The sequence below is a fragment of the Monodelphis domestica genome, chromosome 7 (genome assembly GCF_027887165.1).
Source record: "Monodelphis domestica isolate mMonDom1 chromosome 7, mMonDom1.pri, whole genome shotgun sequence".
Classification (NCBI taxonomy): domain Eukaryota; kingdom Metazoa; phylum Chordata; class Mammalia; order Didelphimorphia; family Didelphidae; genus Monodelphis; species Monodelphis domestica.
Window position 1 is genome coordinate 77,358,515 of NC_077233.1, and position 288,358 is coordinate 77,646,872.

The window sequence follows — 288,358 nt, forward strand, 5'->3', positions numbered from 1 at the left end:
TGGGCTCTTTTTTTTTTCCCAGGCCTTGTCCTGTTTTTGGATGGGTTCTCTATGCAACTAGCTTTTTTTTTGTTTTTTTTTTGTTTTTTTGAAAAGGGATACTCACAAGAAGCAAAAATGAAGGGAATAGGAATCTGATCTAGCAGTCTACAAAAGCATCTTACCTGCATTAACTAATAATTTTTATGCTCTAAAATTTGCCTCTGCAACTAACAATAAAAATCTTGTTTTCTTAAAAAAAGAAAAAGAAAAACTGAGTTGCAATTCTACAACCAGCCAATACATGCTGTGAAAGGAAGAAAAATAGATATCTACTTCTTTCATTTTCATGATGCTTTCTTCCTTTTTGTTTTTAGTTTTTGGTATGCGTCGATGTTCATGCAACTCTAGACATTCAACCCTCACATTACATTAGCACAGAAGGGTGTTTTAACTCATGTGGAAACGGTGCTCCCCTCGTGTAATGTGAGAAGAGAATTCATACCTGTCCTGACTGTGATAGCCACACATGTTGCATTCAAAAGGATCACGGAAGCCATGGCAACCCATGTGGATGGTGTACATCACATGGTCCAAAAAAAGGACCCTGCAGTGTTCACATTTATAGACCTTCATCGGCTCCCCACTGTTGCTGATCACTTTGAAAGCGTCTTGGGAATTGTCAGTTGCTGCCCTCAGGACGTCATAGGGCCTGTGTTCTTCTTTTATGGACAAACCATTTCTGGCATGTGGGTTTATGTGGTTTGTCAGGTAAATGAGGCCACTCCGCTCCTCATTATTACTCTCTGTGTCTGTGGAGTCTTGGCAGCTGTTGCTTGGGGAGGCATCTCTTTCCGAGGAGATGGATTTAGCCTTAGAGAGCAGTAACAGATTCTCCACGGCGCTGTCCTGGGCTGTGTGGTTCGGGCGTGGATGGCCATCGGCATGGGGTTTGTGGAGCTGGTACATGGAGCTGATAACTGGTACAACTTCGGAGCTGCCTGGGGGCGTTTGCACCAGTGGGCGCAAAGATTCAGCCCCTAGGTAGCTGATGGCATTGTTAATAGCCTGATCCATGACATGGGTCTGCATCATTTCATTCTCCTTCTCATAATTGGCACTGGCATCATATGGGATATCTGGCAAGCATTTCTCACCTGGTGATTAAAATAGGCAATTATCAGTTGAAAACTGAATTTCTCAAGCACTTTTTTTTTTCCTTTTTTGGGAACCAAGGCCAGTCGGTCAACAAGAATTTATTAAACATTTATGTTTTGGGCAGGCACATTGATTATATGAAACAGTAATCAACATGGCAATGATTTTTAATTGTTTAATTAAATAGTTGTTAATTATTTAAACAATTTTGGGGCACTGGGAAGTATTCTAGGGAAACACTTTTTTAAAAAGCAGGCAAGTATACTACACAAATTATTTTAAATAATTATAATAATAATCAAATGAGATAATGTATATACAGTTTTTTTGCAAACCCTTAAGTGCTATAAAATGTTATCACTCTGTAATGGACAGCTGAACCTAAAGCCAGGAAGACTTGTGTTCAGGTCTTGTCTCCAACACATACCAGCTGTGTGACCCTGGGCAAATCATTTCACCTTTGCCACTGTAGGCAACTCTCTAAAAGTTGTATAGAAAGTTTCCATTGGCAGAGTAAATTGACTCATTCAGGAGTTCCTTATACCAATGAAACTGCAGATCTCATCCATCATTATCATCATCATCATCATCATCATCATCATCATTATCATCATCATCATCATCATCTTTTGCATATATTTAAAAAAAATCTCCTGTCTTAGAAATGATTCTGAGTATTGGGCAGAAAGGGATAGGCAATTGGGATTAAGTGATTTGTATGGGGCCATACAGCTTGGAAATATCTAAGACCAGATTTGAACCCAGGACCTTCTGTCTTCAGTCCCAGCTCTCTCCCCTGAATCATCTAGCTGCCTCTTCTGCATCTTTTGAAGGGAGAGAGACTATTAGTTGAGGACCTATTTCTATCAGTTAAGGATATCCTATTGATTTTCAGTTATAATAGTTTCTCTATCATCTTGGACAAAAAATATATCCCCAACATTCCCCTGATAAAATGAACAAGTTTCACTCTTGAGATTTTAATGTACATTTGGTAGTGCAATGAGTATAATCCTGGGAATGAGGAACCATTTGTGGTTATGACAATGACTTGATGAAGGGTTGAGTGCAACTCATCTACCATATTTGTGTTGGTTTCCTCATCCTAAGGAAGGAATGACAATGACTCATTTCATAGCATTGTGTCATGTTTTAACTCATGTGTGATAGTCGAGAGCTTTAAAAACAATTACCATCATAATTACACCATGGACAGTGGCTTTTAATTAGAATTGCTTGCTTTCTTGTGTCTAGTTCCCTTCCCCCTCATAATTTTTAACCAACTAGATTTCTAATCTCAGGGAAATCTCTAATTTCAGGGGGATAATGATGACAATGATGACAACAAAAATGCTTTGTGAAGTGCCTACTATCTATAAGGTGATCTGCTCAGCAATATGGTACAGTGGAAAAAGCACTAGAGTTGAAGTGTGAGAACTTGGGTTCAAATCCTGGCCCTGCAACCCATACCTATATGACCTTGGGAAAATCATATCACTTTTCTTGACTTCAGTTTCCTTTGTAAAGTGGAGAGCAATGGGCTCTAATGTCTTGCCAAGCTCTAAATTTATGATTCTATGATCCACAGATGAAGGAAATGTAAAGACAAAAAAACCACTCCATTTCCTAATCTTAAGGTACTTCTAGACTGAAAAGGGAGGTATGATGTAGAAAATTAAGGATGCTATAAAGTCAACTTTCATGAAGTAAAAGAAGTGTAGCAAGGGAATATATACTTCTCAAGGGTGAGGACTGTCTTGTTTTTGTCTATGTATCTCCAGTGCCTGCCACAGTGCTTGATATATAGCAGATAAATGATGTTGCTGAATAATATAGGAAATATATATCTATATCTATATACACACACATATATATGGAGAATGAGAGAAATAAAGAGACAGAGAGACAAAGAGACAGACACAGAGAGAGAGAGAGAGAGAGAGAGAGAGAGAGAGAGAGAGAGAGAGAGAAAGAGAGAGAGAGAGAGAGAAAGAGAGAGAGAGAGAGACTTCTTTCAGCCATAGGGGATTTGGGAAGGCAAAGTCTATAAATATTGATCCTTGAAAGAACATAACTACCTAAGACGACGTTCTATCCCCATTCCCTAATGTAGCAATACACATAGTAGGTGCTTTAACAAATGTTTTTTGAATCAAAAAACAGTGGAGAACAGAAGGCCATTTAGTAAGTATGAAACTGAAGGTAGAAATAAAACCAAAGGCATTACAGAGAGGAAGGGCAACAGTTTGAAAGAGAAGGAACATATCTCTCATTGAAATGCCAACTGTTTGGTTCTAATTTTGTTTTTATAAGCTAGTTTTCCAATTATTTAGATGAGAAATTTCACTAGGAAAGAAGTAAGACCAATTTCCTTTGTTATATGTTGTCATCATACATGTCATAAGCATGATATGGCTTAAGACCAAATGTCAGTTAATTTCCGCAACACGGAAGAAGTGGTACATTCATTATTTAGGGCCATATTTTACTTAAGTTCTAAAAAGCTAATTATTTGTTTTAAGTGATATGTTCTACCTTCAATAAAGCAATTAGCTTTCATTCATAAATAAAACATTAAAATTTCTAAAAACATGATTTCACTTTGATTGTGTTACATTTCACAAGAGTCTCAGTGCTTTCCTGTATGATAATATCTACTTTCATTGTTGTATTTTTTGAGTAACTACATATATATGTATATATATATATATATATATAAATAAAACATATAAAAATAGAACCATGATTCATGAATTTGCAAATTAGACTTCTCTGTTGTGGTCATTAACCATTGGTAACATGTATACTCTCTCTCAAACTATAATGTCCCATAAAGACTGCCATATTCCAGCTTCCTTTCTTATCTGTAATTGCATATTCAGCCTTGAGTTTGCATTCATTTTAATCCAATTGTAGTCATTAACGTGGGATAATGGGGTTCATTTAGCAGTTACTTGCTTTATGATTATGCACCCTTATCTACCGAACCAACGATCTTTAGAATCTAACAGGGAGGAAAGTTTTAATAAGTCATCATCATTCTTACAGATAAAGTTAATCAAGTCCGAAGAGTTCTATAAACTATCTAATGGACAGATATTCATCTTACAAACAGAAAGTGGGTGGTGCCTTTGTTCACATAAGCTTAAGGTAAACATGGCATAATAATTCTGAATCTATACAGGGAGCAGTCGTCATTACCTCATTGAGCTTTTAAATGTTACAGAATATACTGGAAAGGCACATATTTTACTAGTCCTAGACATAACTGAATGTCTTTTGCTGCAGAACTAAAGTTCAGAATTCAGAATTCTTAGGATTAATGGATGAAAGTTGCAGAGGCAAATTTGGATTCAATAAAAAGAAAAACTTTGTGATGGAAGGACTGCCTTGGGAAGAAGTAGCTTCCCTGTCACTGAAAGGGAGGGATTACCCCATTGATTTCTTTTCCTGTTTTCTTTTCCTCCTCCACTGTTTTTTTTGGAATTCCTTCACATTTCCTATGATTATATATGTACGTATGAATGTTTATGTATGTATTTTTCCCCTTTTTTCTTTTGTCTAGTAGAGGGGATGACACGGATGAGTTGAAATATGAAGACAATATTCCAAATATTGGCTTATCAGAGAAGCATGTAGAGGAATTCTATGGAATGATGCCTTTAGGTGTGAGAATCCAAAGATCTTTTAAGCATTTTTGCCACCATACTACATATCTAGATCATAGCATATAAATTACTGAAGTAGATGCTGATTTTAATTTACTAAAAGCATTTGGATTTCGTTTCAGAGGCTGAAGTTGAAGAAGTAAAGAGCAGCTCTTTTTAGCTCGATTTCTGAATGGTATTTAAAGAACACTGGACTTGGAACCAGAAGCCAGAAAGTTGAGTCCCAGGTTCATTATTTGTTGGCTTTGTTAAACTGGGCACAGATCTCAATGCCTCTGAGCCTTGCTTTCTTTATCTGTCAGGAGATAAGATCACTCTTTGAAACTACTGTGAAGGGTGATAAAATACAGTGTAATTGTGAATTCTGTGTAAATGGGAATAACAATTATTATTTATTACATTCCACATAGCCTAGCACTCTGAACCAGTAGGATTTGCTCCCATCTTTAGAGGGCCCTGCAAATAATATAGATGGAAGGCACACAAAATCAAGACAAAAGAGATGGCATTTTGTAAACTCTCCATCCATCAATAAACATTTATTAAGCACCAACTAATGTCTATAAGTGAGCCTAGAGAGGGGAAGAAACATTCAGCTTACCTGTTTTTTTTTTTTTTAAGTTTTGTCTTTCCCTTATCCCCTAGCATAAAGCAAGTTTGAAAATACCGATTAGCATGTTTGGTTTTTAAGAGACATCAAACGTTGAACTCTTACCCACAAATTTCTGAGGCATAGAGCTCTTACGTTTGGCGACGTTACTTGCTAGTCTATCCAGCACGAGGGATCTCTCAGATCCAATCTTGCACAAATCTTCGGCCATTTCACTATGGTTGGTTTCTTCTTTAATGACTAAAGCCAAGGGAAATCAGAATGGTCAGCAACACAGATATCAATAAGTTTAAGGGCCCGTTCTGCTAAGACAATTCAGTAAAGTTGGATAACTTAGTAGAAGCCTCTAGTTGACTTTTGATGCTCATGATGGTAGTGGCCAACTTTTAGAATCTATTTCATTTTCATTTAGCACAGTCCACTTAACTTTTTACAAGGTAGATCCTCACAATAACCCTGTAATTTGGGTAGGGCAGGGACTATAATTTATTGTCAATAGAAGAAGGTGCTCAGGCTCAGAGTTAACACACCCAATATTATCCAGTGTGGTACTTGCAGACAAGGGACTAGACCTCAGGTCAATATACTTTCTACTAAACCTCACTGCCTCCCATGTGCTCATTATACATTCCAGTGTTAACAATAGGAATCCAAGTACAAAGAAACATGTTGTTGCTTTGCAAATGGAGCATCAAATGTTCCATGTGCTTCAACTGCAAAAGGCTCAGGGTTGTGAAGGGTAAATTCTATTGAATCTTATATATTCAAGGTATCTATCTCCACAATCACTAAGAAATCTCAATAATGAGTACCGTGGCTTAATGATGGTCAATCAGTAAAAGAGAGGACATTCAGAGATGATAGTCCTTTCTAATTTCTTGGAATAGTGCCATGAAAACTAAATTCAATTTTAATTCATCCAATGGTATTGTTTACTTAAGTACTGACCAACCACTGGGTATAGGAATTTATGGTTTTCCCTCCAGTATTCCAAAAATAATGCAGAAACAAGTTGGTTAATCATGAGCATTAAGAAAAAGGATTTAAAAGCAGAATTTCTTAACCTGGGGTCCATATACTCTCAAGGGGTGTGTGAATAGATTTGGGAGGGGGCTATGAACCTGCATAGGAAAAAATACATCTTTATTTCAATGAAATTGGTTTCCTTTTTAATTCTAAGTATTTTATTTTATGTATTTAATTATGATGATGATGATAAGATGGCATTTATATAGTGCCTTAAGACTGCAAAATGTTTTACAAATATTATCTCATTTTTCCTTTTCAACAAGCATGGAAGGTAAAGTGCTATTATTATCTTCCTTTTACAGAGGAGGCAGGAAGAGGTTGTGACTTGTCTAGAGTCACAAGGCCAGTAAGTGTCTGAGGCTGGATTTACACTCGGGTCTTTCTAACCCCAGGCCCACTGTGCCACCTTCCTCCCATTAAAGATTTTAAATATTTAAGAACAGAGAAGGGGGTATATATAGGTTTCATCAGACTGCCAAAGAGGCCTGTGACATAAAAAAGATCAAGAATCCTTGGTTTAATGCATGCTTATAGAGTATCCCCAATGAAATAGTAATCCATTAGGTTGACTATAATTTAAGGACTTTACCTAACACTGAAAAAAATGAAGAAATGTGGCCTAGAAGATGATAACAATATCTGCCCTCTGCTGGGACACATATCCTAAAAACTATTCCTACTCTGAACACATAGAATCTCAGGTGCGTATGTGATTTAACTGAATAAATTATAAGAAATCACATAAACCTATAATCATATATAAAATTACATTGATATGACATATAATCATAGAGTGATAAGAGATCTTAGAGATGGTTTAGTTCAACACCATCATTTTAAAGGTGGGGAAACAGAAGCAATATGGTTTAGGGAAAGAAGTCCCAAGATTTGGAGTTCAAAGGATTTGATGTGTTCAAATTCTGGCATTTAGATAGTGGTTTAAGGTTTACAAATATTATCTCCTTTGATCCTCCCACCAATCCTGTGGAGTAGGCAATATTATCATCTCCATTTCACATTCGAGGAAACTGAGTGATAAGAGGTTGTGATTTCCCCAAGGTCTCATAGCTAATAAGTGTCTGAGGCTGAATTTGAATTCAGGTCTTCCTGACTCATAGGCAAGTGCTCTATCCAAAGTGTCACTTAGCTGCCTCTGATTTCCTGTTTAGTTAAGAACTATAGTTATATGGAAGCAAATGAGGGATTCAACTTGACTGAATTGGGTGATTTAAGGCAGAGTTAATTTTAAAAAAAAACCCTGACCTTCCATCTCAGAATCAATACTGGGTATTGGTTCCAAAGCAGAAGAGCAGTAAGGACTAGACAATGGGGGTCAAGTGACTTGCCCAGGGTTACAAAGCTAGGAAGTATCTGAGGTCAGATTTGAACCCAGGACCTCCTGTCTCTGGGACTGACTCTCAATCCACGGAGCTATCCAGCTGCCCCCAAGGCAGAGGTAATTTTAAGTAAAATACTGGGGTAAATGATGTAAATATCCCAAGCCTAGTGAATTTAGTAATAATAATGATGATGATGGTAATAATAAACATATAATATTTATTATATGCCAGGCACTCTTATATCACTTGCTCCCCATTACAACCCTAAGAGATAGATGCTATTATTATCTCCATTTAACATTTCAAGAAACTGAGGCAAAGAGAGGAAGTGACTTGCCCTGGGTTACACTACTTGTAAGTATCCAAGATTGAATATGACTTCAGTTACTGAGGGTCTACTATGCCTATAGCCCCATATTAAGCATTATAAAGAATATCAACGTGGTCTATGAGAAGGTCTCTGCTTTCAAAGAATTTATAGTGGCTTTGAAGAGTATTATTCAAGGCTATACTGAACAGAGACAAGAGTTAAAATATATTGTATGGAAAATAAACTCCATTCAACTTTTGAGACATGCAAACATGGTCATAACGCTTTATGGAAAATCATTCCTTAGGAAATACTGCCATTTTCTTTGTCAAGAGAATACAAAAAAAATCATCACTTTTTGGGATACCTAATATATATTTTATTATTACCCCCTCTAGTCTTGTGAGTCAGGAGAGGTAGGATTTTGAATCCCTACTCCTTTGCTTCCTGGCTGTATGACTTTGGGCAAGTCATATACCTTGTCTAAATCTTAATTAACTTCCTCACCTGTCAAGTGCAGTTAAATCAAACTGTCCACCCAAAGTTATTAGAATTTAGCTGTTATTAGAATTAGAATTAGCTGTTAAATTTGTAAACTTTAAAGAACAAAATCCTGACTATTACAATTCTAGGGTGATAGCCTGTATTATTAGCTAATGAATTGACTAAGGCATAATCAATCTTCTATTTAGCATTTAGTACCCAAGTAAGTTGGCTTCCTCTTTTCTGTTTTTAAATTTTTGAATCTTTGGGCAAAGTTAGAAAGGGGTTCAACTCACCAACTCACGGCACCATGCCCTGTCCTGACTTGGCTTCCTGCCATGTAACTATGAGGCTCACCTAGTCCGTATTATCTTAACGACACATGAAACTCATTCATGTACTACTCCATCACAGCAATGGAAAAAGGGAGGGTCCGAGCTCAGAGGTTGAAAGCAACCTTTGCTTCATCATTTAACCATCAGGTTCAAAAAGAAATGTAAAATGCACCATTTTTCAAAAGAGAGCCAACCTTACACCCTCTACTCTCTTCCTTGCAGATGCCTTGCCCTCTTCTTAAACTGATGCAGAGAAGTCCTTTCTAAAAACTCTTCCTAGCAAATGTTTGGTAATAGTAATAGCTTTTATTTATATAGCGCTTACTATGTGCCAGGCACTGTGCTAAGTGCATTACAATTATTACCTTATTTGATCTTCACAACAATCCCATTATTCTCCTTACTTTACAGATAAGGAAACTGAGGCAGAAAGACAGGGACTGGCCCAGGGTCACACAGCTAGTAAGCAACTAAAGTCCACATCTGAACTCAGTCTTCCTGACTCCAACCCTGCACTTTATCCACTGTACCACTCTGTCCATTTCAACATATGGGCTATCAGTTGGGACCCATGTGCTCTGTTTCCTAGGGATATACTCATATGATATATTTGAATCAGAAATGATTTGTCCACTGAGATTTCATAGCTCCACTAATTATGAAGCATAAGCCTAAGATCTATAGGACTCAGTATTTTAAAATAGAAAAAAGGAAAAAAAGAAAGAAAAAGAACAAAGGAAAAGGCCCTAAGTTTATTTTATACAGTCTAGGTTTATATATAAAATGTTATTTACTTATATAATTTATTTGATCTGAACAGCCTTCACAAAGTGCTATATTACAGTTGCAACAATACTGGGAGTCCATCTGACCATTAGTTTAGCCAGCTCATTGGAATATAGCCAGAGTGATACTATTATTTATATTTGTAACTCCTTCTGGCCTCACCCAAGAGCTATGTGCTACTATTATCATCCCCATTTTACAGATGAGGCTCAGAGGGGCTAAATGAGCTGCCCAGGGCCACTCAGCTTCAAATATCTAAAGTGGAATTCAAAACCCAGGTTTTCCTGACTCCAAGTCCAGCATTCTAGCTAGCTAACATGCTTCCTCTCATATCAGCAACAAGATGCATGCCCTAATCCTTTCAATGTTGCCTTGGGAATGAGAATGGAGTACGTGTAAAGGTGTATTCTCCAAATGACTTACTTCCATGGGGACATTCTTGGACTGGCTCCATTAGACAAGGAGAGAGCCATGTGTAGGGTGGGTCTGGGTTCCTGGAGCTCTTACCTGGGTACAGAGTGGCTGGGAGGCCCATGCTTTGTAAGTAGTTGTGGCAGCGCTCTTTATGCTCCTCTAAAGAGCTTCGCTGCTTATAGCTTCGGCCACAATATCCACATTTGTGAGGTTTACCAACTGCAGAAAACACAATTGAGTTTGAGACCCCAATTAAATGTCTGCCTTGAGTGTAATGGAAATGCACACAATATCATCATTAGGAGAAAGAAAAAAAAGCAGAATTCTTCTCTAAGAGCTTAGAAAGGCAATATGGATTTGGCCAAAAGGCTCCTACTGAACCGGGGTATAACACTTGAGTGTTTCCTACATTGTGGCCAAGCCTATCAGCCCCTAATTTTTGTTGTTGTTCAGTCATTTCAGCAGTATCTGACTTTGCCTGACCCCATTTGGTGGTTTTCTTGGCAAGGTACTGGAAAGGTTTGCCATTTCCTTCTCCACCCCTTTTTACAGATGAGGAAACTGAGGCAAACAGAGTGAAGAGACTTGTCCAATGCCACACAGCTATTAAGTGTCTGAGGCTGGATTTGAATTCAGGGAGATGAGTCTTCCCAATTTCAAAGCCATTGCTCCATCCACTGCACCACCCAGCTCCCCTCATCTTTATTTATATTTTTATAGTATCCCAGTAGTAAAATTAACTTTTCTCACCAAAGTGGCATAATAGGCCATGTAACATTTCAAGTTGAAACCTTTATCATTAGTCTGGGAATTTGGGAGTGAGGATAGGAAAGGTTTCCACTATAGATCAATCAGAGTTAAGTCTATAGAACAGGGAGCAACACTGAATTTATATTCCGAACAAGGCTAGCACAGTGTTATATCCAAATCTATTGCAAAAAGGGAGAGTAGATGGATAGCATAATTATCTGGGAGACAAAGTATTGGTACCATGCCACTTTCAGAACACGTCAGAAGAATGACTATTCAAATGAATCTTTTATGTTCCAAAAAGTGCTTTTCTACTCGAATGTGCCAAAGACCTAATTCAATCAAAGGAATTTTGTGATTTTTTTTAAACACCAGGGTTCCAATAATCTAGCTGTTCCTAAATTTTAAGTGATAATAACAGAAAGCATGACAACCAGGCCTCATTTTACAAAGGCTCAAGGAAATTGAATTTTATTGATCAAATGGAACTTTGGAGCTTTCTTCATAATTTTCAGTCTCTGAAAAAAAGGATATGAAATTCAATGCAAATACTGTAATTCTTCTTTGTGGCCTTTTAATATTACATAAGTGGGGACAGCTAGTTGACTCAGTGGATTGAGAGTCAGTACTAGAGATAGATGGTCCTGGGTTCCAATTTAGCCTCCGACACTTTCTAGCTGTGTGATACTGGGCAAGTCACTTACCTCATTACCTAAGCCCTTCACTATTTTTCTGCCTTGGAACCAATACACAGTATTGATTATAAGACAGAAGATAAAATAGTTTAAAAAATTTACATAAGTGCATTTAGTTTTATATAAGTTTTATAAGGTTTTATAAAGTTTTATAAGGTAATCAAACCATTAAAAATTCCAGGTGTTTAGTGATACAATTTAAGATGATGCTGAAAATTAGGTCTGGGTATCACAGCTTACCCTCTGGGATTAAAAAAAACAAACAAAAAAACAAAAGCAACCTACCAACCAAAATCGTAGATCAATATGGCGATTATTGGCTATGCAATAGAGGCCAAAATTTGACATCAGGAGCATTTAATTATGGAAGGAAGGAAGGTGGCATTATAGATTCATAAACCTAGAGCTAAAAAGAAATTTCAGGGTCATCTAATCCAGCTCCTTAATTTTATCTGAGGCCCAGAGAGATTGAGTGAATTATCTATGTCACACAGATGTAAATGACCAAACTAGAATTTGAACTCAGGTACCATGACTCCAAGTTCAGTGCTCTTTTCAATAAATTCTATGAATGTAAACTCCTTGAAGGCAAGTGCCATTAAAAAAAATCTGAAGTCCTTAGCACAGTGCCTGGCACATAGTAGGTACTTAATAAATGATTACTGAATTAAATCTAAAGAAAGTAACATTTAGCACACTCTATTTAACAATATCGCTTGTCAAAATGCTAGATAAAACTTCAGATCTCCCTGCGTACTGCTCTAGTAGTTTAAAAGGCTACAAGTAGCAAGGGCTATTTGTTTTCCCATGATATCACTTTGTTTTTGTGTGCCATTCCAGAAGACAAGCTGTTTATGAATGGGGCTCTTCCCTGATCTCCTCTCTGAAATGGACCCTACATTACAATTCCTGCATAAATAATTTAGTCTAGCTCAGGCATAATTCAGGAGACTGAGGGCAAGGAACAAACTTATGGACAGGAAAGGAACCTTTGCCTCAGCAATTTAGATGGGTAGCCTTTGCTCGTTGAGTGGAAGAATGGATGGAGTATCTTTCCCCTTGTGGACTTGTAATAACCCTGTAAGGGATGTGATCTTTAGGAATATTCCTTAAATCGAAGGTATATGGTGGATATGTTGTTAACAATGATGGGATACAAAGTACTCCAGGGCTCCGGCTTAGCTTGATCCTTAAACCAAGCCACCAGTCAATTGCTATTAAGTAGCATCATATATACTAAAACTGTAAGGGGCCCGAGAGGCTATTTTGTTCTATTTGCTCATTTTACAAATGATGAAACTGAGGTCTATGGAGGAGAGGTAACTTGCCCACAAGAGCCAGGATTCAAACCTGTGTCCTGTGACTCCAGGTTCAATATTCTTTACCTTGTGCTAGACTTTTTTAGTGCACACAGTGCCTGGCAGATAGTAGGCATCCAATAAAGGCTATTGACTGTCTCCTTTTTTTTGACATTTATTTAATCTAGGTGGCAGGAGAGATTTTATTCACTGTGAAAACCAATAGTCTACTGAAAAGCTTATGTCTAGAGGAGTCATAACAATTACATATGAAGGGGTTGCTGTGTTAATAATGACTCCTATTTATGTGTTCACTTTAAGGCTTAGAAAATGCTCAAACTAACAGTGCCTCTCAGGCACTATTTTCTCCATTTTATAGATGAAAAAATGAGTATTGCTCAAGGTCAAAGTGGTACTTGAACCTGGATATCCTGACTCCAGATCCAATATTCTTTTCCTTATGCTGTCCTATGGTAGAAAATCTTATGTAGAGACTGAATAATAGTATTCTCAACTTCTATTATCATTATTTTTATTGAGGGAAGAGTGAAGGTCTAAGGAGTCACTTGATCTTTAGTAAAATCTCAACAGAGACATCTGGGAAACAGCAAAAATCATAGTTTCCCTAGGAGTCGGTACCAGTAATATTAGAGGATACTAAGTTAGTCATCAGAGCTAGATAAATTCTGGTGTTCTCACCGTGGTATTTTGTTCTAGCTTAGAGTCTCCATACTATATGAGCTAAGGTGTACCAAAGCAGCACACAAATGCATTGCCTGTCATGTCTGATTACTTAAGTAATTAGTCACGATTGGGGCAAGATACTGTTGTGCCTCATGTAAAATTAGCAGCCAAGAGGCTGGAATAATATCTGGGGCAGTTCCCACACCTAATTGTCCTCCTGTCTCAGATTCAATGTTATAACCAGATGTAAAAGAAATCAACATCACTTTACACTGGAATTAAAGAGTTCCCAGTCCTGGGTCTCTCTTATTAGTTGAAATGGAACTTTTCCAGCTGCCAGTGATGAGCCAAGTGACACGAAATTTCTACAAATGGCCCAACCCTCTCAAATATCACTAAACCTCTCAGTTTACACACTCCGATTTTCTGTTAGAATGGAAATTTATGTCTTTAAACCAATGTAGGTATTGTCATGCCAATGAAGGACGGCATAGAGATAACTGGCCTATATGTGTATCTTGACCATTTGATAAATGAGGGATGCAGACTACCCCTTTTCTGATTGGTAAAAACAAGAGAGTCAGGCTAATAATAACTCATATTCCTCAAATGTTTTAAGGCTTACAAAGTGCTATCTTTACAACCCTGAGTCAGGCAGTACAAGTCTTTAATTTTCTTATTTTCAAATGAGGAAACTGAGTCTCAGACTTGCTCAAGTGACACAGCTAGCGAGTGTTCTGCCACAATGTCTTGCATATACAAGGTATTTAATAAAATATTTATTGAATTGGGCATGATTTAAATACAAGTCTTCGTCTACCAAGTTCAGTTTTCTTTTCATTGTAGACTCTTGGGAGACTAGATGATCTTTTCTTTGTTCTTATTACATTCCATTTGGCACATTTGGAATTCATCATCATATCAAAGTCTGGGCAAGGTGATAGACCTGCACATCCTATTATTAACAGCCACTCAACTCAAAACTGTCCTTGGTAACCCTTTCAAATACTTAAAAATCCTCACTCTCAAATTGTAGCTATGCCTTTTTGAGAGCCAGTACTGCACTGCTCCCTAGTATGTAGATGAGAAGTAGATTAATTAATAAAATAAACCTTATTCACTCAAATAACTTGTTACCTTCCCCGGTCAAGGAGGCAAGTGATTATTTTAAAGGCTATTATAACTGGTACAGCTGACATGATCTCACAGATCCCAAGGCACACTGTTCATTTTCCTATGTAACTATCCAAGAAAGATGTAAAATGTAGAATTGATTTCTTCTCTCTGTCTTGTTGCTGATGTTCATTTACTGTATGATTTCACTGACTTAAAATGCCTAGAAAGGGGAGTTTTAAATCTGGTTTTAAGGGAAGGCTCATACCAACTGATGCTAAAGGATTCAACTTTCCTTTAGGAGATTCTTGCTCCCCGAGTCCTCCAGCTCTACTCCACCTATATTCTTCAGCCCAGAAACAAGAGCATGCAGAATTTGTTCCACTTCCATTCACGGGTTTACCTAGTTATAGCAGTAACTGTACAATCAATTCAGGAAGTGTCTTTCCTACAAGAATCTTAAAAGTCTTCACTTAGATCTTCTATTTAAGAAGATTTCATGCAGGCATCAGACAATACTAAATCTCACAGCCTTCCTGTTAAGTAGGTGGATAACTGGAATAGTTATGCCTGTTTAACTGGTAGAGAACCAGTTTTATTATTAATTTATTATTATTAAATGCCTTGCTTTCAGTGTGTGAGCTAGCACTGCTGAATGGAGACAGAACTCTCATTCATAGTATTACAAGCCCCACTTCTCTTTTTTTTTTCATTCCCTTTACTGCAGGCCCATCATTTTGATTCCATATCCTGTTGTTGCCCAGGAAAACCCCCAACTATCATAATAATCATTGCCTAAACTCAAAACCTTTTATGAGATTTATTTGGGAAGTGACTATAACAACTTCTCAGATTTGCAGTCCAATAAAGGAAACTTTAAAAGCTCACGGAGTGCTTCACCAGTGACTTCAAGCTATTGGATACTCTCTTAGGTCACCCATTTCATTAGTTTCATGTTCACTCATCACTACTAGGAAAAACAGAGAAGTGATTCCACTCACCCCTTGTATAAAATGAAGTAGACTATTATTGTACATTCTTCTAGACTCTAACTCCTTCAGGGCAAGGCTTATGTCTTATTCAACTTTGGGTACATCAGAATTGCTAGTACACTATGGAACATCTCATAAAGAGTTACAGAATGAATGGATGAAGTAAAATGACTAAATGAATCTAGAAGCTCCTTGAGGACAGGGACTGTGTTTCCTATTTCTTTCTATCTCTCTCCCCACTGCCCATCCCACCTCTACTAGCCTCCAAGGTACTTAGGATAAGCGTTTGTTGTATTGTGGATGCTCGTTGAATGTTATTGACTGAATGTGACTCTTTAAAATACTATAAATAATCAAAAAACTACATTATATATTATTAATTTAAGAGGTTTCAACAAAGTACTTTACTCTCTGCTTAACTTCGGGAAGATATGAATTATTAGTAGCTAGTTTTTCAAGGAGCAAAAGACATGATGATATAACAGGTGGGAAAAATTAGAATTTCTCTAGGACTCCAGAAAGCATTAATAAGGGGATAGTTAAGAACCCAGAACAACTATTGTAGTCTTACATGGGTGGAAAAAAGAGGGACTGGGGAGAGACTCTTCTCATTTATGTGGCTCTGATCTGAATTGTCTAAATCCAGGTTTAATCGATTTCAAAGAATTATTAAGACCATAGTTCCAGGGAGTTATTGCCCAAATGGTGGCAGAAGCAAATTGGACTTGATCAATCATTTCTGGAAAGCAAAACAACCTCACTATTGATGCTAGATTAAAGACAATAGTAGGCTGGGCATTTGAAAAGACTGAAAAAGTTATCTGAGATAACTATTTGATACCACTGGCATCAACAGTATTTCTACTTGACTTTGAACTCTTTGATCAAGCTGACAGACAAAGGCAGGGATGGGGTTACTTTGGAAATGTGCCACCTCAGGCAGGACTCCCAACAAGCCTTTTGCACCTTCTACAATGTACTATTGAAAGGGATAATAATGTTGAAGTAGAGAAAGTTTGCAACTTTTCTGATAAAAGAACTTAGAAACTCTGGATTGAAGCCTGAATTAAGGCTAGTGCCTAAAGGTCCCCCTTCCTATTGTGAAATACAACAAACACAAATGGCGGCAGGAAAGATGTCCTCAGTAATTTTAGAAATGAGAGGGGGAAGCTGAGCTTCTAAGGGCCCATGGGTGTTGCTTCATAAGGGACCTACCCGAATGAGTCCTCAGGTGACCTGTGAGGGCATCCCTCCTGCGGCATGCGTAGTTACAGAGATGACACTTGAAGGGCTTCTCACCAGAATGCAACTTGATATGACGGAGGAGGTTGCCTTTCTGAGTAAAAGAGGCACCACACTGATTGCACTGGAAAGGGCGTTCTCCTGCAAGCGGGAGAGGAAGAAATATGTGAGAACAAAAATCTAACACAGGAACAAGAGAAAGATTTCAGTGAAAAAGTTGTTTTCCCACTGGTGCTCCATGACTTCTACCGGCTGCAGGTTTGATAGAACATGAGGCTTTCAGACTAAACCTGCCAGTTTCTTAACGCTTCACTGGTTGGGTCAATTTGATCTGAAAATCTAATTTTTTTTTCCTAAATCAGAATGGCACATCACAATGCAAATTCAAACTCATTTAAATAAAGTGACTGCAACATTTTGTGTTGAAGAGCCACTCTTCCTGATCAGCAGTTTTGGAATAAACCAATATCCAATTTTGCGTGTTGTGGCATTTGGTGGGGTTTTTAATGTGGCTTTTTTCAAAGGGTCTTTAAAATATGCCACTGAAGCAGCAAAATAAAAAGGAAACTCATTAAAAATGCATTTCAGGATCACAAGTTCATTTCAGCGTTACATTCTTATATTTAAATGAAAGGCACTTCATTATAACAGTTATAATAACTTCTTTCATTTACATTTTCCCTGTATTTTCCCTTTCAATTTCTTCTCCATTACCTGTCTGTCCCTAAGCAGCCAAATCAGGAAAGAGAGAGAGGAAGAGAGAGAGAGGGAGAAAGAGAGAGAGAGAAAGAATGAGAGACAGAAAGAAAGATTGAATAAAATAAGAAGTTAAGATACTATGAAGGAAACTGTCTCCAAATAAAAGTCCTATCTCTCCATATGGTAGGATAATAAAATCAGAGTTGCATTAATGTTGCCTGTTCTCTCTTTTCTCATAGCCTCTTCCCTCATATCCTAAAACCATAAAATTCTTATTTCTCTAAATTCATTGGAAGTAAGATTAACTTGAGAAGAAAGACTTTAATAGCTTAAACTGTTATTATTAAGGTTTTTATTTTTTGGAGTGTGTGGAAGTAATATTTATAATCTCTTCTGAAACCAAATTATGTGATTCAAAAAATGTGTAGATCTTTCTAAGTGTGATAGATAGCATCCTGGGCTTCAACAAAGGAGCAAACTAGTGAACATTTACATAAGAAAAGAATGTTATATGCTGCTATCATTCTCAGGAGTTCTGAGACTCAACCAGCTGGACATTTCATTTAACCCTTTAAATCATGAATGATTTATTCATATATTTCATGGAAAAGCATTTGAGTTTAAGTCTTTTTGAAGATGAACCCTTCAAGTTGAGTGTTACATGACTCAGATTGTCATGACCTTAAGATACCTTCAAATATATTTTAATAATATTTATTTTTCTTATGAATTACTTCTTGAGCTAGACTTCCATGAGACAGAATCTGACATTCTGACCTTCTTTAACAACTGATTGACATGCTTCAGGTCAATTAAAGATTCATAGTCAATGGTAGATGAAAGGCCATCTGGGCTAGAAAAGTCCACATTGGGTTGATTTTAAAAATCTGATGAGTATCTAAACTCCAAGATGTAAGCCATAATGGCATAGAGCCAAAATTGAACCATAGTCATGACAACGAGTCTTTATAGAAGTAACTTTTTAAAAAGTCTTTTAAAAAACCTAGAGTTTCTTTCTTAACTTCTCTCTTCATTCATTCTATTGTTCTCTGCTCCAGTCTGCTTATTCTCATACTCTTCTCTCTTATCTGTCTCTGTCTCTTTCTGTGATTTCTCTCTCTCTCTCTCTCTCTCTCTCTCTCTCTCTCTCTCTCTCTCTCTCTCTCTCTCTCTCTCTCTCTCTCTCTCTCTGTATCTTAACTTCTCATTTTATTCAATCTGTTTTAATCTTCTTTTCTTTCTCTGTCTCTGGTGACCACCTTCCCTGCAGCCCCCTCTCTCCCCGACACACATGCATTCCTAGTCTGATGCCGATTATGATGAATGGGAAAAATAATACTATCCAATTGTAGGCTAATTGGTAGGTTTCAATATCTGTATTAATGCTATAAAGCTGAATTGTGTATTCTTCCCAGATTTTAATTTTTGGATTGTACTTTCCCAAGAATGCAAAAAGGATTTAGAGTCAAATAACTAAAGATATTCCTAGTCAGTCTAAATCTCTGTGTCTGATGAAAAGAGACTTGGGGGCAGATGTGAAAATAGAATTTTAAAATAGCTGATAACTAGATCTCATTGATGGTCTCTCAATGAAGGATCAGTTAATTCTTAATAAGCAGCTTTTTCTGTCCATCAGCATTTTATTTCTTATTTTATTATTTTAATTTGGAAAAACTGGACAAAAAGGGTGCTCAGAGTGTGCAGGGAGACCCAAGAGAGTATAAGAACAAAATATGTGTCTAGCCCCCAGTTCTCATTTTGACAAGATGAAACCTCAGGGTGGGTGGGAAAGAAAGGCAGCTGGAGAACCTAAAATTCTGAAGGTGAACACAGCAAGTGTGTGTGGGCACAAACCTACCCACAAAATGGCATCTAGAATGAAATCTAAGCCTAAAGTCCCCATACTTGGGTTGCCTTAAAAAAAAGACAGTTGAAAATATGAGTATTTGCTTTGAAAGTGGGTTACAGTTTTATTTTATTCCCTCATCTGAAATGGATACAGGAAAACCTGAACATGTATGCCTCAACAGGAAGAATTTTCTTTAAAGCAGTAGTAGTCAAGTCAGTCTGAGATGTGGAAAGTTAGAGGCACTGACAGTCACGCCAACTTTCTTTTGAACAAGCCATGAAAAAAGAGAGGAAAGCATCATTTCTTAGAAAGTAAGATCTGTTTCTTAATTTGAGTAATCAATTCTCAGATGCCCTGCTCTGTGTCTTAAACATCTATATATTCCTGCTAGCTAAGTTTACTGGAACTCCATTACTTTTTGTCTGAATGCCTAAGCATACATCAATGTGTACCTTAGTTAGGGTGTGGTACCTTTTTGTAGGTCACACTCCAGGCAATTAGAACACAGAATGTCAAGCTGCAAAGCTAGCCTGCTAGTTGGTTTCCCTGCAATAAGTCTCTCCTCTCTACAGTCTATTCTCCACTTATCTATCAAAGTGGTCTTCCTTAAACCCAATTCTGAACAAGTCATCCCTGCTACTGAAAAGTCTCCAATGGTCCCCCATTAACTTCAGAATCAAATATAAAATCTTCTGTCTGACTTTGAAAACACTTCCTTGCCTGTACCTTTCCTACCTTTCCTGTCTTCTTACATTTTTTTCTTCCCTCACTACATACTCTCATGACTCTGGCCTCCTAGTTCTTCAATGAAGATGACTTTCCGTATCCTGACTGTATTCTGACTGGCTGAATCGCATGCTTTGAATTCTCTCCCTCATCATAGCTGACTCCTAGTTTCTCTGGCTTCCTTCAAGTTTCTGCTCGTCTCACCTTCTACAAGAGTCCTGCCCCCCCACCCCCATACCCCGTTAATTCTAGTGCCTTTCTTCTGCAGATTATTTCCAAATGATCCTGTCTATACCTTGTCTGCCTACAGTTGCTTATGTTGTCTGCTGTTAGATTATGATCTCCTTGAAAAGGCAGAGACTCTTTTTTACTTTTTTAATGTCTCTCTAGTGCTTGTGTCCAGCGCATAGTTATGAAGTATTTACTAATACTTAATAAATGTTTTTGAATTGCCTTGATTCCTTAGAGATGTTCTTAGTAAGTAAACTATTCTATAGGGCTACACATGTAAATGTTACCATGGTACGTCCTAGTATAAAGATTTTCTATCTCTTCTGTTGAATTCTTAATGTTACATTTAGACTTGTAGTAAATGGGAATCCACTTATGTATATTGTTCTGGGATTTAATAGGGTAGACCATGTGGAAATGTTGAAGGCAAGAACACTTCAGTTTATCTTGGCTAATGGTACAGTAAAAAGTGTATTCGATTTGGAGTAAGAGGACCTGGGTTCAAATTCCCAGTTTTGACACAACTTTATGACCTTAGGCAAGCAAGTTAACTTATCTGAGCCTTGGTTTTCTCAGGAGGGTTGTGGGGCTTAGTGATAGTCTGAAGTCCCTTCCTGCTCAAAATCTGTAACTGATGACCCTATGATACATCTTAGCTGTATCACATAGGCAAGATACTTAATCAAATGAGATGACATATATAAACGTGCTTTGCAAAACTTAAAGCACTCTAAAAATGCTAATTATTATTATTGCTACTATTATTCTTCTCCACCCACTTAGTCTCCTGATCAAGTGTCCTTTTTATAACAAAAAAGAACTCTTAATCTTAAGCTGTAAGATCTGTATTCAAATCCTAGTTCTGTCAGTTATCCTCTACATGACCTGAGACAAGTCATATCCCCTCTCTGAGTCTCATTTTCAATCCACAAAATTAGGAGCTTGGTCTCTATGGCCTAAGAGTGCTCTTAGCTTTAAATCTAAGAGCTTATGATCAGATGTTTCAGTTAAATTACAAATCTGAATTGTTAGAGATTTCACACTGGGAATTTTGACACCAAAAAAGCACAAATCTTCACACACACGCATGCAAATACACATGCAAACACACAATACATTCTGTAAATGTAGAGCATATAAGGTGTGTAAAGGCAAATAAAATATCCATGAGTTTCAGCAATTCTATATATCTAGCACATCTAAGGTCCTTTCCTTCTTGATCATCTCTTAAGAAGTATTGGACAATCGCTGGGTCATGAATTCATGAGAAAAAGTATTTTGTAGGCATCTACCACAATTTGAAAAGCCTTTGTGAGTAGATAACACATACTCTGAATAAAACAAAGAATACTCTTGAGGAAATTTAGTTTCAGGTAGCAAAAATCCTCTGACACTTTTCAGAATTCCTATTTGGCTCAAAGTGAGGCACGCTGTCCTTGATTCATTAAAGAGAGCGGGCACATGTGAATATCAGGTTTATAGTACTTTGTAAAAAAAAAAAACAAACAAACCAGCCTATTCCTCACTTTAAAATATCCTCTCTTAAAATGTTTCTTGGGACTATTTGAAGTAACTAAAATTAACAAACTTTTTTTTGGCACAATGAGGTTAATTATGTTTTTAAAAATGTGATCTTTTGTGATATTCAGACTGCATTTATAAACATGATTTACTAAGGACTATTACATCCATATCCCACCTCCAAAGAGCCCAATGGGATTAATAGGAGAGTTTTTATTACTGCATTCCAGGGCAGAGGTATAAAAGAATAACTAATTTACCCATGCAAACCTATAATAGAATGTAAGTTCTTTGAGGACGGCAAGGATTGTTTTGTTTTTTACATACTCAACATTTAGCACAGTCTCTAGAATATAATTGAGCCTGAAATGCTTATTGAATTAAAGTTAAGTCTCTGAAGATGACCATGGACAGAATAGTGCTACCACTAAAGGATCATTTGTAAAAGTCCCTCTCATCTCTAGATCATGTTGTCAAAGTCAGAGAAATAAGATCTATATTCCAAGTCAGATACATCTTAACGTTATCTTTTAAGATCAGTGTACTGGGACTCAGCTAAAACCAGTGAGGGAAAAGACAAGAAATTCGTGGGCTCATAGATTTAGTTAGATAAGGCTAAGTTAACTTAGATAAGTTAGATAATGATTTAGTCAACACCTTCCTCTTCATTTTACAGATGAGGAAAATGTGGCTAAAAGTAAGGGAAACGCCTTGCCCAAGGTCACACAGATACACAGTAGAGACGGAAATCCAAGCCAGCATCTCTGTCTCTACAGCTAGTATTTTTTTCAGACATCACATTTCTTCTGTACAAATGAGAGTACTTTACCGAAAAAGATCAGTGGTGTCCTTGTTGCGGAAGCAGGAGGTAGAGAACAACTGTTTGGAGCACCAGGGCTAATCTTAACTGACATGACAATGCAAAAGAAGAAATGGATAGAGTAGTTCCATTTTTAAATTTTAAATTTAATGTAATTTAAGTGAAATGTTTAAAACAGAACTACTCCGAGATAAATATTACTTGTTGTTCCTGTTGTAGCTATGCTTCCATTCTATCTAAAGATACTCCTAAATGGGGTGTGAGTGTGAGTGAGGGTGGGGAGGGTGCAGAAGGCAGCTTACACTGCCAATTCAATATAATGAAGTATTAAATTTTCATTATGAGTATAAAAATCTGCAAACATGTTAAATCAGGGCTTGGTTTGTGGTTTCTGTTGATTGTTTAGATTGAAGAAAGTGATGGAGAGAAAATGTTAATAAACTTAAAAGTGTGTCATGCATACACTTCCTCCCCTGGGAACTCATTAAACATTTACCAATCTACTACTGCCCCTAAATGTTGCTTTACTTTATGGAATTAATTCAAGGAAGCGCTACAAATAGCTCACTTTATCCAATGTATAGGATATAACCTTGAAAAGTAAGAGTATGATGTTTTATTTGTACTTAAACCCACTGAAGCCAGGTCCCAGAAATAGGAAATACTTCTTTAAATCAACAGGTACAGTTTACAAATGTGAAATGATCAACAGATTTCCACCTGTACAAAGACACCCTGTAGGACAGAGACACACATTGATCTGTGTGAGGGAAAGTACACTGGGACGCCAGCTCTCTAACAAATCGCTGAGTATAAAAAATTTGTCTCAAATGTTTTCCCTACAAGCTAATGTGGGAAAAATAATTTGAAGATCTGCTGCCCACTAAAAGACTGGGGGGCGAGTGACCGTGACTCGAATTAACTTGCTCTGTAGGTAGAAGAAATAAAATACACTGCAGAGTCCTTGGTACTTTACTGCTATTTGTGGGTAGAAGTGGGTAGCAAACAGCAGGTGCTGCTCTGCATATCTGCACTTGGCAGGTTTATTCATTAAATGTAATTATTCCTTTTATCAGGTCAGACAGTCATTATACTTCAGCATTTTAGTAAGCCAGAGTTTTATTCATTTATCAAATATTTATTTAAGAGAATTTCACCATACATGCAGGCTTTACATGAATTAGCAGCAAAGTAATTCATTTGCAAGGTTTATTCCTTCATCAGGAATGTATTAAAATAGGCTTCAGTGTATTCTGTTAAGTGTCTATCACCGAGTATCCTATTTTCACTTTAATTTTCACATCACTACAAAGGGGGAAATGTTATTACTATTACACAGCTTTAGTTCAGACTATATGTAATGTGTCTATTTAATTGGATAATTTCAGGATTCAGAGGCCTACTTGGCAAAGCAAAGTTTACTTATTCTAGAAGTTCCATTTTCATGTAAGATAAATCCAGGGGCTAATTAGTGACTTTGGATAAAAACTTTAGGCATATTAGACACGAGTTACCTTATTTTGAGAATCTACCTCCTCCACACCTCCAATCAAGCCTTTATTTCAGCCAAAAGATTTTACTATGGAACACAGCTTGGAAACTAAATGGATTCTGGAGCCCCTACTTTTTAATTTTTTTTATGAATCTCAGTATACCAGTTACATGGTAGGGTTGTATAAATGAGGGGGCTCGTGGCTAAATAGAAAACTAAGCTGTTTAAATTCTGAAAACATTCACTGAAATTAACTCTGGGGTAAAATAAAAAAGCTTAGTCATGTCATGCCTTGGCATGCCTCCTTCTCTGTCTTGCTCTCTTCAGTTGTCATTTTGTGAGCATGCCCTATATAAATAGAATAGAGCCATCTTCTTTAGCATCCCTGAAACACAGCTATCTCTACAAATAACAACAGTTTAGTTTTATCTGGGAAAAGGATATACAGCTACAGAATCACAGGATAATGTATCTAGAAATGAAAGAGACTTGAGACCATCTATTATTCTAACCCCTTTGTTTTACAGCAGAGGAAACGAAAGCTTTGGGAGGTTGAGTACTTACCTAAGGTTAATTCTAGCCATTCAACTCTACCCAACCCTCAGGATACTGAGTTTATCCTACATAGTTTCCTAAGTGTGCATTTTTCTAGGAAAGACTAGTCAATTCTGCTTTTCTTCCAATGAGAATGTACATTTTCATTATTTCTCTTAGGCTGGATGCATGGGAACTTTTTGGATAATTTGGAAAAGTCAGTAATATTCCCTTAAAGGATAGCACTAACTAAGGTCTGGTAAAAACTTCAGTGATCTTTCAAGCTAACCAAGGCAGAATTCCACAGATACAAAAGTGAAGATTTGGTTAAAATACACACAAAGCTTCAGCATAGAACCAAGGGCCAAATTTATCCCATTCATGTTTTAACTCCCAGATTTAGTACTGTGATAGGGAATTCAACAATTCTTTTGGTATTTAACTGCACTGTTCAATCAATGTGACGTCATGTTAGATACCCTAAACTTTGCAAAGCATTACATATATGTTATCTCATTTGTTCCTCATGATAGCCCTATGAGATAGATGCGAATATTATCCCTACTTTTACAGATGATGAAAGAGGCTAAAAATGATTTAAGTGATGTTCCCAGGGTCACACAGTAAGTGTACAAGGCAGGATTTGAACTTAGGTTTTCCTGACTCTGGGTCTAGCACTCTCTCCATCATGCCACTTAGCTGCTTCTAGTTTACATTTAGACTCTCATACTATGGAATTCTCTTAACCTTAAGAATTCCAATCTCTTTAGGAATTGATGTAAGATGGAATTCTAATTTCAGTTTTTAATAGACAAGATAAGATCCAAATGCTCTTTCTTTTGTTTTACATTACTCACACTGTTAGCTGTTTTCCTGGCTTTCTTATCTTTTTATCTTAAGTCAGAGACAGTAAAACTGAAACAACTTCATTCAGATTCCATACATTCCCATTTGGACCATTTTCCAAGGCTATTTATGCTATTTTAGAAGATGAACAAAATGTTATTACTATAATATGTTTCTAAATTTTTATGCCTTGTTAGAAAGGATAGGATTTAAAATAAACATAGTGCTCCTATGTTTACCATTTATTGTCATTGCCAATTGACCAATGATTCTTCTTACCCTTTTAAGATATAGGAAGTGGATTCATCTAGTGTTATACAACATTAATTAAATCAAAGCATGCTTGAAACAATTTCTGTCAGGTCCATGATAGGAAACCCATATTGTCTGTTGTCACGTAATCAATCAATCTTTTCTCTCTTTTCCCTTTCATTTATGGTATGGATTTGGCAGTTTTAGACAATCTCTTTAACTTTATCCTCACATAAGGAAGATATGTCTCTCTATATGGTATCAACTGTTTTGAGATGTTGTTAAGCAAATCAATTTGAAGCATGATCCCAACCCTGAAAAGAAACAAGTTTGTTCTATGCAAGTGACCCATGGGACCATTTCCAGGCCCCAAAAGGAAAAACTATGTGGGTCCTTACCAGTGTGGCTTCTTTTGTGAACCATGAGCACATTAGGACCGATGCAAATGATCCCACAGATATCACATTTTAGCTTTCCGTTAGGAAGTCGAATGCCTCCAACTCCTGACAAAGCTTTGCTGCCTTGGCCATTGTGTGAACCATTCATTTTCTCTCCCGAGGTATCAAGCATTCGTAAATCCTCCGCACATTCTTCCCCATTCATTTCACAGGCACGCCCATTCTCTTCATCACTCTGAGTCTCTATTTTAACATTACTGGCTGAAAGAAATAATACAGGATGCCACTCAGTTTCATTGCAAAGGAACAACAAACAGAAGACAGTGGCAAAAAAAGACAATCAAATCAAAGAGGGCAACTTATTATGTGCACAAGGGGTATTAAGTAATATACCAAGGTGATAGCAGCCACAGCTGGGATGGCTTGTTCTGGATGGGAAATATCAATGGCATTTGGGACAATATGGAGTGGAAGCCAGGCAGCTAGATACAAAGCATTAGAGCCCACCACTGATGACTTGATTGCATTCCAAATAGATTTGATTGGTATGCATAGGTATGCTTATGTAAAGTTCTCACTTTAAACATTTTCTCATCTATAAAGCATGTGAAAGTTACCACTGAATGGCAAATTACAGCAATGCTGTTTTTTCCCCTAGATCCTTATGAACATTATTAGATGGGGGCAGGGAAATATAGCTACAAAAGCATATACATCTATGCTCAGATATGTGTCTGTGTGTGTTAATTTCTCTCTATATATCTATTCTCCCAAATGAAATTTGAATTTCTCCCCTCTTTATAGTGATCTCATTTTAGTAACATTCTAATTCCTTATCATTTACTGTGCAAAAAACGAAATCTGCATCATAAAATGAACACAATATTTTTTCTGAACCAGGAGCCTGATTCCTTCTTTGGATTACTGAGGGGGTGATTATTCTAGTCTACGAATGTCACAGAACTCTAATAGTTTCCCCAAGAAAGAACAGACTGTGGGAGGAGTCTGTGTTAACGAAGACAAATTCATTATTGGCTTTGAGACCTGTTCAATGAGTCACCTGGATCAAAATTTTTATTTCATTCACACATTTTGCTTTATAAAGAGGCTTGGAGAAATTTTATTTGCCTTCTTCTGAAGTACTGACTCATAACATACTATTGGAAATCCTTAGTTATGCTGAAAGTTAGACTCTCGGTCATAAATGCACAGAATAGATTGACACTGTCATACGCTTTGCTAAAGAAAATAATTGTTCTCTAAATATATATCCTGATCAAGGCTACTACAGCTTTTTAGACTGATGCTTTAAATAAAATGTAACTAATTTAATCTTCTAATGACTTCACTAAAGTCTTAATCTCATGCCTCTTCCTAGTGTGTACACATGCACAGGACTTGGTCCAGAAATGTCTACTAATGGTACATTTTCAGACAGGTCCTACCAATACACAAAAGCTTTGAGTGTGTGCTCAGTGACAGACTGTGAACATGTAAGAACCAGTTTGAAAAAGGGTCCTTAGGACCCAAGAGATGATGGACTGCCTTGGCCATAATAAATTAATAAAGCTAGCAAATGGTGTGATTATAAACTGGATGGATGGAGGCCACCCACACCAATGAACTCTCAGAAGATACTTTTGGATAATCACTGTGAAGCAACATTACACTGATTCGAAACACTGTGAAACTAAATTCCCAAGGCAGAGTTTACATGTTACATGAGGCCGAACATTTCTACGACTTTGGAGCAGATCTGGTTAGTAGAGCTAGTAGTGAAAGCAAAGCTACAGAACACATTTTCCTCTTTAGAAGGCTCAGCTTTCGTTGAACTTGGTGGAACCAAGATCTCTTTGGAGAACAATCACTATAAAAATATTATCAGTCAATGAACTGGGACCTATGCTATATCCCCTAGGAGGTTCCCAGATATATGGAAATGATATGAGGTCTTCTGTCTCTTTTTTTTTCCATTTCATATTTATGCTATGGATAACTCAGACTCCTAGAGTTCCAGGGTTCTGACCTTGTGGACCTGTCTTCTGAAAGGCTAACTGTGACAGAAAATAAGTATCATAGAAAACAAAGTTATTTCTCCCAATTTTATCAAGGGAGGCAGACTTTCAAAAGAAAAAGGTCAAAGATTCGCAATGGGATTGGAAAATGAAGTAAGATTTTTTGGATGACAGGAGAGAAAATGCTCCTTGCATTACATGAAAAAAAGAAAAAGAGATAGAAATATTCTACGTTTGGCTTTGGGAAACAGTGGGTGAAGATTCATGACTTCTTTTATAATCTCTGATATAGGTGTTGTAACATTAATACTTAACTGACACTTTGGGGGTAAATATACATTTTGAAGGCCCTTAACAGTCCACTAAGCTGCTTTGGCATGTCAAGGATGCAGGAACATCTTAACTGAACTCCGGTTTAACTTGAAAAATTTGAAAATCATTTACTTCGGAGTAGTTCAAGCATGCAGCATGGCTTTTGAATGAATCCTAGGGTCCAATGGTCAGAATATCCCTCATTCACAAAGTTCCTAATGGAGTAATAATTTATAAAATCACGTGGCTTTGCCAGAAGTAAAAGTTTGAAGATTTTAGAATAAAGAAATGAGTCCACAGCATAATCATAATAATTGTTCCTACATTTAGCTAAGAATGTTACACCAAGGGGAGACTAGTCAAAAGTGGGGTTTGTTTTCCCTTTTTATAGAATCGAGTGCAAAGAAGTTCTCAGGGTTTATCTAAGGCAATCCTCTCAGTTTAAACCGAATTTAAACTACAGAGCAACAAAGCAAAGTCCTTTGTCTAGTCAAATAAGGAGTAAATAACAATACCAGAATTTTAACTCGATATCCTCTACCTCTAAGTCTTCTATTATACTACTTGTCTTGCTTAAAAAGTGGTATTATTACTAGCATAAGAAAGATTAATCTACTTTTCTTTATTATTAAAATATTCAATTGCTTTGGTGTATTGCCTGATAGCTAGGGTGTTTGTTTACTTTTGTAGGACTGCCTGTACTACTATAGGAATAGCAGCAGGATTGTTATCCTCATTTGATTGGCAAAGTGGGACAGGTTGCTTGACTAAGGAGAGAGCAGAAAGTCTGAAAGAAAATGGGGGAGAAAATTGTATGGGTTCTGAAGAATCAAGTGGTGATAAAGCCTTTGGCAGAGCAGGGGTTCTAGTGGGCCAGTGGATGATGAATGAGGTACTTCTCTGGCAGGAAGAAGTAAGTAGAAAAAGGAGTAGATCTTTGGCCAGTCTGGTCCTACGGTTCCTTGTCTGGGATAGGTGGAATAGAAACAGACACTCACCAGGTTTTGGGGCAAGAAAATGAAATACTAAGGAAAAGAAGGAACTAACTTTTAAAAGGACTGTTTGTGGAGCTATAAGAAAGAGATTCTTGGAAGAAGAATTAATGGGGGCTGTGAGTCTAGAGACAGGGAAAGGATGGGAATGGTCTATCTGAGGGGGAATGAAGTTGGTGGTGGGAAAGAGGCATTGGGTTATACTTCATTCTGGCCACCAGGAGGCATCCTTGGTACAGAAAAGTTTGGTTGCTGTCTATACCACCTGTGGGTGAGTGGGGAGGGCACAAGGAAATAACATTCACTTGTTAGTCCTAAATGGGGGTCATTCTCAAGAGTCAAGAGTGCCTAGGGAGTACCTGATGAGGGGCAGAGATATGCATTCATTCATTCATTCATTTATGTGTGTATATTTATAGATGCAATACCTACTGATATAAAAGGAATATTTCACAGTATTAAGAGTTTGGGAAATGAAATCCCCCATTGAACTTTTGAAAATTACAGACGAGAGCTACCTAATGAAAGTAGCATGAGTTGTTCACTTCAGAAATAAACCATTTATGCAAATAAAACATATTTAGATAAAGATACATACATACAGAGAGATAGAAATATATACATTATATGCTAAATATTATTTTTTAAAAACTGTGCCTTATATCTCTGCATGTTTATATAGAAACACTCAAAGAAACATGGCAAAAAATTGAATTATATATATGACAATATGACTCAAATCTGAGGTTTCTCAGACAATGAAATAGTATTTTAAAAAATGTAACCCTTTTGAGCACCAGTTTTTCACTATTTAAAAAATGATTTTCTTTTCAGATCACACCAGACTTGGTATTCCAACTACTGTTTCATATTCTCAACTTGCAAAGTTTCTTTAGAACAGAAGTTAAAAAAACAAACAAACCAGGAATACAATTTCAGCGTGAAAAAAGCAGAATTAGAGGGAAGCAAATAAAATAGTGTAAAAAATATTTAAAGTAATTTATTTATGATAAACATGCTGAAAGGGATTAACTTTGACAGTTGTATTTCTTCACCCTATTAAAAAAGGATAGAATATTGTTAAGTAGGATGTAGAAACCTGCTTAGATATCGGGCCAAAAAAAAAAAGAACAAAAATCAAGGCAAAACAAAAACCAAAACCCTCCTCCCTCAACAAAACTGCCCTATATAGCTTTAGCATAAAGGACGGATTTGTTCATCTGGAGTGTCTTTGACCCCTTCTGAAATCAGTGCTCAGTCTGTGTACACCCATTTCTACTGCATCTAGTCCATCTAACTCTTCAGTGTTAACTTGTCAGTCTTATTGACCCCTCTCTGCTACTGAATAGTATAGTTCTCTACTTCATTTCCAAAATAGTGACCAACTCATGCCACTTTAATTAGGTAGCTATCTTGTACAATTTACAAAAGGTTCAGTAAGTGATTTAATTTCCCAAATTCGTAATACTTTGAAATACTCATTCAAAGAAGGTTACAAAGATATGTTTGTTATCAGGTTTGTCCCTTGCCATTCGACAACTGTTAATAATAAAAAGAAATGAAAATTAACATTTCTTTTGGTTCAACAACATCAATTGGAGAATATTCAGCATGCACCGAGTAATCTAATATATAGCACATTGTTTCATGCAACAAGACATGATACAGTGATGACGTCAGCTCACCTCTAAGACTATCCTCAGGTGCATATTAATATTACTGAAGGGAGCATTTTTAGGCTCCATTTTTATGTGTCCCTTACAAATCAACCCCAAAACAAGTTTTTTTTTTGTTGTTAAAACATTTTTCAGCGTCTGCATGTGACAAAAACCATTCACACTGTATCAGTTTTCAAATGATGCGCATTCTTAGATATGATCATTAGCAATAATAAAAGTAGGGTTCATACAACTGCTCCTGCATTCCTACTACCATGGTTCAAATCCTGGATTTGTTGCTTGCTATCTGTGTGACTTTGGACAAGTCACCCTACTTCTGTGGGTTTTTTGTTCTGCAAAATCCTAGATGACTTCTGAGATTTCTTTTCATCCCAAATCTATGCTCCTCCTTTTCTAATACATTCTCTTTATGTGATATATTATCCAAACATCTAAGAACACAATTTATAGATTTTTTAATAAATATTAAAATTATTGATAACTTCCATAATTCTAAAGTACTTACATTCAAGGAACTTGATGATTTACCTATAAACATCTCATATATGGAGATTTATATATATAATAAATATGTACACAGATACAAATATTCATATGCTTATCTATGTCTATGTATGACTACATTAAGAAACTAATGACACATACACAGAGCATGCAACATGCATCGGTTTCCTTGGAAGTACAATCAAATGAGTAAAACAGCCAAACTCATTGTAGTGAATGAAACAAATGGGGATGGGGTGGGGAATGGCCACTTAAAATGATATATATGATTGTGATCATAAGCTGAAATAGAGAGATTCATCACAATTATCTGGATAATTCAAAATCCCTGAATTTTCTTTGAGGCAAAAGTTTTTTCTCAATATTTGAATCATCCCAATTATCTTTTTAATATGGATTAAATTCACTAGATAATTACTTCACTCTCTATTTCACCTTTCTTATAATCTTACTGTAGGATTAAATGTAAAGTGTTCATCAATGCTAAGTATTAACTGTTTCTGCAAGCATATGGACTCATAAAGATGGCAATTTGAAACCTGAGTGATTTAAAATACTCATGTTTCATATGTTGTTTGCCAATCCAATATTAAATGGCATATGCCACCGGGTTCTTAAAAATGTGTAACACTGAATACTAAGCACTGGAGTGAACAACACCAAGAAGAAATGGGTTCAATGTCAATGGGGTGTCATCTTCTGGAAGCAAATTGCATACTTACGAGAGTAAGATTTGGGAATTAATGCGTGAAAATCCCTATAGCCTTCAGCCCCATATGTAACTGCAATAAAGAAGGCAAACAGGAATCTGGGTTGTAATATTGCTAGAGAAATATAGTAAAAGTCAAAAAAGATGACATTATCAATTGAAAACCACTGCTTACCTAACCACATGGCATAATGTTAGTCATTATACAAGGAACATGGAAAAGATATCATAGTCAACAAAATATTGAGGATAGCAATTACAACAGTTGAAAGTGGCAATTTGTTGTTCTTAGTGGCCGGATACAGGAAAGTTCTCTTAAATTTTCCACACCATATTACTCTATGGACACCTCTATGATCTATGGTGAACTCTATAAGACATCTATCAGCAAAAATCATAGATTATTATCTGACTAAGCCTTGCTAGATAGATAAGTCCTAGGGAGTTGCCTGTGGTACAGAGAGATTAAGTAATTTGCCCAATGTCTTCCTGATTTCAAGCCCAGAATATTATCCACTGGGCCACATGGTTTCTTTTCTGTAAGGGTGAGAAAATAACCACCCTGACTCAGTTTTCCCACTTATGTAATGGGAGTATGTGGTAATAGATGACAAGTAATGAGAACAAGGACAAAGATATTTTTGAAAAGAGGATCTACGGCAGGGGTTTTTAACCTGGGGTTAATGAACTTTTTTTTTTAAGTATTACATTAAATAAATTATTTCTAATATAACATGTTATTAATATAACCCATAACACTAATGTTAATTATGTTATTAATTAATATTAGATAATAGTGTTTCCCTTATAGTCCTTTGCATTTTAATTCATGAATTTAAAAAGATTATTTTGATGAGTCCATATACTTCATCAGAATGCCAGAGGATCCCAAGACAGGAAAAGAAAAAAAGTTAAAGAACTCTCATCTACAAAAATATTCAAACTAGCATAAAATTACCATGTAAAATAAAAGTTTTGATCATGATATTATTTTGAATTTCAATGGTTTTCTACTAGGAATGATTTTACTTGAAAGCCAATCCTCAGATGCAAACTATAGATCACAAAAGTATACATTTGATTTATCAAGTTGTGAAGTCATTTAGTTGTAGCCCTTGATAGGGTAGAAAGTATGTGTTTACTACTAAGTAAAATGTTGACCATGCCTAGTGGACAAGGTGTGTAACAGAACTGAATGAGATGCTCTGACACATCCTTTTTTCATTAGGCACATGGCTTTCAGAAATGCCATCTATGATTGCAAAGGAATGTTTTCCACTGTATTACTTAGTACTGAACAAGTACAATAATATTTTCACATTGTTGTTACTTGTGAAATGTAGAAAATATTTTCAAGAAAATTCATTTGAGAATTTAAGCTTTTGTCAAATTATTTTGGGGGGGCCTTTAAACATGGAATCATTAAAAAGATAAAATGTTGGAGGCCAGAGCAAGGGTTAGAAGTCAGTTGGGTAGTTAGCTAAGGAGGGCAAAAGGATACTGAAAATATTACTGCTTAATTAATGAATATTTATAAATTTATAACAATTTAGTGCCAAAATGTCATTTTATCTTGCAGTAAAAGTTAAGTTGCATATTGTAGGTAAGTAGAAAATCACAGGGGGTGTATTTTTCAGGCCTCACTGAGCATACAGAAATACCTATACCACCCCCAAACTCTATGAGGTTAAAAAACAAAATATGGCAATACCATTAAATTGATCATTTCTACTACAGAAATTGCTGGCAGGATAGTTTCATTTGAATCCAAATCACATGATGGTTTTCTAGTTCAAAAGATGAACTGCTCTGTGCTCTCCAATGCTTGATTAGGGTTATTTATAAAAACCAGAAATTGCAAAAATTCACTTTATTCCATTCCATTATGTACAAAATCCAGTAGTAAGTGGCTACCATGCACACTGCTGGTAAATATGCAAATTCTAAAGCTACACCTAATAACCAGATCATATTCAGTATACTAAATATTCTTTTAGTACATAAGCAACTTCCTTTGAATAAGGAAGGCAGCATTTGAAGCTTCATTTTTCTCTTTCACACTGCCTAGGTACCACTGACAAGCAGGAGTCAATGAAGCTACACACATACTCTTAGACATACAAAAGCACAACAAGATTGACAATGAAACTAGAACTAAAGAAGGATTTGAAAAAAGTAGCAATCCATGTTGACTGGCGCCACTCCCCTCACTCCAAATAACTTCATATATAATCAGCCGAGTCCATGCTGCATCCCTCTAGCAGACTATAAGCTTTATTTAGTCAGAGATTGTATCATTTTTATCACTGTATCTCTAGCACCTACGATTATGTTTGGAAGGGACCTCAGAGGTCACCTAATCCAACCTTTTTTGTTTTACAGATGAGGAAACTGAGGCTCAAAGAAGCCAAGTAATAATAACTTTTATTATGAGCCAACTATGTATCTGCCACTCTGCTAGGTGCTTTATAACTATTTTATTTGATTCTCATTATAACCTGCAAGGCAGGTGAGATTATTACCCCCATTTTACAGTTGAGGAAACTGAGGCAGAAGTTAAATGAAGAGTCATATAGGTATTAAGTGTCTGAGTATTTGAACTTATATCTTCCAGATTCCAGACTTGAAGCATTATCAACTGTACTACCTAGGTGCCCCCAAATCATCTGACTATTACAGGTGAGATTTGAATTCCTCACTCTTAGATTCTTCAGCTTTTTTTCTGAAAATACTCAGCAGATACTTAACAAGTACCTGAACTGAACTCAACCAACTGGGTCCACACTGTCAGTTCTATTTTCCAGAGGCTAACAATGAGAATATTTGCTTCTGTTTGAAACCCTTAGCCAACTAGCCAAAGATAATCTCTCCCAATTTATGTGTTATTTGCTATATTATGATAATGTTGATATTTCACTTTCTGGTAGAACTTGCTATTTTACTTATACGAAGAGGCTTTTGGAGTGTCTCATGAAAAGCAACAATCATAATTCTTCACATTATTTTTGTGGTGGGTTTTTTTTCAGGGCTAAGCTAGAAAAAGTGGGGTAGGTGGGCCATGGTCTGTTTTGTTCCATCTACAAAGGAAGGCTAAGATCAAGAAACACTGAAGTATGAAAAGTTCTGTGGCTCCAGAGCTAAAGCTGTTAGAGTGATATGAAGAGTGAGAAGTGGAGGGTGGAGGAGGAGGTTTTTTTTTTTCCCCTCTTTAAAACCTTACCTCGCTAGATGGCTCCGTAGATTAAGAGCCAGGTCTAGAGAAGCTAGGTCCTGGTGTCAAATTTGGCCTCATAATTTCTAGTTGTGTGAACCTGGACAGTTCACCAAGACAGTATTGATTCTAAGTCAGAACGTTAGGGCTTAAAAAAAAATTATATAAAGCATAAATTCTAAGGCAGAAGAGTGATAAAGGCTAGACAACTGGGGTTAAATGTCTTGTCCAGGGTCACAGAGATAGGAGGTATCTTGGGTCAAATTTAAACCCAGGACCTACCTCCAAGGAACCACCTAGTAGCTCTGGGACTGTTCATTTTTAATGTCTCTTTTTGGGTCACTGACTTCAAAATTTTTTTTTCATACACATTCAAACTTCTCAAACCTATTTTGGGAAGAAGATATAGACCCAAGAAGTCAATGCTTTAAATTAGAATTTAGCTTCCTAAATTTACTGAAATTTGCTGTTCTAAATTAAACTAATTTCCATTGGTTTGGAAGAATGCTTTTTATTCCTGGAAACCATTAACCAAGAGTAATTACTTTCTCAGGTCATTTCATAATTCCTCTAATCAAACTGAGTAGAAGATTGAAAAGAAGAAATTAAAACATGTTGGTGATGTCAACAAGCACTTATTAAACACCTACTCTGTACCCAGCACTGAGCTAAGTCCTAGGTAAACAATGAAAGGAATACTATTCCTCCTTTTCAGTGTATACTTGGTTGTGTGAACAATTTTAGAATTGCTATACTCTCGGTCATTTCAGATAAAGGATAATCCTTTGAAAACTGAAAATAATCATTTCACATCCAAGTTTAAATTTGGCTTAATATTCTCTAAAAGATGGTAAAAAGATTTAGAGTTAAGTTAGAATAAGATGGGAAGTATACTTGTATGTATATTCTTTAAACTATGTTAGCACTTCACACCTATTGAGGTCATTAATCTCATATTTAACTATATTAAATAGGATTTGAAGAGGCTTTTGTAGCTTCTACATATTTGGCACTTAATGGGTTAATTTCCTAAAATTGCCATATTGCGACTAATCTGACCATCAACCTAGGAAGGCAGACACTGGGGAAAGTGAACGGAAGATATTTTACATTAGTGAATAAATATGCTAATATATTTACATCAGAGTCAATTCAATCCACTTTCTAACTTTAGGCAAATCATTTTCTCTCTATTTGCCTCAGTTTTTTCATCTGTAAAAATAATGATTCTTGATAAGATGGCCTCTGAGGTCCCTTCAATCTTTATGACAAATTCAACAAATATTTCTTACATTCCTACTGTATATCAATGACACCTTGCTCATATCAGGAGAAATAAAAACAAAAATGACTAGGCTAGAAAGAGAGAGTTTACAGTTTAGTAGGAGTAATAAAATCTGGGTGCATGTGAAGTAAATGCAAAGCATATACAAAGTGATTCAAAGAGACGTCAAGAGCAATTAGAGCAATTCTGTGAATCAGTCATCTATAATCTTTTAATAAGAAAGTTTTCCTTTGAAAGGCTTAGCAAATGAAGCCCTGTGTTCTGCGTACAGAAAGGCTTGGCAATGTATCTCTAGGACCAGGTGACCAGCTTTGCTAGTTTGGACTCACCATTGGGACTATCACAAGTGATGAATAATTTGAGTACAACACATATACGCACTATTTACTTGATTGTGACCTGCTTTGGTGAACAGAATGCCCACACCAGTGAATTCAAAGGTCCTTGAAGTGTTACGATGCTATTGACTGTAAATCAAATATAGAAACCACTTTTCTTGTGTACATTTGAATTCAATATTCTGTTTCTTAGGAAAGTGAAAGACTTATGCTATACCTCTCACAGAGATATACCATAATGGTATAACCATTCTCACAGAAGGGACAACCAAGAGACCAAAGAGATGAAATCTTACTCTCTTTCTTATCTTTATTCCCCAATATCTTCCAACATTTCTTCTTCATTGGATTCTTGTTCTTCTATTTCTTCTCTTCCATTGTAGAACCATAATTGGAATGGGCCTCAGAGGACATCAAAGGGGGGCTTAAATAATTTGTTCAAAGTGACACAGGGAATATGTGTAAAAAGTAGAATTTAAACGCAGTTCTACTGACTTCATAATCCTATATTCTTTCTACTATAATGTACTCTCATATCAAAAGCACATCTCCCAAATTTTGCAAGAACTTTCACTTGAATTTGCTTCCCCCTTTGGCTATTCCTCCACTTCCTTTTTCAGTACAAAATTTCTTAAGCAAGCGATCCATGTCTGTTATCTCTATTTCTTCCCCTCGTAGACCCTCCAAACCCCACAATACTCAGCAATGTTAAATGCCCTATTAAAAGTCACCAAATGATCTCTTTAATAAACAATCATCCTTTAGTGGGATAAAGTTCCTTCTTATATTAAATTTAAATCTTGTTCCTTTTGTACCCTGACACTGATCCCAATTCTGCCCTCTCCTACAGTATAGAGCATGTAAAAATTTAGAAGATATCTTTCTTTCTTGTCTAGGTAAGTATTTACAGTTCCTTCAATTGTTACTGGGAGGGTTGTAAGTCCCCTTACAATATTGATTTCCCTGTGAATAAGCTCCATCTACTAATCTCTTTCTAAAAATTTGGTGTTGTAAAAATGGAAATTTGAACCCTAGGCTTCAATTCCCAGAAGTCCTTGATACTTCCCAGAATTCCCTATAATCTCACCTGAGTCCCCACCTTGGCAAGATCACAATTTAGTATTTAACGGGCTCTCTGCCTCCCAAGAGCCTCTTCCTCTACTCAGATATTGCAACATGTAGTAAGTAGGCAGTGAATGGGCTAATCAGCCCATGGCACATGGTTTATTATTTTGTATCCTTGATTTCTAATAATCTTTAATAAACCTTGTAAAATATAATACTTTTATTACTACAAACTAAATTTAATTTTTACAGTTTCCAGCATTAAATATTGTGTCTGACCAGCACAGAATACAAGAATATATTACCTATCTTGATATAGATGCTACATTTCTGTCAATGCAGCTGAAGATCATGTTAACTTTTTTTTGGCAGTCCTATCATACTAGCCCACTAAAATCTTATGCCTTTTTTTCACATAAATTAGCAATGTGTCCTCCATCCTTAATTTGGAGAGTTAAATTTTTTTCTTATATAAAGGACAGGACCATCTCTTTATCCTCAGCATTCCTATGGTACATTACTTGTATCCTTTGTTATCAGTACCTGATGGTAAGGCAATAGAGGAGGTCAAAGCAGTAGCTACAGATTTTGTTGAAGCAGGTATAGAAAACCAGTTGATTTCTCCTGCTTCTAGATATTGTATCAGGAGTCTGGTAATCAAGACTGGATGTGAGTCTGTGTATTCTATTTAGGACTTAAAGGTCACTGTCCTAGAGGGATAGGATTGCATTTCGGTTCTTCTAATTCCATGTTGGTGAACCTATGGCATATGTGCCTACACGTGCCACAGGGGGCTACTCTGTTTCCTCTATCCATGATGCCCAAGGACATTTCTTATATGTCCCATCCCTTTTCCCAGCAGCCCAATAGGAGTGCTTCCTCCATCCCCTCTCTGGGGCAAGGTGGGGGTCTCACATGGGCATGTGGATTGCAGTTTGGGCCCTTGATCTCTAAAAGGTTCACCATCACTGACCTAATCCATATATTTTAGGAGGGCTGCTAATTTGTACTCTGTGATGATGAAATTACATAGTATGGGTGGTCCAAGACAAGCCTGCTGAAATAGGCTCATATATGAGACAGTAGCTTCTAACTGGTCACCTTACATAACAATGAACTAAAAGAAGGGGATCATGAGTACTTACTTATGTGGTCTATACCTGTTGTATTGATTTTGTAGTAATAGTAGTTTGCATATGATGATTTCCCTTATTTATTAGACTGTATGACCCTCAAATTTTTTGTAAAAAAGAACTATATTTTCTTTATCTTCATTTTCTCTTAATGCTTATTATCACAGTACTTCATACAAAGCAGGCACTTATTATTATCCCCATTAAAATCCATGCTGGTAGATTCAGTCCATTACTCTTGTCCTTTGAGAGCTCATTAGTTCTATCATTTGAAAAAATTCTAGAATATATAACTAAAAGGATGATTTATAAGCATATAAGCACTTAGAAACTAGCAAATCACTACAAGCCAGCATGGGTTCATCAAGAAAATGTCATGTGTCAGGTGTGGTTGCAAACATCTGTGATTCAGGGAGGATGAGGCTAGTAGTTCCCTTGATTTATGCAGTTCTGAGCAGCTGTTGGGTCATGCCAATCATTTGTCTACACCAATATGGAGAGACCCCAAGATTTGGGGGCAACCAGCCTGCTTAAGGAGGGGCAAAAGACCTTGATTTGAAATGGAGCAAGTCAAAGCTTCCATTCTGATAAGCCCATGAATAGATAATGTACTTCTAGTCTGAGAAAGGGAGGGAGGGAAGGAAGGTTGAGAGGGAAGGAGGGAGAAAAAAATAGAATTACTTTTTAAATCTAAGGACATCACGTCTACCTGTACTTTGGTCTCTTACACTGTCCTCAAGAGTAGGGAATATGTGCCAGGAAATGTGTAATCAGTATGATGGATCTTCTGAAACTAGATGAATGGAGTATATCAAAGAATAGATTCATGTCTACAAAGAGTGACAGAACTAGGGAAATAGATAATATAGTACCTCACAGATTGTGAACAAGGGAATGGCCAAGAGCAACGGAAACCTGAAGTTTTAAGGGAGGCCTCAGAGAAAGGCATTTTTATCAATAACTTGGACAGAGGCATTGACTATCAAATTTATAGAAGACATAACACTTCAGAGGGATAACTGTATACTAGATAACAGACTTGGGATCCCAAAAGACTTTGAAATGCTATTAAGATGGGTAAAAGTGTAATAAGGTAAAATGTATTACATCTATCTGAGTTCAAATATAACAATTTTCTAAACACAGAGGCAGGAACATTGTACAGACAACAGTTCATATGAAAAAGATCTGGAAGTCTCAGTGAACTACAAGCTTAATATGAATCAAAAATATGTTGTAGCATTCAAAGAAACAAATGCATTCTTATGGTGGATGTTATCCAAAACAAGGGGAGTTATAGTTCTGCCATATTTTGTCCTCATGGAGGCAAAGTTTTATTCCTTGGGAGTTACATTTTTAAAAAGAATACTAAGAAGCTGAAAGAGACTTATTATCTAATAGGATTGCCTGAAGAACTTGGGGAAATTTAGCAGGGAAGAAGAGGTTAGCTGTCTTGAGAAAGATGTTTTTGACAGTCCATAGAGAGCAAAACTAGGATCCGCGGGAAGTTGCAGAGAAGTAGATTTTTGTTGAATATAAAGAAAACCACTTTCTTGCTCAATAAGAGCTCTCTAAAAGTATAATAGAGTGCATTAGGAGTTAGTGAGATCCTCAATGAAGGAAGTCTCCAAGCAGAAGCTAGATGATTACTTCCTGGGAATTTCTTTTTGAGTACGGATTGGATTACAAGAGAAGCACTATAGCCCAATGTAAAAAGTACTGCTTTTGGAGGCAGAGAACACAGGTTCGTCTCCTGCCCCTAACACTTCTACCTTTGTGACCATGAGTAAGTTACTTAACCTCTGTGGGCCTCAGTTTCCCAATTTACAAATGAGGCAACTGGACTACATAGTTACCATAGTCCTACCAGCCATAAATTTCTGGGGAAATTGTGTTAGCTTTCCTCGTTTGATATCACTTACAAATTTCATATATGTATATACACACATACACCCACATATAAAGTCTGTCTTATCTAAATCACTGATCACTATGTTGAACAGAACAGGGACAAGACTAGAGTTCTAGGGTTTCCTTCCTCTGGCTTTCTTTAATCCATTAATCAACACTTATCTACTCATTTTAACCCCTACACATTCACCTTACTATTATACCATCCACATTTCTTCGCTTGATTTGCATTTCTGTAAGAGACTTTGTCAAATACCTTTTTGAAACCAAAATATACTGTGCCTTTAGCTGCCATCTGATCTAGTTAGTCAAAAAAGAAATGAGATTAGCTTAGTTTTTCACAGTGTCTTTTTTGCTTGCCCCCTTTTCTAAATAATTATAAATAATTCCTCTAATATTAATATAGTTCTATAGCTGGAAGGGACCCTTGAAGCCCCTAGTTTAGTTCAATCCCTTCACTTTACAATCGAGGAAACTGAGGCCCAATGAAATTAAGCAGCTAATTATTTTTCTTTTTGAAACCCTTACCTTCCATCTTGGAGTCAATAGTATGTATTGCTTCCAAGGCAGAGGAGTGGTAAGGACTAGGCAATGGGGGTTAAGTGACTTGCCCAGGGTCACACAGCTGGGAAGTACCTGAGGTCAGATTTGAACTTAGGACCTCTGGTCTCTGCGCTTGGCTCTCAATCCACTGAGCTACCCAGCTGCCCCCATAAGCAGTTAATTATTAAAGAGGGACTTGAACTCACAGCCTCTGGATCTGGATTTAAGACTTAGATTTGATTTGTGCCTCAGATATTTACTAGCTGTGTGATCCTGGAGAAATAAATTAATTCTTAATCTCTCTGCAGCTCAGTTTCCTCATCTCTAAAATGACAGGGGTTAGACAATGTTCTCTAATGTCCCTTCCAATTATGAATTTATGGATTTATGATCCTCGTGTTCCTCAGAACAGTCTAACAATAAGATTTATAAACTCCGGGTACCCTGGAGCCAGTAGACAAAATAAAGTTTAGAGAAGCCAGGTAGCACTTTACAAGCTCCTTATTTACAACTCGCCTCAATTCCCTCATATCTCTTCTACCTTTTCTCATCTAAAAATGATCCTTGTTGATAGAAAAGACAGAAATAGCAGTTGAGTAAAATGTGTTTTATTTCGTTTCTGTTGCTCTTAATATTAAACTCTATCAGCAAAGTCAATTCTTTCTTTACCCTTCTTGCTCTAATCATAGTTTTAAAATCCCTCATTTTATTTTCCTTAGTATTTTCCCCAAGTAGGAATTTGTTCTATTATTCAACTTTCTTGGCAATATTCTTCTAGGTCCTTGCCATCCTTGGGAATTCTTCCTTGGTTACTTCAGATGCCCCTACTTCCATCTTCCATCTTTTGTATATGATCTTTGTGCTTCTGTGTTCACCAAAGAACTCTCTACTGCTGTTAATATCCAAAACGTTCATCTCTACTCTTGTCCTCTCAGTCAATTTCCAATCTCTATCTTGAACTAAATAATGGATTTTCCACTTGGATGTGTTTCTATTTTCTCAAACTCAGAAAACCCAAAATGAAGATCATCATTTCCTGACACTCTCATCACCCCAAATTAGCTCCCTCTTCTAACTTCCCTGAAAGTCATCAACATGCTTAAAGACATCTTTGACATAGTTCACTACATTATCCTCATAATCAGTCACCAAGTCTGTCAGTTCTTCCTTTGGAAATATCTCATGTTTTTCTTTTCCCTTTCTATTCTTTCCCATTTGTCTCATGTTTTCCCCTTCCCTTTCTATTCTATCCCATTCCTCCACCTTAGTCTAGGAGCTGATCTTCCTTTTTGTATTATTTGACTACCCTTTCAAGATAGTCTCCTTACTTTCCAGCCTCTCCTCTCTCTTTTCCAAAAATTCTGGCACACTGACATATTCATCACTGTGAACAGCACTTTTATCACATTAATCCTGACTCCAACATATTTAATGACTTTTCACTTGGTGTAGGATAAAACAAAAAAATCATTTGCCTAATGTTACTGTTCTCTAACTTGGTGCCATATTCTTTTATAACCCAATTTTCCAACCTTCAACTCAATTGGAATATTCCACTCCAGCAAATAGGTTTGTAAAAACATGACAATGATTCTCCCCCAATGACATCCCGTCCCTCTATCCCAATCCTTTAGGGCCAGTTCAAATTCCACTACCAGGCTGAAGTCCTGACTCCTACAAACCTACTCTGATCTCTTCCTATTCAGTTCTACTATAATACTTACTGCCTTTGCCACTGATCTTTTATTATTTTGAATTGCTTTTTAGCTATTTCAAATATGTGTACCTTGTATCTAAATCAGACCATTGGGAGAGACTATTCTCTCAGAGAATCAGATAATATTCGAGTTAGAAAGGACCTAAGACACTCTCTATAGCCCAATTCATAGGAGAAAAGGAATCCCTATCACAACATATCCCCAAAATAATCATCCAGCATCTCACTGAAGACCTCAATGAGATGAACTCAAGATGGTGCAGTAGATAGAGCTCTGGCCCCAGTCAGGAATCCAGTCACTGTGACCCTAGACAGGTCACTTAACTATTGCCACTAACTAGTAGAGATGGTTGTATTTCTCCTTAGTCAGAGTTACAACTTACTGAATTCCCTTCATGATTTCTTTACCAGTTTGCTTGACTGAAAAATAAGATGGATTGTTCACATGGTAAGAGTGAGGTTTAAGGGATGGGCTGTCCAAGTATGTACTGATATTCTAGAAATGTCAGGAGAAAGTGAAGAATTCCCATCTAGCATGTTGCCATCCCATGTGGCAAACTCATGGAAGATATATATATATAGACAAGAGTTACACAGGTTAGGCAGAAATGGATAAGTTGAGGTCTGTATCATTGGAGGGGACATTGAATCAAAAAGACCCCAGATCTATTGGAGTATTTTGAAATTTTCAATCACTCAAAATATTCTGGTAAAGACTGGGTATACAGATGTAAGTAAAACCTGCAGAGAAAAAGAAGATCTTTTTGTTGACACCAAGAGCTTTGGCTATTGTGATCCAGAGGACCAAGACCTTGGGATACAGAGTTCCAATCCTTTGTCTGACACATACTCTTGGGCAAATCATGAATTTTCCCTGTACAGTGAGGGCTTTATATCTGATAGCCTCTGAGATTCCTTCTAGCCTTAGATACTATGACCAATTCATTTTTCAATTTTAGGGGGGACAAAATCTTCTCATTTGTGACAAAGCATTCATTTTATTTGGAAAGGACAATTCTGTGAATTGCCATTTTTTATTGTCAACTTCCAGCATGTGCTTTCTGGGATGCCTTTTTGATGCAATCTTCCCATTCTGTGCCAGTGAGGAAACAAGGTCAGGGAAATACATATTGCTTTATAACTTAAGTAACCTTCTTTTAGCACACCACCCACTTAGTGCTAATGTTCCAGAAATGTTTTCCTAAGAGAGGTGTCAAAATAATGTCAAAAATTACTCTGACTTTTGTGTTTAACCAATAAGGACATCTCCAGAATGCTACAGATTTACCTAGATTTCTTTCAACATAATCATATTTCTGGTAATTACTAATGCTGAGTTAAGGGCAATTTAGTTCCCTATTGGAGAGCAACAGAGATGATTAACTGAATGTTCACTGTAAGAAATCCTGGGATTAAGAGTATGGAATTGGGGCATTAAAGATTATCTAATACAACCCTTTCATTTTACAGATGAAGAAAGTGAGACTAAGAAATGAATTGACTTGCTCAAGACACATGGGCAGTAAGTGACAAAGCCAGGATTAGAAGCTCAGGTTCCACGTTGTCATACTTAATATTCCTTCTACTATGTTAAGATGTCTCTCAATAGGAGCCGTTCAGGATGTCTTTCTATAAATCAATATAATGGCATTTTGTCCCTCTTCAGGAATCCAACTTCCACCATGTTGAATGAAGAGGCAAAAAGTGGTGGTTGGAGGCAACTGGTGAAAAAGGCTCGCCTGTCGCTTTCTATTCCTATCATCAGAGAAGTCTCAAGGAAGACTATAAACCAAGACGTGTTTGTGTTAGGATAGTAATGGGAAGAATGCTGTGGAATTTATTAGAGCTTCTGAAGTTGAACTTCTGGATAACAATTATATAGAATATTGAAAGGAATTGATACCTTCAAAAGCTACCGGTTGAGTGTGTGAAAAACTGTCAAATCTGAAATGATCCTTTTCTATTCTATCATCCTTCAAACCCCATCTTCTATTGGTCAGACTCTTGAATTGTTTGTGTTATAACAAATCTGTTGATCCTAAAGCTGGTTCTCTAAAGGCACAGTATTCCCTAGGCAGTCCAAAAGGGAATGGGGAGATAAAGGTTTTACTGAAATTTTGGGTAGGAGCTATTTGATTTCATTAAGATGACAAAATAAAAACATATAGATTTATATGTATGTAAGTGTACATGCATATGTGTATAGATGTCTCACTAAATTTTATGTGTACAGTATATATACAGAGAGCTAACACACAAATCAATGACATAAAAACTAACATAAATTAAGATATATAACTGAAAAAAAATACCATATGATATGACAGAAGATGAATATTGTAACCTGGAGATTGTAAAACAGAGTTGTCTTACATAATAATACTAATAGTTGTTATATAATCTCAAGTTTAGCTTTTAAAATAAGTACATCTTATATTTTTAGCTAAACTAAAACATCCCTTGATATTTATATTCAACTTATTGAAAAGGATAAATAAATCCAAGGGTGTGAGGTGGCCAAATTGACCAAATGTTAAATTTGAAATGTAAGCATTTATACTTTGGAAATTGACAAATAATAACAATTGGGTCTTGATTTTTTATAGTAGTTGGGTAGAACTAGATGACCTCAGAGTCTCTAAGTCTATGATCTCATAATTAAAAATTTCAGGATCATTGTAAGATCAAGAAAACATCCTTCTCACCTTACCCTTTTACCATCTTTGTCTCCTGAAATGGGATCAATGTAAAACATTTCTAAAGATGCTAAGACTAGGCTTTCTTTTAGTTTGGGAAACACAGTATATATAGTGCTGCACTTAGAATCAGGAAGACTTGAATTCAAACCCTGCATCAAATGCTTACTAGCTGCAATGACTGGACAAATCACTTAACCTTTTTTAGTCTTACGTTTCCTCATCTGGAAAATAGAGATATTAAAAGTACCTACCTCACAGGGTTGTGAAGATTAAATAAGGCAATTACCTAAAGCACTTTGTAAACTTTAAAGCACTTTACAAATGCTAGCTATTACTATCATTAATAATCATCATAATAGCATAGAAATAAACATCTGATCAATCAAGGGGGACAGGTAATCAACGTATATAATTAAACACCAACCTGAAGAGAGGAAGAAAGAGAAATGTCCACTTCAGAAAGTTTTTCATATGCTGTGGTATGACTAGGCACAAGTTTCTTTGGAGTTTGAACTTTATTAATAGAATTTCCTAGTTTTCATGGCAGAGTAGACAGGAGCAAAAAGGATCTCAATGAGGAAGATTGCTTAGCAAAAGAAAAAAGTTCCCTATAAAAGCTTCCTTCTGATTCAAGTCAACAGTTAATATATATTACTTTGTAGCAGTAGATTCTGAATAATGTTTTAAATCATCTTTAAGTAATGAGTTTTATTTTCCCATATATACTATAGAGGACATACAGATCAAGTGATACCTTATTACCCAGGAAATGCATTTTAAAAAGGAATGAATAAACTCAGCTTAGAAAAAAGCCTCAACCATCTTGGACATAATCCTCTCAGAAGGATCTATGGGAAATCAAGAACAAAAATCATCCAAGATGAGAAGATGGGAAACCCCATATTGGTGAGAACACAAACCCACTAGAATGATGAAATATGTACCAAGTCATGCAAGTTTTCTCAACATAAAAGAGAAAGGGATTTTATTTCTTCTAACTCTAGCTGATTTTTGCCTGAGTCTTTGGTCTAGCCAAGAAGAAAGGGAAATCTATTTTGTAGCCACAATTTTACCTGAGATTCAATTCATAGTTAGATGAAGGCCACTTCTACCTTGGATGTACCTTGGATGCATGGGAATAACTCTGCTGAGAGCTACAGGTATAAGGATAATGCCCTAAGATTCACTTCTCTGACCTATTGGGCAGTGTTGTTCTCTTCTTAGGCTATGAGAGGTAGTATAGTAGAGAGGAAGCAGTGATTAATGTTCTTATCACCTTCTATAGGTTTAACAGTAGTCAGACAAATATTTTTTGTGGGTCTTGGTACCCATATTACTGAAAATTTAAGAGGGAAAGTATCAATATATAGCACAGCACAAATTTCAATATTTGTTATACAGGTGGAAAACTCTTATGGAGCTGGAAATTTGGAGATTAGTTCAAATCACTCACTTTTACAGATAAAGACATGGAGGGTCAGGAGAGGATAAGTGATTTACCTTTATGGTTTATATTAATTATTATATTATTAATTATAATATTAATATATTAATTACATCCTCCTTAGAATGTATGCTCATTGAGGACAAGGACTGTTTTGCGCCTAGTGTTGTATCCCCGGCATTTAGCCCAGTGCTTAGCATTAAAAATGCTTGAATATTTTGATTGATTGACTGTTTATCCAAAGTCACAACGTTATTAGCGAGTGTGGGATATGAAACCAGATTCTTGGTCTATGGAAGAAAAGAATGGGAGGCTGGAGAGTGGATATGTGAGTTAGCTATGTAATGTATGTATTTGGAGGGTTGTCATTAGGTAGTGGGATTATACTGGTTCTTCTTGGACTAGGGAAGCAGAAAGAGTGTTACCAGATAGAAGAATGATTTTGGCAAGATGGAAGGACACACTGAAGAATAATTAGAGCTATCTAGATGTGGCACAAAATGCTAACAACTGGAGATCCTAAATTCCATCTCTTGGAATGAAAGTTGGTTGATTGCTTGTGATTCCAGACCAGTGAATCATCCCCTGGACCACTTTTAGGGGAAATTAAAGTACAGTGCCTAGGTGGTTTAGGCTTTAGAGTACATACAAATGGTGCCTCTTTCAAAATGAGAAAGCCACAGGTATCTGGATCACTAATCTTCACTGGAGAAATGACCCATAAGATTTATTTACTCATGACCTTGGGAAATGTTTTCTTTTCTCATCTTTCAACTTCTCCTTAAATTTCCATTTGTAGAAAAGATCCCATGTTAGGCATAATGTTGAATAAATGAGATCATGGGCTCATAGACCTGAAAGTGGAAAGGACCTCAGAGACCATCTAGTCTAACCCCTTCACTTGAGTAGGTCTGAAAATGGTGTATTATTGTAATAAAAGCTTGACCTACTTAAACAAATACATTAACACACATTTGAGACCCCAGTTTTCAGATATCTAACAATACAAATGTGGGTCATCCAAATAATCGGGTTTTTTTAAACAGGAAGAAAATATTCAAAATTATATAGTAGGGAAAAATGTTATGAAAATCAAAGGAAAACAGAACCTAAATTATATTAATAACTAACATTTAATGGGTCTACACAATTAAAAAAGAGAAATAATAAAACAGAAAAAACAAAAGGGAAAAATAAGATAAGTAGAAATAGAATAAGAATATATAAAGGTCAGAGTCTTGAGTGGATATTGAGCAGGATATTAAGAAGATTTCGAAATTCTGGGTATGTTTCAAGAGCAATGGTGTATCATTCTGTTTGTTCTTTGATGTTTTCGCTTACTAGGGAGATGTATACAATAACATATATACCAAGATGGTATAGACAGTGAATTCTGTTAAGTCTTGTTGATTCTATCTCTACAACATAGCTCACATTCATTCCCTTCTCTCTGCACAAATTGCCAACATCCTAATTCAGGCCTTTATAACCTTTCACCTGGATTACTACAATAGTCTCTTAATTGGTCTCTTTGTTTCCTGTCTCTTCCTCTCCAATCCATCCTGTAGACAGCTGCCAAAACAATCTTCCTAAAGCCAGATCTGTCCATGTCATTCTTCCGCTTAGAAACTTTCAATGGTTCCCAATGCCTCTGTGTACTTGTTCTATCTTCTTGTGGAATGTAAGGTTTTTGAGGGCAAGGGTTCTTTAATTTTATAAATTTTGATAAATATTTCCCAATTATATATATATATATATATATAATTTTTTTTCTTCCACTCATCCCACCCCACTCCTTGAGAAGACAAGCAATTTAATATCTATTATACATGTGAAGTCAGACAAAACACTTTTTCATAATAGCCATGTTGCAAAAGAAAGCAATTATGAAATAAAACAATAACAAAGTTTAAAAAGAATGCTTTAATCAACTTTCAGAGTACATCAATTCTATCTCTGCAGGTGGATATCATTTTTTATCATGGGTCCTTTGGAATTGTCTTGGGTCACTATCTTGATCAGAGTAGTGAAATCTTCCATAGTTGATCACCCTTAGAATATTGCTGTCACTGTATATAATGTCCTCCTGGTTCTATGCACTTCACTTTACATGAGTTCATACAGCCTTCCTAGGTTTTTCTGAAACCATCCTGCTTGTCATTTCTTATAGCACAACAGTATTCCATTGCAATGATATAGCACAATTTGTTTAGCTATTCCCCAACTGATGGGCATCCCCTCAACATCTAGTTCTTGGCTACCACAAAAAGAGCTGTTATAAATATTTTTATTCTTATAGGTTCTATTCTATTTTCTCTAGTCTCTTTTGGATACAGATCTTTAGTGGTCTTTCTGGTTCAAAGGATATGCACAATTTTATACACCTTTGGCCATACATAGTTCCAAATTATTCTCCAGAACGACTGGACTACTTCACAGTTGCACCAACAGTGCATTTAGTGTCCCAATATTTCCACAGCCCTCTCAGCATTTGTCATTTTCCTTTTATGCCACGTTGGCCAATATAATGTGTGAGGTAATCTCTCATAGTTGTTTTAATTTGCATTTCTCTAATTAGTAATGATTTAAGGCATTTTCATGTTTCTATTGATACTTTCGATTTCTTTTTCTGAAAACTGCCTATCTATATCCTTTGACCATTTATCAACTTGGGAATGGCTTTTATCTTTATAAATTTTAATCAATTCCCTATATATTTTTAAAATGAGGCCTTTATCAAAGAAACTTGCCATGCACACTCCCATCCTTGTTTTATGTTTTCCCTCTAATTTTGTTTGCATTAATTTTATTTATGCAAAAGTCTTTTAATTTCATGTAATCAAAATTATCCATGTTACTTTGCATATTCCTCTCTTTTTTGTATGATCATGAATTCTCCTTTTATCCATAGGTCTTACAAGTACATTTTCCCATCCTCCTTTAATTTACTTATAATATTACCCTTTTAATCTAAATCATTTATCCATTTTGATCTTATGTTGGTGGTATATGGTATGAGATGTTGGTCTTTGCCTAGTTTCTGCCAAACTGCTTCCAAGTTTTCCCAAAGATCAAATGTTGAGTTCTTACCCCAAAGCTTGGGTCTTTGGGTTTTTCAAAATCAGGTCTTCCTGATTCTAGGAGTAGCACTCTGTCCACTAAATTATGTTGCTTCATTTAGATAGATAAGAAAAAAAACACATCATTATTTTCCAAAATGGTTACAATTATGGTGTGAGAAAAACAGTAATATTTTATCAACTGTTCTGGATGAAAATGTAGATTAAGAACCAGACTAATATTTCTAGAGCCATTTTCATAAGATAGTACTTTCTCCCTGAGAATAAGGCTATACTGGCAAAGTAAATGAGCGTAAAAAAGAAGCAAATGAGTGGCTTACTAAACCTTCCTTAGATTTTCTGAAATCTGGAGACTAGATTTAATTGCACTGTATTTAATTAATAATTTAGTGAAATGAATGATTCTCTTGTGTTATGTACTTAAGAATGTCAAAAGAGGGAAAATATAGTCCCTACCCTCAAGGAGCTCCAAATGGAATGGGAGGAGATAACAAGTAACTAAATATGCACAAAAAAGCTAGAGACAAGATAAATAGATAAATAGAAAATAATTAAGTAAGGGAAGGCATGAGAATTAAGAGGGATTAGGAAAGGATTCCATTTAGCATTATGCTACATGCTAAAGAAACAAAGAAATCTTGGGAACTGTTCCTGCCCTCAGCATTCCAGATTTAGTGGAACTGGAATACTGACCATAACAATATTTTAATTGGTTGGCCGTTTGTGTACACACAAACAAAGACACACACACAGACACACAATATACATATTTATATATCTCAGCTTAGCATTTCATCAGCATGGAGAAATCTTGCTATGGAAACTCCTTTGCTGATTTATAATATCCAGTAGGAGTCAGAGGCAGGATTTGAACTCAATTGTTTTCTGGCTTTGAAGTCAATATATAAGTCCATTATATATCCATACAATATACACATACACATGCCTAAACATATGAATGTACATGTCTATATACTCAAACATGTGTGTGTGTGTATATGTACATATATTATATAGTTGTTGTTTTTTTCTTTTCTTCTTTATTTCCTTCAAAGCTCTTTCCAGAAAAACTGGCTTTCAGGAAACCAGATTGGTAAGCAGATTCTGGGGCGATGAAGGGAAAGGAAAGTGGGTTTGGGGGAAGGTGACACCCTACAGTTTTTGTGGCACATGAAATGAAAATAGGTTTGACAAAACCATCTGACTGGGTATTTAGTGAGATGTGTCTATGACTGTTCTCACCTGCCTAAAAAACATGAATGGAGAACATATTAAAAAGAGAGGATTATACTGGTCTATTAATGAAATGGAATTGTTGGGAGGGTTTCTCTAAATTACTTATTCCTTTATCTATATGCAAAATGAATTTAAGGTATATAGCATGGACTTAATTGTCCTTTAACACTGTATTACATGTTCTAGGTTCAGAGGAAAGCCAATTTACTTAAGGATAATAATGGTACCCTATTCCACTAAATTTCACCATTAGAGGGAACTTCAGATTTAGCCCATCAATAGTGGAGTAGGAATGTCCTGTGACAAGTAGCCTTACAGTGTCCAAGGACCTTCCTTTGCTATGGCCACTGAATGACACAATATACTAGATAAAAAGACTAGTATACTTTTGAAATTTAAAAGCAAATTTGACATTCATGTATTAGCTGATTTGTACATTGTAACAAAAGTCCTGAGGTCAGAGTTGGCAATTCTATCATCTAACTTGCTTGTCGTGGAGCCCAGGATGGCAGTAACACCTACCTTTGGTAAATTCTGGGTGTCTGTGAGAAAAATGAGATAAGAGATGTGAGAATGAGAGTGTGTAAACCACCATTACCATCTTTATCATTTCCCTGAAAGAAAAGGTTCAACCATTTTCCTCTAAAATGACTTAGTATCAGCTTATTGCTTCATTTGGGCAAAATAAATTTCAAAATATAATATGCAAAAGTAGTTCTCTTGCAAAAATCTAAATGAACTTCCTTAGATTATTTACTTATTCTCAAAATGCCAGTGCAAGGTACATTTGTCTACAGATAGCAAGGGCTGAAGAAAGCCCCAGTGCCACATTTATGGCAAGGAAATTATACTGATTGTTGGCATGGGTAAAGTTGAAGTGCCTACTATGTGCTGTAGAATATGAGATAGAGTACTGCCCTTGACATCAGGAAGACCTAAGTTCAAATCCTACCTCTATCTAGCCGAGGGAATTTGGGAAAGTCATTTAACTCTGTGAGTTTGAGGCAACACTTTGAGGCTCTAACTTGCATAAGTGGTGCTGACCTGCTTCAAAAGAGGAAGGTCCTCATTGTTGCCTCTATTTTCCAATGAAATCACAAGTCCAGACCCCATTCTTATATGCAGAATACTACATGAGGTGTTAAAAAATACAAAAACATCAAAAATCAGCACAAAACCTGGACAAGCATATATTTTTTTTTGGGGGGGGAGGGAGGTAAAACATGTTAGTTGATCTGAGGACATTTGGGTAATAATGATTGTAGAGATCAGGTAAGGCTTCTAGGAAGAGGTGGCGCTTAACCTAAGTCTTGAAGGAATATGAAGGCTCTAAAAGGCATAGATGGGATGTGGAGTTGAAGATACAGCTAGCTTTATGTACTGAGCAAATTAAGGGAAATACTATGAAATACGGCTGGAAACCACATTCCTGTGGAGGACCTTATATGCAAAATGGACAGTTTGTATTTTATTTTAATGACCCAAGGGAGTCACTGAAGATTTTTGAGTGAAAGAGCAACAAGGTCAACCTTTTTACTTAAGAAGCTGATTTTGCAAACTATAGAGGATGGATTGGAGAGGGGAGAGCCTGAGAGCAGGAAGATCATTTAGGAGGCTACAGTTCATGTTAAAGGGGTGGCTGGGTCAAGGGATCTCAGAATATTATATAGTATCAGGTACTGGGTTTGAATACTGCCTACAATGTTTACTAGCTGTGCAATTACAGGTAAGTCTCTTAATCTTTCAGAGACTCAGCTTCCTCCTCATCTAGCAAATGGAGAAAATAATATAGGTAGGATCTAACACTCACAGTTGTGGTGAAGATGAAAAGACCCACATAAGATGGTTTGCTAAACTGTGTGTGTGTGCCTTGATGGACTGGACCTGGAACCAAATGCACATAGAGATTTTTCCGTGAAGAACTTCCTCTATTAACATAAACTGGACTCACAGAAATTACCAAAAATGGAAATGTGTTTTATGTGATAAAATGTGAATAACCCAGATCGAATCACCTGCCGGCACCAGGATGGGGGCGGGAGGGAGGGAGATGAATTCAAACATATAACTTGTGTGGAAATATGTTATTATAGGTCATTGGTAGTAAATACGTATTTTTAAACAATAATCTGGCAACCTCTTCTGCTTATAATCTTGTAGAGCTGTCTGAGGCATGCTGAGAGTCACAAAGTCAGTAAGTATCAAAGGAATGCTTTGAACCAAGACTTTTCTGACTCTGAGGTTAGCTCTCTGTCCACTGTACTATGTGGCTTCTCCGAGTACATACATACACATGTTGTTGTTCCTCTTGTCTGACTCTTCATAGCCCCATATGGGGCTTTATTGGAGAAGATATTAGAGTGGTTCACCATTCATTTCAGCAGAGATTAAGTGGCTTTCCCAGGCTCATGCAGCTAGTGATACTTGAGATGAGACTTGAACATGGATCTTTCTGACTCCAGCCCAACGCTCTATCCACTGAGTGTCCCAGCTGCCATATGTGTGTGTGTGTAGATATATACCTACATTAAAGTTATTAAATCTGAAAAACTACACTGAGACTTTTGGAACACTATGTAAGATGGTATAATTATACACATGTATATCACACATATACAATGACACTCCATCCATCATTTCCTTCCACCTGGAAAATGGGGATAATAGCATCCATACTGCCTAACTCACACTGTCCTTGGCCAGAAATCCCTTAAGAGTGTTAGGGAAGTGGGCTATCATTATTAGTTCATAAAATATACAGGTTCAATAAGGCTAGAAAGTGATTGCTAAGCAGCTTGAACGAACCAGAGGCTCTAACCTTCCCAACTTGTTTTCTATTTATGGTATTTGCCATTAAACAAACAAACAAAAAAACACCCCATGATATTCTCAAAGAAATTCCCTCTTTATTGACAGGATTTTTCAAGAGTTCTGGTGGATTTACTTACATTAACAAAGAGAACAATAGTAACAGGCTCCTGTAGCCTAAACTCAAGGCAGTTATCTCAAGATGCTACAAGGAGGACATTTGGTCTACACTCAACTCCCATTTACCCATGGTTTGGCCACTCAGTGGTAGCAAGGGTTAGGGGGGGAGGTAGATGGAAAGCAACTGCAAAAGGAAAATGGGATTGGAAAAAAGGTTACAGACTGATTTGGATCACAACTTACCCAGGACTTGTTTGGGTCAGAATAGGAAAGGGAGGGTCAAGTCAAGAGTCCAAAAAAGATCACAACCCAAACTCTCCTTCCCTAGTCAACTGCCAATGGCTATGGAAAATGCACATTATCTTAGAACCAATATCTATGTATTGGTTCCAAGGCAGAAGAGTGATAAGGGCTAGGCAATGGGGGTTAAGTGACTTGCTCAGGGGCACCCACAGCTAGGAAATAATTGAGGCTACATTTGAACCCAGGATCTCTCATCTATGAGTCTGGCTTTCTATCCACTAAGGCACCTAGCTGCACCCCCTGCCAATCTACTTCTTTAATAGATGAGGAAACTGAAATCCAGAGAAACTATGACTTGCCCAAGGTCACAGAAGTAGTTAAGGCAGGTCTCTATACCAGATCTTTCCATTACACCAGGCTGCTTAATACCCAGCTTGGAAAGATGAAAATACCAAATGTTGATTACAAATCTTGTTTTTAGGCTGAAGAACAAATTCCTAGAAATTTGAAGTTGGATATGCCTTCTTATTTCCATCTCTTTTAATAGCTAACCTGCTAAGTTACAAGTTGATATTTGGTTTTTCACAGTATTTGGCCAACTAAGGACTCAACCTTTGGCTGGGAAATTAGATATCCTTTCTCCGTAATTCACAAATTCCCCAGAAGCCTCTTGCTTCCTCGAATTTCTTTTAAAAATTCCCAATCTCTCAGCAGTAACTCTCATATACAATTTTCCCTAGAAGATATCACATTCACTCAAGTTTTGTGCCTTCTGGAAAAGTCCTAATGTTCTTCTGACTTAAAATTTCTCCTAAATACCTGAGTTCATCCACTCATGACTACTTTCTCCTTTAATTTTTCCAATTTTTAGATTTAATTTGACCTCTTTAAAGCCCTGAACAAGATTGGGCTCTCCTTTCCTCCCACTTCTTCCACACCCCTGACATTCTCTCCTCCCTTGGCTTCCGTTATATTGCTCACTCTTGGTTCTCCTCCTATCTGTATGACCATTCCTTCTCAGTTCTCTTTCCTGGATCATCTTCCTCTTCTTGTCCACAAAGTATGAGTGCCCCCCAAGCACTGTGCTGTACTCTCCTTCCCTCTATACTCTCTCTACCTTGGTGGTCTCCTTAGCTCCCAAGGGTTCAAGGACCATACCTTTGTACAACTCTCAAATATATGTATCTATCCTTAACTACCGTCCTCTATTACCAACCAGTGGTTAGACATCTCCATCATCAAACTCAACATTTTCCCATAGAATTCATTATGTTTTCCCCCCAAACTATTTCTCCTCCAAATATCCCTCCTCCCATCCCATTCTCCTGATGACAACAGCATTCTTAAAATCACTCAGGTTTGCCATCTTGGATTTATTCTAAAGTATTCTTCCTCAACTCTCATATCCTAACAGATTCCAAGTCTTGCCTATCCCATTTACCAGAATCTCTTTCTTTTATTTCCTTATTACTATTCTTATACTTGCCTATCCCATTTACCAGAATCTCTTTCTTTTATTTCCTTATTACTATTATTATAGCCTCTACCTTAGTGGAGGCTATCACTACTTCTCACCTGTACTACCAAGAGAGTATGCCATTTGTTCTCCCCCTTCCATTTCTTCTCTCCTTATAATCCATCTTCTATACAGCTGCCAAACTAATAGTCCTAAAACATAAATTTAACCATTTGCCTTCATTTCTCAGAAATCATCAATGGCTCCCCAGTACCTCTAGGATAAAATACAGAATTCTTACCCTGAAATTTAAACCCTATCACTTTTTCCCTTTTCTTTTTAAAAACCCTTACCTTTCATTTTAGAATGTTTTTTATAGAAACCAAATATTGGTTCCAAGGCAGAAGAATGGTAAGGGCAAGACCACTGTAGTTAAGTGACTTGCCTAGGATCACAGAGCTAGGAAGTGTCTGAGTCCAGATTTGAATTCAGGGTTTCCCATCTCTAGGCCTGGCTCTCAATCCACTGAGACACCTAGTTGCCTCTTACCTTTTTAATATTATTTCTATGGCTCCATTTTTCATATTTTCTATTCTAATCAAACCGACATACTACCTGTTCCCTATATAAGACATTATTTCTCTCTCCTCCACATTCTTTGTACATATCTGGAAAGCATCCCACATTATATCACCTCATAGAATCCTGAGCTTTCTTCAAAATATAATAAAAGCATCACCTCTTACCTGAGGTCCTTCCTTGATTCCTTTAGCTATTAGCATTTTCTCTTGGAATTATCTTGTTTTCATTTGTACAGAATTTATATACTTACTTTTATACGTGTTGTATGCTTACTCCCTGTCCTCCAACCCTACTCCCAGAAGAATATAAGATCCTTGACATCTTTTTTTTTTTTAATCCTTAGCACCTAGTACAATTCTCTGTACATAGTTGGTACACTGGATTAGACTGAATTCAACAATTATCTGCTTAAAAGTCATAACAAACAAATAAAAAACAGAAAGCAAAGCCCAACTCCAGTAGTGCCTTCCTATTTTAAAGGCATAACAATACAAACTATAGGATTCAAGTTGCCTAATATTGGATCAGATTTATTACATCAGCTCACCCTTGCCTAGCAATAAATGCACAGAAACCTCAATTTTATGAAGCAATGAATTGCCATGATCAGATTTTTCATACTGAAAACAATGTTGTGATTTCAAAACTTTTCTTATATAAGCCAAAGAGCAAAATCCTGGGGCTCTATGTCTCGGCTCTATCATTTTCAGTAGCTAGGCTGGTTTGTGTTCCAGTTTATATTTGGTTTCCATAATAATTGGGCAATCTTCCTTTAAAAACAAACACCCCAGAGAATCCTAGTTTCCTGCAGGCATTGGGTTTCCAGAAGCCTTCAGTTCCACATTCTGTCATCTCCTCTCTCCACACAATTTATCTTCCTCTTCCCTCCTCTCCTCTCACACCACCCAGAAGCACACATCCTTCTGCCCCCAGGCTCCAGAAGGCAGCACTGAACCCCTGCGATTGTGACACTGAAGCCAGTGTGTCATATTGTAACTGGGTTTCCACATCCTCCTGTCAGTATTGTAAAAGCCCTAGAAGAGGAACAACGGCAAATAATGAAATATAGGAATGTAGGAAAAGAGGAAGCAGCCGGGAGACAGTGGTCCAACTGAAATACTAAGAATTATGGAGAAGTGACAGAAAGGGAAGCAAGAGTAAGGAATTGCATTTGGTGGCTTGGGCTGAAAAAAAAAAAAGGGCCCAGAACACATGGTTTTCCTTGCCTCTAAATTAACTTTCAGAAAGTGCCTGCCTATTTGTAGAACTTTGGAGCCATGAATGGTATGAGGTGACCCTTCACTGATTTTTCATCCACTTCAGAGAAATGTTTAGAATTTTTGAGTTGAGTAAGATGTTCAATCATGTCATTTTAAAGATAAAAAAACTGATGTATCTACTATAAATGGCAAGAGATTGAAAGCTGCCAAAAAGAGTGTCAAGAGCACAGCTTCTAGATTCAGAGGACCAGGGTTCAAAATTCTGATTCTGATACTACCTATGTGGATTCAAGGATTCAGTTCTCTTATCTGCAAAATGAGGGGATTGGAACAGGGGATTTTTGAGGATCCCTCTAGTTTTAGATCTGCAATCCAATGAAAATAGTGAACACTTAAGCCTCACACCAGGAAAGTCTCCATTTGTTCTACTCTTAGTTTTTCTAGGACATATATAAAAAATGATTCTATTATAATCAATACCTGAATTAAAGATAGGCACAAAGCCTGGGATAACCAACTATCAAGAATGATGAACATGGTAGATTGAGAGCCAGGCCTAGAGATGGTAGTCTTGCATTCAAATTTGGCCTCAGATACTTCCTAGTTGTGGGATACCAGCCAAGTCACTTAACCCCCATTGCATAGCCCTTGCTGCTCTTCTGCCTTGGAACCAATACATAATATTTGTTCTAAAACAGAAGGCGTGGATTTTCAAAAAAATGAATGAATGTAGTGAGACTTCACACACGGAACAAGGGTCATTTAAAAGAGGCAGAGGAGGGGGATATGGAGAAGAAATGAAGAATCACTTGCAAGATACAGATGGGTAGGAATGAAAATAAAAATTTGAATTAAACTTTTGAAAAATTCAAAGTGGAATGATTGATCAAAGATGAATTCATGAGTTCTTGTAGAATAATGAATTTTAAAGCTGTTAAGGAAACATTTTCATCTATCATCTACCCAGGAGTTCTGCTGAAGTTCACAATGGGTAAGATTATTTGGTAAGCACTTCCAACCCATTAATCATATCCAGAATTTGTGACTTTAGATGGAAAATTCCCTTTGCTAGTGTAGGTTTTAGAATTAATGCACAGTATTTCCTCTTCTCTATTTTCCAGAAGAAGGCCAGGCTACACTATTGTTCCTTTCAGAAAAGGCAAAAGATTCTCTGTTGCAAACATCTATTTTTTAGTGGTACCTCTCTGATAATTGTTTTTTTTTCATGCTGATATTCATGATAGGACAAACTGAACTTTGAATTAAAGTTAAGATTGCGGAGGTTAAACACTCTAATAGAATGAACTCTTCAAAGAACAAAGATCCATAGCTTTATCAATATAGGGTTTCTCAACAAAGATTTCAATCTTCCCCTGCTTCAACAGATCATGGGATTGCAGAATCATGCATTTAGAGCTGGAAGGGAACAGAAGAACCATCTTGCCCAACTCTCAAAATTTAAAGAAGAGGAATCTAAGGACAGAGAGATGAAGTGACTTCAATCAATCAATGAATCAACATTTATTAAATGCCTACTATATGCTAGGCACTATGCTAAACATCAAATTTGCCTTAAGTACACAGATAGTAAGTAAAAGAGTCTAGATTAGAACTCAAGTATTTTGCCTGAGAAATCCAATACACTAATATCCTTAATGAGTTTTTGTGGCAGATAGAGTTTATCACTGGATGCCCAAATCTCATTGTGAGCTTCCCTGTCCTCAGCTTGGAGGCAACAGCTGTGATGAGGGCATAACTACTGAAGAGCCAGAAAAGAAAGCTCTAACAAACAAAAGACTTGGCATTGTTAAATGGTTCAACATTAGAAATGGATAGGATTTTATTTGTGGAAAAGACATTAAAGAAGGCATTAGTGTCTGCTTTGATCCCCAAGGGCCATGGGACGTTTCTGTCTGGCTTGCAAATGAAACCTTCCATTTTTGTTGTTCCCTTCAGAATAAGTGCTTCTCGAAAACGAGGATTGTCTTACTCTTCTTTCTGTATCCCTGGCACTTAGCACAGTGTATTGCATATAATAAATATGAATAAATTATTTTTGTCATTTATTCATTCAGATGTCAGAAGAAGGACTTGAACCTAGATCTTTCGGTCTTTAAGGCCAGTTCTTGATCTACTAGGTCAAAGCAGTCTTTCTCTATCTGACTCGTAGCAAGAGCTTTATAATGTTCTTGACTGAATGAAAGGCCATTGAATAGGTCAATAAAGCATGACTAGATATAGTCGAGTAAAATTTGTATATTACTATATACCCCAATTATTTAATTTTTTGGCAATGAAGTTCTTGGCCATGTTAAAATGCAAGCAAAGAAAACGTTTCCTCTCTTAAATCAAAAGCAGCAGATGACATGGGTCCAGTGGCTCAAATTTGTCCATACCCCAACAGCGCTTCTATCTGTCTCCATAGAGTTGAAATTAAAATAGTTCTAGTATTAGTCTGGTAAAAATTGGAGAAATTTGTCTTTACCATCTCCCTACTTTTCTCTTGTTGGGCCTTCTTCATGTTCACATCCCTGTATCTTCAAGATCTCTAAACCTTTGCTAATTAAAAAATAAAAAGGAAATGATCAATGTAAGCCATTTATAGGTATTCATTGATTGAATTATATTTAAGTGTGAATGATTTTCAGTCAATGCTATCTTGACTAGGAATTTGCATTTTAAGCAAAATTCTTTTTTATCATCTTGAAGATTTTTTTCATCTAAAAAAACAACATTTTGCTGACAGTTGTAAGGTACTGAAATGTGTGGAGAAGGGACTAAGATCTCTGGAATTATACCTCTATGATGCTATTGCATGCTTTTAGGAAGTATGTGGTGGTAATTGGATTATTCTAGGAAGCTAATGGAGGTAAAGAAACTCACCAACTCCTACCACTAAACAGAATATTTCATATTTACTTTGCCTATATTTTATAATTATTTATCTGTTTACATATTCCATTCTGTTTTGTCCCCCCTCCTGCCCCCCACTGCCTTTCCCCTATCCCCCCATCTTGTCTCTGTGGTCATTTAGGTGTCTCAGTGTATAGAGTGATGGGTCTGGAATTAGGAAGACCTGAATTCAAATCCATTCTTAGACATTTTCTAGCTGTGTGATCCTAGGCTTAACCTCTGATTACCAGACAAAAAGATCTACTGAGTCCACCAGAGAAGGAAATAGGAAGCCATTCCAGTATCCTTGCCAAGAAAACCCTGTGGATAGTTATGGTCCATGTGGTCACAAAGAGTCAGACTAAACTAAATGACTGAATGACAACAACAACAAAATTCTCTGTGTTTAGCACAAAGCCTGGAGCAAAGCAGATGCTAAATGGTCTTTGAATTAAAGTTTGTATTCATTATCAGGATTTCTTTCACAAATCTTCTTCATAAATAATCCCCAATCCCCTAAACCCTTCCCTGAATGAGCACCTGTGCTTCCTATCTCCTATAACTTCAACCCCTCTTACAATCTCTACAAAGCTGTAAAGTTATTTGAGGAAATCCATCTCATTTAAACTTCAGGTATTTCTCTGTCAGATCTGTGGGAAAGGAAAGAATTTAAGACCAAACAAGAGATAGAGAACATTGCAAAATGTAAAATGAATGACTTTGATTGTCAAATTTAAAAGATTTTTGTACAAACAAAACAGATGTAATCATAAGCAGAAGGACAGCAACAACCTGGGAGAATATTTTTATAACAAAACTCTCTGACAAAGGTTTAATTTCCCAAATATATAAGGAACTTAGTCAAATTAATAAAAAAAAAAATCAAGCCATTCCCCAGTCGACAAATGGTTAAGGGACATGAATAGGCAGTTTTCACATGATGAAATCAAAATTATCAATAAGCACATGAAAAAGTGTTCTAAATCCCTCCTGATTAGAGAAATGCAAATTAGAACAACTCTGATGTAACACTTCACACCTAGCAGACTGGCCAATATGACAACAAAGGAAAGTGGTAAATGTTGGAGGGGTTGTAGGAAAATGGGAACACTAATACATTTCTGGTGGAGTTGCGAATTGGTCCAACCATTCTGGAGGGCAATTTGGAACTATGCACAAAGGGCTTTAAATGAATGCCTGCCATTTTACCTATCTATACCACTGATGGGTTTGTACCCCAAAAAGATAATAAGGAAAAAGACCTATACAAGAATATTCATAGCTGTGCTCTTTGTGATGCCAAAAAATTGGGAAATGAGGGGAAGCCCTTCAATTGGGGAATGGCTGAACAAATTGTGGTATATGTTGGTGATGGAATATTATTGTGTTCAAAGGAATAATAAAGTGGAGGAATTCCATGGGGACTGGAACAACCTCCAGGAACTGAAGCAGAGTGAAAGGAGCAGAACCAGGAGAACATTGTACACAGAGACGGATACACTGTGGCACAATCGAATGCAATGGAGTTTTCTACCAGCAGCAATGCAATGATCCAGGACAAACAAGAGGAACTTGTGAGAAAGAACACTATCTGCATCCAGAGAAAGAACTGTGGAACTAGAAACGCATTAGAAAAATATATGCTTGATCACCTAGTGGGATAGGGATGTGATTAAGGTTTTGATGTTAAAGGATCTCTACTGCAAATATGAATAACATGGAAATAGGTTTTGAACAACGATACATGTATAACCCAGTGGAACTGCTTGTTGGTTTTGGGAGGGGGGGCGGAGAGCACAGGGGAGGGGGAATTATGAATCATGTAAACATGGAAAAATATTCTAAATAAAAATTAAAAAAATAAACTTCAGGTGTTTCCCATATTTCAACATGCTGCACCATACAGGTGACTGAAAAATGTTTACTTATGAGGTTTTTTTGATGACTCCCAAATTTTCTGATACTTCTGATATTATTTTAGTTAGTATTTAATAATCTTTTCATAACATTATCTTCTTTTTTTGGATGTCCTGGAAAGTATCTTTTCATCTCCAATATGATTTCTACCTCTGGTAATGGAAATCATGGCAATTCTACATTTAGCTGTGATATTAACAGAATTATTGAGTTATTCATACAGATATCATGTTGTATGTATGCACTCAAACCTTAGACAGAATGAGCCCTGAACTTCAAAGATAACTTGTCACAGTTTTAGAAATTGTTAAAGGCAACTGATGAAAATAAACTCCTGATCGTTAAAAAATAACAAAGTTAAAAACAAGTTGCCTATTCTTTAACTCTCCTAGAATGAATGAATGAATGAATGAATGGATCACAGAGTGTTTTTAGTTTTTATTTTATCTGCCTAGCTGTGGCAAGTTGTTTCCCATCTCAATTTTGGCTTTCTGTCCCCAAAAGCTGAATAGCAGCCAAGCCTCTCCAGTTCACACTAGTATAGTAAGAATTAATTACCCAAAAAGACTTTCTCACCAAAGGCAGGGTACCCCTAACTTCCACCCCCACTTCCTCCACAGAAAAAAACAGACACTGACATCATCTCTACTTGGCACGACCTGAGCAGCAGGATGATGTGAGTGGCCTCCTTTATTTCTCTGGATCTATTACTTTCTTTTGCATTTGTCATGAGATTTCTTAGTAAAACTAAAGCATGACTTTAAAGTTCTGTAATGGGCTGAGATGGAGGCTCTGACCTGAGCAGGTGTTACCGCTACACCCACGTTTTAGAGCTAAGACACAAGAGAAGAGTGGGGGTTGATCTAGCCCATCTTTCCAGGCAGATTGCACATTATTTCCTGTTCCTACTCTCTTGCACGCTCATTAAATTATAATCAAACTGGCTCTGGTGTTCACATGTGATACTCCATGTCTCTCCTGGGTGACTTCGAACAGAAATCTGGAAAGTTCTCCTCAGATCTGCTGCTTGTATGTAATCCCTAATTTCATTAAGGCTCAGCCCAAGTAACACCTACTTGTATTTGCTTTGTATAAATTCTGTATTTACTTGTGGAAATGTTATATTTATCTGGAATAGGAAGCTTTAATCTGAGATCCACAGACTCCCAAGAGATCCATGGATAGATTTTAAGGGGTCTGTGAACTGGGAAGGGAAAAAAAATTACATTTTTACTTTTACCAACCTCGAACTGAAATTTGGCATTTCCTTTGATTACAATTAAAAAAAAAACACCATTATTTTGAAGTCTATAGAATTCACCAGACTGCAAAAGGAATCCATGACAAAAAAAAATGCTAACTTCTTGGTGGAATATAATTGAAGGCAAAGGCTTACTTTCCTATTTGTTTGTAGTACAGTGGCTAGTACATTGTGATTATTCAGCCATTTTTCAGTTGTGTTTGTCTCTTTGTAGGATGGCAAAGATGGTTTGCCATTTCCTTCTCCAGGGAATTTTACATATGAGGAAACTGAGGCAAGCAGGGTTAAGTGGCTTGCCCAGGTTGCACAGCTGTGAAGTGTCTACCTGATTTGAACTTAGGAAGAGGAAGTCATTCTGCCTCCAGGCTCAGTACTTTATCCATTGTGTCACCTAGCTGGTCCTTAATACATGCTTATTGATCAAACAAATGACTCCCAAGTCCTCAAAATTTGATTCATGCAAAAGCAGACATATTATCTAGATTGTTTGGCCATATTAGTTTATATTAATGGGAAATGTTTATTTAAAATGGCTATGTGGAAAATTATTTATCTAGTTATTTTTTGAATAATCACTGAAAACAGAACTTTGCTTTTATAATATATAAAGCAGCTAGGTGGCACAGTGGACAGTGGTGGACTTGGCTTCAGCAAATCTTGATTTCAAATCTAGACTTAGAACTCTGATCTCATTGGGAAGACTTCTAGTGTAGTATATTTCCATTATAGATAATGCTTAATGTTTTAGACATATAGTACTTATCACTTTAAGAAAAGCTCCATTTATTTCTAGTTTATTTCAATATTTTTTAAAACAGGAATGGATATTGTATTTTGTTGTTTTTAATCAATCAATTAATTTTTAACATTTAACATTCAAAAGAAATTGAGTTCCAAATTCTCTCCCTCTTGCTAGCCTCTCTCCTGCCCATTGAGAAGGCAAGCAATATGATATTAATTACACATATAAAATGAAGCAAAATTATGCAAACCATTTCAATATTAGTCATGTTTCAAAAGAAAAAAAAAGCAAGAAAAAAAGTGAAAAAAGTATGCTTCAATCTTCTCTCAGAATTTGTTAGTTTTTTCTCTGAAAGTAGAGAGCATTTTTCATCATGGGTCCTTTGGTGTCATGGATCACTCCTGAAGAGAGTAGCAAAGTCTTTCACAGTTTGATCCTTGTTATAATAATAATATAATATGATATAATAATATAATTTTCATGTCCAATGTTCTGGTTCTGGACACTTTATTCTGCACCAGTTCATATAAATCTTCTTGGGTTTTTCTAAAACCATTCCACCCCTCTTGTTGTATCTTATAGCATAATAGCATACCATTACAATCAGATACCACAACTTGTTCAGCCATTGCCCAATTTCCATGGGCATTCCTTTAATTTCCAATTCTTTGTCTAAGCTATTATAAATATTTTTGTATAGATAGATTCTTTTTTTTTCTGGACTTGGGACGAAAGATCTGGACCTTGGTTCTAAGTCTGACATTTACTAGGGAGGGATGCAGTTTTAAAGAATTCATGAGTCTCAATTTATTCTTCTGTAAAATAGGCATAATAACGTGTGTGCTACCTATTTCTTAAGATTGTTGTGAGGGTCAAATGAAATAATGCAAATAAAATGCTTTGAAGCCAAAAGGTGTCACAAAGACACACACACACACACACACACACACACACACAGCTATAATTATTACAATCTCCACTGAATTAAGTTCAAAGAGCAAAGCTCTCATTTACGCTTTCAGTAAAAGTACCAATTAAAAAATTAATTAGCATCAATTTCTTTAATTGACAAGCATTTATTAAGTACCCACCACATGCAGGCACTATGTTAAATTTTCCCATTATACAAGAATAAATATTTCATTCTTCAAAGATGTCTCACAGTAGAAAGTTCTAACACTATTAAAATAATAATGATACTTACGTTAAAATTTAGACAACACTATATGCCAGGTCCTATGTCTCTAGCTTGCTATTATTATCATTATGATTGTGAACATGTGCTTTAAGACCACAAAAATAAACTGTTTTCAACCTAAAATGAATAATAAACAAATCAGTTTAAAATATGCCTGTTTTAGTCTTCTTTTTGAAGCAGCAAGGTGGCACAGAGATCTCTCTCTGGGATTGAAATCAGGATGACCTGAATTCAAAACTTGACCTCAGATTCTTACTAGCTGACTCTAGGAAAGCCACTTAACCTTTGTTTGCCTATTTCCTCATCTGTAAAAAGTGGGCAATAATAGCACAAAAATTCTAGAAGCTAGAGACATGGGGCTTTTCCACATTTCCCCCCCTAAATCTTTACCTTCTGTTTTAGTACCAATTCTAAGACAGAAGATAAGGCTAGGCAATCAGGGTTAAGTGACTTGCCCAGGGTTACACAGCTAGGAAGTATCTGAGGCCATATTTAAACCGAGGTCCTCTGGACTCCAGGCCTGGCACTCTATTCACTGTACCACCTCCCTGCAACCCTCACCCCATATTCTGATATGATAAAAATAAAACAGATTCAAAACCATCAGCTTTTATTAAAAGATATCTCATTTATCTGGGAAGATTACATTAACCTCTACCATCTAAAACTCAAGAAAGAATTATGAAGGAGAAACAAAAGACATTTGAGTAAACAAAAGAAACAGAAAGTCCCTCCCCCAAAAGGTCCTCAATCTTAGGCAAGCTCAGTCAAATCCCATTATTTAAATAATCTTATTTAAATAATTCTTACCAAATGAATTATCTGATTTCTCTTTTCAATGTAAAATGTCACCCAATATCCAGATAGTAAGAATCAGAAAAGCAGTCTCAAAATCTCAAAAATACAGAAATTTGGGGACCCATTGTCTATTACAGCAGAATGTAAGCTTCTTGGGGGCAGTGACTATTTTATGCCCAGTCCTTGGAACAAAGTAGGAAGTGCTTGGTCTGTTTTGTTGGGTGATATTATTATTATTATTGTTTTTATTTTAGAATTGCCATTTTTGTTACATTGACTTGACCTAACTAGGATCAATTAGTATTTCTTTTTTTTTCCTCTTCTCATTTTAAATCTGTTTGTTTGTTTGTTACATTAACTTTCTCATGAAATTCCCTCTCTCCCCTCCTTGGACTAGAGAAGAAATTGTTTGACTCCTCCAATCTATTTGCATATATACACTATATCATGCATATTTCTACTTACCAGGTTAATTTTTTTAAAAATCATGAAAAAAACTACAGGAAATTATAAAGCGTGAAATGAGCAAAGCCAAGAGAACACTATATAGAGCAACAGAAATACTGTTTGAAGAACAGCTGTGAATGTCTACCTCCGAAAGAAAGAAGTGATAATAAAAATTATAAATAACATGCTCTTCATCATTAAGAACACTATTTTAATGTAAAAAAATAAATTTGAGATTTTAAAGCAGAAAGTTTTAGTTTTTTGGTGTACACCTACAATTCCTTCATTGAAGAGTTTTCAGAGAGGAAATTGCATTTACTGAGACAGCAATGATTCTACAGTTTATTCTTAGAGGGCTACCTGGAGCACTGAGAAGCTAAGTAACTTGTCCAGGGTTCTAAATAGTTAATACATATTAGTGGCAAGACTTGAATCCAGAGTTTGCTGAGTCCGAGTCTAACTCTCTACTATTCCAAGTTTCAATTAGCTGGAAAATTGTGTCATGTTACCATAATGATGGCAGGGAAATGATGAGACTGTTTAAGAATGATGATTTCCATTAGCATTGATAGGAATTTCTTCCATATTTCAGGGAGCTTGCAAGCTATATCATTCTTACCATGAAATGTCAAGAACACCATCAAATTTTGCAGGGGAGAGATGCAATCATGGATAAGAATTATAAACTTTAATGCAGATTACAGAAAATGTAGGGAGAAATGCTTTTCATGTAGACCTGCTCCAAGGGTCCAGTTTCCAGGAAAAGAAGACATGGAGGAAATGTATAGCAATTTAGCATAAAAACAGGAAATGGGTGAATTCAGTGCCCCTTCTTGGAACTGATAAAGTGAAATGTTTCAGACTTAAGGGTTAGAGATGTGAAATCACTTTTATCAAGATTTATAACATATATATGATTAAGAATCAATTAACAAACTTTTGGATTAGACATCTCAAATACCATAATTGACCAAAAATAAATTTACTCCAAAAGGCTCCATGGAAAGCATTGTGGTATCCAAACCTTTTTTATATATAAAGTGAGTATCATACATGGTTCATTGGTGAGCCAATGTAGAAGTCATATGTTTTAACAAAGCACAAAAAAGTTTCTATAATTTCATAGGTTTCCATTATGTTATCCCTCATGACAACGTATCCAGAAATCCATTTTTAGAATAAAAATTAGAACTAAACAGTCTGTGCTAAATAGCACCTACAATAGTATAGGTGTTAGAAAGTACAATCAAGACTTTTTGAGTCCATGTTGAATAAGTACAACCTTACTATGTAAGTAACGTTCTCTCACATTCCTCTCCTAACACCTTAAGCTTCTTTGACAGAGTTCCCAACCCTGGGATGAAGCTACTCTGGCAACTCACCAAAACTGATTCTTAAAACGATACAGCTCTTCCTACTGCCATCATTTCTCCCCCTAAACACGGTGGTACAGAATAACATCACAGAGCACAAGAGATCTCCATTTCTGAGCAACAGATGCAAATGTCAGGCAGTGAAAGCCTCCACAATGGTGAGAAAGCAGGCAGGGTAATTATTTTTACTCCATAACGAACTTCTGCCAGTTAAGAATTAGGCGGTGTTAGTTATCTGTGCAGTGATGTATGGTCATTGCTAGAACCTATTTATGTAACATGTTATCAAAACTCGATTTATCTTCTGGTCTGCAGGACTCCTGTGTGGGTCTGCTCCATTATGCTACCCCAGCACCTACAATTTGTTCCTTCTATTTCAAAGCCAGTATCACTAGGCTAGCCACAAGGAACTAGTGGGTGTTGAACCTTCTTCCCTCTAGGGGCCACCAACCTCACAGATCAAAACTGGGTGCCAAGAACTGGCAGGAGCTAGGAATTCATATCTGCCCCATGAAAATCAAGTGGAGGTGATAAAATGGCAAAGAAGGAAAGGGTTTAAAAAAGAATTGCTTTTGTTTTTGTTTTAGCCTCCAAAGAAAATCTGGATTTGTGTTTAGGCTGTCATAAATGAATAATATTTTTTTCACAGAGGCTTTACATTTAATATGTAACGTGATTATGTGTGTTTATGTAAATATTTTCAAGTACAATAATCCTTCTTACCAAATAGTAAGAAATTTAAAAAGAAATATTTAATAGGTTTTTGGTTTGTAATTAGTCTATCCCTTCCATTAGAATATAAGCTTCTTGAGGCCAGGCATTGTTTAATTCTCTACCTTGTAATGACCAGCACTTAAGTCTAGTCTCTTCCATAGTAAGCAAGTAAGAAAACATTAACTGAATTTAATTGAATTTTGTCTGATTAATAATATTGAATGTTTTGTGTTATAATACTCATTACTAAGTGGCATCAAGGTTTACCTCCAAATCTGTGCGAGACTTTGAAAACAAGGGATACAAGGAAAATATTTTTAAATGGTCATGCAGTCTTTTATTCATTCATTCATTTACTCATTCATCTATCCATCAATATATTCAATAAACATTAAGTAGCTCATGTGTTCAATCAATGCATTGTGCTAGAAATTCTGCAGTTTCCAAAGACATTAGTATGTTCTTTAAATCTTAGCATCATAAAAAGGAGAAATCTCCCTCCATCTCTCCTTCTTCCCTAAAAGTATTTTTACATCAAAAGATGAATCAAATTTATTGATAGTTATATATATTATACATATATATGTTCTCTTAGTTCTACTCATTTCACTGTTCATTATTCCATACAGTTCTACATAATATAATATATAGTAATGAATATTAATAATTACATTTGTGTTGTGTTTTCTTCAGAGTTACCCAGTGAGGTGAAAAGTGAAGGTGTTATTACCCCCATTTAAAAGAGAAGAAAGCCAATGTGAGGGATGAAGTGACTTGTCCATAATTATAGAGCAAAGATGAAGCAGATATTCCAGGCTCCCAACTCCTTGTTAGTATTATTTCCCCTACACCACTCAAACCTTTACGTTATATCTGTCTGCTATAAGGCAATAATACAACCATTGTTCCTTTCCTTTGCGTTTAATGGGAATTTCCTCAGATTACTACATTGCAAGATTGTTTTTGTTTTTCCTTTTTCTCTGAGTCACAAGTTTTCTACAGAGTCCCTGAAAAATCTGAGATATCTACTTCCTGACATTATTAAAGAGTGTGAGAATTCTGTCTTCTGAAAAACTGTGCAACTATTATCCATATAAGAAGGAAATATGGAAGGTGTCTTAAAAAGTATCTATCATTTGATCATCTCACACCCATCAGATTGGCTACATAAGAAAAGGGCAAAATGACACATGTTAGAGAGGATGTGGAAAAATGGGGACAGTAATACACTGTTTGTGGAACTGAGAACTGGAATTACACGCAGAGAGTCAATAACTGGATACCCTTAGAGCCAGCCATAGAGCTTCCCAAGGAGTTTAAAAAAAGGAAAATAATCTAAATATCCCCAAATTTTTATAGCAGCTCTCTGTAGTGCAAAAAACTGGAAATTGAGGGGATGCCCATCACTTGGGTATTGGGGAATGGCTAAATCCATTGTAGTATATGATTGTGGTGGAATATTAGTGCACCATAAAAAATGATGAGCAGGCTAACTTTTTTTAAAACTTGGAAAGAAGTACATGGGATAATGAAAAGCAAAATGGGTAGAACCAAGAGAACTACATACAGCTATAGATTTCATACTTGAAGAATGACTTGGGAATGTCACCTCCAGAGAATGATTTGAAAAATGGAAACATGAAAGATATAATCTATAGACACATGTCTGCTTACTGGATGATGTCTTCTAGGATGCAGTCTGGGGAAGGAGGGACTGAGATACTTGGAAATAAATTGTATTAATAAAAAAAATCTAAGTATCGATCATTTGTAAAGATACACTTTCTAACCTTCCTACCTTGCTCCTGCAGTAACATGGGATTCATTTTATCTCTACAGTGGATTACAGTGATACTTTATAAACCATCTGGATGTGATTTCATATATTCGGAACTCGAAAGGACCTTAAAAGTCATCTAGCATAGCCCTTGGATTTAACACATGCAGAGCCTAAGGCTCAAGATTGTTAAATGACTTGCCCGAGGTCATAAGGTAGCTTGTAGCTCTTCTACTTTCTGGTTGTGTGACCGTGGGCATGAAGTTCCCCTTTCTAGACCTCCATTTCCTCATCTATAAAATAAAGTTCATTGCAGTTTAAAATGTTGTGATCTGGTGGCTTATTATGTTCTCTTTTATATGGTAGCTATTTGTGAATATTTTATCTATTATACTAGATGGTGAAATCCATGAAGACAAGAACTGGGCTTAATTAATCTTCATATTTTCCCAGTTTATTACATAGTGAATTAAACACTGTAGATATTAATATGAGTTTGTTGAGACGAATATGAGTTATGGTTGGGAGAGCCACATTTCAACTCCTAAGATTATACAGATACAGCAAGTGAAAGGACTGGTGTCACTTAGAGATTGCAGAATAAGATGCTATGAGATAGTCTCTTCTTAAACCCTACGTATCAAGTAAATATACTTTCCTTAGATGCTGGGGCTTTAATTTTTTGCCTTTATATCTGTGGCACTTAGCACAGAACAGGTGCTTAGCAAGTGTTTTCTCTTGTTATTACATGGCATTTTTTCTTTCTTCCCTTGCAGATACAGTACATAATTATTTCTTGTTAAAACAGTTGCTAAGACTCAAAAGGGGCCTTGGGTCATAAGATGACTTCTTGTATCAATTTTCACCACAATTTTATAATTTTTACATATTTATACATTTTTACACTTTAGTTAAATCAACATTTTAATTAAAATATTTAGAATTTCATAAATACTTTTATGCCTCTAAAGTTGATATCTTAGAATCAAATAATAATAATACTAGGTTATATTTATGGAGTATTTTAAAGTTTGTAAAGCACTTTATATCTCAATTCATTTGATTCTTATAACAACCCTGACATACATACTATTATTATCCCCTTTTTACATATAGAGAAACTCAAGGTGAGGGAGTTGTGACTTATTCAGGATCACACAGCTGCTCAGTAAGTATCTGAGGCAATATTTGGACTCAAGACTTCCTGCATCCATGTTCAGCATTCTATCCACTAGTATACCTAAATGAGTGATTCATGAATCAGAAATGTCAGTATTTATGAGGTAAAAAGAAATAAATAGTAATGATAAGAATAGCTAGCATTTGTATAGCACTTAAAAGTGTAAAAAGTACTTTACAAATATTATTTCATTTTTATCCAATGAGGAAACTGAGGCAGAGAGATTAAGTGACTTTCTCAGGATCATAGAAATAATGTTCCTGAGGCTAGATATGAATTCAGGGCTTCCCAATTCCAGCTCTACCCTTTGGCCTACTTAGATGCCTAGTTAATAAAATACTTACTCTGTGTTCAAGTCAATACTGGTCTCTATGGACACCAGACAATTCAGTAAAAATTGTAAAATTGTAAAAAAGTAAGGAAAAAACCAACTAGATTCTTAGTTAGTGTATCATGACAAAACAAACCACGTTGTTAGTGTATCATCGAGTCTCTTCTACTAAGGAATAGAGGAATTCTGCTTTGCATTGGTACTGATCTGAGTCAGTGAAGGGAAGATCCACACCCAGAATCCCAGATCTTTAAAGTTCTAATTTGCCATGTACAAAAGCACCATTTAGTTGATGATTGCAGATTCTGGAGGTACAGTGCCCTAAATGCCATTTTAAGTAATGGGCATTTTATTCTGTAAAATCCTGTAAAAAATATCAACTCAAATAGAAATGGGGGCCACCAGTCCACACATAAGGATCCCTTTGGGCTGCATATTGACTTAGTTTAAAAATGTAATATAATCTGTTTGATTGTGTTTTTATTTATTTTGAAAAATAGTCTATTTATTTAACGCAAATATGGTCCCGGACACATCTGGGAGCAATGGAGTCCTCGTGTGTGGCTGAGACTTTGTCCCCTGTGCCCGACGTAACAGACCAGCATTTCAGTGCAGAATAGTGATAAGGCAGGACTTATGCATTACAAAGATTATTGTGGCAGCTATGTGAAGAAGGGAGAGTCCAGAGACTGAGAAAGCAGTTGGGCCATTGATTAAAGGTATTAACTCTCTGAACCTGAGTGCTATCACTGGAATAGAGAGAAAAGACTGTGTATGAGAGACATTGTGGTGGAGAAAGCTGAGGGCTGGCAAGTGGCAGGATGAAAAGGATGAAAAGAAAGGACCAAAGATGATGCTGAGGTTTCAAAGCTGGGTGACTGGGAGGATGCTGTTGCCAGCAATAGAAATAGGGAAGTTCGAAGAAAGTTTGCTTTACAGGGGAGGATGAGTGGGCAGCAATAGAGAAGAAGAGTTTTAGCAGGGCTTGGAGCCAATGAGACCTAGGTTCAAATCCCATCCTTACTAGTTGTGTGACTGGGAATCTCTCTATGACTCAGTTTTTTTTTTTTGGGGGGGGGGGAGCTCACTGGCTCTTTAGAGCTCTAAATCTATGATCATATGAAGTGAGTTCTGGATCTACTGAGTTTGAGGTACCATTAGGACATTCAGATAAAGAAGCCCAACAAGCAGCTGGAGATCTATAGTGTCTAATGCAAATCTGCATGCATAGGTCCTTCTCTTAAGATTAAGGTAGTTCTTTGCCCTCTCTATAGTGCCTAGTCCAGGGCCTTAAATATGGTAAGTGGCCAAAAAAAATTTGTGGATTAACTGAACAGAATATGGAGAAACTTGCCTTTGGACAATAGATGTGTAAACTTTCAGGGTTGGGAAGGAGATGGTCGGGTCTGAAAGCACTGGGGACGTTAGAAATTTGTTTGTAAACTGACTTTTTTGGAAACTGAAACTCATTTTCTTGTAATGACATATTTCCTGGGGTGATTATGCTCCTCCAAAGTTTATTTTGGTGCAGTGTGGTGGCATATAGATAAGAGTGCTGGGCTGGTGTCAAGAAGACCTGAGTTCAAATCTGTAACTTACTCACTACTCTGTGCTCTTGGTTAAAATCTCTTAACACTGTTTGCCTTAGTTTCCTCATCTGTAAAATGAGCTGGAGAGGGAAATGGCAAACCACTCTAGTATCTCTGCCAAGAAAATCTCAAATGGGGTCACAAAGAGTTGGACATGACTGAAACAAATAAGAAAACAATTTTGCTTCTAATATATGATATACCTAAGAGAGAATATGGAAAACCAGACTTTGAGTAAAACCTGAGATTGTGTCCCACCTCTGACATGTACTACACAAAGTTACTTATTGGTGCTTCAGACAACTGTCCAAGTTGATAAAGCTTCAGAGCTGTTGTTGACATCTATTGGGAATGCACTTCACCAGTGAAATCATGGATTTGATTTTTGCTTAAAGTTCTTAAAGCAAAGTCCCATCCTAAGAGTCCTATAGTACACAGGACAATATATAATAATGTTTCTTTGGGAAATCTCCAAGTTCCACCTTGGGGAGGCCAGATTGTCGCTGACCTGGCAGCTGAGTTGAGTACTTCCTCTCTCCATATTCCACTTCAAACTAGTAGTGGGAGCAGGGACTCCTCCAGGCTACTCACAGGGGATGGTTTTCATGGCCTGAGAGTAGGGGGTGCATCAGATGATGGAGACATGCCTCCAACTCTTCCTTGGATCTTCTCAGAACAGAACTCAAATTTATGGCAACCACCCCTCATTGTACCCCTAAAACAGGCTCACAGTTTTCTCAGATTCTTTTAAGGATTTACTGGGAGCTAAAAAGCAGGACTCTTAAAAGAGGGCTCTTTTATGATGTGCCTCCACCTTCACCTCCCCCACACCCTAACGTCCTTCTTTTTCTCCCACAGAACCAGCAGGAAAAGGCAAGGGAGATAATACTGATTCTTTCGTGTCACAAAAGGCTGAAGTAAGAGGCATCTATGTTTAGGAAATTTACCCAGAGTCTTGAGGGTGTTTCATCACAGTAGCTAGGGTAGCCTGCAAAACCAAGGAGGTAGGAGGAGGAGGAAGAGAAAGAAGTGGTTCCAAGATTTTGCTTTTTTCTTCTTCTCTTGCCCTTCCATAGCCCTGAAGAGGAATCAGAATAATGTGAAAAGAAGGAAGCAGTTGGGAGTGGGCAGCCTTAGGGCACATATGGTTCTCCAGTGTTGAGGAAGACAAGAAGGGAAGAGAAAGGAAATTCCCAACATGCAGCAGCTGGGAAGAAAGGGGAATTCCTGTGGACCCCTGGTTGAGGTTGATCACAGAGCTGGAAAAGACCTTCTAGAGATTATCTAGTCTAAAACTATTTTGAAAATGATCTTTTTTTTTCATTTTAGTAATAAGAAGGAGGCTGAAAAGAGGTGGTATCTTTTGTGTGAGGACAAAAACAGTAAGGAGCAAAACTAGGATCTGAACCTAAATCCTCTAACTCAAGATCCTTCATTTTCCCATGTATAGAAGAGATTACCAACTTGGACTCCATTCTGGCCTCCTGGCTCTGATAGGTACATCTGGTTACAAATTATCAAATTTGTTTAAAAATTCTTTATTGGGGGCAGTTAGGTAGGTCAGTGGATTGAGAGCCAAGCCTAGAGGCAGGAAGTGTTCAAATCTGTCCTCGGACACTTTCTGGGCAAGTCACTTAACCCCCATTGCCTAGCCCTTAGCATTCTACTGCCCTGCTAAGTCAGGAGAGGGTTTTTTAAAATTCTTTCTCCAAAGCCTTAACTCAACTTGTATATTTTTTCCCCTAAAATTTTGTTGCTAAACAATATTGAATTTATTTTGTTCTTCCCTAAGTCCATCAAGGCCCAAATTACATTGATTCCATTTCTCATATCCTCATTATTATGAAGAAATCAGAATCAACTTACTAAAAAGGAATAAATATACAGTGAAAAAAATGTAATATATCCCACATGACAGGATTTTGTTTCATTTCTCTTTGCTGAGAACATTATAAAGTGTTTTTACTTTTCCAATAGTCACTATGGAATGTAATTAATAATAATACCTAGCATTTAGATAATGCCTACTATGTGCCAGACACTGTGTTAAACACTTTAGAAGTATTATCTCAGCTGATCCTCACAACAATCCTGGGAAGTAGATGTTCTTATTCCTACTTTACAAATGAGGAAATTGAGGCAGAGATTAAATGACTTGTCCAGGATCATACAGCCAGTAAGTACTGAGATCAAATTTGAATTCAGTTCTTCCTGAGTTTCAGAACCACCGTAACACTTAGCTGCCACTGATATAAAATGATCACAACTAACAACTGGAATTTTAATGAACTCTTCCCCCTCCATCATCCCTCCATACCCAATCTAATGTCATGTCTGTCCTCCTTCCATATTAGCTCTCACATCTGTCTCTTTCTCTCCACTAAAACAGTCTAGTTTTGGTATGACTTATTTCCCACCTGGACCAGTCTCTTCCCTTTCTAAACCACCATCCGCACAGTACTCACCCCCTAGCTTCCAGGCAGAGTTGAGGTGCCCACTCATACCCAAAGTCATTTCCAATGCCCTCCCCTCCTACATAGAGCTTTTCATGATTAACCCTAATCATTAGCACTTCCCCCCTCAAACTACTTTGTTCTGCTTCATATGTATACTTTTCATTAACTACTCTGTGTACAAGATGAGGAAATTCCATGGTATGTTAGATACTGGCCTTGGGATTAGGAAAATCTGAGTAGGAATTCTGCCTTAGACTTTTACTAACTGTGTGACCCTGGGCAAGTCATCTTTCCTGATCAGTAAGCTGGGAATGTTAAGAGCATCACTTTCACAAGGCTGTTGTGAGGATTGAATAAGAAAGCACTCTGTACACCTTATAAATGTTAGCTATCACTTTTATTATTCTCCATTTTTATCTTTGTATTCCCAAAGCCATGCTCTGTGTCTTGTACAGACTGAAGTTTTAATAAGAGCTGGATGATAATAAAGTTTTTTGTATTTTACGGAAATATTTACTTCTGGTCTTTAAAAACACATAATGATTTGGCTCACCAAAAAAAAAAAGATTACAAGAGATTCTGGGGGTGAGAGGTATAGGGCAAGAAATTGAAGCCAAGGAGCAAGTCCTTCAAAGTGTAGAATTAGAAGACCAAGAACCTATTCTCTGACTTTTTACATGACTTCAGAAGAGATTCTGAAAGTGCTGGATGCAATGTTACTATAGCACGGTGAAATAGAGGGCAGTGTGGAGTCATGGAAAGATCATTCATTGGACTTAAAGTCAGAAAATCTTTTGAAACCTGGATTTGACAGTTACTAGTGGTGTCACCATTGCCAAGTCAAAACTTTTCTGAGCCTCAGTTTTCTTCCCTATAAAATGAGGACAACGGTAGGAGCCCTACTTACCTAATCAATTTGTCATAAGGAAAACTAGAAAATAAAACAAAATTGTGTAAAATATAAATATCTCTCATTAACAAATATGCCAGAATTGATCCATTTCAAATGACTGCTGTTCTACAGAGCAGTCACTTTGGGAGTTGATACCCTTATTCCAGTGATGCCAACATGGCTGAAAACCATTCTGAACTCTTTTGTGTCTCTCCTTAGAGTTAGCTTTAAGAGCCACTGGGGGGAAAAAAAAACAGACTCCTTATTTGAGAGTCATGACTCAAAATGATTTGTCCCCACCTTGATCAAATTACTAGACTCAGCTCTAAGTGACTTTTGGCTATTCCCAAGAATCAAATTTGCCTTTGAAGGAGCTCTCACATACACTCAAAGAATGTTTCCCTGGTTCTGAGGGTAATTCCCAAAGAGTAACCACAGGACTATTTGGTTCAATGGCATCACTAGGGAATTAAGGTGTTCCTCCGAGGTGAATATCTGAAAATGGGATAACCTTCCTTAGATCATCAACAATTTTCTTTACCTCTTTTCCTCTTTCCACGCAATCTAATAAGCTGGAATAGATCTTCACACCTTGAAATGATGACTTCTCACTTGAATATAATTTTTCTAGCTGTGCAATTACTTCTAAAGTTCTTTAATTAAATGCCATGTTTTTCTCAGACTTCACAAAAGCTACATTTGTCATCTGAGGTCCAACCCAACCATGTCTAAAAAGGCTCAGCCCCAGGGAGCTGCCCATCCAGTGATAATTTTTGTTGCTGTTGTTCCAGAAGCTCAACACTATTTACTAAGGGGGGGGGAGCAATCTGCACACACATATTTGAGGTAATAGATCCTAGAAGTACTGAAATATTCCAATAGAATCTCCTCTTTCTTGAACCTATCTAGATTCTGAAGCTTTTAATTCCATTTCTATTCATAATCCCTGAGAAGTGAGACAAAAATAATGAACTTAGACATTTTCCTTTTATCTCTCAAACAACTGTACTGTGCCTTTAATTTCTTATCTTACTGTGGTCCGGCTGAGTGCTGTGGCAATCTTTCCTTTGTGTCTTGTCCCAGTATTTCAGTTCATGAAAAGGCACGAGTGGCTTGCTACTGAACTAAAGTAACTATATCTTGATGTATATCCAAGACCAAAGTAAAAAATATACTCAAACCAAAGCCACATTGCAAAATATGTGGATCATGGTGTGCTCAGGAAGTTCAGCAGCCACATAAGCACGCTCTTGTCTCCAAAAAGGCAGGAAGAATATCATTTAGCAAGTTCCAGGCCTCACACAGGAAGGTTGGGGTCTGGGTTTTTACCCTAACTACGCTCTATCAAATGCCATGGTTTATGCCATACATAGGTCATCAGTACATTGGTGGTGGTATTGAAATGCCATGTTTTTCTCAGACTTCACAAAGGCTGCATTTAGTTTTCTTTTCCCCTTTTTTTTAAAGTTACTCTCCTCCACCACAGCAACTTCATTGCTTCATTGGTTTCTGCAGCATCTTTTAGGAAGTTATTAAAAGGTTCTCCACAACCATTTCTGCAAAACTGTTCCTTAGCTTTGACGAGGACCATCTTTTTATCTTTGCTCTAAATGCTACCTCTGTTTCCCTAGATTAGTGGAATTTCCCTGGAATTTAAAGGGCTTTACATACCGGGGGTTGATTTTTCTGTTTCTTGAGAACTAGTTAAAAAAGTGACCTCTTAGCCCAGGAAAATTTTTTGCCAATATCTCACCTGTTACAAAATAAATGGCAATAATGTACTAGACTAAAAAAGGACTGAATTGGGAGTTAGGGGCCCTGAGCTAGGATCTGGATTCTGCTATTTATTCTCTGTTACCTTGTGAATTCCTTTTACTTTTATGAACTCCAGTTTTCTAATTTGTAAAAGGACAGTATTAGACTGGTTCATCTTTAAAGTCTTCTATCAGTATACCTTATGATCCAATGATTAAATGAAAGGAAAAATTCATATTTTTCTATAGGTACAAGATATTTACTCAATTATTGTGAGAAATGAGGCTACAAACATTTTTGAGAATGAATTTAGCTTCAATATTTAAGACTTGTTATTAACTTTGATGTGAACCAATACCTTTAGGAATACTAGTTTAAAATATATGGCATCATAGCAATTTAAAATAAAGCCTATGGCAGGATTGAGATCTAGTCAAAATTAAAGACAAAAAAAAGCTTAAAACAGGTTCACCCACTTCTTTGTCGCTGCCTTTGAGAAAGAGTTGCTGTGAAGTTAAATGAGCTGAGCTTTTTAGAGAGCTGTCCAGTTTTCAAGATTTCTTCCACAAGTCCAATTGTCCTATGCATTCAAAAGAATGCTTGCTAGAATATCTTGGATATACTTTTCTAAGAACCTCTAAAAGAAGTGCTTTGCTCACCTTATTGCAAGGTGCTGAAGAGGCTACATTTTAAACGAGAAGCATAAGAGAACAGAGACTGAAACAAGGACTCCCAGCATGTTATCTGCAAAAACAGGTCTACGTCCCAGGATGCCTGATTAGAACAGATCATTTGGTGGTCAAGAATTGTGTGTGTGTGTGTGTGTGTGTGTGTGTGTGTGTGTGTGTGTGTGTGTGAGAGAGAGAGAGAGAGAGAGAGAGAGACAGACAGAGACAGAGAGACAGAGAGAGACAGAGACAGAGAGAGAGAGACAGAGAGAAAAAGAGATTCACATAGAGAGAAAGCTAGAGATGGAGAAAGCTATGGAGGCAGACACACACACAAAGAGTAGGAAGTTGATTTCAGTTTTAAGCTTTTAGAGTAGAGGCTCTTAAACCTTTTTATGCTGGGGACTTCTATAGCTCTTTGTGAAGTCTGTGGACCACTTTTCAGAATAATGTTTTTAAATTCATAACTTCACACACATAGGATTACAAAGGAAAACAATTCTATTGAAATGCAGTTACAAACATACAGTATTTTTGCTTTAAAGTTCATGGCTCCCAGGCTAGGAAACTTTGCTTTAGGGGAAAATTCTTCCAAGATAGATGAAAAATTATTATTAAGATTTTTTTAAATGTGCTTGATGATATCCTGAAAACCCAGCAATGACAAATTTAGGTATAAAAAGCAGTTCTAGAACATCATAAGAATGATATTAATCCTACTGCAAAAATGTGGATTTACTTGCATATGACATTACCTATGACACAGAATTATATTTTTGCTTCATTATCTTCTAATGTTTGTCATAATAGTCATTGTCATGATGGTGATGATGATAGTTATATATATATATATATATATATATATATATATATGTATAGCTCTTGGGTTTACCAAAAAAAAAAAAGCCATATCTCTTAAAGCCACGCAACATTTTCACCAGAATACCAATGCTACGGAGGTTTACTTGTTGTCATGGTGAAGAAGACCAAATAAATATGTTCCTGAACCAGGAAGTACCTCCTACATTTCATCAATTCTACTCCCCTTGTCCTAGATTATATTGGGGGCATACGCACCAGGCAACCATGTCATTTCCCTATTTGTATTGCTGCCACTCTGCTCAGCAATCCAGCATAGACTATACAAGCAAAAGGAGCCAAAAGTCTACCTCATTCTACTAATCATAAGCATAAAAATAAATATAGCTGCCTCCAAGTTGACAATAGTATTTATCTCACTGGAGAGGATCTTACTTAAAAGAATAAAATTCCTCCTATTCTGAAATAGATGGGAAAATTACTTAATCCACTTTGTAAAGGGGGAAAAAAAGAAGCAAGTTCTTTATCTTGGAAGCCTTCCACGTATCACACAAAGCCTCCTGGGGAAGGAACCAAGATGTTCAGTGCTTCACTGGAAGCATTCTCCCTGGTGATTTCACTGGAAATCGGTAGCCTGCAGCCACGTACCCCCATGGGGGAAGTACTCCCTTGGCAGTGTGCCTTGGAAAGACACACCCCATCCCAGACTCTGAAAGATCTCTCCAGCTGAACTCTGTAATATTTCCCTGTATTCAGTTGGGGGTAGGGTACTGCTCATTTTCTGCCTCGGTTTCAATCCTACCAAAATAGGATGAGGGAGAGAATGTAGGGGAGAAATGAGATGGGAAGAACACCTGCAGCCATTAAAAATTAGCTTTTTTTCTCTTTCCATTCCAATGATGGTCTTTCTAGTTTAAAAATCATAAGAAAACCACTTTACTTATTGGTAACCCAAACTGTGAATTTCTTGATATAAACAACTGCCCTTTGGGGGGTACTTAGTCCAAATTCATTTCACAAAGCCCAGTGAAACAGTCATCAAGAGGAAATAACTTTCAGTCCACAATGATGAGGGGAATGATCATTTGAAAAGGTGCTTTACCACTCACTCTGTCTTCTTGGAGACATTGCAGGGACAGAGGTATGTTGTTGAAATCATATGCAGTCTAGTGATATACAGTTGTCATAACAGCCAGGCATTGTTCTGACCGTACTTAAACAGTCTTTGAAATCAAATCACTGGAAAGACTTCAAAATAAAGCAAAAAATCCTATTTCTGTTGAAACCCCAAAGCAATAATATAGCAAGAGCAAAGGAAGATAAAAGAGCTAATCCAGTTAAACTCAATCCATCCGAATGAAGATTCCAGTTGATGTAAAAGATCCCAAGTTTGTGACATTTTAGAGCAAAGATTATCTGGACCAGTTCTGTAGTTTTTGCCACAAGACCATTCTCCTGTAAGGGAGGGAGGAAGCTGGGATGGAAACGGGGGGAGAAGGGAGGAAGGAAAGAATGAATCCCCCCCCCTACATAAAAGCTGCCCACAGAATCTTCCCTTTTCAATTTGCAATGCAGCTGTCAGGACCTTCAAGATGCATTGAAGCACACCTTTGGAGTTAGTGATAAATTTCTGTTATCCCACAAATCCTAACTGGCAAAGAGGTTTAAAAATTTGTGCAGATATTCTGTGGTCATTTGTGAAATTCAGTTCCTGTTAAAACCTTGAACAAAATTAGGCTTATCTCCTACATGACAGTAGTCCAGACTCAACCACTCACCACTCAGTTATTGAACACTGTGGACCAAATATAACTTCCTGAAAGTCTGCTTCCTTAGAGGGCAAAACATTTTTGTATGGAGCTAGTTTGAAGGAAACTTTATAGGCTAATCATCCTAATCTCCCATCAGCTTAAAACTTTCTACTTTGCATAAAAGAAAATGGGAAGTGCTCTGTGTGTGTGTGTGTGTGTGTGTGTGTGTGTCTTCTGGGTTATAATTATACTTCTCAAACCAGAAAAGGTCCTGAGCAGAGAGGAGGACAGGTGGTAACTGGAAACCACATTTCAAAAGCCTTTGGGGTGTATTGATTTTGTGTGTGTGTGTGTGTGTGTGTGTGTGTGTGTGTGTGTGTTTTTCATTTCTTTCTGAAACACAACCCTCAATTAAGAAGGAAAGTTAACGGATCATCCCTTGGCTTTTTGATATGCAGAACTGGCTATGATTCCCACTTCGATAAAATGGAGGAGAAAAAATGAAGAGAGCTAAAATTACAAACTCAAAATATGATTTCCTGATACTTTTTTTTCTTAAAGATTTGTATTTAAGATAAGCTGTAAATGGCAAGACTGAACAAAGAGTAAATTTCTAAGCATAAAAATAGGTAATATTTCAGTAATAATGTCCTAAATATGAACCTCTGTGTAAACAAAATGAAGATGGAAGGTAAAGTTGGAAATGTAAGAAAAGGAAAAAAAATCAGTTTTAGGGGGATTGGGGGAACAAAAGTTTGCATGAAGGGTTCATGATAATTTTTATTATTAATCCAGTTCTTAGAAGATTATAGATACTTAAAGAATCCATATTTATAGAATACTGTCATACTTAAGAAAACCCATAAATTATATGCCTCTAAAATATAGTTTACCTCAAGTATTATAGTTGACAAGAACAAAATTTGAATTTTTAAGAGGAGATAAAATGAATGGCAAGGCTTATTTGTATGACCTTGGCCAAGTTGCTTCATTCCTTTTGACTTTATTTTCTAAATCTGATTATTAAAAATGAAGTCTAAAGATAGTCCCTGACCAGTAGACAACTACTTTTAGAATAATACGTTTTACACTTGGTTGAAAGGTGGAGAAACTGTTGCTGAAAGATTTCCTCTTTCTTTTGAATGGGTAAAGATCATAGGATCATTGGATCATAAATTTATAACTAGAAGGGACATTAGAGATCATTTATCCAAACTTTCTGTTTTATAAGGAAACCAAGGCCTGAATTAAGTAATTTGCCTATGGTAGTAATTAGAAAAGGGTTTCGTTTAACTCACAAACCAGAAAAATATTAGACAGGTAAAAGACCATACAAATGCTTATTAGACTTTTCAAAACCATAAAAAATATTCCCTAGAATATTTTAATTTTTTAATGTGGCTTATCCCAATGAGGACCAAAAGAAAACTCAGCAGTCAACTAATGCTGTGCTTCCTGTGGGCTCAAGGCAGTCTCCATGCTTGGTGATTCACTATTGTCAATGGGTCTCCTGATTTTTCTAAGCCATCTTGGGGTCTCCGAGACTCTGAAGAGATTTCTTAATGTTATATCTTTCATACCACCATAAAAACTTTGGAAATCCCTGTCTAGGTGTTCCCAGACTGGTCTTATCTGACATTAGGGATGTTGATAAGTTTTACATTTTAAAAAAAATTGGTATTGGCCAAGGAGAGCATCACTGTGTGAAATCAATCTTATGTATCTCATTCCTGTTCTTTGTAGGTCATTCAGTATCTCTGTTCTTCATTTTTTTGAAAGTGTACATTAAATTTAGCATGATAGTGTAGTAGTTAAAAAACAAACAACCCTTCATTTGTCTGTGTCCTCTTCTGAAACACCAACTCCCATCTGTGTATTAACATTTTTTGATACTCTTTCCTTTTTTCTTTCTTTTTTTTGGGCACCACTTTTATCCCCCGCCCTCCCAATTCTCTCCCCCACCAAAAAAAAAAAAAAGCAGCATCTCTTTGTGAAAAAGAGTTAAGAAAACCAAATTCACACAACTGGTCATGTCAAAATGTGTATCTTCTTGTCTGAGTTTCATCTTAATTCCCTTTAAACTGAAACCTTTAAGAAAAAACTTACCTCAACTAAGCAATTTTGAGAGGAATTGAATGTACTTTGGAAATGCCAAATGATATACAGACCTTATGTTAAATAACAGTTTTTTGGAATTCAATAAAAAAATGCCGCGCTCTCTCTTTTTCCCTCCACAAAAGCCCTACGACTAAAATGAGCAGAGAATGAATACAGGGAGGTAAAGCCAGTGTACCCCCACAGTGTTTTCAGCTCTTCCTCTGAAGAGGGATTAAAGTTGAGCAAAGTACTGTCTTTAAGCTTTCCCCCAAGCTTTTGACTACTCAGAGGTTGAGATGGCTTGGGACTGAAACAGGTTTCAGCTCTGTTGCAGCCACTGCTGAGATCCTGAGAGATAATGCTTTCTCCCTCTCTAGAACTGGGTTTATCTGAGCAGAAGAGATGTATTTTAGAGATAAAGACAACTTCCTCTAACTGCTGATTAGATAAGCAGGCTCAGTATCCGTATTCACAAGCCACACAGCTGAAGCACGCTGCTCTTCTCCCTCCAATGCAGCCAAAGCTCTTTCTCTTTCCACTCTGAAAAACCAGGGGCCTCGCCTTTTCTTTTGTAACGCTCTCCACTGGGGAGCACAAAACGGTGAACAACAGACATTTGCTCTGCATCCAGGCTAACCTAGCAAGACAACAGTTTCAGAAAGGGCCCAAGTTCGAGGGAAAGCCTCTTACCAACTTTCAATTCTGCTGTGAGATTTCAGTACTACTGAGTAAAGGACTTTTTAAAATTCCACCGAACAGAGCAGAAAACAAAATGTCCCGGATGTTCACTCTATCGATTCCCTGATTTCCCCAGAATGAAATCTTGAAATCTTTCCTTCTATTTTCTTACTTGCTGACAGATCAATTTTTAATCTAAAGCCATGGGAATGGGAATACATGGGTCTTCCAGGTCTTCCCCACTGTAGAAGCCATGAGCCTTCAGGAATGTTAGCAGACAAGATGGGACCACCAGCCACAAAGTTCTAGGATGGGGTAGTTTATCAATAGTTAAAGCAATGCTCATCACAACACAACATCACTTCACTGGGCAGGATATGCAGAGAAAAGATGGATTTGCTGAGGTTACCCAAGTCAGTACAGTGTAATTGATACCAGTAACATGACGAGGTAAAAGGGCCACCTTGTGTCACAACAAGTACAAATATATATTCATAGATAACACAGACATCTATATAATTTCTTTGATAGAGCTACCAATGGAGAACAACTGTTTGGTGACAGAAAATTTTCTAGGGTACAGAGAGGTTCAGCAATTTATCCAGGGTTTCAGAGTCAGTCTGCATCAAAGGCAAAACATGAAACCAGATCTTCTGGTCCAGAGGCTAGCTATTTATCCAGTAAGTCATGGTTCCTCCCATAACGTACATATAGAACAAAAACACACGCATGCATACACATGTTGATTCACCATGATAACTTAATTTTATATGAATTTAAAAATGAGAAGGCATTTTCTTTACAACAATCCATTTCAAATTCCCCAAATTAATAGCTAAGGAAACAGTCTAAGAACAGTGAAGTGTCTTATTGCACAAGATTACTATTTCTTAGCTGAACCACAAACTCTACTAAATTCAGGGGTTTTCCTCCCTTACTACACCACTATACCTCCATCCATACTATCCTACTTAAATAAATAATTTCCCTTTGTATTCTTATAAGAAAATGTTGCATCCTTGTCCCCTAAAATCTGGGTCATTGTTATTTATTTTTTCATTGTCACTTCACCTTCAACCTTTCATTTAAATCTACTATTCTTAATATGACTAATAAAATTATCTTTCCTCTCTACCACTGTGATACTAATTATGCTCCTATCACTAAAATATTTTAGCATCTTCACATATAACTTACACTTCAAAAATATTCATTCCCTAATTCATGTGGTCATCTCTCCTAGTTCTTTATTTTCTTTCAACATCTTCCTTTGAACCAATCATGAAAACTTTTCAGGTTTCTTGGTCTCTTTCTTTAATCCAATTCAATAACTAAATATTAGTTGTTCATTACGTACTAGACATTGTAGAGAGGAAGACAGAAATGAACAGCTCCTGCCCTCAAAGAGCTCCCATTCTAATGGACAAAAATCATTGTTTCCATTCCTTCCTAGATGGGATACTTAGTTGTAGAAAGAATTTTAGTTACCATATGTAAAGTTAACATACAACTTCCTGCCTGTGGTTCAGTGTTAACATCTATTATTACTATTTTTTTAAAAGTAAAGCCATATCCTAAAGAGGACAGGTTCTTAAACAATTCCAGACCCAAAAAAAGATAGACAAAGAAAGCAAGGAAGTCTTCTAACCAAAACACTTCATAGAAAGAAGAAACAGAGATTGCTGAAGGTGGACAATGAACTGATGTATTTATTTTTAGATGAACTCTTTTTGAGTTTAAGAAAGTAATAGCTCCTTTGTAATACTAACCTCAATCACTATTTCCACTTGCAACCCAACAATTCTCAGGATTAAAACTGGGTACAGATTCTACGTTCATATTACCAATATGATAAAAGATTAACCAATTTAGAACTAAAAGAACCTCCTAAGGGGTTACCAATTTTATCTTCATGATTTTAGGTAGTATCACACAAAACTAAGTCAGATAAATGAGAATTTACCTTTTTTTTAATACTAAGAAAAGATTATTTAGTCACAGATAGCAAATTTTTCATTTAATCAAACCCAGATCAATCCAGTATTTACTGAGCAGTCATCTCAATCTTGAACAACTAACTTTCTTTGTTAGGTAACTCTTTGCCTCTGCTGTGAAACCATCACACTGTGGCATATGCCTCCTTATTTTCTTGTGCAGACTTGGTTTAAGACAGGAGACAATGAGGAATCCTCCTTTTTAACAACCATCCTCCCAGGCTACCTTTCTCCACAAGGCGTAAATAAATGGTTTGTTTGACCTTTTCTGTCTTTTATTTTTCTTCAGTTAGAGGATCTTGGACTCCATTCTTGGTTTCCCTACTGAACCTCTTTTCAGTTGAGTTCAGATTAGAACAAAGTACTACATACATTTTACCAATCCCTATTATCCACCAGTTAAATCCCCTCTCTGACGGCTTTCATGAGCACACACTAACCATCAGGACCATTTTAGTGATTCTAATTCCCAAACTTCAGTGCATTTATCTAAGTAAGGCAAACTTAATGCAAAGGTACATTATATTGATCATATTATATCCTCTATTTTTAAAGATGGTGGTGATTGTTAGACACAGGTTTCTGCTCCAATATTTGTCTGGGTTAATCTGCCATATAATTTTAAGGGATATTCCTAACCTTTCTTAAGAAATAGACATGTTACTGGTTTATTTCCATCAAAATTCAAGACTTTGTCCATTTTTTTCACATGCTTTCAATTTTATTATGATTACCCAATTTTCCATAAGATCTTTAAAAAGGACTACCAGTTTCTTTGAAGTGACTTTAGCTTTCTTAATATCAAGATGCATTATATTGATCATATCCTCTACAAAGGAAAAAATCATACCCTCTGTTTTTAAAGTTGCTGGTGATTGTTAGACACAGGTCACTTCTCTCATATTTGTCCGGGGTTAATCTGTCATATAATTTTAAGGGATATTCCTAACTTCTCTAAAAAAAACATGCTACTGTTTTATTTCTATCAAAATTCAAGACTTTGTCCAATTTCTTTCACATGCTTTCAATCTTATTACATTTACCCAGTCTTCCATAAGATGTTTAAAAATGACTACCAGTTTCTTTGAAATTACTTTGGTCTTATAAATGACCTCATTGAGTTATCAGAGAGATCTGTGGGTTTTCACTGGGTCATCATCTACAGCAACTTAGTTTTCCATTCTCCTAGTTTTTCTTTTGTCTTTGGTTCTTTGTTCATATGATCACAGAATCAGAATTTAAATCTGGAAGAGACCTTAGCAGCCTACTCCCTCATTCCGTAGAGGAAGAAATAAAAGCTCCAAAGTTTAAATGATTTGCCAATGGTCACTATCTAGTAAGTTTCAAAGAAAGAACAGGAATTCCAGAACTTTGTTTATATAAAATGAATCTCTAACATTTTTGTTGTTATGTTAACAATTTTCTCTCCTTCAGAGTGAGAAGTAGTTTTCTCTTTGATATTAAAATATTAATTTTCTATTTCCTTTTGTAAACTGAATCACAGAATTTAAGCATTTTTCTATGATCTGACAAATTCTTGCTGTTTTTAAGAATAATGGCTTATATTTTCATAGCACTTAAGATTACAAAGTACTTTTGCCTTCGTTATCCATTTTATTCTCATCATAATCTCGAATGCTAGGTACAAGAAATTATATAAGTGTTATTTCTCTCATTTTATAGATGAGGAAATTAAGATGTAAAGAGATTATGAGTCACCTTTGGGTTAAAAAACTGACTTCACAAGCATAGCCTAGAAGAGGCTTGATAAAATGAAAGCAATTTGTCAGAAAATTGGGTGTTTTGGTGGACTACAAGTTTAACATGAGTCAGCAGTGAATTGCTCATATGATCATGGGTGCTCTGTAAAGTTCTGTGTCTCATTAATCATTAATCCATTAATAAGGATATCGATAATAAGGATAATGAGAAAACAAACAGTTTTCAGAAGAGAAGAACCATGATGAGTAAGGGCCTTCAGTCAATGCTATATAAGAATCTGTTGAAGAAATTAAATTTCTTCAATCAGTCAAAAGCTAATAAACGTTGATAAAAATAGCTACTATGTGTCCAGAAACTTAACGGGCACTTGAGATACAAATGCAAACATAAAACAACTCCTACTCTCAAAAAGTTGACATTCTAATGAGAAAAGTGGACTTAGGTTGAGGGGTGGAGGAATATAATAGTTATCTTCAAGTGTAAGACAGCTATCTTCAAAGTGGGATGAGCTTCCTTTGGAAAGAGTGAATGTCACTCATACTTCCTCAGAGGCTAGATGACCATTTGTTGTCATTATAACATTATAATGGAGATCCTTTCAGGTATGAGTTGGACAACTTGGTCACTGAAGATCCCCTCCAATTAAAAAAAAATTAAACTGGTGATTTGCTAAAAATTCATCCAGCTAGTAAATTCTGAAGTTACGGATCAAATCCAGGTGATCAGTAGAGTGGAAAGAAGTTTATATTTGAAGGCAGAAAATTTGGGGTATGCCTCTTATCAGCCAAAAACTTTCTTGCACTATAAAATGAAAAAGTGGGATCATCAAATTCAACTCAACTCCACCTCAAATATAGTCTCAATTCTAAACCCTATATTCCAAGAGTGATATTAGTATTAATCTCATTGATTCCATAATTGTTTTCTATTTATTATTTCATTATATGTAGAAAAATTTAATAGATCATAATATTTTGCTGGACATGGGAATTTCAAAAAGATTTCTGCACATAGTTTACCAGATTTCTTTTTGAAATGCATGTTTTTACCAATCTTATTTCTTATAAATTAGTTTCTTTCATTGACTCCTTATTCTGCTGTTTCTCTCTTATTCTTATTATACACTTCCTTCTCTTCTTCACTAATTTCCTCAACTTCAAACTATCAGGTCCTCCTATTAATACTTGGTTTCTTTCTATAGATCTGCCATCCATGATTTCTTTGGTTTGCTTGCTATGCCCTCCAGACTTTATTTTCTCCTACCATTCCATGTGTCCAGACCCTTTCTGCTCTGAAAATAGAGTTTAAAATATTATTTTCTTCATAACATCAAATATGGATATGTCTATAGGAATAAAAATCACAGGATGAGAAAGGTGACTGAGCTGCAATCTCCAATGATAATATGCATAATAATGGTTTCATCAACACTGTTGTTACTTCAACCATTATTTGAATAAAAAGGAAAAAAAGAGAAGAGGGGATATCCAGTTTTTAATGTTCAAAACCTGATGAACATCTTTATGAAAACCCGGAATTCCTAAATGATTGAGCAGAATGAAACTATTAGGCATAATTGAGTTGCACTGGTTCAATAACACTAAAAAGTAAACAAATTCATTCCTTAAAATTTCAAAATCAATGAAAAAATGAGCTAGTCTTGAATTGTGACAGCAAACTTCCATGATTAAAACAAACTCCAACAAATGGATATTTGGTAGGTATATGGACACACACACACATACATGTGGTCTAGTGGATAGCTAAAGGAACTTAAATTAGGAAAAGTTAATTCTAAATCCTGCTTCAGATATTTTAAATTTGGGTGATCACAGGCAAATCACTTTATTTCCCTGGTTCTTAGTTTTTCCATCCTCCAAATGAAGGGGACTGGATTCAATACCCCATAACCATGTTAATTTCTTACATCACCCATTCAATACCCCATAACCATGTTCATTTCTTACATCACCCACCCCCTCTGCCCAACAGTCCAATGGGAGTTCTTCCTCCTTCCCCTGTCTGGGGTAAGGAGTCGGGCTCCCATGCAGCACAGGGGTAGCAATTTGGGCATTCAGTCTCTAAAAGGTTCACCATCACTGCCCTATAAAATCCTTTACAGAATTAAATTTATGATATTATGAGAGAAAATGTAAAAAGGTACCTAAATGGGCTTGTTTATCGATGCCTACATCTCAGGTAGGTGTTATACTGAAGATAAGGTGATTCACATGTTTATTTACTTAAGCTCCCTATCCACTACCACTAAGCTTCCTTGAATAATTTGAGCAATCCCTTTACTATGATGACTTATGATCAGAGATTGAACTAGAAGGAACCTCAGAGATTATCTGTCCAAACCCACTTTTGACAGACAAGGAAACTTAGTCCCCAAGAGTCTAAATGATTTGCTAAAGGTCCCAAGTACTCTGCATAGATGCAATTTGAACTCAAGTCCTTTGACTCCAAATTCAGGATTCTCCCCACTGCAGCATTATGCTTCTTTAATGTTAGAATCATGGAACCAATACTTTTTCCTAAGTTATGAAAATATTTGCTGTAATTTTGTCTTTCTGTGTGGTAGCAGAAGGGAAGGATGTATGCTTTGTAATAGGTGCATAGCTGCTTAGTTATTTCATTCTAAGGGACAGAAGAAAATATAGACAATTCTAGCTTTATATAAATTTGAATTAGACAAATTGATTTTAAGTACAGGATCCACATTCCCCAAAAAAACACCTACATTAACTTTACAATATTGTGCTCTCTCTCTCTTTCTTCTTTTGCCTGTTGCCTAGTCCTTGACTTGCCACCTCCCCTAAAAAATCAAAACTAAAAAAAAAGCCCTCCAAGTGAAAAAAGGACAACTGGGGGAAAGACTTGGCAAGAGATCTTCAGAGCCAAAGGAATACCCATGTCTCACTTTGCTCTGGTACTGCATATCTATCCCTATGAGCTCTTGAACTAGGTGATAGGTCCCTTCCCTCCACCTGAATTTCTGCCTCCCTTCCTTTCCCAAGTTCTTGGACAAATTGACATATATTTTAAAATACTGTACTGATAATCAAAGTTGGGATGTTAAAATCTTCTATCATACCCTAATAAGATTTTCTGCACAGGCAGATGATCCACTATTACCACTTTGGCTTTACCTCAACCTAAAATCATCTGAACCAGGTTGGATTTTTTGCTTGCACTTGCATGTGGTTCATTAGCAGTGATGGACCAAGGAAAAACAGATTCTCTTGGAGATGTTCATTTCATATCAGAGGAGAAAATGTTATAATATCCTAAGAAATTATTTCCGTATGATATTCAAACCTCTTACTATTAGGCGATGTTAGTGATAACTCATATTAAGTTTTGATCACTTACTCCAGAGTCACAAATTTCTCAAGTTTGCCTTTGTATGACCTCTAGTTCTTTAGATTTATGACCTCAAATCTTACACCTTCTGAAGAGTGTTTTATTAGCTAGTGATGAGCAGCAAAGATTTTCTCACTGTGATTTAGGGTCCAAAAAAGTGCTACTTATATAAATCATATTTTTCAAAATCAAAATTGTCACATATAAGTCACTTCCCAGATTGTACTCATGATTTCTACCCTACCCCCCAACCTTTACACTGAGTGTTCTCCAAGGAAAATGTTCTGATTTTTAATATTCTGATATCTAACATAAATAAAGCTTTGATTTTTGGTTGCATATATAGGCTAGTTTAGAGAAAGTTTTGGGAATAGGAATGATTGCCCTCTGAAGTAGAAAAACCGAAGATTTTTAAAAATTCAAATCTGTAATCATTTGTTAAAAAAGGACTCATGAGAACAGAATGTATAGCAAAGAGACTATCTTACCCAAAACTCTTTCATTCTTAGAATTCTGCTGTCCTCCTGAAGTGGTAGAAAGATCTTCTGGCACAGGCATAGGTTCATCTGAATCATCAGGTACATCACTTCCTGAAGGACTTTCCTTTCCTGAGAAGATAAAAAGCAGTCTCTCTTAGAATGGATGGCCATTGCCTCAAAGGTGGGCATATTCCCAATGGCAAAGCCTCCCTGAGCTTTTGCCATGAAGAATAAATACACTGTGTAAAGTTCACTATGCATAGCCATGGGATGTTGCTTCCTTATTCTTAAGAAGACTCAATTAAGCATCCCATAAAGAGAAATTATGTTGGGTAGAAGTACCAGTGTCATTGCTTTTACAAAGCTATCTAACTTCATTACAATTACTTTGTAATCTGATTTAATTTGTGGAATAAGGGTGGAAAAAGGTGCCATTTAATATGCCCTCAAATTTCTTTCCTGTACAGCTATGTTTCTTTGCTTGAAAACTTATCTTTCAAATAGATCCTTATAGTACAGACTATCTCTAAATGAAAAAAAGAAAAAAAAACAAGATTGCTTAGTTTATGATTTGTAGATAATATTTAACAAAGAAGAATGTATATAGCACAACCTGTAAAAGTGTCATAATATCCCTGTTTATAAACTGCAAAGATGTATTCTAGATAGTTATTCAGGTAATGTGCTATCTAAAGAATTGAGGGATCAATATCAGCCAGGAGAGAGGTCATAATGGAAGGCCATAGGACTCTCCTCTTGGTCCTGCTCTGGTGAGTATTTCTTTCACTGACTTGGAGAAGATACAGATGGTATATTTATCAAATCTTCTGATGACATGAAGCAATTAGGGGTATTTGATACACTGGATGAAAGAAACTTGAATAGTATGTGAAAAAAATGTTCTAAATCACTACTGATTAGATAAATGCAAATCAAAATAATTCTGAGATACCATCTTTTGTGAATTGGATTGGCTAAAATAATAGAAAGGCAAATGTCAAATGTTGGAGGGGATGTGGGGAAATAGGAAGAGTAATACACTATTGGAGGAACTGTGAACTGATCCAACCATTTTGGGGAGCAATTTGGAATTATGCCCAGACCCAACAATGCAATTTCTGGCTCTGTTTCCCAAGGAGATCAGGGGAAAAGGAGAAGAACATATACGTTCCAAAACATTTATAGTAGCAATTTTTGTGGTAGCAAAGAACTGGAAATCAAGGGGAAGTCCATTAATTGAGGAATAGCTATGCAAATTATGGTTTATGATTATGCATGAATACTACTATGCCATTAGAAACAATGAGTAAGTTAACTTTTAAAAAGCTTGGAAATATCTACATGAAATAATGAAGAATGAAACAAGTAGAACCAAGAAAACATTATATACAGCTTCAGAATTAATATTTGAAGATTAATTTGTGAATGTCCACCTCCAGAGAACAGATGGATAAATAGAAACACCAGCATAATTTTGTCAGGTGATACCTTCTATGGTGCAGGGAGGAAAGAGAGGGACTGGGATATCTGGGAATAAAATGCATTAAAATTTTTTATAAATTTTCAAAAAGAATTTGAAATAAAAAAAACAACATCCTGAAAGACTAGAATAATAAACTAAGTGTTTTGTATAAAATTAAAACAATAAAGATAAATTTCAACACTTGATTTGAAAACGAGTTGCTCAAGTATAGAATTATGGATATTTGTTTGGATCATGTGAAAAAGATAATAGGAATTTTAATTAATCATTCAAAAAAGCATTTTATTATTATCATTTATTATGCTTTTTAAACCCTTCAAAACTTGCTCTCTCTCTCTCTCTCTCTTTCTCTCTCTGAGTCTCTCTCTGTGTCTCTCTCTCCTCTCTCTCTCTCTCTCTCTCTCTCTCTCTCTCTCTCTCTCTCTCTCTCTTTCTAGTCTCAAACTTTTCTCTCCCTCACATACAATACAACTTCATGACTCTATTATTTTTGCTGTTTTTTTTTGCTTGATATAATTAATTACCTGTATTTCCACTAAATGTTACCTATGCTTGAAATGCTTTTTTTTCTCCTTACATATACTTTCTGGCTTCCTTGCTGAAATTCCACCTTTTGCAAGAAGGCTTTCATGGTTTCCCTTAACGTTAGTGGTGTTTTTTTAGATTATTTCCAACTTATCCTGTATATATCTTGTTTGTTTCTAGTTATTAGCTGGTTGTTTCAATTAGACTGTAAGCAACTTGAGGGAAGGGAGCTTTTTTTGTATTTGTATTAAAAATACTTAGCCCAGGACTTGGCATGTAATAGATATTTAATAAATTCTTGTTGACTTGATATATTAAGAATCTACTATATGCCATACAAGTCTTGATACTACATAATGGGTTGCATACTCATCATGGATGGAGAGTGTGTTGGCCAAAAAAGGGTATTGCAAACTTATGTTGGCTCAGTCGATGCACTCTTGTCTTTTCCAAACAAAAGAGGGAAGAGAGCAGTGTGCCCTGGTCATACCATATCTCTTTCAATCTGCACATCATATTTTAAGAAGAACAGAGACAAGCAAAAACACACTCTAAGGAGGTCGACTAGCATGATGAGAAAATACAAAACCTTGCTAAAAAGAGAATCGGTTGAAGGAACTACAGATGTTTAGACTAGAGAAGATGATCAGAAGAGACATAAGGGATGCCTTCAAGTACTTGAAGGGATGTCTGGTGGAAGAGAGGTTAACCTTGTTTTGCTTGGTCCCAGAGGGCAGAATTAAGACCAATGAAATTGGGATTGTCCAACCATGCCTTGGTAAGTAGTGAGTTCTGAAGGATTTAATGACCATTGGTTCAAGTGTTGAAGAAAATTCCTACTTCTGGAATGTGCTAGAGTTAAGGCTGTCCAATCTTTGAACTTAGAAATTTTGAGATTCTAGATCCATCCAGATTAAAATGTTGAGACAGAGAGGTGCTATCCTTGTACTGAGCTAGACAGAGTTAAGCTCTAAATACTTCACAACCCACTTAAATTAAAGACCTTTCCTCAAACTCTAGGGTAGAAAAGCAGATAGTAAACGAAGAAGTCAATCACTGATGTCACAACAGTCTCTCCAAAATAAGCCATTAACCACTCTTGTGATTTACAAACTACAGCTAAAGTATTTAAATCCACCATCCATTGCAGCACATAACATTGGAGTTTTAACTGTAATAAAATATTCTCAGTTCTCTTCTCAAAGTTCATGCTAAAGGACTATGTTGTTAAAAGGCAAAGAAAATGTATTTGAATAAAAAGAAAGTCAAATGACTTAGATTCTAGTCCTGGCTGCTTGGCCATTTGCTTACTCTGTGACTACCCTTAGACAAGCCACTCGTCTTCTGGGCCTCAGTTTCCTCATCTACAGAAAAGGAAACAATAGTTGTTATGCCTATTTCATGGTGGCCCATTTGTTGAATTTAATTTGATTTGATTTTTGAGACTTGGTCTCCTTACTTTACTTAGTTTGGAAGTACAGCAGCTCTCATGGACCTGATCCCAATATTAATTGGCAAAGAAGTTTTAATTTGTTCCATTTTCCCAACCTGGGTCATTATGCCCTTCTTCTTAAAAACAAAAATAAGAACCCTAGCTTCTGTCTTAGAATAGGGTTCCAGGGTAGAAGAGTGGTAAGGATTGGGCAACTGGGTTCAAGTGACTTGACCAGGGTAACACAACCAGAAAGAGTCCATGGCCAGATTTCAATCAATAATCTGCCATCTCCAGACTTGGTTCAGTATCTGCTGAGCCATCTAGATGCCCTTTTTTAGGCAGCCTGATGGTCCTCCAATGCAATGGCTCACCATATTCTGTAGTCCTACTGCAATTAAGAACTTCTGAAATCATGCAATTCAACAGTGTCAGCCTCCCCAACTACAAGGACTCTGGGGGTGCAGCAGTCTGCTTGGCACTATTGAATGGATTTTGAAGAATGCAATTCATTAACTAGAAAGTACTATGTGTCAATGACTATTATTTTCAGAAATTATAATGGAGAGTCTTCCAGTACTCATAGTCATAGATTCCTCCAGACAGGCTGACAGGACATTGAGCCAGAAGGGGCCTTAACAGATACCTAGTTCAACCCCTTCATTTTAGAGGTGAGAAGAAATGAGGCTCAGAGAGTGGAGTGATTTCCTTAAGGCACAAGGCCAGCACCACTTTATAGCTTTCCTCATGGTATAATATATAATAACAAAGTTTTAATGTAAAGAAAGGGTTTGAATTCATTGTATCCTGTGTTTAGTGAATAAAAGTGGTTATCAGAGTTAGATCATACTTGAAGAAGAAAATATAAGATTTTCCTAAATAATTTCTGGGACTGCAGAAAATGATGTATGTGGCATGCAGGGTTTGGTGAGAGAAGAGAGGAAAATAGATGTTTCAAAGCTTAGTTTGCTGGATCGAAGTGTCTAGATAATTGTCTAATTGTTCATTTCAAGAATATATGCAGTTGTACTTTTAGAGATGATAAAACAAGAAAAGTTATGTCTAATCATATAAATGAGAACCACTTTACCTGAAAAAAAACCATTTACATTCATTCATTCAGAAGGCATTGATTAAGTGTCTACTGCACAGACATAACACAGTTGCTGGCATTATAGGAAACCTAAAAGAAGTGGCCAACAACACGATATAATGGCTTCCAGTTCTGGCTCTGGCATATACCAGCTGGGTTACCTTGAGCAAGTCAACCTGTTTAAGCCTTAGTTCCTTGATGTAAAAATGAGGGGGCTGGACTAGTTGATTTCCAATGCTTCATTAACTGCTAGATTTGGGAGAAGGCAACAGGGTTTAGTGGAATGATCACTGGATGAGAAGTCTGATACCTTGGATTCTAATTCTACCTCCATTAGGCTTGAATGGTCTTGAACAAGTCATTTCTGGGTTTCAATTTTCTCACATGTAAAATGTGAACCCTTCAGGCTCTAAAACTTTTGACCTTAAGAAGATATTATGTGAATTCTTTCATGATAAAAGTTGCAATTTAATTTGGGGTGATTAAAATGCATGTACTTCAAACCAGCAATGGTCATCATTATCTTACCCCCTAAACCCACCCTTCTAACAATGCATACATTCAAGTAAAGGGCTCATATTCTTCTGTTGCTTTGTATTTTATTTTGTTAAAATTTTACCAATTTTAATGGAAGGATTAGTTTTTGAAACTGGAGTGTCTTCAGACAAGATGTAACGTTAATAATGGGCAAAGAATAGAAGGGCACTCTAAATGGGAGGACAGAAAGGCATGGGAATGAATTATTTGATCAATTTGATTGGTTTCTTGGCTTGAAACAAATAGCAAATTTAGTTGGCATCTAAAGGGGCTGGCACTACATAAAAGCAATTTAGGTCTTCTGGTGACATATAATCATGGTAAATACTGCAAGTAGTCCTAATTATCTGATACATAAATAATATATATGATATATGTTTATTTTAAAATAATATTTTATTTTAACATAATAAAATTTCAGCACAAGTGCAGTAAACTGTACTTGGCACCAAAAGATGCATTCTGTTCTTGAGGAGTTTATAGTCTATTTGTGTATAATAAAATGAAAATGGTAATAAAAGAGAATTGTCACCTTATCGTAACTTTACAAAGCACAAAGAGTCTGTATTTATTTTCAACTAAAATAATCAAATGATCTGAGAATATTTGAAACTAGAATAGTCAAATAACCTGAGAATATGAAAATAGGGAAAAGCACTGAATATTCCAGGATATGGAGAACATTATTTTGTATTCTTTTAGCTGAATTACAACTGGTATATTTTCAGGAGAAAACATTATTAAGTCTATCTGGACATTCACAATGAGATGAATTGTTAAAGAAGGCTTAGGAGTAGGAAAATTTCCTAAGGAAAAGAAAAAAAGCCAGAAAAAGTCGATTAAAAAATACCTTTACGACTTCCTAGCTGTGTGACCCTGGGCAAGTCACTTGACCCCCATTGCCTAGCCCTTACCACTCTTCTGCCTTGGAGCCAATGCACAGTATTGACTCCAAGACGGAAGGTAAGGGTTTAAAAAATACTTTTACGTTATTAAAGGTTTGTTGTGATGTACATTTTATTTAGCAACTGGCCCTTCTTTAAATAGAACTTAAGAGCAAAAGTAGCTGAATAGCTCATAATTATCATTTAAGTACAACACAAATTGAGGAAAATCAGAAACTGAGAAAGAGGGCAAGGTCTAGGAACCATTTGACCACCTTCCTTTAGTTAAAACCATTCTTCACATTTATACAATGAGACCCTGAATTACAAGTGCCAGAGCTGGAAGTACATGACAGGAGCTTCCTAGAACTAGATCCCTGTCAGTCACAGCTACAATAAAATTGCTCCATGGTACAGATAACCCAGAAATGTAAAGGAGCTGATAGCACCATTCCATAAAGGATAAACTAAACACTGAGGAGCAGCAAGGAGGAAATAAGTGGCAACAGTAGAAAATCCACATCTTCCAGGAGGGATGATGGGAAAGGTAGAGCAGGAGAGAATAATATGGAGAGCAGGAATAGGAAAGTTTCAGGGTAGAGGGGAAATATCTACCTTCTTTCTTTTCTGGAATCACACCTAAGGTAATTGTTCTCATGGTTCTTCAACAACTCAGATATGAATCTTTCCTGTGTAAGCAAAAACTGTTCTAAGTTTTGAAGCCTTGTGAGATTCAATGTTTTTAAGGAGACCAGGGAAATGATAAATACTGTAATTCTCAGTTTTAAGTATGAGTGAGAGCAATTAGTCAGACTTGAAGTCTCTAAAATGTAATTTGGTCCTTTCATTTGAAGAATCACCACTACAAGAGGGGCATCCACTATGTATATTTAGCATTTTAAAATTATAAACTGCTTTATAATCACAGGATAACAAAGAATGTTGTGTCCCCAAAAACCTTTGGGTTCAACCTCTCATTTTAGGTATAAAGAAAATGAGATTTAAAGATGTGGGTTAAGTCATATAATAGTAACTTTATTATTATATTAATTAAGGGGGCTTAAAATGAATGGAGATGAGAGAGGGGTTTGGCCAAGCTCTTAATCCAGGTCTTTTGACTTAAAATCCAATGTTGATGGCATTATAACCTTGGGAGATAGGTGGCATAGGTAATAATATCCTCATCTTACAGAAAAGGAGACTGAGACTCAGTTGCTGGATGATTTGGTCACATAGCTAGTAAGAGGGAAAGTCTCTTATCATCCTTTATCTCTTCCTTTTCTCAGGCAAACTCCTAGAAAAAAAAGTCTATATTTCTTGCCTCAACTTCCTCACCTCCCCTTCACTTTGCAATCTGGCCTCTGACCACACTACTACCCTGAAACTGATGTCTCTAAGGTTACCCAATAATTTCTTAATTGCTAAATCCTATGGTCTTTTCTCAGTCCTCATCCTTCTTTCTCTTTTTTGCAGATTCTGTCCTTGCTGACTACCCTCTCCTTCTGGATTCTCTATCCTTCCTTAGCTCTGTGGCACTCCTCTCTTGGTTTTCTTCCTACCTGTCTGATTGATATTTCTTAGTTCCCTTTACTTTTATCTCCCTCTTCTTTTAGTGGGTATCCTCCAAGGCTCTGCCATGAGTCCTCTTTTCTGTCTCTACCTTCTCTCTGTGATCTCATGAACCAAAATGGATTCAGTGATCATCTCCATGCAGATGACTCTTCAATCATTATCTGAGCCCTAATTGCTCTCCGACTTCAGCTCTACAACCTTCCTTCTGGACATTTCCACTTGACTGTCCTACAGAAATTTCAAACTGAACATCTACAAACTTATTATCTTGCCTTCTATACTTACCCTTTCATCAAACTTCTCTATTTTGGTGGAGGCCAGCTCCATCTTTCCTGTCACCCAGATTCTCAACCCCCCAGAGTCATTCTCAATTTTTTTTCTTCTTCTTTGCCCCTCTAATCCAATCACCTGGTTTTTGTTGGACTTCTCTCCACTGCCATTATTCTCTCAATTACTGTCTACCATCCTACTTTAAGCCTTCATTAACTCATGCCTGGATTATTGTGACATTCTCATAACTGATCTCCCTTCTTCCAGATTCTATCTACATAGCTGTCAAAATAACTTTCCAAAAGCACATGTCCAAACATGTCATTATCCTGCTCAAAAATCTTCAGTGCTTCCATACTGCTTCTAGGACAACAAAAATATACTTAGTCTGGTACTGAAAAGACTGAAGTCTTTTAATTCTGCCAGCACCTAATGCTGCAAAATAACATACCCAATGAAATGATCTTGTGTCAATTTTAAGGTTCCTAGTCTTCTAGTGTTAAAAAGCCATCATCTAAAAGACTTGTCCTGCTTGGTTTCAGGAGGCAGAAATAGAAATAATGGGTGGAAATTGCCAAGAGGAAGGTTTTTTATTAATTATAAAAGAAAAAAAAAACATCTCCCTAACAATTAGAGCTGTCCAAAAGTGGCATGGCTTATTTGAAAGTACAGAGGGTTCTTCTCCTAAGGAGGCCTTAGTAAAGACAGTAGAAGACTATTTAGGAAGATATTGTAGAAGAGCACTTCTTAAAAGATCAGGTATAAATATCATTCTATTTATACTACTAAATGACCTCTGGTGTCCCTTTCAACCCTGAGATTCTATCATCTTAATTCTCTACCCATTACTAGATTTCAACTTCTACAAAGTCTGAAAGACTTTGATATATAAAACCATCTGTAAATATACAAACACACACTAAGCAACATTATGTTTTGGATTACTAATCTATCTCTACTGGACACATTACTTTCTTCCTACTGTTGTTCATTATCAAGACTTTTAGCTATTTAAAAAAAAATTCCAAGACACTTTAAATAATGATGGATCAAGCAAGGCAGATATACTAATAAGAATTTGAGAGTGCCAAGTAAAGGGAGTCTCTCCTCATGGTCAGTTGATCCTTCGAATTCCTCCAAATGAACTTTTTGTTGTTATTATTTCAATGTAATTAAGTCATTTATCCTGAGGCATAGTCAGACACAACCAATCATGTCTAGACCATGGGTTCTGATTTTTAAGTGGCACTTCATTCCAGTAGGGTTCCCTACCTTTAATTAAATGTTACCCCTTAAGTGTCACTGTAGCTAAGTCTCAACACTTTTATCCACACTATACAGGGAAAGCACACACCACAAGCCCAAGGGGAATAATGGAAAACAGTGGGGGTGATGGTTCTAATGTACCATGGGCCAGACTTGATCAATAGGAAATTCAGTTAGCAGTAGAGATACTAAGGAGAAGGGGGGAGATGAAAAATTATTCTCAGTGTGCACAACCCACATATAAAGGCAAATACTGATGGATTGCATTGTTAGATATACTTCTGGATCTTCAGAGAAAGCAACTTGCTGAAATAGTCCCAGATTATATCTACATTGGGCTTTAAGATTTATCAAGCTCCCTCCACACAACTACCCTGTGAGGAAGGTAATGAAATTCTAGATATATCCACTTTGTAGATGAGGAAATTAAGGCTCAGAGCAGTTACATGACATGGCATACAACAAAGTAATAGGCTTGGAAGTTCAGTTCAGATACTTCTACTTCCTAGATCGATTTGTTTCTCACTAGACCACACTACAAAAGGATCCACTGGATTCACTGGAGAAGGATGTGGCATCCTTGCCAAGAAAACCCCTTGGATAGCTATGGTCCATGGGATCACAAAAAGTCACCCATGACTGAACGACAATACTACAATCAACTGCCTAGTCTAACATCTTGAGAGTTTAAGGAAAGCACCTGATTCCCCTGAAGGGTTTCATCCCCTTCCTTAAGTTGGTTTCATTACTGGTTCAGAAATGAGGTACTCACATTCAGCCTTTTATGTGATTATTCCAGGTGCTGAGGCTCACCCTTCAGATTTCTTTGCTGATGCAAGGAATCATTTGAGAAGCCAAAAAGTGGTGTCCCATCAAATTCACCAGCCAGCAAAAGGCCAGAAGAATACTCCAGGTAAATGTGACGTTAATAGAATTCCATTAAATAACTAAAATTAGTTTGGACTGCAATTAAATTCTGTATCTTCCTCTGAAAGAGGAAATTCAATTTATAAATTTTCCTCTAATAGCATGTCACCAAGTCTCCTCTTTTCTGATTCTTCATATGAGGCAATTCATTGCCTGATGCAGTTACATGTAGTTTGCATGACAGAATGATACAGTAGGAGCTGTGCTAGCAGGTGAGTTACAAAGGTTTCTTTTAAGAGCTCTCCCCTGTGTTATGGATACATATTATTCATATTTCATTTTTCACTTCTAAATTCTGCTGATAAATACATGAATTCTTAGAAACAGTGCAAGATAATGCCATCTTACCAATATCTTTACAGATTCACTAAACGAAAGAGATTTATTTAGTTTCAACTAATATGGAAGACACTTCTAGGAAATGAAAAAGAAACCTAGCATTTATTAAATGTCCATTATGTAACTTTTTATTTATGTGCTTAGTTAAATTATTTTAAAAATCACCAAGTTACTTCCACTTTGGCAAAGCTCTTTTATAATAAAACACAACAATTAAGGAAAACAAATGATACAGGACCCTCATTTGAAAGCGTATGCAAATTCCACATCTATAAGCTCTGCCTTACCCTCAATGCCTCTATTTTTTAAAGTATTTTAAAAATAATAGATATCGATTTTCTCTCTCCCAACCTCACTCCAATTGAAAAAGAAAATCCGTACAACAAAACACTGTGCTAGGCTCTGGGAACAAAAAAAAAACAAGTCATGGATTCTTAATAGCATAGATTTAGAATTGGAAGTTACCTCAAAGACCATTTAGTGATTCTTGTTCTATTCCTCTTTCTACAAATAAGAAAGCTGAGGCTCAGAGTAATTAGGCGGTTTGCCTAGGAAATGTCACATATAAATGTCACCTGTAGGCTTTTAAGTCCAGACCTCTGATTCCAGATCTTTCTCTGTCCTCAGGGAGTTTATATTCTACCAGGGTTGAGAGGAGAATGTAATAGGTATACAAAAAGGGTATTATGGGTAAAAGAGGCAATGAGTTATTTTTCTCAGAAAATTTGAACAAGAGGGCATTTTTAGTAAAGGATTTAAGGGAAGGCTTTATAGAAAAGATGACACATAAGCTGGATGTTGAAGGAAGAGAAAGCTTATCATAGGTAGAGATGAAGAGAAAGTCCATTCCCACTTAATGTCTTATCTGAGGGGACAAAGCTTGTAATTAGCATGGCAATTTCATGGAACAGCTAGTGGTCCAGTTTACCTAAAACAAAGTTAAAATGTATGAAGAGGAGTAACATAAAGGCAGAAAAAGTTGGAGCCCCATTATACGGAATTTAATCAATAAAGCATTTATTTGGTAGCACCTGTGTTCCAGGCACCATACTAGGTGATGGGAATATAAAGGCAAAAATGACACACTACTTGCCTTCAAGGTTTCTCTTCTATTTGCTAAGGATTTTATATTTATCCTAGAAGCAGTAGGAAGCCACTTAATGATTTCTAAGCAGAAGAGTTGTATCATTACATCTATGCTTCAGGAAAATATTTTGGCAGCTGGGTGAAGGATGGAGCCTACGTGTAAGAATGCTTCAGGAATGTACAATCTAGTTAAGGAAATAAGACATACAAAATAATTAAAAGAAAAAAAGGTATTACTACCACATATGTATTATATATAAGTGCTACGCACATACACACATATATGGTATAGATAAGTGCTATAGGAGTTCAGAGAGGAAGAGATCGGTTATAACTCAGGAGGTTGAGAGGAATAAGGTGATAGTAATCAATCAACCAAAAAATGAGCATTCATGAAGCATTTACTATATGCCATTTACTATATATTATGCACTGGGCATCCAAAGACAAAATTTAAACATCTTCAAAGCCTTAAACCCTGTAAGGAGCTTAAATCTAGTGAGGGATAGGAGAGTAAGAACTGAAGTATTCAGTTTAACAAACATCTATGCAGCCCTCTCTGTATCCAGAAAACTGTGCTAGAGACTGACATGGAAATTAAAAAGAAACAATCCTCAACCCCTACAAATGAAGACTGCCCCAAACTTGAAGAAGCCTAGAGTATACTTGGATGGAAGGTCTCTGAATGGCAGACATCAGGGTTGGGGAAAACCTTTAAGGTAGTAACAATAGCATTACACTCTTTTCACAGTTATTCTTCTGAGCATGGCATGCTCAGTTTTAAATAATTCAAAGGTCTGATGATCTAAGTCCCTCATGGGTCCTCATCTCCTTTTCAGTTAGCACCTTCGGAGATTGTGCCTATGAAGAAGTCACATTTGTCCTGTGCTAGTACTTATACTACAGCAATAACCAGTTCGGTGACAGATCTCAGATGATAAAAAAAAATATGCTTTCGTGGTTGTACCTTTTAATTACATTCACCAGGGTTGAGCTTGTTATCACAGTCATGTGAAATATCAAGATTTATTATTGAGGGTGGTGCTTAGGAGTCATTTTTAGTCCAACCCCCTCACTTTACAGATGAGGAAACTGATGCCCCAGGAGGGGAAGTGGCTTGCCCAAGGTCAAGCAGGTAGAAAGTAGCTGATCTAAGCTGTACCATCATGCAAGCTACTGTTATTTTTAGTAAGTGTGGCTATCTTGGTGGCAAATATGTTACTCCAGAGACTATTTAAATATCTAACGTCATATACTGTAACTGAACATTTCAATCTTTAGTACTTTCAAAACTTTTATGATGAAATGATATCAAAAGTTTGAACAGAATGAATAAAATGACAAAAATTTGGCAAATGTTCCATTTAAAATGTAACATATATATATAATTTTATAACTGATAAAAGAGTTAAAATGATTGAATTAGTTGAATTTATTACACATATTGCTGCTTTGCTTATTTCACACCAATATTTATTTTCTTCCATTATGTTTACAAATTATTTATATATATATATATATATATATATACACACACACACACAAGGACAAACATGTATGAGGTTTGAGTACATATGATCATATTTAGAATCCAAAATAATAATAATTTAATGGATATTTATAAAAATGTCTAGAATAACTTCAATAGTAACATGGATTTTACAAAAATCAAGAGTGAAAAATTCAGGTCTACATTCAAGAAGAGTCTAATATAGGTTTGTAAAAATTTTTATTACTTTCTAATACATATTCTTTACAAATGGGCAAAATATAGAAATAATAGATCAAAATAAGTAATAACTTATATTAAACACTGCTTTAATATTTGTAACATTGACAAGCCTTATGCAAAGTGATACAAATATTACTATCCTTCTGGAATAATTAGGAATTTCAGGGTCAAAAAGATCAAGGGACTTGACCAAGGTTGCAGACCTCATAAATATCAGATGTAGTAGATGAGGCACTGGTCTTGCAGTCTGGAAAACCTGGATTTGAACCCAGCCATTAGTTTTATACTGGCTTTATGACTCTGTGCAAGTCATTTAATACTCTGTGCCTCAGTTTCCTCACCCATAAAATGAGTAGATTAAATTCAGTGACCTCTAAAGTTCCTTCCAATTCTAAATATATGATTTCAATTCCCAGGCCCATAGACTTTCTAATGTCACAATAGCTGTGAATGATTTATATCCAAATGGGCTTCTAAAATGTTCGGGCACACTTTGTTTTTATTTTTTAAACTCTTTTCTGTCTTAGCATTGATACCAAGTGCTGATTTCAAGGTAGAAGAGCAGTAATGAATAGGCAATTGAGATCAAATGACTTGCCCAGCATCATACAGTTGGGGAATATTTGAGGCAAGACTTGAACCCAGGAGCTCCCATCTCCAGGCCTGGCTCTCTATAAATTGAGCCACGTAGCTGCCCCTCAGGAATACTTTAAACAGATTTTTCTTATATAATTTATCTTCACCAGAACAATCTCACATACACAGTTAATTTGCTTAATTAGCCCTTTCTCTTATTGACACTGGAAAAGTCCTTTAATCTTAGACCCTGTTCAAATTACCAGGCTTCAAATTAATGAAGTCTTACTTTGTTACTGAATAATGCTTTTCATAAGGTAAACAAAATTTTAAAAGTGTTATCTTGATTGTGTAAAATCTCTGAAAGAAGCACGAATGTGTTTGATGAGCGTATGTCTAATCTCTCCTATTACCTTGTAGCCTACCTGAGGAAAGCAAGCATGTGCTTTATGTTCTTGAAAGAATACAATTTAGAGTAAGAAGGCTTAGGTCAGCATCCCAGTTCTCCTACTAACTAACTAGTGGTCTCCCTGTGTGGCCTAAAAGCAAGTTATTACTCTGCTCTGAACCTCATCTGCGAAATGAGGAGGTTCAACACAAGAAAGGCTAATGTAATCTCTAAATCCTAAAATCTTTCCAGAGCCAGGCACAGTGCCTCACATAGAACAGGCACTCAATAAGCACTGGTTAACTGACCCTCCTTGTGGAGACCTTTATTATTTTCATAAGATAAGGATAGAAAAAAGACAAGGAATTAGGATAAACAAAAGTACATGCAAAAAATGGATATGTATAAGAGTATATTTGGGGGGATTAATAGCCATAAAGAAAGTCTCTTATGGAAAGTCATTGTTATGTGAACTAAATGAAATTATAATTCTCTTCTGGTTTTGCTATGTGTTTTTAGCACCTTCTAAGTAGAAGAGATCATCTCATCCAATTTCTTTATTTTACAGATTAGGAAACTGAGTCCCAGAAAAGGTTTCCTCAGGTCACTTTGGTAGTAAGAGGCTGAGCTAGGATTTAGAACCCAAGTCACCTAACTCCAAATACAGTGCTCCTTCTAATATCTTTTTCTTGTATCTCCTCCCTTTCTGAAAGGATTCTAATTCTTTTGACAAAGGTTCTACTAGGGTACACATCACCAGATGACCCAGAATACATGGCAGTGAAGTAGTTTTTAAAAACTGGTTGAAATTACTTCAAATCAGAATTTCTCACACTATCAAAAAAACTAAACCTAGATAAAGGCAGCTATCATCCCTGCATTTTGTGGGAAGAGATTAAAGAATTTGTGAGAAAAGAATAGTGTATATATTATCCATAATTTCTGCTGTCATTTATGTCCACCTTCAGAGAAAGAACTGATAAAAGAAATAAGCAAGACATAGCTTTATATATACATATATCTTTTGTCACATGATATTTTTTTCTAATTGGGGAGGTGAAGGAAGGAAGAAGATACAAGAGAGTTTTAATGTAACAAATAAACAAATTTTTAAAAGAAAAGAAAAAATTCCGTGTTATAGATTTGAAATGCTTTCTGATGGCTTATATTGAACTATTGAATACAGCATTTTCCCATTTGCTCCAAGTAAAACTTTCACTGGGAAAAAAGTATGATACTTTCTATTTCTATTTCAACTGGAAAAAAATCACAAAATCCAAGAAGTCAGTCAATTTACGTAACTTTTTATATCACTTTAACTTTTGCAAAGTGTTTTATATCATGTTTTCTCATTTGATCCTCACAGCATTCTAATCCTGATTATTATTAAAGGTACTCTATATGTATGTGTGTATGTGGAGAGAGAGAAAGAAAAAGGGGGAAGGGGAGGAGTATGTTAAAACTAGTTGTGACCATTCAATATTACACTGCAAAGTCCAAACTACTTCTTTATATTTTCAACATGTATAGTATTTTATTACATATGTCAAGATGGCAAATGAATTCAGATCAGAAATATGAATTTTTTCTGGACAAAAGTCATGGAAAATAATTTCTCATCTTCAACTTTTAAAACATCTTGAAAATGAACATGTAAGATTGTGCTACAGTGGGGTAAATCAGAGGAAAAAATAAATGTCTATTTTCACAATCAGAATCTGAATATTGGCAGTTAACCTGGCTATTCCAAAGATCATTGCCACTAGAAAACACTGTTACTAATATCAGAATAAAAGATAAAAGGGATATGTTCAAAGAGCACTGGCCCTTAAATCAAGGGACTCAGGTTCAAATCTCATACCTGAAACTGGCTGCTGGGGAGACTATGGACATGTCATTTAACCAACGTCAGCCTCCAAAGTCCCCTCTAGTTCTAAATTTTCTAGTCTACACCCAGAAATGAATTTTATGTTACTCAAACACATGCCACAAGATGTCAACTCAGACACTCAAAGTGGAACATTAGAAAAATAGCAGAGGAAAGGGAAATCTTTTACAAGATTTCAAGGACCTGAAGGTGGCCTTTTTTGGTCACTGGGAAATTTGTAAACACTCCCTTCCTCTTTATTCTATCATTAACTTCAAGGCATGTGGGACAAACAGTAGTGAAGACCTTCCTCTATGAGGGAGGTCTAAAAATCTGTAATTCTACATCTCATCCAGTAGCCACTGAGCAGATCTAATTCCCTTAGACTTCACTTTCTTTATAGATAAGGTTGGGAACAGATAAACTTTCAGTTTGACTCTTTTCCCTTTCTAGGGCAAGGTAGTCCAGTACTTTGGACATGAAAGATATCCCCGAGACAGCTGTAGCCCAACTAAGGAGGAAAGTATGTGTTCACATCAGCAAATCTAGTCTGGTGTACTCAGGGTGTGTTTCTATAACATTTTGAATGCCCCTCCTTTTTAAATAGAGCTTTTTAAAAAGGACAGCCCCCATTAGTCAGGCTTAAGCCATATTTATGAAGATATTTTATATTATATTATAGTGACTAGGCTAGCTCAAAATATAGTTAAACAAAACAATTACTATAGAATTTGGAGCCTGATAGCCAAACCACAGATGACAGTTATAAGCCATTCACTGACAGGGGCCAGTCTTCTGTGATTGACTCTAATTTGACTGAGGTAAGGCAGCCCATTCTCAAATACTGAAAACTGAAAAACCAAAGCCAGTTGAAGCCACCCCTGCTGATGCATCTGGGCCCCTCTAGAGAGGAATGGACAAACAGACGGTTCCTCTGATTGCAGAGCTTGTTAGATATTGGGTGCATCTCAGCTAGTCTTATTTTGTGGGCTCTGTTAGATGACTTCCTCTGTCTCTCTGAAGCCCTCTGGGAGCCTGGAGGAATCTAGTTAGAGACAGTGAATTCTCAAAAGTCCTAATCATTGGATTACTTATTTCTCCAGCTCTGGAGTGTCCAGGCAAGAGATGAGCCTTTTCCACAAAAGGCTCAGAATGATGCAAAAGGAGTCTTCCAAACAAAGAACAATTTCTATTCTACAACTTTTGGTGTCCTTCCAGAATTTTATCCTTTATCCTTTCGATGATGTTTTGAAAACTACTGTTATTATGACGTGGTGTTTCTTTGTCCTATGACCATTATGTGACAATTAGATATTTCTTTACAAGAATAAAAAACATGTATTTCCCTCTTCCCCTGTTAGTTTCAGATTTCACAAAAGAACTAATTTTCATCACAGTTCTTTATCTGTTAACTTTTCTCAAACTAGAATAATTGTGCCCACTACAAGTAAATATTGTTTCATTCTTTGTTCTTTCATCCTCAGAGCCTATATGGCTGGCACATAGTAGGGAATTAATAAATTCTTCTAGATTGAAGCCAAGTGACAGTTTAATTCTTTGAAGGTTGTCTCCTGTTCCTAAATAAGCATTATAATTAGGGTTGTGGTAACTCATTGATTGACCAGAACCAATGGTTTCCCCCATACCTGCATCTTTATAAGGATCTCACCTGAAACTTGGGACATGTCTTGAGCTTCATCCGTTTCCATTTTCCTCAGGTTATCTGAGAAAGAGAGAAAGAGATTTTAAGTTAAAGCAAAATCCTAAAAATAAAAGAGAGAAGAGAAAAAGAGAAAGAATGAAAATCTTAGCTATTTAACAACAACGTTATCTGGCAGGAATAATGTATTTTCCTCTTTATTTCCCTCTTCACATACTTGCTGGGGTATCAGACTGGCACAGACCTTGATCCTTTTAAAAACAGCATTACAAAGATTTATAAAAATATCATTACAAGCACAGGAGGACCAAATTTGTTATTTATTGTTAATTTCCTACTGCATAATAACCCAAAATGCAAACTGACTGCAACAAAATTAAGCAGAAAATTAAATGGCCCTGGGTCATTGTAGGCACAGAATTCATTCTCTTGGCTGATCCATAGTTATGTTCTTTCTAATTTACTGAGCATGCATCGATGAACCTTGAGTCAGCTTGGTGACACGCGTACAATCAGCAATCAAAAAACGAAGCAATTTGCTGAAGAATGTCTCATTTACGCAGGCAGGGCTGCATATCTGAGCAGCAACTGCACTACCTCCATTAATAATGAATACACCTCAAGCCGTGGCAGATGGGCAAAAAAATAGCAGCTTCAGTCTTTGTCCCTCACTCTTTCAGGAGTCTTGCTTCAGACCCCACCAGCTCTTCTATGTAGGGAGAAGTGAAGCTCCCTAAAATAGCGAAACAAACCCAGGAGAGAAAAGGAACCCAAGTCTTCCTGTTTTGCTAACAGATGGCTGGCTCCTCGAATGGATGACAAATATTGGGAAGCTTCTATCCCTTTGTTGCAACACTTAATGCTCCATAGATGGAGATTCAAGTCACTATAAACACCAGGGAGAGAAATACTAAGGGCCAGTGGGGGCAGAAATAAAAGTTTTCACACAGAGCAAGTTGAAGGGCTCCCATGCCTATGGTAGAAGGCATCTGGTGGTACCTCCTTAGATAACAAACTTATAACCAGAAGAAGATAACCTTAGCAAAATCTGACACTTTGTCGCCTATCCAAGTAATCTTTGAGGAGAAATGTTCTCTTACTAACACACACTTAGTCTAGCTGTTGGGTTTGAATTGACTTGGTCCTTAATCAATTGTTTCTTTAGCACAGATGATTAGATTTAAGGGTAGTGGCCTATTTTCAGCAAAGAAGTTTAATCTGGTAGATGTTCTGGTTGGTCTAATTCTCTTCCAATTAGGAAGGAACAAAAATGCTTCCCATCTTCTATTTTTGCCATAGTATCTAGGGCAGTAAAGGACACATATGTAGCAGATCAATAAATATTTGTTGAATGGTTTATGGAAGAAAAAAATTTGTTGCTCCTTATTTATTCAGAAGAGGTAGGGCACATGTTCCAAGTAATATTGTTGTCCATAGTGATGTTGTATTTGCACTGAAGACTCCATCTTCACTCTCTCATTAAGTCCAACCTAAGGAAATCTATGTGATCTGTAAGGAATTCTGGATGGCATTAAAAGTCCTACAACCTTAGATGTGCAAAGAACCTGAGCCAGGTGTCAGGGGATGGGGGTAGAGGGAAGAAAGGCAACGCTATGCTTGCCTTCAGGTAGGCCAGCATAGCCAGATACACCTACGAATACAATTTGCAACCATGGAACAGAGCAAAGCTAAATGCCTCTTATGGACAGACATTAAGTAGTATTAAACCCATGGCCTCGGTTTCATGAACACAATACTCAAATCGACTGAGCCAACTCACTATCCGCAACACAGAAGAACAAAGCTCGTGGTATAATTACATAAAAGCAATGTTTTAAAAGTCTTAAGGAGCTCTCCTTTTTGAAAAAAATGCTTCTCTCAATACCGGAGTGAATAATTATAAAGTTGTAGATTAAAATAAAACAGAAAACTCTTCATCTGAAGCTTCTGTGTAGCGCTAACATGCTTTCCCTGAGGAGTTCAGAGCTCTTTCCTGCTCTGAAGGAAAAGCTATTTTTGCAAAGCACAATTTTATTGTAATATATTATCATTTGATCTCAGAATATCACCAGCTTAATTGCTGCAATGTTGCAGGACAAGTCACATCCACTCACCAAGCCCTCCACTCCAACTTCCTCCAAAAAACTCCTTAAAGCTCTAGTAAATATCTTTATTTCAAGAAGCATCCATTTCATTTCTCAAATATCTACATGGCACTAGGCACAAACTTCCAATTCAACACATAATGTGTCGAATACACACTTTCAACACATGGGAGCTTTTGTCTTTTATTTTTTTAAATGAGGTTTAGCTGAACTCTTAAGGCCACTGGATGAGGTAATGTTGGGGTGCTTGGGGAGGAGCAAGAGTGAATATAGTGAATATTGCTCTGTTCTCATCCAATTGGGTGTCATCTGTCTTACAAATACAAGTCATTGATTATGAGATGTTAGGTAAAGAATGTGGAGGGAATGGTGGAACAACATAACTGCTATTCAAGAAATGACTAGAGGTCCCCAATAGTGGGCCACTACTATAGTGACATTATGTTAATTCACGATTATTATATTCTGTTAATAAATACTGCACACAAAGTCATGTTCTATTTGGCTTTTTTTTTCCTAGCTAAAATTCAACCACCCAAGTTTCTTATTGCTGATAAACTTGTCTCTGGGAAATCAATGCATTGTTTCCTTATGTCAACTCAAGTTGAATTCAGATCAATCTGATGTCACATGGAAGTAAATTTTCATTTCCCCTAAGTTTTCCCCAAACTTGAAATTTGCATGTTTTATTTCTTTTTTGCTGAAAAAGAAGTCATTTTGGTGTTTTCGTTGGGAGAAGATAGGGAAAGAAGTCTTCAGGGGGAAGGAACTGTGCTTTGTGTAAAGGAGAGTTCTTATACTGTGAGACTATGATCAGTTGGTTGATTCCGACAAACATTTTCTCAACACGTTATGGCTGTGTTTAGGCACTATCTTGGGCACTCTGAGAAAGACCTACAATTTACTGGATGTTGTATAGTAGGAGAAGCTAACAATGGCTACAGAATATAAAGAAGAAACTCCAAGTCTAAATCCACATAATTCTGCTAAAAAATCCACATCAGGATTTAAAGGAAAATACTATCTCAAGAAACTAACAGAATGAAAAAGACCTTTCCATTTTTTAATTTTCTATTGACATTTTAACAAAATGATCTGAGTGATAATAAATTCATGGGAAAAGTCATAAATAATAATGTGAAGTTCTTCCTCTGATATTTTAGTCAATACTTATTAAAAAGCTTACAATATGGTAGACACTGGAAGTACAAAGAAAAGCAGAAAGGGTCCCTGCCCTCTGGGAGTTTACAGTTCAGTGGGGGAGCCATGAACTGCTTTATTACTGTTAAAGAGTAAGCAGTAATCTCCATTCTACAATGAGAAATAGATTCAGCTTAGAAAGTGTCAGTAGAAAACAAATGCATGTGTATATCCTGTCAATTTTGACTGTTTTGTTTAGATCAACGCAAAGTAAAATTATCTTACTATTCTACTAGGACTCTACTTCAGGGATATTTAATTTTATTCAGTAAACTCAAAGACTCTAGGGAAAGAAGAGGGAAGAGGAAGAACAATGGAGAGACAGGAAGAAACAAAATACAAGCAACTGAGACATGAAAAGAGAGAGAGACCCAAAATAAGTGTATGGCCTTTAATACTGGGCGCCCAGGAATCTCACACTCCCATTCTAGCTCCCTTCCTATTCAGAACTGGTTTTAAATTCAGTAAGTGTTCTGCAATATTCTCCCCTCCTCTATTCCCTTCCTCTCTCTATCTTAGAGAACTAAGAGAACTGCAAAGAGCTAGAAATCTCTAATCTCCCTGACTAGTTTTTGTTTCCAAGATCAAAGCCTGGACAATTTTTCCTTATGTTCCTTTCATCTCTTTGAAAGCATGGGTCCGTCAAATAGCATTTACTCAGCAATTTGCTAGGGAGAGTGTCAAATACCGAGGATATAAGAATGGCAAAACAACAACAACAGCAACAAACAACAGTCATTTCTCTCAAGGAGCTCAAAACAGACCAAAGAAACTTCCGTTGGTATTGAGCGTGCGAACTGCTTGAAACTGCATTTCCCTGCAACACCTTACTAGGCTAGGCTAGCCTCATTCTGCTATTGTCAAAATAGAGCTTGATCCAATGTATGCACATTTGTGGGACTGAGAATTTCCCTAGTGTAGAGCCTGGCACTGTCAGAAGCTGAAACTGGAACTCAGGGCAATGTTTCTCACTACTTTCTTTAGACTTCTGCTTACTCTCTTCCTCATCCATGAACTGTTATTTTCCTCATGTAATTCTATTAAAAATATTCACCTTGCAATTAAAATAAGTTCTTTTTTAACAGTTTAACACGCATTATCACACAGTTTGAATTATGGGATATTTTTAAAAAGAAATGCACTCTCCATCCTGTTTTGTTGCCCAGTCCCTAAGTACACTGTCTTCCATGCCCAGAAAGGTTTTCTGTCTCTATCTTCTCATGCTAAATAGCTTTCTCTTCTTTCAAGTCCTTTTGCTTTCAAGAAGCCTTCTCTAATCACCACCCTACCTGCAAAACACAGCTACAAGTGGTCTCTCCTTAACTCTCAATTTTGTGATGAAATCTCTCATTTTAATATTTTAATTTTTGTCCATTATCGCTATATTTAACTTATTAGTCCTCAAGAGCATTTACTCCCTGAAGCCTGTCTATTTCATGTTTCTTCATTCTCAATTAATAAATCAATAAATATTTATTAAGTACCTACTATGTGCCAGGCGCTGTGCTGAGCCCTGACTGAGTATACAAAAATAGGCCAAAGAAAATCCCTAACCTAAACGTGATCACAACCTAATGATTGATAACTCCAGGAAAAAAGGCTTCTCACATGGTAAGCTTAGTGTTTGCTAAAGTGAACTAAACTAAAATGTAGCATTATAGTGTTCACTATACCATAAAAATTATTGTCTAGTGGAGGTTCAGCCCAGTTTGTTATAATAACCGACAGAGATCACTTATAATTATTTCATTCATTTTTGAGAATTGCAATGTTTACAGGATGTAATCCCAATCAGAGAACTTCTGTTAGGTTCTAGATACTTGAAAGCTAGCCTGCAGGACACAATGGCCTGGGAGTTGGAAAGAACGAAGTTCAAATCCTACCATACTCATTTTTCCCTGGGAAAGCTATTTCTCCTCTCTAATATGAATTTTCTTATGGAAAATAGTGTTAAACATCCTGTGCTACTTCTTTTATGGGGTTGTTGTGGGGATAAAATAAAGAAAACTTATCTAAAGGCTTTGCAAATCTTGATGCACTATACATTTATATATAATTTGTTATAATTCTTTGAGAGTCAACTAATTGATACTCTCCTTTGACATAACATGATGCATTTGAATGGAGTTTGGAAAAATTTCCAATCCTCTGCAGATAACAACAGTAACATCATATTATACTTAAGGTATCTTTGAACCCAGGATTTTTCAATAAAATCTCATTATTTTTGTAGCTAAGCAAGTTTTTCCTTCCTTATTGTAGTGGTAAATTTTTTTCCCACAGATCTCCCACAACACCGAATTATTCTATATTTCTGAAGGAAAGAAAGGATTTAATGGTATCTTGAAAAGAAATCCATATCAATTTTCATGACAATTTGGTCAAAAGGTTCTTAGAACACACAAAACCATGTAGTCCTTCTGTTTAATTTCAGATTCTTTTGAATTTTCAGATAGCTCCTTGTCTTCACATTTTTACTCTTATTTTGCAAAGCATTACTAACTAGTAGGAAAAGTGATGGAAAACAAGGATTGAACTGAAAAGTAAGGAATTCTGTTTTGCTGGTCAGATTTTCTTTTCATGTTGAAACGAAGAATTGAAAAGTGGAAATAGGTTATTCTGACATTACAATTTACCACTTGGCTTTCTTCTAGAGGGCATACAATTTAAACATATAATTGTGCATTGGCTTAAAAAAAAGAACAACTCTCACCTTCTATCTTAGAATCAATATTGTGTATTGGTTCCAAGGCAGAAGAGTGGTAAAGGCTAGGCAATGGGGTTTAAATGACTTGTCCAGGGTCATGCAGCCAGGAAGTGTCTGAGGTCAAATTTGAATCCAGAGCCTCCCATCTCTAGGCCTGAGTTTCAATCCACTGAGCCACATAGATACTTCCTGCGTTGGCTTTAAAAAATTTTTCCATGAGTGTGAAATGCTATGTTAGAGGATTAGAAGGAATTTCTAAAACTTTCTGGAAGTATGGCTCAAAGCCATTGTTTAAATGACTTTTTGGTAAAGAAGAGTCTGATAATGGCCAAATGATGATCTCTTTTAAAGTGAACTGGAGAGAGATGACTCACAGATTGAAGTTTCCAGAAAAGAAACAAAGCTTTAGAAATCTTTACAAAATGGCTCCACTGGAATGGTGAATATCACAGTATTACAAAGAGTAGAGAACTCAAGTCAGTACGACCTGGTGTGAATTTCCATATTTGACACTAGTTTCAGGAATACCAGCAGGTCACTATACCTGACTTTGCCTCAGTTTATCCTCTATGATATGGAAAAAAAACAATAAATTTATTATTTTACCAGTTTGTGATGAGGATAAACTGGAATACTAGATTCAAAGTACTTTGCAAATGAAAAAATGTATTAAAATGTCAGCTATTTTTAATGGTTCTACTTCCTCCACTTTTTTCTAGATAACTTAAGTCACTTGGGATACATCAATTTTAGTATTGCTTCACTCAACAACAAATATTGACACATGCCTAGTAATTTCCCCAAATTCATATTATTTTTCTACTATTCTGCCTATCAATTTAATCAAGGTAGAAGTCATTTTTTTTCTATTTTCCTACTGAATTTAAAAGGAACTATACACATGCACAAGAGTTATAAATACTACAGGAAAAGAAAACCAAATCTTCTAGGAGGAGCCATACAGACTTAGAATATGTCCTTTCAAATACTTTCTTGCCAAATAAGTAATGATTTATGTAAGATAACCAAAAAGTAGAGTGATTACATGCATCTGGCTACCTGTATGACAGATAACAAGAAGCACTCCCTGGACATTTGCTTTCCAAGGCTCTTATTTAAAAGGGATAACCAAACAACATTCATAAAGGTATTGTGTCCTACAAAGTAAAATGCTAGCACCAAGAATACAACACATCATTTTTCATTCTTTGTAGGAAAGATTTCATATGATAAAGGGATTTTCATATGACAATGGAAACTACAAAATAAAAAATGCACACAGGTTCAGAAAACACAAAGAAATTGTTAATTACAATTAATCCAATCATAGGCTCTTAAGATCCATTAAGATTATTTTTTAATGTCCCTGAAAATTTTTTAAAAATTTACTGGTTTATATGAACACGATCAAATCTTACACTTAGTAGGGAGCATTATTTTAAAAATCAGAACTGGGAAAGTGAACATTTCATACATAAATACATTCATTTACATAAAAATCTGCACACAAATAAGCATTTTTGTTAGTGATAATTACTGAGTTTCCAATGAGTCCACTGTGGTAGAAACTATAAGATTTATATAATACAGTTGGAAATTGTTCCTGATCTCTAGTTTACAACTAGTGGTAAGACATGAAATTGACTGAGTCCCACTGGAATGTAATCAACTCAATTAGATATTATATACAGCTCATGTTTTCCACAACCTTTTTGGACAAAAGGAGTCCAAACCAATTATTTCATCAGTAGAGACCTCCAGGTATGGAAACTCTCTACCCATAAAGATCTGCAGATTTTTACCATATATTCTTATGAGAGTTGCACCAAGAAGTTAAGTGGCTTGCTCATGCTAACACAACTAGTATATATTAGAGACAGGACTTCGATCTAGGGCTTCCTGAAACTAAGGCTGGCTATCTACTTAAATAAACTACAGTTTCTCATCTCCTCTAACTATGAAAAACCAAACTAAATACAAGATCTCGGGACAACATGATAAATTCCTAAACAAAATAAACAGACTTCATAATAGGAAAAGAGTTTTTGAGATCTAAGCTTCATTTTATAAACTAAAAGTGAGAGAGGTTGAGGTTTGTCCAAAGTTTTCACAGGCAGGGGCATAGTTGGGACTAGAACCCATCTTTCTTGAGCCCTAGTCCTATGCACTTTCTACTACAAACACTACAAAGTATTTCCCACTTTCCAGCTATCCATGTTAACCTCTGACTGTCCTCCTAGCTTCCCAGCTAAATGCCAAGTTGCTTTAACATTAGATGACCTGAACTAGCCTTAAATGGTGATGCCTCCTTAAACCTGAGGGCATGGGAATCTGAAAGAAGTCTAGAGCTAGAGAAAAACATTTTGTACTCTCCAGTATTGTATATAATTCTTCCTTCCATTGGTAAAAACTACATAACGTTGATTGTAACAGAAGAGGTAAATGTATAAGCAATTTGCAACATATCCAAATATATTTGATACACATGGAAGACTGGAAGTTATGGATCAGACAATGAGAATTGGGAGGTAAGAAAGCTATACTGTATTATAACAAAGTGCTACCTAGGAATACTGGTTGTTGAGCTAAATACTTTTTACACAAACTATACACTTTTATAACTGGCTACCCTTTATATTTAACAGCAACAGGAAAAATCTGGACTAATGGCATTTTTGTTTCTTTCTTTTTTCACACTCTTACCTTTCTTATTATGATTCTAAGACAGAAAAGTGGCAAGGGCTAGTCAAGCAGGGTTAAATGACTTGCCCAGGGTCCAACAGCAAGGATGTATCTGAGACCAAAATTTAACCCAGGTCCTACCAACTCCAGGTCTGGTATTCTATCCACTGTACTACCTGGCTGGCTTATTTTGTAAGAGATATTTTTGTCCTGTGAACTGCTGCTTCAAAATTGTAGTACTTCGATCACATTCTAACAGTGGGACACTAATAATGTACCCTGTTCTCCTAAACTCTGGAAAGTTCTTTATGAAATAAAAGCAATCTTAAATTATGTTTTTTATGAAGTAAAGATCTAGGGGCAGCTGGGTAGTTCAGTGGATTGAGAGTCAGGCCTAGAGACAAGAGGTCCTAGGTTCAAATGTGGCCCCAGACACTGTGTGACCCTGGGCAAGTCACTTAACCCTCATTGCCTAGCTCTTACCACTCTTCTGCCTTGGAACCACTACACAGTATTGATTACAAGATGGAAGGTAAGGGTTTAAAAAAAAAGAAGTAAATATCTGACAACTAAAGGGTTACTGTAACTCTTCTCATAATAATAACTAGCATTTATATAGCATTTTAAGTTTTAATTTTATCCTTAACCACCTTGGGAGGCAGGTGCTATTGTTATTCCTCTTTTACATCTTTGGAAATTGAGCAGAACATTAAGAGACTTGACCAGGGTCATAGAGCTAATAAGTGTCTGAGTCTGGATGTGTGAGTGATTTCAGGTCTAGCACTGTTCATCGTGCCAACTAGTTGCCTTGAAATCAAGCAACCTAAATTAGGGTCCACTGTGGGTCTTGGATGTTTACAAAGTTCATATTGGCAGTTTAATTCCAAATCCTTACTTCATTCGACATTATGGGGAAATCGCAAACTAGTTGGAATGTTTCAAAGACATATACACCAGAAGAGCTCCACATAATAGTCTTTATTTGTACTACTATTTCAAACAAAACTGAGCTCAAGAAGCTCTTCAATCCTGCCTTTAAGTCATGAAGAAGTTAGATGCAGACTTGGTTGGAAACAAAATCTAGGAGGTTTGGCCAGTTAGGATCCTGCTGCTTCATAAAAATAACTATGTAGGTTCTCCTAGGAGCTAAATTCCAGATATGACTGGAATGGCTGGGATCTTTTCCTTTATGCATCAGAACTCCCTCTTTTCCATCAGAGAGCACACAGTAAGAAAGCACCTTTTGTTCCAGTCCTACAAATGGATTACTTTATATCCATTAAATAATTTTAATTTAGTAATTTGCAATGTTAGATTTTCATTTTCTCTACCATGGCAAAACAAATTTTCTTTTATAAAAAATGTTATGCTTTGTTAATAAGTATGATCAAATCCCATTTGACTCAGGTAAGCTTTATGTTATACAACCCCATATTGAATGGGGGAAGCACTTAAAGAAAAGTACCAGAAATTTCCAAACCAGTTTAATAAGAAAATAGTAATTAAGTGTTCATTCTCTCAACAAGCCAGGGATGATTAACTTTATTATTATAAAAAGTGGATTTCACAATTTTTATCAATATGTTTCTACTTTGAGACTTTTAATTCCACTTTAATTTCCTCCCCATCACAGAACTCACCACGAATACTAAGGAAAAGGTCACTTGTTTAGTCTAAAAGTAGGGAATCACACTAGGGGATGGCTGTCTCTCTCTAGTTTCCATTAAAAGCACTGGAGGGAATTTTAGAGTGCTTCAGAAGTAAGTTTAAGAAAGATCAATTCCTCATTTTCATTTCTCCTAAAGATTTCTGAATTCAACATTTTTCCATTAAGTTTTGAGAGGTGGTGTGTTTTCTACTCAGTTTTTCCTCTTCAGTTTTGCCTTTTGAAAAACTAGCTTAATTACATTTATTAACCAAACAAATACAATTAATCAAAATTAAATCAAGATTCAGATCAAACATTGCTGTGATAGAAGTGATCAGTTTTTCCCCCAGCATTTCAAACTCTGAGTACATACCCTAAATCCAGATTTCCACATTGAGTCCTCTAAATAGTACCGACCAGATACATGTCAGTTCTACAAAGATGTCATTTCACTTTACTGAACTCTTAGTGGTCCAAATATCCACTCTAAAAGTAGCAAGGACAACCAGAAAAATGGAATTTCTTCAGATCCTGTGCCACATAGTATAAGTGACTGATTCCCACATTTATGATTGTGATTATGTATTATGATTAGAGCAGACTTTCATAAAAAAGGAGACTACAAATAATCAGATTTCCTGTTAGAAAGTGAAGGGATCCCTAAAGAAAAATGAACCTTTGCACACTTGAATGAGGAACAATGAAGAATGGGCATTTCCCTAATGAGGGCCTCACTTTGGCAATTCATTAAACTCTGCAACTCTGCAAACCTGTGGCCACCTCTCTATTAGGTATCAGAAGGTGGGGCGAGGGGACAACCAGAAGGCACCAGGCGAAAACGAAATATAATGATATACTCCATCATGCTAAAGCTATTCCTCTACCAAGTCGAATCTACTGACACGAGGCAGACATGTGCAAATGAAGACACTCTGTGAGTGAAGCAACCCCATTCCTAGAATGTTATACCAAGAAAAAAAGAAAAGGAGTATCTACCATAGCAAAGAAACAGTGCCGCACTCACCAGCGAGATGTGCACCTAACAGAGTTCAGGGGAAACTCTTTCTCTCATGACTTCAGATCTTCAAAGATTTGGAAATGGAGATCGACCTAAGGTGCATATTCAAACTCATGACTAACATATCTCAGAGAGGAGAACAGCATCAAATACCACCTGCCAGAGACACCTCCTCAAGTTTCCACTGATGTCTTCCCATTCCGCTCTAGTAAAGAAGAGTGTGGACCAATTTGCCATACAGTAATAGCTTGTACTTATAAAAAAGACAAGGAGAAAAAATGGACTTCTTGGGAGGCTTAGCAAAGCACCATTACTTTACTGATGAGCACACAATATTCCCCAGACACTGGACAAGTAAGAACAGTTCTGGGTTAAAAAATTGTCATGAATACCGATGAGACAAGACTTTTATCACAATGGGTTCAAAAAAACTATTTGGAGTCTAATTCATTGCATCTGAGAACCAAGTATTTTCATCAGTCAGGAAGTTCAGGAAAGGTAAAAGCAAAATTTGGTAATGCTAAACCACCATCACCAGGGACCATGCATGGATAAAATGGAAAAACTTCAGGTCTTGTGTTCTCCACTTTTCCAAGAGGTGATTCACAACATCCTTTCGTTGATGTGACCCATAGAGAGACTGCTACCCATTTAAGACAGTTTTTTTAAAGTAGACCAAAAAGTAGCCAAGTTCCCTTGTTCCCTAGGTGCTATTCAGAAGATACAATGAGAAAAGATTTGCCCATCTATTTCCTTAAACCTCACTTTGTAAAGGGCACAGAATTGTAAATTCATTTCCCCCATGCATTTCACTTATAATAAACTGCATTTCATTTCAAGTAGTTCAAATTTCTTATGCCGAATATTTGCCAGATCAAAAGAGGACAAATTTCAAATATTATATAACAGATAATGAATGGTATGGCACACTGACAGTCTAGAGTTCTGAGTCTATTTTACCAGAAACTGCTATTCCCCTTTTACAGGAGAGTGAACTAAGGTGCAAAGTGATTGATTTTTGAAGAGGAGTCACAAGAAGGTTGAGGTTAAAAGACAAATCTATTTTTTTTTCCTAAATTTACCAAATAGGAGAGTAAACACACACATACACACACACACACACACACACACACACACACACACACACAAATAACAACAACAAAACTGAGTCATTCAACAAAATTGTGAAGCCAGTGTTTTGACAACCTAAACCAATGGCAGGGATCTCAATTTTCATCTAGATGTCCAGGTTTCACTTCTTTTAGCTTTTATATATGTCATAACCTACCTTTTGTCACCATTTAGAAATACTATAAAGACCCCAATAAAATGTTTGATCATTGCCTATTTCTATTTTCTTGGAGATGTGAGCCTAAAAAATTTCCAATTTTTCTCTATAACCTACCAACACATCTGAGTTTTAATTCCAAAAATTTAAAAACAAACCAACCTGATATTAACATCTTTGCTTGGCCTATCTATATCTCAGTTTTCTAATTGTGAAATAATATGATCAGAGAGTCATCATATTACACAAAATAATTAATTTTAAGTGGCTATAAAACTTCCCTGAGAATATAAAGTTTTATGTACATTCTGAAGAACAGTTAGTTATATCATCCCAGAACAGGTGTATGATACAAATCTCTTCAATGGTATACTAGAAACAGGCTAGAATTCTAAAAAATCCTTTCATTTTTCTCTTTCTGAGGAAATGTGCCTTAACAAAGTGGGCCTAAAAGTGACTTAGTGTGGCTCCTTTATGAACTGGGTAAAGCTGTATCAATTTCATTTAGAATTTATGCAACAAAAAAGTCAGGAATGCTATTTAAAACTATGTTGTTCTTGGGAGTCTTGGCAAAGCACCGTTATTTTACTGGTGAACACATAATATTCCCCAGACACTTGACAAGTAGAACAGTTCTGGGTTAAAAATTTTCATGAGCAAAGCTCATAAATTTCAATGTTTAGTAAGAGAAGGTATGTTAAAACACCTTTTTTCCCATGCCTGCTTAACAAACTAATCTCAATATATCCCCTTCTCTTCAACTGACATTTAAAAAAAATATAGCATTATTAACATTAGGGAGGTGATGTGACAAGTACCCCATCCAAATCAAGAAAAAAATTCAATTTGATCAAAAAAATTTTAAGTTACATGGTAATAAAGTCTTTAATGCATAAAGCAAAACCGAATTGTTTTGGTATTGAATTAGTGAAAAAAGCTGCTGTATTCAGAAGAAATGTTGGATCCTTAAGCCTCTTTTCAATCAAATTACAAATGTTAATCTTGATTTCTAGAAGACATAAATGCTTGGCTAGACAGACCAGCCTTGGTTTAGAACTTCTCAAGAAATTTCTCAAAGGGTCAAATTTAGCCCTTTGGTACCTTCTGTAGTGAACTCGATGATTCTATCCTGCGAAATGATGTTAACTGTTAATCTTGGACAAGAATTATCCCAGAATTCTTCAGATTTGGAGATATGAATCATTATATTCATCAGATATTAAGGCAGTTGATGATTGCCCTTCTGGTCAGCTATAAAACCAGCAGTAAAGTTTACAAGTTGTCCTTTCCCCATATGTTTCAACCATCACCTTGGAACAAGAGTGAATGAACAATAGAAGAGCATCCAACTGGCATAAAATGTTAAAACTTAGTAGATTTCACATAAAATTATCAGATTTGAAACCCATTATTTACATTTTATCAAAAAAGGAAGTATATGTGTTTCTTTGAAATATATTTGGTACACCGTAGCAATTCATTTTATATGTCCATAATATATGTGAAAAATTCATTCTTTGTTCAAATATAATGTTTTATGATGCCAAAATATTATCTAATGGATCTCTGTTCTTGGTATTATGTCACAAATCATTTAATGTTAAAAACTGAGTGGAATAAATAATTCTGTTAAAAAAACAACAACCTGAAATTCCTGCTTTATTATCACTTCAATAAGGTTTCAGAATTCCTATATAAAATTTTTACTCTGTTCTTCAATTTACTCCATTTCTCCTATGGAATATGCACTATTACCTTTATTTCTGAGTTCACTTAATAAAGACACAACAATCCGGAAGAAAGAGCGCCTTTGCCTTACGGTTTTATTTATTTATATTTTTTTGAGGGAGGTGATACATGTGAGTCAAAACTTTACCACTAATATTGATCGTCTGTAAATTTGCCATGTATTTTTCATATATGAAATATTTTCAACAACCCTTTTTTTCTTAATAGAAGTCTATTAACCTAGTGAGAAAAAGTTGTTTTTTTAAAAGCTTCTCAGCTCAGATGGAACCATAACTGGCAAAAGGTAAAAGTAATTGTAAGGATGGTCAAAGCAGAAATGGTGTGCAGTAAGTGCAGTCATTTAATGCCACTCATACGTAAGCTGTTCCAGAAAAGAAAATGGGGCTGACAAAGCCTCTTTATTGGATACCAATACTTGCTCTTGGCCCCATAAAATTTTTACCTGCATATAATCCAAATATCCTAATTTATATCTAAAAAAAACTAAAATTAAAATCACATCTACATAGGATTCCTCAGAAGTTAGTCATAATAACAAGTTTTTTTAAATCTACAAAATAATATTGAAAGTATCCATTTTTTTCTCTATGCATATATATACATACAAATAGCATGATGTATACGTCTATGCATAGACATATATGGTAGCTCATCTTCAATTGGCAAAGAGAAAACACATAGGTAACTTTTAAAAACTTTGATCATGCCTCTTACAGAGCTTAATCTGTCCATCTGTAATCATCTCAAAGAGTATTAAAATGTCTCCTCAAAATTAAGAAAAGAAACTAGTTTTTCTAAGTGACAAGCTAGATGGGCAACTCATTTCTCTTGCCCTCCATTCCCACCATCACCAGCACCCCCTTCCTTTTTTTCTTCCTTCCTTTATTTCTTTTAAGAAAAGCACTTCTTTATATAGAATTGGATCCCACACGACTTTCTTTATGCTAACTGCGCTCTGCTCAGGACTAGCCCGCAGTGTTTCAACCGGCAGCTTGCGGCTACAAGAGCATCTGCCTCTCAGCTAAAAACAACTCCTGTACAAATGGGAACGCTCTCATTTTACAGCACACATTGGTCTGTTCAATCAGTTAATATTTTCTTTACAAGTCATCCCAGACTTTCCTCCCTAGCTACAGAAGTCCTTCCTCTCTCCTGTAAATGAGAATGGAGAAACTTAGACGTGAGCTTCTTAAAAGAACTTAGGAGCGCCAGAAGAGACTGACAAGGTTATTTTCCCCCCCTTACTGCGCCTAGATGTCTTTATTTTATTCGTTTTATTTTACCTCTATGTTTCCGAAGCTATGAATTAACCACTTAAAAGCTGACTTCACTTTTGGAACTTTCAAGAACCACTTCTTTCTATTTCCTGGCCTGTCCCGGGTGCTGCCCAAGTGTCTTTTCTGCTTGGGATAAACTTCTCTAAAGCTGCAAGTAGAATAAAAGGGACTGTCTGGAGTGGCAATATTTACTTGCTATAATGACCTGCTTACTTAGACTTTGTAATCTTTCCAGCTTTCTTTCACAATGACTTCCTGAAATTGCTCAGCTCTCATTGTTCCCTATTTCTTCTTCTTTTTCTGTTCCCCCCCCCCCCTTTTTTTTTTCTCTTTATCTCTCTGTCTCTTTCCTGCGCACTTTGCTGGGACTGGATTGCATATCGTGTAGCGTGTCTGGCTCAAGACTTTGGCGAGCACCCTTCAAAGAAAAAGTCGATTCAACCCCAGGCAGAAGGAAGACCATCCTGAAAGCCTTCCCCCTTCCCCTCAAGACTATTACGCCTCTCAAAACTTGTCCAGCAAATGCAAAGGAATTCAAGTGAATAGCTAGCGCACTTTGGTGTAGCTCTCTGAAAAAGTTACAAACTTTCATGTTGCAAACAGTTCCTCTTTCCTTTATTCTTATTTCTCCATGCAGTTCTCCTAGCGCCCGCCGGCAACCCCCTTACCCATCACCCCCTGGCCAAGCAGAGAGCCTCCAAATGTCTCCAAAAATAGAAATCGTGATGTGCTGCAGAATACATCAGACGACCCCCCTCCAGTGTCCCCAAACACGCGCACACGCTCCCTCCTTCATCTCCGAACCCTAGTCATGCCCTAAAACGAAGCCAGACCCCAAACTCCTAAGGGACAAAACAACAACAATAACAAGAAAACTTTTCTGTAGCGCGAGCGCGCAAACAGGTGTTTTCCCCCACCCCATCAAACCAAAAAGAAAAGAAAGGAAGGAAGGAAGGAAGAAAGGAAGGAAGGAAGGAAGAAAGGAAGGAAGGAAGGAAGAAAGGAAGGAAGGAAGGAAGGAAGGAAAGAAGGGAAAAAACCCAATTAATGACACATGGTAAAAGCGGAGCTCTACGAGAGAGAGCGCTGAACGGGCTGGTGGCACTGACCCTGGCCGCCGAGCGCCCGCCTGCGGGGGAGGCTCCGGAAGCGGCGACGGCGGCGGCGGCGGCGGCGGTGCTGAGCGGTGTACGGTACCTGCTTTGGCCGGGGCTGGCAGAAGACAGCTCTCCCAGTCCTCTCCAGCTCCATGTGCTGCTGCTCCACCTCGCAGCAGAGCCGCGGCGGCAGGAGGCAGCTCCGCTCTCGGTCCCTCCCCTCTCCACTCCACTTCCTCATTCCAATGCAACATCACTGCAGCCCGCGGCCAGCTCCAGGCATTTCGCCACTGCTACTATCCTGCACCTCGCAGCCTTCATTTAAGGACTAGGCAGGCGGCGGCGGCGGCGGCGGCAGCGGCAGCAGCAGCAGCAGCAGCAGCAGCCAGCCCTGGAGGTAGCAGGCTCAGTGATGCTGTCAGAGGACGGCACACCCCTTTCTGCACCGATGGGCCTGGACATTAGAAAATTGCACGGGCATTCTCAGAGCCCCAGTTCTTAACCCTTGGGGTCCCACAGCATCCTCAACTTAGGGACTTTCCTAAGAGAGTGTGTGCCAGCACGTGGGAAGTCGGGATGGCTATTGTGTGTTTACACCAGCTGTATGGTGTATGCCTAGGTATATACGTATACAGATATAATAATATGAATATATATATATATTTTTTTTTTGAGAGAAAGGTATTTATCACCACTTGCTTGTGCCCTCACACAATGACCTGTTTACTAAAAAGTAACAGTTGGAATGAAGACACTGGTACAGTCTTTAGATATTTCCCATATTTTAGCAGCAGTCCAAGATGCTGAATTTTTCCCCAAGCCAAAGAGGGGCCACTTGGAATTTCTTTTCTTCTCAGTTCGGGCTGAGGCCTCAAAGTTCAAATGATGAGAGGAGTCTTACATAGATGGGCGTGTGGAAAAGTGTGTGTGAAAGACACATGTGTATGGAAGATTCCTAACAGCCAATGGAATATCACTTCTCTTGTCTCCCTCCCACCACTAAGGTAGAAATGAGGGATCCTTCCCCCTTTCCTTTCCCTAACCTTGGTACACAACTTACAGCCCACCCTCCCTGAAGGACTGAACTCATGAATAGGTTCTGCAGACAGCCAATTCATAGTGTGATTTGAGGAGCATAGTGACCCACTAGCCCCTCAAAGTACCCTCACAGTGCCTGAAATTCCACCATCTGTCACTCCATTGAATTGGGGCATTTTGACTCGGGAAACACCTATTAAAATGCATTCATGATAGCTGGGAGATTATGAGCATTCACAAGCCATATAGCAAAGATCAAGTAGATATAATCTAGGACACAAGAAACTTCCAAAAGGATGGGTCAGGACAAGTAAATTTTGATTGATGTAAAGTAGGAGACAGACAAGACCCAATAGTAGAGCTTTGCCTAGAGAGGTCAGATGAGGTCCTTCAATAGGAAGGTAATTGGTAAGGCGCAGCCCTGGATGGTGGTGATGGTGGTGGGGGAAGTGGTTTGAAGACAACCCTAAGTTACTTAACAATTTTACTTTCTGGCATGTGTCTTCCACATACTGTAAGGGATAACCAGAATTTACCTTAATTTCCTTGTGAAGTTTTTTCAATATTTAGTTATCTCCCTCTTAAACAATAAGTGCTGGAAGACAGGATCTTAGTACACTTGTCTTTTAACAGGTGAATAAACTGAGGCAGAGGACCTTGAATGATTTGTGCAAGTTCATAATGCTAATAAGTAGCCATGGTAGAATTCAAACCTAGATCTTGGGACTACTAAAACTAATAAAACCAGTGCTCCAACATCATGCTACCTCTCACTCTAAGAAGTTCCCTGGAAGTAATGGGAGGTTTCAAACTGTTCTGAAAAAAACTTAACATTTTTGTCTGATGTCCCCCACCCAATTACTTATAAATAGTCCGGGAGGGACAACATCCAGCCAGAGTCTAGCTGTCTCTAAAAGTGTCAGTGTTCCAAATAATACCTCAAATTTCTATAATGCTTTAAGGTTTACAAAGCACTTTCCTCAGAATAACCCTTTAAGTTGCTTCAAGTATGTATTATTATCTTCATTAGTAGATGAGAGTTAAGTTTCTCCCTAGGCACCTCTCTTTCCCTCTCAGATCCAAGCCTCAACCCCCAGGGAGTGGGGTGGGAGAGGTAGCACCATCACAAGAGGCATGCTCTTAACATTAGGATTCTCCAATAGCCATTCATCATTTCAGTTTGAGGTGAGATTCCCCTAACTTGTATGGCTCCATTTGTCAGACTTTTGTCATACCTAAGAGGGATGTTTGAGATGTTAAAATAGAATTTATACAGTTATAGTTTAAAAAAAATAGTTTGGCCAGGATCACACACCTGGTGAATATCAAAGGAAAAATGCAAACCTTGGTCTCCTGATCCTAGGTCTCACCAACATGCTATCTGTTTACCATGCTGACTCTCTGAGTCTATAGTGACTCAGATCCATTCTGACTATTGGAAAAATAACTCAGAAATGTATATGCTACTTGCAGTGGACAAATACGTTCTCATCACCATTCAGGGACTTGGTTAACAAAAGATTTCAAGTGGTATCTGGATGACTCCAACTATTTCCTACTAGTATTCAAACATAATGAACCAACATTTCCCAAGTTCAAAATCCTGTTGTATGAAGAGATGTTGAACTGAACTTTCTGGAAGTTGTGAAACAATGGAACAGGTGGGGACAAGAAAAAAAAGATAATTTCAGATTGCTGGATAATTTCACATAAGCATCTTACTGCTGAATAATTTGAGAGTCACTATGTGAAAAGAAAAACATGCTTTCTCCCTTTTATGGGAAAAACATTTTGGGGGAAATGGAAAAATATGGTATGATAATTTTTGGCCACCCTGTACAGATCAAGAGTTACTTTTTTGTGATTTCAAAAATTTAAATGCATATTGTATGCATTTGTGATACATGATATATGATGTACATGCATGCATGTACATGTGGTGACATGATACATGTATTTGTGAGCAAATATGAATGTGAAAAGTATGATTTATTCAGATAATAATGATATTTAAATTCAGTTAAAATATTTTCCACTTGTTACAAATGAAAGCACAAGCCATTGAACCTTACAGAATCCAGTATCTTTTAGTTTTTCTCACTTTATGAGAAGCAGGCAAAAACTTGGGAAGAGAAAGAATCCCAAACATTAAAACAAAGTGATTTGTTATCTTTTCTGAACTTAGTATCCTACATAAAGAAAAAAAAAATCCCAAAATGGCTGATTACAACTTTGGCCACATGTAACTTTGCCTAATTATTCTTATTTCTAAATTGATGCTTCATATTTATCATTTACTAAGATTTTTGAAAGTAAAAGCTTTGCCTGAATTCATGTTGGGTTTTCTCATAAGCACTTGCAAATGGAGACCAAGTTTGTTTTTAAGTTTCAGATGATGTAAGTATCTGAAAAATAAGATGAGTTGGAATAAAAGCCCAAGACTGTTCCAATCTAAGGCTTTGCTACAGAGTTGAAAAAGAGTATGGTAAGTACTATCATAGATTCTGCCCCAAGCATGTGAAGACTTCCCCCAGCAGAATGGGAAAATGAGAACAGTCTATTCACAAAGTCATGAAGGTGGCTCTAGCAGGTTCTGTAGAATTCTTAGAGGTTGATCAGACATTGAAGATCACAAGGCTGTGCAATGCATCCTGGGACATTGCCAGTCACCCTGATTTTTGTCTTGCCTTTGGACTTGGATGGCTTTGGAAAAGAGTCAGACTGACAACTTCGTGAAATTCTGCCTTACCTAAATCCAATTCACCAGCAAATTATTGTTCTTCTAAAATGAAGAAACAACAGCAGTAACAGCAACAATTCTTGGAATGTAATATTAAAGATGTTTTCTATTATTTAGGATTTGAAAATAGTCCTGCCACACCAAGATTTCCCTATTCTGCTTGCAAGGGAAATGCAACAGTGGTACAAATATCACTTACTTTTTACCTTTGAATATTGGGTGCAAGAGATTCATCACATCCTGAAAGGATTGAGTGCAAAAGTTATTCAGAATAAAGTCTTTAGTTAAAATTTCTTTTCTACTTGAAACCAACAATATTTAGATTCTTTTCTCAGAATGAGTTGATCAAATACATAGTTTTTGGTAAGGAATGTTTGAATTATCTGATTTATGTAGTTATTGTCATAGATATTTTCCATAAAAATCTTACATAGTGAAAGTGAAAAAATATTTCTGTGAAAAATTTTGTCCACTTAACAGAAGATTTCCATCATAATATCTCATTGAAAAATCTCCTGATTTGGGCTCTATATGATTATCTCAAGAAAGAACACTCTTTGGTAGGTCCTTCATGATGGAAAGACTGAGAGTAGGTTCAGTAAGGAACTATCCTATAAGACCAGCCTAATAAAATTCAAAGAAACTCAAAACCATCCAGTTGTCTACAAAAAGATTATTATTTTTTTTTTGCTGTACTAAACTAACTATGGCATGGATAAGCATTTGAATGCATCAATCAATGAATCAGTTCCAGTTTTGAATGTATTAATAAACGAACATCTTATATTAAACATTGTATTCATTATTGTAAAAATATATTGATTTTTCTTTGCTTATAACCCACAGTGAGTTAGGGAATGGAGTTGGAAAGAATTGCCTGGGACAAATGGAGTATTCTTCCTTTCTTTAATTTCTTTCTTCTCTGTTCCAGTCGAATAGAGTAAGGAGGAACAGATTAGCTACCCACAAGCCACTGAGCAGAAGGGACATATCACCAATATTTGAAGATAATATATATCTGGGTTTTTTTACATGTGAGTTTGGAACCTCCTGATAGTTGCACACCATACACTGGAAGAAGCAGGAAAGAAATAATGGAATAGAGAGAGAAGCTCTTTTCTTATCACACCTTGTCCTTTAAACAGAATGAGCTCAAATAGAAGAATCAATCTCAATTAGACACATGCTAATGAAATCCCCAAGTAACCTCTATCGTGTTTTGTACATTTACTCCCATAGCTCCATCTGAATGAATGAAAAAAATTATGAATGCTAAATGCCAGGTACTGGGTTAAGTGCACAACAATCAATAACCAATCAATAAACATTTATTAAGCACCTACTGTGTTCCAGGCAGTATGCTACGGTTTCAAAATACAAAAAAAGGCAAAAGACAGTCCCTGTTGTTAGTATCTTTGTTCATCTCCATATTTTCTTCCTTTTTTCTGCTCAGCCAGGGCAAAGAGTCAAATTTCTCCAGGGACAAGAACTCTAGACTGCTTTTGATGGAAAACAGGAAAATGTTTACTTTAGCAGTGCAGCTAATAGAATCTCATTGCATTTTCAACATTGTCTTAATTTATCCTGAACAATTCTCATGCCTTGGTAGTCCTTACTTTGGTTGAGGTAAGGGAAAACTAAAATCAAGAGATTTAGCCTATTGATTCGAGGTGGTTATTGGGCTATATAGCAGCATGTCGTAGTGGATTGAGATCTAGCCTTGTAACAAGGGTAACTTGGGTTCAAGTCTCACTTCTGGTATCCTGATTAGGTGACCCCGGGCAAGTTAAAAATGTCTTATTGTACTAGGCAGTTCTCTAAAGTTATATATTACCAGCATGTGAAGGTGTTTCTTCATCCTCTGAAGTGTCAGGAATTCTCTCTCTCACAAATCACATGTCTAGTACCTGTGCTTAGAGAGATTCCTAGAGGATCCAACCTTCCAAAAGGAACTGATGCAGGAGAATAAGAAGTTGGGAGTACCTGAAAGGTACTTTCTCTACAGTCATGGTTAGGCCCACTCATGAATAGAGACTAGCCTGATCTTAAGATACAGGAATGATAGATTCTTGTCCAGTGTCAGAATATATCTAATAAGATATCTAATAATATCAAATTTTATTTACCTTGGGATTTGTAAATACAAAAAGTGGAGGAAAATGGGAATTTCTGTTCTCAGCCCTACGTCCCTCATTCAAGATACCAGAGTTGGAAGAATAATACAAAAGAGCATCCCTAGATGCTCAAACCAGTAATGGACAAGTCAGAGGCATAGTAATAGAACCCAAGGTCTTATATATCTATATAGGAAAATTATGGATAAAATACGATAGACAAAATGAGATGAATTCAACCTTATCTGTGTCACTGAGATTTAGTGATATATATATATATATATATATATATATATATATATATATATATATATATATATATATGACTCTTGACAAATATGGTGATGGAAGTATATTTATTATTTTTAAAAAGAACAGATTAGATAAAAATAGAGCTGAGGTAGCATTACATATTAAGAATATAAGTAATAAGCATCAAAGATAGAATTTGAACCCAGGATTTCTGGGTCCAGAAGCAATGCTTTTCCAGCTGTGAAATACTGCCTCTTATTTTACTTCCATTTTGTCTCTGAAAAAGAATGTCTAGGAAGGATTGGACAAAATGTTCACAGGGAATTAAAATCAAAGATTAATGAGGTTAAAATTATTAGTTGTATCCAGTAAATTCAAGTCTCTAGACCTGGATAACCTTCTTTAGGATACTGGAAGAATCAATGCTTTTGAAAAGTGGCTATCAGTGATCTTTGAAATACTGTGGTGGTGAAAAGAAAAAGTAATCTTGGACTAAAGACATGAAAATACTCTTTTTTTTAATAAACTGTTGTTTTAAAGTGGATTCTTTCAATTGTAGATATGAGATATGTATACATTTCTGGAAAATATGAGACATATTAAAGGGATACTTTTTGAGCTTTTAGAAAGAGAAGCAACGATCAATAATTGTTGTATGACTTAATAAAGAATTAGTTATGACAAACTTCCATTTCCTTAACATCATTGTTAGACCTGCCCAGATTTTAGCAAATTATTTTCAAAAATTTTTAAAAAGCACACATTGACTGTCTGTCTTGGAGTTGATATATGGATGAGTTCAAAGGCAGAAGAGCAGTAAGGGCTAGGCAATATGAGGTTAAAAAACATGCCCAGGGTCCCACAGTTAGGAAGTATCTGAGACCAAATTTGAATCTTGGACATCCCTTCTCCAGATCTGGCTCTATCCAGTGAACCACCTCACCGCTTCATTAGCAAATCATTTGACAAAGTATGTTATCCTGATGGACAAATAGAGAGATGTAGATTAGATAGGAGTATAGCTATGGGAATTCAGATCTAGTCGAATGTCCTGACTCAAAGAGTAAAATTAATTGATCAGTGTTGATTTGAAAAGAATTCTTTAATGACATGTCTTGAGCATCTATCTTTAGTCCTATGATATTACAGTTTTTTATCAATGATTTGCCTAAAATCAAAAATGCCATGACAGAGGTTGGACTTTATTATCTATACCCCACCCCCAAACACACATACATACAAATATGCACCCAATAAACTCTAGTGGTTCCCTGTTACCCTCAGAGTTAAATACAAAGTGCTCTAAAACTTTAGTGCAATTTTGAGCTTTTAAGTCATTTTCTCTGTAGATTTTCTTTTTTACCATCAGTTCCAAATTCTCTCCTTCCCTCTATCCCCTTCCCCACCCATTAAGAATGCCAGAAATATGATACTTGTTATACATATGAATTTGTGCATAGCATATTTCTGCATTAACTATGATCTGAAAAAATATTTCAATCTGCACTCTGAGTCCACTGGTTCTGTATTTGGAGGTGGACAGTATTTTACACTATGAATACTTTGGAATTGTGGTGGATCATTGCATTGATCAGAGTTACTAAGTCTTTCATAGTTGACTATTTTTACCCTATAAAACATTATTAGTCTTAATGCTGTTGGTACTTAGCACTAAAATTTTTGGCACACACAGCCACTTATTATCTGTGTGACTCTGGGTAAGACCCTTAACTTCTGTCTGCCTCAGTTTCCTAGATTATAAAAAAAAAACTAGAATAACAATAGCACTTACCTCCCAGGGGTCTTGTGAAGATCAAATCAGTTAATATTTGTAAAATGGTTAGCACATTGTCTGACATATAGTAGATAATTTATATATCCTTCCTTCTTTCCTTCTTTCCTTCTTTCCTTCTTTCCTTCTTTCTCTCTTTCTCTCTCTCTCTCTTTCTTTCTTTCTTTCTTTCTTTCTTTCTTTCTTTCTTTCTTTCTTTCTTTCTTTCTTTCTTTCTTTCCTTCCTTCCCCACTTCTTCCTTCATTCCTTTGTTCCTTTGTCCCTTCCTTCCTTTCCCACCTCTTCCTTCCTTCCTTTATAAAGTTTTTTTTATCCAATATTTAAAGCCATTCATGACGCTGTCCCTTCTTAACTTAGCAATCTTCTTACACTTCACTCCCCTCCAGAGACTCTATGATCTTTCTGCATTGGTCTACCTTATATTCCTTGCCTTCTAGTCTTTGTACTGACTGTTCCCAGGTGTAGAATGCTGCCCTACTTCATCTCTGTCTTAAGGCTCATATACAATCCTACCTCCTCAAAGAAGCATGAAAGCATGCTTACCACTTCCAACTAATGCCTTCCCTTTGAAATTATCTTAAATTTATTCTGTATATATCTTCTATGCATATAAATATTTGTAAGTTACATCATCCATCAAAATATCAACTTCTTTTTAACCATTTAAATTATATACATATTACAATATAATATGTAGCACAACAATAATATAATACATGTGATTTGTTGCAAATATGTAATAAATTATAATATATTTATCCAAGAGAAACAAATTCTTACATTAGTTATATCCAAAAATCTGTCTGATTGTTTTTCCACCCTCCAGAAGGCAATATGATATAAAAGGTTGTATAACACATATTTTCCTGTTTACCATGTTGTGAAACAAGATACATACTGCTTATGTCAGAGGAAAAATTCACTGAGGAAATAAAGTGAAGAATGGTATGTTTCAATCTGCATTCTGATCACTTCTATAGAGGTGGGTATTCTTTTTCATCATGAGTGCCTTGGAGAAGTCCTAGATCCTTGCCTTGCTGATAATAGTTAAATTACTTACATATCATATGTATGTATGATCATATGCATTATTGTTATTATATATAAAGAATATGAGTTTCTTGAGCTTATTGCTTTTTTTTTGGTATCTGTTCTGTGTAGTACTTGGCACATAAATAAGGGCTTACTATGTCTGTTAATTGACTGCCTGACTAATGCTCAGAAACTAGGAAGATGGAATTTAACAGGAATACATGGAAAGTACAGAGTGCCAAAATCATTGCCCAGGTACAAGATGGAAGACCTTTGGCCAGAGCACAGTCCAAGTGGGAAAAACAAAACCAGGTACCTGAGGATGCTTATCCTAGAGAAGCATTGACTGCAGTCTCAATAATATAAGTCCATAGTAGCCACAAAAAATGAAATTTTAGGTTGCATTAGAACCATAATAAGAACCAAAATAAGAAGACCACTGTCTTCTGTCAAGGTGAGTACAGAACTGGAATACTTACATTACTTATATGCATAACTGTTTCAAGAAGGATATTGAGTAAGTCAACAGTATATAAAGAAAGGTGACCAGTATGGTAAAAGGGAGTGGAAACTATGCCACATGAGAATCAGTTGAAGGAAATAGGGAACTTGGAGAAAGGAAGCCTTGAACAGGACATGATAGCCATCTTCAAATATTTGAAAGACTGTCCTGTGGGGGAGAGATTAGATTTTTGGGGGGGGGGGCTGGCTCATGGAGGAGAATTAAATGCAATGGTCGATAAGAAATAAAATTTCAGCTTTATGTAAGAGGAAAAAAAATTCCCCTAACAATGAGATCTACTCTAAAATGGAAATAGGCTACTTTGAGAAGTGTTGCATTCTTTCTATCACTGGAGAACTTCAACTTTAGGTTGATGGCCAACTGTGTGTTGTTTTTTTTCTGATTTGGACCTGTGATTTCATTCATGTATTTGCTCCTTCTCTTCACTGTTTACATTTTCTCAGCAATGATGACTTCTCTACTAAAAATTTTTCCCACTTCTGATTTTTTTACTTCATAATATATATTATATAAAATCATATAAAACTTTGTATATTTTGACACTTAATTGCAATTGTTTCCAGAAAGGGAAGGAAAGGAGAACCTACTAAAGAATGAGTCCAGATTCTTAGAAATATTTTCTTTTTTTTTTTCAATGTCTTGAAGGTGCTACCCCAAAGCAAGTTGTGTTCTCTTGAATTCTATAGGATGAGGATGAAAATAATTACACTTATGCTATGAATATACTTCCTCTTAGTTATTGATTAGAAATCTCTTCTGTAAGGTATACTATTGTAATTCTCAATTTGATTATTAATTGCTCTTTGCATCTTTAAAAAAGCATCTTAAGATAAAATGAAGTAATGTTTATACAATGTTTTGTAAAACCTAGAAGTATACAAATGTGTGTTACTGTTATTATTATTAATAGTAATAGTATTCTTAAATATGGACATGAAATTCTAGTTAGACATTCTGATTGCATATGATTTACTTCTTTGCCAAATAGAAACTTGATTTCACACTTTAGAGTTACCCATCTTTAAACTCCTGACACTCCTGATTGTGTCTTGTAATCAAAACTGAAGTGGTATTGACTTGGAGCACTTCGTTTTCTATTGTTCATCAATGGACTACAAGTATTTTGTGCCACATTCTTGAAAGATGCAGATTTTATCTGATAAATTTTGTGTGGATTCTATCAGAACACATGACGTTGGTCATAGCAAAGTGACCAGATATGACATTAGAATGAAATAGGTGGAATGTGGACAGGGAAGGGAAAAATAATTTATATTGTGCATATACCTTGTGCCAGACACTTTAAGGATTTAAATAAAATACCAAATCATTTGATCCTCAAAACAACTCTGCAAGGTTTTGTTGTTTAGTTGTTTTAGTCACGTCCAACTCTTTGTAACTCCATTTGAGGTTTTCTTGGCAAAGATTTTGGAGTGGTTTGAAATTTCTTTCTCCAGCTCATTTTATAGTTGAAGAAACTGAGACAAACAGGGTTGAGCGAGTTGCCCAGAATCACATAAGTAACAAATTTCTGAGGTCAAATTTGAACTCAGGACTTCCTGATTTGAGGCCCAGATGTCTATCTACTATATTATCTATTGCTCATTTGAGGTTTTCTTGGCAAAGGATTGACCTTCTCCAGCTCATTTTATAGATGAAGAAACTGAGGCAAACAGAGTTAAGTGACTTGCCCAGGGTTGCACAGCTAGTAACTTTCTAAGGCCATATGTGAATTTAGATCTTCTTGACTCTCTAGCCTAGTGCTTTATCCACTGCACTTCCAGATTGTTGGCAGAGAAAGATTCAAAAACATAATTATCTCAGATTCAAAGATAAATGAACACATAGGACAGTTTTAAGTGTCAATAGCTGAAAACCACAATAATACTTTCAGGACACCCTGCATTTAGGACTTGACTTCCTTAAAAACTGAAGATAAACTAATCTCTAGAGTTCAGCTAAACATTTATTAATTATATAATACTTAGTATCAATAGTAAGCACCTTGATCTCTAAGGTCTTACAATCCCTTTAAAAAGGGAGACAAAATATGTTTTTTCTTGATGGCCTTTTTTCACTTAAATTTAATTTTTAGAATTCATATGTATCGCATGTATGTGTATATTATATATACATATATATATATATGTTATAGTTAGATGATTTAGTAGATAGATAAAGCGCTGGACCTGGAGTCAGAAAGACTTGAGCACAAATTTGGCCTCAGACTGTGTGACCCTGGACAAGCTGCTTAATTTCTGTTTACCTTAATCCATTGAAGAAGGAAATGGCAAACCACTGAAGTAGTTTCTTTGCAAAGACAACCCCAGAGACACCATTGGTGTACTAAGATCCACAGGGCCCAAAGAGTTGGACATGATGGAGCAATAACAACATATGATATATATATATATATATATATATATATATATATATATATACACATGTGTACAATTATTGTATATATGAACATATCTGTGTGCAAATAAAAAAGAAAGCAAAAGGATATAAAGGAATTTTATGAGAGAGACAGAGAGAAAGAGACAGAAAGAGACACACAGAGACAGAGAGAGACAGAGGGAGAATTAATAGGAGAGAAAAAGGAAACAAGAAAGACTTTATGTAGGAGGTTGCATCTGCACTGTACTTAGGAGGAAGTTAAAGAATTCTGAGATAGAACTGAAGAGGGAGTACATTTCATACATGGGGGACCACTTCTGGAAAAAAAACTATGAAATTGGAGATAGAAAACTGTATACAGGCAACAGGCAGAATGCCAATTTGTTTGGAAAAGAAAGTGTGTGAGGGGAGAAGAATTATAAAAATGGGTAAATAGGAGGGAGCCATATTGGGGAGGGATTTCAGTGCCACCTTTGGACCATCAGGATGTTTTCCTGTTCTTTCTGCAGTTGTATTGTCTTCCCCCTTTTCTTTTTTGGAAAGACTTTATGGGAGAAGGGAGATATCGTTGAGAAGGAAGCTTTCTATTCTGAAGGGTATATGTTGGTGCCTCCTTTTTCTTATATTATGAGTCCCCCCATGCCCTCCCCAAGGCAGAATTTGGCCCTTCAGATTCAAATGCCATTAAGCTGGTAAGAAACAAAGCAGTACCCAGAATGATTGATGAAGTTTCAATTGTACTCTCTGACATAGCAGAGTTCTCAAAGTAAGGCCAAATGCAGCCGATCGATAGCCGTACACTTAGCAGTTGCCACTCTCCTACGTTGGTGCGCTTTAATAATCATCACCAAAATACCTTCTACCAGACTCCCCCAGCCCATATTTCTTAGACATTCCTGGAGCTCCAATTGATTTCACTGAAGGCTCTGGGCACCTAAGGTAGCAGTGGAGCAGGATATTCTGTCTTGGACGATTTACATTTACAGGGCTTTTGAGCTTATCAGCAAAAAGTACTTTACCAACATCAGCTCATCCATCTCAGTCACACTCACCAGTGGGTTGGAAAGTTTTGCTTTTTCTTTCTGAGAGACGAGGAAACTGAGGTAAGAGGGCTTCCTAGTAAAGAGGCAAGGAATACTGCTTTTTGATGATCTAAAATTGGGTAGTTTATATCTGGGTTTCTAACAGGTGTCTGTTCAGAAATCTAATTGGCTGGCAGAACTGAAATGTCATCAATGTGTGCACACAATTGGAAAGTACCTCATCCCCCATAGGGTAGGTCCATGTTATTCCTTATTTTAAAAAAAGAATTAGAAGAAGAAAGATTAAACGATTAAACACGTAAATTCTATCTGTATGGCATTGAGACTAAAGAAAATTTAGCCAAAGGATAAGGCAAACTAATTAGATAAAGTGAAGCATAAAGAACACAGGAGAGGCAGTGAGGTAGCTCAGAGTGCCAGGCTTGATATTGGGAGAACCTGGGTTCAAATCTGACCTCAGTTACTTCTTAGCTGTGTTACCCGGGACAAGTCATTTATTTAATCCTGATTGACTAGCTCTTGCTATAGTTCTGTCTTAGAAATGATACTAAGGTAGAAGATAAGGGCTTGAGAGAGAGAGAGACAGACAGACAGACAGACAGATAGACACACACAGTGAGAGAGAGAGAGAGAGCTAGAGAGAGAGAGAGAGAGAGCTAGAGAGAGAGAGAGAGAGAGAGAGCTAGAGAGAGAGAGAGAGAGAGAGAGAGAGCTAGAGAGAGAGAGAGAGAGAGCTAGAGAGAGAGAGAGAGAGAGAGAGAGAGAGAGAGAGAGAGAGAGAGAGAGAGAGAATGAAATAGAGAGAGAGGGAGGGAAGAAGAAAGGGAGGGAGGGAGAGCTTAAGAATAAGACTCAGTTTTATCTCTGGCTCTGGCCTATACTTGGGTGATCCAATGGGTGATCCAATCTAATTCAACAAGTATTTATGTCAAACATCTATTATGCAAGGCATTATACTAGAGATACAAAGACAAACAAAAGGAAAAAAGTAATCCCTACCCTCAAGGGGCTTACATTCTGCTAACATATAAACAGATAAGTCTCTACTTGATCATTTGAAGAGAATGGCAAGTCACTTCATGGCATTGAGCCTCAGTTTCTCCATCTGTAAAATGAAGGGATCTGGCCAAATTTTTTCCAAGGTTCTTTCCACCCTTAACTCCTATGATCTATGATTAATAACATAAATGCCAACTTACACTACCCTTTGTGTTACATAGATAAAGCCTTTGTAGTCTTGTAGCAAGAAGCTGGATACGTGCATAAGAGAGGATGGCAGGTCTTGCTTCATCTCAGATGGGTTGGCACTAGAAATGCTTCCTTAGAGCATACAGTAATTTTAGGAGCCTCCCACAGTGGAACTGACAGCAATGGCAAAAACTGTCAACCCGCCTCCCCCGATGATGGAAAACTTCTCAAAGGTTTTCCCAGCAGTGCATTAGGCAGCTGTGTAAGAACCCACTGTTGTTCATACCAGGAGATTTCACACCTTCCATTAACCAATTCTAAGACAGTAGACCAGTGTCTTTATTTCCCATGCTGTTGAAGTACTTTACATAGTCTTGAACCCACTTATTAAATTGCTTGAATTTGTTAAACGTACAAAAGGCCCTACTCCCCGTTGATGGAGTAAAAGTAGATACTTGATTAAGTAGATAGCTAGATGTGAGGGTTTTTTTCCCATCTGGATATGTTAAGGGGTGTTTGAATCTTAGCACTCAGTTCATGCCTTTCCTAAGGGGAGGGGAGAGGGTATTTAACAAGGTTAATAATGACAGAAAAAGGAATTATTTTAACCTGACACTACAAAAGAAAAAGAATCATGCTAGCATTTCATGACAGTTCAAAGACAGATGTCGTTGGCTAAGTGAAAGTCTCATAGACGTGGGGTAATATACACCTTATATGCATATGGATTAGTGAAAGCAGACTGTCAAGTCGGTAAGTGTAAGATTGTCAAATATGAGACTTAGCAGCAAAATCATAGAGAACTACTTACTATTGATTCCTTCACTCAAGGGCCCAATCTTGTGTTCTTCACCTAGACAAAAGATCAACTTAGTGATGGGCTAGGGTAAGGCAGGGGGAGGGGAAGGAGAGAGTATGGCTGGAACTTGACATGGGCTTTGAATATGCACAACAGGACTGGTCATGCATCGCTCTCTTGAATGTATTCTTGACTTTTATTTGACTCAGGTCTTGCTTTTTTGCCTTATTAGACGTTGACTCCCTCAGCAGAAGTCAGATTCAATTCCATTTTTCTCATGCCTAATAGGTTGGCTTTAAAACTGAAATAGCCCAAACAAGCCATGTCCAGAAGAAGAATGGTGGAAGGGCTAAAGACCATGACAAAGGAGTGTCTTTTTGAGTGAGCTAGGGATCTTTAACTTTGAGAAGAGAAGACAAAGGGAAGATGGCAGCTGTCTTCAAGCATCCAAAGAACAATTACATGGAAGAGAGATTAGACTCATTCTACTTGACTTTAAAGGCCAAAATTAGCAATAATGGGTGGGAAATGAAGAGATCAATTCTGACTTACTGTAAGGAAAATCCTCCTAATTAGTAGAGGTGTCCCAAAATGGAAATAGTTGCCCCCAGAAGTAGTGAGCTACTTCAAATTTGAAGTCTTCAAGTATAGATTGGACAATTGCATGTTGGGGATGTTGTAAAAAGAATTCTTGGTTGGGTCTATGTTAGATGATATCACTTATGAGATATTTTCCAAATTTGAGATTCTATGATTCTAAATGCAATAGTTAATTTTAAATATTCCTATGGAATGTTGGATAAAGGTAGTAATACTCTTTGATACATCTTATGCAAATTCCACAATATGAGATCCCCAGGAGTGGTAAAATGATATTATCCTGGAAAGACCAGAAATCAGCATCAGGACCAGGAGACCTTAAACCTTAATTTCTGCTTAGTCATCAACCAACAGTATGATAATAGGTAGGTCATATACATTTTTTGAGATGTGACCTTCTCTATAAAATGAAAGGTTGGATTACAAGATCTTTAAGGACTCCTCCAGATCTGAGGTGCTAATGCTTCCGTGGTAATTTAGACACACCAAAAAAAGAATTATATCTCATCCTAATACTTCTGAGTCAACCTTCATGTCCTTCTCTCATATCTATCATCCTGGCAAACAAAATCTTGCTAATTCATCTCTATAGAATCTTAATATAATATATCACAAAGGACAAGCCGAAGTAGTATCAATCACTCAAACTGGAATGCAAAATACTGAAAACCTAATTTAGAGGTTTCAAATGTTACTTTGGGGCCCTGGGAATAAGAGTAAAGAAATACAATATTCTTTGACTCTCTTAATACAAGATAGAAACAAGAAAAGGTACATTATAGGATAAAGCAGTGTTAGTGAAGATAAGCATTGAATTCCTTGACAGTGACATGACCTTCCTAGAAGGAAACTTCTTGGACAAGATCCATATAGTAAAGAATGTGAGCATCAGGGGGCAGGCTGGTTACCACTGAAAAGAGAGCTTTGAACAGGACTTAACAAGAATCAATAGTCAAAGCCCTACAACGTGCACCAATATGGAGGAAAGACTAAATTCTATAGAAGATTTTGGCAAGAGCAGTGAATCCTTAATCAGAACAAGGGGAGAAACTATGTGGAAAACCCAGAATATCCCCATATATGTATGAAATTCCATATGAGCATCATGGAAAACATGAAGGAAGAATTATTGGGGATTTGAACTCAATAAAAGTGAGATTTAATCAACATCATTGACCCAATTTAAATTTAAAGCTTAGGATAGAAGGGTTTAAATTATTCTTGGAAGATGAGGTATTAACCTTTTGTTCTGAGGTTCAATTCAGAGAATGAAAACAGCAGTAGATAGAAAATACCTAGGTTAAGTGAATTAGGGGGGGAAAGGTAAAGAAATACAATAAGAATGAAGGAATTCATCCAAGGAGGATTATAGCATCTTTGAGTGGAAAGGATCATCTATGGAATATCTATTTCAACTGTGAATCCACTTTATAGAACCATCAGCAAGTGAACATTCAAAGCAAGTGTTTGAAATTATCTTTCATTAAATGAGAAAAGGACTTTTCTGCTAGGTCTAATGATCTTGAAGAGCAACTTACAAAAGGTACATATCATCAAATAAAGTTTTAAGATTGGTTGGCAATATTTCCTTGATATTAGATGTGGATTAGCTACAGATTTGGAGAAATTGTTCTTAATCCTTAAAAATAAAGTTAATTAATTGGGGCTTCATTGGAAAATGCAAACTTTTTCAGAAGAGATGACTCATGGGTTGAATTGCTACTTTTAAGAAAAAAGTAAGACAAAGATTTCAAGAAAGCAATTTTAGTGATCCAACAGTCTGAATAAGCATGTTCAAAGAAAGAAAGAAAGTCTCAGAGTAAAAGGAAACAAATAGATTGGTTCCAAACAATACATCTATAATTAGGTGACAAATTTTACTGGTATTGATAAAAAAAACTAGCCAGATAGCATATTATCAAGTTAAAACCAGACCTGTATGCAAATACAATTAAAGATGTTTTCATTGGTATGTCTAGTCTCTATACCAAAACATATTACACTTCTTTTGTGACTTGGTTGTTGAGAGTTGCAAAACTTTTTTACTCAGTAGTTAACTTGGTGAAGAACTTCCTTGAACTTAGCTTTGCATTGGTTAAACCTTGTAATGATAGCCAATGATGATTCCAAGAATTTATAGAGCCTTTAAAATTAACAAAACAACTTACAAATATTACCTCCTTTATTCCTCACAGTAATCTCGATGGATCTATACTGTGATTATTCCCATTTTACAGATGAAAAATCTGAAGAAGACAGAGGTAAAGTAACTTGCCTAGGATTACACAGTTCTGAAACCAGACATAAACTTGTTTAGGCCAAATCGCTGCATGAACATACAAACCAAAGCAAAAGAAAACAGTAAAAAAATGTATTCTCTGAGGCATAAAAGGGAAGAGATAGATATTCTTCAACTATATGAGGCAAAAGATGAAGGATCAAGGAAAGTAATCTTAATAAGAATAAATTTAATAATGGATATATATAAAAAGTTCATTTTTAAATAATACCATTTTGTTGGAGTTACCAGGCTTCAGAAATGAAAGTAACTGGTAAAAAAATGTAAATTATACTTATGAACCTTTTATGCATTTTAATTGCATTTCTGTGGATCCTGATTCATTAATAGAAAGAAAGAAAAGGAACACTGGAATTGTTAATCTCCCATTATTATTCAATTATAATAGAATTGCTTTAAAAAATCATGAGGTAAAGTGCCAATTTCCATTTTTCCAGAAAATGTTTTTGTAGAATGATTTTTGGTCCTAATGTTCTAATCTATACTGTAAATATGGAATTTTAATGTGAAATTTCAAAGCCAGTGACTTTTAATGTCTTCTAAGCTTTTCTTTCTTTAATAGAATAAAGTAAATTGTTATTAAAATGGCATCTATGGTTATTTTCATAGGTGATGGAAAGTAAACTAGAATCAAGAAGAAAATGATTGAAAATGATTGTTAAAAGATAAATTTGTTAAAGCAATGAAAGGCATATGATGGCACCCATAGAACCAGAAATTTTGTTTTTTTCTGAGTTAACTTTGTATTTCGGAAAACTTTTTGAGGATGGGGAAAATCAGAAAAAATATCACTTGAAAAATTTTCCAAATGTGATTTGGCCTTTTTGTCCTAACTTTAAAACAAGACACAGGATGACAATGAAATTATAGATTCATTAACCTAACTTCAGGACATTGGATATTGGAAGAATTTGAGCTAGTGGATATGGCCAAAATGTCTTTGTGAAGGATGAATAATTTGAAACCACTGCTCTTTGCATCAATCTTTATACCTATGGGAAAAAGCAGATGTTATATCCAGTAACAAGCTCTATTAACAAAGGCTACATTTCACTACCATTTTATAATCAGAAATTCCATTAACATGTAGAAATAATATTAACCACTATATAAATTCATAGATTATAGGATTTGGATGTAGAAGACTCCTTACATTGAGTGCATGTAGTCTAATGCTCCGCATTTTAAAGATAAGCGAATAGCGAATGTCTTAGAAGATATGCCGATAGGTCACAAAAAGGAAGTTAAAGCACAAAATTGTCTTTAGATACAAAGTGAAGGGATGTTAAAGTTATCTTAAAACATAAGAAATAATGCTGAAACTGGGAGTGAGGGAATGGGGAGAGACAAGAGATAGAGATGAGGAGACAGAGATAAAGGGATGCAATAGTTTTTGCCCTTTTTTTTTTTTGTGTATATCCCTAGTGTAATACAATGCCTGGAACATAGTTGGTTATTTGTTCACTTGGCTCAAGTTAACAAAGTCACAGATAAAAGCTAAGGATAGATCAAGCAAAGCTGGGTTAGAATTAGGTTAGAATCTAAATCATTGAAGAAACCATTAATGATTGGAAATATTCCTTCACTACCCAACAGCTCCCAGGAATAGACGGCTACAGGAAGAATAATCCCAAACTGAACCAGCTTCTAGTTTACTATTCTTACTAGAATAGTACACTTGTGAAGGACAAAAAATTGGAGATCCTGTCTTCTGTTTCTCCTCAATCCAAGTCATTCTAAAAGAATTCCATCAGGTTTTCCTTCAAAAGTAGGCTGACATCCAAATGTACTCAGTGACTATAAAGAACAATTGCAATTAATAGTAATGTTGCAAATTTACATGCTTGACTCCATAGAAAATAATATTAAAAGATACTTACCTTTGCTGCTTAGAAGGAGTGGAGAAAGGCATCTGCTTCAAAGAATGTGGAACATCGCATAAAAGGTCAGACCTTTGTCTTTTTCTCTTATTCTTTCAAAAAAATGTTTTTTTGTCATAAGGGCGGCCATATTGGAGGAGAGATGGAGAACAATAGTTGGAGAAATCCAGGAAATGTGAAATCAAAGGATATCAGTGAAATTTATTTTAAAATAAATTAGAACATATGAAATAAACACAAAATGTCTAAACAAGTTATACAGGATCCCTTTGGGATCCTTCGTGAGGGATGGCACTAATATTTGAAAGGGTCAGGATGAGTTTCATGTATAAGGTATTTTTTCAACTGAGTCTTGAAGGAAGTAAGGGCTTCTGTGGTGAGGAAGGAGAATAATCCAAACTTGGAGGAATAGAAAAAGGGAATAGAGTAGGATTATCTGAGGAACAGTAAGAAGGTCAGTTTAACTCATAGAGTACAATAAAGGGGAGTGAGGCATAATCTGAAAAGTGACTGGGGTTAGGTTATGAGGAAGCTTTAAAATCGAGAGGTTTTAATTTGCTTCTAGAGTTAACAGGAAACTGCTAGGGTTTATTGAGAAGGGGAGTGATATGATCAGATCTGTTCTTTGGGAAAATCGCTTTGGAAGGTGTGTGGAGAATGAATCTAAATGAGATAAGACTTGTTGCAGTGAGATCAATTAGGAAACTGGTTCAATAGCAAGAAGTGATAGGGATCTGAACCAAGGTGGTTATTATGTGGATGGAGAGAACAGGATACATGGGAGAGATGTTGTGGAGGTAGAAACAATGAAATTTGGCAAGCAATAAGATGAAGGAGAGTGAAGAATTAGAATTTTGAACCTAAAGGACTGAAAAATGGAAGTAATGGCAACATGAATGGGAGGATTTAGAATGGGAATGGGTTTTTTAGGGAGAGGGAGAGATGAGCTCAATTTTGCATATGTTGAATTTGAGGAGGGAGGGATAGCCCATACATATGAAGAACATGGCAGGATCTTAAAAGATCTCAGCTGTACAGAACAGTGTGTCAAATCTAATAGTTAATCAATAAGTAAATATTAAATGTCTACTAGGTGCCAGACACTGTACTAATTGCTGAATTAAGATTAAATTTAAAGGGAATTAAAGTAACTTCCTACATTTTGGTTCCAAAAATTTAGTGGTAGAGTAGTATAGACTGGGAAAGAGGAAAGAAATAGTTCCTGTAAAAAATATCTGGGGTTTTTCATGAAGTGAAAGCTTATTATTAGTCAAAAATGTGTTATAGGAGTTTAAAAACTAATGCAGAAAGTATTTTGTCCAGAAAAATCATATGCAAGAATCCTTGTGCATTTTCAACTGGTATATCTTATTCAGTTTTAAGTGCTGTATTTAAGAGGACACTGAAAAAGTGAAATGTGTCTAGAAAAGGAAAATGAGGATGGTGAAGAGACAGAAAAACACACTATAATGGGATTGGTTAAAAAAAGCCATGGATGTTTATCTTTGTGAAGAGTAGACTCATGGAGGATGTGATAGCTGTCTTCAAGTGTTTGGATAGATGTCATTTTGAAGATATTAGCCTTTTTCTGCTTGGCCCAGAGAGAAGAACTGGGAGATATAGAGAGCAATTCAGTTTTATGTTAGGGGTCAATTTGCTAAAATGGCAAGTTGGCTTGGGAAATATTGGTTTTGCATCACTGGAAGCTTTGCAGTGGATGACCATTTATTGGGGATTGTGTAGAGAGACTTCCAGTTGAGGTACAATTTGTACTGGACAGCCTCAAAAATCCTTGCAGCTCTGAGATTCTGGAATTCTGTAAAGTTCTACTTCAAGGAATAAAAGAAATCACATATCTAACCCCTATTTTTAGTTCTAAGGTCTTTCACATTCCTTCTTCCTATTCAATTCATCATATGAATTGCCTTCTTCTATTGTGTACATTTTTCTTCCCATATCAGCATGGAACCATCTTTTGGGTAAGGGTTCTTTGGTTCTTGGTAGTTGTATTTTCTGGTGCTTTCTTGACAAGTGCATCCCAGCACTAATTCGTTAGCTTTTTTAACTATAGCGGTGGCAAGCCTTTTGCCACTGGATCCAAAATTGTATTGTAATATGCAATAGGTCTTAAACTCAGTCCTAGATATTGGGCCAGCACTCCAGAAGCTATTCCCTTAGCCTCATGGACATATAGATGAAAATCTTTGTTATAATTTGGAATGCCAAGGGCTGGAGCTGTTAGGATAGCTTGTTTTAAAGTGGACAGAGAATGTAGATGTTCTTTTGTAGCTTCAATGGCTCCTCAACCTCATTTTTGGTCAGATCTGTGAGACACTTGCAAATATGTGAATAACCTGAGATGTAATGACATGAAAACCCATTAGTGCCCAGGAATGCCCTAAGTTCTTTCTTTGTATGTGGAATACCTAGTTTCTGTATATCCACTATTCTCTTACTGGATATTTTCCTGGTGCCCTTTTCCAGGATAAAACCTAGGTACTCAACTTTTGGGAGAACCCATTGCAACTTTCTTTTTGAGACCTTATGTCCTCTTTTGTACACATGAAGATGGCACAAACATCCTATATAAAGTTTCACTCACATACATTAACATATTCACTCTTACACACTCGCACACATTAATCTTATACGCACATATTATCCTGTAGTTACGGATACCTGAGATCCTCTTTCAAGGCGAGACGACAGGCAAGTATGTATCCTGTAAAGGCGAAAACATCTGGACCAGTGACAAGCTTCAAGCAACACCAAAAGATGGAAGACACACTGACAACTGGAAAGAACTTTGAATAAAAGACATTATGGGGAATGAACTTCAGGAAAATGGGTCCCATAAGATTAATTGCCAATCACATTAACTTCACATATAGGGAAGTACATTCACATGCACATTGTAATAAATATGCATCCACCATGACATATCTAGAACACGAACAAATTTCACACTGACATTAGGGGCTGTGCTGTAAATAAGGATAGTCCATAAATTGTATATCTGTAAATAAATCTCTACTATCAGAGGATGTATATATATATATATATGTGTGTGTGTGTGTATATATGCATACAAATAACATGTAGTATATGTAAATGTGTAGATAACTCAGACATATGTAGCATACTAACAATCTGATCAAGGAATATAGATAAAAAGGAAAGAGTTGACAGACAGGGACAGAGTAGTTTAGGGTGGAAAAGGGAATGCTATAACTAGAGAGGTAACATAGGGATAGAATAAATCAGATTTCATTAGATACAAGTTAATATATATATATATATAAATTTTATGAATTGTTACATTTGAATTAGCATTACATAAGGCATAGAATAATTCAATTTTACTTAAGAGTTAAATTTTATATTGATTGCAATAGGAATGACCTTTGTATTAAGAAATTGTTATATTGTAAAATTTTGTTGGTACATAATCCTAACCCTCTTCCCACAGCTCAGTCTTAGCATAAGATAGGAACTTAGATTAGCAAATAGACAGATTAGGATAAGATTTATTATTTTGGGAGGGGGGAGGTAGGATGGGAACAATAAGTAACTTAGATAGGTTAGAATAGACATAGAAGGTAAGTAACTGGTATGGGCCTGGGTGGCACCACATGGACAACAAGAAATGGAGGATTTGTGACAGAGGCTGGCACTAAAGAAAAAGTTCCAGGCCAAAGAGTGTGTGAAACTGATCACCTCAATGGGGGCCGAGGAATTTGGAATCTGGAGGAGAGGAGAAGACTCAGGCTGATAGAGGAGTTGGTCTCTCTTAGTCTTAAGAAGCAGAAGACTAAGAAACCTAAGAAGGTGAAAAAAGACTTTCTCCTGAGGGTTACCCACTTTTCCTGCTGGTGACTGGAAATCTTTCCCCTCAACACTTCCCAATTGAAGGGACTTTCTGAAGAGAAACCTGAGCAGACTTTACCTCAGCTCCTGTTGCCTAGGGGTGAGTCAACCTGACTTTCTCTCTGGGGTTCAGGCTGCCAAAGCCTGAGTTCCCCCCAAACTCAAGGAGGGAGGAAAAGGGTTTAGATAGAGACAGGTATCCCCTTTTCCCACTTTCATTTTTCCATTCCTTCCCTGCTAGTTATTCTTTGTATTATCTGACTGAGTTGACATTAAAAGTTATCTGTTCCCCAAGCTTAGTGTGAGTTAACAGATCAAGGGGAGACCCTTTGGTCTCGAGTAGTAGAGGAAGGACAAGAGGGACAAGAGTGAATTGGGGAGAGCAGTCTTAGCTTAGGAGGGAAGCAGAAGGGGGGAAATCTTCAGACCCCCTCTCCTCTCTCTGAGCCAACCCTGAACATCAGCTTCCCCCCCAAACCCCACTTTGAGAAGGGGGTTCTCTACTCTTTTCCCCTCTCAATATTGAAAGTCTTAATACACTCCATTTCAATTAACCTCCCTTTTATCACATAGCTGCTTGACTTATTCATCACTTTCTGCTTTTTTTGTTAGCTAGGAGTTGGAAGATATGGAAAGATTAAAATTTGGAGGAAACTGAGGCAGGTAGAACTTAGTTTCTCTCTGCAAGGAGTATTATATTTTTAGAGGTTTATTGAAGATTAAGGAATTTAAGAATATACAAGTAAGAGAAGCACATGCTAGGTGGGCCGAGAGGCCCATTCAATTTTTACTCACATCATGAGACGTGTCTGCTCCAAAGTGGAAGTAGGAAAAAAGCACCCAGTAGCCTTTACAACCAGGTTAAATACCCCATCTCGCTCTCGGCCCAGGTGAGGTTACAAGGCATTCTGGGAAGTGAGCAAGGACTTCTGGGGAATGGAGTCCAGAGTTCAAGTCTCCATTTTTACAGGTAGCAATAGTACTGTTCTGCATGTGTGTATGTATGTATATGTGTGATGGGTAATTTGGTTAAGTCTGTAGATCTCTTCTCAGAGCAGTGTTTTTAAATATATAAAATAAAATACATTGGATTGCAAAGAAAATCAATAATACTGAAATAGAGTTATCAAAATGAACATTTTAAAGATAGTTCATAGGAGGCAGCTAGATAATTCAGTAGATTCAGTTGAGAGCCTAGAGATGAGAGATACTTTCTAGCTGTGTAACCCTGGACAAGTCACTTAACACCTGTTACTTAGCCCTTACTATTCTTCTGCCTTGGAACCACTACTTAGTGAGGAAAAGGTAAGGTTGTTTTTTTTTTAAATAAGTTCATAGACCCTAGGTTAAGAACTTCTGCTCTGAGACCTCTCTTCAGAATCTTTGCATCATAGGAATTTGTCCAGCATTTGTGGAGGCCACCCTACCATGGTAGCAGTCTTTCTTGTGCATATGGTAGAGCAAGATAGGCAGAGTTGTAACTAGGGCAGGGTAAATGGAACCTTGCCTCAGGGCACAAAATTTGGAAAGTCTTAAAAATACTTCAACATCTTAGAAGCAACTAGTTTAGCAACTACTTAGAATTTATCACATAGCAAAGAATTCTGAGATTATTTTCCCTTCCCCCAAAGCAGTGGTGTCTAGAGAGTATCATCCCATATTATTGCATGTGCCAAAGGTATCCCTCTCAAATAATTTTTCTTTTAAAAGCTTATTTGTGGATTTTTTTGGATTTTATCCTACTTGCTAAAATAGATAGGTCTCTGAAAACAAGGCACAAGGACTGAACCAAACACATTTAGAACTCATCCCTTGCCTAATAGCACCACTAAAGTGGGGATGGAGAAAGGATTCAAAATAATACCAGTATTAAGTGTTCTGGACAATCAAAATGGAATAAGAATTTTTTAATGAAGTTCTAAAATCCATTTTCTTGTCCTTTACTTGCCTCATTTTCCTGACCAAAATACATCCAGAGAGGCTATTTTTACCCTGCTCCTGACCCAGCGAAACCCTTGAAGTTCTGCAAATCTTACCAGATTTAGATCCCATTTGTGTTTTCTCTGCAGCCTCTTGTTTCTGGGAAGAGGAGGCAGACAGACAGGATTGTGTTTAGCTGGCTAGTCATTTCTATTCTATCACATTTTTCAAGTGGCCTAAAGAACACCTCAACCAGCCCATTGAGGAAGGAAAATTTTACATGATGGAAAAACCAAAAGAGAAATCCCTGCAGAAAGTAAGTAGGGAACTCCATTTTTCTGTTCTCTCTGTCCTTGGGTATTTTGCTTTTATTATGAGGAGGTCACATTTTGGCTGAGCAAGCTGAAAGCAAATTGCCCCAATTGAACCAGAATTTCCCGAAGCAGCCTTGAACATTTTTAGACACTTTTTCCCTCCAACAAATTTAAGTGATGCTTCTATCTTCTATGAAAAGATACTCACTGTGGTAAACTAATGGAATGATAAAGCAATGTGTTCTTTTTAATCTTTTAATTTTAATTAATTAATTTGTTACATTAAAATATCTGTGTAATTTTCTCTCTCCCTCTTTCTCCCCTCTCCCCTGTTAGAAAAGGCATCATTTGACAAAATAAGCAATGGACTCTTGAGAGCTGGTTACTACTGCATGCAGTATCCAAGAGAGGACAGACTAAGAGGCAGAAACCTAATTAGACACTGATCACTTGGGACATAACAAGACATATCTAATTCTGTGCAAATTCATTTTGAAATCCTTTCAGCTATAAGATTGTAAGTTCTAACATTTAATGTTAACTAGTCAGTCAATCAGTCAATCAACTGGTATATATTAGAGGTGTTCTGTGGGCCAGAAACTATTGGGGTACAGAGATAAAAATAAAACAGTCTTGCCCTCAGTGAGCTTACATTTTATCATTATATTTACACAAATAAATTTATATGCAAAATATAAAAATAGGTACAACACAAAATTAGCATGGAGTCATTTCACCAACACTGAGCTTGGAGAAGAAGGAAGAAACAATACCTACAGGAATAACTTTTTTTTTGCTTACTCATGTCACTAATAATTAGACCTGTGATTTCACTGATGTGAGTTCCTCTTCCATTGGAATCAAAATGACTAGCCATCCAAATACAGTCCTATGTGTTTTTTCATTCCATGTGATTTTTATTCAAATCTTTCAATACGTCTTTTGATTTTTTGGCAATGCTCTGGAGGCCTTCCTTGTTGCCTCTGTTGTCACTTTTTATTGTTGTTTAGTATCTTGGGACTGCCATACTATTATGTGGGCTCAGGGCTTGTTTTCTCTCATTCTCAGTATGACTGATGTACCTTCTTTTCCATAGTTACTGGTAGACTTAAGCCTCAGAAACAGTAAAAGAGAACTCTTATGCCAGATGCCACCCAGAATGAACTGATAGTCAGACCTGGGGGTCTATTTATGGCTCTGCCAACTGACTTCTGGGTGACCTCAGCCACTTCCCCTCCCTGAGCTTTGGGGTTCCCTTTTGTAAAAAGGAGGATTAGAATAATGTTCTAGCCTTAAATTGTGCTCAGTATCCCTGAGGGGTTGATGGAATCATAGAACCACAGGTTTCAGAGTTGGATGGGACCTCTATGACAATCTAGTCCATCTCCTACTTGAAAAGTAAGAGACTTTCTAGTATACCAGTCAAGTGTCAACAAGCTTTTACTTGAAGAACTTTAAGGAAGGGGATCTCACTACCTCTCACTTCACTTTTGGATTCCTCTGTTAGGAACTTTTCCTTACATACAGCCAAAATTGCTTCTTTGCAATGTATACATATCATTCCTGGTACAGCCTTCTAGGGCCAAGCAGAACAAGTCTAATCCCTCTTCCATATGACAGCCTTCAGGTAATTGAAGGCAGCTCTCAGGTCTCCTCCTCTCTAGGCTAAATATCCCTTGTTCCTCCAGCCAATCTTCATATAGCCTTTCACCATGATGATTGCTCCTCTGGACTTTCTCCCATTTCTCAATGTCTTTCCTAAACTATGGTGCCAGGAACTGAACCGGATACTCTGGAAGTGGTCTGACTAGGGCAGAATACAGCAGAGCTAGCATCCCCTTATTCCTGGAAGCTGTACCCTCCCTTAATGGAGTCTAAGATCATGTGAGCATCTGGGGCTGCCATATCACACTGTTGACACATACTGGGCTTGCAGTCCACTAAAACCTTCAGACCTTTTTCAGAATTAAATAGCTGTTCATTTCTCTATGGAAACAGGGTTCTTTAAGTGTTTGGTTGGTTTTATGGTATTTGTCCAGGAGCTATGCGGAAGGTTACCCCTTTTTATTTAATGGTAATAAATGATATGTGGAGAACATCAAAAATCTTTCTGTCATTACCTTTCCATCTCAAAAGAAACCCTGACTAAATGCTTTCTCAGTCTCATCTAAAATGCTAGTGGAAGATACTTTTGTATAATGCAAGTATACATAAAATGCAGTGTCGTAGAGTAAAGAACTTCTAGTCTCCCTTTGATTTAGACTTGGGTTTATGTCCTCCTCATTCTGCCATTTACAACCATTTAGCTAGGAGCAAATTGGTTAATCAGTCTAAGCTCCCTTCCTCATCTGCAAATTAGGGAGAATAATCCCTAGATCAAATGAGGTAGCCAGACTTGATAGTCCCTCCTACTAGAGAAGGCTGAATCAAGTGGATTTTTAAAGCTTCAGAGCGTTGTGCTACTGTGGGACTTAAACTATGAAAAAGTCAGCTAATGAGTCTAAGTTTGCTTCTTTATCTTTGAAATATTCAATCTCACAAAATATATCCTCAAATGAGATGGCTGAGTCTGGTGGGGAGGAGTAGAGGACAAGCACTTATTAAGTGCTTACTATGGGCCAAGTGTTTTATAAATGTTTTCTCATCTCATCATCACGACACCCCTGTGAGAGTGTTGTTTATTATCCTCATTTTGCAGCTGATGAAACTGAGGTAAACTGAGGTTAAGCATCTGAGGTTTGATTTAAACTCAGGTCTTCTTGACCCCCAAGTCCAGTGCTTTATCTATTGCACCATCTGGCTGCCTCAAGGATTTAATAGGTCTTTCTACACTGGATAAGGCTATTGATTGGCATTTTGAGCTCCAGTGCACCCAAGTCCATCAAGTATTAGCTCTAAATTTAGGATCCATATGGTGAGTCCCTGGGAATAGACATTGGATTTCTAAGGAAGGAAAAGGGTGAAAATGCCCAGGTCTGAAAGAATGAAAGCTTTCATGTCAATCAGATGAATGAGGTAGAGACACCCCATCTTAAAGCAGAACAAAACAAAATCCACAAAGATCAAATGAGTTAACAATCATGAAATAATTATGCCAACTATATAGCTCTCTCTCCCTCCCTTCCTCCCTCCCTCCCTCTCTCTCTCTCTCTCTCTCTTTCTCTCTCTCTAAGACATTATTATTCTTCACTACAATGGATATATGATCTCATCATTGTGGGCATTCCAGCATATGGTACATACTTTTAGAATATTCATTCCCACCTTATCATATACAGTTCTTGTCCATGACCTGCCATAAATCTTCAAAAGAAAATTTACTTTCTGGTCTGAAGTGTATCCTTTAGGTCCTTTGACATTCAATGGGTAACAGTACAGTATTCAAACATCCTTTTCCAATCAGACATTTCCTGGTGGATATTTTTTATATTACTTCTCGTATACAGTCATTACTGGCAATTTATAATAGAATATTTAGGTCCACCAAACCACTCTCCATTGCCCTTTGGATTTCTTATAATTTGGATTTTTCTAATGTATTCCATAATTTAGCATTGTTCTCTTTAGCATCACCTGGAAACTATCACTGGTAAAAAGATATGCTTTTATGTCATGGGGCAAGTTGGTGAAAATAATTTGGGAAATTTCCCAATTGTGACTTGACCTTTTTTCTTCCTGTATAAATCTGGCCCCTGGTCATTGTCCAATTTGTAGTGTCTATCCAAGATACATGCACTTATCAACTAACTTGGTAGGCTTTCCATCCAACTATGTGGCATAGTTTAGAGAATAGTCATGTTTCACCAATTTGACTTTTCTACATGGATTATTGTACCAATCTCATTTTTGTAGGCATGCACTTCTTATTGAAAGGACTCTGTAATATTTAAAGCGGTGATGTCAATCAGCACATCCAGAGAACATGCAGAAGAGGGCAACCAGATTGGTGAAAGGCTTCAAGTTCATTCCATATGACAACTGGCTGAAGGAAGTGGGACTGCTTAGCTTGAAGACAAGAAGACTCAATGGGAACATGGTACCTGCCTTCAAAATTTGATGGGATTAAATTTGTTCTGATTGGCCCCAGAGGACAGAACTAAGAATACTAAATGGACATTGAAAATCAGCAAATTTATAGTTGGGATAAGGAAAAGCTTAATTATGACTATCGAAAAGTGGAATGGGTTATCTTCAGTAATAGTGGTTTTCTATCATGGGAGACAATCCAGTAAAGACTGGATAACTCCTTATTTGGGATGTTATAGAGAATAATCATGTTCATGTATGGTTGCATATATGTTCATATTTTTTGTTCCTTGATGGTTTCTGAAGCCTCTTCCAACCTTGAAATCAATGATTCTACAATTTATAATCAAGAGAATCTGGATAATGTCATTTTCATATGACTTACTATTTATATTAAATGCCTTTAAATCTTCTCTGACAGGGTTGAGTTTCTTTTATATAAAATATTTTTGGTGACAAAGATTTGATTCCTGGCTCAAAACACTTACTAGCTACATGTACTTCTTACTTATCTTTCCTGTGCCTTAGCATGTTTGCATGGAGAGCAGAGATAACATTTCATCACTTCCTACTGCCCCCCGCCATGACTTCATTATCTTGTTTACTTCCATGTCTTTGCATGATCTCCATGTCTAGAATTCTCTCCTTCTTGTCTCCATCTCATGGAATCTCCAGCTCCTTTCTTCACACAGCTCAAGCTGACCCATGGAACCTTTCCTGATCCCATCAGTTATTTTTTACTTCTCTTTTAATATTTATTTTATATATACTTTTATTTTGCTAATTCATTGTTTCCCTTAATTTTATTCTTGTCTTGATCAGGGACTACTGTAAGTTGTTTAGTTTTTGATGGAGATTTTTGGTCTTTCCATCTTTCAGGATCCAGCATAGTGAATGACCCAGTGGTACATGCTGAAATGAATTGATTTTAATTTAATCAATCAATAACAAGCATTTATTGGGCACCTACTATTTACCAAACACTATACTTTACCAAAAACTATACTAGGTGATAGGAATACAAAGGCAAAGCATAATAATCCCTTCCTTAAAAAGAAATTATTATTTATTGGAAGAGACAAAATGTAGATAGACAGATATGATATGAAATACCTATAAGGAGATATATTGGGGATGGGATGGCACTAATTCTTGTGGGGATCAAGAAAGGTTATATGTAGAAGGTGTTGCTTCAGTTGAATCTTGAAGTAAACAAGGTCCTCTAAGATGCAGACATGAGGAAGAAATGTTTTTCAGATGTGTGGGATAACCAGTGCAAAAGCTTGGAGATGGGAAATGGTGTATAATGTATGAGGAACTGTGCAAATTACAGTTTGACTGAACTTGAAGATATGTGAAGGAGAGTAATGCATAATGAGGCTAGGTGCCAGGCTTCAATGGTCTTTAAATGCTCAACAGAGGATCTTTTTTCTCTTGAGGTAGCAAGGAAACACCAGAGTTTGTTTAATTGGGGTATGGCATAGTCCAATCTGTGCCAAAGGAAAACCACATTAGCAGCAATGTAGACTAGAGGATGGAACTCAAGAAAACCTCAAAGCAGTGTATAAATTCAAGAAAAAAATAAATTTTGATTAAATAGCAGTCAGTTCCCAGGCGCTTGAAAAATCTAACTACATTGGAATCCTTCTTGTGTCTTCTCTACTGTCTTCAATGCCTTGGATTTTCTCCCCTCAAAGTTTTACAGATGAAGATTCTCGTTCTCCACAGATATGGAGTAATACATTACATTGACCCTGTGTCCAAGTCATAAGAGGGAGTTCCATGAAGATAAAACAATTGTTTCCCTGACAATAAAAGGGCTTTCCATGAAGAGCACCAGCTGTAGAAATGCTCTTGAATAGGTGTAGCTGCTAGAGAAAGCCTGGATGGAATGGTGGTGGTGTAGATAGAATAGCCTACAGTCAAGTGGAATCCTTGGGCTTATTTCCCAAGTAGTCATTGCATTCAGAGCTGCAGTTACATTTACTGAAGAGAACATGGAAATGAGGGAAGGGAAGGAAAAGATTCCATTCTCATTTTCCCAAATAGGAAGTAGGTAAATCATCGGATTTAGAACTAGAAAGGATCTCAGAAGTAATCTGGTTATAGATTTGGACTGGAAGGAATCACTGGAATGCCATCTAATCTAGCCTCCTGATTTTATAGATGAAGATCTAAGGCTCAGTGCAAAATTGTATAGGATTATGCAGCTAGTAAGTATCTAGGGTAGCATTTGAACTCAGTTCTTCTTGGTTTCAAGCCTAGCATTTAGTCTCATCTTCCAAAGGGGAAAAATGAGCCCCCCGGAGGTAAAATGATTTTTCTGATTGTGGAATATTGCAAAAAGAAGTGAATTTTGAAGGAATGCCCATTCTTTGGGAAATAGATAAAAAGTTGTGGCATATGAATGTAATAGAATACTACCAGGCTGTAAGGAAAAAGTAGCAGATTAATAAAAGCAAACAAACAAACGTGGAAAGGAGGCAGCTGGATGGCTCATTGGATTGAGGGTAGGCTTTGAGACAGGAGGTCCTGGGTTCAAATTTGACCTCAGAAACTTCCTAGCTGTATAATCCCAGGCAAGTCAGAATACTCAGTATTGATTCTAAGATGGACAGTAAGGGTTTAAAACCATGGCAATATCTACATGAAATTATGAAGAGTGAAATGAATAGAATCAAGAGAACGTTGACACAGCAACAGAAATACTGTTTGAAGAATGACTCATGTCTGTCCACCTCCAGAGAAAGAACTGATTAATAGAAATGAGCAAGATATAGTTTTATAGGCACATATATCTTTTTATCAAATGATGCCTTGTCCAGGAGGAGGAGGGGAGGAAAGGAGGAGCTGTTACCCGGGTATTTTAATGTAGCAAACAAACAAATAAATACATTTAAATGAAATAAAATAATTAAGAATCAAGCGATCTAAGTGCAAGTCCTCAGCTTTGTTTTGTGACAAGCAATTCACTTCTGTACTCTGTTCTTCAGCTTTCTTTTTTGGAAATGTAAAAAAGGCTGAACTAGGTGACTCTAAGTTATCTTCCAGCTCTCTTTTTTTTGGGGGGGAGGAGGGGGACTATTATCATCTTAGTTTTATTTCACATGGAGACTTTAATGCCATGATTAAATTATAAAATTAATGGAATTCCCTATCGATATGCTATTAAATAAAATTTTAACCCATCTTCTAAGTCTTCAGGAAGTTAAAGGCAACATAAATATAGTCAATGATCACCAAAAGGGATGGGCAGTGGCTTTTCAAGGACTGGATGAAAGCCAAAAATATCGAGGCAAACAATGAAATCAAATGCATAAAATATACTAACACCTTTACCATCCCCACCAAAGAAAAAAATTCTACAAAAATTAATGGATTTAGAGATGATCAACTGCTTGGATTACACTGCATTAGCTCAGATAATTGAAAATGGACTATATTTGTGTTGCCCGCACCTAGCTCATGGTTCCTACTCCTTGGCTGGTACTTATATAAATGCTCAATAAAAAAATTGATTGTATTTATATGTGTATATAAAATATAGCTAAGTAAGTCTCTGTAAGGTTTGACTTAGGTTTACTCAGTTTATTCTTCTCTAAATATGTAATATCCTATTTGGAGAAAAATGGTTTTGTTTCCAATTACATTTGTTTCTCATCACAGCACATAGTGCGATGGATACAATAAACAACTGTTTTCCAGAAGAGTCTTGAAAAAATAGCATTGAAAGAAATACACTAACAGTAAAATTCATTGATGGGGGGTTGTTTGTTTGTTTTTCACATAATTAAAAGTCTATAAGCCAGTGTAAAGATTTGAATATTGTTCTGAATCAAAGGAAAATTTGCTACAGTTTGTACTAGTCTGACTTCTTTATTTCATGTGTTGGATCCTTTCTTCCAAAATTGAAATGGACCTCAGGGCATACCAGCCTGGAGTTTCCCAACTGCCTTTGGGCTTTTTACTAAAGCAGCCATTTCAGAGTTCTGGAAAAGGAAAGAAACTGAGCTAGTGAATCCAATACCAGATTGGGCATCAGGGCGTGCAGGTTCTATTCTGGTCCTATCACTGCCTTGCGAGGTGCTGTTGGACATGTTGGTTGACCTTTCTATGGCTCAATTTTTCCATTAGCCAATGAATGAACCACTTGTGAAATAGAGTCTGCTTTTCTGTGCTCGGATGAAGAGTGACAAGTAAGTGCTATGTTATAGTAATAATTTTCCTTTAACACGTAGGAGTATGTGCGCAGCCTACCTTAAGCAAAATTGTGTTGGAGGAGAAGTTTGCAAAGACTTTCATACCTTGAGGGAATAGTCTGCTTTCAAATGGCTATTAACTGATCTCAACTAAGGTAGTTTTAGGCATTCTCAGGCTTGAGAAATTCCCAAGAACACTTTAAAAACACAATCAGGCTAAGAGGTTTTTAAAAATCAGAGATCATTGTGTCATAAACTTGGAATTCTAAGTGACCTAAAAGACCAGCTTGTTTGACTCTTTTACAGATGAGGAACTAAGTTCTCCAGAAGGAATGAAGGCTAGCTAACCTTGCCAAAGGTCAACTGTCTCAGAGGCAGTAACCAGGGGGATAGGGAGTCTAATAGGGACCAGACTTGTGATTTCACTGGAAAAGGAAGTCCTGAATGAGGAAACTCCATTTGTTCATGAAGTTTGGAAACTTTAATGAGAGCTGAATAATTTAAGATAGATCCAAGAGACAAAATCATTTTCTCAAGGACACACAGCTAGTATGTGTCAGAGACAGAGCTAGAACCCAGGACTTCCTGGCTCTCTGTCCCCTATACCAAGCTGCTTCAGCTGAGCTTGGAGCCAAATGCAGGTCGTCTGATTCCAGATCCTGTATTCTTTCTAGCCACATTGCCTTTAAGGAGTAAAAGGAATATCTCTCCAATGATGGAGAGCAAGTGGACCAATAGGAGAAAAATCCTGGGACCACATCATGCACTTCTGACTTAGGGAAATTGTTTATTGGAAGAAAAGGAGATGTGGATGATAGAAAAGTCAATTTTTATAACAGCTACCTTCAAGTATTTAAAAGGTTGTGTAGAAGAGATTAAGCCTTTTCTCTGGTCCCATCAATCAGATCAGAGAGAAACAGGTGGAAGTCACTTGGAGATAAGGTGATAGTAGTGGAAAATTGGCTTAAAATGAGAACAAAATCCTAATAATTAGAGCTAGCCAAAATTGGAATATATATATGTATATATATATATATATATATATATAAAGATGGAAGGTGAGGATTGAAAATATATATTTTCAATCCTCACCTTCCATCTTAAAATCAATCTTGTGTATTGGTTCCAGGGCATGAGAGTGGTAAAGGCTAGGCAATGGGGGTTAATTGACTTGTCCAGGGGATTTGCACAGGTAGCAAGTGTCTGAGGGCAGATTTGAACCTAGGACCTCCTATCTTTGGGTACGGCTCTCAATCCACTGAGCCACCTCACTGCCCCCAAGAATACATTTTAATGCCCTATGAGTTAGTGAGTGTTTCATCTTTGTACATCCTTCAGAAGAGGTTGGATGTTAAAGATAGAATTCATTATTTGGGTAAAAATTGAATATGACAATATCTATGATCTCCTATAATGTAATTTTTTGACCCACATCAATTCAGTAGTGTTTTTAGCTTTTGCAAAGGGAGATTTACTATGAAGACAAAACAAGAAAAGAAGTTACAAAGGATTTCCCCTAAATTCCTGGGGGTTTGTCTATACCAGCTGGGTCCCTGGGGAGAGTATTCTCAAACTTGGACCTAAGAAGCTTAGTTGCTTTAATGTAGAATCCACTTTACCAAATTCACTTTGAAATGGGATATAGTCAATCACACATAGCAATGAACCCACATCTCTGCTGCTACTACTGAGATAGATCATTCAGGTTTCTTCTCTTCAGGGATCTCAGCTACTTTCTCACTTACGCTTACCAAATCTTGGCATGGAGTCCACTTCCCTAGACTTCTGGTACTCCCTATTCCAACTTTTCTTTCTTTTCTTTTCATCTTTCATTCTTGCTATGCTTTCGTTTTTAATTAATTCATCATTTTTTCAGTGACTCATAGAAATAGTTTTTGACAATTGTTTCCTGACATTTTCTCTCTCAGATTTTCTCTCTCCCTCCCTCGCCCCCTCCCCAAGCAATGAATAGTCTGATATAGTTACTACCAGTGCTTTCCTGCAATGTCCATATTGCTAATGCCATGACAGAAGACACATATATGTATAATAAAAAACTCATGAAGGAAATAAAGTAGAAGGTGGTATGCTTTGGTCTGTAATCAGACTCCAACAGTTCCTTTTTTGGCTATGGAAAGCATTTTTCATCGTGGGTCCCTTGTAGATATTTTGGGAAATTGCTTTGCTGATAATAGTTTGGTCCTTCGAAGTTGATCATCAAATATTTCTGTCCATCTGTACATTGTTCTCTCCTGGTTTTGCTCACTGCACTTTGTTTTAGTTCCTATATCTTTCCAGGTTTTGCTGAACTCATCCTATTTGTCATTTCTTATGATGCTATCATAATATTCCATTACAATCATACTCCATAACTTGTTCAGGAATTCCCCAAGTGATGGACAACTACACTCAGTTTCCAGTTCTTTGCCACTTAAAAAACCAGGCTAAGATATTTTAGTTCTGACTTGGTCCTTTTCCCTTATCACTGATCTCTTTGTAATATAATAGTGATATTTCTGAGTTAAAGGATAGGCACAATTTTATGGCCCTTTGGGCATGGTTCCATATTGCTCACCAGAAAGTTCACAGTTTCATCAGAATGTAATAGTTTTACAACCCCATTCCAACTTTTCAAACGAACAATGTCATACCCATCTTCAATATTCTTTCCTTTGAAAGCAAGAAGAATAGACACAAAAAACAACAACACACCCATACACTCATGGACCATTCACCAGGCCAGCAGAGGGATACAACAGTTTTTATCTCCTTACTTGAACACAGATAGCTAGAAAAGTCAACAATTATTTATTAAGTGCCTGCTACGAACAAGGTGAGAAATATTGTGGGGTCTCTCTGGACATCAGGAAGAATTGAGTTTAAGTTCTTCCTCTCAGAATAGCTTTGTGATCATGTCTAAGTTACTTATCAGAGCTCTAAGAAAGCCTTCTAAAATTTTAGATTTAGATGATTTGTCTCTCTGCCTCAGTGCAGAAAGTTTTTACAACAATCAAAGTCTGGATAATTGGCACTGTTATTTGAAGACAAAAAGTGACAATGCTTGCCCTCAAGGAGTAAGATGAGATATATGCATAGGTAACTAACAAAAAATCATAGTAGAAAATGTTTGATTAGGAGAGAGCAAACAACTTGGCCTGAGAGATTAAAGGAAAGATGAATTATTTCTATTTGGGCATCATGGCTTGTCTCAAAGTAAACAAAGGATTTCAATTAATGAAGTTTGAAGGGGGTAGAGGGACTATGCTAAAGGCTTAAAAAAGAAGATGCTCAAAAGCATGGGGGCAGGGGAGGGCAATGTGAGATGGAGGAATAATGAACGGGTCAGTTTTACAAGAGAAAAGATGCCTAAAAGGTAGTACCATGGAATAAGTATGGTGTCATGTGGTAGAAAAGCTTGAGTGTTAGACTTTTATTTTATCTCATAAGCATTTGGGATCCAGTGTAGTTATTTAAGTAGAGAAGTGGCATGATCAGATATGTGTACAAAGAAGATTGTTTTGGCAATGATGTAAAGGATGGATTGTAGATCAGGAAGCCTGAAGTCAACAGATTGATTAGAAGATTATTACAATTGTGCAAGTGAGAGGTAATGAGTGAATGAACTAAGGTGTGAAAAATGAAACTCTTAGATGTGAGAGATATTGGGGAGCCATGAATGAGAGAACGTGGCAACTGATCATAGTAGTGAAGGAGAGAGATGGGGGACAATTAAGGAGAACCTAGAGATTTTCATATTGGATGACAGAAAAAATGTGGCTGTCACCAACAGAAATGGGGAAATTGGGAAAAGGATCAAGTTTTGGAAGGAAGAGGTTGGTTATCCTCAGTTTGAATATGTTGAGCTTAATAGTCCTCATTCAGACTAAGATGTCCAATGGGTGGATGAAAATGAAGGACTAGGGCCCAGGGTAGTGTTTGGGGTTAGAGATATGGATTTGGGAGTCATCTGCCTAAACATGATAGTAGAAGCACCAGGAGGGGAAAAGTTCATCCAAGGAAGAGGATGTAGGAAGAATAAAAGGCCAAAGACAGTGGGTGTCCTACCTAAGGCATGGGAATGAGAAATAGAACCAGTGAAGAGAAAAAAGAGAATCAGTGGTCAGAGAGATAGGATGAGGGAATATCAATAAGACATGGCCAGTGGTGTCAATTGCAACTGAGAAGTCAAGGAAATTGAGCCTGATATCCTATAAGTTTTAAGCACAGTGTATGATAGGATGTTCAGGAGTTTTGGAGGGCAGAGAGGGGAAGAGGAAATGGTGGTACCTCTCAACTCTCTTCTCACTGTCCTGTGTTTCCAACTCGCAAGGCTGATGAGTGCCTTGTTCATGGATGGAGAGTTATAGGTGTGCTTCTTTGGTCAGAGGCTATAGGATCACAAGGCTGGAGAGGACTTCCTCTGGGATAGTCTCCCCTCCATTCAGAAATTCACACAAAACAAAGAATACCAGAAAGGCATAACTTTGATGCTCAGACATTTCTTTCTTCTTTTTTTTTTAGCTATTGGCTAGGCTATTCTAGTTGAAAGTGAAGTTTCACCATTTCCAGATTCTGGTCACGCCTGAATCTAAGTATACGTATAGATTCACTTCCTTGAAGAAAAGCACTGTGCCCCTGTGTGTATCAGAGAAAGAAGGAGCATATACAAGAAGAGGCAGAATAATGTGGTTTATCCTTTTACTACCATAATAAGGGCACACAGGTGACCTTCTAGTGTATATTTTGATACCCTGCATTTGACTGAGGTTGTTGTTCAGTTGTTTCTTTGATGCATGACTCTTCATGGTCCCATTTGAGGTTTTCTTGGCAAAGACACTGAAATGTTTTGCCTTTCCTTCTCCAGTTCATTTTACAGGTGAGGAGCCTGAGACAAACAGGGTTACATGACTTGCTCAGGGTCACACAGCTAGTAAATGGCTGAGTACATTGAATTCAGATCTTCTTAAATCCAGACTTGGCTCACTAACCACCTGGCTGCCCCAATGGGTGGGGTAGAGGAAGGAAGGGACCTGAATCTTTTAATTAATTGTCATTCTCACTCTGGGTTCAGGATTAACTTTCACCATATCCTGGTTGTGTGCCTATTTGACCAATAAATCAGTGGGGAGCTGAGGGAGGGAATAAGCATTTATTTACTTAATATGTGCTTGGAACTCTGCTAAGTGCTTTTAAATATTGTCTCATTTGATTCTCATAACAAATTGGAAGGTAATTGCTATTACAATCTCTATTTTGCATTTGAGAAAACTAAAATCAAATAGAGGTAAAGTGACTTGCCCAAGGTCATATAGCTAATATTTGAGGCTACATTTGAACTCTGGTCTTCCTAGTTGCCAATCTAGAGCTTTATTCACTACGTCACCTATCTACCTCATTAACTATAATAGTATTATAGACATTATACATAGTTATAAATAGTAGCTAATCAAGAACCATCTATTAAGTACCTACTGTCTGCCAGACATTATGCTAAATATTGAAAACACAAGAGTAAAAGTAAAACAATCTCCCCTTTCAAGGAGCTTCAACTCTAATGTCTATAGATAAAATTGTTGTTTCTTCTAGATTTACTATTAGGCAATTTCTATTCAAGTAAAATAATTCTTTTAGAGAATGGAGTTTCCTTTCCTATGCCTATCCCAAGCACACTGAGTAGATCCTATATGGAAGATTTATATTCAGACATAATAACCAGGGAGAAGTTGGGGAGGGTTCAAGCACAAAACAGACTGTTCCAATGAGGTCACTGATGAGCATATATCCCTTGGGGATTTACATTTTCTTTTTTTTTTAACAATATTTTTCTCCCCCCCCCCCCACCTATCCCATAGCCGATGCACGATTCCACTGGGTATCACAAGTGTTCTTGATTCGAACCCATCTCCATGTTGTTGGTATTTGCATTCGAGTGTTCATTTAGAGTCTCTCCTCAGTCATATCCCCTCCACCCCTGTAGTCAAGCAGTTGCTTTTCCTCGGTGTTTTTACTCCCACAGTTTGTCCTCTGCTTGTGGACAGTGTTTTTCTCCTAGATCCCTGCAAATTGTTCAGGGACATTACACCGCCACTAATGGAGAGGTCCATTACATTCGATTGTACCACAGCGTCTCAGTCTCTATGCACATTGTTCTCCTGGTTCTGCTCCTTTCACTCTGCATCACTTCCTGGAGGTTGATCCAGTTCACATGGAATTCCTCCACTTTATTATTCCTTTGAGCACAATAGTATTCCATTACCAACATATACCACAATTTGTTCAGGAAGATTTACATTTTCAAGCTCTAGATCTAGGAACATTCCTTCAATGATATTCAAACAAGAGATTAAAATGTCTCAGAGGAGAGTTTTATGAGCTCAGGGTACATGAGTTAAAAAATATAGCCCCTAGCATTGGCTCAAGTTCATATCTGTCCCCAGGATACACAGGGGTCGTTTCCCTTTTCCTTTTCTTCCTCTACTTCTTCTCTTGCTATTTCTAATTCTTCCCATTTCTAGGAGAGGTTAGTAAAGACCCAGGAAGTTGTGAGGTTCCTGAGTTCAAGTACTTTATTGATGCTCCTTTCACATCAGAGTGAGTGGAAGGAAATTGTCATTTCCCTTGTGAGGCTTTTCTGTAGAGATTCTATTTAAAGAAATTAGCACCTGCTCTACCCCCTTAATGTAAGTGTAACTGCCCTGCTTCTAACTCTCACTTAGTGGAGAAATTTCTTCCTTTGTGTTTATTTCATCAAGGAATAAATGTGTTTAAGGTTTACTGTGGGTGGAAATTGGCTACCAAATCTGTTTTCTTTTTCTCATTTGCAGCAATAAACCCAAAACAAAGACAGCATTATTTTCCTTATAATGGAAAGTGATAGTAAATAACACTCGGTGAGCTTATCTTTGCATCTTTTATACTGTGGCATGAAACAAACACTTGATTGGGAAGCAAAGAGATCTGGCAATTAGTTCTGATTCTACCACTAATGAGCTGTATGGAATGTTGGGCAATTCATTTAAATCCTGTTGTCCTCAGTTTCCTCAATTGTAAAATGAAGGAGTTATTTTAGGTCAGGAGTTCTTAAGCTTTTTTGTAGTAGATTCCCTTTTGGTAGTTGGGCGAAGACTGTAGACTCTTTCTTACAATGATATTTTTAAATGTATAAAATAAATTACATAGGGTAACAAAGGAAAGAAATACAGTTATCAACATATTAGATAAAACAAAATAAGACAGTTCACAGACTTAATGTTAAGAAGCACCATTTCCCCTAGATTATTATTAACATTCCTTATAGTTCTAACATTTACTGTTTTTCAAATATTCTGTTACCATTTATTGATTTTATACTTCAACTGTGGTAGATTGCATCCTTGCAGTGGTTTGATAGATTGTTTTTCTACTGTGGTGGAAAAATTCATCACCCTCAAGCCAAACTGGTGATGTCTCTGACCTTGGGGGCCATCAATGAGAAGACTTGGACAGTTTATGAGTAGAGTGGAAGGAGAAGGGAGTAGAGACAGTTAAGGATAACCGAGATTATGGGGTTGGGATGACAGAAAAAATGCCAATGCCACAAACAAAAATTGGGGAATTGGACAGCAAAAATCTCATCCTAGGGTGACACTGAGCCTGTATATGAAGTCTTACTAGGTTGGTTTGATGGGCCAGAGTATGGGTTCCATTGCTATAGTCTTCAAGAATTCAGAGTCACTTTTATATCCCAGAGAGCCATGAGAGTGGGACTTTAGTAGGGGAAATAAAAAAATCCCAGAAAATATTAAAAGGAAGAATTTTAGTTTTCAGCCGGGGGCAAAAGAAGGATTCCTATACCATAAGCAGGCTCTAAATTATCGTATTAAATGTATTACTAAAAAAATGGACTGAGAAGTCATTTATAGAAGAATACTATTGGACTTAAGGTTCTTAATATGAGCATAGAAACCTTGCAGAATTCAGTTTCACATATCCAAATAATTTAATACCACTTTGGGAGGAAGATTTCCATTAGACCTACCTGGGTATGGAAGGTACTAATTTGCTCCTCTCTAAGACCTCTAAATTCCCAAGTTGAAATTGATACATTTCGAGCACTTGAATTAGCTATAGTGGCTATCTGAAAAATGAGTAAATTGGGCCAGAGATTTAACCATTGTACTGGTGTGAAAACCTGATTTGCTTCTGTGAGGTTATTAAAAATTCTGGACTAATGTTCTGGAAAGAATGAATTTGATATTATAGAAAGACTGCTGCTTCATAGCACCTCTCAGGTTGGAGCAGCACCCCTAAATTTTGCACACATACAAGGAAGGAGGTGAATTGGATCAAGAGGGTATTTGTGGATGGAAAAATAAAATAAAATAAAATCCTTTACCAATTAGTGAAAGCAATCACCCAGACCTTCAGGAAAGGGTGAGAGCTCTGGTAGAAGCGATGGCTTATGAAAAAAAAAAATAACATTTAGGATACAAGACAATATGGACACATTCCTGGAGATGTGGAGCCCATTCATGAGCATATGAATTCAGAGGCATGAGGTAAATGAAGTGGAAAAGCGGGTAATTGAGCTATTGTAAAATCAGATTGCAAAAGTGTATCTCCATTTTCCCAACCTTTTCTTTCTCTTTCTTGTCACTACCCCCCCTCCCACAATCTCCCTATTCATTTCTCTTATCTAACCCTCTATGTTGGTTCTTTTTTAAAAAACCATCTGTTTATACAGTGACAAGTGGCTGTCAGGCACCATCATTTGGTATTATCTGGTACTGTTTGGGACCATCCAAACACAGCAAGTGTGGGTATTTGTTTTCTAATTTTCAATCTCATAGTCCATCTTTTCGTTAGAAACTCTATACATTTTCTTACCTTCCCATCTCCTGCTAGAAATTGTGACTTTTATTCCTTTACAAATGATACAAAGCAGCATAGGCATCCTCTCTGTGATATAAAATGTATTTAAATCATTTTCCCTTTCTGGAAAGTTACTTTTTAAAATAAAAAATCATTATAAAGAATTTTCAAAACCATTAGCAAAATTCAACTTGGGGTGATGGAAGAACACTGGCCTAGGGTTATAAGACCTGACTCAGTCACTGATTAAATGTGTGACCTTTTTCTAGTCACTGATCTTTTCTAGGTCTTGGTTGGCTCATTTTCAAATTAGACATGATGATATATGCATTACTTAGCTCCTGGTGTTTTTGTGAGATTCAAAAGAAATAAAAAATGTAGAATTACATTATAAAGTATTTATGTAAACATCAGCTATTACTATCATGTATTTTGTTCTCTATTTCCAATGATGTGAATTTTCCAGTACTCTAAAAACATTCTCCCAAGGACTTTCTTCAGTTATTTTCTGCACAAAAGAATTTCTTTTGATTTGAACTTATTTGTTTTGTACTTAAGTTATATTTTGTATGAGAATTATCAAAAATTTAGAGTCAGAATTTTAAAATTAAAGAGGATTTTAATTTTTTTTACAATCAAATCCCTTATTTTATAAATGAGGAGACTGAGGGACAGAGGCATTACCTACCTTTCCTAAGGTTATCATAGGAGCAGGTAGGTGGTACAGTGGATAGAACACTAGGCTTGGAATCAGGAAGACTCATTTTCCTGAATTCAAATCCTGCTTCAGATACTTCTTAGCTGTGTGACCCTTGGTGAGTCCCTTACTCCTATTTGCTTTGATTTCCTCACCTATAAAATGAGCCAGAGAAGGAAATGGCAAACCACTCCACTATGTTTGCCAAGAAAACCCCAAAAGGGACAGGAAGACTCAGACCCAGTGAAACCACTCAACAACAACAACAGAGCCCTTTATATTGGTTTGGCTGTTGATATTCCTCAGGTTCCAGATTTTAGATAGAGAATATACCAGCATTCAGTGATGCAGCAGGTCAACTCTAGCCTGTTAATGGGCATCACTTGATAGGAGGTGGGAGCACATGGCATTATGAATGCAGTCACCTTTGGGTCCCAGAAGTCTTAAACCCTGGGCTATGGAGCACCAGAGACACAATCAGAGCATTCAATAAATGTGGGATGTTCCAGAAGGCTGACTCTCCAGGCTGAGGTGATCTAAGAGGGCTTTAAAAAATAGGTTCAAGTAACAAGTGGCTCAGTAACACCCATAAATCTCAAACACATAGCATTACAAGTAATATATTTAAAATGCTTGTGATATATAAATGTGAGTTATTATATTATATATGAATATAATAGGATGAAGGGAAGATCTCATAAGTACTATCCATTGCACTGTGACCAACTCTTGGCCAGTCACAACAGGGGGATTAAATACTATCTAATTAAGCCTGAATAAGGACTCTTTTGTTATTTGTTAATATCGTAATACACATGCTGTCTGTCTTGGGACAAGGTGCTCATCTTGTCCAGATATGGTACCCAAGCACAGAAAGAAGCGATTCAAGAATACAAGGTAGAACAGCCCAGTTAGGTATGGGAAAAGAACAATTTTGAATTATAAAACATTGATAGTCTGAAGGAAACAAATCCCCTTGGCTTCTATGACCTATGTACTTGTTAGGTACTCTGAACTACTGAGACACACAACTGGTTAATAGAAGAGCTGAGACAAAGACACCAGAGTTGGAGGGAACTTTGAGTGGTGGTGTTGTCTAATCGCCTCGTTTGACTCATTTAAGGAGAAAAAAAGGTAAGTTGTCTAAAGTAAAGGCACGGTTGTGGTTGCATGGAAATCCCTCAACTAACAGCTTTCAAAGATTCTATCTATCTATCTATCTATCTATCTATCTATCTATCTATCTATCTATCTATCTATCTATCTATCCATCTATCCGTCTGTCTGTCTATCTGTCTGTCTGTCTGTCTCCCTGCCTGTCTTTCTGTCTATCCAAGTATCCCTTCCATATCACTTCTTTCCCCATCATGGTTTCACGATATCATGGATCAACAGAAGAAATTAAATGGTAATTTATATATATATATATATTAAAATTATATTCATAACAACCCTATGAGGTAGAATTGTGAGCATACACACATAGTTGTAAGCATGATCATAAATATAAATAAGCAAATTAAAAATAACATCAGAAGCATTAAAGCTCAAAATGAACTGAAATTGGACAGGAAACATAAGAATGACCAAAAGAACTTTAAAAACAGTTTATATTTGATAAAAGAGGAGATCTAAACAAAGAAGCCATGAATTGTTGCTTATATGACTAGGCTGATCATAACAGATAATAGAGTGAAGATAGAACTCAACTCATATTTTGTTGCTCTTTTTCCTTGCAAGGAGTGGGATTTTCAGACTAGAAATGCAAGAATACAAATGATTAATACAGAGTTAAAAACCCAATCTGAGAGGGCAGATAGTAAGGGAACACATAATTTAATGACTTCAAATTCCAGGAACAGATGAGTGACAGCCCTAGGTTCTGAGAGATTTGTAAGTTTGATTACCGAGACACCAGCATTGATCATTAAAATTACAAAATATATCTTTTTTCTAGATTATATGTCAAAAATTTTTCAAGAATCATTTTTGACATCTTATGAGCCATGTTCTCTCCCTTTCTTCCATCCCTCCCCATTCTCAACATAGTAGGTTGTATTATATGGGTTGTACGTGTGTTATCATATGATACATATTTCCATGTTCATCTTATTGTGAAAGAAGACACATATCTCTTACAAAAGAGAAAAATTCATGGGAGAAATAAAGTTAATGGTATGCTTCAATTTGAAGGTTCAGACTCCATCCTTTCCTTCCAAGGCAGTGAATAGCCTTTTTTCCTCATGAGTCTCCACATCCTTGCAGTGCTGTTAATAGTTAAATCATCATTGATCAAAAGTAGACTTTATTGATGTTACTATTTACAGTGTTCTGTTTCTGCTCACTTCACTTTGCATCACTTCATATAAGTCTCTCCAGGATTTTTGTGATCATCATATTTGTCATTTCTTATTGCACACTGGTATTCCATTATAAACATATACTACAACTTGTTCAGCCATTCCACAATTTATGGACATCCTTTCAATTTCTAGTTCTTTGCCACCACCAAAAGAGCTGCTTGTCCAAGTTGTCCATTTTCTTCTCTCTTTGATCTCTTTGAGATACAGAACTAGTGGTGGTATTGCTGGGTCAAAGGGTATGTAGTTTTATTATACTTTGAGCACGGTTCCAAATTGTTCACCAGAATAGTTGTATCAGTTTCATCACTCCACCAGCATAACATTAGTCACTGATATTGTGGAGAATTGATATAGATAGTACAGGATCAGAAAAATGAAAAACTTGCACTGATCTTTAAGAAATGGAAGAGACTAAAGTTTTCAGACTACAGATTGGTAAACTTCAATTCCTAGAAAAATTCTGAAACATACTATTTAATATGTTAGGAAACACTTCAGAAGGGAAGTAGAGATCACAAGAGCTAACATGGTTTTATCAAGACGAGATCATGCCAGTCTAGCCTCATTTCCTTTTTTTGACAGGGTTACTAGATTGGTAAATGAGGAGAAGACTATTGTTCAGTCATTTTAAAGTTATATCTGAATCTTTGTGACCTCATTTAAGGTTTTATTGCCAAAAAAACACTGGAATGGTTTGCTATTTCCTTCTGCAACTGATTTTACAGATAAAGAACTGAGACAAAGAGGGTTAAATGACTTGCCTAATGTCACATAGCTTGTGAGCATTTGAGGCCAGATTTGAACTAGTCTTCCTGACTATAGGCCTGGCACACTATCCACCCTGCCATGTAGCAGATTATGGAGTGTTGGACCTGGAGTCAAGAAGACTGTAGATGAAAATTTTTATAATTTTTAAATAAAATTATTAAATATTAAAATTTTTATAAAATTTTAATAATTTTATAAAATCTTGAACAGCAATTAAAACTTTTTCATGCTATTGCTGTGCAAAAGATAACCTGGCAGATAAACTAATGCAAAATGAAGTGAGCAGGACCAGGAGAAAAATTTATATGATAGGAACAGAAAGTAAGGAAAACAACTATAAAAGATATACAAATCAATAGTAATAGATTTGAAAGATTTCAGAAGTCTGATAAAAAAGCATGCCTCTTGTCACTTTAAAGAGTGGTGACAAAGAACTATAAACTGAAGGGATGTCCATCAATTGGAGAATGGCTGAACAAGTCATGTTATATGTTTATAATGGAATACTATTGTGCCATAAGAAATGACAAAAAGGATGATCCACTCCAAAACCTGGAAAGACTTCTATGAAGTGATATAAAGTGAAGTGAGAAGCAGGAGAATGTTATATACAATAACAACAATAATGTATGATGATTGAGTCTGAATGACAACTATTAACAAGAAGGGAAGAACCAAGGAGAACTCTAAGAGACTCATGACCAAAAAAAAGTGTATATTTACTGCCATAGAAGGGACAAACAATTCAGATTCAGATTGAAACATAGTATTTTTCACTTCATTTCCTCTATTCCGTGAATTTTTCTCTAGTGTAAGCAATATATATCTTGTTTCACAACATGAAAACCAGGGAAATATGCCTTATAGGATAACATGTGTGCCCTGTACTTTATTACCTGCCTTCTTGGGGATGTGGGAAGGGTAGGAATGAGGGGAAAAAAGAAGACAGATTTTTAGACATGATTATGTGGTCATTTGTTTTTCTTGGATAAGCATATTTATTAAAATTTATTATATATTTATATCAAATAATATATTTCATATTATATTATGTTCATATTATATTGTTTGATATATGAATAAAAATAAATAATAATAAAAAGAGTGGTAGAGAATAAGACCTGCATTTTTTTCAGTGAGACTCATTAACAATTTGGCTGAACTGTGATAAATTTTCAATAAGAACATCTACCAATGCATGGACTGAATCATCTAGCTAGCTATTCAAATCACTGATAGGTATTATGTTGTCTGGATCATGCTCAAAGTCTTTCAGGTCTGGAAGGACATGTCAGAACTTGTGTGCCACAATGATAGACTCAGGGACACCATACCATGGTGAGGCATTTTGGGAACACTTCAATGGAAGAGCAGTCGTATATAAACAGGAAATTCAAAAGATTGATTTGAAATTTGACTGAGTAAAAAACAAAACAAAACTGGATTGGTTCCATTTATTTTATTACCCAATACCTCAATCAATGACTGTGTCACTCAGTCTCAAACAAACTATTCCACTCTCTTATGTTCAAGTTTTTGATCAGTTTTCCCTATCAGCCTGAAATGATTGAGGATTGAAACCCTATTTAGGCAGAGAATATTTTATTTTCTTTTTAAACCCTTATCTTCCATCTTAGAATCAATACTGTATATTGGTTCTAAGGCAGAAGAGTTTTAAAGCAAGGCAATGATGGTTAAGTGACTTGCCCAGTGTCAGACAGCCAGGAAGTATCTGAGACCAAGATTTGAACCCAGGACCTCCTGTCTCTAGGCCTGGCTCTCAATCCACTGAGCCATTCATGGCAGGGGATATTTTATTTTATTTTATTTTATTTTTATTAAACATTATTTTATTTGGTCATTTCCAAACATTATTCATTGGAAACAAAAATCATTTTCTTTTCTCCTCCCCCCACCTCTCCCATAGCTGACGCATGATTCCACTGGGTATCACATGTGTTCTTGACTCGAACCCATTTCCATGTTGTTGGTATCTGCATTAAGGTGTTCATTTAGTGTCTTTCCTCAGTCATGTCCACTCAACCCCTGTAGTCCAGCAGTTGCTTTTCCTCGGTGTTTTTACTCCCACAGTTTGTCCTCTGCTTGTGGATAGTGTTTTTTAGATCCCTGCAGATTGTTCAGGGACATTGCTTTGTCCCTAATGGAGAAGTCTATCACCTTCGATTGTACCACAGTGTATCAGTCTCTGTGTATAATGATTTCCTGGTTCTGCTCCCTTCGCTCTGCATCACTTCCTGGAGGTTGTTCCAGTCTCCATGGAATTCCTCCACTTTATTATTCCTTTTGGCAGAGAATATTTCAAATAAAATGATTTTCAGTATCTTTATCAGTAAGCATTTATCAAGCACCCAGCATGTTCCAGACATCATACTAAGCTTTGATGACAAAGTGAAACAAACAAAATAAAGATGAAGATGAACAGAAAAAGAGCATTCTATATGAAACTGTGAACTTCTCTTATGCCAAGTTTTTTAAGGGCATATGACATTTAATATGATATTAACAAAATCACCTTACTTTTCAGTATTCTCATCTGAACTTCTTTCTATTCTATTCTGCAAAATTATTAAAAATTCCATCTTGGGACCTTTATTTGATTGTTATATTTATCTGAGTTCTCAATTTTTTCAAGTTGTTTTCCTTTACATTATTTTAGTCATTGTATAAATTTCTTGGTTCTTCTCTTTTCATTCTGCATCAGCTCATATAAATATTCCTAGATTTCTCCAACTTGGCTTCCTTCAAGTCATTCAACATGATAATATTCCATTATCTTCATATACAATAATTTGTTCATCCATGTGCCAATTTATGGGCACCTCTTAGTTTCTAGTTCATTGCTATGCCAAAAATGATGACAAAGCTTATAATATCTCCTTTTCCTTCCTCTTCTTTCCTCACCCCTCCTCTTCTCCCCTTGTCTTTTTATCTCATCCAGGCTGAAAGTGCAATGGTTACCATTGGGCACCATCTCATTATTGACTGGCACTAAAACTTTAAATTGCTTTGTTTTTCCACCTTGGACCGGTTTACCCCTACTTGGACAGTCCATTGACTCTATACTTACAAGAGCTCCCAGACCTTTGTAGTCCTATATTGGGATTGGACTTAGTGGAGACACCTAACGAGCCTTTGCCCTGTTAGAAATCCAGAATTCAAGCGATCCACCAGCGTTAGCCTCCTCAGTAGTGGGGAACTTCAGGTGTGAACCCAAACCCCTGGCCGTGGCATGCATTCTCATCGGGAAGACAAAATGTACCTGCCATTATATTCAGATTGTATATAAAGTGAATATAGTATAATTGGGGGATAGAGTGCACTACTAATGGATAGATCAGGAACAAGGATTTATTAGATGCCTCCTATGTTGCAGGTGCCGGGGATCATTTGCTCCTTATCTCAGCTTCATGAGGTAGGTGCTATACTTATCCCCATTTCACAGTTGAGGGAACTGAGGTAGATAGAGGTGAAATAACTTGCCCAGTTGTCACACAATAAATAAACTTTTGTGTCCAGACTTAAATTCAGGTCTTCATGACTCCATCGACTGGACTATGTGGCTACCTAGAGCTGATAGTTTCATGTGAGGGAATCAGTGGGTAACAAATAAGATCACAAAGAACTGAAATGGAAATGACCCTGGATCTGATTTACTTCAGTGTCTTCATTTTGGAAAATTGTGTTCCATAGAGGTAGATTTGTCAAAAACCACACAAGCGGCAAGTTATATAGTGTGTGTGTATATAATATATATGTATATGTATAATATATAACCTCTGATTCTATATCTACTATATCAAATCTATTCAGCAGCTCATTGACTGGGCAGGCAATGCAAATATGCCATTAAGCCTTAATCTATAGGTTGTCATTTCAGGATATCAAAGGGTGGACTCCTGCCACCAAAAGAGCTCCACTATTATAGATTTATTCCTTTGGTTCTTGAAGGTTTCTCAGACAGCTATTAGGTTTATTTGTTTCCTATTCTCCTATTCCCAACCCTCTCACCCCTTTCCCACCATCCGAAGGACTACTAATGATAACTAGCACTTATGTTGCACTTTAAAATTTGCAGAACTCTTTACATATTCAATCTCATTTAGTTCTCACAATTAAGAACTATTATCATCCCCATTTTACAGATAAGAAAAATGGGCAGACACAGGTTCAATGAGGTGATCTGGATCTCTGAGCCAGTAATTGCTGAAGTAGGATTTACAATTGGGAGCTCCTGGCTTCAGGTCCATTACATTGTACACTCGGTCATCTAGTTGTCTTTTTTCATTCCAACATTTGCTTACACTTTTTGATATACTTATATATGTTGGTGTCATGAAGCAAACTTCAAAAATATAAAATTAAAATGCAACTTATAGATTGGCTCTGCATTTGTAGATGAAATGGAATGTAATACCTTAATTGGGGGGACAATTCAAACTGGACACAAAAGGCTTTTTAACTCAACTGTTTGGGAGATGATCCTCTTTCTTGGTCTAGCTTCTTTCCTCACAAATCCATCCAAATTAGTCTTATAAAAGCACTGTTGTTACTGATGCCCTTTTGTGATATTCTTCCTTTAGTTTTCTGCTATCACTTATCTTTCTACTTGGATACTGGCCTCTGCTGGGTGAGTTTTGCCTTTATTTAATATTATTTTTTTTGCCAGCAACAAAGAATCTATTTTTGTCACTGTCATTTGCAAATGATGCTCTTTCTGTCTGTATACTCTTTCAACTTTTAGCTTTCCTTTATGTGTCATCTTTTCCTGTTAAAATGTAAGCTATGCGAGGGCAAGTTCTATCTTACTTACTTTTATTTGTATTCCCAGAATGTAGGGCAGTATCTGGTACATGGTAAGTACTTAACAAATGTTCTATCTGTCTTTCTGTTTATCTCTGTCTCTATAGTGGTTAGAACAATTTACATCTCTGCAAGAAATGAGTTAATGTTTCTTTGGCTTCTTTCAAGCTATAGTCCCACATTCCATGTTTTCTCTCCCTCCTTCTCCTTCTCACCTTCTTAGTATTAATTCTAAAACAGAAAACTGGAAAGAACTATGAAATTGGGGCTAAGTGACTTGCCCAGGGTCACACAACTAGGAAGTACCCCAGGCCAGATTTGAACCTAGTTCCTTCTGATTCCAGGTCTGGCACTCTATCCAATGTGCTACCTAGCTACCTAGCTACCCCTCCCATTCCTTTATAATCTTAGTGTCTTGCTCTGTGATGTTCTTGAATTTATCCTTTGTATGCCTTGTTCACTAGATTTGATCTTCTTGAAAGTAGCAACATGTTTTTGTCTTTCTTTATAACTTCAGTGCTTAACACAGTGCCTGGCACATAGTAGGTACTGTGAAGATTGGATTTGGCTATCTCCTGATTGTAACAATGAAGGTACTTAGTTCTTCCTTGATAGTGAAGAAAAATTGTAATCTCTGGTCTATTTTTAGATTTTAATCCCCAAAGTGTTAACTCAATATTTAAAGTAGATCTACCCATTTTAACTTCAAAAAAGGTGTGAACTAACCACAAAATGTGTGAACACACATTTCATACATTGAGTGGGAAGTCTGTCACACACTTCTGAAATAATGGGCAGTCCTAGAGAAAAGCATCTGCTTTGATTGGCAGCCATAAAGTTTGGGGGAGGTGACACAAGAGAAAAAGATCTTTAAATAGAGGAAACAGAGGCACACAAGGATGGATCCTTAGATTCAGTCACTCGGATTTGGACTGGAAGACAGACACTTGAGGAGAGACTGGAAGACAGATACTCAGACTTGGAGTGAAGACACTTGGCTGTGAAACTGAACCCCTGGAAGAGCTTGTGCAGGAGACCTCAGATTGCTTTCCTTTTAGATAGTCACCCTGATGAGTAAAAGACTGACTTAGTTTCCTTGCCTTTTCTGGAGGTGTGAACCTTTGAGAAAGGTCCATTGTCTTGAGACTCCTTTCCCCTGGCTGGGGCTTAGAAATTCTACCTGGCACTGAGAAGCCAGAGCTCTTGCTTTCTCTCTCTCCCCCTTTTCACTCTTCCTTAATATCTTCCCTCTATTGTAAATAAACTACCATAAATTCCATTTACATTAGTAATTCATTTTAGAATTTAGAAATTAAATCCCTGGTGACCACCATAAAATATTAAGTCCAACCATATAAATTTTAACAGTACTCAATAAGTGCTTGTTGATTTAATTTGACTGAACTCCTTTATTTTACAAATTAGAAAATTAAAGCCTAAAGAGATTACATGACTTGCATTTACATTAGAATTATATTACAATGACTTGCATCATATATAGCTGCTTGGAAATACAAGTAGGTAGATAATAAGGTACTATAAAAATTCTAGCTGTGAAGTCAGAGGACATGGGTTCCAATCCAATGTTATCTGTTTGACCCTAGAAAATTCACTTAACTTCCAAGGGCCTCAGTTTCCATATTAATAAAATGAAGGGGTTAGACTATATAACCCAGAGATCCGTTCCAGTTCTCAATCTAATATCCTATGAAACTCTGTCTTTACATCCAATTCTTTCCACTAAATGACATTGTTAATGGAAATTAACTCCCAAGTTGTGATAGCCATAAAAGTATAAGTTCATTTTTAGATGGATCCTAAATCATTATTTAATAAACATGTTAAGTATCTTACATTGCTAGATTAATTCTCTCTGGATAAACAGGACAAATAGGATATTAACTGATAACAAAATAATAACTTTTAGTTTGAAGGAATTGATAGAAAATTTAGCTTTTGGAGGCAGGAGTCAACTTGGACAGGAGGAGAATGTAGTTCTCCAAGTCTGTTTTTCAGCAGTAAAGATTCAGTAGCATTCTTATCTAATTTAAGGCAAAATCACAAAAGAGTTTAAATACATTTAAATATAGGCAATTTACCGAAGGATCTCATAATAGAGACACTGTTGGTGTTCTTTGTGTCTGACATTTCATGAGGGTTTTCTTGGCAAAGATACTGGAGTGGTTTGTCATTTCCTTCTCCAGTGATTTAGGCAAACAGGTTAAGTGGCTTGCTCGGTGTCACATAGCTAGTGAGTATCTGAGGTCAGGATTGAAATCACATCTTCCTGACCCCAGGTCCAGTGCTCTATCCATTGAGCCACCAGTTGCCTTCAATAGAAACAATAGGTTATCATAATTCTATTCCAAAATTATTCTCTGGGTTGTAGCTTATTCTTTGATGCAGACGAGCGGTCAGTCTATCTATGCACTGCCTATCCTTTTTGCTATACATCATTCTGAAGAATTTAGCAAAGTCTTGCCAAAGATGGTCAGCTCATGTTTAATGGAACGTATTTGTTTTGGGATGGATATTCTTTTTATAATTCTTTAAGACATCCCATATGAGAAAAAGAGTAGCTTGAGGATCATTATGCTCAACTTATTAGTGAAGCTATTAAGAATAAGGAGGATAAATAAAGTGACTAATGTCAAAACAGTTAAGTCAAAGGTGGAGTTGTCAATCATGGAGTCAACTTGGTATACCTTGTCCCAAAGACCATATTTTCTTTCTTGAATTTAGGCATTCTCAGCCTTTTTTGGTATTATGAATGTCTCTGAAAGTCTGGAAAAATATGAATTCTTTCTCAGAATGATGGTTTTAAATGCACAGAACCAAAGGAAACCAACTATTTTGAAATAAGGTAATCTTTTTTTTAAATTCATAGACCCAAAGTTAAGAGCCTCCTCCTCTATTACCTGTTGATAGAGCATTTCCAAATTCTTTTTTGAAAAAAAAAGAAGGGTATCAAATCTGAGATGTTGTGGGTTGTGGATCCTGTCCAATTTGAGCATCTTTATACAGACAGTTTTGTTTACATTAGACATCAGCATTACCTAAATAGACTACATGTCTCAATCTTTAATCAGAAGCTTTTATACTTTATCTAGAGGAGGCACACAGGCAGAGAAGAGACAGCAGTCATGCCCTAGAGAATTATAATAAGGATTCTTATTCTTTTCTGGCCCTGTCCTTACAGATCATCATTAAGCCTTCTTTTAGGAGGTCATAGCCTGGGCCGTGCCTGAGCACAGCATGTCAATGCATTACTTTTCTTTCTTTTATACTGAAAGAAGATTACTTTTCATGGAAGAACACGATCATAATAGATTGGGGCATCTAAGTGGCTCAATGGAATGAGAGTCATGCTCAGAGACTGGAGGCTCTGGGTTCCAATTTAACCTCAGACACTTCCTAATTTGTGACCCTGGGCAAGCCACTTAATCCCCAATGTCTAGTCTGTCTCACTCTTCTGCCTTGCAACCAATACATTAACTCTAAGATAGGTAAGCGTTTAAACAACAACAAAAAAGAATCATATATTTAAAGCTCTAAAGGAACTTTGAGGTCATTTTCTCTTTTAATAGATTAGGAAACTCTAACCTAAAGAAGTCAACTTCCTTGTCTAAGGTCACATAGATAGTACATTGAAGAAATAGAATATAAACCTGATTGTGCTGATTCTACATACAGTATTCTTTCCACTGCTACTGAATTCATTGTGGCCTGCTATTAGGGATCCCCCTAATATTTTGTGGGACTTTTCCCAAGGGTCTCTTGACATTATGTGAGTGTGAATACAGAATGTGGTCTATTCCTTACTCTGTCGATATGGCTGACCTGCCTGATCTTTCCAGTCACATAGTTATTTGATGGTATGAGATCAAATATCTACAGCTAGAAGAGGACACAGAGATTGACAAGTTAATACTCTCACTTTACAGATGAGGAACCTGAAAATTAAGACTTCTTCAAAGGCACAAATGTAAGTTTGAGATTTGAACCCAGATCTTCTGACTCCAGAGTTAGCATTCCTTCCCCTGTGGTTTGCTACTTTCCTTATGCAGCTCCCTTATTCACATTGACACATCATTGGCAATATGTAACCATCTACTCATGCTCACCTTGCTTCTCTGTATTGCTCATGAAGTGACTTGCAACTGTGACATTCCACTCTTGGAAGATATACTATTTCTTGTGTGAAAGAATCAAAGGAATTAGAACAACAATTGGTTAATTGTGAGATTTGAGGGAACTACACTGACTCCATCTTGTGACTCAATTCTGGAGCTTGCTCAGGTCCCTTTCTACTTAATTATGGACCTAGTCTGTAGGAGTGGGGAGGAAACTTTATTGTACTGTTTGAACAATAATCCCCCTTGTGATGGGAAAAGTGGACCACCAGTATTGATTGTTTAGAGATTAACCTTGGTTATGATGACCAGAAACACAGTCAGATCCTAAGATCGATGGAAGAAGGAGTTTTCTCATAAGTGTACATTACAAGCAACTCATATGTCTTATCTGAAAATGGGCCCCATACTGATTGGTTATTGTTTCCATGGTCCTTTGATTAGGTACAGATAGTGAGGGAGAAGTGAGCCGCCTCTTCTCCAAATGCAGGGAATTGTACTTGTTCACTCTCCCCCTTTCAACTTGAAAAGTCACTAATGTTTCCTCCAATTTGAAATCAATTTGCCTAAAGTATTGTTTCCTTTTCATTAACTGACTTTATGTGATTAATTGTTTTTAATGAATAAAAATCTGTCTCACTCTACATTTGGGGGTCTAGCCATAGGCTTAGGAAGGGAACTGGCCCCAATTTGTGAGGCAGTTGGCATGCATTGTTTAATGACTTTATAAGCTCAGAAGATCAGACCTTTGTTTCCTTGGTCATGTTGTCTTTCACTTGTTACAACTGGAAAACAACACTAATATCGGTGATGTTATTAATAAATATTTTCTCAGAGACAAAGATGTTTGGGATCGTTAAATTTCCAAATGCAAAGCAGTTTGTTTTCTTCTGTCTATTCAATTTTTAAGCCCAGGCTTTTGTCCTTCTGAATTATCTGTCAAAAATACTTGTACTGAGGACTGGCTTTATGGGTTGTCAGTACAAATGGGTATCATAGTCAGGGCAACAGATGTCCTCTTATGTGTGTTTTTTTTCTGTATACATTGTTAGGCAAAACTCATGTGAGTAAAATGCTTATTTAGAAGTCTCTGCAATAATCTAAGGCTTGATATAATCACCAGTCAGGTAACTTGCTCTTATTATGTGCCTACTATGTGTCAGTGACTGTGCTAAGTAGCATGATGCTGTCCATAAACAAAAGTGCCCAAAAGATCTCCCCATCTATGGGAAAAAATATTCTTCCATTAGGATTCTGTGCTAGACATCCTCCATGACATGGACCCAAAACTCTCTGAGCACACAGCTTCTTTTTTATGCCTTATTTGTAAATAATAATCAGAGGACTGTTGAATAATGTTTCTCTTGTTGTATCTACTAAGGTGCATGAGAAGCATTTTGTTCTAGAATGGTTTTTAAGGCAGTCTTTTGTTCATTCAAATGAACTTTAAAAAATAGTTAACAAATAAACAGTGGGAATCATGCTTTTTTTGCATGTTTCAACTAATTCTATAAACTATATAGCTGTGGTTTGTTATAGAACATAATTTTCAAAAGCCTACCAGTTCCACATTCACTTTTTTGTCCAGGATGCCCTAGACATGAATGTGACTTATTTTAATAAAGATTTTGAAGAGATTAAAAAGTAGGCATGTAGGTCAACAGTTGTTAATATCTTCTTGTCATCTTTTTTACTTTTTTGTAGTAAAAACCTTGTGTATGTGAGGAGCGAGAGTTTCACTCCGATTGTTTCAGATATCATGAGAGTCAGTCCATCAACACCTCCAAAAAAGACTTCCTCTTTTTTATATACCCCATCTGATCCAAACTGACCTTACTGCCATTATTCCCATCAGTGTCATTTTTTCCTTTCTGATAATGCATATTGGGGACTGTGGTCTAAGTCCAAATGTAATGGAGTGACTGTTAGATAGATAGCTTTCTGCTGAAATCCTGACATCTTTCCCATTTTCTCCCGATTATTGCCCTCCTTCTCATTTTATCTTTATATATCCTTGGGATGACTGATCTAGCTTAAGTGGATCTCTTGCCAAACTTCTTGTAAACTCATTTTTCTTTCCTGTACTTCTCATTCTTTTATGAGGTAATATTACTCTCCTACCATCATCCTCAAGAAAAAAAATTTTTTTTTGCAAATAAGTTTACATTCTAAATTGATGCTACCCTCGGCTGCCACATCATGGTGCTTGTCAAAGAAATGAAGTGTTTCCTGGCTGAGGCAGTTTTTCTGTTTTCCCTTTTTTTCTCATTGTATAAATGTATTATGTTGATTAAAATTCCATAGGAAATATTAATCATTTGTGTCAGTCTGTTACTTTATCCATTTCCCAACTCCTTATGTCAGGATCTTGCTTAAATAATTTGATTCTATTTGATAATGCAATTGTGATGATCTTCAACTGAAAGTCAAGAATATTAAATGATTTGCCAAAGTCACGTGGGTCAGCTGGAGAGCTGAGATTTGAATTCAAGTACCTGAATGCTATAGCAACTAATTTTCATTTTTTCATTTGTTGATTTTGATTTCTGTTCTATTCAATGATTTGACTGCAAACAAAATCAGAAATTATTCCCAGATGGTTGTTTCCTGTGTATTAAAATAAAATTTCATTTTGTGTTGTGATTTAACGACTGCCTACCAGAGAAGATGACTTATGTGGCTCTAGAACATAACAAAGATAATTGGCATATATGGAAGTTTAATCCATAATGATGGCCTTTTTTGTTTAATGCAAGGACTAGTAGTCCAAAACTTTAACTAGCTTCCTGTCAACAAAGAGTATCTGCTGGTGTGAGAATTGGTGGTGCTTGCATCTTGACATTTGGTAGCTTCCATTCTGATTGCGAATTGGCAGCCAAATGGTGGTAATCATTCTGGAAACTGTGGCACTGGCAAGGTAGAGGTCAGCTCATGATCAGCACTATACTCCTTTGTCTTTGCAAAAGACGAGTCTGTACCCTATTATGGACTTGAAGAGAGGATTCCCCTTAAAGGGAGAAAAGAAGTGGGTTTATCTATACTTTTCCATTAAATTTGACTCAGCAATGATAACGTGATAAAACAGTGTAATGCTTACATAATGCTGGTGCCAACAATACCACAACATTTCTTAAAATCTAGACATCTTCTTGTATGTTTGTACATTACAGACACAGTTTAGGTCAACAGGAGAGATGAGGGCGGTCTGACTAATACCAAGAGCATCTGTATCTCTCTGTTCAATACTTGTAGCACAAGATAAGGATCTCTCCTGATAAAAACTGTTTATTTAGGCAATACTGATAATTGAACACAAGATTTCCAGGAACAAACATCATGGTGCACATTATGTGAAAAAGTGATTGAAAACAGTTCATGACAGTTCATGGGCACCTGTAACTTAATAGCATGAGAGTCACGATGCAAATGCTTTGCTTACTTAACTCAGAGTTCATTTTTAGCATATTCACAGACTACAATATCTCTTCATTAATTTATTATTCCACAATGCACTTACTGTCTTGGCATCCACAACGCTGTCCATAACACACAGCATACCACCTGCACTAGACCTCACTCCCATAGCAGCCACCACTAAGTTGAGGAGTAAATTATTAATAAAACTGACTAAAAATAAAGCTAAAAATGATGCAAATAAAGCTAACTTATGTGAGCTGTAAAACTTTGTCAGGTAATCAAAGAAAAAGTTGACTAAAAGATATATATGCCTTACTAAATGTTATTAAGTTGAAAGGTGATATGAAACCATGAGTACTGATTTACCAGGCAGGTAAAGAAAGACCAGCTCTGGAGTCAGAGGACCTGGGTTCAAATCCCACTCTGATACTTATTCCCTAGGTGACTTTGAGCAGATGATTGAACCTCCCTACCCTTCAGTAAAATGAAGAGATTGGACTTGATAGCCTCTGAGGTGGCTTTCCATTTGAGATCTTTCTTACCATGATGCTCCTTAAAGGGAAAGCCTTAAATGAAAGGAATATGACAAGAAAGAGATACTTAAACAACTATTTGTGTAAAAGAAAAACAAAGATCTGAGGTTTTGAGTAAATTGCAAGCTTATTATAGACATCTGCTTGATATGACAACCAAAAAAATTAATGAGACCTTAGATCACATTCCCAGAAATGTAGTGTACAAAATGAGGGAGTTTATAGTCATTCTGTGTTCTGCTCTGGCCAGATCCCTTCTGGATTATAACGTTCCATTCTGGATACCACATTTGGGGAAGGGCACTGATGGAAAGAAAAGCTCTAGAGAAGGATCATCAGAATGGCAAGAGAATAAAAACCAGACTAAATGTGTGTACGGGACAGAGTCTGGCCCAGGCCAATTCTCTAGTAGTTTAGGAGCAAAATTAGAACAAATGAGACATTCATAGGCCATTAAACAATTAACAAAAGGAAATTTATTTAACCTTAGGAAGAGACAAATATTGAACAAAGATACATGTTGAGGACACCTCAAGTTGATTCAGCTGAAAGAAGTTCCCTTAACTGAATTGTCCATCATTACCTAGTAAGCAAGTATCTGAGATATCTTAGAGCAACTTATAGCTATTTTGCATTCAGGAAACCTGAAATTTATGTCAACGGTCTGACCCTTAGTCCTTTGGACCATTCAAGTCTTGAGGATTGTCTCAATATCTTATAAGAATGGTGGGCAGAGAGGTGACTCAGTGGATAGAGAACCAGGCCTTACGATTGGAAAGTCTTGGATTCAAACCTTGCTTCAGACACTTCATAGCTGTGTGACCCTGGGCAAATCACTTAACCCAGGAGCCTAGCCCTTATCACTCATCTGCCCTGGAACCAATGCTTATTGATTTTTACAACAGAAGGTAAAGGTTTAAAAAATACCTAGGAAGAGAAAACTTTCCTAGCTTACATGAGGGTAGGAATTAGGAAAATGATCTTACCACAATGAGAACTGGTTGAAAATACTGGAGAGGTGTAGCCAAGAAAAGGAAATATTTAGTAGAGAGCAGAGGTTGTCTTTAAGTATCTTAATGGCTAATAAAAAGAAGAGATTCATTTTGTATGATCACAAGAAATAGAATTAGGAATGTTGACAAAGGAAGTTATAGGAAGGAAGATCTAGTTTTATGATCAAGAAAAAACCTGCCAACAATTAAAATTGTGCAAAAATAGAATGAGATGTCTAGGAATCAGGAAATTGCCCCTAACTGGAGGTCTGAAGTCAGAGGCCAGATGAATTCAAGCCGTGGAGACCTTAGAGCCCATGATTTTAAAATGGATGTTGCAGCCAGCCTAGTAGGGAGTGTCTCTATGCTTTTTTCTCATTACATATTTGAAATAAATATTTCTCTATAAAATTTTATCGAATTGTTGAATGAAATGAGGGTGCTTGGACCCCTAGAAATGGGGAAAAACAATCAGTGGTGGCTTTTCAGTAGAAGAAACAAAAGTCTTCCCAGCCTGCAAACTTCCAGAGAATCTTGAGGGAAGAGGAATGAAATGGAACACTGTCTTGAAGTAATGGGGAGATACAGAAAACAGTTATGCCATCAGAAGACTTTAGAAATTAACCATGGAAAACCTGCAGTCAATACATAATTAAGTGGCATGAGTCATCGGACACTCACCAATCATTTCTCATGTGATTACAGTGCTCTAGCAATCTTAGTGTGTGTGTGTGTGTGTGTGTGTGTGTGTGTGTGTGTGTGTGTATGTGTGTGAATGGATAAATAGAAGATCCTCATGCTCCTATTTATGAATGAAGATGTCTCCCTCCTCCTGATATATGAAGGAAGAGCTGTATCCTCCTCATATCCTGTCTTCATAGTGGAAGCAGATATTCTCTGATAGACTATGCCACAAAAAGACCCGTAATTGGCTATCCAACTGGAATTTCAGGGATATAATAAAGGGCGTCCTTTCTGCTTCTCTTTCCTTCTAGCCTTCTGGTATAAGGATGATACTTGGAGTTCTGGAGGGTTTATCAGAGGATGCCAATTTCCTTTGTTGGGTTGCGAAATGCCAAGTAAGCCTGTCTTGGGGATGTGGCTGTCTCCTGATTTTTTGTTTTCTTTTAATACAAGTCTTCATTAAAGGCAACTGGTGTCTTCTCCATGCCAGGTTCCTAAGCAGGGTGGAGAGGTGTCAACTACTAGAGCAGTTGTAGCAGAAACAGCTATACAGGCAGACTTATGTTTAGGCATAAGAGTTATCCACACAGAGAGGGGACTATGGAGGAAGAGTCACCTTGGCATTAATTGGGATGTTCTCAGTGGAGGTGAAATGTCAAATAGCTAATGAGCATCCCTGTTGCAAAATTATCAAGATGGCTTAAATATTGGCCTGTTCACTGATTATAACCATTCGCTGATTTTTTCTTGCTTACTGTTCTCTTTCCTGTGTGGAAATAAGATTATCTGTTCTACACCTGATTCATACTTGCACCCTAGGTACTTTTTTTTACTCCTCCATCTTCTGATGGGGACAGTCCCTTAGACTGGAACCCAAAATACAAATGTTCCTCGATTGAGGTGGCAGAGAAATTGAAGTAATGGGAGCATAGATTCCCAAATGAAGAGTCAAACAGCCAGAGTGATATACCCAAGCAAACTGAGAAAGATAGGGATTCTCAAAGATCACTAAACCTCTGTGGCCTTAACCAAGTGATGCTTGGCTTAGCCATAGTTCTAGAAGGGTAAATGTGGTTGGTATCCCTGCCAGTTCTTTCTTCTTAAGAACTCCACAAAGCTGGCTTTTCAGTCTTGAGAGTAGTACTTTGGAGAGTACCAGAGACATTTCAGGGATGGAGGAGACCTTCACTCAAAGTATGAGGTTTTGTCTGAAGCTTCAATCATGCTTCTACAAAGCTCCAAATCTGTTGGGGCTTCATTTCAAGCCTGAAGGTTAGGGAACAAGTTTGAGATGTTGACAGTTCATCCTTAAAGGTTTCAAGACTGAATTTAGCTGGCCCTGAAAGAGGAATAGTTTCTGTGACTATACAAACATAGCCAAGAAGTTGAGTCAAATCTGATTAATTCAAGTTTTCTTCACTAAGTTTGGGCTCAGACTCTTCCTTTTCTCTCAAATAAACCATTAGAAAGTTATTAACCCATGACAATTCTAATATTGGTTCCAAAAGCAGAAGAGCAATAAGGACTAGGCAACTAAGGTTAAGTGACTTGTCCAGGGTCACACAGTTAGGAAGTATCTGAGGTCACATCTGAACTCAAGATCTTTCATCTCCATCTCCTGGCTTTATATGTAGTGAGTCACCTAGCTGCCTCTAGTCTTTCAAATGAGAGTCAGAGAAGATAATAAAAATAAAGGATAGCATGAATTTGACCAGAAAATCCCAAAAAAGGAAGACATAAATATTTTGAAACAAAGGTGGAAATTACAAGAGAGGGAGTGGACTCAATTTGGACATAAAAGCACCACTACCCAGAGCCACATACACTTGCTAATTCCTTCATGACATTCATATATCACAGTGGTTTTCAGACTTTTCACTGTTTGTAGCATTTTAGATGCTACCCATACCACCCACTTCATCTCTCCCTCTTGCCACAGCAAAGAAATACTCCCCAACACCTTTGGCTGTTGTCATTTTTTCTATGAGGATGATTGAGGAGAACCACCCCAAAGAGGAAGATTAGGGTAGGAAGCTCTTTGCAGGGTTGGGGAGGGAAATAAGGGCAAGATGGAGCAAGGTCAGAGTGTCAGCTGTTCTCCTGCTGCAAGGTTTTCCACGCCTCTTCTCCCCCATTTCCTTCCTCCCTGTACCTGTGGTTAGCCTCCTTTGTCTGAGTCCAGAATTAAGAGACATGGGATCTATCCATGTCAATCATAATTCAAACAGCAGTAATGTGGCCAGTATTTCTTCCCAGCTTTCAACTGTTCAGTTTCCAACAGGAAACCATGCCAAATAAACAATCCTTCTGTTTCCCTTTGCCCTATTTTGCCTCTCTTTTCCTAAGGTTGCTGGGAAACCTCATTTGGTCACCTGCATGTCTCACTCTCATTTTAGAATAATCTAACCAGAAGACTAGGGTAAAATAACAGTTGCAGTTCATGCTTTTAGAATTCGTAGTCCATTATGCATATGTTATAATATGAATGATGACATAAATTCATACATATATTACACTTTGAGAATTCATACATTGAGAATTCATCCTCAAGTATTTTGAGGATTAGGGCTATGAACTCAGAGCATAATACCTCTCAATAAATGGGGAACTCATATTCAACATCTTCCTTCCTCATAGTGATGTTATTTACTCTGAGCAAATATTAATTACAATAACACAATATGTGTATATGTATAACTATACCATATGTGGGTATATATCTATATCTATGCCTATATCTATCTGTCTGTAATTCTATCAGTCTATCTTTCTATCCATCTGGCTGTCTATCCGTCTAGCTCTCTGTCTATCTATCTGTCTGTCTGTCCATCTATATATCTACATGCTTACAACTAGCCTTTCCCTATTTTATCGTGTCCTAGAAGGGAGGTAGTAAGATTATTGTAACTCCCCCTTTTTCAGATTATAAAATTGAAGAGAGATTGTGGCTTGCCTCAAGTTATATAGCTAGTAAAAGTAAAAGCTGGTATTCAAATATTCTGTTTCCCTTATCCTTTGTACTTGATCACTCTACCTTTTTAATTAAAATACACCCCCTCCTTCAAATCAATGAATAAATGAGGTAACTTTAGATTCTCCCCAGCTTAGTCTCACACAGTCATTCTGAGTAACATAGCTGCAGAAATTCTCTTCTAAGGCTCTCAGAAATGCCCTGATGTACTGATGTCTTAAACATCGGTTAGTTTGGGTCAAGAAGAATTAATAATAGAGTACACATATGTTGTTTTCTGATAGAAAACCTTAACACATGGTCCTTTCAGAATTAAAATTGGGAATTTTTGCCCTTGAGGAAAGATGGGTCAATTATAAGGAAGGAGGCAAGAGTTTGCCTAAAGTATATTTTGCCAGAAGGGAGAGCCCTATATCATAGGATACTGGGAGATTATCATGATGTGGGAGATAGGCTGAGGGTATAATGGAAGCTTCTGGAGATGTGGGTGTTTTTCCATGCTTGCTATAAATTTCAGCTCCCTGGCCAAAGTCAACATCACTCCTACCCTGGTTATTACTCTCTTTGCCTTTACTATTTTTCTGCTTTGTGCTATAAAAATGCTGTCTATCATTACTAGCATTTTAATTAGATTCAAATGTGACTCAGAAATGATGCAAAGCATACAAGGCCAGTCCTGGCAGGTTATATGATGTCCTTCCTATTTCCTTTGCTGTCTCCACTCCTATCCAATCTAGTTTTCCTTTGGACAAGATCTTGACTCCTCACTCTGTCATAATATCATCTAGGATATGAAATGATAAAGGTTTAGCAAAATCTCTATTGAATTGAATTGAAGATGTCCCCTTTCCCAGATATATTACATTTTAACAGGGGATTTTTAGATTCATGACTGCCCATGAAAATATCTGAATCACTGGTCCTTAGTTCTAGAATCCTAGAATTATACAGTTTATATATATATTGTATAATCCTAATAATATATATATAAATATATATATAAATAGTTTAATCCTAATCATATGTATATATGTATATATATATATATATTATACAGAAGGGACCTCAAAGGTGATTTAGCCTAATCTCTTTGTTTCACAAATGGGGAAGTTGAGGTCCAAAGAGGCAAAATGGTTTGCCCAGCACTTTTCCCAGTGCTTGGACCATAGTGGTAATTTAACAAGTGTTTTTGCTGCCCAGGATCACATAGGTAAGCAACTGTCAAAGGTAGAAGTTGAACCTAGGTCGTTTGGCATCAGAGCTAGCATTATTTCTCTGATATTCTGCTACCTCCAAACAAATTGTTCAAAATCTTCATCCGTAGAGAAGATATCCATGAGAACTAGGGTTTCATCAAAGATGACCACATTATTTTATAGATAAGGTAATTGTCCGGAGATGAGTGAATTGCCCAGGCTTAGTTGAAGGCCAACAAATTCTTCAGAACACACTGGGAGAATTTTAGACATTGGAATGGGAAATGAGGAGGGATATTTTGGTTTGGCAGCCTTGCTCAGCAGTCTTAGCATGCTTCAGACAATAGTCATCTGATCATTTATTTGTCTTATCCTGCCTGCATAATAATTCATAGCCCTAAAACCCCAAACATTTCTCAAAGTAGCTTCTGTGACTGCAGATCCAGTAGGCAGGCATCTCACTTCCTTATTTCCATGCATAAATAATTGCAGATGCAAAATTGTGACCCAATTTTAGACTCTGTACTTTGAAGATTTTGTACTTAAATGTTTTGGAAATATCGTTACACTTTCTTTTCCCCAGAAAGAAGGAGATAGCCTTAAAAGAACCACCTGGCTGATGTGATCCACCCTTGTTTGTAAGGGGGGAGGGGGTCCCACTGAAGGAGGAACAACAGGGCTTCAAGTAGTAAGGTGCAAGGTAGACTCTCTTTTTGCACTATGCAACCCAAAGCACATTTCTTGCCTTTCATACAGTGTCCAACACTCTCTGCAACATCCCCTTCCCCCCCAAAACCCTCTACATTGAAGTAAAGTGAAAGTTTAAAAAATATTATGAGGTGCCTATTCTGTTAGCATTCACATTTGAGGAGAGCTTAATCATTGCTGAGCCCTCTGCTAGGTAGTACAAGAGAAAAGAATGGAAGATGGAGTGGTCCCAGATTACCCAGAATTACAGCCAAGGAATATTTTCTCTATCTCATCAGTGCATCTCTAAAAGGACTTCTACATGCCTCACAAGTTCATATCCTTTGTTCTAAAAATCCTGCTGCTAGTCATATTCCCAAAGGAAGTTAAAGATGGAAAGAAGGGACACACACACACACACACATCAACAGCATTTTGTAGTAAAGAACCATTATTATGTAGCAAAGAACTCAAAATGATTTGGTAGCAAAGAAACAAAGCAGATGCCCAGTTATTAGGCAATAGATAAACAAAATGATGATACATAAATGCAATGGAATATTACTACATTGTAAAGAATGATGAATATGACAAATACAGAGAAATCCAGGAAAATTTGCATGAATTGATGAAAACTGAAGGAAGAAGAGACAGGAAAACTACATTCACAATGACCAAAATAATATAAATGGACAAAAGAACAATGGAAAAACTGAATAGAGCATAATTAAGATGAAGTTTGGCCCTACAGAAAATGATGAGAGATAGAGTACTAAAGGTTTGGCATTACATGTACTTCAAAATTGACTGATGTGTTGTTACTTTTACTGGATTGTTTTCCCCCACTCTCTTTTGCTCTTTATTGTAGAGCAAGGCTCTCTAGGTAGGGAAAGGAACAAGAATATGTTTGGAAGTGAAAATAATGTAAAAAAATCCATAAAATTAAACAAAAATAAATTTACTTCTGATGTTGACTCCATAAATGACTAGTCAGTACTGATATATATATTTCTCTAGCACTCAGAAGCTAATAGAACACATCTCTTTGATAAAAGAAAGAAGGACTTTCTCAATCCACTACAGTAACATGAAGGAGATGGATGTGAATGGGAAAGTGTGTCTAAAATAATCCATGCTTTCTTCTAGGGTGGCCTAGCTCTGGCCTTGGTCTTTATCGCTGAAGCTGGGAGAATCTGACCAACTTCAGGATGAATGACTAACTTAGTCTCTTTGTGGTTTAATTTATATGTCCAAAAATGAGCCGGTTGCCATCCTTGGCTATGTGAAATCAGTTCCATTGCTGAGCCACATAGGAGTGGACAAAGCAAGGGCTAAATCCCAAAAAGTTGAAAAAGGTAAAAAAAAACAACAACCAAAACTTTTTCCTGTTTATTCAACTGAGAAGTATGACCTTAAGGAAGTCACTTCGCTCCTTTTGGCTTCTGTTTCCTCATTTATATAAAGTCATAATCTTCAACATCCCTCTAAAATCTAAATTTGTGATCCTTTAACCTCTGAGACAGATACATAATTGACTTAGTAGAAGGCTTAGTTGATGATTTTTTTTAAATAGATGTTTCAATAGAAGATGCTAAAAAAAATGTATTGGTTGTAAGGCTGCCTTTACAGAGTGTGTGGGAAATGATCAGTTAATGAGATAGCACTGTGAGTGGTTTTTTGAAGAGTTTTTTTTAAAACATTCATTAGAGTGGAGAATAGCATTCTAATTCTCTAATATCTTATTGTGATTAAAGATAGTTGTCATTGGGGATAGACCTGTTTGGTACACAAGAGAGTCTTTTAAGACAAATGGAGTGACATGAGATTGCATTGCAAAGTACCAAGATTTTTTTAAAAAAAGGTCATTTTTCCAAGAAGCAAACTTCCCCTCTTTGAAGGAGTGAGAGGGAAGGGAGGTGGGGAAGATGGACCACAAAACTGAGGTGGAGACTGATGATTTAGCTTTGCGATAATTTCTTCCAGTTTTGAAAAAAATAAATTTAAAGAAAGGTGTAAGAGAAGATAGGATTCCCTGGCTAAAAAGACAATCAGTTGTATGAGTGTTTTAAAAAGAAAACATAAAACAGAGGAAATCAGAACCCACATAAGCCTGTGGTTTGGAAATACGGGTGGGTGGCTTCCTGCAGCTGCAAGGAATGATGGGGAGGGGATCAGATAGGCTACACCCCACACTAATTTTTTTTTTTTTTGGTCCCTTTTGCTCCTGCAAACCTGCAATTCAAAATCCTGCAGTCAAACATCATGAGGGAAACTGTTCAGGACTCCATTACCCATGAAAACAAATAGTGTACAGGAAAAATAAATCAACATGGCTGAAAAAGCAAAAGGAAGGTGAAAATCTATCTAGCACCGGGCCACGTGGAAGGATTGGGAAGAGATTCATTTTATTTTGTGCATGTAGACAGTGATTTTAATGTTATGTAAATGCACCAGGCAATTCCTAATCTATCCTGAAATGTATGTGTCAGAGTTCTGCTCTAGTACAGGTTACTGATGATAAAAAAACAAGCTGTGTTTTTATACAAGGAAGGCATGTGATTACTAGCTTTTGAATCTTTTTTTTTCATTACAAATTTTAAATAGGACAAGCCAGGGCAATGGAAAGCGAGGGGCACGACCACAGGAGTGTCTTCAGAAGAAGCAAGTTTGACAAGCATTGTTTGCTTGTATCCCTGATGGGTAAAGCATGTCAAGGGAGCAGCCTTGCTGACTCGGAAACTGATGGAGGCAATCGCGGCTATTCCCTCTGATGGAATTGATGTTTCTTATTTGAAAATAAAAATGAAATGCAGAGATTCATCTAGTCAGAAGAATACTTCTAAACTGACTGATTCCATCCCATGTTGGTGACTTTTGAGGGGAATTATAACGAGAAAAATAGGAGCTGGAAGGCTTTACTTAAAAAAATAAAAAAGGATTAAATGTCACTGATCTTTTACCCCAGTGAGATCTTACTCCTTCTTTGGGTAGAGAAACATTTGAATAGAGCCTCAAGAAACATCTAAAACAACACAAACATACAATGTAGTTCTGCAACATATAAGATGATCATTTAGAAGAGAAATAAATCCAATACTGGGAAAAATAAAAAGGGGAAGACCTGTTCTGGAAGGTAAAGAGATACATTTTTTGGTCCATTTGACCTTTGAAAACTTCCAAGCCACCTAGGCATGGTGGCTGAGTCAATGATCTATAAAAAGTTTTCACAATGGAAAATCTAGTCTTTTATATAAAAACTAAACTCATCAGCTTTCCTGTCCAAGATGATACCCTTATTCCCTTATTCTATCAATCCCCACCTTCTCTCTGTTTCTCTCCCTGCCTCTGTATCTCTCCTTAACTGCAGTCACTTGCTGAATTCTGTAGATATTTCTTCTATAATGCCTCTCTTGTCTGTTTTTTACTTTCTCACTGCCATCATGCTGGTCTAGACCTTCATCATTTTACTTCTGAGCTATTACAATTCTCTCCTAATTGGATGGGTCATCTCTAATCTCTGCCTTTCTCTAGTCTGACCTATATATTGCTAATAGATTAATCTTTCTATCAAGTTCTTGGTATTTGTACTTTTGCCCATGCATATTTACTAAACAATAATAGTAATGACCACAGAAAGACAGCATGGTGTCATGATTAAAAACTTGGGCTTGGAGCCAAGAAGACTTGACTTCAAATTAACTTCTCAAGGCTCTGGGCATTTCTCTAAGGATTTATGTTGTAAAGAAGGTATTGGTAGAGGGAGTTTTCTCCCTAGAAAGTAAAAAACTCACAGGTCCATTAACTATTCCGGTCTAATAATGACTACACATTATAGGACAAAATCCAACCTCTTTAGGGTGGTAGACTCTCCATAACCTGAACCCCTCCTATTTCTACAGCTTTATCTCTAAAGCCTAACAGGCCAACTCAACAATCCCTGAATATACATTCCTGACTCCTATCACTGCCTATGCCATTCTTCCTGCCTCTAATGATCTCCTGATGACTAAAGTGTAAGGTCCAATTCAAATGTTACTTCCTCCGGAAGTCTTTCTCTCATCTCTCCACTCTTAATTCCTATAGATTTCACTGTGTCTACAATTTAGGGGGAAGGTTGGTGTTGCTATGGATAGAATGCTGAGTTAAAATCTTACCTCAGGTTCTTACTAGCTGTGTAACCCTAGGCGAGTCATTTAACCCTGTTTGCCTCAGTTCCTCATCTATCAAATGAGCTGGAGAAGGAAATGGCAAACCACTCCTATCTCGTTGCCAAGAGAACCCCAAATGGGGTCAAGAAGAATTGGGACAAGACTGAAACAACTGAACAACAGTTTAACATGTGCTCCCTTGATTTATTATTCTTTATGTGTTTCCCCAATTGGACAGGAAACTTTTTGAGAACAGAGATTTCTAAAATATCTCTTTTGGTATATTTCAGATATGTTTTCTCTCTTAAATACCAGGAAATGTTGAACCTAGAGAAGGGATGATTTAGGGGGCACATGTAGCTATTTTCAAATGTTTGAAGAGCATCTGTAAGAAATATGAGAATTCTGGTCCAAGAGGACAGAACCAATAGTAATGGGAACCAAATTTAACCTTAATGGGTATTAGAAAAAAATAACCAATCCAACTCCCTCACAATTATATTTTAATAGTGGAAAAGGCTACTATGGACAATAGAAAGTTCTTTCTTACTGAAAGAATTTAGTTTGAAGTCCGATGACTACTTGCCCAATATACTCTAGTGGAGATGCCTTCATGGATTTAGCAAGATAAAGATAAAGATATAAGTCTCTTCCAAAAAATATACTGTGATCCATCATATATATGCTCATTGTAGAGCTAGAACATAACAGGTTACCAAACAGGTACTTGATAATTTTTTTAAGTGTTCTTTTCTACTTGCATTTTTAGATAATTGTCCTGAGGTATGCAAATAGACAAAAATCTCATAAAAATCTCATGAATGTGGTCATTGTAGCTGTATTTGTAATGAAGACACAAACAAGGATTCTTAACATGGGGTCCATGAACTTAGTTTTTTAAAAAATACATTGATAACTATTTCAACAAAACTGGTTTTCTTTTTAATTCTATATATTATATCTTACACATTTAAAAACTCTGTTCTTAGGGGCAGCTTAAATGGCTCAGTGGATTAAAAATCAGGACTAGAGATGAGATCCTGGATTCAAATCTGACCTTAAATACTTCCTAGGTATATGGCCCTGGTCAAGTCACGTAAAGCCTATTGCTTTAGTTCTAACTGACCTTCTTCCTTGGAAATAATACATAATATTGTTTCTAAGTTGGAAGAAAACAATAACACTGTTCTCCAAAAAGGTCCATCGACTTTACTAGACCACCAAAGTGTCCTTGACACAAAAAAGTTAATTCCTGCTCTAGTATTTATTTAACTTTCAATAATGAAAACTTGCCCTCGGATAAGTCCTTTTCTTGAAGATTAGCTCTTGGAATTGTGAAGCTATTAATGTTGGATATGTTTTAGTGGTATTACAACTATTTGCTTCTATTAAAAGAGTTCTCCTCTGCCATCTGCTTTCTGGATTCCTGTAATGTCTGAAGACTCCCACTCTGTTTTTGGATAGCTGTGTTCCCTGCTGCCATCTTAACTATATTCCCAGGGGTATGGTTGGTAAGAGCATAAAAGATAACTGATCACCTTAGTAGGTCCCTGGATCATGTAAGCTGAAGTTGTCACCATATTGGTGCTTCCTAACTTTGCTTGGTCTCAGTCTTCCCTGCCTCTTATCAGCTGCCAAAGTTATCTGTTGGGGTTAACGTACATGAGCTGTGGGCAAGGTTAATACTGCATTGACTGTGCCTAGTGATAACCTGTGAAAAGGGTCTGGGAGGTTTGAGTTGACTATACACTCATTATGAGTCAATGGTGTGATGTGGTTTAAAAAATAACAACATTAACTTGATCTTTGGCTGTATTAACAGGAGTATAGTGGCCTTCTGGGGAGGAAATAGTTCTGTACTCTGTACTAATATCTGGAGTATTGGGCTGAGTTCTGCATAGTGTTTTTAAAAAGAGCATGGATAAACTGATACACATCTAGAGGGAACCAATTGGAAAGGGTTTGGAAAACATGTCACATAGAAAAATGGAAAGGATAGGATTGCATAACGAGGAAAAAAATAAGATTTAGGAGGGATGTGAGAGCTATATTCAAATATCTGATAAAGCATCATGTGGAAGATGGATTGCAGAAGTAGGAGGCAAATTTCAGCTCAATATATGGAAAAATCTTTTCTTTTATTTTTTGATTTGAAAAATGATATTTAATTAATTCATTTAGAATATTTCCCCATGCTTACATGATTCATGTTCTTTCCTTCCCCTCTCTCCCCTCCCCCTGCCATAGCTAACACACAATTCTATGGGTTTTATATTTGTCATTGATCAAGACCTATTTCCATATTACTAATATTTGCACTAAGGTGATGGCTTAGATTCTACATCCCCAATCATATCCCCATCGCCCCATGTGATCAAACAGTTGTTTTTCTTCTGTGTTTCTACTCCCACAGTTCTTCCTCTGGATGTGGATAGTCTTTTTTTCTCATAAGTTCCTCAGAATTGTTCTGGATCACTGCATTGCTGCTAGTAGAGAAGTCCATTACATTAGAGTGTGCCACAGTGTATCAGTCTCTGTGTACAATGTTCTCCTGGTACTGCTCCTTTCACTCTGCATCAATTCCTGGAGGCCATTCCAGTTCATATGGGATTCCTCCAGTTCATTATGGAAGAATCTTTTCAAGGACTGATACACCACAGAATGAGTTACCTCGTAAGATTGTGAGCTCCCTTTGCTAGGTAACCTGCTCTCAGGGATGTTAGAGAGGGGACTCTTTAGTTGGGTAGCAAATTTGGAATAATAACGACTCCAGTCTTTCCCAGCTCTGTCTGTGCTTCTATGAACTGTCAATCCCTTTTTCTCATATGAAACTTTCAAGTGATTTTCTTAGAATATTTTAGAGTATTCACTCTAGGAATCTATAAACATGGAAAAGTGAGAAAAAGAGAGCAGAGAGTCAAAATACTAATAGAGCAGTACAATAGTCAATTATATAAAATGTAGGGTTTTAATGGGATGTTTATTAAAACCCCTACCCTCTCTGAATCCTTGGATCACAAATTTAAGAAATATTGTTGTCAAAAAATAAGGAGAAAAAGCAATATTCCTCCTTCAATACTGTTGAGCCTTTAGCTTGTGGCTGTTCACATTAGCTCACCAAAGATACACTGCTTTTGGTGACCTTCTTTTTTTTTTTTTTTAAACCCTTACCTTCCTTCTTGGAGTCAATACCGTGTATTGGCTCCAAGGCAGAAGAGTGGTAAGGGCTAGGCAATGGGGGTCAAGTGACTTGCCCAGGGTCACACAGCTGGGAAGTGTCTGAGGTCAGATTTGAACCTAGGACCTCCCATCTCTAGGCCTAGCTCTCAATCCACCGAGCTACCCAGCTGCCCCCTTTTGGTGACCTTCTTAAGTGTTTGAGATATGTTTTTCATTTACTTGTACTTTCATCTATACCAGTAACTTTAAAAACTTTATTGTTTGTGATATCATGCCTTCCAAAACCTGGGTTTTGGAAAATTGTTATGATTCAAAGCAAATACCTTGTCAAAATCAATGTGGAACAGGTGTCAAATCTGATTCCAAGGTTTGAGAACCTGTATAATGCCCTATTGGCACATATAACTCATTAATGACTAATTGTGATCATTTAAGAATAAAATAAAAATATTTTCCTTTCTTTCTTGATTTGAAGATATTTTATTTTCCCAAATACAGGTAATAACAGTTTTCAACATACGTTTTCTGAAATGATAAGATTCCAATTGCCTCCTGTCTCATTCTCAGAGATGGTAAGCAATTTGTCTAGGTTATATATGCATTATCATGGATATTTTTACTTTCAAAATATTTAAGTCCATTATTTTGCTGAAATCCAAAAAGTCTCTTTTTTTTAAGGAGGAAAAATATGTGGATGAAGGAGATGATTTCTGCTCAGATCTCTGAATCCTACCATCAACCCCAAACAGCCATATGCCACAGAGATTTTTTTTCTTTTTCAAAGAATTTCTGGCCTCTCCAAAATCAGGAAGTCCTGGAAATCAGGCAAGAAAGCTTAATCTCATGAGATTTCCTACCCGAATGGGCAATAAAAGTTCAAAAAGGTTTCCTGATAAGCATTCAACTTGTTGATGTTTATCTAACCTAAAACTTTGAACATTTGAACACATAATGGATTCTCAACACAACATAATCAAGAAATCTTGTTTTTTATGGTTTCTCTCACCAAGAAACCTGCAGATACTAATGAAGGTACTGTGAACTTTCTATCTTCTACTTTCAATTGGTCCAAGAATAAACATTCTCTAGAAAGAATAAGTAGAGAAAAATGCTAGTCATTTAGGAGTAAATTTCAAATGAAGAAATATCTAGTGAGTGTCTACCATGTGCCAGAAACTGATAGGCATTGAGGATTCAGAGACAAAAAAGAGAAATAGTTCCTGTCCTTAGGGAGCTTATATTCTATAGAGAAGAAATAAGACACAAAATAGATACAAAATAAATATACAATAGTTTGGAGGATGGGGAAACACTACCAAATGGAGTAATCAGGAAAAATGTCTTGGAGGAAGTGACATTTAGGTTGTACTGTGAAGGGAGTTAGGGGTTCAAAAAGCCCAAATTATAAACAGAACAGCTTGTCCTAGTTATCTGAATGTGCATTGAGATATCAATCTCTCCCACAATGAGGTAGGCATAAACAAGGGAGCCATCCAGTCACATATCCTTTGCAGCAAAAATTTACATGCACCTATAAACCACAGTGATTGATCCAAAAACGTTAGTTAAGTTTCAGCCACAGAAAATCATGCCAAGGTAACTATTTATTCTGAATGTCACACATAAGAGTGTATCTTTATAGTTTTCAAAGTACTTTAACAGTCATTATCTTGTTTGTTGATTTTCTCATCAGACTTGATGGTGAGTAGGAGAGGTGTTAGGATGAAAGGCTGGGAAGGGTCCTTAGAGATTATCAAGCTGGTAGAAAGATTAGGGGGATATAGAGTCAGATAATTAGGGTTTGAATCCCAACTCTGCAATTGATCATCTGTATGATCTTGGGGCTCTGGTTCCTTCATCCATAAAATGAGAAAGTTAAACTAGATCATTTATGAGATTCCTTCTGGCTCAAAAGTCATGTTCCTTACTTTAAAGGTGAGGAAACTGAGACCCAGAGAAATTAACTCACTTGCTCAAGGTCATACAACTGGCCCATAGTAGAGGCAAGAATAGAACTCAAGTCTAGAACCAAGTAATCTTTCCACCATACAAGGCTACCTGATACTATTATCATATATTTGGAAAATTTTGAGGCCCAGAGAATTAAGTGACTTGTCAAATGCCCTACTGGCAGTTTGTGGCAGGGTTACCAACAGAACACAGTTTTTGATTTCTAATTCAATGTTCTTTCCACTTCTATACCACATAGCCCCCAGTGCCCACCCCCAGACTTCCTTAGAAGATCATGTTATCAGAACGAAAGAACTAAGACCCTCCAAAAGCAATGATGACACATTTTCCATACTACAACTTGAAAAATGGAAGCTTTCCAAAGTCATGTGGCCTAAATAAGCACTGATAGGAAAAGTTTTATAAAAAAAAAAAAGGTGACTTGAGGGAAGGAAATAAAAGAAGCTTCCCCCCCTTCAAAAAAGGTGAATGGAGGAGACTTGAAGGTGAGACTGCTTCCCCCCCCCCCCAAAAGAAGACCTTCAAAGTATCATGTTAGAGTTGAAAGAGACTTTAGGATTACTTAGTCCAACTCCTCAGTTTTACAAAGGAGGAAATTGAGGCCACTTATAGGGAAAATGATATGCTCAAGATCACAGAGGGAGACTCTTTTAGATCTTACTGATATTGAGGCTAAATTCATAAATTTAGAGTTTCAAGGAAACTTAGAGACCATTGGTCCAACTCTCTTATCTTACAGAGGGGTAAAGAGATAACAGAAGGAGGACCAAGGCAGGGGATGGGAACCCAGTCCCACTGACTCTCAGTCCTGTGTTCTTTCAGCTAAGGCACTGAGACTCAGGGGAATAGAGGGTATGGAGCCAGCCTTATCAGAACAAAAGTCTTTGAATTCCTGATGAGGTAAAGCAGCTAAACAGTGAGAGAAGAGGCCTTTGGTCCTTCTAGTCATACTCTGGACCTAGATTTACCTGCTTCCTTCAGCCCATCGTGTCACAGGGAAATTTTAAGACCCAGGGTGAGTGAGGAAGAGATATTTTGAGGAAGGCATGGACCTTCAGTAGCTGGACCTAACTCCTGTTTTGCCCCTCACCACTGATTCCCACTCTCTACTGCTCACCTTTCCTCTAAACTGGATTAAGAGATAAGAATGCATGGGCCCTAAAATATATTTATATATTATTTATATATAATAAAATATATTTTCTCTCTTTTTAGGACCCTAAATCCCTGGAATAAGTTCCCTCCATCACCTCTGCTTTCATAGGCTTCAAGTCATACTTTTGATCTAAATGTCTTGCCTAATCCCTGAGATCTGTTGCTTAGGAAAATTTAAGAAACTGGGAATGGCAAAATGGTGGTTGGAGGTGGCGTGGAAAACAAGGACCTAGAAACACCATGATAAAGTATCCCAAGGAAGGCATCATGACCTTCCTGTAGGAACAGGGGAGTTGTTAACTCACTCAGCAGCACAACCTTAGGAAGTAGGGAAGGAACAGCCCTTCTTTCTCTTTCCGACCACCATTGTTGTTACTGGGGGACTTGCTCACTGGATAACAACCAAGTGTCTGGGATTCAGCCATGGCTTCCTGCCCAAATACCAGGCTCCATGGGAGTTTTTTTCCTTAGAGGAATACAGTAGCTCATCAGAGTCTCCAAGGAAAACTTCTTACCCTTAGGCAATTGCCAACCAGAGGTAAAGACTCAGCCATATGCTCTAGCTTCAGTTTCAAGTGTCTATTTATCCTTCTGCCATCTTTCATTATAACTCTATATCCATTACCTGTCTATCTATCCCTTCATCCAAAAGAGATCTACAATCCATTGAATTATAATCATCCCTGTGTCAACATGGAATTTAGGAATCCCAAACTGGTGGCCTAGTGGGATCTGATGAACCCCAATTTTAGATTTAGCTTGTAGATTGGAGACCCCCAAAGCTTGTCCTTCTTCCCTGTTCCCATGAGAATCTACCCTGAAGGGAAATGATAATCCTGGTTGGGTGAGATAAACATATGCTAAGGACATTCTTTGTTTTAGGTAGTGTCCCCTATTGTATTAGAACCTTTCTCAGGAAGGTCAGACCTGGGCATGAACCATCCTTTAGTAACTTTGCAAGCAGCCCCCTTCTCTTGCACCCTAGCTTCTAGCTTGATTGTATCTTGTCGGTGTAGTTTGGACACTCCCATTTTCCTTGTAGCCATAGTGGTGTCAATCATCTTCCCCTGCCCCTGGATTTCCCAAAGGGTATATAGGTTCCCCAAGTTCTTTTGTTCCCCGGAGTCCATCCTGAGTCATCTTGACTCTGTGCAGTCATGGGAAGCAGCTCTATTGTCGCATTAGTAGCGCTAAAACCTTTTCCCTTGATTAAAGAGTGATTTTTGACTATTTAATAGTTCTGGGTTTTTTCTAGTTGACATTAATGGAGGTTCCACCGAGATCCGGAGTCCCCGCAGCCTGAGCCCTCCAGCTAACGAGGACCCCAGACTTGAGGTACCTCACACAACCTGTTTGGGGTTGGGTCAGGAGTCCGGTTAGCAGGGCCCAGGTAAGCGGCTCTTTTGGAGGTAGGACTCTCATCTCGTGTTTGGGAATAACTCACTCTTTAATTAAGGGATCCTTAGTTGAGCGTCTGTGGGGTACACAGCTGCATTGCCCATAGCCACCCGGGCGCTATTGGACATGGGTAACAGCTTGTGTGTTGTCCCAAAATTTGGTGGGGGCGGTCAGCAGCCCAAAGAACCACCTAGAAATACGGCAGCAAGTTACATGGTTTCAAAGTATGGACCTGATGCAAGCAAGTACTTAGAGAAATGGCAAGCAATGACAAAGGCCAATCCGAAGGTAAGCTGGCCAAGGTGGGGTTCACTTAATGAGGAAAGGATGTTGTTTCTGCAGTCTGTTTTAAGCAAAGCAGGTCGAGAGATTGAAGAAGACAAAGAGGAGTCTTCAACCAAAGGCTCGAGGAATGCACCCGGAGAAAATCCAGGTCAGAACGATCCATAGGAAGAGAGACGGGTAAGAACAAGAGAAAGGTAAGGGAGGAGGAGGAGAATCAAGGTGAACCAGGAGAACAACCCGAGGAACAGAGCAGGGAAACCACTAAAAGGCAAATAGCTGATTTACAAAAGGAGGTAGAGAGCCTTAAGGAACTCCTGAAAGGCTCTAACAATCCAGCAACCCCTTTAGACAGCAAGTCTGAGCCCCTAGAGTCACCTAGTCCACCCATTCCCCAGCTTCCCTCTAAAATTAAGGGAAAAGAAGGAACTGAAGCAATACAGGCATCTTTTACTCCTTGGACAAAACCAGAGCCATGGCCAAGGAATTCCCGAAGGCTAGGGAAAGCCCCATAGAATTTGCAAAGGAATTTCAGTTGACTCTTTCTATTTATCAGCCTGACCTGTCAAACCTTTACCAGCTAGCTCACATATTGGTAGGTCTGGGAGATGCCAATCACTGGTTTAAAATTGCTAATTGGGAAAACCCCTTAGAACATATTAATCAGTTGATGACCAGAAAGGAAGAACCTAAAGTCACCTCCAGGAGGCTAGGAAGATTGGAGAATCTTTCCTAGAAGCAATCCCCAAGGCTTTTCCAAAGTCGGTAAATTGGGGAAAAATTCAAGCTTGCACTCAGAATGCTGGGGAGTCTGTGTTCGATTTTTATAATAGGTTCCTAATTACCTTCAGGGCGAACTCTGGGCTTTGCCCAGACAGCCCAGATGCTTTAATCATTTTTAACACACTCTATGTGGAGGGATTAAACTGAGCCCTTGCTAACCTTCTCAAGAAAGGGAAAATAGATTGGAATCTAACGCCCACCTCTGATCTAGTTTATTTGGCCAGTAAGTTCCAACAAATACTAGTTGAGGAGAAAGATAAAAAGGCAGAAGAATTAGCTGAGAAAAGAAATCGAATCATTAATTTACAGATAGAACAGTGGAAGCAAAAGGAACCAGGACCGGTTTCTTCCTATTTCACTAAGCAGTCTCTTTCCATGTATCCAGCCAATGGGGGATGGGGCAGAAGGTGCTATTACTGCAATAGTTGTAGGCATGTACAACGGGACTGACCCAAGCTGCTAAGCAAGATAAAACAGAGCAAAGGTAGCTTTCAGTCCTCATGAGGTTTCTCCCGCAAAAGTCTCCAGCTTTTGTGAGTTCACTTGTAAGAATAACTATACACATTAGCTTTTCTCTGGCCTTGAAGGGTTACGGTGAAAACCATTGTATATCAAAAGCAGTTAATTTTTATTGTTGGTAATAAGATGCATTTTATTCTGGATATTAACTTGGCTATTTGAGTGCTATAATTTCACTTTTTTTCAAGCTGTTTTTTCAAAAAAGGCAAGGTTTTTTTTTTTTTCTTCTGATTAACGTGTGTGAGTTCTGGAGTAAAGAAAGTTTAATTTAGGATGGTCAACTACAGACCTGACTGGTCATTGAATTGTTGTAAATGACAAATATTGGGAAAAAGGCATCGCTTTAAATGGTAAGGAAACTCCTGAACGTTTTAAAACTGACTAACAAATTTCTTCTCAAAAAGGAGCAGCTTAAAGTCTTAGGCCAAAGTGGCTGGAGGCAAAGCTAAAAAAAAATGTTATGGGTTTTAGTTTTTGAAAAAGTAAAAGGATCATGAACTATAACCTGATTTTTGGAATTTTAAGGTGATTTTCCAGAATGCAATAGATAGGATTTTTGTTTAAAAGACCAGTGAATACTGATGACTAATTTTCCTTTTTAAGTGGAGAGAACTAATGGTTTTGTGAGCATTATTTCTGATGATCATTGGCACATGACTGCTAATGGAGTTTCTCACCTGGGACACCCCAAAGAAATTTCTAGGAATGTCCTGTATTTTACCACCCCAGTTCTGGAGTGTGGATGAAGTGATTAAAACCTATTAAAGTTAAGTTTTACCTCAAGACGTTTCTTAGGAGCCTTTTTGGCAAGCCTGGACCAGATTTTCCTGCAGCCTAGAATCTGAAGAAATTCCTGAAGAAGACATTTCTATGAGAAATCTGAAGGAGCCCTAAGATATTGGATCCGGATAAGTATTGTTTCTCATCATTTTCATTGACTAGAAATGTTTCTGTAGCAGACATAAAACTGGCCGTTTTATTTCCCCTGAAAATTTTATTTACCCTGAGCAAAGTCCCTTTAAGTAGAGAACCTAGAAAGGACAAAGCTATTCATTCCCCAAAGTTAGTCGAAGTGGGAAAGTTTAAATAGGAGCATTTTACCTGGTTAAGAGGTTTGAAAGTAACATCTGTTAATTTGAGAATTTGCAGTAAAGATTCGAGAGTGCTAGTTTGTCTCAAAAGTAGTATCAGAAGTTAGGAAGAAATGATGGAGCCTAGAAATGATTGTTAGTAATACAAGATAAATATTTTAAATCTGGAGCATGGTTAGAGAGAATTACCATCTAATAGTGAATTGTATGGGAATATAATTGGGAAAAAGAAAAGCTATGGAGGAAATTGGTTATTGATACAAGGGTGAATGGAAAGGCAGAGTTAATGCCAAGTTCTGCAGGTGACTGCTGATCATTGCCAATTCTCCCTCATTTTAAGTTACTTCCCACTTTTCTTTTGTTAATAGCAAATTTTCTATATGGTGAAAGGAGCCTCAGGAAGGCAAGGCATAGACTATGAAAATTGTGGAGATAGAAATTTTTAGCCATCATGAAGGAGTAAGGAAATTCAAACAGGTTTCCTTACTTAAAAAGAGGAGTTTAGGTCATAAGGAAAACCTGGCAAAATATCCGGTGCCAAAGGGGGGAGGTCTTGCACATAAATAGTAGATTCTAAGCAGCATTTTTAATAAACAAGGTTCTGATAGAACACTGAATTGGTCCCTAGTGCCAGTAAAGTTTATACATTTTGAAGCCTTAAGGCAGGAAACAGGGAGATAAGAGAACCTTTGTGACTAGGAAAGCTAATCCATTCACCTATAGATTTAGGCAGAAATTCAATGGTAAAGGAGTCCTTATTGCCAATGAATAAATACTCAGGAAAATGAAATGTGTACCCAAAACTAATTTAAGGCTACAACTCAGTCAAATCAGGAAAATTATTTTAACAAAATTTTATCTGCAGACTTTACATTAGCTAACTCAGTTGCAACGTTATTTTTTTCATACTCAATAATAGAAGTAAAAAGCCTAAGCTATTTAAGCATGGTTATGGTTGTTAAAGTAGTTAAAGGTGAATGAAAACGTTTCAAAATCCCTAGCATCTCAATCTCCCCAAAGGGGGGGGGTGTGAGTTGTGTCTATGAGGTTTTAAAATTAAGGAAAAATAGAAGCATTTGTAATTGTGAGAATTCTTGGAGTTCATTTCATTATTGAAACTCAAGTTTGACTTTAAAAATAGTTTTGAAGCTGAAGTTGCCATGCAGTCATTCTAATGTGGTTTTGGATTTTTGGGTGATAGAATGTTACTTGGTGCTAAACAAAATAATAATTTTTGCCCATAAACAGGAGGTAGGGCCATTTCCAGATTTACAAAGTCCTGAATAACCTGTGATGTGGATGTTATTTCTGCTTTTATACTTTTTACAGTTTGTAGGGTTTTATATTTAGGTAAAGTAAGGCACTCTTTCTGATTAAGCATGTAAATTATTTAATTTTATAATTTGTGTGGAAAAGATATTGCTAGAATATAAAGAGATGGGATTGCAGATTTAAGGTTAGCAGCATGGATAATCTTTGTAGTAAGTAAGCATATATGGAGTTGATGAAGTGCTATTGAAGAATATGTTTATGGATTTCTCTTAATTTTCTCTTGCAGCAGCAAGGAAACTGACTGATACCAAAGGAGGAGCCTGCCAGAGGACAGAAGTCTGCTAGAGAGGAGGCTGAAGGCATCATCAGGACCCACCAGAAGTGAAAGACTTAAGACTTTGGGAAATTGGGGTAGTGTTTTGATTGTTAGTTACTCTCTTTGCCAAAGGCAGACTGCCTGCCTTTCTGGCTCAAATGTCAATGCCTGGGAGGCATTGGGGAATGCCCCCAAATGCTAGTTCCCCAAACTGGTATCCCTGAGCTTTCCCACCATTAGGGATACCCATTTGTCCATTTGTTTGGTCAGCGATGTTCCGTCTTGACCAAAGGGGGGGTATGTCAACATGGAATTTAGGAATCCCAAACTGGTGGCCTAGTGGGATCTGATGAACCCCAATTTTAGATTTAGCTTGTAGATTGGAGACCCCCAAAGCTTCTTCCCTGTTCCCATGAGAATCTACCCTGAAGGGAAATGATAATCCTGGTTGGGTGAGATAAGCATATGCTAAGAACATTCTTGGTTTTAGGTAGTGTCCCCTATTGTATTAGAACCTTTCTCAGGAAGGTCAAAACTGGGCATGAACCATCCTTTAGTAACTTTGTAAGCAGCCCTCTTCTCTTGCACCCTAGCTTCTAGCTTGATTGCATCTTGTCAGTGTAGTTTGAACACTCCCATTTTCCTTGTGGCCATAGTAATGTCAATCATTTTTCCCTGCCCCTTGGATTTCCCAAAGGGTATATAGGTTCCCCAAGTTCTTTTGTTCCCCGGAGTCCATCCTGAGTCATCTTGACTCTGTGCAGTTTTGGGAAGCAGCTCTGTTGTCGCATTAGTAGCGCTAAAACCTTTTCCCTTGATTAAAGAGTGATTTTTGACTATTTAATAGTTCTGCATTTTTTCTAGTTGACATCTGCAAAAGGAAACAATATTAATCGTTGAAATTTATAAAGCTTTACAACTATTATCTCAGAGTGGTAACTATGGGATTCTGTTTCTGGTTTCTAACAGCTCCCTAAGGTGGGTGAAGGAGGGTGCCTCTTTCTACCTGAGAGAGCTGGCCTTTATTCCCACAATAATAGCAGTTTTTGTAACTCACTTTGTGGTCTATTGAACTACATATCTGCCATCCTGAGGGATCCCTCTATTGAGTCCCGCATTCATTCTAACACTTCAGAGGATAGGTCCCTTGTATGCAGAAGAAACATAATACATGCTTGTTGGGTTAGATTTATAACTGTCATTGCTGTATCTTCTTAGCAATCAGATCTTCGAACTTTATGGACATAAGAATTTGATTTTGTAATTCTTTTGTCAAAAATAGTTCAGAAACAAATGACTAGGTTACCTTTTAGTGATATTGCTTTTTTCTTAAGCCTCTTGCCACAAACTTGAAGAATACAACTAGTGGGGGGGGGGGGGGAGAGAGAGCCTCAACAGCAGGAAGACCTAAGTTTAACTCCTGTCTCTTTCTCAGTGTTCTCTAGAAAGTTATAGAGAAAGTGCTGCTTTGCCCTGGTAGAGGGAGGTTCCTGACCTTGGTGGATCTGGTCTCCATCCCTAATTCTCTCCACTTAAAAGCACAATGGTTATAGTGCCCTTGGTAACTTGTAACTAAGTAGTACCTGTCTTTATGGGCTTTTATTAGCAAAATCTTCAAGTTCCAGGATGTGGAGGAATGGCTGAATGAACTCTGATGAACAAAACAAAAATATGACACTTCTTATTTTAACAGACCAGCAAGTCAGTATGTTTCTCCTTGAGAAGCAAGATTTAGACTGGCTATCCTTCCTTTTGGTGCTTCCTTTCCTAGCCATTCTGCAATAGCCTTTTTTGCTTTTTTGCTGTTCTCTGACTATGGAACTCCATTTCTCACCTGTCTGCTAAGCCTGGAACATCTTCTCTCCTTATTACCACCTCTTAAATTCACTCCTGAACTTCTCTAGATGCTCCAATCAGTGTATACCTCCTAACAGATTTCCCTGATCCTTAGAGACTTCCTTAAATTATTTTATATTTATTTCTCTGTTTACCTGGTGTATCTACCAGTAGAATGTAAGCTCCTAGAATGCAGTGACTCTTGTTTTTGTCCTTTTAGTTCTTATTCTACTAAGAGGCAGCCTGGCCTAGTGCATAGAAAGTCTTCCTTGAAACCAGGGAGACTAATTCCAATCCCGCTTCTGACTGGTGCTGGCTCTATGATTCTTCTGAATATGATTCTTTTAACCTCTCAATGGTTTAGGCAACTCTGTAAGGTTGCAATGGCAGAACCACAGGTGACTACCTTGATGGAGGGCATTTTCCTCTTTGGAGAGTTCCCTTGACCAATTAAATTACAGCAGTCCTCTCTATGCCTAACTTCAATTACTTTTAAGCTGCTCCTTTTTCAGTACAGCAGAATGCTACAGCTCAACAAAAAGGGCATCAAAAGTATCCCAACTCTGATTTGCACACAATAGGGCCTGAGCTTGTTGAATTGAATTCAAGAAGTAGAACACTTCTTAAAACAAATGATTGTTTAAAAAGAATCCTGCAGTAGTTAGATGTCTGCTTTAGTCTGATCTTTGCCCACCAGAAACCTAGGCGGAAAGGTTTATGTTTTTCCTGGGGTAATGGTCTTTTTGCATAAAAATAAACGGTACATTTTGGGGTGGGTGCTGTTCTGTGTTTTTCTTAAGTCCCTAGAGAGGAAATTTCAGAAAAGTTTCAGGGTCAAGCTGTTTTCATTGTTTTGTCTTCATTTGGGTTTTCACTTCTGTGCTATTTGGGTAGATGCTTTATTCATCTGGATGCAAAACTGAATAGATCTGAATTCCAAATTGATGCCTTTTCTCAATCAAGAAGAATGATCTTGGTAGAACCAGCGTGCTTGAGACAATTTAAAACTTCAGATAGGTAGAGATAATAAAGAGAACACCTCTCTCGTTTAAACGAGCTTAGGCCATCGGGCCCATCACTTTCTGGGGTATTGAAAAAACCCCAGAGAAACAAATCTCTCAGATGTGACCATGGAGTCACTGCAGGTGTTTTTTGAGGAAGCATGGAGAATAAGAAACCTACCAGAGGAATCAAAAGGGATAAAAGGCCAGAGTTTTGAAAATGAGGAACAGGTGAATTCTAGAAACTTGCTAGAGTTTAGCATTTGATTCCTACCAAAGTTTTAGCATTTGGGAAACTTTAGGAAATGAGGCAGTGCTAGAGACTGGAGGTCCTGGGTTTAAATTTGGCCATAGGCACTTAAGAACAAGTCACTTAACCCCAATTGCCTAGCCTTACCTTTACTGTTCTGCCATAGATCCAATACTTCATACTGATTCTAAGACAGAAAAATAAAGGTTTTTAAAAAATGAAATGGTGACCAGCAACAGCCAAGAATGGTTCACTAAGAATGAGTTATGATGAGTTAGCTTCCTTTTCATTATTCTTAAGGGTCCTGGAACTGATAAATCAAGAGAATGCCATTGACATGATGTATCTTGATGGCACTGAGGCATTTTGGACATGGGAAAATCATGCTAGAAAATAATGTAATGAAATAGATTAACTATGATTAAATGAAATGGTTTGATCAAATATTTCCAAAGAGTGTTAATAGATTTATTGTTATCAAAATCCATCAAAGACCCAGTGGAGGAAGTCTGTACCAAGTTCTGTCCCATTAAACATTTTTTAAAGAAATAAGAAAGTATTGTTTCCTTGGCTTCCTCATTTGTAAAAAAAAATACATTTAATAGTTATGGCCTTAACATGTAAAAAGTTTTGTAAACCTTAAAGAACCACAAAAATGTCAGCTATTATTCATAGGGAACCTGAGTGTGCCTGTCCAGAAGAAGGATATCTCAAAGGTCCATCAGCATCTCTCAAGATTTATGAAAAGTTTTTTTCCTAGATAGAATTATTTTCGAGTCTATCCAGAATGGAATAATCTCAAATCATTACCTGGAATGGTTTCTAAATGCAACTATGTCTATAATGCAAGGAACATAGAAGATGCTCAATAAATGCTTGCTGGCTAATTAATTGTTAGGGATGTAATATACCATCATACATTTGAGGGAGAGTACATTTTTGGAAATTGTTCTTCATCTTTATTTAACGATCAAGAATACATACATGATTTACTTATAAATAGATTCTTAGAAATACATGGGTTGTGGTGAAGAAGACTCACATGAGTATGTTTCTGGTATTTCATAAACAAGAAAGTCACAAATATCCCAAAGTCCCATAATATCTGAAACGAGCACACTCTAGTGTTACGATTCTTGGAGAAACATGTGTTCTTATAGGGCTCTAGTGAATCCTTCTAGTCCTCTTTACTCTAAAAGAATCTCCTACATTACATCTGTTCAACAGGATCCATTCAGGTAGAACTGAGAGGCAGTAGGTCATAGTGGAAATGAATGAATGAATGAATAGATAATGTATTTATTCAGTTCTTAAGTGCACATAATATTTATTATGTTCCAAACTTCTGTGCTAAATTCTGGGGATACCCAAGGAAAATTAATATTGCCCCTGGTCTCCAGGAGCTCACTTTCTAATCAGGGAGACAGCACCCAAAGGAGGTTTCAGCAGCAAGCCAGATGGAAAAGCCCCTTAGGGTGTAGCAGATGGCAATTTTCTTTGTTAATGTTATTACCACCCATAAAATATCAGTTTCTGATGTTGAACCACTTGGCAGTGCCAAGGACTTTGATGACAAGAACTTTCTTTTCTAGATCGTTAGTAGTTGTGGCTACAGCACCTGCAGGAGCAGTGTCCGGGCTGCAAATCCCCAGCGGGTCACTTCCCAAGGATGACAGCTGAGGTCAATCACAGTGCTATTTACAGGACTCTTGGGTTCAGTGAGCTGGGTTATTTCCATCAGGGACTACTGGGAGGTCAAGGTGGATGGTAGTCAGACATGCTGCCTCCTGCCTCTTCCCATCAGGGCACCTTACTGCTTCAGCTATGCTGGCTTGACTTCCCTGTGGGTGGCAGTTTGTTGGCAGTTGGTAGAGATGGTTGGCACCTCCACAGGAATTACTTCCCTGGATGAATGGCTGTGAAGGCTGAGCTGGAAGTATGACTAGAGGTCTGGGAAGGGGCTGTGACTCCGAGGTTTTTTATGTCTATCTGGCTGTTAGTGACAATTGATCAACAGATGTTGCTGGTGTTGATGAAGAAAGTATCACTTCCATAATGATTTCTCCCCTGTGATGATGGTTTCCAGGGCTGTTTTGGTGGTTTGAGACCACTGTATTCCCCAAAACTCTTTGACATTAGGTTCTGAGCTGTCTCCATTAATGGGAGATGGAGGTGGTAATTTGACTTGACTGGCTTCTCTCTTCCTCAGGAAACCTTGTTGCTTTAGCTAGGCTGGCAAGCCTGCAAATAAATTTGGAGTCAAAGAATATGAATTCAAGTTCCATTTTGGTGATTACTAAGTGAGCAAATAATTAATCTCTCTGAGCCTCAGTTTCCTCATCCATAAAATGTCCTATTCTAAATCTGTGATCCTAGGAACTACTGCAGGGACACCTCCTCTCTGCTGATACAATTCTTGTCAGTAGGACCTAGATCTCTTTGAGAGTCACTGCTTGGTCAGCACCTACTCCTTAATTGTCACCTTCTCTTTAAGTTGGTTTGTTGTACTTACATCTCCATAGTTCTTCTAGGAATTCTGCTTCTGGGATAACTTGTGGTCCAGCCCCTACCTGGTAAACTTTTGGCTGAGTCTCTGCTATTGTCCCTTGCCAGAATGGAGGACTTATTGATTATTTAAAGCATTTATTGGTAGAATATAGTTTAGTAGACATCCATGTTTTTGTTAGATGAGAAGTATAAATATTAATGATATAGAAAATAGATAATGAGGACATATAGTCTCCCCTTTAAAATCTCAGCTGCTGGGAAGAATAGATTCAGACTTTAACAGTTTCTACAGATCACATATCCCATCAAGTTCTTATTCTAATGTGATTGCTGGATGAGTCGTTGTAGCTAGCACTCAGCTGAGTCCCAAAGAACTGCAAATAGGTCAATATATCTGAAATATTGAGTGGGATAAAATGTAAGAAAAGAGAAAAGAGAGGAAGAAACTAAGTTGTGAAATAACTAGCATTTATATGTCATTTTAAGGTTTGCAAAGCACTTTATGAACATTATTTTCTTTTATCCTAAAACAGCCCTCAGAGGTAGGTGCTATAATGATGCCCATTTTACAGATGAGGAAATTGAAGCTGATAAAGGTTATTTGAATTGCCCAGGATTATACTTCTAGTCACAGGCAAGATTTGAACTCATCTTCCTGATGCTCGGTCCAATAATCTAATCACTGAATCACATACTTGACTCTAAAATGACTTCAAATGCCAAACAAAGCAGTTCATATTTGGGCTTCTCCTTGGCCTGTGCTTACCTAGCTCCCTCCTGAGCAATGAACTTCATGGTTGTCTTAGGTTTCCATTTCCCACCTTTGGGGCATTGTGTGTTAAGATCTAGGATGTCTCCTGAATTCTTTCTCCACAATTCGCCCTTTAAGAACAGAATTGCTAGTTATAATAGCTCTGGTTAGAAGGAACACTTTGTGTCCCAACCATAAGGTGGGGAACTGAAAAGGGAAATGACATATTTAATTGAATTTTATGAACCACAGGCCAAAGGTTATGGTAAAGGCACTTGACTATTAGACATGCAGGAAGCCCTGCACAGATTTTAGAGGATCAGAAAAATTCATCTATTCCATTTAATAGGAGCAAGGGCCCTCTGCCTAACCTACATACCCATATCATAGGCCATTCAGAGTCAGAATAAAGTTGACTATTGACATTTTTTCCCAAAAAAGAAAAGAAAATTGAACTCCAGATTTCACAGTAACAAATTAGGATGTGATGTTAGTCGTCACTTCATAAATTGGATTTTACAAGGCTAGTGCAGAAGAATATTGATTCCTTCTTCAACCTAAGCTGTACACTATGTTTACAATTTGGCTATGACTGTAATCCAAATGACTGATTTTTTAAAAATTGACTTTTGTGTTTCCAAGATTTAAATTTCCAAAAAATATGCCTTGCAAAGAGAACTACTCCTTGTATAAAATAAATTTTAAAAAGAGGGGGAGGGGAGCAATTTCACTTTTTAAATTAATCAAAACATCAACTGAATTTGGTAGTGTGTGCAGTTTTCTAAACCCATAGACCTATTTACCCACTGGCCCACATATCTACAAAGAAGACTGTGGTGGTGGTGGTGGGATACATCAATACATGGGATGATATATTTTGATGGAACCCTAATTTGATTGGCATGGGCAATTTTGTCATTGCATATTACAATTCCTTTGTCACTTTCTTTTCTTTTATGACTCTTTTTAATGACTTCTCATGGATTCTCCATATATGTATATATGATTATTAAATTTGATTGCTTAAGAATTGATTGTTTAAAGATTTTAAAAATCCTTACTTTCTGTCAGTATTAATTCTAAAACAGAAAAACAGAAGAACAGCCAAGTCTAGGCATTCTGGGTTAAATGACTTATCCAGGATCAAACACAGCTAGGAAGTATCTGAGGGCAGATTTGAACCCAGGTTCTTCTGACTCCAGGCCTGGTGCTCTATCCACTTTGCTACCTAGCTGCCTCTAGGATTCTTTTAAAATTTAACTTGAGTGTACTAAAATGCTAATGGAGATACCCATTGGTTTTCTTTCACTCTCAATACATGACCCAATCAACTCCTTTTCTAGTCTTATGTATTTTCATGTCTTTTGTAATTCTTTTCATTGTTGGTAACCACTAAAGCCCAGTCATCCCTATCAGGTATAATGATCTTTCAATTGTCACTTCAAGTCCCCTGAGGTTATAACAGTTTAGAATTTGCAATCATGGTGCATGCGTGTGTATGTATGTATATGTGTGTGGGGGTATTGGAGAGAGAATACTCAGAGACAGATCTTGATTTCATTCTTTTGTCAATTCCTTCCAATGATGCAGATTGCTTATTCTCTGTGAATTTTGTCTATGTCCTTCTGTATATTTGAAACAGAGGATCCACCTAATGAGTTAGAGGACTTCCCTTATTTAAAAAGTACAAATAGGAGACTTGGGCTATCTCCCATCCCTTTCCCTTGGCATATGACCAACTAACATTCTTTTTATGTTCTACGAGTCTTTGATGGCATATTTTACCTCTGTTTTCTTAAGAGTTATTCATTGGTTATACATTATAGTTGGCTCCTATCCACCATGTGTCTCCACTCTATCGTCCATATTATATCCATTTTTGTTTCTTTGTTGAGACATGGAATACAACTGGAAAAGCACTGATAAATAAAACCACAGATTATCAATCTGGTCTATTGTACTTGATAGAAATACAAAATCTCCAGTAAAATAACAGCATAAAAAGATCTCTTTTGTAAATAAAATCATATGCCCTTTAAAAAAAAGATCTAAAGAGATAGAAACATCTTGGTAGAGTCAAGTACCTTCTTCTCTAATCTTCATCTGTTAATTGAGGCTGAATAAAATAGCACAGCTTGAATTTTATCTTCAAGGGAGTGTTAAAAGCCTGCTCAGGTTTATATATTGCTTCTGCTCTGGCTCTGGAATTTTCAAGTTTTTAGAGCAACTCAAATTAAAAACTGAATTCCCTCACATGTCTTTCTTTTCCTTTTTCCATCGTTTTGTTGTTCATCCCTCTCTTTTTAGTTATCCAGAGTCTCTCCATTTCTTTTTACAAAGGAGAAACCAACTTTTTGTTCCACATGACTTTTTCCTCCACACAATTTGGCTTAAACCGGAAGAGAAAGAGATTATGATCATCCTGTGTATGTGTGTGTGCTCATATCCCCAGCATGCATCCTGTAACTGTCCTTTTGTGATCAGGAGAAAAACTTGAGGCAGCATGGTTTGGTGTAGACAGCTCTAGGCAAGTTGTCAAGGGGACTCAACATCTATTCTCAGGTCTATCACTAACTGTATATCTTGAAGCAAATGACTTAACTTCTCTGGGAGTAAGTTTAAATAGGAGAGGATTGCTCTGATGCTTCTTCTGGATTTGAAATCCAATAATTTTATTATGTTCCTCCACCTAATTTGAATCTTCTTGGCCTTTGAAACCTGAAGGCAGATCTGTTAAGTGTGTCTATGATGCAACAGATTTCTTTACTTATCATTGTAGACTTCTAGCTCACTTCCAGGTTTTCCTGACTCTAGGAACAGCCCTCTGGCCCCTGAGCCACCTGCAGTCCTACTCCTTAAGGTGGGATATCTTACATTTTCTATGTAACATATATTTTAGGGTAGATTTAAACATAATGAAATTGTAAGAGGCATTGTGGTATGGTGCCAAGAGCAATGGATTTGGAAGCCATGGAGAGCAGGACTCTAATCTTTTGTTCAGTCCTTATTCTATCATTTTCTACAAGGTCCTTCATGCACCTCTGAGAGGTCTCACTTTTCTTATCTGTTAAATGAGGGTAAAAATACTTGTGCCATGGGTGTTGTCATGAGGAAAGAGTGTTAGAAATGTTGTGTACATGAGCAAAGATGGATTTCCTCAGATGGCTCTATGGAGAAAAATGATTGTTTTTAAGCCCAAGATAATAAGGTCTAAAGCTGCTTCAAGCTATACATTGGACCTTTGACCATAGAAATCAGCCAGTCTGATTCCTTTATTTTTCAGATGATGAATCCAAGATATAGATATGTGAAATCACCTGTCCGTGGTCATGTGGCAGTGGTTCACACAGACATAACACTTTTCAATACACACGCACATATACATTTTTCTGTTCAGTTCTGTCTGACTCTTCATGTCCCAACCCCAACTATGGCATGGACTTTAGCATGCCAATATTGGCCATGGAGATTTTGGGCAAAAATAGTGGAGTGTTTTACCATTTCTTTTTGCAGTGAATTAAGGTAAATAGAGGTTAAATGATTTGCTCAAGATCATATGTATAATAAATATCTGAGGCTGAATTCAAATTCAGGCCTTGATTCAAGACCCAGTGCTCTATCCATTGAGCCACCTAGTTTCCTCCATGTATATACACACATGTATATACATGTGTGTACATCTAATGTGTGTATGAGTATGTAGATGTAATCAGGAGTTCAAAGAATTAAAAAGAGGGAAAAAGCAGTTTAGATAAATTAAACAAAATATCAATCAAATTTGATTAGATATGCAATATTTCAATTCCACAATGGGTAGAATTTTCAAGAGTTTAAGAGAAGAGAGAGCATGATCTTTTTGCCTTGCAGATTCTAGACAGAAATATGAAGCTGTAGCTTCTCTTCAGGAAAAGGACCCTGAAAGGAAAGAAATACTCTTGGAAGAAGTCAACATGTGAAAGACTCAGTTCCTTGATCATGTCCTTAGCTCTCTCTGTCTCTCTGTCTCTCTGTCTCTCTGTCTCTCTGTCTCTCTGTCTCTCTGTCTCTCTCTCTGTCTCTCTGTCTCTCCCTCTCTCTCTCTCTCATTCTCTGTCTCTGTCTCTCTCTCTGTCTCTCTTTCTGGCTCTGGCTCTGTTTCTGTCTCTCTCCGCCCCCTCTGGCTCTGGCTCTACGTTTATCTGTCCATCTGTCTGTCAGCACAGTAAGAAAGGAAGGGTGTGGGGACAGGGAAGTCTTCCTTGGAGTTTGCAAGGAGGAACATGAGCTTTCAAGGACAGGAACCTTGAGCTACATACTCCATCCTGAGAAACTCTTTGGATCCCAGAGAAGGAAACCTGGGCTGAAACTCCAGCCCTGAGAATGAGAACATGTTGGGGGTTTTGTCTGAAGGGTCAGTTATGATGAAAGACCTCAGTTCTCATGAAATTAACTTGTCCTGAATTCTGATAATGGACTTTGAGGAGGAAGAAACCTGGATTCAAACTCTGCCTCCAACATTTACTAGTTTTGTGAACCTGGGAAAGGGATTTTACATTTCTGGGCTGCATTTGCTGAATCTGCAAAACGGGGAGAGTTGTATTTACACTACCTCTAATTCAAAGTTCTATAAGGAAAAAGTGCTTATATATATGTATATGTGTGTGTGTTTGTATGTATATGGATATATATTTGTATATATGTGTATAAATTTTTTTTCTATAAAAGGAAGACCCAAAAGAGTGAGGTCACAGCTTTGAATATTGGAGAATTTTCATGGAATGAGATGTTTCTGGATTGTTTTAGATTCAGTTTCCCTCCATTTCCCAAGCAAAACAACAATCTTCAAGGAAATTTCAGGAATATGCTAATGTGCTTTGAATCCTGTTGTGAATTGGGAAAAACTGCCATTAAGGGAGAGTGATCAGAAGGATGCAATGAACGTAAATATAATTTTCCCTAGACTAGCAATATTTAGGAGACTAGAACAGCCTCAATCTCTTACTCCTCTTCAGGAAGGAAGCAATGTTTCTCTCTTTTTAAAAAAATCCTTACCTTCTGTCTTGGAGACAATACTGTGTATTGACTCCAAGGCAGAAGAGTGGTAAGGGCTAGGCAATGGGGGTCAAGTGACTTGCCCAGGGTCATACAGCTGGGAAGTGGCTGAGGCCAGATTTGAACCTAGGACCTCCCATCTCTAGGCTTGGCTCTCAATCCACTGAGCTACCCAGCTGCCCCCCAATGTTTCTCTTAATGGGTAAGATTCTAAGATTTCTACTATTAGTTTTATTTAGACAAATCCATGTGGTAATATACCTACATGGCAGCATATTCTTACCTTACATATATTAAGTTTGTATTTTACTTTGTTTTTATTTCTCTCTTAATAAGCATAAAAATTCTTATTTTATTCAGCGCCCAGCATACCCAGGATTCTTGCAAAGGTAGCATGACATCATAGAGGGAGCAAACCTGGGTTTAAATCCCACTTTAAATTTACATTGCCTTTGTGACTCTAGCAAGTTAATGAACTTTTCTAATTTGTTTCCTCATCTGTAAATTCAGCTAATAATCACCCCACAGAAGCATTAAATAATGTGTATAAGGCATGAAAAGTACCATGTAGGAACATTAATTTGGAGAGGGAAAGGATCATAGACGTGATCTAATTCAACTCCTTCAATTTACAGAGGAGGAGGCTGAGCTTAGAGAAGTCCACTAGTTCTCCACATTTCCTTGGCAATAAGTAACATTTCTGGATTTTGAACTCAGAACTTCTATCTCTGCATCCTCCATTCTTACTACTGTACTATGTTAGCCATCTAAGCAGTTACACTTTCTGGATACCCATTTTCTTATCTATAAAATGAGAACAAACTCTAAGATTCCTTCCTGCCTTTACCATTCTACACTTCTGTCACCTGCTAGTTTGTGTGTGCAGGCAAATGATATAATGCATAAAGAATTTTGTAAACCTTAAGATATGGCACTTAATATTATTATTATTATAGCTCTTATTGTGCTGATGATGAGAAACTACATAGCACAGTAGATAGAAAGCCAAGTTTGAAAGCAAGAATACCAAGATTCAAATTTTGTGAGCCTGGGAAAGTATTTTTACCTTTTAGTGATCCAGTCAATTCTCTAAGGCTTTAAACCTAAAGGAAAGTGGTAACAACATGATTGGTGGAGGAAATTCCCTTCCTTGGAAATTCCCCGTATTAAATGAGATCCAGTAAGCAACTCTAAATAATCTTGCTTCAAATGCTCTTGTAGGAAATGTAGTCTCATAAAAGAGGACTGAGCTCTAGGAGACCAACATCTTACTTTGGGGTCTGCAAATGACTTCCTGTACAATGTTGAGGTTGCTTTGCTCTTTAAATACAACTCAATAACCCAGCCAAAAAAGCTTTATCCTCACTCTTGCATTGGTGCCCAGCAACTCAGAAATAACATACTCCATCAAGGAGTTTGTTCTTCACCTGGGGTTTGGGAGGAACATGAGCTTAAATCATTGACTGGAAATTTCAGTTGCTACTTTTGATTTTGCCAACATAGAGCAAAAGATAACAGAGTGTAATTTTGCCCTTTGCACCACAAAGTATGTTCAGTGTAGGGCATGGAGTAGAGAAGACCTTCTTCTAACTTTTTCCACTCAGTCTCCCCTGTGCTTGGGCTGATGCTCAGGTGAAAGATAATTGTAGGATATTTGAACTGGAAGAGACCTACAAATTCAATTATGGATGAAGATGTTGAGACCAAGAAAAAAATAATTCATCCAATGTCACATAATGGAAAAGTGGTAGTCTAGGACCCTGAGTTAAACTGATTATTTTTTACTTCCATTAGTTCCTGGAAGAATATAGACTATTTAAGATTTTGAGTGATTATATGTATCCCAGTGGAATCACTTGTTAACTCCAGGGGTGGGGGGGGAAGAGGGGAAGGAGACAACAAGAATCATGTAACCATGGAAAAAATAAAAAAATAAAATAAAAAGATGATCTCAAAAAAATATATAGACTATTTACCTAGGATGGTACAGCTGAAGGGATTCCAAATCCAGGTCTACCAATTTCTAGTTAGTTGGGTGACCTTGGACCAGCCATTTTGCCTCAATAAAATAAAAAAAAAAATTATGCTTGTTGATCCATTTGATCTTTAAATCCATGGTATATGATTATATCAGAAGATTGGAAGGAAGGACAGAAGGTAGAAACAGGGTAAATCTATGTAGAAGGAGATAAAAGTGGTCAGTTTAAAGGGAGGAAGTTACAATATTGTTTTTCCAATTAGGAAGAATAATAAGACAATATACTATTGCTTTTAACATGATGTCTATTTGACAAAGACATTTGACTACTTTAAAATGGAATTGCTGCTTTACATATGTAATATCTCTGACTAGGCTTCCACTGCCGAGAGAGTGGGACTGTCTCTGTGCATTGACTTTTCCACTTAAATCTTCATGCACAAGTGTCTTTGTGCACAAAAACGCACAAAGACAATTGTCATCCTCGGTTACCGAGAGACTACTACTACTATCTCTGACCAGAAATTTAAAGTACAGAAAATCTTGTTCTTGGGAGTCACCTAACAACTGTAAAAATTAATTTAGTTTCTCTACTAAAATATTATATTTTTATGAGGTTTATTAAGATTATTAGAAATCAAGGAAATAAGAAAATACAAAATAAGAAAAGCATGTGCCTAGGGCTGATTAGCCCATTCACAATTCACTTACTACATCTTGCATGCTGAGTAGAGAGATGTGTGTGTTTAGAAGCAGTAGAAGAGAGCTCTTGGGAGGCAGAGAGCCCTTTAAATACTAAATTGTGTTCTTGCACTCAGGTGAGGACTCAGGTGAGATTATAGGGAATTCTGTGAAGTACCAAGGACTTCTGAGGATTGAAGTCTGGGGTTCAAATCTCCATTTTTACACAAATATTAATCAACACCAAACTCCTGGTTGAGAGGTGAAATTGATGAAGTAAATAGGCCCAATGGCCTTAGAATCAGGAGAACTGCGTGTAGAATGAACCTGTCTCAGATACTTTGCTATGTTTAGGGCAAGTCATTTAAACAGCTAAGAGTCTTGTGTAAGATGATCATGATATATAAACTATGTATTTCCTAGGATGGTTGTAAGGAAAATGCTTTGACAACTCTACAATGCTATAGAAGGAAGCATCTAAGACTAGATTTGAGTCCAGAACCTCCCTTCTCTGGACCTTGTTCTCTATCTACTGAGCCATCCAGCTGCCTCTAGAAGTAACTTTTCATTGAAAAAGTCACTGTCCTTGAGGATCAAATCAGGGACAAGCTACAGTCAGCTCATAATGGCTTGAGGGAGCTGATTATTCAATTTTCTCTGTGAGGATGTACAACCTGGAAACTGGCAAATGCTATAAACAAGACTTGATTTATGGTTTCTCTGATTGACTAGACATAAGTGATGAAGAAAATGTTAATAATGAACATTAAATTTAAAAGTGTTATATGTATATATGTGTATATATGTATGTGTGTATATATATATATATATTTTTTTTTTTTTTACAAGAGGAAGCATGATGTAGTGTAAGGAGCAGCAGACTAAGATTTGGAACATTTGGATTCAATTTCTAACTGTCATTTACTTGCTGTGTAACTGTGGGCAAGTCATTTGTCTATCCTAGGCCTCAGTTTCCTTCTCTGTAAAATGAAGGAGTTAAAATACAAGACTTTTGAAGACTCTTCCAGTCATTTTGTATGTCTATATATTCAGAACTCAGAATAAGTGAGTTTCAATGGTACATTTAATGGCACTCAAGAGAGCTGGTTCACAGGTGCCTTCATTCTATTCTCAGGATACAAAAAAGTGGTTTTATCTGAAAGACATTCTTTTCAGCTATCCTAACATTGAGTTAGCACATCTTTTCGGTGAAATATAAGTTGTTCTTTTTATTCTATTTGCTCCAAGTCAAAAACTATCCCTCGTGACTTAATGATTTCTGTCTATCTATGTGCTTTCATGCTCTATGTTATTTGGGTGGCTTTGATCACCTTTTGCCTTACTCTTCCTTGGAATGTTCTTTTCTTGATTTGAGTTTTTAATTTAACAACTTCCTAGCTTTCCTCTGTTCAGGGGGGTAGAAATGTGGTACCTGGGCCCCAAAGGTAAGTGAAGCCCCAAGATAACATCAGCCAGGAAATTGCATGGAGGATAATAATCTTATGTGAGGGAAAGTGGTTATTGTTTATTTTTGGTAAAAAAAATTAGTCTTGAATCTTGGAGTCCCCATTTGTTCCTTCATATTCCTCAGATCAAAAGAGGAGTCCAGCAGGTTCCTACTGATCTGTTTTTTCAGCTGAGAAATGAGTGGAGAACTCCTAAAAACTCCACCTCAATGGCTTATCAAAGCCTGAGCCAGAGGAGGAACCCTCCCTCCTTTTACCTCATTATCAGGGAGAAATGCAGATTCTGTGTGTGTGTGTGTGTGTGTGTGTGTGTGTGTGTGATGCTGAAAACTGTCCTCATTATTATTGCTACTCCTACATCTACTGAAATTCAACCTGTGGAGAATCAACTTACAACCTATTCCTCTATTTGACAAGATTCCTGTTACTTGATCCCTAGAAGTTTCCCAGGACAGTAAGAGAGGAAGGTTGTGGGGACAGTGAATTCTTCCTTGGAGTTTGCAAGGAGGAACATGAGCTTTCACAGACAGTAACCTTGAGCTACACAGTCCATCCTGAGAAAAGCTTTGGATCTCAAAGAAGGAAAGCTGGGCTGAAACTCCAGCCCTGAGAATGAGAGCATGTTGGGGGTTTTGTCTGAAGGGTCAGTTATGATGAAAGGCCTCAGTTTATGTGAAATTAACCTGTCCTGAATTCCAATACTTTGAGGAGGGAGAAACTTGGATTCAAATTCTGCCTGCAACACTTATTAGTTGTATGAATCTGGGGAAGCTTCACATTCCTAATCTGAAAAAAAGTAGAAATAATAGTATTTACCTCTACTTCAAAGGGATTTAAGAAGAAAAGTGCCTACAAATATATATGTAAATATATACATGTATATATATACAAATAATTTTTTCCTATAAATGGAAACTCCAAAGGAGTAAGGTCACAACTTTGAATATTGGAGAATTTTCATAGATCATGACTTTAATAGATTGCCTTAGAATGACTTTTCCTTCATTTTTCAGGCAAAATGGCAAGCTTCAAGAAAATTTCAGAATATGTGAATATACTTTCAGTCCTAAAGTTAGGTGTGGAAACTGCCTATCTGGATGCTGTCCATCTGGTTCTTTGGGTTATCCAGAGGCATTTTTTTTTTTTGCCAAGGCAGGGGCTGGAAGGAGAGATAAAAGAGGAGTTGGGTCAGGAGTGGTGGGCAGACCCAGGCAGGAACAGATAGCACCAGGGTGGGGTAGAGCAGGAATTGGAAGCAGATATTCTTGGAAATGGCTCATAGCAAAGAACTAGGAGTTAAAAATCTTAGAATTCAAAGTTGGCTATTCCTCTTACCTGTCATGTGAATTTAGGTAGGCTGATGATAACTTTCCCTGGAGTCCAGCTTCCTTTTCTATAAAATGAGCCTAATGGTTCTTGATATATCTAATGTGATACCATATACTTCTATAATTATTTGTAGCATATGAAGCATTTTCACACACATTATCTTATTTGATGACCATCGTGATCTTATAAGTATAGAAGGCAATGAACCCATTTTAAAGATGGAACTTTTTTTGAAGATGGAATTAAGGTTCAGAGAGGAAAAGTCTCTTGCAAAAACTCATAGAGCAGTAGGAGCAAGTGGCAGAGTCTGGACTAAATCACCCAATTTCTGATTCCTAATTCAGGGCTTTTTGTCCTACGCATGAGGGCATAAAGGAATGTGCACTGAACTTGACCAGATTTGAATTTTGAGTACAAGCTCACCCAGACACTTGCTAGTTAGACTGATCTTGGACTTTCCTAATTAATTCAAATGTTCCAGCTATTAATATTGTTCATTTTGTCAACTGGCATTTAGTAAATGCCTACTATGCTCCCAGTCCTCTGTGATCCAGTGACACTAGTCCCCTTGTGGTGCCTTAGACATGATACTCCATCTCCCAACTTTTTATAATTTTATTGGATGGTCTCTCAAGCCTGGAATTTTCTCCCTTCTGACTTCTATCTCCAGCTTCCTTGGCTCTCTTCAGGTCTTAGCCAAAATCCCACATTTTGCAAGAAACTTTACTGCTAGGGCCTTTCCTCTAAGATTATTTCCAATTAATCTAGTATATCTCTTGTCTAAATATAGTTGTTTGCTATTTTCTAGCCCATTGGACACTAAGCTACTTAAAAGCTGGCACTGTACATGTCTTGTTTTTGTTTTTTACTTTCTTTACATTCCCCTGTGTTACTACATTGCCTAGAATATAATAGCCATTAAAAATGCCTGCTGACTGGGTTATTTAATGAACAGTTTGTCCAAAAAAGATATCCAAGCTCTCGGTGAGTTTACAATGTGATAGGACTGAATTAAGAGAGCTTGAGCTTCTAGGAATATGAAACTGATAGCCCTATTGGTCTCTTCGTTGGCAAGACCATGCCTGGAATATTCTGTTCATTTCTGTTCACCACAATTTAGGAACGTGATGGATAATCTGTAGAACACCCCAAGCAAAGTTATCAGAATGGCAAAGAGCTTTAGCCCATGACATATGAAGATCAGTTGAAAGGACTCGGGATATTTATCTTCGGAAGAGAAAAGTGGTAAGGAAGAAGCTAGGGTAGGGAAGGAAAACTGTCTTTAAGTACTATAAAGTCCTTCAAGTGAAAGAGGGATTACTCTTTTTCTGCTTGGTTCCAGAAGTCAGAGCTAGAAACAATGGACAGAAATTGCAAACAAGTAAATTTAGGTTGAAGGTAAATTAAAAAGTTCCTTACTATGAGAGATATTCCAAAGTGGAATGGATTTCCTTAGGAGATGGTGGCTCCCTATCGTTAAATGTCTTCAAGAAAAGGATGGAAAGAAGAGGCAGCCGAATGGCTCATTGGTTAGGGAGCCAGTCCTAGAGACTGGAGGTCCTGGGTTCAAATTTGATCTCAGACATTTCCAATTATATGACCCGGGACAAGTCACATAACCTTCATTGCCTATATCATACCACTCTTCTGCCTTGGAATTAATACACAGTATTTTTTTATAAGTCTGAAGGTGAGTTTTTTTTAAAGGTTAAGCGTATGTGAGAATTTTTCTCCTAGAAAGGGTAGTTACTTATATCCCTTTCAATTCTGCAAATGTGTAGTGTGTATTGTAGCCATCTATACTTGAGCCTTACCTCCCTACTAAACTGTAAACTTCATCAAAGTAGGGCTTTTGGCTTAGCTTAACTTTTTATCTTTTCTAGTGCTCAGAATATTGATCTAAACATGATAGAGGCTACTTAATAGTTGAGTAAATAAATGAAAGAATGAAATGATTTGTATAGAGTTGAACATTATGAAGAAAGTTGCTTTTAGAAAAATATTTGTTCTAAAGTTTAATTAATACTTCAAAACTTCCCACTGGAATCATATAATCCCATCAAAATCAGCAATATTTTGGTTTATTCACTGTTACAGCAACAAGAGATTTGGAATGATTCATCCAAGTCTAAGACAACAGGAGGGAGAGTAATAGTTTTTTAACTAGGAGTTAGGGGATTTTACCTTCAACACTAATCCTATGATCTTGGGTGAGTCGTTTGATTTGACTTGTTTCCTTGAATACACAAGGAGGTTGTTCTGAGATTTATTGTTTCTTCATTCTCATTCATTTTTTCTTTTATATAGTTTTGTGTATTCCCCATTCTTCTAATGCTGCCTTAAAATATTTTTTGCTACATCATTTCATAAAAATCTATCATGTCATAATAGTATTCCAAATGCATTAAAATACTAGAATTTATTTAACCATTCCCATAAAGTTGAACATGTAGATGTCTTCCATTTATTGTAAACACATGTACATACAATAAAGTTATGAAATTCTTTGAATAGGATATACCCCATAAGAATCTTTTTTTCATGCTGTCCTGCATACCTGGAATACTCTCCTTAGAATTCCTTTCATGGTTTATCTCAGTTGCTATTTCCTACCCATTATGTTTCCTGAACTTCCCAGGGTTAATGCTCTCCCTCCCTGTTTTTATTTATTTATATATATATCTTTTATATTTTATTTTCTTTATGAAAATTGTCCATCCCCCACTTCCTCAAGTAGAATGTAAGCTCCTTGAGGGCAGGCAAGATTTTTTTTCATTTTTATCTTTATATTCCAAGAACCTCAACATTGTAGACAGTTAATAATGTCTAGTGAACTGTGTATTTAATTGAATACTCTTCAAGAATTTCTGAAGCAAAATGCTTTATTTCTCTCTGGTCAACCTGGTGATATCTTCCAAATCAAAGTAGGCAGGCCCTCAATTATACTACCTCACTAGGCTTACAATCAAAGAGACTGCAATGCAAAGTATACATTTTGGGAGAAAGATATTTTTCCCCAGTAGTAAAATGGAAAAAATTTTTGAGAAATAAAGGAAAAAACCCTCTTTGTGAATTTTTACAATAAAAACAATTTATGAAAGAAAATTATTTATTTCTCAATAAGTCAATAACTGATTATTGAATAGCTGAATGTCAAGGCAACAATCATTCAGCTCACAAATCTACTATAAAACTAAATAATCAAATTACCCAGAAGGAATCCAGAGAAGTAGCTTTTCACAGTATTATGCCACTATCATTGATATATTATTACTTTAACCATCAGGGAGGTCTGCTGCCCAGTTACCTAAACATTGATGGTGATGAAGGTATAGGTAGCTGTAGCTCCATCTTAAAACATCTTAGTGATGATGCATTCCACCTATTTTCAGAACACCCTTGAAGAAAATTTCAAACTCTCTGGTTTCCAGAGAATAAGTAACTTCTATCCCTATGTTCATCCCTTTTCAAATAGCAGTTGAGAGGTGTAGTATATGTAAATTTGTGAATTTGGTTATAGTTGGTCAATGAACATTTATTTTAAGCACCTACTATGTGCTACCAACTGTGTTACACTCTGGGGATACCAAAACAGGGGAAAAAAAGAAAGAAAGCCTATCAAGTAGCTTACAGTTTAAAGAGTGAAGAAAATATTCAAAAGGAAGATGGAAATTAGGGTGGCAGGTAAGGTACCCAACTCAATGAGTAGGTGGAGAAATCAGAGAAATCTCAAGATAGTGCTGTCAGGTGAGAAATGAGAAGTTATGAACTGAGGTCCCTCTTTAAATGGAGGTTTGGGGGTTCATGACTTCACCCTTCAATCAGAGGAGCAAAGGGTTAGGATGAGGAGGAATATTAAGGTTGATGGGATGTTGCAGATAGTGAGATTTTCATTAATGAGTTTTCTGGGGCATTGTGGGGAACTCAGAGATGTGCCACAGTAGAGCAACCATGTGATAAATAAGGATATAAGCAAGTAAACTTTTGGCTCCACCTTAACTCACCAGGAAACTAATATTTCTTCCTTTATATTTCTTTTTGTAAAGGACATATTGGCTCTTTCTGACTTTTTACATTTGTTTGCAATATTTTTAGGCCCTAGTCAGTTTTTGTAAAAGTTCCATATGGTTCAGAGAAATATGTATATTCTTTTGTGGTACCATTTAGAAGATACCATAAGTCTTTTAATTCTATAATTATTGAAATATAATTGAAGAAATTTCTTCAATTACATATATTTTGATTTTGTGTTTCTTTCTGTTAGAATTATCCAAAACTAATAGAGGGCCACTAAAATCTCCTGTCACTATTGTGTTACTGTCTATATCTTCTTGAAGTACAGATTTATTTCTTTATGAATTTGGATGCTAAGGTATTGGGGATATATAAGTTTACTACTGACATTAGTTTGTTATCAATAGTTCCTTTTATCATTATATAGTTTCCTTGTTTGTCCCTTTTAATTTTTTGAATATTTGTTTTGGTTTGTCTGATAGCATAATTGCAACTCCTGTTTTTTCGGATTCACATGATAAATTCCTCCTCCCCATTCCCTCAGTTTTATTTTGTGTATGCATTTGTTTTTCAGAAGTGTTTCTTTTAAGCAAACAATTGTAGGATTTTGTTTTCTGATCCAATATGCTGCCTTATTTCATTTTGTTGGATTATTTAATATTTTCATATTTAATGTTAGTTTACATTTACATATTTATATTAAATGTTTATTATATTATTTTATAATTTTAATATAATTTGTTATAGAATTATATTATTCACATCTATGATCATATAGCTATATATGCTTTAATATGTGTTTTCTATTATTAGAATACCACATTTATATAATTTTTATAATTTTGAATTTATTTTAAAAGATAGGTTTATATTTTTCTGTCTCTAAAATTTTCTAATGTTATGATTTTCCCTCCTTCTTCAAACACAGTATTATGTTCCTTCAATGATTTCACTTTAATTTTTTAAGATTACTGGGTTGCTAAAGGCTCTTTCCGCCTTCTATCATCTCCTTTTATTGTTTGTTATTCTTTTTGCTTGAGAATTTTATTTGTTCCTCTCTCTGCTCTTATGCAGTTGCATATTCCTTTCCACTCTTTTTTTCATCTTGATTAGTCAAGTGGATTCCCTTTCTTCTCTTGTTCTTGAGTTAGTCTTGTTTATCAATTCTTAAATTTTACTTTCCTATCCCTTTCCAAAAAGGATTTCTCTCGCTTTCTTCATTATTCACCTCCTTCTGTTTATTATAAGCCCTCATTTTCTGATTCATGACCCCTATGATTATCTGCTCTCTCTTTTTATTTTGTATTCATTATCCAATCAAGACGTCCTAGGTGTCTTTTCTAGGTTCTGCCCTTTGTGGGCTTTCTGCCACAGCATTGTAGGACTCACCCCCTTAGAGTTGCCCTATCTTTTGTGCCTTACTTGTAGAACAATGACAAATATTAAAGGTATCTGAGAGGGCACTGTTCCATGGTAACCCCTAACACCTACTTTATCCCCACTGATCTATTTCTCTCTCCTATTGACCTTTTTCCCCCTTATATTTGCCTGAAAATGTTCTCCCCATGTTTCTGTTCTCCCACTTCTCCAGGTACCACTTGTTCCAAAAGTTTCCAATTCCTTCTTTCCCAGGCCTTTTCAGGCACCAAATCCTGGTCCTCATCTGCCTTCCCCCATGGGAACAGTCATCCTCCCACTTCCATGACCTCTTCATTTCCCTTGCCTTTTTTCCAAGATATCACATTCATTTATTCTGCAACCTGTGTTGATAGGCAATACCAGAAGATTTCAGCATTGCAGATAAAACATAGAAAATCTAATGGATGCAGGTTTTAGCAACAAAAGGGCCCATTCCATATACATAGATGACTTTTTCTTGTAATTACATCTTTATTTTTCTAAATCACTTAGACATCTTTACATTTCTGTACTCTTGACACCTTCAGATGCTGTATTTAACGGCCATTGGAAATACTAAAAGAAATGGGAAAAGAAACAAATGGGGGTAAATTTATATGTCACAAAGAAGCTAATGGTGGGAGGTGGGGAGAACATCGATACACTGGAAGGGTAAAGAGGTTGGAGATAGGAAATACTCAACTCTTACGTGCTTTGAAACTGACCTAAAGAGGGAAGAACAATCCAATTCATTGGGGCAGAGAATAGATTTGCTCCCTATAGGGGAGTAGAAGGGTAAAAAATGGCCTGGTGGGGAGTGAAGTAGTACAAGGGAGGGAGAGGGTGGGGGACAATTTTAAAAAGACTACAAGGGAAAATAAGGGGGGGGAATAAGAAAGGAGGGGGTATGAAAGGAAGTAAAATAAGGATGGGAACTAGGGGGACTGATTATAAACAAACATTGGTATAGAAGGAAATAGTGAAAGAAGAAAAGGCAGGACCAGGAGTAGAAATCAAAATGCTGGGAAATACACAGCTAGTAATCATAACTCTGAATGTGAATGGAATGAACTCACTCATAAAATGCAAACAAATAGCAGAGTGGATTAGAATCCAAAACCCTACCATATGCTGTCTGCAAGAAACTCACATGAGGAAGGTAGATACGCATAGGGTGAAAGTAAGAGGATGGAGCCAAACCTATTGGACATTAACTGATAAAAAGAAGGGAGGAGTTGCAGTCGTGATATCTGATAAAGCCAAAGTAAAAATAAATCTAGTTAAAAGAGATAGGGAAGGTAATTACATCCTTATAAAAGACAGTATAGACAATGAGGAAATATCTGTACTCAATATCTATGCACCAAATGGCATAGCATCCAAATTTCTAAAGGAGAAACTAGAGGAGCTCAAGGATAAAATAGATAGAAAAACTGTATTAGTGGGAGATCTGAACCTTCCTCTATCCGAACTATATAAATCAAACCAAAAAATAAATAAGAAAGAGGTGAGAGAAGCAAATGAAATCTAAGAAAAATTGGAGTTAGTAGACATGTGGAGAAAAATAAATAGGGACAAAAAGGAATACACCTTCTTTTCAGCAGCACATGGTACATTCACAAAAATCGACCATGTATTAGGGCACAAAAATATTGCAAAAAAGTGCAATAAAAGGACACAAATAATAAATGCAAGACCTAGCAGATTTGCCAACAGCAAAGGACAGCAAAGGAAAGTAATGAATGCTGGAGGGGATGTGGCAAAGTGGGGACACTAATTCATTGCTGGTGAAGTTGTAAATTGATCCAACCATTCTGGAGGGCAATTTGGAACTATGCCCAAAGGGCGATAAAAGACTTTTTTTTTTACCCTTTGATCCGGCTATAGCACTGCTGGGTTTGTACCCCAAAGAGATAATAAGGAAAAAGACTTGTACAAGAATATTCATAGCTGCACTCTTTGTGGTGGCAAAAAATTGGAAAATGAGGGGAAGCCCTTCAATTGGGGAATGGCTGAACAAATTATGCTATATGTTGGTGATGGAATAGTATTGTGCTAAAAGGGATAATAAAGTGGAGGAATTACATGGATACTGGAACAACCTCCAGGAAGTGATTCAGAGTGAAAGAAGCAGAAGCAGGAGAACATTGTACACAGAGACTGAGACACTGTGGTACAATTGAACGTAGTGGACTTCTCCATTAATGGCAATGCAATGTCCCTGAACAATCTGCAGGGATCTATGAGAAAAAACACTGCCCTCAAGCAGAGGACAAACTGTGGGAGTAAAAACACAGAGGAAAGGCAACTGCTTGACTACAGGGGTGGAGGGAATATGATTGAGGAGCGATGCTAAATAAGCACCCTAATGCAAATACCAACAACAAGGAAATAGGTTTGGAGCAAGGACACATGTGATATCCAATGGAATCGTGGTTGGCTAGGGAAGGGGTGGTGGGAGGGAGGTGAGTAAAAGAAAATGATCTCTGCTTCCAATGAATAATGTATGAAAATGAACAAATAAAATGTTTAAAAATTTAAAAAAATTAAAAAAATAAAGGCCATTGGAGAAGAGTAACACAAGGGACTACTTGGGAAATATGTTACATAGGACTTGCATGGAATAATATTTTGTGTAGTAGATGGAGATTGACTACTTGCAGCATATGAGACTTATTCAAGAAGCTTTAATGAGGAAAAGTTGAAGCCAATAGATAACCTCTGGGTTATGGGGGATTTCTAACTAACTTGCATTCATATTCTTTTTAGTATTCCTTTAGGAGCTAGGCTGTTTACAAAGGTATTTATTTACACAATTTCCTTAACAGAGGTATAGGAATCTGATCCCACGGAATAGTGTCATGTTTTTTCTTTCTGTCCTGGTCCCTCACCTTTTTAATCTTCCCCCATCCCCCTCTCTCTGCCATAAACTCTTCCTCCCCCCCCACCCCTTCCCGAGATTACAGAAGTTAACTTCCCCTCATTGCTGGTCTTTGAATTGACTCTAGCATGATATTCTATATTGCCAGGTTCTGTCCACAATGCTCCCTTTTTATATCTTCACTGTTATCTCTACCAGCTCTACCAGATTTCTGCCTTCACCTCTATCTTCTTGTGTAATAGAAAGAAATTTCTTTCAGATCTTTCTGCTGTCAGTGTTATCTGCATTTATTCATTTCTTTTAATGTTTTGGGTTTTCTTCTTATAAATTGTCCTTCATGCCTGTGCTTTTGCATTCCTATTCTATCATTCTCCCTTTTCTTTCTTTGGTGAAGTTTGACATTGCAGATTCAAATTTTTCTATTCTGCTCATGATTTTTGGTATGCACAACAAAAATTCTGCTCTTATAATTCACATTGTGTTTCTATGTTCTTTTCAAATTCTACAGGGTACTCAGTCTCATCAAATATTGAAACATTCCCCTTCATTTCACAATATTTTTTCATAGATACCTGAACGTGTTTACTAAACCTAGAGGCTATATTTCCTTCTTCTACTATTTTTCCTCTTGGTCTATATGTTTATGTTCAAATTTTCATCTTCCTGAGATCCTTGATTCTTTCCCTGACCCTTATTTTCCTTATTATTCACTTCCTGACTCCTTCCCCTCTGATTCAGCCAACCTTTCCGGTTGGAGCTAAAAGCATTTCAGTCTCCTCCCATATTGGGCAATTCATATTTCACCAGCCTAAGTCTCTGCCCCAGATGACTTTTGGACAGCCAGAATTGGCACCACCTGGATAATATGCTCTTTCCTCAGACTTAGTGGAGTGTTACATAGCTCTTTGCATGTATAGTATTCTGTCCTAGTGTCCTAAGCTGTCAATCTATTCCATTCTCTCTGTTCCTTGGTTCTCTGGTTCAGCACTGGCAGTTTAGAACTTGCTGCCTTTGGCAGTTCCAAGACTGCTTTTCTAAGTACCAGCCATTCAGAGTTTCCTGGCACCCAATATTCAAGCTTTATAGAATTGGGGCTTTCAGGTTGTAGCCCCAGGTAGGCTTTTGTTCCTAAAGAGTGATAGCCAAGCCAACTGTCCAGGCTTAAGAAAACTTTTATAGCCTGGTGCCATGCTCTTTATGGCACTGGAAAGGAAAAAGGGCAGGGTGGACAGGGTACAAGGCTGAGTTTTGATGTACGCCCATGTTGTGTCCTTGAGTATGCTAATGTGATCTTATTTTAGGCAGTGTGGGAAACATGGAGGAGAATTGCTAAGTGCACTCAGAGTCAGTAAGCATCAGTTCTAAGGTTTGGATTTTTTATTTCTTTACTTTCTTTTGGATTCTGAGTGTATTAGTCCATGGAAACAGATGAAGTTCTTTTGTCTTTGGCACATAATTTCTAATTTGGAAAATTTTCTTGTTTTGGAAAGGCTGTAGGATTGTAAAAAATGTCTAGTCCACTATTTTATAGCTACCATGGCCTGGAAATCTATTTTGCTTTTCAGAGGGCCCCAATCATGTAGTATGGGCATTATGGACACAAATGTGTTTTAGTTACACAACCTAGTTAAGTCATTTATTTAAGATCATATAAACTAAAAAGAATAACAAAATATAACAACACTATGCATAGTGTACATTGGCAGCTCCTTTAAGTTCAAACAGAATTTAACTAGTGTGTAATTAGGATTTGAATCTCCTAACTCTCTCTCCCAGCATCCCACTTTCATTCTCACATTATGTCCTTACATTTTGGAGATATAGTTTTGTGTGATCCAGCCCCTCATTCTCTTTTCCCCTGATTGTGGCTGGGAAATCTGGTTTTCCTCAGGCTTTTACTTTTGTACTTTTATTTCTTCTGCTTCAAGTGATTATTAATAAATGTTACAAAATATAATACTTAGAGTTATTGGATATTAATTTTAATCTTACACTAGTCTATTGGTATTTCTCAAACAGGAATTCCCAGACAAAGTTCTTCACCTACCATTTACACTGTACATACTTTGTATGTACATAATTATTTGCATGGGTTCCCTCCCCTATTTTAATGTAAATTCCTTGAGCACAAAGACTTTGTTTTTTTTTGCCATTCTTTAAATCCCCACCACTTAGCCCAATGCATAATATATAAGTGACTAATAAAGCTTGCTGACTGGCTGTATAATTCAGTCATTCTTACTGACAACTATAAGAATTATCCATTTTCTTTTTTCCTCACTATTACCCAAAAGGTTAAAGTTCACTGAGTTGTGGAACTAGATCTAGCTTCAGGTAAACAAATGAACAAATGTTTAAATAAATAAATAAATAATTTTTGGGGTGATGTACAAAGCACTAGGGATAAAAATATAAAAGTAGGACAATCTCTGCTCTCAAGATGCTCCCATTTGAAGGGGCTGGGAGTGGTGGTGGACACAAAACATACAGGAAGTATAAGCTGTGAGGTATTAATGAGGTGTCTGCATCTTTTAATATCATTTCCACTGATAAAATAACATGCAATTTTGATGTCAAACCATTTGAAAGTGCCAAGGGCCTTGATCATGAGAGCCTTCTTTTCTGGCTCTTTAGTTACTGTGGCTACTGAGAAGGTAGCAGAAAAGGAAGGAGAGGCAGTGGATGTACCCACGATGATGGCTTTGAGGGACAACCTAGGAGCAGGAGTGGTGGTCTGGTCTGAGGGATTCTGCTATTCCCATGGCTCTTGAGCTAGTGTGTCAGATGGGAGCTGGTCTGTCATGTGTGTTGGTTGTTATAGGGATTGTGGGCACCTCAATGAAGGTTGCTTCCTTCAATTATCTATGAAGAGGTTGAATTAGAAGGGAGATCAGAGGTGGGGGCTTGGGTGGGAACTGGAACTCTCTGGGCTTTTGTTCTCTGGGTCTTGAGTGGTCCTCAGTGGGGGCCAAAGAGATGTGATGGTTGAGGTGATGGTGGTGTTTTGAACCTCCTGGTACATGCCATCTCCTCTCTTCCTTGAGACACTTTATATCACTAGGTCCTGCTTTTACATACACTATTCTTTAGCTGGCAGTAACCTTTGATTCTATCTTCTTCATTTCTCTGGGCAACTGGTCCATCAATTGGGTGATATATGACTTCCATAGATCCTGACTGCCTATTCATAGTAACTCAAGCAAGCATTGGAATGCTATCAAAACCAGTCCTAGGCACAGGGAGAGCCTCCTTCAATTTCTGTCATTCCTTCTCCTCTAAACACCAGTCTTTAAATCTATGTCCAGCCATGTTTTAGGTCATTTAAAAAAACCCTTACCTTCTATCATCTTAGTACGTGTTGAATGACTTGGAAACTTAGATTATGCTACTTATCTAGAGTCCCATAGCTAGTAAGCCTGGATAAAAACCCAGATCTTCTTGACTCCAAATTTAACATTCTGTAGATCATAGCATAAAGTGAGTCTGGTGGCAGAGGAAGGCTCATGTAGATGGTCGATGTTTATTGAGTTTGATAGCAGATAATGGGCAGATATAACTGTGTATATTTGGGTAGAAGGCAGAGATTCAGTTCTTGGAAAAATAGCAATAGAAAATCTCAGATGTGCTGGCATATTCTGGAGGATACCAAGGTAGGAATCCACTCATTGGAAAACAAAAAGACCAAGAGTCCATTGTCTAGAACAAGAAAGAACAAGTTAAGAACTAGACTAGCCATAAGGGTAAGTAGATTCTGTGCTTATTTCATCTCCCCCAGTAGGTGTAAGGGTTATGTGGCCCTGGGCACCAAGAGTAAAAAGATAAGAGGGCTTGGAGCCAATGTAGGATCTCCCCAGTAGGTATAAAGGACAAGCACACAGCTTTAACATCAAGGTTCATATGTATATAGCTGTGGTTAATAAAGGTATCCATTTTCAGAAGAATTCTTAATGGGTTGTTTGACAAGGTAAGCACAACTACAAATACAAATGAAAATTAAATTACCGGTCATGATCATGAAATTGTTGCCCTTTATATTGGGGTCTAATGTGGTTTTTGTGTGCAGTGTATCATTATTTTCTCCTTTGACACCGTAATGTAAGGATAACCAGATTGAAAGGACCCCCATGTAAGTCATCAATAATGGCCATTGTCAAAGGGGATTTGTGTTGCACCCTTAATGCTGGCTGACATGTTGCTCTGTTCTCTAAGCAGGTACATAATTGCAAAGGCTAAACAAGATGTAGCAGGTGTACATGCAAACCTTAAGAAGGAAAGTCATAAAAGAATCAAAGAAGCATTTTGAAATATTTATGCTTATCACAGGGAGTGTAAAAGCATGTTTGCAGTCTGCAGTAAGTTAGACTTGTTCATTTTTTTTGATTTTCAGTAAGAATGATGGCAGTCAAAAGACTTGGATTCAAATTCTGACTCTGCTATTGACTATCTGTGTTCTCTTGAACTTTGTGAGTTCAAGACTCTCAAGCTGAATTTGAAATATATTTGAAATTGAAAATGGAAAGAATATTGAAATAGAGTTAAAAATATAAAGAGATTGGATTAGTAAACTATTGACCTAGTCCTATCCCCATTACTGACTCACTAGCGGGGGGAAATCATTTGACTTCTATGTGACTCAGATTCCTCATCTGTAAAATGGGTATAATAATAGCATCTCCCTTCCAGGGTTGTCATGAGGATCAAATGTATAAAGTGCTTTGCTATGTAAATTGTTATATGTGCTATATAAATTCTTCTTGTTATTATCTTGACTTCTAGCTGTAGTGGAGTAGTAGCAATAGTATAGTAAAGTATTGGGGGAATACTTTGTAAATCATAAAGCCCTCTACAAAGTATCTGGTGATATTATTGTTGTAAGCATAAAAATATCACAGACATGTGGGCTTGAGAGCTGAGTAGAACAGAGAGATAAGTTTTATTTTCCCTCTTCCCCTCCCAAACCGTAATCAGCACCTGCATACTTTAAAAAAATCGAAAAATACTTGGCTTTCTTTTTATATGATCCAAAAAAGAACAAGGCTGGTCATTTGCATACTTGTAGAGATTAAAGGGACTCACAGAGAACATTACAGTCAATGTTGCAGAGGACAAAATAGGGAAGAAGGTCTTCAAGTGTAAATTATAGGAAATGAATTCTAAGAACTGGCAGCTTTTAACCAATATCCTGATTCCCTACCATAGGTAATGTCTGAGAAGTTCCCCTTCAGTGATAGATACATCAGAGAAACTGGGACCATTCTCAGTCTTTTGGCTCTGAAAACCTTAATTTCAACAAAGAAACTGGTTTGTATTCAGCAGATTTGAGAAGTAAAATGTCACCCCCCAAATTACCCATCCCCTAAGAGAATGCGTTCTTTTTTACAGAGATAGAGAGCTTTTGATCAAGACTTGAGTTCAAATCCTCCCTCAAACATTTACTAGCAATGTTGGCCACTCTCAGTCTTAATTTCTTCATCTGTAAAAGGAGTGGGACCTCTAATATGTCTTCTGGCTCTACATCTATGATACTATGATTCCTGTGTGGTAGGTTAGAAATTTATTCGGAAAATGTAGAAGTGTCATCATTGTTCCTTCAGTGTCTCAAAGTAAACATGTTGATAATGGTTTTCCTGGGACTGGACACAAGCTTTGTCGAGACCTCCATGTGGAGAGGAAAGTCTGCTGGAATAAACCTGCTAATGCATTGTTCTCCCCCACCTTAGCTGGTTGGGAGCTGCTCTTTCGTTCCTGATTCCTGAAACCGTAACCATTGCATCTTGAAGAGCTATTTTGGCTTAAAAGGAAATGAAATCAACCCAGGGTTTTATGGTGTTGTGGGAACTGACCTTCTTCGTGTGATTCCATAGATCCAAAGGCCCAAGACAAAAGAAACCCAAAGAGGGGTTTTCTGTCGTAGGTACTAATGGAGCTGTAGAATTCCTTCCACCACACAAATGAGAAGTTTCTTCATCTGCTCTTTTCTTAGGTTGGAGAATCAGGGAATCCGAGTGCTGGAAGGGACGCTAGAAATTACCTAGTCCAACTGTCTGGCCTGAATTGTCTTGACAACATCCTTCCCTCCCTGTCCCTATGTCCCCTCCTCAACCCCACAAAATGATTGTCTAGCCTTTTCTTGAATAGCACCTCTATTAGGAAACTCACTTCAGCTCCATATGATGTTAGTTAGCCATTTTAAAATGATCTTGGCATGCTGGAACTCGATGGTTTAGATTATTTTGGCCTTTTCTAGACAGATCTTGACCTGACCTATGATAAAGCGTAAGTGGGAACCTTGGAAACTTTTTCTTTGCCATGAAAACATAGCACTGAAGCCCCGAAATTTCACCTTTTGATTAGAAAATCACTGGAGGTTATTTTTTTCTCTGCAGCTTCAGATAAGAATAGGCTTGTTTAGGGTCAGGAGTTAGGAGGGAGGGAGGCTCTCCCAACTCTTGGCTTAATTTTTTTCAACCAAAACAAAGGTTCTAGAATAGTCTTTTGGGTGTGTGTATGCCGCTCCCCCAACTTCACCCTTGTCCTTTCCCTAGTTAAAATCAAGAAATGTAATCATGCGTTTATGTGAAAGAAAGTTCCAGCCTCTGACAAAGGTCCCCACATCCTCCACAGGGCGGGGCTCACTTCAGTGCTTCCCTCTGAGAAAGGGAGGAGTAGAATCTAAGGGGACCAGCAGAGGGAAGTTCCCAGCAGGTGGTTTTGCTGTGGACTGGGGTGGGGAGGAGAAGCTGGGGTGACAGAGGGGGAGGGGGAGTCCAAGAAGGTGACAAGAGCTGTGACAGTTAAGGCTGGTGGGGAGAGGTGGGAGTTAGGGGTTCCAGAGGCAAAGTTGATGCATTATTTTGACTAGGAAAGGGGAGAATCAGATGCTTTTAGCTGTTAGAAATGCCTGGGCTGGATGGTGTGGGCTGTAGGTGAATTGGGCTGAACGAGAAGGAAATATATTAGGCCAACATCTTTTATATCTTTTGAGTATGAGGGCCCTTCTGCAATTTCAGGAAAACTGAATGAAAATGTGCTTGGGACCATGGACTGTGGAGATGTAGGCTAGAGAAAAGATGGGAGTCCAGGAGGTCATCCTAAGGAGGAAAAAAGGGAGATCGCCTAGTTTTCTAAGTAACACTATCTGGTTTACCAAAACTGGAGGGAAGATGGGGGCTCAGAACAGGTTGCTAATATAGTATAATTTCTCGTGTGCAGTATCTCGTGGGGCCCTTGGATGTGCAGGTGATACAGGGTAGAAAATTTCCCCCTTTTCCTCAAATCAAGATTCTTGGCCAGCAGCAGGAGAGAAGGGGTCAGGACTACCTCAGTCCAGCTGTTTAGGTCTGGGATGCTAGAGTACTCAATGACCTCAGGGGTCTTATGAGGACAATTTTGGAAACTGTGGTGGAAAGATTGTAAGGGCAGATGGGGACAGAATCAAGGAGAAGGCGTATAAAGTGGAACTGTTGATTGTGGAATCTAGGGATAGTGATTTTTCCTTCTCCCTTGATTTCTCTTCCACTACTCTATTTTACTATATCATTTTCTTTCAGTTCTTCCTCTCTCTGTCTTGTCCTGGACCCCTTTTAGCTCCTCTTTATGGATGATTTTCTCCTGTTGGAATATAAGCTCCTTGAAAGCAGAAAATGTACTGTTTTCTTGCATTTGCATCTCCAGTGCTTAATATGGTAATAACACATAGTAAGCACTTTATAAATGCTTCATCTTTCTACCTATCTTTATCTAGCTGCCTTCCTGGTTCCTCTCTTAATTGATAAAAATGTGGAAGTAAAGTAGTAATGTTTTTTATTGTTTTTATTCAGTCATGTCTGACTATTCTTGACCCTATTGGGGATTTTCTTGGCAAAGATACTGGAGTGTTTTGCTATTTCCTTTTCTAGCTCATTTTACAGATGAGAGAACTGAGGCAAACAGGGCTAAGTGACTTACCTAGGGTTACATAGCCAAAAAGTATCTGCGGTAGAATTCCAGGTCCTGTGCTTTATGCTCTGTGCCACCTAGCTGCCCCAAATTAATCATAATAGTTGGCATTTACATAGTATTCTAAAGTTTGCAAAGCACTTTCCAAATATTGTCTTTTTTTTGGCTTCACAAAAACCTCAAGAGGTGCTATTATTCCTAATTTTTAAATGAGGCAAGTTAAAAAGTGGTTAAATGACTTTCCAAGGGCCACATAGCTAGTAAGTCTGTGAGTACAGATTTGAACTCATATCTTCTAACTCCAGCTATAGCGTGTGCTACGTAGGTGTCTCATTTTTATTTGGTTGTTTTTATTGAATAAAAGTATTTATTGTCAATATTACAAGTAGGTGAGTTAAAATATTTCTAAATAAAAACCTACTCCCTAAAAACAACTAACGGGGGTTTCTCCCCCTTTTATGTGGTCTTCAACTGATTTTTCTCCCCTGTGAGTTACTGCATACAAAAAAGGCTTCCCATACTTGGACTGAGTTTCAAAGGGCACATGATGCAGTCAGTTGAAGAATGATAACTCGGAATAGTTCTCTAGGATTTCCCCCACAAACTGGCAAAAAAAAAATATCCCTTATTGGACTGGACATGGCTCACAAGTCGCCCGAACTCCTGCAAGAACGTGTTTGGGTGGTTAAGAATTTCAGTATTCAAATGACTGATACATATCACAGTGTTACCATTTAATGCTATTTATTGAAAGGATGTGATTCACCATGGCATGATATGCATAATAGAGGTGACAGTGAAAATATTTTAGACAGAAAAATCCACCTCAATAATAAAAGCTAACTTTTACAGAATGCTTTAAGGTTTACAAAAGTGTTACATAAATATCTTGTATCATTTGATTTTTATGATATATAGTTGCCATTTTCCCCTCATTTTACCCAAGAGAAAACCGAGGTTCAGAGGGAGTAAAAGACTTTTTCAGGGTCATATAACTAATTACTATCTGAGACAGAATTTGAAATAAGGCCTTCTCGATGCTGTTGCTAAATTCAGCTACTATGGAACCTGGCTGCCTGCAAATGGATAATTGAGATAGAAATATATTTTTAAATTATATTAATAGTTGTTCCAAACCTGCATTTGGATACTCTATTTGATCAGAATATCTTGGTGAAAGTGAGGGAAAGTCAGTTAACTATTGAGACATTCATAAATATCCAGATATTTAATATTATGTAGGCAAAATATCTCAATATGTGATTACTTTTCTATTTTTATCTAGATATATGGTCTCATGTAAACACAACCACAATTTCACATTAGTAGTCATGATGCAAGTGGGAAAATGACAAGGGATAAAGGCCTATTATAATATTTCTTTCCATTACATTATACAGGATTAGAGAATGTTGTGAAAGAATATTTTAAAAGAGGCTGGGCATTGCCGGATTATCCTTGAAGTGGACGGTATCATAGAATTCTGACAATAATCAGTGCTAGTTTATATGAACATATACAAAGTCAGGTCCCAGAGAAATTCTGTCATTGTTTTTTGGGATGAACCTCTATTTAGGGAGTCCTCCTCAAACAGTTGGGCTCTCAGACCCTGTTTCTGTCTATAAGGCTATTTCTGTTGGGGTTGTTTAGCTATCATGGATAGTGCATCTATGTAACTTAATCTTTTAGAGATGTTCCTTAAGAACAGAATGAAGAAGGGACAGAATGGATTACTGGTAGATAGTAGGAAAACTGCTAGAGTTTGAATAATCAAGGCAGATAATGATCTATCTAGTGGAAAACACTTTCTTTCTTTCTTTCTTTCTTTCTTTCTTTCTTTCTTTCTTTCTTTCTTTCTTTCTTTCTTTCTTTCTTTCTTTCTTTCTTTCTTTCTTTCTTTCTTTCTTTCTTTCTTTCTTTCTTCCTTTCTTCCTTCCTTCCTTCCTTCCTTCCTTTCTTTCTTTCTTTCTTTCTTTCTTTCTTTCTTTCTTTCTTTCTTTCTTTCTTTCTTTCTTTCTTTCTTTCTTTCTTTCTTTCTTTCTTTCTTTCTTTTCTTTCTTTCTTTCTTTCTTTCTTTCTTTCTTTCTTTCTTTCTTTCTTTCTTTCTTTCTTTCTTTTCTTTCTTTCTTTCTTTCTTTCTTTCTTTCTTTCTTTCTTTCTTTCTTTCTTTCTTTCTTTCTTTCTTTCTTTCTTTCTTTCTTCTTTCTTTCTTCTTTCTTCTTCCTTCCTTCCTTCCTTCCTTCCTTCCTTCCTTCCTTCCTTCCTTCCTTCCTTCCTTCCTTCCTTCCTTCCTTCCTTCCTTCCTTCCTTCCTTCCTTCCTTTCTTTCTTTCTTTCTTTCTTTCTTTCTTTCTTTCTTTCTTTCTTTCTTTCTTTCTTTCTTTCTTTCTTTCTTTCTTTCTTTCTTTCTTTCTTTCTTCTTCTTTCTTTCTTTCTTTCTTTCTTTCTTTCTTTCTTTCTTTCTTTCTTTCTTTCTTTCTCCTTTATCCAACATATGGTTAAATCAGAAATGATCCCCAGAGAGAAGAAGGAGTGATTTCAGATATTTGGTGGAACGTTTAACCAGTCCCAAAGGACTTGCTTGCCTAAATTAGGCAAATTTCTTCAAGTGATGGGTGATACCCACTAGCACAATAAGAATAGTAAGGAGTCCCAGATGTCCTGGACTTTCATTTGAACTTCACACTGAATGTTTCACATATTAACCCCATGAGACACTGATCACCCTTGTAGTTTATGCCAAATAACTCATGACATACTCTTACTTAAAGTAGAGAATTTCATGGAAATGTTTGGATCTTGTATATAGTGCCTTTATGGCTTGTTTGTTGTTTTTCTCAGACTACATATTTTCCTGTATGTTTGGATTTTCTCACATCTGATAGTATCGGATAATTTTAAATAACATACACATGGTTAAAATCAGAAATAAACTACTGACAATATTATCTGGCCAGTCTCAATGTTGACTAGAATGGGTGACTAATAATAGCTCACATTTATATAGTGTTTCTCTATGTGCCTGGCATTGTGCTACGAACTTTATAATTATTATCACATTTGATACTTACAACAATTCTAGGAGGTAGGTTCTACCTCCCCATTTTATAGATGAGAAAATTGAGGCAAGCAGAGATTAAGTGACTTGCTTAGGGTGACACCATGCCTGAAGCTGGATCTGAACTTGGGTCTTCCTGATTCCCTGTCTAGCATTCTATTGACTATGCCACCAGCTGTAAAAGTAGTTATTTTTCAACTTGAATCTCCCGAACTTCTGGGAACTTTCCCCATAACATTATTTATTTTTTTAGGCCTCTGCCTCCAATTTGTGAAAGTAATGCATGGCATATATAGATATTTTATATATACATATATAAATTAAATATATGAATATATAAATTTATATTACATTGTAATATGAATTAAAATGAGTACATAAATTGAAATTTGAGTTAAAATAATCCTATTTTGAAAGTCTTGCAAAACTTTTAAGACATGTGTAAGATAACAGCATATACCCTGGTGACAATACAAATCCAAGTCTGGAAATCATCACATCTGGTTAGGAACAGTAGCTTCTCTTTTTAGTCTGAATGGAGACCTTTAGAGAATTACAACCAGATCATGCACCCATTTTAAAAAGATCAATGAATAGACTTTTTTTTCTGCTTCCAAAGCAAATATTAGATGGTTCGCTAGAGCCAGATTCAATGCTATTCCTCATCATGGTTTCTCTGTTCTAAACCAGTCTGTTCACCATTTCCTATATGTCCTTAATGTTTCTTTGGATTAGAACCATTTGTAGCTCACAGATTCATGACATCAAATAGCAAAGGAGATGTAGTTAATGTACACTCTTGGCAGAAAGAAATGACTCCCATAAGGAGAGCTCTGAATTAGCCAGTTTATCATGTCAGTAAGTATCCTTTGCTCCTCTATCCTCAATCCTATTGTAGTTTGCTTCCTCTGAATAGTTGGTTTCTACCTATACTTCTCTTTTAGTATCATCATTTATTACTGCCCCAAAGCTCTTTGCTTCTCCACCTCAGCCAATGAATAAATCAGTTATTCAATAAACCAGTGAATACATAGAAGTACCTATTACATGCCACACACCTTATTAGACCTTTAGGATACAAAGAACCAAGAAATAGTCCCTACTCTTTAGAAGTTTACATTTTAAATGGAGTACTTCTTTAAGAAGTAAACATAACTATATATAGAATAAATTCAAAATGAATAAACAATACCTACAAAGTAGTTAAATGGAAGGTATTTGGGAGGAGGTACTAGCAGATTGGAGGATCAGGAATGGCTTCAAGGTGAAGATGATGCCTGATCTTCATCTTAAAGGAAAAGAAGTTCTCTGTGACAGAAAGATAATTAATTCCAGGAATGTAGTTTAGCTAGTAAAAAGTCACAAAGATTGTAAATGGAGTGTTATATACCAGGAACAGAGAAAAGGTCATTTTATTGCACTCCTGGATTTGCTTGGTCCTAAGCATATCTGACTTCCATTTACTAGCCTCTGATCTGAACAACATTGTTTTGAATCCAGTTTTCACCCATGTTCCTTTAAAAAGACTCCAGTCAACCTGATATTGTGAGTTCACTGCTCCAGATCTCTCTGGCCCTGCCTCACTCATGTGCCCATGGCTCTTTGGGTAGGTCCTGTCTAGAACCAGCCTCCAAGGGAAGAACAAAGAGCTTTCCCTCATCTGTTCCTTTGTTCATGTCTTTTTCCCTACCTGGACTCCCTCTTCCTCTTACCAGTCTACATTCAGGACCATCTTTGATATGCCTCAAAATCCACTTACTCCTCTCCACCTTTCTCCTCCTCTCCCCTTCCTTTCTCTTCCCTTCCACCCATTTTCCTTTCCTCTCCTCCCTTCTCCGCAACTTGAAGTTGATTAAGCCCAGGGATCAAGTTTTAACATTAAAAATAAGTTCTAGCCAGCAACTACAGTTCTCCACAAAAGCTGCCAAAATAAATCCTTGTAGATTGGCTGACCTGACAGGATTGGAGGTGGGACTGGGGATGAGATGGGGGCGAAGAAATAAGAATAAATCATTATTAAGAATCTCATCATGTGCCATTCACAGTGCTGACCACTTTACAAATATCTCCAGTCTCTCCCTAAGGGTTTTACTTCAGGTGCCTGATCAGGAGGTCCTCTATAGAGGCTGATTTCAAGAAAGAGCTGCCCCCTTTGTTTGTAAGGACTTTGAACCCCAAACACTAGCCACGCCTCCATAAAAGCTGTTCTGCTATATCTCCTGAGTCAAGATGAAAGCCCTATCCCTTTAAATTCTTCAGGTTCTAATAGCAGGTAGGGGTAGGACTAGCCTCAGTCCATTTTAGGCTAATGGGGAAGCAACTGTTAGCTTTCTATTACCATGGCAATCCCTGGATCTTGGAAGTCTCAGAGCTTTTGTCCTTGTCTCATTTGAGGGTGAGGACCAGCTCTCTGGATTTTGTGGCATCTCTGACTTCAAGGACTCCTGAACTTCAGCTTTTGAATAGTCTCCTGGCGTTGACCTTCTCAGCCTACACCTTGAACAAACTTCCTCTTAGCTGTCCTCTGAACCCACCATCTACACCCACAATGAGGCAAACAAATGGGTCACCTTTTTAACAGTGGTGAATGTGGCCTGAGCCCTAGGGTTTCACCCAAAACAGTCCAGTAGTTTCTCTCTTCCTGTATCAAGGAAGTACCTTTCTTGGGGTATATATTTATTGTGTGAACCAGTCATATAATTCAATGAAAAGAATGACACCTTTTATTAGGATTATCACTATTTTCAGTTCAATAATGTGTTCCCTTATCTCCCTCATATGTCTCTTTGAGAACTTTGGTAGTCCTTAGTGCCTCCCAAAAAAAATGCACCAGGTTAGTCTGTTTTCCATTCTACCATTTAAAGTCAACTTCAATTTGCATATAAGATATGTAATCTTCAGCATTGTTGACCACAGGTTCATCCACAAACTAATGTAAGTGTTTCCTGCTTGCAAAGCACAAGTGTCTGGTTTTCCTCTGAAAAGAGAAGGGCACCAATTATATGAGAAAACAAGTAGAAGTCATCAAGTTGTCCATGATTACCAAAGGATATGCAAGAAATATGTTCTCTAAAGTAGAAATTGCTACCCTTGGGTAACAGGAAAAGGAGGACATTACACTGTGTTCAGGAAATGGGAGATAATGAAATAGATGCCAACTATAAGACACCAGATAAATAATGCAACCAAATAAAAGCGTTTGCATCAAATCTCTCCCAATTCATTTTTTGAGGTTTTATCTTCTCTGGGGCATTTAAACTTGGTCTCCAATCTCATTTGAAGTAATAAATGGGAAGATTCCCCCAGTTACTGTGTTTGCTGGGTGACATACAAATAAAGTCGTGTTGAAATATCTACTCAATACAAACTGGCCCCAAGTTTGAAAATTATCTCTGTGGAACTAAAGCCAGTTCCTAAATTGTCCCCACCTCTCCCCTCATCATGTCAAATGTTCTCTGTCTAAATGCCCTGTGGAAGTCAGAAGCAAGTCAGTTACATCTAAAGTTAATGCACATGAACTTCTCAAGAATTTGTGACCCAGTAAAATGTTAAGTGGGCATTTTTCAAACAGTCTTAGCTCCATGCTTCTTTCCAAGTTAATCTCACAAAGTGTAGCAAAATTTTATTTGTCCTTTATAATTCCTTTTGGGGGGCAGCTGGGTAGCTCAGTGTGTTGAGAGCCAGGCCTAGAGATGGGAGGTCCTAGGTTCAAATCTGACCTCAAACACTTCTCAGTTGTGTGACCCTGGGCAAGTCACTTGACCCCCATTGGCCAGCTCTTACCACTCTTCTGCCTTGGAGCCAATACACAGTATTGACTGCAAGACTGAAGATAAAGGTTTAAAAAAATCCTTTTGAATGCTGCTTGAATTTCTCTGACTTTGGGGGGAATCCTTGGCAGTGGAATTTATAGAATTGCATAAGTAGAAGGGATTAAGAGTATTAGCACTCAGGAACCTGGGTTCTACTGGACAGGGCTACTCTAGATCAATTGTACTCCATGTGCTTGTGTACATCGATTTTCCATGGCTAATAATAATAACTAATACCTACATAGCACTTTAAGAATTGAAAAATGATGTACATGTATCTCATTTGATTCTTACAAAAACCCTCTGAATTACATGCTATTATTATCCTCATTTTATTGATGACATTCACGAGATGTGAGGCCCATATAAAAAGCAAGAAAAATAGCTCCGAAAGATTTCTAAATAAAATCTAGAGCAAATATTGCCACAAAATAACTTACCATCAGAGTAAGAAAAAGCACACATGTGGAGAATATTCGTAGTCAAGGTATATCTTTGGAGAAATTATGCAAGTAGGGCACACATGGTCGGAATGAACAGGAAAGATTAATAAGCACTCCCTAGACTAACCTAATGTTATCACGGCTTTGCTTTTTCTGGGATGATTTCCTATTGGTATAGCAGTTCTTCGTGGATACTTAAGTCATCCTCAGCCATATGGATGTGGTGTGTAGTCTCTGCTGGACAGAGCTTCTTCCTGGTCTTGCTTGGCCATTGTGTGATGGTGCTCCTTTGATTCTAGCTCCACCCGTTGCTTCTGCTTTGGTACCAATGGGTGCAAGATTATCCAGCTTCTGTAACCTCTTCTTCCAACTTCACAATTACATTGATGAATGACTACATAAGAGGAAAGGTGGGATTTCTATCTCTTAGCAGATAGAACTTCTTAGTTATCACATTTTAAAGAAAGGTGACTCCTCATTCCTACCCATCAGACTAGGGGAAAACAACAAATACAAATAGAATAAAAAAAACTCTTTAAGCCTTGGTTATAATGGATGTTTCCTCTTTAGAAGGGAATTCCTTGCCTTGGGAGTCAAGCCTAGAATAGTCCCAAATAATTAGGACCCACAAATTTCCTTTTTTTTTTTTTTGCTTATCAGGGTGAAGGTTTCTATCATGTCTCACTCTAACTTAATCAACTAGATTACTTAAATTACTCAGTGATCTCATCCATTTGGGTCTTTCATCCAATGATGCAGATGGTGTAGACTCTATTTGCCTGTCCATCCTTATTGACATGTTCCTCTTGACCATCCATGCCCCTCTAAAAGTCTTCCACAAAGGTCCACCTAATGTGCCTGGGGAGTTTATTCTCTTTTTTTTTTCTTGACATTCAGAAGATGCTAGTGGAACAGACAAGCAATTAACCCATCTGTAGACTTCACTTTCCTCAGTCTATTTTTTTTTCAGTTATTTCCCTGGTGATGCCCTTTATTCAAGTTATTTAAAGTTTCTGTATTTTGTCCTATTCACACCCAGCATGCCATCTCCATAACACTCATTTTTAATTCTTTGGAGATTGTTGTGTTTCATGATATAAAACCATAAAATAACACTGTTAGTGTATTGACATTTAAAAAATATGCCTTTCTTTTTGTGAGAAATTTGTGATCATTAAAGAAGCTTTGTAATTTCTTGAAAATAATATAACCTGCTTGCCATCACTTTTACTTGAGCCCAACCTCTAGTCTATTTGCATAGCATATATAAGCATACACAGACATACAAGATGTACAGTTATATCTCTGTGCTCACTATGCACATAGATGAATAAGCTCTGCAGACTGTCATGAGCTGGAGAATACACCTCCTTTATCGATTCGGTTTCTTATCATTGGAGAATATAAAGGACATACTTTTTGGAATGTCTACAGAATTCTTTAAGAGGCTCTGTAATGTTTCAGGGCTTGAAGTAACCAGTATGATGTCATCTGAAACTGACAAATATGTAGAATTTCACCATTTTTAGGGAATCTCTCTTCCTTGTGGCCTCTGCACTAGATCTACTCCACGACAATGGCACATAGCTTTGGTGAGAATTTGTCTCCAAGTTCTCTCTCTTGTTTTTCAAAGAATCTGGAAAAATTCTGAAGTGTATCTGAGGGCACCTTGTTGGAAGCAAGCTCTTAAGTTCATATTTCATGCTTCTGGAATAAATGTAATTGATAAATAATAAGCACAATGGGATCCTATATTTCCTACACTTTTTAAGTCATTTTTATAAGACTAAGGGTATAGTCTTATGTGGAGTAGTTCTAATACTTTCCTTCATGATGCTTTTTGATGCATATATATATATATATATATATATCTTTTATATAAATGGGAAAGTAGGCATACAGATTGGTAGTTGCAATTTCTTGATCTCAGTACCATGAAGTTCTGAAATTCTTTTCCATTCCTTTGGTATCTTCCCCTCCTTCAGATATTTTTTGTAATTTGATCCTTCAACATCCCCTATATTTATACCTGGACTAATTCAAGAGACTTTCCTGTCTTTTTTTTCATGCCATTTCTAAAGCATAAGCATGTATTACAGTCCAGGTTCAGTGATTTTGCTGTCATAGTTCACAGCCTTAGAGGCAGAAGGGACCTTAAAGTTCATATAGTCTAACTATCTCATTTTACATGTGAGGAAATTGAGACTTGGAGAGGTTAATTGACTTGCTCAGAATCACACATATCCTTCATTGAGAAAGTTTGTAACATAATTTTTCACCAGATCTTTTCCATTTTTCTTCAATTTATTGTCCTTTCATTTTTACCTTTAAATGTCTTAATTTGACTGTTCACTTAAGTCTCTTGCCAAGCTTTCATTAAACTGATATGATGCTGTTATCTTCATCCTTCTCTGTAAGATTTTACAAATTTTACAAATTATATTCAAAACCACTCAGCTTTGGCTACCCTATGTCTCCTAAGGTAAATTTTAAGGTATGTTTATGGTAATTTTTAAATTGAGTTATAAGGTTAAATTTTTTAAAAATCCCTTTGTTTCAAGGGCAGATCTCTTGTTCACTACACAATTGTCTGGTAAATCTTTTTTTTCTCATTTTTATTTTTTCTTTTAGCTTGATACTTATTTTGATCTCTACTCCATCAAGTTAATAAACTAACTATATACAAACAAGTGGCTTAAAAATCTCTTAAATTGTAATGAGCCATTTTCTGTATGTTAAAATAGAATATATTTCTTTTTGTATGGGTAGTTTTTTGATGACTGCCAGGTCCAGGAAAGTATCAAAGTTAGTACATTGGCAAAAACACAGGATTTGGAGTTAGAGAAGCCAAATTTGAACCAAAGCTCTGTTACTTACTACATAGTTTAAAGTTGTAGGTCATGACTTACTTTCAGATTTTGTATACTCTGAGTAATTTTTTAAAATAGTCTTAGGAATATAGATAAATGTTTACTTGCATTCTTGAGTCAAAGTCTGAGTCAAATTTCTGTGATTCATTTAATGAATTTCCTTCAAATATAAGATTCTTTGCATTGATGTCACCAGATTTCAAGTATAAACGACTGTAATTTAAGGGATTTTATTTAGATCTGCAGATAATTCCTTTACCCCTTCATCCTCTGGAATACATGTTGGTACCTAAGCTATAATTATTTTCATAGTAGTCTTTTTTCCCCAAATACTTATTAATAGTGCTACAATATGAGATCATCATGTTCTATGAAGATATATTTCTTATTGCCTTTGGGTTACAGATAAACCTAACATTTAAATTTTTTTTTAATTTATCTATCCTAGGAGAACCTATCCGCCATCTTAACATTCTCACTTAGGGTTAGGAATTCCTTATGGATCTCTGCTTAGTGACTGATTGCTAAACTAAAAAGAGAGCATTAATTTAGAAGATATTTTTCCCAAAAAAAAACCTTCCAATGCTTCTCTAGGTTTGAGGTTTCCTCACTTTTCTAAGTCCCAAAGTTCTTTTGATCTTCTATACTCATAATTGGAGACTTGTTTTGGGTACAGGAACAAAATGAAGGCTAGAGCGGCAAAGTTATTGTTTTCCTTCTGACTGACTGTCTGGCTTCATTCCTGGCATTAATATGTACATGTGGCCATAAATAAAATTTCCTGTATATTAACAACAATAATAATAATAACCAATTAAGTGACAATCATATAGTAATTTAAGGTTTAAGGACTGCTTTACACACATGAGTTTATTTTATCCTCACAATGGCCTTTTGAGGTAGGAAATGCAAAAAATAAAGTCATAGAAGTTAAAATTTCATTTTATTGCATAAAACAAGGCAACTGAGGGCTTCAACAGGCTCATATTTTCAATATTAAGATAATTGCGATGGAGTATGCTTGCTTGAAAAGTTTTTTGTGCAAGTCTTTCATCTTACGGATTATAGAACTGAGATAACAGAGAAGGGAAGTGAGTTTCTTAATGTCACACAGCTAGTGGCAGAACTCAAATCCTCTTTTTAATCCAACCATTTATAGTCAGAACTATAAAAGAATACCAGGAATTTTAGCTCTTCATTTGTTCTCCTTCAGACAGTTAGTCCAGGAAAGAGGTTAATTAGGTCCTAACCTTAAGTCAGACAACCAAAGGGAGCAGAAGGAGCTTGTGTAACATTCAAACCCTAGAATTAGTCCCTACACCGAGATGCATTGCTTGTCTACAAATGGATTTTGTCAGTTGGCTATGAGTAAGGGAGGTAGGCATTTTGATCATGGAGATTTTTTCACATTTTTTTTCTGAGTCATGCATACAACTTTCATGCTTTTCCCTCTTTTGATAGTAAATGATATAGCAATGGAGCAATGTAAGAGTCAGCCCCGAAATGAACAAAAGGTTCCAAGGTGGGACTAGAGGAAATGAGGAAATGAAAAGTGCAAAACTATCTTAAAATCCATTAAAATTTAAAAAGTCAGAAATTCTTCTCAGGTCACTATCGTGAAGCTGCCCCAAAAGAAAAGAGAGAGGGAGCTACATAACTGAGGAATTTCTGAAACACATTATAGGAAATGTATCTCCTGGCCTTAGATCTTAGATTGAATTTAACTTTCATCTTGCTGGGAAGCAAGTTCCATTAATGGAAGTCTTGACTAGTCCTACATGATAAGGTAAAATCGCACATGTATGAGTCATATTAAGTACCAAGTATTCTTGGGTAATCTCCAGGAAGAGTCTCTCTCATCCCTCCACCCCACCACAGTCCTCAAAATAGTTTGCGCATTATTCCTCTGAACAGAGGTATCATAACATAATGAATTTGTCAACGGGTATCAAAGCTAAATAAATGTGAGAGCAAAATGTGTCTTCAAACAAACTTGTCAATTTTGGAAATTTTTCATTAGCAACCAACTCTTTGAAGGCACTGCTTTTGCTTTGCGTAAAAGTTTTGTGATGATGCTATGACTAAACCCAAATCAACACAAAGTATCCTTTGGCTAATTTCAACAACAATACTGACACATTTATTCAATGCTTACTGTAAGCGGAGCCCTTGTAGAAGGGCAAAGATGGAACAAAACACTGGAATAGTTAGGTGGCACAATGGAGAGAGTGGGGAGGCTTAAGTCTAGAAGATCTGAATTCAAATATGGCCTCAGACTCTTATTAAATGGGTGACCACAGGAAAGGCATTTAACATCTATTTACTTCAGTTTCTTCATCTATAAAATGTAATAACAACTGATACCTTCCAGGGTTGTCGTTTGGCTCAAAAGTGATGATATTTCTTACATGCTTATCACAGTGCTTTGGCACATAGTTGGTACCTAATAAATACTGATTCTCCCTATGCCCCCCCCGCCTTTTGTATAGTTCAAAGACTAGTAAAAAGTGCAACACAGACACATAAACTCACACGTAAAAAATGGAGATAACAAATGATAAATGGTACATTCTTAGAAGAGTTGCTTTTTGTACCCAAGATCCAAGAGTGGAAGGCAACCAGACTTGACATGTTGTCCCAGTAAACTGAAATGACAAGGCAATGAAATGTCTCTTGAAAAATACTGGATCATTACTGAGACCTTATACCATTTAAAAAGAAAAAAATTCCTACCATTTGTGAAAGCTCTTCCTCTTCTTTCAATTGTTGGTTAAAATAAATCATCTATCCCACTGAAGGCCTATTCCATTCCTAGTATGGTGTCAAGTGAAGATAATAATGGATCATCTGTTGGTCAACATACTTCCCCTAGGCTTTAGACCTTTAAGAGTGACTCTACACTACAGGATATATGCAGAGCCCTTAATAATGGTTAAACACAGACCAGAAATGAGAATAGGGGTATAAATGCAATGCCATTTTGTTTTTTAGAGAAGCATAAGCTTACTCCAGATTAGACAAAATTAACAATAGCTACCACATGTAATTTACCTATATTATCTCATTTAATGTTAATAATAACTCTGTGAAGTAGGCATTATTATCATCCCAATTTTACAGATAAAAACTATAACTAAGAGTGATTATGTAAATTTCTTGGGGTCACATAGCCAAGAACCATTGAATGCAAGATTTGAACTTCTAATTTACTGAATCTGAGCCCAACATGCTTCCTATTGCACCATGTAACCACCAATAGTCCTATGACCAATACTATGGAAAGCCACCACTGTGAAGAGGCTATAGCTCAGCAGAACTGACTGATTCCTCACTTCTACCCTGGGTTGTGGTTGCTTCTGACCCAGACATATCCCTATGGTCAAAAAAGCCGCACTGGATGCATTATTTGATTGAGAGTGAGAGCATCTGCATGTATCTGTGTTGTTACATAGTAAGAGACCAAAGTTTCTTTTTTGTTGTTGTTCATGTTTTTCAATTTGCCTCCTTAACTTTTCTTGTTGTTTAGTTTCAGTTGTGTCTGACTCTTTGTGACCCCATTTCATTTTGTTTTGTTTTGTTTTGATTTTTTGGCAAAGATACTAGAGTGGTTTGCCATTTCCTTCTCTTGTTCATTTTATAAATCAGGAAACTGAGGCAAACAGGATTAAGTAACTTGCTCAGGGTTGCATAGCTAATTAGTGTCCTAGGTTAGATTTGAGCTCAAGGCTTCCTGACTCCAGTCCAGGAGTGGCATGAAGAAGAGTGGAGTTGAGCACTTGCTCAGAATGGAAGGTCGGGGAAGAGAGAGAAATAGAAATATCTTCTTGGGAAAAGTAGATTCCAGAACAGCAGGATCTTTGTCAAAGAATCTGAGGCATGATGGAAAAGTTCAGACTGTTGGGTGTGGAATCAGGAGAGGAGAATCTTCAGGGGATAGAAATAGGTGGACAAAAGGTCAGTCTTAATATGGCTGATAGCAGGAGTCTTGGTATACCCTTAACTACCGTGATTTATAAACTAAACCAGGAGAGTGTATTCTGTCTTGAGTGGATTTCCATGTTCTGAAGGGGTTTGAGCCAGTCCCCCATTCCCTGATATTTGCTTAGACCACCCCTAATGCATGAAATATATTCTTTCTGGACTTGAACTGTTGAATTGTTTCCCTTACCTCAAGGACCAAGTCAAGTGGCCCCTCTTCTATAAGATCTTCCATAAATTCTTAAGATGGAAGATATCCTTCCCTCCTCAGGCTCTTAAGGCACTTGAACTGCTTCTAATACTTTCCTTATACTAATTTTTATTAGAGTTATATTAATACATCATATTAATTTATATAATTGATATATTCATTTTATCCTCCCACTCTAGTGAAAGATACTTGAGAGTAGACACTGAACCATCTTTCATGAACAAGTAGGGATTTAGAAAATGCTTAATTGAATTGAATGAATTTATTGTAATTTTTAGGGATATTGTTGCTGGGATACCTGCACTTTACAGAATGTTGAGCAGGATGCCCTCTGAAATCAGTCCTTTCTTTGAAACCTATGATTCTGATTCACTTAATGAATTGTCTATCACACACTCCATTTCCCCTGTGCCAATTCCTTTTCCGCAAGAATCAGTTCCAGCTAATCACAGCGATGGTTAATTCCCTTTCCCAGATCTAGACATCTAGACCATCTGATCAATAAAATGCTATAGTTGGTTTAAGATGTTTGTGGCTAGGTCCCTGTTCAATGAAATCACTGAACCTGGCAATCCTATGAAAACAGTAAAATGTTAACCTCCCTAGGAAATAACCATTCCTGCACCTGGAGAGTTTTTACTTTGCCTCCAGCCCCAACATCTCAGCCACATTGCCCTTTTACCCTTAGCACTTTTAGATTATCAGAAGTTTCCTAATCTCATCTCTGAAAGAGATGGTAGTACAAATATTAAATTTAACAGAAGAGGAAATTGAGGCACTGAACTGTTAAGAGAGTATCTTCTGATCACACAAGGAAAGTAAAATCCCCAAAGTATTACCTGAACTTATTTACTAACTGCATGTCCAATGTGAATTCTTTCTTGATAGCAGTATGACAAATCCTCCTCATGGAATTTGACCTAAATTTGGGAGATTTATCTCAGACAATATTGAGAATTATTGACCTTCTGGTTTTTGTAGTGGCAAAATCTAGATGATCCCCTTTAAAAGAGCTAAGGCAAATCTGACCCTAGTAGACATTGTCCTTACTGTACATCATTGTCTGTATTGGTGTTCATCTCACTTATTTCCTCTGCAGAAAAAATTGTATTATAACTGAAAGAAATACAGAGAAATATGATTCTGCAACTTCTATTGATCCCCAATGACCTTTTATTGAAGAGTAATACCATCTACCCTTTATATTCAATGCAAAGGGACATTTGGCAGGCACGGTGGCATTCATCAAAATGGGCTCCCAGAGTGGCCTGAAATCTGGTTTAGGCATAAAAAAGGACAATGAATTCCAGAATGAATGTGGCCTGAATTAATTTATGTAAGGCCCCCATGGGATCAGAATGTTTAAGAAATTCAGTAATGAACTGGAGGAATTCCTACAGAGGGAAAGGAGCAGAACTAGTAGAAAATTTTACACAGAGATGGCTACACTGTGGTACAATTGAATGTAATGGACTTCTCTACTAGCAGCAATGCAATGATCCAAGACATTTCTGAGGGACTTATGAGAAAGAATACTATCCACATATAGAGAAAGAAGTGTGGGAGTGGGAACACAGAAGAAAAACAACTGCTTGATCACATGGTTCAATGGGGATGTGATTGGGGATGTAGACTCTAAATGATCATCTTTGTACAAATATCAATAATATGGAAATAGGTCTTGATCAATGACACATGTAAAACCCAGTGGAATTGCAAGTTGGCTACCAGAAGGGGATAGGAGGAGAGGAAGGAAAGAACACGAATCATGTAACCATGGAAAATTTTTCTCATCTAATCAATTAAATAAAATCTAAAAAAAAGAGAAAGTCAGTGTTTCAAGATCTTCTAGATTGGAGAGAAGAGATGGTAATTTGTTATTTTTTAATGTTCAATATTTTATTTTTTCCAATTACATGGAAGAAGAATTTTAACATTTCTTTTAGAATTTTGAGTTTTAACCTCTTGTCTTCCTTCTTTCCCTCCAACTTCCTTGATAAGGCAAGCCATTTGATAAAAAGTACCTGTACATATTCATGCAAAACATATTTCCTTATTAGTGATATTGAAGAAAACATGGTCCACAAAACAAAACAAAAAGCAAGACTAAGAAAAATAAAGTTAAAAACCATGCTTCTATATGCATTCAAAATCTGTCTATTTATTCTCTGGTAGTAAATAGAATTTTTCATCATGAGGCTTTGGAATTGTCTTGTATCATATTGCTGAGAATAGCTGTCATTTATTGTTGATCATCATATAATACTGCTATTTCTATGTATAATGGCCTCCTGGTTCTGCTCACTTCACTTTGTGTTATTTCTAAGTCTTTCCAGGTTTTTCTGAAAGTGTCCTGCTCCTCATTTCTTATAGCACATCTTCAATCACATTTATATACCACAACTTGTTCAGTAATTCCCCAGTTGATGGGCATATGCACAGTTTCCAATTCTTGGACACCACAAAAAAAAAAGCTGCTGTAAAAATGTCTGTACTAATAGGTTCTTCTTCCTTTTTCTCTGATGTTTTTGGAATACAGACATAGTTTGGGCATAGTTCCAAATTGCTTTCCAGAATGATTAGATCAGTTCACAATTCCCTCAGTAGTACATTAGTGTCCCAATTTTTCAATGTCCTTGCTAACCTTTGTTATTTCCTTTTTTTTTGTCATATTAGTCAATATGATAGGTGTGAGAATGGACCTCAGAGTTTTTAAAATTGGAATTTTTATGATCAAAAATAATTTAGAGCATTATTATATAACTATTGATAGCTTTGATGTCTTCTATAAACTGTAAATCCCTTTGATCATTTATCAGTTGGGGAATGACTTGTTCCTTTAGATTTGACCCAGTCCTTAATATATTTGAGAAATGAGACCGTTATCAAAGAAACTTGCTGTAAATTAACTTCGTTTACTGCTGTAAATTTGGTCTACCCATGAGAAATTAATATTTCTCCAGTTGTTTAGATCTTTTTTATCTATGTGAAAAGTGTTTTGTCATTATGTTCATATAATTTCTGGATTTGTCTTGGCAGGTAGACTCCCAAGTATTTTATATTGTCTACACTGATTTTAATGGAATTTCTCTTTCTATCTCTTCCTGCCTTACTTTATTGGTAGTATATAGAAATACTGATGATTTCTGTGAGTTTATTTTGTATTCTTCAACTTTGCTAAAGTTTTAAAATTATTTTAACCAGATTTTTAATTGATTCTTGGTTTTAGTACAGTTGAGTATATATGCATGTATATATACACACATACACACAGGGGCATCCCTTCTATATTGTGAATTTCCCTATCACAGATCTAATATATCATGAATTGGTATAAGAAATTAAATGGAAATTTTTTGGGAGTTTTGCAGAAACCACAGATGACACTTCAAGGCTGGCAGATGACAAATAAAATTTTTAGATAGAAATGAATGAAATATATGAATAGTATTGTAAAATATCAACATATTGTATCTTTTAATACCATAAATACACACAATTTCTTTTTTAAATTAAAATTAGTAAAAATTTAAAGTTTGCAAAAAGAATGCAAAAACCAAAAAATTTTAGGGGATTTTCCAGATTCCAAGGGCACCATGCCCCTAATCCTGGTGATATGGAAATGATACCTGTATATACCTGTATATATATATATATATATACACACACATATATATATATTTAAATGATAAATACTACTTATTCTTTTAGATACCTATATATTTAAGTAATGAATATTATTTATTATTTTAACAAAGGCATCATTGAATCTTATGCTTTCTAGTGTTTTTTTTTTTTAATTGAAACTGGTGTATTTTATCAAAGGCTTTTTCTGCATCAACTGAGATGATCATATGATTTTTTTTTGTTATTTATAGGACCAATTATGCTGACAGTTTTCCTTATCTTGCACTAGTCCTAAATTCCTAGGAGAAATACCAGATATATGATCTTTGTGATATATTGCTTTCATATCTTTGCTAACATTTTACTAAAAATTTTTGCAACAATATTCATTAGGGAAATTGGTCTATAGTTTTCTTTCTCTTTTTCTCATCCTAGTTTAGGTATCAGCATCATATTTGTGTCATGTCATTAAAGGAATTTGGTAGACTTCCTTCTTTGTTCATTTTTCCAGAGTTTATATAGAATTGGAAATAATTATTCTGTCAGTATTAGGTAAAATATACACTTGCAATACAACTGCAATTCCATCTAGTTTGGGGAATTTTTTTTCTCAGGGAGTTCATTTATGGCTTGTTTCATTTCCTTTTCTAAGATAGGGTTATTTAAGTATTCTATTTCCTTTTCTAATATTTGCTTTAATTTCATCTTAATTGGTGGTGAATTTACCTTTTTAATTTTTGATACTGATAATTTTGTTTTCCTCTTTCTTTTTAAGTCAAATTAAGTAATAAATTGTCTATGTTATTTTTTTTCCATAAAATCTGCTTTTAGTTTTATTTATTAGTTCAATGGTTTTCTTACATTCAGTTTTATTTATCTCTCCTTTTATTTTGAGGATTGCCATTTGGTGTTTAATTGTGAATTCTTAATTTGTTCTTTTTCTAGTTCTGTTAGCTCTATGCTCAATTCATTGATGTGCTTTTTATTTTATTGACATAAATATTTAGAGATATAGTTTCCCCATAATACTGTTTTGACTGCATCCCATAAATCCTGGTATGGTGTCTCATTGTTCTCATTATCTTCAATGAAATTATTGTTTCTCTAACTGTGTTCTTTGAACCACTCATTCTTTAGAATTAGATTATTTAGTTTTCAACTTATTTTTCATCTTTGTTTCCAAGCTCCTTTGTTGAAATAATTTATTGCATTATGATATGAAAAGAATGCATGTAGTGTTTCTGTCTTTTTGCATGTATGCCTTAATCCAGGGTTAATTTTTATGTATTTGCCATGTACCACTGAGAAAGGATATGTTCCGTTCTACTCCCATTCCATTTTCTTCAGAGGTTTATTATATCTAATTTTTCTGAGATTCTATTCATCTCAATTTTTTCTTATTTATTTTTTAGTTATTTTTATCTAGTTCTCAGATGGGAAAGATGAGGTTCCCCCACAAGCACAATTTTATTATCCATTTCCTTTTGTAAATTATTTAACTTTTCCTTTAAGAATTTGAATACTATAACATTTGGGGCATATATGTTTACTATTAATATAATTTCATTATCTTTGGTACCTTTTAGCAAACCATAGTTTCCCCAAGTACCTATTTTGCTATTTTGCTTCTGAATCCTGCTTACTCCAATCTGTCCTCCCTTCTATTACATCCCTCATTCCTTCCCTATCTTCCTTCCTAATTCCTTTTGTATAAGTTAGATTTCTATTGCCAACTCAGCATGTATGTTATTTCCTCTTTGAACCAATTCTGATGAGAGTAAAATTTGAGTGCTATCCACTCATCTTCCCTTTTAATGTAAAAGCTCTTGCTTTTATGTGAGATAATTTACTCCATTCTAAATCCCCAACATATTTTATGTTGGACCAAGCTTTAAGTGCTCCACATCATCTGCTTTAGCTGCTTTCATGTCCACTAGAACAAATTGTTCTGATCCATTCATTCTGTCACAGAAAAGTCTTCCCCTTCTTGGAGTATATATTCCCTAATTCAATGATAGTTGAAAGTCTGTTGGTTATCCTTAGTTTGGTTTAACCTATGCACCAAAATGGTTTTATTGGGGTGTGGCCATTAAAATATTTTTAAAAACACTTCTAGGAATTCTTTTTGGGTCTTTTAAAAATTCTCATTTTCCCTTGAAGCTTTGTGTGTAGCTATTTTGACTTTGTTATCTTCTCCTAGATTTGTATCTTCCTGTTACCATAGTAATTTTTTAAATCAAGTTCTTCTTTTTGTTATTTTCTCCTTTTTCCAGCCTATTTCTGACTTATAATGTTATGTTAAAGTTGGGCTCTGATCCCAGGATAGAAAGGGAACTATGCCAAGCTTTAGGCTTTTATGGCTTTTGTCTTCAGAGATAGCTTTTGGGGTCTATGTTTTCAGTTCCTCCAAGGTGGTATGGTATAAGATGAGGTGTGTTTACTGCTCTTCTGGCCTGTGCTCAGGTCAGTAAGCAATCAGAAGCACTATTCACCATCATGGAACTATATCCAGGACCTCTGTACCCCTATTGCTGCAATTGCTAGTGAGCTAGTGCCGCTTTTAGTTCTGGAATTATGAACCAGAACTGACTTTGAGCAATGTAACTGGGTCTTTCAGCCAGTGCCAGAAATGGGTCCCTTATAATCTCCTTCTGACCAGTTCTCTGACCCCCTTATAGTCTGTGAGTTGAAAGCTCCCAAAGCTTCTAGTGCTAGCACTGGTGAAGTGATTCAAGACCTGCTATTAGCACCTCAGGGCATGTGGCCTCCAAAGGGCTATTGAAAAAAATGGTTTCAACCTAACTTTTTGTGGTACTGTCCCTCCAGAATTCAGTTCAAGGTGTCACTTTAAAGTTGTTTGGAGAGGAATTTGGGAGAACCCAAGTATGTCCCTGCCTTTATTCTGTCATCATGTCTCTCCCTAGTGATCAGTTATTTAAATGATATTCTGCTATACCGCAATGACGCAGAATACCAAATTGCTCCAGATTGTAGTCTAGTACCCATGACTCAGCATCAGCCACTTGACAAATTGAAGAAATGATGATCTAAAAAGGTCATGGGTTTTCCTGAACATATAATTAATATTCTGGTTGAAGCCCATATGAATCAAATGCGTTAAGCTATGTAAAAACTTAAATGCTACTTATTATGCAAGGTATAAATTGTATTGGAATTGGAACTAACCTATTTGCAAAAGATATATGGTAAATTTCTAGGGTTCATTGGGAGAAATGATACTTCTGCCATTTTACACTAAATTCTCCACCTGGATGGCACTCTTTCACCAGTTTCCTCATGTACCAGCACAAAGCTTTGCAGTGCATGTGAGAGGTGGAAGGTCCCTTTAGTGGATCAAAGGAATGACTCAATTCATCCCCTACTTCAATATAACTATATTTATTGAGTCTTTTTGGTAGGAGAGAACAATATATCCAACATTTCTATAGGAACCAACCTTTCAAAAGCCATACTACTTTCATCTATACTCTGGATTAGTGACGTGTACTCTCCAACAAACTGACTGTTAGAAAGAAAAAAAGAATTAGATAAAGAATTCTAACAATAAAGAATGGTTGTGTATTTGTCCAATTCTCATTCATAGTATCAAAACATCTAAAAATATACCAAATAAAATGAAAGAACAGCAACAATTTAAAAAGGAGGAAGAAAGAAAGTTCTCACAATTAAATTTTGATGGGAAGATCAGCCAAGAGATTGAGCAAATGAACAAGTAAATGACAACTGCTAATATATTGAAGAAAAACCTAGGGGCAAAAGTATACTAGAAGAAAATTCCATAGAATAAGAAAAATCTCAATTTAAGATATATTATTAAATTTAAAATTTCATAAAAGTCAATATGTTAAATCTATAGGGAGTTGGCATAAATCTTAAATATTAAGACCACTTCCCCTTTAAGCAAGTGGTTAAAGGATAGGAAGAATTTTCAAAATAAGAAATTCAAACTATGAGTAACTACCTCCAAAAAACAAGATTCAATATGACTAGGAACCAGAGAAATGAAAGTTAAAACCAATGTAAAATGTCCCCTTATTCTTGTTTTGTTTGCCTGTCTTTTTGGGAGAGGACCAACACCATTATGGGGTGATGATTTGATTTGTTTTTATTTGGATTTAAATGAAGCAGAGTTGCACAAAGCCATCAGGCTCACTTCACCCCCCAACCCTCACAGTCATCAAAGTCTAATGGCAAAACAAAAGTCAAGACCTTGACATTTTCCACGTCTGACCAAACTCTAGATCCTCCATAGTATCTTCTTCAGCCACCTTCATGACCATTAGAACAAATTGTTCTCATTCTCCCATTCCCATTGGGGAAGTATTTATATGCTTTGGGACAAACACCTTCCTGATTCAACAGCAAGTTTGAGGTCCATCAGTTTCCCTGATTCTGTTTTAGGCCATCTGCCAAGATGGTTTGCCAGAGTGTGGCTGTTGCACATACTAAAGCTTCCTAGAGCCACAGATGAGAGTAGAGTGCCAGACACCGAAGGTGGATAAGCAGCCTTGAAAATAGCTCAGAAATCCCTCATATCAACAGTGCAAACCTTTCTTGAGTTAATATATCAAAGATGCTAAAAGAAATGAAAATTCATTTTTAGATGGACTCTGAGTACCCACGCATTCTAATGTAACCCAGGCTTCTCTGAGCATGTCCAGTTCTAATATGGAGGCACGTTTAAGTCTATAAACATATTCTAATATTTTGGAGCATGCCCAGTTTTTCTAATATGTTTCCTGAAATGGGCATGTCTAGACCAGTTTCAGTTATACTAATTTAAGATTGGTGGTCCAAAGCTGGCCTCAAACAATTACTAGTTCTGTTACTCTGTGTAATAATCACTTAACCCTATTTTCCTCAGTTTCCTCATTTATCAAATGAACTGGAGAAAGAAATGACAAATCCCTCCACTACCTCTGTCAAGAAAATGCAAAAAGGGGTCACAAAGAGTTGGACATGACTGAAAAATAACTGAACAAAAAGCTGTAATTTAATTCTATTGTTTTGGAAAATAATTTGGGATTGTGTAAAAAAGATTATTAAATTATTTATACCCTTAGACCTTGAGCTTCTACTGGTTGTGGAGAACAAGAAATAATCCATTTGTTTGTTCCACTATTTTTTCCATACAAAGCCACCTTCCTTATGAGTGGGTGGGTAGGAATGGAACAATCTCCATATAAGTCACCAGGTGGCACTCTGAACTGAGTTACCATCCTAGGGCTCTGAGTCAATCTTGAACATGAAGGAAATGAATGGTCCTGGGTTTCCCCCTTTCCAACGTCAACTCTAGTTCCTGCCAGGGGTATATTTCACTTTATTTAGTCTAGATTTAAAGTTCAAAGATTATTAACAGAAAACTTATCAAAATTCACTGCAGCTACTTTCTGATGAATATTGCTTCTTTCCCTACTTCCCTTCAAGTCAACTCATCATTTATTAAGCACTTACTATTCACTGGACACAGTACTAAATACTAGATATGCAAATAAAGGCAAACACAGTCACTGCCCTTAAGGAGCTTCCAATATAATGAGAAGATAGCATGCAAATAACTGTATATAAGCATGATATGTACAGGATAATTTGCAGGTAATCTCAGAGAGAATACACTAGCATTAAGAGAAGATGAACAAGACTTCTTGCGAAAGGAGAGATTTTAGACGAGACACGAAGGAAACCAGAGAAATAGAGGCAGAGAGGGAAAGGGAAAGAAAGCATTTCAATCATGGAGGATGACCAGTGAAAATGCATGAAGTCAGGAGATAAAGTGTCATGAGCAAGGAAGCAAGGAGACTGGTGCCACCATATTATAGAGTGTGTAGAAGTGAGAGAAGACTTGAAAGAGGGGAAATGACAAGGTTATAAAGGGATTTCATATTTGGTCCTGGAGTAATAATCCCTGAAGATTATTGAGTTGACAAAGTTGATGTAGTCAGAACCGCATATTCAGAATGCTTTGATAGCTGAATGTAGGATGGACGAGAATGGGGAAAAGTTAAAGACAGGAAGATAAACCAGCAGCCTATTATAATAGTCTTGGCATATAAAGAGGAGAACCTGTACCAGGATGCTGGCAGTGTCAGAGAAGAGAACAGGACATATGGGAAAATGTTGGAAATGTAGACCCATCAGGACTTGACAACAGATTGAATATGTGAAGTGAGAGAGAGAAGGAGTCATACTAATGACCCAAAGGTCATTAACTTTCAGTTTTAGTTCACTGGATAGAATTGAAATAAAGTTACATTAAAACTATAAATCCATTGAAAATTTATCACTCCTAGCAAGAATAGGGGCATAGAATCAAATATTTAGAGCTTAAAGGGACCATTTAAATAAAAACCTAGATGATAAAATGGATAGAGAGTTGAGTCCAGAGTTAAGACTTATACTCTAATCTAGCTGCCTTGGAACCAATGCACAGTATTGATTGCAAGATGGAAGGAAGGTAAGGGTTTTTAAAAAATGCTTAATATTTGGTAAAAATTGTTGGGAAAGGTGGAAAGCAATCTCATAGGAACTAGATTTAGAGTGATATGCTACTTACTAAGATATGATCAAAATAGATACTTGACTTGGGCATAAAGGGAGATATTATAAACAAATTAGAACAGGGAATTTTTTAACCTATCAGAATTATAGATAGCAGAAGAATTTAGGAGTAAAAAAAGAGATAGAAAGCATTATGAAATGTAAAATGAATACTTTTGAATGCATTAAATTGAACATTTTTTGTGCAAATAAAACCAATGTAGCCATGATTAGAAGGAAAACAATAAATTAGGGGGGAAAAACTTTCAGACAGTTTCTCACATAGAGGTCTAATATCTAAAATATGTAGAAAACTTTATCAAATACATAATAACCATTTCTCAAATGATAGATGGTAAGAATATATGAACAGATAGTTTGGGGATTAAGAAATCACAGCTATATATAATTATATGAAAATTTCTCTTAATTATTAATGATTAGAGAAATGCAAATCAAAACAACTCTGAGAAGCATCTCATACCTATCATTATTAACTAAAATGATTAAACGGCAAAATGAGATGGAGGGGATATGGAAAATAGGGACACTAATACATTTTTGTAAACTGATTTAACTATTTTGGGGAGCAATATGGAATTATACTCAAAGATTTATAAAATTGTTTATACCTTTTGATTTTGTGTTATCACTAGTGTTCATTTATTTCATAAGGTGATCAAGGAAAAAGGAAAAGAAATATGTTTTAAAATATTCATAGCAGCTCTTTTTGTGGTAGTAAAGAAACTGAAAGAATGTCCATCAATTGTGGAATGGCTGAACAAGTTATGGTATATGTTTGTAATGGAATACGATTGTGCCATAAGAAACGACAAGATGATCTCAAAAAACAAAAACAAAAACCTTGGAAAGACTAAGATGTAGTGATGCAAAGTGAAGTGAGCAGAACCAGAAGAGCAGTGTACAGAGTAACAACAATAAAGTATAATGATAAACTTTGAATGCATTAAGCTATTATCACTAAGACAAGTATGGTTAATTTAAACTGGTTATCTCTTACTATCTCTTCTCTTTTTTTAAACATTATTTTATTTGGTCGTTTTCAGACATTATTCATTGGAAACAAAGGTCATTTTCTTTTCCTTCCCCGCCCTCCCAGCACCCCTCCCATAGCCAACACGTGATTCCACTGGGTATTGTATGTGTCCTTGATTTGAACCCATTTCCATGTTGTAGGGTGTTCATTTAGAGTCTCTCCTCAATCATGTTCCCTCAACCCCTGTAGTCAAGCAGTTGCTCTTCCTCAGTGTTTTTACTCCCACAGTTTGTCCTCTGCTTGTGGATAGTGTTTTTTATCCTAGATCCCTGCAGATTGTTCAAGGAAAACACATTGACAGTAATGGAGAAGTCCATTACGTTCGATTGTACCACAGTGTATCAATCTCTGTGTACAATGTTTTCCTGGTTTGACTTCTTTCACTCTGCATCAATTCCTGGAGGTTGTTTCAGTCTCCATGGAATTCCTCCACTTTATTATTCCTTTTAGCACAATAGTATTCCATCACCAACATATACCACAATTTGTTCAGCCATTCCCCAACTGAAGGGCATCCCCTCATTTTCCAATTTTTCGCCACCACAAAGAGCACAACTATGAATATTCTTGTACAAGTCTTTTCCCTTATTATCTCTTTGGGGTACAAACCCAGCAGTGCTATATAGCTGGATCAAAGGGCAGACAGTCTTTTATTGCCCTTTGGTCATAGTTCCAGATTGCGCTCCAGAATAGTTGGATCAATTCACAACTCCACCAGCAATGAATTAATGTCCCTACTTTGCCACATCCCCTCCAGCATTCATTACTTTCATTTGCTGTCATGTTAACCAATCTGCTAGGTGTGAGGTGATACCTCAGAGTTGTTTTGATCTGCATCTCTCTGATTATCAGAGATTTAGAACACTTTTTCATGTGCTTATTAATAGTTTTGATTTCTTTGGCTGAAAATTGCCTATTCATGTTGCTTGCCCATTTATCAATTGGAGGAGAATGGCTTGATTTTTTGTACAATTGATTTAGCTCTTTATAAATTTGAGTAATTAGACCTTTGTCTGAGGTTTTTGTTATGAAGATTGTTTCCCAATTTGTTGCTTACCTTCTCATTTTGGTTACATTGGTTTTGTTAGTACAAAAACTTTTTAACTTGATGTAATCAAAATTGTTTATTTTACATTTTGTGACTCTTTCTATGTCTTGCTTGGTTTTAAAGCCTTTCCCTTCCCACAGGTTTGACGTGTATACTATTCTGTGTTCACCTAACTTACTTATAATTTCCTTCTTTATGTTCAAGTCATTCACCCATTCTGAGTTTATCTTGGTATAGGATGTGAGGTGTTGATCCAAACCTAATCTCTAACACACTGTCTTCCAGTTTTCCCAACAGTTTTTGTCAAATAGTATAAATAGTCAAATAGATAAAATTTTTATCCCAAAAGCTGGGGTCTTTGGGTTTGTCATAGACTGTCTTCCTGAGGTCACTTACCCCAAGTCTATTCCATTGATCCTCCTTTCTGTCTCTTAGCCAGTACCAAATTGTTTTGATGACTACTGCTTTATAATAGAGTTTGAGATTTGGGACTCCAAGGCCACCTTCCTTTGTATTTTTTTTTCATTATTTCCCTGGATATCCTTGATCCTTTGTTCTTCCAAATGAACTTTGTTATTGTTTTTTCTAAATCAGTAAAAAATTTTTTTGAAGTTCACTGGGTATGGCACTAAATAGATAAATAAGTTTGGGTAGGATGGTCATTTTTATTATATTGGCTCATCCTACCCATGAACAGTTAATGTTTTTCCAAATGCTCAAGTCTAGTTTTAGTTGTGTGGAGAGTGTTTTGTAGTTGTGTTCATATAGTTCCTGTGTTTGTCTAGGCAGATAGATTCCTAAGTATTTTATTTTTTTCTAAGGTGATTTTGAATGGAATTTCTCTTTCTAGTTCTTGCTGCTGAGCTGTGTTGGAAATATATACAAATGCTGATGACTTATGCGGGTTTATTTTGTATCCTGCAACTTTGCTAAAGTTATTGATTATTTCAATTAGTTTTTTGGTTGAATCTCTAGGATTCTTTAAGTAGACCATCATTACATCCTCAAAGAGTGATAACTAGGTATCCTCCTTGCCTATTTTAATACCTTCAATTTATTTTTCTTCTCTAATTGCTACTGCTAGTGCTTCTAGTATAATGTCAAATAACAAAGGTGATAATGGGCATTCTTGTTTCACTCCTGATCTTATTGGGAATGCATCTAGTTTATCCCCATTGCAGATGATGTTAGCTGAGGTTTTAGATATATACTGTTCATTATTTTTAGGAAAGACCCTTCTATTCCTATGCTTTCTAGTGTTTTTAATAGGAATGGGTCTTGTATTATATCAAAGGCTTTTTCTGTGTCTTTTGAGATAATCATGTGATTTTTATTGGTTTGTTGATATGGTCAATTATGTGGATTGAACCTAATATTGAACCAGCCCTGCATTCCTGGTTTAAATCCTACTTGATCATAGTGAATGACCCTCCTGATCACTTGCTGGAGTCTTTTTACTAGTATCCTATTTAAGATTTTTGCATCTATATTCATTAGGGAGATTGGTCTATAGTTTTCTTTCTCCATTTTTGACCTGCCTGGCTTTGGAATCAGTACCATGTTTGTGTCTTAAACGGAATTTGGTAGAACTCCCTCTTTTATGTCAAATAGTTTGTATAGTATTGGGATTAGCCGTTCTTTGAATGTTTGATAGAATTCACTTGCGAATCCATCAGGACCTGGGGATTTTTTTTCTTAGGCAGTTCTTTGATGGCCTGTTGGATTTCTTTTTCTGATATGGGATTGATTAAGAATTCTATTTCTTCTTCTGTTAGTCTAGGCAACTTATATTTTTGTAAATATTCATCCATATAGCCTATATTGGTATATTTATTGCCATATAGTTGGGCAAAGTATTTTTAATGATTCCCTTAATTTCCTCATCATTGGATGTGAGGTCCCCCTTCTCATCTTTGATGCTGTTAATTTGATTTTCTTCTTTCATTTTCTTAATTAGATTGACCAGTACTTTGTCTATTTTGTTTGTTTTTCCAAAGTACCAGCTTCTAGTCTTATTTATTAGTTCAATAGTTCTATCACTTCTGATTTTATTAATTTCTCCCTTAATTTTTAGGATCTCTAGTTTGGTTTTCTTCTGGGGGGGTTTAATTTGTTTGCTTTCAAGTTTTTTTATTTGCATTTCCAATTCATTGATCTCTGCCCTCCCTGATTTGTTAATATATGCACTCAGGGATATGGATTTTCCTCTGAGTACTACTTTGGCTGCATCCTATAAGGTTTGAAGGGATGTCTCACCATTGTCATTTTCCTCAATGAAATTATTAATTGTTTCTATGATTTGTTCTCTAACTAACCGATTTTGGAGTATCATATTATTTAATTTCCAATTAATTTTTTATTTGGCTCTACATGTACCCTTACTGATCATTATTTTTATTGCCTTATGATCCGAAAAGGTTGCATTTATTATTTCTGCTTTTCTGCATTTGTATGCCATGTTTCTGTGACCTAGTATATGGTCAAACTTTGTGAATGTGCCATGTGGTGCTGAGAAGAAGGTGTATTCCTTTTTCTCCCTATTTATTTTTCTCCATTTGTCTATTAACTCTAATTTTTCTAAGATTTCATTCACATCTTTTGCCTCTTTCTTATTTCTTTTTTGATTTGATTTATCTAAATTTGATAGTGGTTGGTTCAGGTCTCCCACTAATATGGTTTTACTGTCTATTTCCTCCAATTCTCCTAGTTTCTCCATTAGCAATTTGGGTGCTATAGCATTTGGTGCATACATGTTGATTAGTGATATTTCCTCATTGTCTATATTCCCTTTTAAGAAAATATATTTATCTTCCCTATACCTTTTAATCTGGTGTATTTTTGCTTTGGCTTTGTCAGATATCATGATTGCAACTGCTGCCTTCTTTCTATCAGTTGAGGCCCAAAAGGTCTTACTTCATCCTTTAATTCTGACCTTGTTAGTATCCACCCGCCTCATGTGTGTTTCTTGGAGACAACATATGGTAGGGTTTTGGATTCTAATCCATTCTGCTATTCGTCTACATTTTATGGGTGAGTTCATCCCATTCACGTTCAAAGTTATAATTGTCACTTGTGGATTCCCTGGCATTTTGATATCCTCCCCTAATTCTGACCTTTTTTCTTTAGCTATAACCTTTCAAACCAGTGATTTACTTTAAATCAGTCCCCCTAGTCCCCTCCCTCGCTATGTTTCCCTTTCTACTCCCTCCCTTTTTGTTCCCTTCTTGTTTGTTTTTGGGTTTGGGGGGTTTTTTGTTTGTTTTTTAGGGTCTGTTAACTTCCCTCCCCCTCATCTTCCCTCCATTTTTATACTCCCTCCCCCTCCTTAATTTCCCCTTCTCTCTTACCCTGTTGGATAAGATAGAATTCAAGATCCCAATGTATCTAGATGTTCTTCCCTCTCAGAGTTGATTTCATTGAGAGTAAGGTTTAAGTAATACAAGTTAGCACTCTCTTCCTCTCCTTCTTATAGGAGATTTCTTCCCCTCCCCTTCTCATGTGTATCTTTGTGTGAGAAAGAGTATTCTATTTAGTTTTTTTCTATTTCTTGAAGTTTATCTTAGTACCATCAATGATTCCCCCTCCCTTTTTCTTTCTTCCCCCCCTTTCTCCAAATCTTCTTGATGCCCTAATCTTTCCCTATGTGTGATTCTTCTAACTACTCTAATGATGCATACAATTTTGAGAGTTACACATTACATTTTCCCCACATATTAATATATATAGTTTTATATAAATGTAGTCCTTTTAGAAGAGAGTTTGAATAAAAGAAAAAGATAGCATTTTTCTCCTTTTCCCTTTCCTTCATATTTACCTTTTCATGTTTCTCTTGCTCTTTGTGTTTGATGTCAAACTTTCCACAGAGCTCTGGTCTTTTCTTTACAAAAACTTGGAAATCTTCTATTTTGTTGAATGTCCATACTTTCCCCTGGAAGTATATAGGCAGTTTTGATGGACAGCTGATTCTTGGTCAAAGACCCAGATCTCTTGCCTTTCTTAATGCTATGTTCCAGGCCTTACACTCATTCATTGTGGAAATTGCAAGGTCTTGTGTGACCCTGATTGGCATTCCTTTATATCTAAATTGTCTTTTTTCTGGCTTCTTGTAAGATTTTTTTCTTTTGCTTGAAAGCTTTGGAATTTGGCAATTACATTCCTGGGAGTTGTCTTTTTGCAGATTTAGTGTAGAGGGTGTTCTGTGAACGCTTTCAATGCCTATTTCCCCCCCTTGTTCTAGAATCTCTGGGCAGTTTTCTTGGATGATATCTTGTATTATGATATCAAAATTACTGTTTATTTCTGGTTTTTCTGGTAGACCAATGATTCTCAGATTGTCTCTCCTTCCTCTGTTTTCCAGGTCTGTCACCTTGTCAGTGAGATATTTTATGTTATCTTCTAATTTCTTTTGACTTTGCTTTATTAATTCTTGTTCTTTTGCAAGATCATTGTCTTCTAGTTGCCTGATTCTGACCTTTAAAAACTGGGTTTCCTTTTCAGTTTGGTCTCTCCTGCTTTTTGAGGCTTCACGCTATTTCTGCAATTGCGTGTTTTCGTCCTTCAGATTGCTGAGTTCCTTTTGCGTTATTTTGCATTTTTCCTGCCAGAAGGCTTCCATCTTTTTGATAACTTCCAATTTAAATTCTTCTAGAGCTTGTGGACAATTTCCATTTCTATTGGAAGGTTTTGGAGCTTTTGTTTGTGTTTCCACTTTTATTTCCACTGTATTCTGTATTTTCCCCCCATAAAATGTATCCAAAGTCACCCCCTTCTTCTTGCTTTTCTTGGTGTTGGGAGGCTGTACCTGGACATTGTTTGCCATCTCTATGTGTTTTTTTCCTCCCCTTTCCAGCCAGAAATCTGAGTGAGGAGGGCTTGCTCTCAGTGGTCTAGAGATCAAGGCTTTAGCTTCGGGCAAATTCTTGGTTCTCTACAGCTGCGCTGTCTTCCCCGGGGAGCCCAAGGTCTGCCCTCCCCTGCCTGCCAGCATTTCGGGTGTTACTTCTCTCAGGTGTAGGTATTTGGTGGTCTTAGTTATTTCCCAAGACCTGTGGGTGCCCCTTGCTCACTTCAGGGGATCCCTTTGTGCACTTGTTGATTATAGCACGCTAGTTCTGGGCACCTGCAATCTGAGTTCCCCTTGCCTGCCTGCCGGGGTTTTGGGTGTTACTACTCACAGGAGTGGGTCCTTGGTGATCTTAGTCAGGTCCCCAGACCTGGGGCTTCCTGTTGTTCAGTCCTGGGGTGCCCCTCCCTCACTTGTTGATTCTGGCCAGTGCTGACTTTTGCTCTGGCTCCAGATGTGTGGTGGGTAGGGGGAGGCAGGTGGGTCAGCTTTTTGTTCCCTTATATTGTGGTAGTGCCAGAATCCCACCTACCTTCAGTGCTGCACCTTAGTGTGGGGTCCCTCAGATCTTATGAGGATGGTTGTTTTTTTGGGGGGGAGGGGGGTCTTTTGAGGTCATCTGTGTTGCTGGGTCTGAGGAGAGGAGGCAAGCTGCATTTACTCTGCAGCCATGCTTACCCGGAAGTGTCCTCTTACTATCTCTTCTTGCAGGACATGTTTAGTGATACATAGAAATGCTGATGATTTGTGTGGGTTTATTTAATAAAAGAAACTGATATAGTCTTATCATGTGGTAGTGGGGATTCTTTATCCAGACTCATGTAGAAACTGCAGACAGATTCCTTCTAATGACACCACTACAAACTGCTTCTAGAATCTGGGGCCCACCCCAACTTATCATCTCTTTTGAGTCTCAGTTCTGTCTTCTAAGTAGTGCTTTGGGTAACTTTATAGGGCTCCAAGTTGCTGAGAAGGTGCCAGCCTGCAATGGTAAAAGGGTTCCCTATACCAATGAAAACATAGATCTAGGCTCTATACCCAAGAAATACAAGATAATTGGCAGAAAGCCCAAGAAGCCCTAGATACAACAGGAAAGTCCTCATGGAGGTAGCTGTGTATCAGTTGAACCTTGAGAGAGATGGGGACTGGGACTGTAAGAGATGGAGGTTAAGAGGGAATTTTGAATTCCAGTCACTGACTTCTAGGAATTTGCTTTTGAGAAAACCTTTAAAACAGAGGTACAAGGGTTCCTAGCACCATTATTTGCGATAAGTCAAAAACAAAACATGTGCCTGGAGACTGAGGAATGGTTGAATAAATTATGATATATGAATGTAGTAGATTATTATTGTACCTTAAGGAATGATAAATATGATGAATCAGAAAAATAACAGAAGACTTTTATGAAGTCATGCGGACAGCGAGAAAGCAGATAGAGAGGAACAATATCCACAATTCTTGAAATAATGGAAATAAGCACATTTTTAGAGGCAAAAAGTTCATTTCAATACTCTCAAATTTAATGGATGCATCCTTTATTTTTGTTGGTAATCAGCATTTTAACAGTTTTGTTAGGAGAATGTAAGTTGGTAAAGGTTGATTCCTTCAGCATTTATTGGGGAGTATCTATTGTGTCATAATGAAATTGCCTAATAATTCATGGTTTTTAAAAGAAAATCACTACATAATCTGGGAGGAGCTGTTAACAATCAAAACTACATTTGAGTCCATATGATACTTTGTCATTTACGTTGGCAATCAAAATCTAGCACATGTTCAAATCTGTTTATCTTTACTATCAGCTCCACTCACTGTAATCTATATCATATATAAATATACCATTTTTGTCACTGATAAAAAATGTTTAACACCACAGTGCCAAGAACAGATCCCTAAGATGTTCCCTTAGCAATCTTCTTCTAAATTGACATAGAACTATTACTAATTCCACTCTGTGGTCATTCAACCAGGTTCTGCCCTCCCTAAGGTACTACTCACTAGTTCTCATCTCTACAGTTTGTCTACAAAGACAGTATATGAATTTTTTTTCAAACTCATTGCTGATATCTAAGTATGCATTATTTTCTGTTTTGCCCTGATCTGCCATTCTAGTTATTTCATTGAGAAAGCAATTGATGATTATCTAGTGTGACATATTGATGAAGTCATACTGGTTTTTAGTAACCACCACTTCCTGATTTGCTTGATGTCACACTGTAAGTGTATGAGATGAGATTTGAACTCAGGGAGGTAAGTCTTCCTGACTTCAGGCTTGTATTCTATCCACTATGCCACCTAGCTGCCCTTAGGGAAAATAGTAAAGAAATGAACAAAAGTACAAATATTTTGTATACAATGAAGAATGGTATTTATTTTTTAAAAAGAATCTCAAGAAAAAGATACTTCTAGAAAATAATTATTTTGCAACAGTTAACAAATACAACTTACTGGAAAGAGGTTAAACAGAACATCCAAGAGTGTATGGAAGGCCTACTAAATAAATGAAGGAAGGGAAGAAGGAAAGGATAAGGAGTAGATTAGACCTCTTGAAAAGAAAAACTTAAGATAAATGAAAGAGTTTAGAACAGAACCTGTAAAACTTTACCAAAAAGAAAAAGAATGACTTGAAAATTTTAATAGATGGATAACAAGTCAATAATTCAATTTCAGAATAACTTTATATTAGAGTCAAAAGTGAAAAAATGTAAGAATGGATGATATATTTATTTTTTAATATAATTGACCTAAAACCAGCATGACAATGGACAATTTAAGTCATTGAACTTCTTTTAAAAGCATGATGAAACAAAGAACCTGGAGACCACATTTCAAGAAATCATAAAAGAAAACTATTCAACATATTGAAATCACAGAGGAAATGAAAATAAATATTCTATAGGTCAAGACTTGAAAGAAATCCAAATTTAACTCTTTCAGAAATATGATGACTAAATCACAGAGCTTCCACAGCAAATAAAAAATACTAAAAGTAGCCAGGAATGACATGAACCAATGGAATTAAGTTGGAATTATTCAGCAATATAAAAAAGAAAAACTATTAAAATGATAAATTCATTAACTTTTCTACATCCTGGTTTGCTATCCAGTACTGACATTCTTGCCTCTAATTCCACATGTAGCTTCCCACTCAACTCAGCCTCTTGGATTTGACATCCCTAAAAACCTAGCTTCACAATGCAGCTTGGCCATTGGTTCCTGCTGATTGAATCTGGGTTTCCATCTTGCCTCTTTTACTCCAGAAAGTTATTTTCTTCCTTAATATCACATTCTAGCACCAATACTCATTGGCTCCCTATAAGGTTACCCAATAAGGGCAACTAGGTGGGACAGTTGATAGAATGAAGTCAGAAAGATATCTTTCTGAGTTCAAATCTTGCCTCAGACGCTTACTAGCTGTGTGACCCTGGGTAATTGCTTAATCCCTTTTGCTTCAGTCTCTTTGTCTTTAAAATGAACTGGAAAGGGAAATGGCAAAACATTACAGTATCTCTGCCAAAAAATATAGTTCCAAAGAGTCAGATATGATTGAAAATGACAGTAAAAACAATAAGGTGGAGAAGGATTTGGACAGTGAGAAAACAAGAAATAGAAGGTATACAATAAAAATTAGGGGGAAAATGTTGTATATTTATAGGAAGGTCAGATTAGGAGACTTTGAAAGAAAGAAGAGAATTTTTAATTGATTTGGTTAGTTAAGAACCACTGTATTTTCTTAAACAGTAGGGTTATGTGAAAGTGGTATTTTGGTTTGTCAGTGGGTCTCCAACATTCGTGTATGTTTTAACAGATAAAAAATTAATGGCTACCCCCACCCTTCATAATACAAGAGACCAAAAAATTAGCTAATATTTTCTTCAGAATTCACCCACTATGCACTAATAGTGTACCTCTAGTTTCGAGCAGTGAGTGGGACTTCATATCTGTTAAAGTTTTTCAGTAGTTTGAGATCATTTTAGTTGTAAAGTCAGAAAGACAGCGTTGTGTAGTGGATAGGAGTTGAAGTTAGAGATAGGGAGACCTGGGTCCAAGTCCCATCTTTGACATATTCTGGTTTTGTGACATTCAGCAAGACATTTACACCCATAGTGCTCTAGGCAACTTTCTATGATCTTAAAATTTAGAGAAAGAGCTGACTTGCCTTAATAAAGGGAATTTCCTTATAGAGGGTGCCCTATTCCAATGAAATCATTAGGTCTAGTCTCTATCCTTGATCTTATTTTTTAAATATTAAGATTTTAATACAATTTGATAACAAATCAATCTTGAGCTTATGATGAAAATATAAAATATTACATTTTCCACATTTACATGACATTGATAATTAACATATTATTAATGTTACATGTAGGCAAATATTCCAGTACATTTCTCAAAATAAGTCATTGATGTTAATTGATATTTTCAATTATTATTATTTTGAGCTTTACATTTCATCTTATAATCAATACGCTGTATTAATTCCAAGGCAAAAATGCAGTCAGACCTAGGTAATTGGGCTTAAATGACTTGTCCAGTATCCCACAACTAGGAAGTGTCTAAGGCCACATTTGAACCCAGGACTTTCTGCAGACCTGGCTCTCTGAACCACCTAGCTGCCCCTATAATGATTTTTTAAATCACTGGTTGATATTGTTATTTTGTCTGTAACAGCTATAACATAACACTATCTTTTAGACAAATATGGTGTTATGAATGTAAGCAAAATTTACAACACTTTGATAATCCATAGAAGATCTCTTTACTCATTCAAAACCAAAACATAATAAATTTTTTGGTTTGAATGCTTGTTTTATCATCCTATCATGACAAGAATATTCTTATTTAAAATGTCATAAGACAAAGAGTACCATGTTTGTTCACAGCAAATGAATCCTTTATCCTTTTATATTCAGAAATATCCAGGTCATGAAAAATAAAATGAGGAATTGCTTTTGTAGGTATACAAAATGACTAACAAGCAGATATTTTAAAAATAATATAAAATATTATTTTGTAAATTTATTACCCAGAGCTCATTTTTTTCCCATTAAGTGCCATCACCTTATCTTTTTCTATCACAATGAAAATCTGAAGAGCCTTATTTTGATTTAAGTAGTCATTTTTTTCTTTCAAAAATATCTACCAAATATATAGGTTTGGAGGCAGCTAAATGGCTCAGACATGGCCTAGAGATGGGAGGTTCTGGGTGCAAATTTGACCTCTGAAACATCCTAGCTATGTAATGCTTAGCCCTGTCAGCTTTTTTTTTTTTTGCTTTGGAATCAATATTGAGTACTGATTTTAAGATGGAAAATAAGAGTTTATACACACACACACACACACACACACACACACACATATATATATATATATATATATACACACACATATATATTATATGCAAGTTTAAGGAGAAAATTTTTCTAATGAAATGAGTGTGCTTTGTCATCATTATTATCTCCAAAAGACCCCATAGATTTTTCTTTTAATTCAAACACCTTTTGAAGTACTTTGGTGTCAGCAAGTCAGTTTATTTCACAGGATCATAGAAGTCTCCTTTGGTTCGTCATAGAGTTTTGCAAAGACTATTCCATCTAATGGACTATTTTTTATAAAGTTGGTCACTTATGTAAAGGCTTAAAAAACCATGTAGCTATTTATTTGTTTCTTAATACATATGAAGCATATAATATGTCCAATAATATGCCTGAAACCACATTTTTAACCAGCTCTGGTAGACTTGTTTTCATCTTTTATAATGATTGAATTGCCAATGCTGAGCTCCAAACATATCTGCCATATTGTATCATTTTCATGTACTACATGAATTATATTGAATTTTTGATGTGGTATTATCATGAATCGTTTGAGTACAAATCTTAATTATCATTATTTCAGTAATATCACATATATAATATATAATCAAAAAATCACCTTTTATTATATATTTTGCTTCATCCTCTTCTTATATAAGTGGAAAGATTTAAATTTTGCATTATCTTCAGACACATAGGCTGGGTAATTATTTTTCTACTGTGCTACCTGAAAATGGAACTATTGGAAGCTATTTTATATGAAATTCAACAAGTATTATTTCAACTTTATAATTAGTTCAACAAGGTAACAACATTTCTCTGGCAAAATAAAGCTTTTTTATAATTAGAAATAGCTTAAGCAATTTTATATAAGGCAAAGAATCTTTTGATATCACAAACATATGCAACAAAACATTTGTTTTTGTTTCTAAAAAGCACCTGATTTTCTTTGGAAAAATTTCCTTGTCTTGTTAATGTATCCTTTAAGTAGACTTTCAAGGTGATATTTCAATTTCTTATGTAACATAGTATATGTTGCCAAAATATTCATACAAAGAAAATATGGGAGTCTATATTCCTCATTAAAAACAGTTCTTATAACTCATATAAACAAACTCATATAAACAAAATCAAGCTTTTAAATTTATATTTTCATATTTCCACTATTTAAACTATGTTGCCTTTGTTTATATTAACTTCAACTGAATTCTCTTTCCAAATTGGTTATGATCCTATGCATCATTAAGGAATATACTTTTTTTAGACATTAGAGACACCAATAATTCATAATAAATTTAATTTTAATTATAAATTTCAAATGGTTATAACTGCTTTTGAAATTTTTCAATTTTTAAAAATGTTTGAAGCTTTTAGAAACTAGCTTATTATATATTATATTTAACAAAGTCAATTTAATTTTAGATTTATGGTATAATCTTGCTCTCAATTTATGAAGGTATATTTTTTCCTGAAAAAAATCATAGGGTATATTGCAAGTTTAAAATGTGATTACCATTAATTCCAATGGTACAGTTATTTGCTACAATGGCACAATATAATGAAACATTTGCATCCTCAAATGAATAATGATCATATAAAGTTTATATAATTGAACAAATAGTATAAAAAAATTCACAATTTAAACAAAATGGTAAAGAAAAAATAAATCATAGTCAACAATGCCAATGATATTATACTAAATCAAAGAAATTGACATAGTTTAGAAAGGCATGATGGAAACATGAGTTAAGATGACTTGAACATTTATTTCTTAATCTTATAAACTAACAAAAGTGAAAAGTGAATTTAATATGAGAACTATACAATTACAATTGTGGAATTCAGCTGTTTTGAAGTGGGCACAATCCTTATCAAGAGACATGGAGAGAAATGCTTCATAATCTGACATCAGGATATAAAATGAAGCTCCCCCCAAGTCAAGTTCTTGTAACTCAAATAGATGTATTTATTTTTACTTGTTTTTAAGGTTTTGAATTTTTTTAAATTTTGTTCTTATTTTCAGTTTCAAATTCTGTCTTTCCATCACTACCCCATTAATTGAGGAGGTAAGCAAATTGGTATTTATTATACATATGAAATCATGCAAAGCATATTTTCACATTAACCATGTTCCAGGGAAAAAGCAAGAAAAATAAAAGGAAAAATGCTTCATTGTAGATTCTGAGTTAATTCTCTGTCTAGAGGTAGACATTTTTTTTCATCAAGAATCCTTTGAGATTGTGGCGCATCATTGTATTATTCAGTGCTACTAAGTCTTTCACAGTTGATTATCTTTACAATTTTGCTCTTGCTGGGTACATTAATCTGTTTCTGATTACTCACTTTGTATCAGTTTATACATGTCTTCCCAAGTTTTCTGAAACCATCCCCTTCATCATTTATTAAACCATAATATTCCATTATTTTCATATACCATCATTTGTTGTCATTTCACATTTTTTTATTAGTTCCCTTGATATTCTTGATCTTTTGTTCCTCCAAATGAACTTTGTTATTGTTTTTTCTAATTCAGTAAAAAGTTTCTTGGTAGTTTGGTAAATATGGCACTGAATAAGTAAATTGATTTGGGTAAGATTGTCATTTTTATTATATTAGCTTGTCCTACTCATGGGCAATTATTTTTTTTTCAATTATTTAAATCTAGTTTCAATTGTGTGGAAAATGTTTTGTAGTTCTGTTCATATAATTCCTGTGTTTGTCTTGGCAAATAGATTCCTAAATATTTTACATTGTCAACAGTGATTGTAAAATGAAATTTCTCTTTCTAACTCTTATTGCTGAATTGTCTTTGAAATATAGAAATAATAGAAATAGAAAAAATAGAATAGAAAAAATAGAAATGCTGCTGAGTTATGTGGGTTTATTTTGTATCCTGCAACTTTACCAAAGTTCTTGATTATTTCCACTAGCTTTTTAGTTGATTCTATAGGATTATTTAAGTAGACCATCATATCATCTGCAAAGAGTGATAGCTTGGTCTCCTCACTGCCTATTTTAATACCTTGAATTTCTTTTTCTTTTATAATTACTACTGCTAGTGTGTCTAGAACAATGTTAAATAATAGAGGTGATAATGGGCATCCTTGTTTCACTCCTGATCTTATTGGGAAGGCTTCTAGTTTATCCCCATTCTAGATTATGTTTGCTTATGGTTTTAGATATATATTCTTTATTATTTTTTAGGAAAGGCCCATCTATTCCTATACTTTCTAGTGTTTTCAATAGGAATGAGTGTTGTATTTTGTTAAAGGCTTTTTTTGAATCTATTGAGATAATCATGTAATTTTCTGTTGGTTTGGTTGTTGATATGGTCAATTATGTGGATAGTTTTACTAATATTAAATCATCCTTGCATTCCTTGTATAAATCCCACCTGATAATAGTGAATAATCCTCATGATCACTCGCTGGAATCTTTTTGCTAGTATTCTATTTAAGATTTTTGCATCTATGTTCATTAAGGAGATGGGTCTATAATTTTCTTTCTCTGTTTTTGGTCTGCCTGGTTTTGGAATCAGTACCATATTTGTGTCATAAAAGGAATTTGGTAAAACTCCTTCTTTTTTATTTTTTCAAATATTTTGTATACTGTTGGGATGAGTTTTTCTTTAAATGTTTGATATAATTTATTTGTGAATCCATCTGGCCTTGGGGATTTTTTCTTAGGGAGTTCTTTGATGGCTTATTCAATTTCTTTTTCTGATATGGGATTAATTAAGTATTCTATTTCCTATTCTGTTAATCCAGGCAATTTATATTTTATACATATTCATCTATTTCACTTAGATTGCCACATTTATTGCCATATAATTGGGCAAAAAAGTTGTTAATAATTACCACATTTTCTCTTCATTAGAAGTGAGGTTGCCTTTTTCATCTTTAATACTGTTAATTTGATTTTCTTCTTTCTATTTTTTTATTAGATTAACTAGTACTTTATCTATTTTATTTGTTTTTTTTCAAAGTACCAGCTCCTAGTCTTATTTATTAATTCAATAATTCTTTTACTTTCAATTTTATTAATTTCTCCTTTGATTTTTAGGAATTCAAATTCAGTTTTTATCTGGGGATTTTTAATTTGATTGCTTTCTAGTTTTTTTAATTTGCTTGCCCAATTCATTGATGTCTTCCTTCTGTGGTTTGTTAATATATGTGCTCAGGGTTATAATATTTTCCCTTGAGTACTGCTTTGGCTGCATCCCATAGATTTGATGATGATGTCTCCTTATTGTAATTCTCTTCTATAAAATTCTTAATTGTTTCTATAATTTGTTCTTTAAACAACAAATTTTGGAGAATCATATTAATTTTAGATTTGCCTCTCCATGTACTCTTACTAATAATGATTTTTATTGCATTATGATATGAAAAGATTGTATTTATTATTTATGCTTTTTTGCATTTGTTTACAATGTTTTTATACTGTAGTATATGGTCAATCTTTGTGAATGTGCTGTTGAAAAGGTATATTCCTTTTTGTTCCTATTTATCTTTCCATAATCTATTAATTCTAATTATTCTAAGATTTCATTCTTACCCCTTTCTTATTTATTTTTTAGTTTGATTTATCTAATTCTGATAGAGGAAGGTTCAGGTCTTCCACTTGTTTAGTTTTTCCTCCTTAACCTCCAGTATTTTCTCCTTTGAAAATCTGGATCCTATACAATTTGGTGCATATGTGTTGAATACAGCTATTTCTTCATTGTCTATACAGATTTTTTCCCTATCTCTTTTAATCAGATCTATTTTTACTTTGGCTTTGTCAGATATCACAATTATGACTCCTACTTTCTTTTTCCCCAGTTGATGCTCAATAAATTCTGCTCTAGCCTCTTACCTTTACCCTGCATGTGTCTACCTGTCTCATGTGTGTTTCTTGTAGACAACATATGGTAGGATTTTGGTTTCTAATCCACTTGGCTATCTGCTTCTATTTTATAGGTGAATTTATCCCATTCACATTCAGAACTATAATTACTACCTGTGTATTCCCCATCATTTTGATTTTCTCCTCTAGTCCTGCCCTTTCTTCTTTCACTATTTCCTATTACATCATGTTTCCTTTGAATCAGTGCCCCTATTCACCAGTCTTATTTTACTTTTTCTTCCCTCTCCCTCCCTTCTTAATCCCCTATTATTTTTCTTTAATGTCTATTAAATTCCCTTCACTTTCCTTTTCCCTCTCTTTTGATATTCCCTGCCCCACTCCCCCACTTCCTTGGTTTTTACCTTTCAAATTCCTTGTAGGGTTAGATAGAATTCTGTACCACAATGGATCTAGCTCCTCTTCTCTCTCAGAACTGATTCCACTGAGAGTAAGGTTTAAGTATTACCTATTAGCACTCTCTTCCTCGCCTTCTTATAATAGTATTCTTCACCTCCCTCTTCAGATAACCTCTTTATGTGGTAAATTTATCCTATTTTTCTTCTTCCTTCAAGTTTCTCTTGATGTCATCTTCTATCCCCTCCTTTTTTTACATATCATCTTAAACAATTTAGTACCCCAACCTCTGCCTATGAATAATTCTATCTATTCTGATATTGAAAACAGTTTTTAAGAGTTACAAACATCATTTTTCCATATAGGAATATAAACATTTGGACCTTATTGAAGCCTCTAAATTTTTTCCCCTCTTTCTTTTTTACTTTTTCATCTTTCTCTTGAATTTTGTATTTAGACATTGAATTTTCCATTTAGTTCTGGTCTTTTATTTAGAAATACTTGAAAATCTTCTATTTTGTTAAATGCCCTTACTTTCCCCTGGAAGTATATACTTGGTTTTGAAGAGTAATTGATCCTTGGTTGTAGACCCAATTCTCTTGCCTTTCTGAATATCATACCCAAGCTTTGCAGACCTTTATTGTGGAGGCTACCTCATCCTGTGTAATCCTTACTGGGGCTCTTTGATATATGAATTGTCTCTTTCTGGCTTGTTGCAATATTTTCTCCTTGGCTTGAAGCTCTTGAATTTGGCAATTATATTCCTGGGGATTATCTTTTGAGGATTTAATGTAGAAAGTGTTCTATGGACTCTTTCAATGTCTATTTTACTCTCCTGTTCAAGATTATCAGGTCAGTTTTCTTGGATAATTTCTTATAATATGATGTTAAAGCTTTTGTTCCCCCCCCCCCCCATGTTTTCAGGTAGACCAATGATTCTCAAATTATCTCTCCTAGATCTGTTTTCTAGGTCAGTGGTATTTTCAATTAGATATTCATATTTCCTTCTATTTTGTCATTCTTTTGACTTCTAAAGATTGGATTTCACTCTCCCCTGAGTGTAACAATGAAGGTACTTAGCTCTTCCTTTATTGTGAAGATTAAATTGTAATCCCCTGTCTATTTTTAGATTTTAATTCTCCAAAGTCTTAACCAAGTTTTAAAGTAGATCTACCCATTTTAACCACAACAAGGTGTGAACTAACCACAAAATACATGAACACTCATTTCATACATTGAGTGGGAGATCTGTGACCCACATGTGAAAGAATGGACAGTCCTGGAGAGGATCGTCTGCTGTGATTGGTAGATATAAAATTTAGGGGAGGTGACACAAGAGATAAAGGTCTTTAAATAGTGGAAACAGAGACACACAAGATTCAATCAGTCACTTGGAGTTGGACTGGAGATCAGCAGTCACTCAGAGTTGGAATGGAGGAGAGTCACTCAGAGTTGGACGGGAGGAACAGTCACTTGGGCTCAGGCTGAAGGCAGTTGGCTGTGGAATGTGCAGAAGGCCTCAGACTGTTTTCCTTTTAGATGGTCACCATGGTGCATGTAAAGGCTGACTTATTTCCTTGCTCTTTCTGAAGGTGTGAACCTCTGAGAAAGACCCATTGTCTTGAGACTCCTTTCCCCTGACTGGTGCCTTAGAATTTTCTAACTGGTTCAGAGGAAGCCAGAGTTCGCGCTCAGTCTCTCTCTCTCTCTCTCTCTCTCTCTCTCTCTCTCTCTCTCTCTCTCTCTCTCTCTCTCTCTCTCTCAATCTCTCTCTCTCTCTCTCTCTCTCTCTCTCTCTCTCTCTCTCTCTCTCTCTCTCTCTCTCTTCTCTCTCTCCCCTTTTCTCTTTTCCTTAATACCTTTCCTCTATTGTAAAAATAAACAACCATAATTCCATTTACTGGAGTAATTCATTTTGGGATTTAGAAATTAAATCCCTGGAGAACACCAATTAATCTATTAAGTCCAACCAGCCATAAATTTAACAGACTTTTCTTTATTAGTTTTTGCTGTCTTGAGAGATCATTAGCTTCTACTTGCCTAATTATACTCTTTAAAGACTGGTTTTCAGCTATGATGTTTTGATTTTCCATTTTGGTTTGGTCTATCCTACTTCTTATGATTTCCAATAGGTCAATTCTGGTCTCCAATTTTCTTATCATTTCATTTGATTTCTAAGCTTCTTTTTCCAAGTAGGAGATTCTGTCTTTTAAACTATTATTTTATTTTTTAATTGCTTTCATTTCTATTTCCCACTTTTGCCCCATTTTTCTCCTATCTTTCTTACTTGGTTTTTGAACTATTTTTTTAGTTCCTCAATAGCTTGTGACTGATTTCCTTTTTTGTTTTTTTGAAAGTTTGGATGTATTTGCTTGTTTGTCACTCTCTGCTGTCTCTTCTGTACTCTGCTCTTTTTCTCCATAGAAGTTATCCAGTGTCAGAGGCTTTCTCTGTTATATCTTATTTCTTTTGGTACTTATGGATTGTAGTTCTTGGGTGTTGGTGACCATTGCTATGTTAGTTTTTTCTTTCCTTCCCAGCCAGAAGTCAGAGTGAGGAGGGCAGGCAACCCTTGGTGTAGTGACACACAGAATGGTTTTGGTCCTGAGGCTATTTTTTCAGTATCCATAGCTTCTGTTGTGAGCAACCCATCTCTTCCCTATCTTGGTGCCCATACTCTGTACTCTTCAGTCTCAGGTCTTGCTGCAAAGGCCTTGAAGTGCCCTCATGGGTAAGACTGTGGTGCCCTCACCCAGCCCCAAAGAATTTAGAGATTGCTCCATACCTCTCTCTGACTCTGGCTCCTTATGTGGGGTGGGGGAAGGGTGATCAGCTCATGCTTTAGTAAGTATAATTTTATCCCCTTGTAGTTTGGAAATGCCCAAATACTGCCTATCTTCAAGGCTCTGTCCCGTAGCAGAGCCCCTTCGCTTTTCTGATTTTGATTTCTGTCCTTTTGAGATACTTTGTTGTGTTCAGTAGTAGGGAGAGTCGTAAAGTTTCTTCTACTCTACAGTCATTTTAGCCCAGAAATCCAATGATCAAGTTCTTAGGGATTACATGTCACTAAATGCCTAAGAAAGAAGGCTAGACTTCATTTCACAGGTAGATTTTAATTTGGA

The 288,358-nt window shown here is 36.6% G+C and overlaps 1 protein-coding gene across 15 annotated transcripts; it reads right to left on the minus strand.

Annotated features, from left to right (window-relative positions):
- Window positions 1-343: 343 nt before the first annotated feature.
- Window positions 344-128,256, minus strand: IKZF1 (IKAROS family zinc finger 1). Of its 15 annotated transcripts, none has more exons than XM_007500406.3 (8): window positions 127,961-128,256; window positions 111,099-111,152; window positions 93,462-93,581; window positions 26,255-26,515; window positions 16,860-17,027; window positions 10,206-10,331; window positions 5,521-5,655; window positions 344-1,136 (listed from the first exon to the last, which is right to left on the minus strand). In XM_007500406.3, exons 1-8 carry the CDS (start codon window positions 128,112-128,114, stop codon window positions 430-432), a joined length of 1,725 nt encoding a protein of 574 aa, XP_007500468.1. In that variant the 5' UTR covers window positions 128,115-128,256; the 3' UTR covers window positions 344-429. The 15 variants fall into 15 exon arrangements, with proteins under 15 accessions (XP_007500468.1, XP_056660820.1, XP_056660819.1 ...); XM_056804842.1 differs by having other exon boundaries at window positions 5,551-5,655; window positions 127,873-128,256; XM_056804841.1 differs by having other exon boundaries at window positions 127,873-128,256.
- Between the last annotated feature and the right edge of the window lie 160,102 nt (window positions 128,257-288,358).

What these genes read in the sequence shown, in the direction of transcription:
- IKZF1 (XM_056804841.1), bottom strand. Translation starts at nt 128,101, where the DNA reads ATGAGGAAGTGGAGTGGAGAGGGGAGGGACCGAGAGCGGAGCTGCCTC. An exon ending in TCACCTGAGGACTCATTCGG is followed by an intron (nt 10,332 to 16,859) that starts GTAGGTCCCTTA and finishes TGTTTTCTGCAG; the next exon opens with TTGGTAAACCTCACAAATGT. An exon ending in CCCAGCCACTCTGTACCCAG is followed by an intron (nt 5,656 to 10,205) that starts GTAAGAGCTCCA and finishes CCTTGGCTTTAG; the next exon opens with TCATTAAAGAAGAAACCAAC.